At 46.4% G+C, this 288,358-nt stretch overlaps 8 protein-coding genes, 4 non-coding genes and 1 pseudogene across 13 annotated transcripts; 9 read left to right on the top strand and 4 right to left on the bottom strand.

Moving 5' to 3' along the window:
- Window positions 1-12,780: 12,780 nt before the first annotated feature.
- On the top strand, window positions 12,781-12,905 carry LOC119160232 (U5 spliceosomal RNA). Its single transcript, XR_005108303.2, has one exon. It is a non-coding gene; the product is annotated as a U5 spliceosomal RNA (small nuclear RNA).
- Window positions 12,906-29,569: 16,664 nt separating this feature from the next.
- Window positions 29,570-29,682, top strand: LOC142804315 (U5 spliceosomal RNA; annotated as a pseudogene).
- Window positions 29,683-41,609: 11,927 nt separating this feature from the next.
- Window positions 41,610-41,735, top strand: LOC142804337 (U5 spliceosomal RNA). The gene has a single exon (XR_012894603.1). It is a non-coding gene; the product is annotated as a U5 spliceosomal RNA (small nuclear RNA).
- A 34,700-nt stretch (window positions 41,736-76,435) lies between these two features.
- Window positions 76,436-76,561, top strand: LOC142804347 (U5 spliceosomal RNA). The gene has a single exon (XR_012894615.1). It is a non-coding gene; the product is annotated as a U5 spliceosomal RNA (small nuclear RNA).
- Window positions 76,562-98,840: 22,279 nt separating this feature from the next.
- LOC119160224 (U5 spliceosomal RNA) lies at window positions 98,841-98,966 on the top strand. Its single transcript, XR_012894621.1, has one exon. It is a non-coding gene; the product is annotated as a U5 spliceosomal RNA (small nuclear RNA).
- A 63,270-nt stretch (window positions 98,967-162,236) lies between these two features.
- LOC142804105 (bifunctional glutamate/proline--tRNA ligase-like) lies at window positions 162,237-176,138 on the bottom strand. The gene is made up of 2 exons (XM_075890681.1): window positions 172,885-176,138; window positions 162,237-163,753 (listed from the first exon to the last, which is right to left on the bottom strand). The coding sequence occupies exons 1-2, from the start codon at window positions 176,002-176,004 to the stop codon at window positions 162,302-162,304; spliced, it is 4,572 nt and encodes a 1,523-aa protein (XP_075746796.1). The 5' UTR covers window positions 176,005-176,138; the 3' UTR covers window positions 162,237-162,301.
- A 934-nt stretch (window positions 176,139-177,072) lies between these two features.
- On the top strand, window positions 177,073-196,381 carry LOC119169824 (SBDS ribosome maturation factor). Its single transcript, XM_075890680.1, has 5 exons — window positions 177,073-177,357; window positions 180,348-180,477; window positions 185,171-185,371; window positions 191,491-191,658; window positions 195,889-196,381. The coding sequence occupies exons 1-5, from the start codon at window positions 177,230-177,232 to the stop codon at window positions 196,015-196,017; spliced, it is 756 nt and encodes a 251-aa protein (XP_075746795.1). The 5' UTR covers window positions 177,073-177,229; the 3' UTR covers window positions 196,018-196,381.
- Window positions 196,382-203,713: 7,332 nt separating this feature from the next.
- LOC142804104 (mevalonate kinase-like) lies at window positions 203,714-223,167 on the bottom strand. Its single transcript, XM_075890679.1, has 9 exons — window positions 223,043-223,167; window positions 222,376-222,520; window positions 220,256-220,406; window positions 215,328-215,560; window positions 214,275-214,323; window positions 209,467-209,557; window positions 208,664-208,777; window positions 206,097-206,268; window positions 203,714-205,318 (listed from the first exon to the last, which is right to left on the bottom strand). The coding sequence occupies exons 1-9, from the start codon at window positions 223,130-223,132 to the stop codon at window positions 205,212-205,214; spliced, it is 1,152 nt and encodes a 383-aa protein (XP_075746794.1). The 5' UTR covers window positions 223,133-223,167; the 3' UTR covers window positions 203,714-205,211.
- A 421-nt stretch (window positions 223,168-223,588) lies between these two features.
- On the top strand, window positions 223,589-252,523 carry LOC142804103 (3 beta-hydroxysteroid dehydrogenase type 7-like). Of its 2 annotated transcripts, none has more exons than XM_075890676.1 (7): window positions 223,589-223,866; window positions 224,962-225,061; window positions 236,951-237,093; window positions 238,710-238,874; window positions 240,192-240,407; window positions 245,139-245,284; window positions 246,636-252,523. In XM_075890676.1, the coding sequence occupies exons 2-7, from the start codon at window positions 224,973-224,975 to the stop codon at window positions 247,053-247,055; spliced, it is 1,179 nt and encodes a 392-aa protein (XP_075746791.1). In that variant the 5' UTR covers window positions 223,589-223,866; window positions 224,962-224,972; the 3' UTR covers window positions 247,056-252,523. The 2 variants fall into 2 exon arrangements, with proteins under 2 accessions (XP_075746791.1, XP_075746793.1); XM_075890678.1 differs by lacking the exon at window positions 223,589-223,866 and adding an exon at window positions 224,240-224,351.
- A 3,935-nt stretch (window positions 252,524-256,458) lies between these two features.
- LOC142804100 (uncharacterized) lies at window positions 256,459-261,304 on the bottom strand. Its single transcript, XM_075890673.1, has one exon. The coding sequence runs from the start codon at window positions 261,300-261,302 to the stop codon at window positions 257,631-257,633; it is 3,672 nt and encodes a 1,223-aa protein (XP_075746788.1). The 5' UTR covers window positions 261,303-261,304; the 3' UTR covers window positions 256,459-257,630.
- Window positions 261,304-263,098, bottom strand: LOC142804101 (uncharacterized). Its single transcript, XM_075890674.1, has one exon. It carries the CDS (start codon window positions 262,923-262,925, stop codon window positions 261,306-261,308), a length of 1,620 nt encoding a protein of 539 aa, XP_075746789.1. The 5' UTR covers window positions 262,926-263,098; the 3' UTR covers window positions 261,304-261,305.
- A 3,161-nt stretch (window positions 263,099-266,259) lies between these two features.
- Window positions 266,260-267,003, top strand: LOC119169789 (U6 snRNA-associated Sm-like protein LSm1). The gene has a single exon (XM_037420807.2). It carries the CDS (start codon window positions 266,405-266,407, stop codon window positions 266,810-266,812), a length of 408 nt encoding a protein of 135 aa, XP_037276704.1. The 5' UTR covers window positions 266,260-266,404; the 3' UTR covers window positions 266,813-267,003.
- A 125-nt stretch (window positions 267,004-267,128) lies between these two features.
- LOC142804102 (clathrin heavy chain 1-like) lies at window positions 267,129-288,019 on the top strand. Its single transcript, XM_075890675.1, has 8 exons — window positions 267,129-267,552; window positions 267,695-267,795; window positions 269,042-269,172; window positions 271,894-272,046; window positions 274,959-275,077; window positions 278,300-278,593; window positions 284,704-284,874; window positions 287,901-288,019. The coding sequence occupies exons 1-8, from the start codon at window positions 267,475-267,477 to the stop codon at window positions 288,000-288,002; spliced, it is 1,149 nt and encodes a 382-aa protein (XP_075746790.1). The 5' UTR covers window positions 267,129-267,474; the 3' UTR covers window positions 288,003-288,019.
- Window positions 288,020-288,358: the final 339 nt, after the last annotated feature.

Genomic DNA, 288,358 nt, shown 5'->3' with positions numbered 1-288,358 from the left:
CCAATGAACGCGTTCCCTGTAGGCACTTGTCTTGCACAGTTGCAACGCAACTGACTTTTTGTGTGGCTTGCCATGGGGTATTCGTTGTTCGCTTCAAAGACATGCGCAACCACACCGAAACTCGCTTAATAATTGCTAACAGGACTTCTCTTTAACATAGAATGCGACAGATTTACTGTTCGTGCCCATCCATCCTTGTGTCTATCTGTCGGTCCTGAACGGAGCAGTATTTGTGCACTAAGCAAGTCGGTTGTCATCTCATAACTCATATATGACCTATGTGGTGCATCGTTATTCGTGTCGTCCTTTTGTTTCATAACCAAACACACAGATGATTTGATATTGTAAACTCCGCTTTTATTTAGTGCTTGTAGAGAAAATGTGTATGGTCTCCGTATATGTGGTCGGAGCCGTGTATGATTTTTTGTCTTATTGCTTCTCTCTAGGCCCACTGCGGCACACAAGCTTCCAGCAAAGGAGGCAGGATGCTTTGAAGACACAAGGCCAGATGCCGTTTGGATGATGTTTGCAAAAAAATCTGACCTGGAAAAAGTTGATTTGTCCCTTGTTGCTCCCCTTTGCTTTTCTTCTAGCCTAATATACAGGCTTGTGGGCATATGGGGAGGGCGGTGTAATGTGATTGAATGCCCTACTTTTCCGGGTAATGCTTACAGCTTGTAAGATTTTTAAGCAGTCATTGTACACATTCGTTAGCAGGAACTAAACTTGCTGTAGGAAATTATATTACAGAGAAACGCAATGTTTAGGGTATTAGAAACAGGCTAGCTGAGCTATTCGGTTTACAGAGAACATCACGAGCTACCCGGTTGTTTGTTCTGCCTTTCAAGTCGTACCGAGTTCCATCATATAAACAGCACGCTTTCGAGCCTTGCACTAAGAGGCCTTTGAGGTATTTGCAGTGCTAAGGTGAATATGCTTCATGAATGGCACGCAGACTTTGAAGTCCATTCATAGTGACATCGATGTTCTCCCCCTCGCAAAAATAGGCTCCCTAAATAACCTCACTCCGCCAATGCGGTGGGTCTACCAAGTGGGAGAAACGAACTGCTTTAACAGTAGTTTATACAAACTCGAGTCACGAACTTGTCTTTTCTGTTCTACCAAACCATGGCTAACTTCAGAAAACAACCCTTCAGCCTTCAGCACTTGCTATACAAAAAAAAACGTCTTCTCGTTGAAAGCCACGCGTCCGTCAATGTAAATGAGCGACCACTCAGAACCAACATGGCGGCCCGTCAAGTATGGGGGCCGTTTTAGCCAGTTGTAAGCAACATGATCGGAGTTGTCACCACCCTAAAACACGGAGACGCGCACACGGAGACGCGCGCACATGAAGGCTCCCTATTCCCCATATAGAAGCACCACCATCCAGCGAAAATTCCAAGGTCTAAACGAGAAGTGGCACACGCTCACTTTCTTACGGCTTGCGCTTGGGGTCTATTTCCCACCTTTAACCACCTCGATTTCATGGTATATACTAGTTCATTATGTTCATGGCAACCCCGCCGCGGTGGTCTAGTGGCTAAGGTACTCGGCTGCTGACCCGCAGGGCACGGGTTCGAATCCCGGCTGCGGCGGCTGCATTTTCAATGGAGGCGGAAATGTTGTAGGCCCGTGTGCTCAGATTTGGGTGCACGTTAAAGAACCCCAGGTGGTCTAAATTTCCGGAGCCCTCCACTATGGCGTCTCTCATAATCTTATAGTGGTTTTGGGACGTTAAACCTCACATATCTATCATCTATTGTATTCATGGCACTGCTGCTCAACGCTCGCTAAACCTTTCTAAAATTAAGGAGGTTAAACCCAGCGAGTATGACGTAGCAACCTTTTCTTATCAGATATTGTTCAATGTACATGCCTATGGCTGCTAATGGGGATCGCAGCGTGCGCGTTAACTAAAAGCCAAATGCTCCTGTGATTCATTCCCTATTAGCAGCCATTGGCATGTACATTGAACACTATTTTTAATGCTCAACAATGCTCTGAAGAAATCTCTCACCAGCGCCACCTTGGAGATCAAAATGTTATACTTGTTACACACTACAACGGCTACTAGAGACGAACGGGTGCCGTTATACGGAGCTTCGCCTCAAAGGAATTGTACCGGTAGGTAAACAGCGTAGCCAGAAGAGGGCGTCCGGGGACGTTGAATCAGCCAATTTGTTCGTGATCAGTCGCGACAAGGTGCGACGGGCTCGTTTCGATGAGCGTCGCCCACACGGAGCGGCCGGGGCTTTTTTTGCACGCGCACTTATCAGACCCGTGATTCGGAGAGCACGAAGGCCACTTCGCCTACTGCTGCATTCACTAAAGTCGCGCGCCATTCCAACGCGCAGATTATGACAGCTGTTCGCACTCGTCTATAAATGTGCGTTTGTTTCGTGCGTGTTTTTTTTGTTGTTTGAACAGTGCGCTTCAAGATTCGAGCCGGGACAGTTGTAAATGCGCGCTCGTCCTGTGTATGATCATTTCACGCAGGCTTTGTGCTACAGTTGCCTGCTCCAAGTATCGAGCCACTTGCTATCATCAGCGTGACTTCGCACTTTGTTGCCGTAGCATTCATTTTCAGGGCCTTGTGGCGAAACAGAGCACAATGAGCGCAAAACTACCTATGTGATAACGCATTTCACTTACGTGTTATAACAATTCCTAGAAAGAGAAATCAGCCACGTATTTTTGTAAAGCTCGTCCAGATTTTGTGGCGTCATTTTCGACAGAAAGAGTGAGAACACACGGAGAAAGGAATGGAGGTTAACCAGGGCTTTGCCCCGGTAGGCTACCCTACACTGGGGAAGGGCAGAGGGGAAGGAAAGTTATAGAGTATGTGAAAAAAGGTAACTAACTTGGCCAGCGCGTAACAGTTTCACCGGCACAAACGACGAAACAGGCCGGCGTCTTTGGGAACATGCAACAGTGCTTTCGTTGCCTTTCGGAAATTGGAGGGGCAGTGCCATGGTTCCAATACTTTCTACACAGTTAAACCACTTCTGTCCTATTTATTTAAAACACTGCCCAGAGGAAGCCTCTCGTTTGCGTGTGCCGGCCAGTAACATGAGATGTGATCAATAGTCTCATCAACGGCGCAGTCGTTGTACTCTGCGCTGTCGGCCGTCCCTATCTTGAATGAATAGGCCTTAGTGAAGGCTACGCCCAGACGTAGACGGCACAACACTATACCTTCCTCCCTAGAAATACCAAAGGGTAGCCGCCGTCGTAAAGATTGATTGAGAGAATATATTCGATTATGTGCGCATTGTGATGAGTGCCACTTCTGAAGTGTCATATCCTGTGCCAGCTTCCTTAGATATCAAGCCGAGTATATCCTAGATAAATGTACGGACACAGGGTTTGCTTGTACGTGTGCATTTTTGGCTGCTTCATCGGCGAGGTCATTGCCGGAGATACCGCAATAACTTGGTGTCCACTGGAACACAACGTTGTGTCCTTTTTCGGTCGCAAAGTGCGGAATTTCTCTGATCTCCCATGCCTGTTGTTCGTACGACCCGCGACGAATTGCCGACGAAACAAATTGTAGAGACCCCTTGGAGTCACAGAATACTGCCCATCGATTAGCCGATTTGCCTAATATGTTCCATGGCACCTCTCAGGGCAACAATTTCCGATCCAGTTGATGTGCTCACGTGACAAAGTTTGTAAGTGACGTTGATGTGTCACGATGGAATGACGGTGGCGCCGGTGGAGCAAGTCTGGGTTGTAGATCCATCTGTGTATACGTGGATTCTGTCAGCGTGGAAAGTGTTTAAACAGTCCAGAGTCGCTTGCTTCAAGGCCAAGCCAGAAATGACTTTTCGATTTCTTGTTCCTGGGACGAGAAGGCGCACGTCGGGTTGTCGTAGGCTCCACAAGGTGGACGATGAACGCACCAAGGCTATAAAACCGGATGTTAGCAAAACGCGGAGGGAGCTGACGAGCTTAGAGGACGCCTGCGGCCGTTCTTCAGGCAGAAATGTCAAATGGTTTGATGCCATCCGTAAAATTTGCCCAATATGTGCTCTCCGACGTCGGTTGTGACGTAAGTCGTAAGCGGATGATCCGCAGCCAATATAACTGTTCCAGCGGTTGAGGTAGTTCGTGGCAGGCCAAAACAAAGACGTAGTGCCTGTGCTTGCACGCCTGAAGGGCTCGAATGCTTGTCTTCCAAGTTTTAGTAAGCAGAAGAGAACTGTAGTGCAGTACACCAATAAAAAGTACTTGTTAAAGCTGCAGCATGGAACTGAATGACGGACGCCATCTTTTTCTAGCGATGACTTTCAGGATGTGGGCCATAGATACCAGTTTCGCTTTCAAACTTGTCACGTGATGGCTCCAGGAGAGGTCGCGGTCAACAATGACACCTGGGAAACGATGGCTGCGCTTGTAAGCGATGGGCTGGCTAATAATGCTTATCGGGTAACTTGTCATCGCCTTTCGCGTGAAGGACACCAGTGCACATTTTTTTCTGTTGAGATTGTTAGGCCTTGCATGCGAAGATAGTCAGATGCTTGCGACGGTGCCCTCTGTATCCTTGCTCGAACTTGTAGGCGTGTCAATGTAGATGCCCAAACACAGATATCATCAGCGTATATTGAAACACAGACTCTTTTCGGGCGAGCTTTCACCAGGCCAAGCAAGGCAACATTGAAAAGAACTGTATTTAAAACGCCTCCTTGCGGGACGTCACGGCACGTGTAGTGGTATGAGGTCGGGCCATCTTCAGTATATACAAAAAAGGATCTTCGTGTCCGGTAGCTTCGCATACATCGAAGCATTCGCCCTCCCTGTTCAATTAACAGCAGGGTGTCTAGTATAGCTTGATGGGAAACGTTGTTATGTGCACCTTTCACATCAAGAAAGAGCGCAAGTGCTAGTTGTTTCCTAGATTTCTGCCGTTCTACTGATGACACCAAATCGATGGCGTTGTCAATCAATGAACGGCCTCGTGGAAATCTCGCCATGTAGTAGGCTTAAATGTAATGCCGTTCAAGGAACCATTCCAAGTGCGTGAGAATCATGACTCCATGAGTTTCCCCACGCAGCTGGCGAGAGCTACAGGCCAGTATAATGTCAGCAACAGAGGAGATTTCCCTGCTTTTAGAGGTGGCACAAGACGGCTCCGTTTCTGTTCTTGTGGTACGATGCCATCTTCCCATGGCCAATTAAAGAAATTTAGCAGTTGTCGTCTAGGTGCTCGGCCTAAGTGACGCAGAGCCGTATACGTTATCCCATCGGGCCCTCGCGAAGACGAACACCTACACAGTGTCAGTGCAGCTTGTAGCTCTTCCAGAGAAAATGGAGCATCCACACTTATATCCCGTGGTCCGGTAATATCAAATAAAAGCACATTGGAGAGTAGGACTGGACCGCCGGTGAGGTTCGCGCAAAAACCCTCTGACGTCAATATCATGGCAGTTGAGACGAAGTGCGACGGCCTTGAAGAGATGACGTTGCATGGTGCCTGAGCTAAGACCCTGTAGAGTTCTCCATACATGAGACAACGGCTTGCGTGGGTCTAATTACTCACAAAAGCTTTTCCATCATTGATCCTGCAGTTTGTCCAATTGGCGTTGTATTTTTTTCTGCATGTGCCTTGCTACTATGAGATCAAGAATCGACTTGGCACGCGTTTATCTTCTCTAAGCACGTCTACGTCACGCCGGAAGCCTTTCTAATTCGATGTCAAGCTCCGTGTGTTGAGCGCGTGAAGTGGCGCGTACAATTTTTCATTGCATCTGCAATTACTTTTTCTAACCCACACAAGGAATCATTTCTGCACGTGTCTTCCACTTGACCTTCATAAAGTGTCCAGTCTATATACCGATTGACCAACGAGGACGAAGTCTCTTGACCATCAATACTGACATAAGTCGGAATGTGGTCGCTACCATGGGTTTCGATATCTGAAAACCACCACACTTTTGAACTTAGGCAACACGACGCCAGTGTCATGTCGAGGCAGCTGCTGTACGTCGTTCCTCGCAGGTATGTCGGGCTACCATCACTCAGAAGGCGCAGGTTGTGGTCTGACACAACCAATATCAGTGAGCGTCCTTTCGCGTTAGTCCTCAAGCTTTCCCAAATCGGATGATGTGCATTAAAATCACCAGTTATAATGCAAGAGCCTCGAATAGCTGCCATAATGTAGATTATTCTCTTAGAATCAAATGGACTTGTGGGGGATGTATATACGTCAGTAAGAGTAAAAGACAACCGCTTCTCTTCAGAGTAGTGCACACGTACTGGTTCTCGTCATCTGGCGGTATAGCATGGGCGAAATAAGTAAGGTTCTTGCGAATGTAAACAATACTTTTGCTGCTACTTCCATTCGTAGTTGAGGCGAAAGACTCGTATCCTGATATTCTTATAGTCGATGAGTTTGGCTCACAGATTACCATTATCGGCAAGTGGTTTTTAAAAACAAACTGCTGGAAATCCTGTATCCGGGACTTCAGGTCTCTCACATTCCATTGAAATACGAAGGCGTTTGGAATATCATCTGCAAACATCAACTGTTGCTGTTGATAAGCCATGGTTCTGCTGTTAATCTTCTTAAGCAATCGACTTAAGAAGGCTTGCTAGAACCGGGCTTATGGTATACAGCAGCTGCAATGCACTTCGTGCTATTGGTGTTTGCACCTTCTTCCTGAACACACGAATGGTACTCACGAGGGAACTTACCTTGTCGACTATTTGGTTGTTTTCCTCTGTTGGTTAAGAGAATTAGGACGAGGAGTGCTTCACTGCTAAAGTCTGATGCCACTCTCTAGTGTCGTGTAGTCGAGGGACTTCCAGCCAGGCGCCCACTGTGTGGCTGTTGGCGGCTTCGTTTTCCTTCGACCCGACTTCGCTTGTTCTGGGAGACAGAAGTAGAGGCGACTTTGAGCGCGGTTCACGAGACAACGGAGTCTTGGATGTCTTGGAGCGCCGTCGATGACGCGATCGTCGTCGTCTAACAGATGCGGCTGCTTCCCGGTGAGACGAGTTATCCCGAACTATTTTCTTCAGCACTGCCATTTCCCTTTGAATAATCGGACAGTCCTTCGAAGATGCATCGTGAGGGTCGTCACAATTCGAACAGTTCCGAATATTAGATTAACATGTGCTAGTGGAGTGAAGTTCAGCGAATCGGGCACAAACGGTGGGGTTCTTGCACACGCTGCTCACGTGACCCCTCTTCGTATATTTTCTGCATTGAATTGGCCTCGCTACGAAGGAACGAACAGCGTGCCGAAAGTGTCCCACCTTCACGTGTGACGGGAAGGTTTCATCCCTGAATATGAGATTCACGCAACGTGGCGTGCCGAGACGAAAAACACTTGTTATGATGGTGCCTTCTGTAGCGGGCTTGATCAGTATTGGCATGTCTGTGTTGACAATGGTCTCGTAAACATCATAAATTACTCCAGCGATGACTTCTATTTCGAGCGGTATGTAAGAGCAGACTGCGATGCCATTGAGCTCTGTGACTTTGCGCAAAATTCCCAGCGTAGCCGCGTGGTTAACTTCATTGGCTAGAACATTCTTGCACGTGTTCACTCTGACATCTTTAATTTCGTTTGGCACCAGTGCCTCCAGTTGTGCAGACAAGGCCTGCCTGCTGAGGCGCCTCATGTTGTCCGTGGTGGGAACTGGCTTGAACAGGATGGTGAATACCATCCTACGCGAAGATCTTACGCGAACATCTTATGGTGGACGCACTCGAATCGGATGGCGTGCTCAGAAACCATCTCTTCGCCTTGAGGCTCCTCACCAGCTAGAAAGTGTCGTCAATGGCCTCTTCACTGCTTCCACAATAGTTTGTAGGCTTATGCCACAGGAGCGAAGTAGAGACACGCCTTAACGATAACCGATGCAAGCACGGAACGTGAGCCGTGGCTTCACGTGCCACGGCCTAGCACCTTCTTTATTTTCTTCTGTCGCCATCGCGCGCTCTCCGGTTTGCGCACCGCCCGAACGACGGCGCTACAGGGCCCCCCGTGTATACTGGAAGTCGGAATGCGACATGCCGTTTGTGGTATTCCAACGGAAGATCAGTCGTAGATGAGAGGCTTTCTAGGGCGGTCTCCAGGTACGCCGGCTTGAGTCGGTCCAAGCTGACTGTCTCTTCACGGCCGTTCTGAAGTAGAGAGGCAGTTTTGGGGGTGCGGTGAAGGACGCGGAATGGTCCGTCGTAGGCTGGTGTCAAAGGTGGTCTGACCGCGTCGTGGCGCACGAAAACATGTGTTGCAGTGGCGAGATCAGGGTGGGCGAATATGGTCTTTTGTTCAGAAGGTCTGGGTGGAGTGGGCCGGAGGTCTTGAACGTAGTCGAGGAGGCGTTGTAGGAATTGCTGTGGCTGGTCTGGTAGCTTCGTTGACGAGAAGAAGTCTCCCGGAAGCCGTAGAGAAGTGCGATACACCAGCTCTGCTGTTGAGCACTGCAGGTCTGCCCGGATGACAGCTCGTAAACCTAAGAGCACCAGTGGCAAGACATCAACCCAGGTGGCTCTATTGAGGCGGGTAGTCAAGGCGGTCTTCAGTTGTCGGTGAAGGCGTTCCACCATGCCGTTGGCGCAGGGATGATAAGCCGTGGTACGGCAATGTCTGGCTCCGAGGATGCGATTAAGGCAAGTAAACAGCGAGGACTCAAACTGACGTCCACGGTCTGTTGTCACGGTGCCAGGACAGCCAAAACGGGATACCCACGTAGAAATGAAAACGCGGGCAACTCTCGCGGCTGTGATATCTTGAATTGGAACAGCCTCTGGCCAGCGTGTGAAGCGATCGACCATGGTCAATATATAACGGTACCCCTGAGACACTGGTAGAGGGACCACAATGTCTAGATAAACATGGTCGAAACGACGGCCGAGTGCAAGGAAAGGTTGGGGCAGCGTCTTAGTATGACGGGAGACCTTTGTCATCTGGCAGGGCAGGCACATGCGCGTCCAAGCGCGCACATCACCGTTGATTCCGGGCCAGACATAGCGCTGGGTGAGAAGACGTTGAGTAGCCCGAATGCCAGGGTGACAGATGTCGTGTAAGGAGTGGAAAACGGTGCGTCGTAATGAAGCGGGAACGAAAGGGCGGGGAAGGTCAGCTGAGACATCGCACCACAAGCGCTCAGATGATAATGGATGAGGTACCAGGCGTAGTCGGAGAGAAGGGGGATTCTCCTGAAAAGCGGCAAGCTCTCTATCATCCTGCTTTGCCGAGGAGAATGAGGCCCAGTCGATGGTTGGTGGTGGAGAGTCAACCGCGGCTATACGAGGAAGGGCATCTGCGGCGGTGTTGTCAGCTCCTTTCACGTGGCGGATGTCAGTCGTGAACTCCGATATATAAGCCAGATGGCGGAGTTCACGGGGCACGTACTTGGATGAGTTAGTGCAAAAAACGTACGCCAGTGGCTTATGGTCAGTCAGCACGTAAAACGAGCATCCTTACAAGAAATGCCGAAAGTGCTGTATTGCAGCGTAGATGGCTAATAATTCCCGGCCAAAGACGCTGTAGCGGGTCTCAGCAGGAAGTAGCTTCCGAGAGTAAAACGACAAGGGTCTCCACTCGGAGTTAATGCACTGCTGTAAGACGGCTCCGACGGCCACGCTGGATGCGTCCACCATCAACCGAGTAGGGGCGTTGCTGCGTGGATGAATGAGAAGCACGGCGTTAGCGACCGCTTGCTTAGCAGCAGCAAAGGCGGCCTGGGCCTCTGACGACCAAGGAATGGCGGAGGACGGGCCGGTGGTCGACTGAAGGAGGTCGGTGAGCGGTCGTAGCAGTTCGGCACAGTGTGGTATGAAGCGCCTGGAAAAATTCACAAGCCCCAGGAATTGGCGTAATTGGCGCAGTGTTGTAGGCTGAGGATAATCCTGAATTGCTTTAACGTGGGACCGGAGAGGGCGTATTTCTTTGGATGATATGTGATGGCCCAAGAACTCGAGCTCAGATGCGCCGAAAGTACACTTAGAGGCGTTCACAACGAGGCCGTTCTGCTGAAGACGTTGGAACAGAGCGCGTAGATGGTGCTCATGATCTTCAGGTGTGCGGCTGGCGATGAGGACATCGTCAAGGTACGCAAACACAGTAGGAATACCCCGTGTGACCTCAGAAAGAACCGCTGGAAGGTTTGAGCCGAATTGCGGAGTCCAAAAGGCGTCCGCACGTATTCAAACAACCCAAAGGGCGTCGTGATGGCGGTCTTAGGTATGTCGGCGGGCTCGACAGGAATCTGGTGGTACGCCTTAACAAGGTCCACTTTGCTGAAAATTGTGCAGCCGTCGAGGCGCGATGTAAAATCCTGGATGTGAGGTAGAGGATAGCTGTCGTGGACAGTCTTGGCGTTCAACACTCGATAGTCCCCACAAGGACGCCAGTCACCAGGATCACGCCTTGGCGCCAAATGCAGCGGGGAAGCCCAAGCGCTTGACGACGGGCGGATAATGCCGAGCTGCAGCATGTGGTCAAACTCCCGTTTAGCAATAACTAGGCGGTCTCCGAACAGGCGGCGTGGTCGAGCGGCTGCCAGTGGACCCCGGGTGACGATGTGGTGTGTCACCGTATGTTTAGGCGGCTGAGTGAGGTTGCACGGTTTAGTTAACTCCGGGAAACTTGCAAGATTTTTTCGAACGGTGAGGAAGGTATCAGCATGCGGATGGCCATTGGAGCGATGTCGGACAGGACTCCCGAGATGGAGAGACGAGTCTTACCATCTATGAGGCGGCGCCGCCGCACGCTGACGTCCAAATCGAAGTATGAGAGGAAGTCCGAGCCGATGATCGGTTGAACCACGTCTGCGATGACGAAAACCCAGCGGAAAATGCAGCGAAGGCCGAAGTCGAGGGTGAGAGATCGGAGCCCATACGTTGCTATAGACGAGGCTTTGGCAGCACGAAGCACTTGCCCCTGTGACTTTGAACGATCAGCCTTTGTCGGGGGCACAACGCTAATTTCCGCGCCCGTATCTATAAGGAACCTGGTGCCCGATAGCTGGTCCGTGACCATGAAAAGGTGGCTGGGACGAGAAGGGAGATCACAGCAGCAGGCGTTTCCCTGCCACGAACATGGGGGTGTACACTTCGTGGCTCGGTGTCGGAAAGGCCGGTGGTACCAGCAGAGGGGTGGAGGGCTGAGACTCCGAGCATCTCGTGTGCGTGGAAGAGCTCGACGACAGGAACGAGGCGAAGGAGTCTCCTGCAGGGAGCTCCAGAGTGCGGCAATGGAGGCGGCGAGTTCGTCGATGCGGGCCTCAAGGCACGAAATCGCTGTGTCTGCTGGTGGTAAAACAGCGTTGACAGATGGAGAGGTCGCTTCATGAACCTGATCGGCGAGCTCCGCCAGGAGGTCGAGATTGACGTCGCCGGCCGCCGCGAGGACGAGGCGGATTGGCTGAGAAAGGCGTTGGAGGAAGAGCTCGCGAAGCAACGCTGAGTGGGCAGAGACGTCGTGTTTCCCAAGAAGCTGTCGCATTCGGCGCAGTAGTTGGGAGGGGCGCCTGTCGCCAAGGTCCCCCTCTACAAGGAGCTGGTGTAGGCGGACGCGTTCCGAAGGCATGAATCGTTCCAGCACCTTGGTTTTAAGGTGCTGATATGGCGTAGTGTCCGAGTGGTTGGAAAGGACGTCGGAGAGCTCGCTGGCAACGTCAGGAGGAAGGACGGAGGCTACGTGGTAGTAGCGCGTCGTTTCCGAGGCGATGCGGTACAGGGAAAATTGCGCCTTGACCTGATGAAACCAAACTTGCGGGTCCTGTGGCCAGAAAGATGGGAGACGCAGTTGCATGGCCGAGACGTCCTGTGGACGTGAGGCTTGTTCGGTTGAGGGTGCATTAGAGTCAGTCATTGTCTTCGTCCGAGGTCACCACTTGTAGGCTTATGCCACAGGAGCGAAGTAGAGACACGCCTGAACGATAACCGATGCCAGCCCGGAACGTGAGCCGTGGCTTCACGTGCCACGGCCTAGCGCCTTCTTTATTTTCTTCTGTCACCATCGCGCGCTCTCCGGTTTGCGTGCCGCCCGAACGAGGGCGCTACAAGTTCATGGCAAGGTCACGGTCAGGGTCGCTATCGGCACCATTGCGCTTCCTAGAGGCGGCTTCCACGGGATTCCTGGGGTCTGGTGGACCCGTGTGCGACTCCATCTCCACCGTCCGCCGGCAGGAACCCGTACTTGTCTGGTGAACACAATGTTATCCACAAAAGATAAAAAACTGATGGACTAATCGTTCTGTTAGAGAGACACTTCGTCTTCGTCATTTTTTGACGCAGACTGTCCCAGCTACCTTTGTCCTAGATACATAACAAGTGCAATAGCACCGATGGTAGGATAACGATGGGCGCACTGTACGAGGACACACAGTATCACGTATCACTAAATATTGAGTAGTTAATTATTTGATTTTTTATGACTCGCACGCATTCTATCGTATTGAATTCCTAGCAGTGCGCTTTCTCAAATTATCTCAAAAAAACGAAATACGCAGCACGCCAAGTATGATAAAGACGCGTGCTCAGGTGCCGCTACTCCGGCACTTACAAACTTCGATGGAAGCGTACACGGATGCATACATTTATCACCAGCATAGAAGCCTAAACTGAAAGGAACGTGGCTATATTTGACTTCAGTTACTTAAAAGGTATACATTATTATGGTAAGTGATGCAGAGAAGTTTTTACGATAATAAATACTTTTTAATTAAAAGGCGGAAATGTGCAAATAACTTCTGCATAACCTTGGCCAAGTTTTCTGGCTTTTTTTCAGCACCCCCGGAGTGTGGCCCGTGCATTATTCATCGCTCAGGTCCTTCCTCAGCTGGTCGCATCAATCTTTCGCCTTTTACTAAAGATTTCCGTGGGGAAGGACACTCTAATGAGCCAATAGACCAATTTTGGGAGGCCTTGCCCGTTTGGGTGAGGCCTACTTTAAAAATCAAAAGTAAGATTTCAATGCTTTTGTCTGTTGACTTACACTAACCGCTGTGGTTACAAATCTAGTCAATTTTCGTAGCTTGACTGCACACCCGAAGGATACTACAGTGGCTCTTTTTTCCCGCGATATTCATGACCAGCTCTACCAACGGGGTGGACTGGCAGTGCCTTCTGAACGCAACCCTATATACCGGCCTCTTGCCTGAGCAGGCTATTTCTTGTTTACTCCTACAGAAATTTATCTACGCCGGGCCCTGTATTGCTGGTGCCGACAGTGCTAAGATTCACGAAGTTTCAAAACATACTGCCCCAGCTAAATCGGGTTAGAATTTTAAAATACGCCGATGCCTTCTATAACGACAAGAACAAATGAATGTTTCTGACTACTGCGTAGGCCAATCGTGTTATGATAAATAATTATTTGGGACATATTGATTAACTAACTTTAAAGCAATGATGAGTAAACCGAGAGTTCAACGGAAACCAATCTTGTTGCGAAGGAACATGAATGCCATCAAGGTAAAAGCCGGCGATGAAAGAAGCATAAACGAAAAAAAAATGTTTTGTCAACTGCATTGTTCGCAAGGCTCCCGTGCTGAAGCCAAAAAGGCTTTTTTATATGGATGTTATCTTGTGTTTCTTTTCAACTGTCTCCATAAATCATAACTTACAGTAAGCTCCCGACACCTTCAATCAGGAGTGATGATGTCGATGGCCAACATATATAAATTATGCCCATCTAGACTCCTCAGAAACGTTTTAAATTTTTCTCTGAGTGTCGCACCTATTTTGCAAATTTTTAATAGACAGAATTCATTTCAGACTTTTCACACATTTGCGGGTAAGTGAAAAGATTGCCAGTGAAAACACTGCTGGTTGTTATGATTACCAAGTCACACATTTTGCAGAGAACAAATCTTACTGCTTCCAGCCACGATGTGACGTCATGAACGTAACGCTTGTGTCTGTCGTCTCCACAACATACTTAAAGTATTTCGCGTCGAAGAAAAAAAAAGTGGCCAAGTATCTGAATGTTTCTGCAAATGTCGTCAAAATATGTGTATTGCGTGTAGAGAGAGTGAACAACACACCTATTTGATGTTCTGCGTAAGAAAATTGGTGAGTAGTAATCTAGAGGCGCTGCGTTAGAATGCCTTGAGCATGCAGCGGAGGAGAACGAGCCCACCAAGTCACGTCACACGTGAGACATGAGTGTTATCTGGCAGTTTTATCAGAAAACAAAGCGCGTGGCTCTGAGAGGGGTGCGCACGCACATCTCAGAGGTGATAACGGTAGAACGCGAGGCGACGGCTAGGTGCCACCACAATCTCATCTTAGTAAAGCGTTGGAAACACTCGTTGCTCTGAGCAAGCGTTGGATGGTAAGCACAGCGTGATGAGTGCTACGGTCCTTAAATTACTTATGTATGCCTTTTCTAGTAAGAGATGCAAATGCAGAATGTATGCGTGTTGTGGTGCGCCAGAAATGCGCAATAATTGCTTTTTAGTAGACGATTGCACAAGCATGAACACTAACCTTGAGCAACATTGGTGGTCGCTGCGGATTGGGTCAGCTGTTTCAAGTGCATGATGCCGTTAAGAGTGGACAGACAGACAGACAGACAGACAGACAGACAGACAGACAGACAGACAGACAGACAGACAGACAGACAGACAGACAGACAGACAGACAGACAGACAGACAGAAACGCAGGCAGACAGACCAAAATTTTTTGTGCCGAAGGCCCCCAGAAAGACTACCGTGTTTAAAACACAGAGCACCGCAACATCGCGCTCACAAAATATGGAGCCCTACCAGACCATGCCATCAACGCCGCTCACACCGAACTCATCAGCGGCAGAATAGCGGTGGTGGTTATGGTGCGGCGGGTGCTATAGGCCGTGCCACCAGAGAGTTAGTCTTCCCTCCAAAAAATTGCCCGCAGCTTCCCTCGGGGGAACACTGAGGAGGATGCGGAGCATATAATTGGTTAACGGGGTGTTAAAGTGCGACTTACTTGGGTCGATGGCTAAATTGGTTAACGTGGTTGTGAAATGGGGTGTTCAATTGCGACTTACTTGGGTCGATGGCTAAATTGGTTAATGTGGTTGTAGGAGGGGGTGTTAAATGAGTGAACACGTACACACGTATGCGAAAGGGCGGCGCTGGTCGAAGAGACGTCGATCATTCTGTTTGTGGATTCGTTGGCATTCATTTCACGGCGAATTCGGACGTCGACGCGCCGTACAAACCAACGGACGAGCGGCAACTGAGCGAGCGAGCGCCGACCTTGAGTATATATACAGCGCGACGGCGCATGCGCTGTCAGCTGTCGAATGTTCTCGAAGGAGAAGCGCGCGCGCGGCACAGATGGCGATGGCGCGACGGCGCATGCGCTGTCAGCTGTCGAATGTTCTCGAAGGAGAAGCGCGCGCGGCACAGATGGTGGGCGACGGCGCGACGGCGCATGCGCGCGCGTCAGCTGTCGAATGTTCGAGAAGCGGTGCGGACGGCGCGGACGGCGCACTACAAGGCGCGAGTATAAGATGCTTCCGCATCTAAAATTGCTTTTTGCGCGCACGAAAGTGATTAAACCAACAGAGGTGCTAGCGGCGAGTTCTATCAAACGCGCTACTCTGTTCCCCAGGGGGAACATTTACAGATATTCTTTTGCTCACGTTGCTCAGCGCATTGCAGTGCTCGAAGTGGATTTGAAGAAAAAAAATTGGCAGCACATCCACGAAGTGAACGATGGAGAGTGCGACGAAGCATTCGTCCGTCCATTCGTTCTTGCTTCCGTCCATCCATGCATCCATCTGTGTGACCGTCCATGCCTCCATCCTCCCATTCGTGAGTGCGCTCGTTCGTTCGTCTGTCCCTGCGTTCATCCATGCATCCCCTCTTGCGTCCGTTCATGCGTCCATACATGCATCTGTCTGTGTGTCCGTTCGTCCATCTATTCAACACTCCAAGTACCTCCATATCGTATCTTTTCATCATATATTCCCCATTAGGAAGCCTTCATGTGCGCGCGTCTTCGTGTTTTACGGTGGTGTCAGCCTTTGACCCACCACTTGCCGCCGCCCGCTAAAACACATTTTTGCCAGTCCCGGTTTCCGTGGCAACAGGTGCCATGTTGGTTCTTGCGTCCAGGCGTTCCTGCTTCGTCGCACTGCACCAGCTGCATGTTGGCGCGGGGGTACAAGCTGCGGTATGAGCTGCGTTTGATTACCCCATAGACGTAGCTTCCGCTACGACACCATCCTCGTGCTAACCACATATAAAAAAACTTGCCAGGGTGCTGCGTGCCAGGGTGCTGCGTGCCACAATGCAAAACCATCTGGAGAAGAACTTCCCACTTCCCGACTTGCTCTAGCCAATGGAAACGCTTCGCTACACAAGTGAAGTGAGACTGCTTGGAGGCGACAACTTCTCGCCGTGTTTGTGAGGTGAGTATTCGTTGTATTGCGAGTGGGTTGAGTATATCACCGCACATTTCGTGAAATGGCTGGCTTACCCATGCAACGAAAAGCAGTTTGAGCGAAGTGAGCACGACCACGTGCACAGTAAAATAATGAATTAGGCTTCGTTTGGCTACGCTGTGCGAGCGGAAGATGGTTGAGTATGCTTGTTTATCCTTGTAGTCGAAGCGCAGTTCCTCAATCTAATTATATGACTAGACGGATGTGTGGTCCTGCTTGCATTCACTATCTGCACTTTGTTGGTTTCCGAAGCCGTCACTGCATTCATCGCGGAAAACGCCAGGCCCGTAAACCACCTACAAACGCTCCCGTTCGCTTCTTCCTTTTCTTGCAGATGTTCGCATTTCTGCAATTTTACCTCGGTTGCTGAGGAAGGGCATTTGGAGAGGTAGACAGACGAGCCAATGAACGCGTTCCCTGTAGGCACTTGTCTTGCACAGTTGCAACGCAACTGACTTTTTGTGTGGCTTGCCATGGGGTATTCGTTCTTCGCTTCAATGACATGCGCAACCATACCGAAACTCGCTTAATAATTGCTAACAGGACTTCTCTTTAACATAGAATGCGACTGATTTACTGTTCGTGCCCATCCATCCTTGTGTCTATCTGTCGGTCCTGAACGGAGCAGTATTTGTGCACTAAGCAAGTCGGTTGTCATCCCATAACTCATATATGACCTATGTGGTGCATCGTTATTCGTGTCGTCCTTTTGTTTCATAACCAAACACACAGATGATTTGATATTGTAAACTCCGCTTTTATTTAGTGCTTGTAGAGAAAATGTGTATGGTCTCCGTAAATGTGGTCAGAGCCGTGTATGATTTTTTGTCTTATTGCTTCACTCTAGGCCCACTGCGGCACACAAGCTTCCAGCAAAGGAGGCAGGATGCTTTCAAGACACAAGGCCAGATGCCGTTTGGATGATGTTTGCAAAGAAATTTGACCTGGAAAACTTGATTTGTCCCTTGTTGCTCCCCTTTGCTTTTCTTATAGCCTAATATACAGGCTTGTGGGCATATGGGGAGGCCGGTGTAATGTGATTGAATGCCCTACTTTACCGGGTAATGCTTACAGCTTGTAAGATTTTTAAGCAGCCATTGTACACATTCGTTAGCAGGAACTAAACTTGCTGTAGGAAATTATATTACGGAGAAACGCAATGTTTAGGGTATTAGAAACACGCTAGCTGAGCTATTCGGTTTACAGAGAACATCACGAGCTACCCGGTTGTTTGTTTTGCCTTTCAAGTCGTACCGAGTTCCATCATATAAACAGCACGCTTTCGAGCCTTGCACTAAGAGGCCTTTGAGGGATTTGCAGTGCTAAGGTGAATATGCTTCATGAATGGCACGCAGACTTTGAAGTCCATTCATAGTGACATCGATGTTCTCCCCCTCGCGAAAATAGGCTCCCTAAATAACCTCACTCCGCCAATGCGGTGGGTCTACCAAGTGGGAGAAACGAACTGCTTTAACAGTAGTTTATAGAAACTCCAGTCACGAACTTCTCTTTTCTGTTCTACCAAACCATGGCTAACTTCAGAAAACAACCCTTCAGCCTTCAGCACTTTCTATACAAAAAAACGTCTTCTCGTTGAAAGCCACGCGTCCGTCAATGTAAATGAGCGACCACTCAGAACCAACATGGCGGCCCGTCAAGTATGGGGGCCGTTTTAGCCAGTTGTAAGCAACATGATCGGAGTTGTCACCACCCTAAAACACGAAAACGCGCACACGGAGACGCGCGCACATGAAGGCTCCCTATTTCCCATATAGAAGCACCACCATCCAGCGAAAATTCCAAGGTCTAAACGAGAAGGGGCACACGCTCACTTTCTTACGGCTTGCGCTTGGGGTCTATTTCCCACCTTTAACCACCTCGATTTCATGGTATATACTAGTTCATTATGTTCATGGCAACCCCGCCGCGGTGGTCTAGTGGCTAAGGTACTCGGCTGCTGACCCGCAGGGCGCGGGTTCGAATCCCGGCTGCGGCGGCTGCATTTTCAATGGAGGCGGAAATGTTGTAGGCCCGTGTGCTCAGATTTGGGTGCACGTTAAAGAACCCCAGGTGGTCTAAATTTCCGGAGCCCTCCACTATGGCGTCTCTCATAATCTTATAGTGGTTTTGGGACGTTAAACCTCACATATCTATCATCTATTGTATTCATGGCACTGCTGCTCAACGCTCGCTAAACCTTTCTAAAATTAAGGAGGTTAAACCCAGCGAGTATGACGTAGCAACCTTTTCTTATCAGATATTGTTCAATGTACATGCCTATGGCTGCTAATGGGGATCGCAGCGTGCGCGTTAACTAAAAGCCAAATGCTCCTGTGATTCATTCCCTATTAGCAGCCATTGGCATGTACATTGAACACTATTTTTAATGCTCAACAATGCTCTGAAGAAATCTCTCACCAGCGCCACCTTGGAGATCAAAATGTTATACTTGTTACATACTACAACGGCTACTAGAGACGAACGGGTGCCATTATACGTAGCTTCGCCTCAAAGGAATTGTACCGGTAGGTAAACAGCGTAGCCAGAAGAGGGCGTCCGGGGACGTTGAATCAGCCAATTTTTTCGTGAACAGTCGCGACAAGGTGCGACGGGCTCGTTTCGATGAGCGTCGCCCACACGGAGCGGCCGGGGCTTTTTTTGCACTCGCGCTTATCAGACCCGTGATTCGGAGAGCACGAAGGCCACTTCGCCTACTGCTGCATTCACTAAAGTCGCGCGCCATTCCAACGCGCAGATTATGACAGCTGTTCGCACTCGTCTATAAATGTGCGTTTGTTTCGTGCGTGTTTTTTCTTTTGTTGTTTGAACAGTGCGCTTCAAGATTCGAGCCGGGACAGTTGTAAATGCGCGCTCGTCCTGTGTATGATCATTTCACGCAGGCTTTGTGCTACAGTTGCCTGCTCCAAGTATCGAGCCACTTGCTATCATCAGCGTGACTTCGCACTTTGTTGCCGTAGCATTCATTTTCAGGGCCTTGTGGCGAAACAGAGCACAATGAGCGCAAAACTACCTATGTGATAACGCATTTCACTTACGTGTTATAACAATTCCTAGAAAGAGAAATCAGCCACGTATTTTTGTAAAGCTCGTCCAGATTTTGTGGCGTCATTTTCGACAGAAAGAGTTAGAACACACGGAGAAAGGAATGGAGGTTAACCAGGGCTTTGCCCTGGTAGGCTACCCTACACTGGGGAAGGGCAGAGGGGAAGGAAAGTTATAGAGTATGTGAAAAAAGGTAACTAACTTGGCCAGCGCGTAACAGTTTCACCGGCACAAACGACGAAACAGGCCGGCGTCTTTGGGAACATGCAGCAGTGCTTTCGTTGCCTTTCAGAAATTGGAGGGGCAGTGCCATGGTCCCAATGCTTTCTACACAGTTAAATCACTTCTGTCCTATTTATTTAAAACACTGCCCAGAGGAAGCCTCTCGTTTGCGTGCCGGCCAGTAACATGAGATGTGATCAATAGTCTCATCAACGGCGCAGTCGTAGTACTCTGCGCTGTCGGCCGTCCTTATCTTGAATGAATAGGCCTTGGTGAAGGCTACGCCCAGACGTAGACGGCACAACACTATACCTTCCTCCCTAGAAATACCAAAGGGTAGCCGCCGTCGTAAAGATTGATTGAGAGAATATAGTCGATTATGTGCGCATTGTGATGACTGCCACTTCTGAAGTGTCATATCCTGTGCCAGCTTACTTAGTTATCTAGCCGAGTATAACCTAGATAAATGTACGGACACAGGGTTTGCTTGTACGTGTGCATTTTTGGCTGCTTCATCGGCGAGGTCATTGCCGGAAATACCGCAATAACTTGGTGTCCACTGGAACACAACGTTGTGTCCTTTTTCGGTCGCATAGTGCGGAATTTCTCTGATCTCCCATGCCAGTTGTTCGTACGACCCGCGTCGAATTGCCGACGAAACAAATTGTAAAGTCCCCTTGGAGTCACAGAATACTGCCCATCGATTAGCCGATTTGCCTAATATGTTCCATGGCACCTCTCAGGGCAACAATTTCCGATCCAGTTGATGTGCTCACGTGACAAAGTTTGTAAGTGACGTTGATGTGTCACGATGGAATGACGGTGGCGCCGGTGGAGCAAGTCTGGGTTGTAGATCCATCTGTGTATACGTAGATTCTGTCAGCGTGAAAAGTGTGTAAACAGTCCAGAGTCGCTTGCTTCAAGGCCAAGCCAGAAATGACTTTTCGATTTCTTGTTCCTGGAACGGAAAGGCGCAATGTCGGGTTATCGTAGGCTCCACAAGGTGGACGATGAACGCACCAAGGCTATAAAACCGGATGTTAGCAAAACGCGGAGGGAGCTGACTAGCTTAGAGAAGGACGCCTTCGGCCGTTTTTATGCAGAAATGTCAAATGGTTTGATGCCATCCGTGAAATTTGCCGAATATGTGCTCTCCGCACGTCGGTTGTGACGTAAGTCGTAAGCGGATGATCCGGAGCCAATATAACTGTTCCAGCGGTTGAGGTAGTTCGTGGCAGGCCGAAACAATGACGTAGTGCCTGTTCTTGCACGCCTGAAGGGCTCGAATGCTTGTCTTGCAAGTTTTAGTAAGCAGAAGAGAACTGTAGAGCGGTACACCAATAAAAAGTACTTGTTAAAGCTGCAGCATGGAACTGAATGACGGACCCTATCTTTTTCCAGCGATGACTTTCAAGACGTGGGCCATAGATACCAGTTTCGCTTTCAAACTTGTCACGTGATGGCTCCAGGAGAGGTCGCGGTCAACAATGACACCTGGGAAACGATGGCTGCGCTTGTAAGCGATGGGCTGGCTAATAATGCTTATCGGGTAACTTGTCATCGCCTTTCGCGTGAAGGACACCAGTGCACATTTTTTTCTGTTGAGATTGTTAGGCCTTGCATGCGAAGATAGTCAGATGCTTGTGACGGTGCCCTCTGTATCCTTGCTTGAACTTGTAGGCGTGTCAATGCAGATGCCCAAACACAGATATCATCAGCGTATATTGAAACACAGACTCTTTTCGGGAGAGCTTTCACCAGGCCAAGCAAGGCAACATTGAAAAGAACTGTATTTAAAACGCCTCCTTGCGGGACGTCACGGCACGTGTAGTGGTATGAGGTCGGGCCATCTTCAGTATATACAAAAAAGGATCTTCGTGTCCGGTAGCTTCGCATACATCGAAGCATTCGCCCTCCCTGTTCAATTAACAGCAGGGTGTCTAGTATAGCTTGATGGCAAACGTTGTCATGTGCACCTTTCACATCAAGAAAGAGCGCAAGTGCTAGTTGTTTCCTAGATTTCTGCCGTTCTACTGATGACACCAAATCGATGGCGTTGTCAATCAATGAACGGCCTCGTGGAAATCTCGCCTTGTAGTAGGCTTAAATGTAATGCCGTTCAAGGAACCATTCCAAGTGCGTGAGAATCATGACTCCATGAGTTTCCCCACGCAGCTGGCGAGAGCTACAGGCCAGTATAATGTCAGCAACAGAGGAGATTTCCCTGCTTTTAGAGGTGGCACAAGACGGCTCCGTTTCTGTTCTTGAGGTACGATGCCATCTTCCCATGGCCAATTAAAGAAATTTAGCAGTTGTCGTCTAGGTGCTCGGCCTAAGTGACGCAGAGCCGTATACGTTATCCCATCGGGCCCTCGCGAAGACGAACACCTACACAGTGTCAGTGCAGCTTGTAGCTCTTCCAGAGAAAATGGAGCATCCATACTTATATCCCGTGGTCCGGTAATATCAAATAAAAGCACATTGGAAAGTAGGACTGGACCGCCGGTGAGGTTCGCGCAAAAACCCTCTGCAACGTCAATATCATGGCAGTTGACACGAAGTGCGACGGCCTTGAAGGGATGACGTTGCATGGTGCCTGAGCTAAGACCCTGTAGAGTTCTCCATACATGAGACAACGGCTTGCGTGGGTCTAATTACTCACAAAAGCTTTTCCATCATTGATCCTGCAGTTTGTCCAATTGGCGTTGTATTTTTTTCTGCATGTGCCTTGCTACTATGAGATCAAGAATCGACTTGGCACGCGTTTATCATCTCTAAGCACGTCTACGTCACGCCGGAAGCCTTTCTAATTCGATGTCAAGCTCCGTGTGTTGAGCGCGTGAATTGGCGCGTACAATTTTTCATTGCATTTGAAATTACTTGTTCTAACCCACACAAGGAATCAATTCTGCACGTGTCTTCCATTTGATCTTCATAAAGTGTCCAGTCTATATACCGGTTGACGGGCGAGGACGAAGTCTCTTGACCATCAATACTGACATAAGTCGGAATGAGGTCGCTACCATGGGTTTCGATATCTGAAAACCACCACACTTTTGAACTTAGGAGACACGACACTGGTGTCATGTCGAGGCAGCTGCTGTACTTCGTTCCTCGCAGGTATGTCGCGCTACCATCACTCAGAAGGCGCAGGTTGTGATCTGACACAACCAATATCAGTGAGCGTCCTTTCGCGTTAGTCCTCAAGCTTTCCCATATCGGATGATGTGCATTAAAATCACCAGTTATAATGCAAGAGCCTCGAATAGCTGCCATAATGTAGATTATTCTCTTACAATCAAATGGACTTGTGGGGGATATATATACGCCAATAAGAGTAAAAGACAACCGCTTCTCTTCAGAGTAGTGCACACGTACTGGTTCTCATCATCTGGCGGTATAGCATGGGCGAAATAACTAAGGTCCTTGCGAATGTAAACAATATCTTTGCTGCTACTTCCATTCGTGGTTGAGGCGAAAGACTCGTATCCCGATATTCTTATAGTCGATGAGTTCGGCCCACAGATTACCATTATCTGGAAGTGGTTTTTAAAAACGAACTGCCGGAAATCTTGTATGCGGGACTTCAGGTCTCTCACATTCCATTGAAATATGAAGGCATTTTGAATATCATCTGCAAACGTTAACTGTTGCTGTTGATAAGCCATGGTTCTGCTGTTAATCTTCTTAAGCAATCGACTTCTGAAGGCTTGCTAGAACCGGGCTGATGGTATACAGCAGCTGCAACGCGCTTCGTGCTATTGGTGTTTGCGCCTTCTTCCTGAACACACGAATGGTACTCACGAGGGAACTTACCTTGGCGAATATTTGGTTGTTTTCCTCTGTTGGTTTAGAGAATTAGGACGAGGAGTGCTTCACTGCTGAAGTCTGATGCCACTCTCTAGTGTCGTGTAGTCGAGGGACTTCCAGCCAGGCGCCCACTGTGTGGCTGTTGGCGGCTTCGTTTTCCTTCGACCTGACTTCGCTTGTTCTGGAAGACAGAAGTGGACGCGACTTTGAGCGCGGTTCACGAGACAACGGAGTCTTGGATGTCTTGGAGCGCCGTCGATGACGCGATCGTCGTCGTCTAACAGATGCGGCTGCTTCCCGGTGAGACGAGTTATCCCGAACTATTTTCTTCAGCACTGCCATTTCCCTTTGAATAATCGGACAGTCCTTCGAAGATGCATCGTGAGGGTCGTCACAATTCGAACAGTTCCGAGTATTGGATTATCATGTGCTAGTGGCGTGAAGCTCAGCGAATCGGGCGCAAACGGTGGTGTGCTTGCACACGCTGCTCACGTGACCCCTCTTCGTATATTTTCTGCATTGAATTGGCCTCGCTACGAAGGAACGAACAGCGTGCCGAAAGTGTCCCACCTTCACGTGTGACGGGAGGGTTTCATCCCTGAATATGATCTTCACGCAACGTGGCGTGCCGAGACGAAAAACACTTGTTATGATGGTGCCTTCTGTAGCGGGCTTGATCAGTATTGGCATGTCTGTGTTGACAATGGTCTCGTAAACATCATAAATTACTCAAGCGATGACTTCTTTTTCGAGCGGTATGTAAGAGAAGACTGCGATGCCATTGAGCTCTGTGACTTTGCGCAAAATTCCCAGCGTAGCCGCGTGGTTAACGTCATTGGCTAGAACATTCTTGCACGTGTTCACTCTGACATCTTTAATTTCGTTTGGCACCAGTGCCTCCAGTTGTGCAGACAAGGCCTGCCTGCTGAGGCGCCTGATGTTGTCCGTGGTGGGAACTGGCTTGAACAGGATGGTGAATACCATCCTACGCGAAGATCTTATGGTGGACGCACTCGAATCGGATGGCGTGCTCAGAAACCATCTCTTCGCCTTGAGGCTCCTCACCAGCTAGAAAGTGTCGTCAATGGACTCTTCACTGCTTCCACAATAGTTTGTAGGCTTATGCCACAGGAGCGAAGTAGAGACACGCCTTAACGATAACCAATGCAAGCACGGAACGTGAGCCGTGGCTTCACGTGCCACGGCCTAGCACCTTCTTTATTTTCTTCTGTCGCCATCGCGCGCTCTCCGGTTTGCGCACCGCCCGAACGAGGGCGCTACAGGGCCCCCCGTGTAGACTGGAAGTCGGAATGCGGCATGCCGTTTGTGGTATTCCAACGGAAGATCAGTCGTAGATGAGAGGCTTTCTACGGCGGTCTCCAGGTACGCCGGCTTGAGTCGGTCCAAGCTGACTGTCTCTTCACGGCCGTTCTGAAGTAGAGAGGCAGTTTTGGGGGTGCGGTGAAGGACGCGGAATGGTCCGTCGTAGGCTGGTGTCAAAGGTGGTCTGACCGCGTAGTGGCGCACGAAAACATGTGTTGCAGTGGCGAGATCAGGGTGGGCGAATATGGTCTTTTGTTCGGAAGGTCTGGGTGGAGTGGGCCGGAGGTCTTGAACGTAGTCGAGGAGACGTTGTAGGAATTGCTGTGGCTGGTCTGGTAGCTTCGTTGACGAGAAGAAGTCTCCCGGAAGCCGTAGAGAAGTGCGATACACAAGCTCTGCTGTTGAGCACTGCAGGTCTGCCCGCATGACAGCTCGTAAACCTAAGAGCACCAGTGGCAAGGCATCAACCCAGGTGGCTCTATTGAGGCGGGTAGTCAAGGCGGTCTTCAGTTGTCGGTGAAGGCGTTCCACCATGCCGTTGGCGCAGGGATGATAAGCCGTGGTACGGCAATGTCTGGCTCCGAGGATGCGATTAAGGCAAGTAAACAGCGAGGACTCAAACTGACGTCCACGGTCTGTTGTCACGGTGCCAGGACAGCCAAAACGGGATACCCACGTAGAAATGAAAACGCGGGCAACTCTCTCGGTTGTGATATCTTGAATCGGAACAGCCTCTGGCCAGCGTGTGAAGCGATCGACCATGGTCAATATATAACGGTACCCCTGAGACACTGGTAGAGTGCCCACAATGTCTAGATGAACATGGTCGAAACGACGGCCGAGTGCAAGGAAAGGTTGGGGCGGCGTCTTAGTATGACGGGAGACCTTTGTCATCTGGCAGGGCAGGCACATGCGCGTCCAAGCGCGCACATCACCGTTGATTCCGGGCCAGACATAGCGCTGGGTGAGAAGACGTTGAGGAGCCCGAATGCCAGGGTGACAGATGTCGTGTAAGGAGTGGAAAACGGTGCGTCGTAATGAAGCGGGAACGAAAGGGCGGGGAAGGTCAGCTGAGACATCGCCCCACAAGCGCTCAGATGATAATGGATGAGGTACAAGGCGTAGTCGGAGAGAACGGGGGTTCTCACGAAAAGCGGCAAGCTCTCTATCATCCTGCTTTGCCGAGGAGAATGAGGCCCAGTCGATGGTTGGTGGTGGAGAGTCAACCGCGGCTATACGAGAAAGGGCATCTGCGGCGGTGTTGTCAGCTCCTTTCACGTGGCGGATGTCAGTCGTGAACTCCGATATATAAGCCAGATGGCGGAGTTCATGGGGCACGTACTTGGATGAGTTAGTGCGGAAAACGTACGCCAGTGGCTTATGGTCAGTCAGCACGTAAAACGAGCATCCTTACAAGAAATGCCGAAAGTGCTGTATTGCAGCGTAGATGGCTAATAATTCCCGGCCAAAGACGCTGTAGCGGGTCTCAGCAGGAAGTAGCTTCCGAGAGTAAAACGACAAGGGTCTCCACTCGGAGTTAATGCACTGCTGTAAGACGGCTCCGACGGCCACGCTGGATGCGTCCACCATCAACCGAGTAGGGGCGTTGCTGCGTGGATGAATGAGAAGCACGGCGTTAGCGACCGCTTGCTTAGCAGCAGCAAAGGCGGCCTGGGCCTCTGACGACCAAGGAATGGCGGAGGACGGGCCGGTGGTCGACTGAAGGAGGTCGGTGAGCGGTCGTAGCAGTTCGGCACAGTGTGGTATGAAGCGCCTGGAAAAATTCACAAGCCCCAGGAATTGGCGTAATTGGCGCAGTGTTGTAGGCTGAGGATAATCCTGAATTGCTTTAACGTGGGACCGGAGAGGGCGTATTTCTTTGGATGATATGTGATGGCCCAAGAACTCGAGCTCAGATGCGCCGAAAGTACACTTAGAGGCGTTCACAACGAGGCCGTTCTGCTGAAGACGTTGGAACAGAGCGCGTAGATGGTGCTCATGATCTTCAGGTGTGCGGCTGGCGATGAGGACATCGTCAAGGTACGCAAACACAGTAGGAATACCCCGTGTGACCTCAGAAAGAACCGCTGGAAGGTTTGAGCCGAATTGCGGAGTCCAAAAGGCGTCCGCACGTATTCAAACAACCCAAAGGGCGTCGTGATGGCGGTCTTAGGTATGTCGGCGGGCTCGACAGGAATCTGGTGGTACGCCTTAACAAGGTCCACTTTGCTGAAAATTGTGCAGCCGTCGAGGCGCGATGTAAAATCCTGGATGTGAGGTAGAGGATAGCTGTCGTGGACAGTCTTGGCGTTCAACACTCGATAGTCCCCACAAGGACGCCAGTCACCAGGATCACGCCTTGGCGCCAAATGCAGCGGGGAAGCCCAAGCGCTTGACGACGGGCGGATAATGCCGAGCTGCAGCATGTGGTCAAACTCCCGTTTAGCAATAACTAGGCGGTCTCCGAACAGGCGGCGTGGTCGAGCGGCTGCCAGTGGACCCCGGGTGACGATGTGGTGTGTCACCGTATGTTTAGGCGGCTGAGTGAGGTTGCACGGTTTAGTTAACTCCGGGAAACTTGCAAGATTTTTTCGAACGGTGAGGAAGGTATCAGCATGCGGATGGCCATTGGAGCGATGTCGGACAGGACTCCCGAGATGGAGAGACGAGTCTTACCATCTATGAGGCGGCGCCGCCGCACGCTGACGTCCAAATCGAAGTATGAGAGGAAGTCCGAGCCGATGATCGGTTGAACCACGTCTGCGATGACGAAAACCCAGCGGAAAATGCAGCGAAGGCCGAAGTCGAGGGTGAGAGATCGGAGCCCATACGTTGCTATAGACGAGGCTTTGGCAGCACGAAGCACTTGCCCCTGTGACTTTGAACGATCAGCCTTTGTCGGGGGCACAACGCTAATTTCCGCGCCCGTATCTATAAGGAACCTGGTGCCCGATAGCTGGTCCGTGACCATGAAAAGGTGGCTGGGACGAGAAGGGAGATCACAGCAGCAGGCGTTTCCCTGCCACGAACATGGGGGTGTACACTTCGTGGCTCGGTGTCGGAAACGCCGGTGGTACCAGCAGAGGGGTGGAGGGCTGGGACTCCGAGCATCTCGTGTGCGTGGAAGAGCTCGACGACAGGAACGAGGCGAACGAGTCTCCTGCAGGGGGCTCCGGAGTGCGGCAATGGAGGCGGCGAGTTCGTCGATGCGGGCCTCAAGGCACGAAATCGCTGTGTCTGCTGGTGGTAAAACAGCGTTGACAGATGGAGAGGTCGCTTCATGAACCTGATCGGCGAGCTCCGCCAGGAGGTCGAGATTGACGTCGCCGGCCGCCGCGAGGATGAGGCGGATTGGCTGAGAAAGGCGTTGGAGGAAGAGCTCGCGAAGCAACGCTGAGTGGGCAGAGACGTCGTGTTTCCCAAGAAGCTGTCGCATTCGGCGCAGTAGTTGGGAGGGGCGCCTGTCGCCAAGGTCCCCCTCTGCAAGGAGCTGGTGTAGGCGGACGCGTTCCGAAGGCATGAATCGTTCCAGCACCTTGGTTTTAAGGTGCTTATATGGCGTAGTGTCCGAGTGGTTGGAAAGGACGTCGGAGAGCTCACTGGCAACGTCAGGAGGAAGGACGGAGGCTACGTGGTAGTAGCGCGTCGTTCTTGAGGCGATGCGGTACAGGGAGAATTGCGCCTCGACCTGATGAAACCAAACTGGCGGGTCCTGTGGCCTGAAAGATGGGAGACGCAGTTGCATGGCCGAGACGTCCTGTGGACGTGAGGCTTGTTCGGTTGAGGGTGCATTCGAGTCAGTCATTGTCTTCGTCCGAGGTCACCACTTGTAGGCTTATGCCACAGGAGCGAAGTAGAGACACGCCTGAACGATAACCGATGCCAGCCCGGAACGTGAGCCGTGGCTTCACGTGCCACGGCCTAGCGCCTTCTTTATTTTCTTCTGTCGCCATCGCGCGCTCTCCGGTTTGCGTGCCGCCCGAACGAGGGCGCTACAAGTTCATGGCATGGTCACGGTCAGGGTCGCTATCGGCACCATTGCGCTTCCTAGAGGCGGCTTCCACGGGATTCCTGGGGTCTGGTGGACCCGTGTGCGACTCCATCTCCACCGTCCGCCGGCAGGAACCCGTACTTGGCTGGTGAACACAATGTTATCCACAAAAGATAAAAAACTGAGGGACTAATCGTTCTGTTAGAGAGACACTTCGTCTTCCTCATTTTTGGACGCAGACTGTCCCAGCTACCTTTGTCCTAGATACATAACAAGTGCGATAGCACCGACGGTAGGATAACGATGGGCGCACTGTACAAGGACACACAGTATCACGTATCACTAAATATTGAGTAGTTAATTATTTGATTTTTTATGACTCGCACGCATTCTATCGTATTGAATTCCTAGCAGTGCGCTTTCTCAAATTATCTAAAAAAACGAAATACGCAGCACGCCAAGTATGATAAAGACGCGTGCTCAGGTGCCGCTTCTCCGGCACTTACAAACTTCGATAGAAGCGTACACGGCTGCATACATTTATCACCAGCACAGAAGCCTAAACTGAAAGGAACGTGGCTATATTTGACTTCAGTTACTTAAACGGTATACATTATTATGGTAAATGATGCAGAGAAGTTTTTATGATAATAAATACTTTTTAATTAAAAGGCGGAAATGTGCAAATAACTTCTGCATAACCTTGGCCAAGTTTTCTGGCTTTTTTTCAGCACCCCCGGAGTGTGGCCCGTGCATTATTCATCGCTCAGGTCCTTTCTCAGCTGGTCGCATCAATCTTTCGCCTTTTACTAAAGATTGCCGTGGGGAAGGACACCCTAATGAACCAATAGGCCAATTTTTGGGAGGCCTTGCCCGTTTGGGTGAGGCCGACCTTAAAAATGAAAAGTAAGATTTCAATGCTTTTGTCTGTTGACTTACACTGACCGCTGTGGTTACAAATCTAGTCAATTTTCGTAGCTTGACTGCCCACCCGAAGGATACTACAGTGGCTCTTTTTTCCCGCGATATTCATGACCAGCTCTACCAACGGGGTTGACTGGCAGTGCCTTTTGAACGCAACCCTACATACCGGCCACTTGCCTGAGCAGGCTATTTCTTGTTTACTCCTACAGAAATTTATTTACGATGTGCCCTGTATTGCTGGTGCCGACAGTGCTATGATTCACGAAGTTTCTAAACATACTGCCCCAGCTAAATCGGGCTAGAATTTTAAAATACGCCTATGCCCTCTATAACGACAAGAACAAATGATTGTTTCTGACTACTGCGTAGGCAAATCGTGTTATGATAAATAATTATTTGGGACATACTGAATATCAAAGTTTAAAGCAATGATGAGTTAACCGATAGTTCATCGAAAACCAATCTTGTTGCGAAGGAACATGAATGCCATCAAGGTAAAAGCCGGCGATGAAAAAAGCATAAACGACAAAAAATGTTTTGTCAACTGCATTGTTCGCAAGGCTCCCGTGCTGAAGCCAAAAAGGCTTTTTTATATGGATATTATCTTGTGTTTCTTTTCAACTGTCTCCATAAATCATAACTTACAGTAAGCTCCCAACACCTTCAATCAGGAGTGATGATGTCGATGGCCAACATATATAAATTATGCCCATGTAGACTCCTCAGAAACATTTTAAATTTTTCTCTGAGTGTCGCACCTATTTTGCAAATTTTTAATAGACAGAATTCATTTCAGACTTTTCGCACATTTGCGGGTAAGTGAAAAGATTGCCAGTGAAAACACTGCTGGTTGTTATGATTACCAAGTCACACATTTTGCAGAGAACAAATCTTACTGCTTCCAGCCACGATGTGACGTCATGAACGTAACGTTTGTGTCTGTCGTCTCCACAACATACTTAAAGTATTTCGCGTCGAAGAAAAAAAAAAGTGGCCAAGTATCTGAAAGTTTCTGCAAATGTCGTCAAAATATGTGTCTTGCGTGTAGAGAGAGTGAACAACACACCTATTTGATGTTCTGCGTAAGAAAATTGGTGAGTAGTAATCTGGAGGCGCTGCGTTAGAATGCCTTGAGCGTGCAGCGGAGGCGAACGAGCGCACCAAGTCACGTCACACGTGAGACATGAGCGTTATCTGGCAGTTTTATCAGAAAACAAAGCGCGTGACTCTGAGAGGGGTGCGCACGCACATCTCAGAGGTGATAACGGTAGAACGCGAGGCGACGGCTAGGTGCCACCACAATCTCATCTTAGTAAAGCGTTGGAAACACTCGTTGTTCTGAGCAAGCGTTGGATGGTAAGCACAGCGTGATAAGTGCTACGGTCCTTAAATTACTTATGTATGCATTTTCCAGTAAGAGATGCAAATGCAGAATGTATGCGTGTTGTGGTGCGCCAGACATGCGCAATAATTGCTTTTTAATAGACGATTGCACAAGCATGAACACTAACCTTGAGCAACATTGGTGGTCGCTGCGGATTGGGTCAGCCGTTTCAAGTGCATGATGCCGTTAAGAGTGGACAGACAGACAGACAGACAGACAGACAGACAGACAGACAGAAACGCAGGCAGACAGACCAAAATTTTTTGTGCCGAAGGCCCCCAGAAAGACTACCGTGTTTAAAACACACAGCACCGCAATATCGCGCTCACAAAATATTCAGCCCTAGCGGACCATGCCATCAACGCCGCTCACACCGAACTCCTCAGCGGCAGAATAGCGGTGGTGGTTATGGTGCGGCGGGTGCTAGCGGCCGCGCCACCAGAGAGTTAGTCTTCCCTCCAAAAATTGCTTTTTGCGCGCATGAAAGTGAATAAACCAACAGAGGTGCTAGCGGCGAGTTCTATCAAACGCGCTACTCTGTTCCCCAGGGGGAACATTTACAGATATTATTTTGCTCACGTTGCTCAGCGCATTGCAGTGCTCGAAAGGGATTTGAAGAAAAAAAATTGGCACCATATCCACGGAGTGAATGATGGAGAGTGGGACGAAGCATTCGTCCGTCCATTCATTCCTACTTCCGTCCATCCATGCATCCGTCTGTGTAACCGTCCGAGCGGCCATCCTCCCATTCGTGCGTGCGTCCGTTCGTGAGTCCGTCCCTGCGTTCATCCATGCGTCCCCCCTGCGTCTGTTCATGCGTCCATACATGCATCTGTCTGTGTGTCCGTTCGTCCATCTCCAAGTACCTCCAAGTACCTCTATATCGTATTTTTTCATCATATATTCCCCATTATGGAGCCTTCATGTGTGCGCGTCTCCGTGTTTTACGGTGGTGTCAGCCTTTGACCCCCACTTGCCGCCGCCCGCTAAAACACATTTTTGCCACTTCCGGTTACCGTGGCAACAGGCGCCATGTTGGTTCTTGCGGCCAGGCGTTCCTGCTCCGTCGCACTGCACCAGCTGCATGTTGGCGCGGGTGTACAAGCTGCGGTATGAGCTGCGTTTGATTACCCCATAGACGTAGCTTCCGCTACGACACCATCCTCGTGCTAACCACATATAAAAAAACTTGCCAGGGTGCTGCGTGCCAGGGTGCTGCGTGCCACAATGCAAAACCATCTGGAGAAGAACTTCCCACTTCCCGACTTGCTCTAGCCAATGGAAACGCTTCGCTACACAAGTGAAGTGAGACTGCTTGGAGACGACTACTTCTCGCCGTGTTTGTGAGGTGAGTTTCCGTTGTATTGCGAGTGGGTTGAGTATATCACCGCACATTTTGTGAAATGGCTGACTAACCCATGCAACGAAAAGCCGTTTGAGCAAAGTAAGCACGACCACGTGCACAGTAAAATAATGAATTAGGCTTCGTTTGGCTACGCTGTGCGAGCGGAAGATGGTTGAGTATGCTTGTTTATCCTTGTAGTCGAAGCGCAGTTCCTCAATCGAATTATATGACTAGACATGTGTGGTTCTGCATGCATTCACTATCTGCACTTTGTCGGTTTCCGAAGCCGTCACTGCATTCATGGCGGAAAATGCTAGGCCCGTAAACCACCTAAAGACACTCCCGTTCGCTTCTTCCTTTTCTGGCAGATGTTCGCATTCCTGCAATTTTACCTCGGTTGCTGAGGAAGGGCATCTGGAGAGGTAGACAGACGAGCCGATGAACGCGTTCCCTGTAGGCGCTTGTCTTGCACAGTTGCAACGCAATTAACTTTTTGTGTGGCTTGCCATGGGGTATTCGTTCTTCGCTTCAATGACATGCTCAACCACACCGAAACTCGCTGAATAATTGCAAACAGGACTTCTCTTTAACATAGAATGCGACAGATTTACTGTTCGTGCCCATCCATCCTTCTGTCTATCTGTCGGTCCTGAACAGAGCAGTATTTTTGCACTAAGCAAGTCGGTTGCCATCCCATAACTCAAATATGATCTATGTGGTGCATCGTTATTTGTGTCGTCTTTTTTTTTTCACAGCCAAACACACAGATGATTGGATATCGGAAACTCCGCTTTCAATTAGTGCTTATAGAGAAAATGTGTATGAACTCCGTATATTTGGTCGGAGCCGTGTATGATTTTTTGTCTTATTGCTTTACTCTAGGCCCACTGCGAGGACACAAGCTTGCAGCAAAGGAGGCAGGATGGTTTGATGACACAAGGCCAGATGCCATTTGGATGATGTTTGCAAAAAAATCTGACCTGGAAAAACTTGATTTGTCCCTTGTTGCTCCCCTTTGCTTTTCTTCTAGCCTAATATACAGGCTTGTGGGCATAGGGGGAGGGCGGTGTAATGTGATTGAATGCCCTACTTTTTCGGGCAATGCTTACAGCTTGAAAGATTTTTAAGCAGTCATTGTACAGATTCGTTCGCAGGAACTAAACTTGCTGTAGGAAATTATATTACGGAGAAACGCAATGTTTAGGGTATTAGAAACAGGCTAGCTGAGCTATTCGGTTTACAGAGAACATCACGAGCTACCCGGTTGTTTGTTCTGCCTTCCCTGTCGTTACGAGTTCCATCATACAAACAGCACGCTTTCGAGCCTTGCACTAAGAGGCCTTTGAGGTATTTGCAGTGCTAAGGTGAATATGCTTCATGAATGGCACGCAGACATTGAAGTCCATTCATAGTGACATCGATGTTCTCCCCCTCGCGAAAATAGGCTCCCTAAATAACCTCACTCCGCCAATGCGGTGGGTCTACCAAGTGGGAGAAACGAACTGCTTTAACAGTAGTTTATACAAACTCGAGTCACGAACTTGTCTTTTCTGTTCTACGAAACCATGGCTAACTTCAGAAAACAACCTTTCAGCCTTCAGCACTTGTTATACATAAATAACCTCTTCTCGTTGAAACCCACGCTGCCGTCAATGTAAATGAGCGACCACTCAGAACCAACATGGCGGCCCGTCAAGTAAGGGGGCCGTTTTAGCCAGTTGTAAGCAACATGATCGGAGTTGTCACCACCCTAAAACACGAAGACGCGCACATGGAGACGCGCGCACATGAAGGCTCCCTATTCCCCATATAGAAGCACCACCATCCAGCGGAAATTCCAAGGTCTAAACGAGAATTGGCACACGCTCACTTTCTTACGGCTTGCGCTTGGGGTCTATTTCCCACCTTTAACCACCTCGATTTCATGGTATATACTAGTTCATTGTATTCATGGCACTGCTGCTCAACGCTCGCTAAACCTTTCTAAAATTAAGGAGGTTAAACCCAGCGAGTATGACGTAGCAACCCTTTCTTGTCAGATATTGTTCAATGTACATGCCTATGGCTGCTAATGGGGATCGCAGCGTGCGCGTTAACTAAAAGCCAAATGCTCCTGTGATTCATTCCCTATTAGCAGCCATTGGCATGTACATTGAACACTATTTTTAATGCTCAACAATGCTCTGAAGAAATCTCTCACCAGCGCCACCTTGGAGATCAAAATTTTATACTTGTTACATACTACAACGGCTACTAGAGACGAACGGGTGCCGTTATACGGAGCTTCGCCTCAAAGGAATTGTACCGGTAGGTAAACAGCGTAGCCAGAAGGGCGCGTCCGGGGACGTTGAATCAGCCAATTTTTTCGTGATCATTCGCGACATGGTGCGACGGGCTCGTTTCGATGAGCGTCGCCCACACGGAGCGGTCGGGGCTTTTTTTGCACGCGCGCTTATCAGACCCGTGATTCGGAGAGCACGAAGGCCACTTCGCCTACTGCTGCATTCACTAAAGTCGCGCGCCATTCCAACGCGCAGATTGTGACAGCTGTTCGCACTCGTCTATAACTGTGCGTTTGTTTCGTGCGTGTTTTTTTGTTGTTTGAACAGTGCGCTTCAAGATTCGAGCCGGGACAGTTGTAAATGCGCGCTCGTCCTGTGTATGATCATTTCACGCAGGCTTTGTGCTACAGTTGCCTGCTCCAAGTATCGAGCCACTTGCTATCATCAGCGTGACTTCGCACTTTGTTGCCGTAGCATTCATTTTCAGGGCCTTGTGGCGAAACAGTGCACAATGAGCGCAAAACTACCTATGTGATAACGCATTTCACTTACGTGTTATAACAATTCCTAGAAAGAGAAATCAGCCACGTATTTTTGTAAAGCTCGTCCAGATTTTGTGGCGTCATTTTCGACAGAAAGAGTGAGAACACACGGAGAAAGGAATGGAGGTTAACCAGGGCTTTGCCCCGGTAGGCTACCCTACACTGGGGAAGGGCAGAGGGGAAGGAAAGTTATAGAGTATGTGAAAAAAGGTAACTAACTTGGCCAGCGCGTAACAGTTTCACCGGCACAAACGACGAAACAGGCCGGCGTCTTTGGGAACATGCAACAGTGCTTTCGTTGCCTTTCAGAAATTGGAGGGGCAGTGCCATGGTCCCAATACTTTCTACACAGTTAAATCACTTCTGTCCTATTTTTTTAAAACACTGCCCAGAGGAAGCCTCTCGTTTGCGTGTGCCGGCCAGTAACATGAGATGTGATCAATAGTCTCATCAACGGCGCAGTCGTAGTACTCTGCGCTGTCGGCCGTCCTTATCTTGAATGAATAGGCCTTGGTGAAGGCTACGCCCAGACGAACACGGCACAACACTATACCTTCCTCCCTAGAAATACCAAAGGGTAGCCGCCGTCGTAAAGATTGATTGAGAGAATATAGTCGATTATGTGCGCATTGTGATGACTGCCACTTCTGAAGTGTCATATCCTGTGCCAGCTTACTTAGTTATCTAGCCGAGTATATCCTAGATAAATGTACAGACACAGGGTTTGCTTGTACGTGTGCATTTTTGGCTGCTTCATCGGCGAGGTCATTGCCGGAGATACCGCAATAACTTGGTGTCCACTGGAACACAACGTTGTGTCCTTTTTCGGTCGCATAGTGCGGAATTTCTCTGATCTCCCATGCCAGTTGTTCGTACGACCCGCGTCGAATTGCCGACGAAACAAATTGTAAAGACCCCTTGGAGTCACAGAATACTGCCCATCGATTAGCCGATTTGCCTAATATGTTCCATGGCACCTCTCAGGGCAACAATTTCCGATCCAGTTGATGTGCTCACGTGACAAAGTTTGTAAGTGACGTTGATGTGTCACGATGGAATGACGGTGGCGCCGGTGGAGCAAGTCTGGGTTGTAGATCCATCTGTGTATACGTAGATTCTGTCAGCGTGGAAAGTGTGTAAACAGTCCAGAGTCGCTTGCTTCAAGGCCAAGCCAGAAATGACTTTTCGATTTCTTGTTCCTGGGACGGAAAGGCGCAATGTCGGGTTTTCGTAGGCTCCACAAGGTGGACGATGAACGCACCAAGGCTATAAAACCGGATGTTAGCCAAACGCGGAGGGAGCTGACTAGCTTAGAGAAGGACGCCTTCGGCCGTTCTTATGCAGAAATGTCAAATGGTTTGATGCCATCCGTGAAATTTGCCGAATATGTGCTCCCCGCACGTCGGTTGTGACGTAAGTCGTAAGCGGATGATCCGGAGCCAATATAACTGTTCCAGCGGTTGAGGTAGTTCGTGGCAGGCCGAAACAAAGACGTAGTGCCTGTGCTTGCTCGCCTGAAGGGCTCGAATGCTTGTCTTCCAAGTTTTAGTAAGCAGAAGAGAACTGTAGTGCAGTACACCAATAAAAAGTACTTGTTAAAGCTGCAGCATGGAACTGAATGACGGACGCCATCTTTTTCTAGCGATGACTTTCAGGACGTGAGCCATAGATACCAGTATCGCTTTCAAACTTGTCACGTGATGGCTCCAGGAGAGGTCGCGGTCAACCATTACACCTGGGAAACGATGGCTGCGCTTGTAAGCGATCGGCTGGCTAATAATGCTTATCGGGTAACTTGTCATCGCCTTTCGCGTGAAGGACACCAGTGCACAATTTTTTCTGTTGAGATTGTTAGGCCTTGCATGCGAAGATAGTCAGATGCTTGCGACGGTGCCCTCTGTATCCTTGCTCGAACTTGTAGGCGTGTCAATGCAGATGCCCAAACACAGATATCAGCGTATATTGAAACACAGACTCTTTTCGGGCGAGCTTTCACCAGGCCAAGCAAGGCAACATTGAAAAGAACTGTACTTAAAACGCCTCCTTGCGGGACGTCACGGCACGTGTAGTGGTCTGAGGTCGGGCCATCTTCAGTATATACAAAAAAGGATCTTCATGTCCGGTAGCTTCGCATACATCGAAGCATTCGCCCTCCCTGTTCAATTAACAGCAGGGTGTCTAGTATAGCTTGATGGGAAACGTTGTCATGTGCACCTTTCACATCAAGAAAGAGCGCAAGTGCTAGTTGTTTCCTAGATTTCTGCCGTTCTACTGATGACACCAAATCGATGGCGTTGTCAATCAATGAACGGCCTCGTGGAAATCTCGCCATGTAGTAGGCTTAAATGTAATGCCGTTCAAGGAACTATTCCAAGTGCGTGAGAATCATGACTCCATGAGTTTCCCCACGCAGCTGGCGAGAGCTACAGGCCAGTATAATGTCAGCAACAGAGGAGATTTTCCTGCTTTTAGAGGTGGCACAAGACGGCTCCGTTTCTGTTCTTGAGGTACGATGCCATCTTCCCATGGCCAATTAAAGAAATTTAGCAGTTGTCGTCTAGGTGCTCGGCCTAAGTGACGCAGAGCCGTATACGTTATCCCATCGGGCCCTCGCGAAGACGAACACCTACACAGTGTCAGTGCAGCTTGTAGCTCTTCCAGAGAAAATGGAGCATCCATACTTATATCCCGTGGTCCGGTAATATCAAATAAAAGCACATTGGAAAGTAGGACTGGACCGCCGGTGAGGTTCGCGCAAAAACCCTCTGCAACGTCAATATCATGGCAGTTGAGACGAAGTGCGACGGCCTTGAAGGGATGACGTTGCATGGTGCCTGAGCTAAGACCCTGTAGAGTTCTCCATACATGAGACAACGGCTTGCGTGGGTCTGATTACTCACAAAAGCTTTTCCATCTTTGATCCTGCAGTTTGTCCAATCGGCGTTGTATTTTTTTCTGCATGTGCCTTGCTACTATGAGATCAAGAATCGACTTGGCACGCGTTTATCTTCTCTAAGCACGTCTACGTCACGCCGGAAGCCTTTCTAATTCGATGTCAAGCTCCGTGTGTTGAGCGCGTGAAGTGGCGCGTAGAATTTTTGATTGCATCTGCAATTACTTTTTCTAACCCACACAAGGAATCATTTCTGCACGTGTCTTCCACTTGACCTTCATAAAGTGTCCAGTCTATATACCGATTGACCAACGAGGACGAAGTCTCTTGACCATCAATACTGACATAAGTCGGAATGTGGTCGCTACCATGGGTTTCGAAATCTGAAAACCACCACACTTTTGAACTTAGGCAACACGACGCCAGTGTCATGTCGAGGCAGCTGCTGTACGTCGTTCCTCGCAGGTATGTCGGGCTACCATCACTCAGAAGGCGCAGGTTGTGGTCTGACACAACCAATATCAGTGAGCGTCCTTTCGCGTTAGTCCTCAAGCTTTCCCATATCGGATGATGTGCATTAAAATCACCAGTTATAATGCAAGAGCCTCGAATAGCTGCCATAATGTAGATTATTCTCTTACAATCAAATGGACTTGTGGGGGATGTATATACGTCAATAAAAGCAAAAAGACAACCGCTTCTCTTCAGAGTAGTGCACACGTACTGGTTCTCGTCATCTGGCGGTATAGCATGGGAGAAATAAGTAAGGTTCTTGCGAATGTAAACAATACTTTTGCTGCTACTTCCATTCGTAGTTGAGGCGAAAGACTCGTATCCTGATATTCTTATAGTCGATGAGTTCGGCTCACAGATTACCATTATCGGCAAGTGGTTTTTAAAAACAAACTGCCGGAAATCCTGTATCCGGGACTTCAGGTCTCTCACATTCCATTGAAATACGAAGGCGTTTGGAATATCATCTGCAAACATCAACTGTTGCTGTTGATAAGCCATGGTTCTGCTGTTAATCTTCTTAAGCAATCGACTTAAGAAGGCTTGCTAGAACCGGGCTTATGGTATACAGCAGCTGCAATGCGCTTCGTGCTATTGGTGTTTGCACCTTCTTCCTGAACACACGAATGGTACTCACGAGGGAACTTACCTTGGCGACTATTTGGTTGTTTTCCTCTGTTGGTTAAGAGAATTAGGACGAGGAGTGCTTCACTGCTAAAGTCTGATGCCATTCTTTAGTATCGTGTAGTCGAGGGACTTCCAGCCAGGCGCCCACTGTGTGGCTGTTGGCGGCTTCGTTTTCCTTCGACCCGACTTCGCTTGTTCTGGGAGACAGAAGTGGAGGCGACTTTGAGCGCGGTTCACGAGACAACGGAGTCTTGGATGTCTTGGAGCGCCGTCGATGACGCGATCGTCATCGTCTAACAGATGCGGCTGCTTCCCAGTGAGACGAGCTATCCCGAACTATTTTCTTCAGCACTGCCATTTCCCTTCGAATAATCGGACAGTCCTTCGAAGATGCATCGTGAGGCCCGTCCCAATTTGAACATTTCCGAGTATTGGATTGACATGTGCTAGTGGCGTGAGGCTCATTGCATCGGGCACAAACAGTGGTGTTCATGCACATGCTGCTCACGTGACCCCTCTTCGTACATTTTCGGCATTGAATTGGCCTCGCTACGAAGGAACAAACAGCGTGCCGAAAGTGTCCCACATTTACGTGTGACGAGAGGGTATCACCCCTGAATATGATCTTCAAGCAACGTGACTTGCCGAGAAGAAAAGCACTTGTTATGATGGTGCCTTCTGTAGCGGGCTTGATCAGTATTGGCATGTCTGTGTTGACAATGGTCTCGTCAACATCATAAATTACTCCAGTGATGACTTCTTTTTCCAGCGGTATGTGAGAGCAGACTGCGATGCCATTGAGCTCTGCGGCTTTGCGCAAAATGTCCAGCGCAGCTGCGTGGTTGACGTCAATAGCTATAACATTCTTGCGCGTGTTCACTCTTACGTCTTTGATTTCGTGTGGAGCCAGTACCATAATTTGTGCAGACGCGGCTTGCCTGCTGAGGCGCCTTATGTTGCCCGTGGCGAGAACTGGCTCGAACAGGACGGTGAATGCCTCGACACTACGCGAAGACCTTATGGTGGACGCACTCGAATCGGATGGCGTGCTCAGAAACGGTCTCTTCGCCTTGCGCCTCCTCACCAGCTTGAAGGTGTCGTCACCGGACTCTTGACTGCTGACATAATAGTTCATGGCATCGTCACTGTCAGTGTCGCTATCGGCACCGTTGCGCTTCCTAGAGGCGGCTTCCACGGGATTCGCTGGGTCTGGCGGACCCATGTGCGACTCCATCTCCACCGCCCGCCGGCAGGAACCCGTACTTGGCTGGTGAAAACAATCTTATCCACAAAAAAGAAAAAAACTGGGGGACTCACCGTTCCGTTGTTGTTGTTGTTGTTGTTGTTGTTGTTGTTGTTGTTGTTAATGATGATGATGATGATGATGATGATGATGATGCTCACCCAGAGATGGGGATGGGCCAAGAACCGGGCGGCAGGATACCTAAATGAAACTAAAATGAAAATAAAGCTAATCTGAAAAAGTAGTTTAGAAATAATACTACCAATAAACAAATATTTGCTGAGCAAGCGGTCAAACCATCTCCTGGTTTGGACAGACATAGCTGCAAATTTTAAACTAAAAATCTGAAAAATTTAGGGCTCATTAGCACGGAAATCTTTTAGTTGCGTTGATCTAATCAAACACATTGGAGCATATATCCCTCTCGCAGTAACCAAATGAAGTCCCGCCAAGTGAAAAAATTACGGGTAGATTTACTTGTATTAGAGAGACACCTCATCTTCCTCATTTTTGCACGCAGACTGTCCCAGCTATCTTTGTCCTAGATACAATACAAGAGCAATGACCCCGACGGTAGGATAACGATGGGCGCACTGTACACGCACACACAGTATTACGTATCACTAAGTAATCAGTAGTTAGCTATTTGATTTGTTTATGGTTTGCGCGCATTCTAGCGTTGACTGATTCCTACCAGTGCGCTTTCACAAATTATCTCTGAAAAAAAACGATATACGAAGCGCGCCAAGTATGATAAAGACGCGTGCTCACGTGCCGCTACTCCGGCACTTACAAACTTTGATCGAAGGGTACACAGCTGCATACATTTTTCGCCAGCATAGAAGCCTAAACTGAAAGGAACGTGCCTATATTTGGCTCCTGTCAATTAAAAGGTATACGTAGTTATGGTGAGTGATGCAGAGAAGTTTTTACGACAACACATATTTTAGAGTTAAAAGGCTGAAACGTACAAATAACTCCTATGTGATCTTGGCCAAGTTTTCTGGCTGTTTTTCAGCACCCCCGGAGTATGGGCCGTGCGTTATTCATCGCTCAGGTCCTTCCTCAGCTGGTCGCACCAATCTTTCGCCTTTTACTAAAGATTGCCGTGGGGAAGGACACCCTAATGAGCCAATAGGCCAATTTTTGGGAGGCCTTGCCCGTTTGGGTGAGGCCTAATTTAAAAATCAAAAGTAAGACTTCAATGCTTTCGTTTGTTGACTTACACTCGCCGCTGGGGTTACAAATCTAGTCAACTTTCGTTGCTTGACTGCACACCCGAAGGACGCCATGGTGGCACTTTTTTCGCGCGATTTTCATGACCAGCTTTACCAACGGGGTGGACTGTCAGTGCCTTTAGAACGCAACCCTACATACCGGCCTCTTGCCTGAGCAGGCCATTTCTTGTTTACTCCTACAGAAATTTATCTACGCCGGGCCCTGTATTGCTGGTGCCGACAGTGCTATGATTCACGAAGTTTCAAAACATACTGCCCCAGCTAAATCGGGTTAGAATTTTAAAATACGCCGATGCCTTCTATAACGACAAGAACAAAAGAATGTTTCTGACTACTGCGTAGGCCAATCGTGTTATGATAAATAATTATTTGGGACATATTGATTAACTAACTTTAAAGCAATGATGAGTAAACCGAGCGTTCAACGGAAACCAATCTTGTTGCCAAGGAACATGAATGCCATCAAGGTAAAAGCCGGCGATGAAAGAAGCATAAACGAAAAAAAATGTTTTGTCAACTGCATTGTTCGCAAGGCTCCCGTGCTGAAGCCAAAAAGGCTTTTTTATATGGATGTTATCTTGTGTTTCTTTTCAACTGTCTCCATAAATCATAACTTACAGTAAGCTCCCGACACCTTAAATCAGGAGTGATGATGTCGATGGCCAACATATATAAATGATGCCCATGTAGACTCCTCAGAAACGTTTTAAATTTTTCTCTGAGTGTCGCACCTATTTTGCAAATTTTTAATAGACAGAATTCATTTCAGACTTTTCGCACATTTGCGGGTAAGTGAAAAGATTGCCAGTGAAAACACTGCTGGTTGTTATGATTACCAAGTCACACATTTTGCAGAGAACAAATCTTACTGCTTCCAGCCACGATGTGACGTCATGAACGTAACGCTTGTGTCTGTCGTCTCCACAACATACTTGAAGTATTTCGCGTCGAACAAAAAAAAATTGGCCACGTATCTGCATGTTTCTGCAAATTTCGTCGAAATACGATAGTCTTGCGTGTGGAGAGAGTGAACAACACGTTTATTTGATGTTCTGCGTAAGAAAATTGGTGAGTAGTAATCTAGAGGCGCTGCGTTAGAATGCCTTGAGCATGCAGCGGAGGAGAACGAGCCCACCAAGTCACGTCACACGTGAGACATGAGCGTTATCTGGCAGTTTTATCAGAAAACAAAGCGCGTGGCTCTGAGAGGGGTGCGCACGCACATCTCAGAGGTGATAACGGTAGAACGCGAGGCGACGGCTAGGTGCCACCACAATCTCATCTTAGTAAAGCGTTGGAAACACTCGTTGCTCTGAGCAAGCGTTAGATGGTAAGCACAGCGTGATGAGTGCTACGGTCCTTAAATTACTTATGTATGCCTTTTCTAGTAAGAGATGCAAATGCAGAATGTATGCGTGTTGTGGTGCGCCAGAAATGCGCAATAATTGCTTTTTAGTAGACGATTGCACAAGCATGAACACTAACCTTGAGCAACATTGGTGGTCGCTGCGGATTGGGTCAGCCGTTTCAAGTGCATGATGCCGTTAAGAGTGGACAGACAGACAGAAACACAGACAGACAGACAGACAGACAGAGAGACAGACAGACAGACAGACAGACAGACAGACAGACAGACAGACAGACAGACAGACAGACAGACAGACAGAAACGCAGGCAGACAGACCAAAATTTTTTGTGCCGAAGGCCCCCTGAAAGACTACCGTGTTTAAAACACACAGCACCCCAACATCGCGCTCACAAAATATGGAGCCCTACCAGACCATGCCATCAACGCCGCTCACACCGAACTCCTCAGCGGCAGAATAGCGGTGGTGGTTATGGTGCGGCGGGTGCTAGCGGCCGCGCCACCAGAGAGTTAGTCTTCCCTCCAAAAAAATTGCCCGCAGCTTCCCTCGGGGGAACACTGAGGAGGCTGCGGAGCATGTAATTGGTTAACGGGGTGTTAAAGTGCGACTTACTTGGGTCGATGGCTAAATTGGTTAACGTGGTTGTGAAATGGGGTGTTAAATTGCGACTTACTTGGGTCGATGGCTAAATTGGTTAATGTGGTTGTAGGAGGGGGTGTTAAATGAGTGAACACGTAAACACGTATGCGAAAGGGCGGCGCTGGTCGAAGGGACGTCGATCATTCTGTTTGTGGATTCGTTGGCATTCGTTTCACGGCGACTTCGGACGTCGACGCGCCGTACAAACCAACGGACGAGCGGCAACTGAGCGAGCGAGCGCCGACCTTGAGTATATATACAGCGCGACGGCGCATGCGCTGTCAGCTGTCGAATGTTCTCGAAGGAGAAGCGCGCGCGCGGCACAGATGGCGACGGCGCGACGGCGCATGCGCTGTCAGCTGTCGAATGTTCTCGAAGGAGAAGCGCGCGCGGCACAGATGGTGGGCGACGGCGCGACGGCGCATGCGCGCGCGTCAGCTGTCGAATGTTCGAGAAGCGGTGCGGACGGCGCGTACGGCGCACTACAAGGCGCGAGTATAAGATGCTTCCGCATCTAAAATTGCTTTTTGCGCGCACGAAAGTGATTAAATCAACAGAGGTGCTAGCGGCGAGTTCTATCAAACGCGCTACTCTGTTCCCCAGGGGGAACATTTACAGATATTCTTTTGCTCACGTTGCTCAGTGCATTGCAGTGCTCGAAGTGGATTTGAAGAAAAAAAATTGGCAGCACATCCACGAAGTGAACGATGGAGAGTGCGACGAAGCATTCGTCCGTCCATTCGTTCTTGCTTCCGTCCATCCATGCATCCGTCTGTGTGACCATCCATGCGTCCATCCTCCCATTCGTGCGTGCGCTCGTTCGTGCGTCTGTCCCTGCGTTCATCTATGCATCCCCCCCCCTGCGTCCGTTCATGCGTCCATACATGCATCTGTCTGTGTGTCCGTTCGTCCATCTATTCAACACTCCAAGTACCTCCATATCGTATCTTTTCATTATATATTCCCCATTAGGGAGCCTTCATGTGCGCGCGTCTTCGTGTTTTACGGTGGTGTCAGCCTTTGACCCACCACTTGCCGCCGCCCGCTAAAACACATTTTTGCCAGTCCCGGTTTCCGTGGCAACAGGTGTCATGTTGGTTCTTGCGTCCAGGCGTTCCTGCTCCGTCGCACTGCACCAGCTGCATGTTGGCGCGGGGGTACAAGCTGCGGTATGAGCTGCGTTTGATTACCCCATAGACGTAGCTTCCGCTACGACACCATCCTCGTGCTAACCACATATAAAAAAACTTGCCAGGGTGCTGCGTGCCAGGGTGCTGCGTGCCACAATGAAAAACCATCTGGAGAAGAACTTCCCACTTCCCGACTTGCTCTAGCCAATGGAAACGCTTCGCTACACAAGTGAAGTGAGACTGCTTGGAGGCGACTACTTCTCGCCGTGTTTGTGAGGTGAGTATTCGTTGTATTGCGAGTGGGTTGAGTATATCACCGCACATTTCGTGAACTGGCTGGCTTACCCATGCAACGAAAAGCAGTTTGAGCAAAGTGAGCACGACCACGTGCACAGTAAAATAATGAATTAGGCTTCGTTCGGCTACGCTGTGCGAGCGGAAGATGGTTGAGTATGCTTGTTTATCCCTGTAGTCGAAGCGCAGTTCCTCAATCTAATTATATGACTAGACGAATGTGTAGTCCTGCTTGCATTCACTATCTGCACTTTGTTGGTTTCCGAAGCCGTCACTGCATTCATCGCGGAAAACGCCAGGCCCGTAAACCACCTACAAACGCTCCCGTTCGCTTCTTCCTTTTCTTGCAGATGTTCGCATTTCTGCAATTTTACCTTGGTTGCTGAGGAAGGGCATTTGGAGAGGTAGACAGACGAGCCAATGAACGCGTTCCCTGTAGGCACTTGTCTTGCACAGTTGCAACGCAACTGACTTTTTGTGTGGCTTGCCATGGGGTATTCGTTCTTCGCTTCAATGACATGCGCAACCACACCGAAACTCGCTTAATAATTGCTAACAAGACTTCTCTTTAACATAGAATGCGACAGATTTACTGTTCGTGCCCATCCATCCTTGTGTCTATCTGTCGGTCCTGAACGGAGCGGTATTTTTGCACTAAGCAAGTCGGTTGTCATCCCATAACTCATATATGACCTATGTGGTGCATCGTTATTCGTGTCGTCCTTTTGTTTCATAACCAAACACACAGATGATTTGATATCGTAAACTCCGCTTTTATTTAGTGCTTGTAGAGAAAATGTGTATGGTCTCTGTAAATGTGGTCGGAGCCGTGTATGATTTTTTGTCTTATTGCTTCACTCTAGGCCCACTGCGGCACACAAGCTTCCAGCAAAGGAGGCAGGATGCTTTGAAGACACAAGGCCAGATGCCGTTTGGATGATGTTTGCAAAAAAATCTGACCTGGAAAAACTTGATTTGTCCCTTGTTGCTCCCCTTTGCTTTTCTTCTAGCCTAATATACAGGCTTGTGGGCATATGGGGAGGGCGGTGTAATGTGATTGAATGCCCTACTTTTCCGGGTAATGCTTACAGCTTGTAAGATTTTTAAGCAGTCATTGTACACATTCGTTAGCAGGAACTAAACTTGCTGTAGGAAATTATATTACGGAGAAACGCAATGCTTAGGGTATTAGAAACAGGCTAGCTGAGCTATTCGGTTTACAGAGAACATCCCGAGCTACCCGGTTGTTTGTTCTGCCTTTCAAGTCGTACCGAGTTCCATCATATAAACAGCACGGTGTCGAGCCTTGCACTAAGAGGCCTTTGAGGTATTTGCAGTGCTAAGGTGAATATGCTTCATGAATGGCACGCAGACATTGAAGTCCATTCATAGTGACATCGATGTTCTCCCCCTCGCGAAAATAGGCTCCCTAAATAACCTCACTCCGCCAATGCGGTGGGTCTACCAAGTGGGAGAAACGAACTGCTTTAACAGTAGTTTATACAAACTCGAGTCACGAACTTGTCTTTTCTGTTCTACCAAACCATGGCTAACTTCAGAAAACAACCTTTCAGCCTTCAGCACTTGTTATACATAAATAACCTCTTCTCGTTGAAACCCACGCTGCCGTCAATGTAAATGAGCGACCACTCAGAACCAACATGGCGGCCCGTCAAGTAAGGGGGCCGTTTTAGCCAGTTGTAAGCAACATGATCGGAGTTGTCACCACCCTAAAACACGAAGACGCGCACACGGAGACGCGCGCACATGAAGGCTCCCCATTCCCCATATAGAAACACCACCATCCAGCGAAAATTCCAAGGTCTAAACGAGAAGTGGCACACGCTCACTTTCTTACGGCTTGCGCGTGGGGTCTATTTCCCACCTTTAACCACCTCGATTTCATGGTATATACTAGTTCATTGTGTTCATGGCAACCCGGCCGCGGTGGTCTAGTGGCTAAGGTACGCGGCTGCTGACCCGCAGGGCGCGGGTTCGAATCCCGGCTGCGGCGGCTGCATTTTCAATGGAGGCGGAAATGTTGTAGGCCCGTGTGCTCAGATTTGGGTGCACGATAAAGAACCCCAGGTGGTCTAAATTTTCGGAGCCCTCCACTACGGCGTCTCTCATAATCTTATAGTGGTTTTGGGACGTTAAACCTCACATATCTATCATCTATTGTATTCATGGCACTGCTGCTCAACGCTCGCTAAACCTTTCTAAAATTAAGGAGGTTAAACCCAGCGAGTATGACGTAGCAACCTTTTCTTATCAGATATTGTTCAATGTACATGCCTATGGCTGCTAATGGGGATCGCAGCGTGCGCGTTAACTAAAAGCCAAATGCTCCGGTGATTCATTCCCTATTAGCAGCCATTGGCATGTACATTGAACACTATTTTTAATGCTCAACCATGCTCTGAAGAAATCTCTCACCAGCGCCACCTTGTAGATCAAAATGTTATACTTGTTACATTCTACAACGGCTACTAGAGACGAACGGGTGCCGTTATACGGAGCTTCGCCTCAAAGGAATTGTACCGGTAGGTAAACAGCGTAGCCAGAAGGGGGCGTCCGGGGACGTTGAATCAGCCAATTTTTTCGTGATCAGTCGCGACATGGTGCGACGGGCTCGTTTAGATGAGCGTCGCCCACACGGAGCGGCCGGGGCTTTTTTTTGCACGCGCGCTTATCATACCCGTCATTCGGAGAGCACGAAGGCCACTTCGCCTGCTGCCGCATTCACTAAAGTCGCGCGCCATTCCAACGCGCAGATTGTGACAGCTGTTCGCACTCGTCTATAACTGTGCGTTTGTTTCGTGCGTGTTTTTTTGTTGTTGTTTGAACAGCGCGCTTCAAGATTCGAGCCGGGACAGTTGTAAATGCGCGCTCGTCCTGTGTATGATCATTTCACGCATGCTTTGTGCTACAGTTGCCTGCTCCAAGTATCGAGCCACTTGCTATCATCAGCGTGACTTCGCACTTTGTTGCCGTAGCATTCATTCGCAGGGCCTTGTGGCGAAACAGTGCACAATGAGCGCAAAACTACCTATGTGATAACGCATTTCACTTACGTGTTATAACAATTCCTAGAAAGAGACATCAGCCACGTATTTTTGTAAAGCTCGTCCAGATTTTGTGGCGTCATTTTCGACAGAAAGAGTGAGAACACACGGAGAAAGGAATGGAGGTTGACCAGGGCTTTGCCCCGGTAGGCTACCCTACACTGGGGAAGGGCAGAGGGGAAGGAAAGTTATAGAGTATGTGAAAAAAGGTAACTAACTTGGCCAGCGCGTAACAGTTTCACCGGCACAAACGACGAAACAGGCCGGCGTCTTTGGGAACATGCAACAGTGCTTTCGTTGCCTTTTGGAAATTGGATGGGCAGTGCCATGGTCCCAATACTTTCTACACAGTTAAATCACTTCTGTCCTATTTATTTAAAACACTGCCCAGAGGAAGCCTCTCGTTTGCGTGTGCCGGTCAGTAACATGAGATGTGATCAATAGTCTCATCAACGGCGCAGTCGTTGTACTCTGCGCTGTCGGCCGTCCCTATCTTGAATGAACAGGCCTTGGTGAAGGCTACGCCCAGACGTAGACGGGACAACACTATACCTTCCTCCCTAGAAATACCAAAGGGTAGCCGCCGTCGTAAAGATTGATTGAGAGAATATAGTCGATTATGTGCGCATTGTGATGACTGCCACCTCTGAAGTGTCATATCCTGTGCCAGTTTACTTAGTTATCTAGCCGAGTATATCCTAGATAAATGTACGGACACAGGGTTTGCTTGTACGTGTGCATTTTTGGCTGCTTCATCGGCGAGGTCATTGCCGGAGATACCGCAATAACTTGGTGTCCACTGGAACACAACGTTGTGTCCTTTTTCGATCGCATAGTGCGGAATTTCTCTGATCTCCCATGCCAGTTGTTCGTACGACCCGCGACGAATTGCCGACGAAACAAATTGTAGAGACCCCTTGGAGTCACAGAATACTGCCCATCGATTAGCCGATTTGCCTAATATGTTCCATGGCACCTCTCAGGGCAACAATTTCCGATCCAGTCGTTGTGCTCACGTCACAAAGATTGTAAGTGATGTTGATGTGTCGCGATGGAATGACGGTGGCGCCGGTGGAGCAAGTCTGGGTGGTAGATCCATCTGTGTGTACGTGAATTCTGTCAGCGTATAAAGTGTGTAAACTGTCCAGTGTCGCTTGCTTCAAGGCCAAGGCAGAAAGGATTTTTCCATTTCTTAATCCTGGGACGGAAAGGCGCACGTCGGGTTGTCGTAGGCTCCACGAGGCGGATGGTGAATGCGCCAAGGCTATGATACCGGATGGTAGCAAAACGCGGTGGGAGCTTACGACCTTAGAGAATGACGCCTGCGGTCGTTCTTCTGGCAGAAATGTCTAATGGCTCGATGCTATCCGTGAAATATGCCGTATATGTGCTCTGAGCACGTCGGTTGCGACGTAGGGCGTAACGCGATGATCCCGAGTCAATATAGCTGTTCCAGTGGTTGAGGTGGTTCGTGGAAGGCCGAGAAAAACACTGTGCGTGCAAGCCTGTGCTTGCACGCTCTGAAGTGCTCGGATGTTTTTCTTGCAAGTTTTAGTAAGCAGAGGAGAACTGTAGCGCAGTACACCAAAACCTCCCAAGCATTTCCCCGAGGGTGAACATGGTTAAGTGCGAATGCACGGGGTGATGCTATGAGGGGTATTTATTAATTCGCACTATTATGTTTATTAATCACACTATGGTGCCTTTATGGTGTAATGGTTCCTGGAAATCTCAATTTGATCTTACGGGGAAGTTTACGTTAACTCACTGGCGAATGCCAACGGATTTTAACTTTACTCCCCCTCATAGCATGCGACTCCGGACGAGCAAAGTCCAGGGCTCGCACCCTCTTCCGCGCGGCATGTTCACTGGCTCGAACGGCTTCGGGAACATCCACTCGCCGTGGACGATTGCGAGCGGCGTCTTGACGCCGGCCTTAATCGCCCTTCTCCGCCTGACGCTTGCGTTGCCGTTCCGCTTCTTGGGCCGCGTTCGCGGCTCGGTGCTGGCGCCTCATCTCGGCCTCGCGAGCGCGCAGTTCACCATCCGCTGCACGCTTCGCCCGCTTGTCCTCGGCATCGCGAGCGCGAAGCTAGGCATCCTCTGCACGCTTCGCCCGCTTGTCCTCGGCCTCGCGAGCGCGCAGTTCGGCATCCGCTGCACGCTTCGCCCGCTTGCACTCTGCCTCCCGAGCACGCAGTTCGGCATCCGCTGTACGCTTCACCCGCTTACGTTCGGTCTCACGAGCCCTTCGCAGCGCCGCCTTGTCTCCAACGTCGGCGAAACCACCACGGAACCGTCACCTCGAACGACGGGTGCAGTGCTGGCATTCGGTTGTACTGCATTCGTTGTTGATGGTAGCGTTGCCTCCGGGACATCCATCGCACGACGCGCTCTCGACGGGAGACTGATAGGGAAGGCAGGCGCGCGAGAGAGAGGGGTGCGCGCGCAGCTGCAGCGAGCGAGGAGAGCGGAGGAGCGAGCGAAGGGGGATATCAGCGTCGCGTCCGTGGCCTATTCGGTAGAGCGTCGCGCTGTGGCCCGCCAAGTCCTCTTTCTTTTAAAGATAGAGAGAAGACTGCGGACACCGCCGACGGCGGTGGATGATTTGGGGTTGCTCATAAAGTGTATTCACACCTAATAAAAAGTGCTTGGTAAAGCTGTAGCATGAAACACAATGACAGGCCCCGTCTTTTTCCAGCGGTGACTTTCAGGACGTGAGCATAAGATACCGGTTTTGTTTCAAGCTGGTCACGCGAGGGCACCAGGAGATGTCGCGGTCAACAATGACACCTAGAAAACGATGGCTATGCCTGTAAGAGATGGGCTGGCCATTAATGCTTATTGCGTAAATTGTCATCACCTTGCGCGTGAAGGCCACCAGTGCACATTTTTCTGTTGAGATTGTTGTGCCTTGCGTACGAAGATAGATGGTTGCGACGCTGCCCTCTGTGTCCTTGCTCGAACTTGTAGGCGTGTCAATGCAGATGCCCAAACACAGATGTCATCAGCGTATATTGAAACATCGACTGTTTCCGGGAGAGCTTCCGCCAGCCAAGCAACGAAAGATTGAAAAGAACTGGTCGTAAAACGCCACCTTGCGGGACGCCATGACACTTGTAGAGGTCTGAGGTCGGGCCATCTTCAGTATAAAAAAAAAGAATCTTCGTGTCAGGTGGCTTCGGATCCATCGAAATATTCGCCCTCCCAGTTCAATTAACAGCAGTGTGTCTAGTATAGAATAATGGGAAACGTTGTCAATGCAACTTTCACATCAAGAAAGAACGCAAGTGCCAGTCGTTTACTAAATTTCTGTTGTTCTACTGATGAGACCAAATCGATGACGTTGTCAATCAATGAAAGGCCGCGTGTAAATCCCGCCATGGAGTCGGGGTAAGGGGAACCATTCCAAGCGCCTGAGAATCGTTCGCTCTGTGAGTTTCCCAACGCAGCTGGTGAGAGCTACAGGCCCGTATGATGTCAGAACTAGAGGAGATTTCCCTGTTTTTAGAAGTGGCACAAGACGGCTCCATTTCCATTCTCGAGGTACGATGCGATCTTCCCATGGCCAATGAAGTAAATTTAGCAGTTGTGGTCTAGCTGCTTGGCCTCAGTGACGCAGAGCCGTATACGTTATCCCATCAGGCCCTGGTGAATAAAAACGCCTGCACAGTGTCAGTGCAGCTTCTAGCTCTTCTATAAAAAATGGAGCATCCATACTTTTATCTCATGGACCGGGGATATCGCTTAACAGCATCGGAGAATAGGACTGTCCCGCCGCTGATGTTCGCGCGAAATCTTATCCAACGTTGATTTCACAACGATTGAGACGACCTACCAGGGCCTTCAAGGGATGACGTTGCATGGCACCTAAACGAAGACCCTGTGGAGTTCTCAGTACATGAGACAATGGCTTGCGTGGGTCTAAAGACTCACAAAAGGTTTTCCAATTTTGATCTTGTAGCTTGTCTATTCAGCGTTGTATTTTTTTTCTGCATACGCCTTGCTAATCTGAGATCAAGAATCTACTTGGTACGCCTGTATCTTCTTTCGGCACGTCTACGTAACGCCCGAAGCTTTGAGTCGGCCGGACGCAGCCGGGCAACGACACGCTGCGAACGCGCTTCCCGTCGGCTCAGCCTTTTATGGATGTGTTTCGCAGTTTTATCAAGTCAAATACCTGACATTCGACCACCATCGGATAGAGTGAGTTTATTTGAACACTTCGACATCAAAAACATTGGTGTGACACCTTTTTTGAAGCTTTTTCGATGTGAAAAACCACTGGAACTACAAGTGTGCCCCTCTAAGCCTACACCGACAAGCCGACGCCGTCCTCTGGAAGGTAATCAACGGTGTTGAGTTGTAAGCCATGGGATTGGACGCACCCCCGAAATGAACGTAGATGATGCAGAAGTGGGGGAAACTCAAAGTAATGATTCCGGAGAGGACAATAGTGATCCGACGAGACGAGACGCTGACGGTGAACCGGAGGGCTGGATCGAAGTCACGTATAAAATGAAGGGCCGTGTGAGCACTGGCCAAGAGACAGCACAGAAAGGCGCCAGCTCAAGTAGCCCGAGCGCAGAGGTGGGAAGAGCATCGTGAGCAAGATTTTACAAGCAAGCAAGATGCCAAGGCTACCTGCAGATGACATTAAGATAATCGTCAGACCAAGAGATAGGCTGAGCATTAGACACACGTGCAGAGCCAGCATTGACGAAGCGATACGCCAAGAAGCAGGGGTTAGCAACGATGAAATCTTCACGATCTGCCCCAACCTTACACAAAATATCCTGGTGATAAGCACACCGGATGAGAAGACGGCGACGAAGTTCGTCAAAATCAAGGATTTAAAAATCAACGGGAAGAAGTACGAGACCAACGCGTACATGTTGGCACCGGAACACGTGGCCAAGGGGATAATCTGCAACATTCCCCTGAAGTACACACATGATAAGCTCATGCCTGCACTGGTGAACACGAGGAACCCTTCATTGGCGTACGCCAAGAGACTGGGGAACACGACCACCATGATACGAAGGCATCAGGGTCCCCATGTGGGCTTAATTCAACAGCATCATGATGAAAGTTTCCCTCTACCGGAAGCAAATAGACTTTTGTAAAGAGTTTGGGAGGCTCGGGCACTGGCCCGATGTGCGCCCAAGACCAACAGAGAAGTTGTGCCCGCTGTGTCGTGCCAAAAATCCTACCAGAGACCGTGAATGCCCACCCAAGTGCAAGCTCTGCAGAGACGCACACCCCACGGCAGACCGGACTTGCAGGGCTAAATTTAAGACGCCATACTTCGTAAAGAAACGAAGGTGGGCTGCAAGGAGAAACGAAGAAAAACGCTAGCGGGAAGCCGACTCACCAGACCAGGATACCTGGGGAAGCGGCAACACACAACCAGCCCGTGAGCCCACATCAAGGTCCAGATCCAGATCCAAGTCCAGGCTGGGAGCCTGGGGACTACGTCGCTTGGGGTCAAGGTCTCGAAGCCAACCCATGACCAGGAGCGGCCCGAGAACCACCATGAGGGGAAGGACGCCCGAAGCGACAACGAGCAGCAAGGAGAACAGAAGACGCCAGACGAGGTGAGCTGGTCAGACGTAGTGGCCAATCGCGATTCGGCAAGGTCCAGCAATAATAGTAACGCTAGGGATAATTTCAGAGACATAGCGAAACGCGTAGAGGAATACAGAACGGAAAACAAGCTACTCAGACAGGAGTTAGAAAAAGCAAAAAACCAAAACAGTGAATCAGCTTAAAAAATTTATGAACTAAAGCAAACACCTAATGAAATACACATGAAAATGCAGATACAGACATCGCCTCCATCGACCACCATCGCGGCCGTCTCTGCGCCAGCGACCAAAACCACAGGGGAGGGAGAGAATGAGGAGGTAGAAATGGTAGCATTGGAAACACAGCAACCAGTCACCAAGCAAAAAATCCCGCTGATGAAGACAAAAGAGCAAAATGACTCAAAAAAGGGGTCAAGAGGCCTCGTCCTAGCACGAAAAAAAAACTTACGTCCTCGAGGACATGATAAACAAACTGTCGGACAAAATGGAGAAAACGTTCGAGATGCTAGTCGTGGGACTTAGCCACAGTGAGGCGGAGGGTAAGGCGCTGGCACTAAAACACGACACGTGGCTCGAAGAGCTAGAGAAGAAAATTTTTTAGACATGGCGGGCACCAAAAAGAGAAAACTCGTCATCTGGCAGTGGAACTGCCGTGGCTTCTCTATCAAAAAAGTATCGATGGCACAACTAATTAAAATCACCACAAAAAGAAAAAAAAACCTGGCGTGATCATTTTGCAGGAGACATTCGACCACGCCGAAATTGCCGGCTATGCCACCCTGAAACAACGCTCGCAAGAAAAGGGGAAAAACATAGTCGTGACCACATTAGTGAAGAAGGGGTTAGTTGCTATCCCACACATAACGAAACAAATCACTCATATCAAACACATTAATATAGAAGTCGAGCCACGCAGCAAAAAGGAGAGCAGCATTTTTGTCCTAAACGTATACAGCAGCCCGTCTAAAAAGGGCCTAAAGCATAATTTCGAAGAACTGATTAACGAAACGATGAACTTTGCAGGCGACAACCGACTTGTTATCGGAGGAGATTTTAACGCTCCACACAGGCATTAGAAATATGGGCACTCATCGAACAAAGAAAAAAACCTTGCCGACTTCATCAACAAGGCCGGACAAGCCATTCTGAATGAGCCAGCCTCGCACACCATAATGGGTGTGGGTCCTCACAGGGACACGACGACGGACTTAACCCTCTGCAAGAACGCCGAGCGAATCACGTGGGAAAACACCTTTGAAGACCTGGGAAGTGATCACAGGATCCTCAGCATCGCCCTAGGCAATCCTCCTACCAGGAAGTTCAAACGGACAATCAGCCGCGTATATTGGGACAAGTTCCGCGAAAGCAGAAAGGAGAAGTAACAGGGACCCATCTAAAACGTAGAAGAATGGAGCAGGCAACTTCTACGAGACGTAGAAAAGGCCAAGATCGAAGTGGAGTGGGATTACTGGTTAGCTCGACGAGAGGAGGAAAATGAGTGTGGCGGAACTCTCTATATGTGCATGGACAGCAGGCTCGCACACCTAGCCGAAGCCAAAAATTCTATTCAGAAACGGCTGCATAGGCAAAAACACAATCGAAATCTAAGGAGAAAACTCGCTGAGCTAAACAAGCACATCGAAACACACTCTATCCAGCTATGCAATCAAGAATGAGACGAAGTGTGCGACGCCATGGACGGCAAGATAAACACAGGCAAGACCTGCAAAATCTTCAAGCACCTTCTGCACCCGTCGGCCACCCAAAACGGTGGTGAAAGCGGAAACGACCAAGATAAGACACAGGTATAAAGGAAACATACATCAGATGGGGGATGAAATCGTCAAGCTCTACCTCGAAACCACGGCAGTCGAACACCTAGTATACTCGGGCTCTCCAAACGAAGATTTTGACAGAGACTTTCACAGCAAGAAATCAGGGCAGTGCTGCAGACTATCAAGACCAAGTCAGCTACAGGTCCCGACAAAGTGTCCAACAAGATGCTCCGGAACGAGGACGACCAGGGAACGAGCCGTTTGACAGCCTTCATCAACGAGTGCTGGAGAAACGGGAAGATACCCGACGAATGGAAGAAATCCGATGTGTTTTTCATTCCTAAGCCGGGTAAACCCCTAGAAATCCAGAACTTGCGGTCCATCTCCCTGACTTCTTGCGTCGGTAAAGTAATGGAGCATGCTTGCCTGAACAGGGTTAACGGCTACCTTGAGTCTAACAACGTATACCGCAGCAACATGATCGGCCTCAGAAGAGGGCTCTCCACACAAGATGTCATGATACAACTAAAGGAGAAAGTCATAGACCCCATTGGACGAGGCATTAGGGCAATAATCGAGCTAGATCTAAGGAAGGCCTTCGACATGGTCGAGCACGCAGCCATTCTAAAACGAATGGCGCAACTCGACCTAGGCGAGAGCACGTACAAGTACATCAGAAATTTTCTTACGAGAAGAACTGCCACAGATAGACTGGAACAACAGGAGAGCATTCAAGTGGACATGGGCAGCGCTGGCACACCACAAGGGTTCGTCGTATCACCGATGCTGTTTAGCCTCGTCATGATTGGATTATAAAAAAATTAGAGCGAATCGAAGGCATCATTCACACAATTTATGCAAACGACATTACGATTTGGACCACGCAAGACACCAGTGAAAACGAAATGGGGAATAGACAAACGGCGGTGGATGCAGTCGAGGGTCATCTGGATGGCACCGGATTAGAATGCTGACCGGGCAAATCATAACTGCTCCTATACCACCCCAAAAGACAAGGCATGAATTGCAGAAACGTAGCAGAATACACAAAAGATTCAGGATAACCACTACAAATGGCACGTTGATACCCTTGGATCAGAAGATCAGAGCCCTGGGTCTCTGTATCGAAGCCAGGGGAACCAATGGGTAATCTAAACCGCGCCTGGAAAAGAAAGTCCTGGTGGCCGTTATGCTAATACAAAGAGTATCCGATAAACGAAGGGACATTACAGAAAGAAACTTTGTACGACTCGTTCAGGCCTTCGCGATCAACCATGTCACGTACGTAGCGGCGTTCGTGCACTGGAACAAAGCCGACAAAGACAAAGTCGACGCGCTGATTAGAAAAGCGTACAGAGCTGCGCTGGGTCTACCACAATACACAAAGAACGAAAGGCTGCTACACCTCGTAGTACATAACACGCTGGACGAGATCGCTGATGCACAAAGGATAGCGCAACTCGAACGATTGTCTGGAACCATGGTGGGTAGAGAAACTATGGAAAACATCTCCACTTATTACCCCGGAATGAAAGGTTCCAAGACGCAGATTCAGCTGAACTTCCGGTCCATGATAATTGCGAAAAACATTCGAAAGTATATGCACCCTGCACACAACTTTGAGAGATGAAAATGCCGCACGAAAATGATTCTTAAAACCCACGGCACGGGGAAGGGTGTGCTTTTTGTAGACACCGTCCGGTATCCTCAAAAGAATGATATCAGTAGTAGGGTTGTGCAAGGCTTCTCCTTCGCAATGGCGGTCATAGACACAAAAGGGAAGACCTTGACCGCGGGCTCCGTAAGGACCACATCGTCAGAGGTAGCGGAAGAAATAGCCATTGCACAGGCCTCAGTCAATGGTCGAAAACACGCCTGATTATTAATCAGTCACTCCAAGATGGCCATTAGGAATTTCACAAAGGGATGGCTCTCCACCGAAGCAGCTAAAATCCTGATCTGCAGAGCAAAAGAATTCTGGAACGGCAACATTGCACCGAAGTACCTAAAGTGGATCCCGGTGCACATGGGGGAATTAAAAATCGAAGACACGACCATCTCTCAAAACCTCAACGAGAAGGCCCACCGAGCCGTGCGAGAACTAACCCACCACGGCTCGGACAGCGACGGCCCGGCCTCCCGCACCGACCACAGAAGGAAGGACGACTCCGGTGGAGGCAATGAGGACGATGGAGGTGATGATAATATTACGCGATACAAGACGACAGAGACAGACTGATCACGTATCATGACATATTGGCACATTATAAGCGACAAAAAGAAAAATATCCGCGACCACACAAACAGCTAGACAGATCTCAAGAAACAGATCGGTGAAGATTGCAAGCCAGAACCTTTTCAAATCCAGTACACCTGAACAGAGTAAATTTCTGACAATACCCAAAAACAAGCTGTACCCTCTGTAAGCACGAACACGCATATATGGTACATATTCTATGGAAATGGACACAGGTCACAGTAGTATGCCGAGAGGACCTTATAAAACCAGACATTCTCGAGGAGCGTTGGTTAAGTGCGCTGACTAGCTCAGATCTGCACGACCAGCTGTGGCAATCTAGCGGGCCCCAACAGCGGTGTAAAGGCTACACCTCAGCGCACAGATTTCGGGGCGGCCTGAGCCAAGGCCAGTAAGCCTAAGGGTCTCTTTTTTTTCCGTCCTTCCACCCACACCCTTTCTAATTCGATGTCAAGCTCCGTGCGCTTCTGTGAGCGTATAGAGCGGCGCGTGCAACTTTTCATTGCACCTGCAATTACCTCTTCTACTTCACACAAGCAATTATTTATGCACGTGTCCTCTACTTGCTCTTTATAAAGTGTCAAGTGTATATACCGACTGACCGGCGAGGACGAAGTCTCTTGACCATCAATGCTGACTTAAGTTGGTATGTGGTCGCTACCATGGGTTTCGATATCTGAAAACCACCGCACTTTTCAACTTAGGCAACACGACACTAGTGTCAGGTCGAGGCAGCTACTGTACGTCGTTCCTCAAAGGTATGTCGGGCTATAATCACTCAGAAGGCGCAGGTTGTGGTCTGACACAAACGATATCAGTGAGCGCCCCTTCGTGTTTGTCCTCAAGCTTCCCCGTATTGGATTATGTGCTTTGAAATCACCAGTTATAATGCAAGGGCCTGGAATAGCTGCTCACGAGGGAGCTTACCATGATGACTATTTGTTTGTCTTCCTCTGATGGTTTAAAGAATGAGGACGAGGAGTGCTTCACTGCTGAAGTCTGATACCGCTCTCTAGTGTCGTGTAGTCGAGGGAGTTCCGGCCAGATGTTCGCTGTGAGGCTGTTGGTGGCTTTGTTATCCTTCGACCCGACTTCGCTTGTTCTGGGAGACAGAAGTGGAGGCGACGTTGAACGCGGTTCACGAGACAACGGAGTCTTGGATGTCTTGGAGCGCCGATGACGCGATCGTCGTCGTCTAACAGATGCGGCTGCTTCCCGGTGAGACGAGTTATCCCGAACTATTTTTTTCAGCACTGCCATTTCCCTTCGAATAATCGGACAGTCCTTCGAAGATGCATCGTGAAGGTTATTTCGTAATTTATTTTGGACTTTTGGCACATCTGCGGGTAAAAGAAAAGATTGCCAATGACAACACTGCCGGTTATTATGATTACCAAGTCACACATTTCGCAAAGAACAAATTTTACTGCTTCCAGTCGCGATGTGACGTCATGAACGTAACGTTTGTGTCTGTCGCCTCCACAACATACTTGAAGTATTTCGCGTCGAACGAAAAAAAATTGGCCACGTATCAGCATGTTTCTGCAAATTTCGTCGAAATACGATAGTCTTGCATGTGGAGAGAGTGAAGAACACTTTTAGTTGATGTTCTTCGCAAGAAAATCGGTGAGTGGTAATCTGTAGGCGCTGCGTTAGAGTGCGTCGAGCATGAAGCGGAGGCGAACGAGCGCATCAAGTCACGTCGCACGTGAGACATGAGCGCCATTTGGCAGTTTTATCAGAAATCAAAGCGCATGGCTCTGAGAGTGGTGTGCGCGCCAATCTCAGAGGTCATAACGTATAGTACGCGAGTTGACGGGCAGGTGCCACCACCATCTCTTCTTAGTAAAGCGTTGGAAACACTCGTTGTTCCGAGCAAGCGTTGCATGGTACGCGCAGCGTAATAAGCGCTACGGTCCTTAAAATTACCTATGTATGCCTTTTCTAGTAAGAGATGCACATGCAGAATGTATGCGTGTTGTTGTCGTGTGGCAGACATGTGCAATAATTGCTTTTTATTGACGATTGCACAAGCATGAACACTAACCTTGAGCAATATTGGTGGTCGCTGCGGATGGGGTCGGCCGTTTCAAATACATGATGCCATTAAGAGTGGACAAACAGACAAATGTACAGACAGACAGACAGACAGACAGACAGACAGACAGACAGACAGACAGACAGACAGACGGACAGACAGACAGACAGAAACACAGGCAGACTGACCAAAATTTTTTGTGCCGAAGGCCCCCAGAAAGACTACCGTGTTTAAAACACACAGCACCGCAACATCGCGCTCACAAAATATTCAGCCCTACCGGACCGTGCCTTCAACGCTGCTCCCACCAAACTGCTCAGCGGCAGAATAGCGGTGGTGGGCATGGTGCGGTCGGTGCTAGCGGCCACGCTGCCAGAGAGTTGGTCTTCCCTCAAAAGATTGCTTTTTGCGCGCACGAAAGTGATTAAACCAACAGAGGTGCTAGTGGCGAGTTTTATCCAATGCGCTAGTCTGTTCTCAATGGGGGAATATTTACAGCAATTCTTTCGCTCATGTTGCTCAACGCAGTCCAGTGCTCCAAGTGGATTTGAAGAAAAGGGGAAAAAATTGCGTCATTTCAAGTGTCTGTATTTTGCGGCGGTCACTGCAGCACTCCCAAACGTTGCGCATAGAGACGATGCGCTTGTTTCGCGGCGGTTTCTGGCAGCGATACGCAGACGCAGCGCTTATCTCCTGTCGGCCGTGAGAGCAAGATTCGTCGTCACGCACTAATTATCATCGTCACTGTGGTGCATTATGAGCACCACAGTTCATGCGTGCAAGCGGCAAATCATGCGAAAAAATTTTAGCGACGAAGCTCTAACCTTGTACTCCGTCAGGCGTAACCGGCAGTATCAGACAAACAGGAATACAGACGAACAGATACACAGACAGACAGATGTGCAGGCGGAGATTGATTGATATGTGGGGTTTAACGTCCCGAAACCACTCTATGATTATGAGAGACGCCGTAGTGGAGGGCTCCGGAAATTTAGACCACCTGGGGTTCTTTCACGTGCACCCAAATCTGAGCACACGGGCCTACAACATTTCCGCCTCCATCGGAAATGCAGCCACCACAGCCGGGATTCGAACCCGCGCCCTGCGGGTCAGCAGCCGAGTGCCTTAGCCACTAGACCACCGCGGCGGGGCTGCAGGCGGAGAGGCGGACGCACGGAGGCATGTATGGATGCACGAACGACGCACGATCAGACAGACAGGCAGAAAAAGACAGACAAAAACAGACTGACTCTCTGACTAACATGCATACAAAAACAGGCAGACGAACGGACAGACAGAAAGACAGACTGACAAAGACATACAGACAGAGATTTATTGATTGATTTGTGGGGTTTAACGTCCCAAAACCACCATATGATTATGAGAGACGCCGTAGTGGAGGGCTCCGGAAATATCGACCACCTGGGGTTCTTTAACGTGCACCCAAACAAACAGACAGACAGACAGACAGACAGACAGACAGACAGACAGACAGACGGACGGACGGACGGACGGACGGACGGACGGACAGACAGACGGACAGACAGACAGACAGACAGACAAACAGAGACAGACAGACAAACAGACAGACAGACAGACAGACAGACAGACAGACAGACAGACAGACAGACAGACAGAGGCTTCGTCCCTCTCATCATCTTTGACTCCTTGGATATGTAGTGATCTTTTGTTCTTTCGCAGGCTTCTGCAGTACGATTATTAAATACAAAACATTTCATGCCGAACTTCGGCGACTTTGAGCGTATCTATCTATCTATCTATCTATCTATCTGTCTATCTATCTACTTAACCACCTACAACTTTAACTCTTCTGGCCACTTCGATAATAGTATTGATATGAAACTTGGTAAGGCAAAACTTGAGTGTATGAAGAACATATATACTAGTCATAACATTTAAATCATGATATCTATGTCATGAATTTCATGATTTACATTTCATGGTCCTTATGCTCTTGCAGTGGTTTTGTTCACATGGCATGTTGTAAACTGCTTTGGTATGATATGATTGCATGGTGAACGCGAGCGCTGATCTTAACACGAAAATAAAGATATGCGTGCCATTTTACCCCGTGACTACGTTCCATGCTCATAATGCGCTCGCGGCCGTTTCGCTAGCGTCCAATATACCAAATTTCATATTACAGAAAGTGAATGGATGATAAAGGTAGTTTATTGGTGCGCAAACATGATAATCATGAGATGCGTGTAATGTAACAACATGACTCTTGATGCCCTGGCGGCCACACTGGCGGCAACACTCATGATGCCTTGGCAGCCATTTCGCTAGTGTCACATATACCAAATTTGGTATTATGGTATGTGAATGAATGCGAAGGCATGTGACAGGTGCAAACATGATAATCATGAGATGCGTGTCACGTAAAAACATGACTACATGCTACTCTCATGATGCACTGGCGGCCATTTTGCCAGCTTCACATGTACTAAACTCAGTGTCACGCGATGCCAATAGATTACGAAGATATGTGACAGGCGTAAACATTATAATCATGAGATGCGTGTGATGTGAGAACATGACTACATGTCAGAGTCATGACGTCAATAAATTTTGACATGACGTGGTGCACGTGCTCGCCGGCGTTCATTTCGTCGCGTCACGCCAGCGTTCCCATGCCAAGTGACAGTCCTGCAATATACACGCAGGCGTGCGCCACGCTGCGTTGCTTTGACGCATGCGCGTTTCAGCGCATCCGGCATCCCTCCGTCACGAAAAGAGGGAGACGCAGTGCTGTCTGAGTAACGCATCGGTGCGAATTGCAGCAAGTCGCATTTCGAGCCGGTTGCCGTCGGCCCGTGCCGACGGACGCTGGTCGCGCCTGGCATTCGACTATAAGTGCTCGCGTTTTGCTAACGTATTGTCGCTGTGCCCAGCGTGCGCGCGCTTCAACGCTACATTGCAGTATATTGGGATTTTCATGATGCGCTCGCGGCCATTTCGCTAGCTCCACATATACCATATTTGGTGTTACGTAAGGTCAATGGACGACGAAATATATGACTGGTGAAAACATGACAGTCCTTACACGCGTGGTATGTAGGAACATGACAACATACCACGCTCGTAGCGTGCTCACGGCCATTCTGCTAGTTCTACATGTACTAAGTTTGACATCACGTGACATGAATAGATGACGAAGGTAAACGACACATCCAAACATGAAAATAATGACACGGAAGTCATGTACCTCAACTTCGTAACGTTGTACTGATATTAAAGTGACATATTAGCATTTCTCATTGGTGCTTCGGATATCATCGATTCCCACTGTATGTGGGATCTGCCAATTATTTTTTGTTAGAAAGTTATCATCTGGCTTATCAAAAGTTTTGACAACCAGTATACAACTGTCTAATTCAAATATTTGCGCAGCTTTCTTGTTTTGTAAGATGATTTAGTCAATCTTACATTGTGAGGCAATTTAGCAGTACACAAAAGAAAACGTGTCGTGCTGCATATATTATTCGGCAGCACGTGCTTGGTAGCGGCGTCATAAACTGAATCCACATAATATAGGGCCGAAGCTCTTTGGAAGCCTTGTCTTCCGTTGTGGCCACGGTAGAGAGCATATGTGAAACACACACTCACACAAAAAAAGGTTGGCAGTAGCCATGATTTGAGACATAGGCAAAGAATGAGAAAGCCTGTGTCTTTTCGGAGTAAGGGTGTCTACGGAAGTCCCCATGTTTTCGAAATTTGGTGTTTACTACGCATACCGAGTTCTTCAAGTGTGGTTTTAATAATATTGTGGGCATTCGTCATGCGCTTCTTTTCATATATGCAGTATCATATTCATCATCATCCGCAGCTTCATCCTGTTCTGCGCTGCTGCTCACGGGTTGGAACGGCTTGAACGACGGGCGGCGGGATTGCACTTGAGTTTAACGTTTGCTTCTTTGTTGTTTTAGTGCTTTTTTGGCAGTTGTTTGTGGTTTGTGCCATATGATTTTCTGAGTTCGAGCGACTCAGGCTATCTAGATGTCGGTTTCTTCGCCTGGCCAAGGGCCTTCTCCTTGGCTAGCATCTATACCGGTCAAGGATTGGCCGATTGATTCTTTTCTTTGCAGTGGGGTTATTAACGTCCCCGTGGCTCTGGTACCGACCAATGGAGGTACGATACCTATGAAGAACCCGAAGATGATTCAGATGGAGCTTCGGAAAGCCACAACACACTCTCAAAAGATCACTGAGGTCCGGCATTTCGGTCGTGGTGGTATTTTGTGCTGCTCTGCCGATCAGGAGTGCGTCCGAGAGCTTTTCAACTGTTCCGAATTTGCAGCACAGCCGGTGAGCCCGTTTATACCAGCGCATCTGGCATGTTCGAAAGGCATAGTCCGCGGTGTAGATACGAGCCTGACCCCTGCAGAAATTCTTGAGTTATTTTCAGGAGCAGGTGCAGTGTCAGTATACAGGTGCACGCGTCTGGTTGACAATAAAAAATCACCTACCGAATCTGTCATAGTAACCTTTGCGGGAACGATAAGACCATCTGAAATTAAAGCTTGGCCTCTTATCTATAAGGTAGAGCCTCTATCCCCTAAGCCACTGCAGTGCTTGAATTGTTGGAGGTATGGCCACAGCGTGAAAGGGTGTAGATCAACTGCCAGATGTCGACTATGCGGAGAAAATCACGACAGCCGTAAGTGCAACTCGACGGAAGAGAAGTGCTGTTTATGTCATGAAGCGCATCCTGCAGACTCTTCAGATTGTGAGGCGAAAGAACGAGAAGTTAAGCTGCTGGAAATTGTGGAACGCAGGCGTTGCTCCCGGAGGGAAGCTGTGACTGAATTACAAGAACGCTCGAAAGGTTACGCAAGCGTAACAGCACGACATACCACTGCTATGGATGCATCGTTAGCAAAATATATAGCAGAGGCTGTAGAGAAGGCAACGGAAAAGGCGATGGAGCGTCTTGCCAGCAGTATTATTGGAGTCGTGGCTGAACTGTTAACATCTCAGTTGACCCAAATCATTGCTTCAGTGTCTATGAAAAATCAGACTTCACAGGATTTCGAGGTTTCAAATTGTGCCGGGACAGAAGGTCCGATAGCTCCTACACGATGCGCATCTCCTAAAGCAGGACCCTCCAATAAGATACTGCGGGCAGATCTAGAAACCTTATCAGATGACACTGATGAATTTACAGATATGGATGCGGAATCTCATAATTTCTTGAAGCGCGCCAGATCTCCCCTATCGAAAAAGTCTTCACAGAAATCAAAATCTAAAAAGTTCCTGTCAAAGAAAGACGTTTTGGAGAACCTCTCCAAAAAAGACTTTTTGAAGAAAGATCTTTTGGATCAAGCAGTCTCTGCGGCGGGTTTATAGAGTCAAAATAGGCTCCTTAAAAGTATTACAGTGGAATTGTCGATCAATAGGGTCGGCTACCACAGATTTATTGTGTATTTCTTCGCAAATTTCCCCAGATATTATTACTTTACAAGAAACTTGGCTTACAAACGGACAAAAATTTTACCTAAAAAATTATCGCTTAATTCGTTTAGACAGACCTAGCAGAGGTGGTGGACTTGCCATTTTTATATCAACTAAATTTAGTCATAGAGCGAAGATTAACTACCTGTGCATGGATTCTAACTATGAAATTATGGTATTAGACATCACTCTGCCAGGCTGTTCCCCTTTTTCTTTTGTTAACGCATACTTTCCGGTAGGAGTACAGGACACAAGATGCTTAGATGCAATGTTAGCTTCCTGCAGGAAGGATGTAATATTAACTGGTGACTTTAATTCACACCACGTGTCTTGGGGTTTCAAGACTGATGTAAATGGAAGGCGCTTGTGGGAATGGACTGTTGATAATAACTTATCTTGTGTAAATTTCCCCACTGTTACGTTTATTAGGAGACAATCAAAGTCGGCGATAGATCTGACCTTTTGCAGCTCCTCACTAAACATTTCGTCGTGGAAAACATTAGATTGCGCAACAAACAGTGATCACCTTCCTATTAGCTTTGATATTAACTTTCCCGGGATATTGCTAACTGGTAAAATTGGCTCGTTTGTAAATTATGAGCGTTTACAAAAAGACTTGAAGCCTACTTTGGTTCTTCGCAAGGACATGCAGGAAGACATTCGGGCTATGAGTCTGTGTGCGGTACTGAAAAGAGCAATAAAAAAGTCAACTTTTTCAATAACTTCAGGCACAGGCGGGTCGTTTAGCCCATGGTGGAACGCTGATTGTACGAGGGGGTATAGAAAACGAAAAGCGGCGTGGAAGCAACTTATCCACAACCAATGCCCTAAAAACTGGTGTGACTATAAATACGTGGCAGCAGATTTTAAACGCACAGTACGCAAAGCAAAAGATGACTATGACACTAACAAATTTAGCTATCTTTCAAAACCATACAACAGAAAGGCGCTTTTTAGATTTTTGCGTTCCAGAAAAATGATACCACCATCAGACAATAGTGATTCTTCAATTCTATCGCCTAGCGAACTCACTGAAATCTTAGAAAATGTTGCTAAAGGATTAGAAGAAAGATTCAGATCAACAATGCCAAGACACATAGTAAAGCCAATTGCAGGGGAGGAGTTCAACGAGGTGACATTAGCGGAACTAGCGGGTGTAGTGAGGCACTTACCTCCTACAGCACCTGGACCAGATGGAGTAACTTCAGCAATGATAAAAGTACTATATGACATTTCCCCACATGAACTCTGTAATATGGTTAATTACTCTTTGAAAACTTCTTGGATACCGGCGGATTGGAAACTTTCCAAAATAATTCCGATACTTAAAAAACAGGCGCTTGGGTATACACTTGACAATGTGAGGCCAATTTCTCTTACATCTAATTTGGTTAAACTAACTGAAAGAGTTTTGAATGCACGTGTAATAAAATACATTGAGGAGAAATCAATATTGAACCCCAGTCAAATTGGCTTTAAATCGGGATGCTCCATATGGTGTGCGCACGCGGATTTGGAGAGTCGTATACAGTTGGCTAGGCGTAGAAGAGAGTATTGTGCATTAGTTACTCTGGATTTGGCCAAGGCGTATGACAAAGTGGAGCATAAAATACTAATAGAGCAGATGGAAAGGTCACACTTACCAAAATACATAACATCATGGGTAGCAGAGTTTTTAAAGGAGAGAGAGTTTTATTGTTTTCAAAGGGGTTGTTTTTCTAACAGATATCGACAATACCGTGGCGTACCACAAGGTGCAGTGCTCTCACCGGTGTTGTTTAACATCTTCCTCAGTTCTATTCCAACACATAGCGATATTCATTTATATGTTTATGCAGATGACATTGCTTTCTTTGCGACAAACAGTGATCTGCAATTACTTTATCAGACATTACAGAATTACCTAAACATGATAGAGGAATGGCTTCAAAAAATTGGAATGTCTCTAAATGTAAACAAAAGCGCGCTTCTAGCGTTCTCGTTCAGGGATCCTGTCAACATCTCCTTGATGTATGGCACAGAGAAGATTCCCCAGGTGGATTCACTTAAATACTTAGGCATCATATATAACAGCTCGTTAAATTGGAAAAGCCACATCGATCACATTGCGTCCAAAGCAACACGAGCCATGGGGTGGTTACGCAAGCTCAGCAACATAAAAAGGGGGTTGCGAAGAAATACATTGGTAATGGTCTATAAAATGTACATTCGTCCTATAATGGAATTCGGCTGTGTCTTATTTTCGGGCAGTGCGACATATAAAATGAGACCGCTAATACTATTAGAAAGGGAGGCTTTACGACTGTGCCTTGGACTGCCCAAGTTTGTTGCTAACAATGTGCTATACATGGAAGCGCGTCTACCGTCATTGTTGAATAGATTCATAATGCTTACTATCCAAACATTTTTAAAACTATACACTGTGCCCCAGAGAGCATCATTTTATGCTTTTATTAAAGAACCAAGTTTATTTTTTGAAACTTGGTGGTCACGATTCCACTGCCCACAGATCTTGTTCGTTCAATCGCTGCTAGAACCACTGAACGTCAAAATCAAACATATTTTCACAACAAGAGACGTTAACTTAGGTCTTAAGATAGAATTTGAGAATATTTATCCCTCTAACGCAAAGCAAATGCCATTTCAATATTTAAATGATCGGCTGCAGGATTACTTGGCGCATGTGAACTTGAACAACATAATTGCAACCGATGCATCCGTATCAAATGAAAAGGCTGGGGCAGGTATCTTCTCACGTTCCCTTGACTGGTCCTTTTCGGTTAGACTCCCAGATTACACACCAATATTCATGGCAGAATTATTTGCTATTGTACTGGCACTACGGAAACTTCCTTTGGGCGAATCGGAAGCAGTCGTAATTACAGATTCTTTTTCAGTATGTGCTGCTCTGTCTTCAGGAGCCAACTTAACACTTATGCACATGTTTCGACAACTCATACCGACAAACGTAAAAAAACTGCAGCTCTTATGGGTACCAGGTCATCGTGGCATATATCTCAATGAGATGGCGGATGCACTAGCCACAGTATCTCTTAGCGGTCCCATTATCCCGGTTTTGCCTGATACGGCTTACGCGACAGCAATAAGGTTTAGAAACCTCTGTTTGCGTGAATACGACTGCTACTCATTGGATAAATATCGAGATTTCGCACATCTAAGATGCCGCTGGAATAGACAGTGGTGTGCAACACGGCACTTGGAAGTTACTTTTACAAGATTGCGTTGCAGAATTCCTCAACTGAATTATTATTTGCATAAAGTTGGTCTAAAGGCGTCACCTTTATGTCAGACTTGCGAAACAATGGAAACGATAGATCACTTCTTTTTGTTCTGTCGCCGGTATTCTCATCAGCGGAAAAGATACCTGGTAGCTCCACTTGAAAAATTGGGATTAGAATTAAATGTGGCAGTAATTTTGTCGTTTGGCAGCATTAAATTCGGTTATAGCCACAGGGACGTCTGCTCTGCGGTATTTGAATACATAATTGAAACAAAGCGATTGCCATGTTAATCTGCCTATGTATATATATATATATATACACATCATTTTAGACCCACCATTACCTCTGTCTCAAATCGCATCTGATGGCCTGCATCGTTCCCTGCTCAGATATACTCCTTTTTCGATTTTCGGCTTTTCTTTTTATATTTTTTTTCAGCCCAAAATTACGTTTTCTTTGAAAAACCATTAGCCTTTTAGTTAAGATCCTGCCGCCCGGTTCTTGGCCGATCCCCCTTTGTGGGTGTGCGCCAGAGTGTCAAGGATCATCATCATCATCATCATCCGCCTTGGTCTCTGTCCTCATCTTCACTGTGTGTCACCACAATCATCATTGTGCGTGCCCGCTCGGTCTCAGACTACGCGTTCGCTGCTGAGCCCTTGGGCTGAATAAACGCTGTCTTAACCAAGACGTCATACGGGGTGGAGGTGGATTTTCGGTCCTCAGTCCTCGCCCACATCTCTCGACTCCCCGGAGCTGCGTTCAGGCCGCTGATTTCCCCCACTGTCTGGCAGCATGTCACAGAACGAGCCTGCCGGTGCTGCTGCCATCGCTGCTGTCATCGCTGCCCCGCCGTCTTCAGCCGCGCCTCCTGTTTACGTACACAGCCACCAGCGTGATCCCCCTCTCTTCGCCGGTCTTTGCTGGGAATACGTGGAGGATTGGCTCGATGAGGACAGCCGCATGAGTGTTGCTAATCATTGGGACGATAGCACCAAACTCTGTTACGTCTCTTTCTACTTGACCTGTGTGGCGAAAACATGGTATTTTAACCACGTCATTGACTTACCCGACTGGGCGACCATCTAGAACCACCTGCGACATGTTTTTGTGACACCGGCCATTCGTTCCGCCATCGCGAAGAGGACCCTCGAAACTCGCCAACAACATCCCGGCGAATCTTACAGTTGCTACATTGAGGATTTCCTTTCACTGTGCCGGCGTGTCCATTCATCTATGCTGGAATCAGACGAAGTACGCCACATCTTGAAAGGCATTGGACCTGTTGCTTTCGCTGCGCAAAATCCAGCTACCATCACTGACGTCGTCGCGACATGCCAGCGCCTTGATTCACTGGACTCCATTCGTCTCCAAACGGACATTGGCGACCACCATTCCACGTCCCATGGCCATCTGCGTGACCTCATCTGGGACATTATACGAGAAGAATTACGGTCTATAAGCTTCACACCTCCTTCACCGCGTTCAACACAGTCTTCAGGAGTTCCTTTGCGTGACCTCATTAGGGAAGAACATACATCCCTTTACCGGCCCTGATCTCGTACAACCACCTGTTTCTCGCTCCATATAAACCTACGCGCAAGTCGCTGCCGTACCTCCGAGCAACGTACACGAGACATTGCCGCAACCATCCTACGTGTCGGTTGCTACCGCTCCCCCGGTCAACTACTGTTCAATGCCACCTGACCCTTTTTCGGCCCACCTAAGCACGCTATCTCCAGTTGCCCCTAACGCCTTATACTCCCCACCCAGTCACTCGTCCCGCCCTGTCTGCTATTACTATGGGTATCGCGGCCACATTCCTCGTTTCTGCCGCAAGCGCCAGCAAGATGAGCGCCGCGGTTACGACATGCGTGAACGAGATGTGTACTACCAAGGTCAACGCCATTCATCACCTCCACACCGGTATCCCTCTCCGCCCCCATCGAGTGCACCTGGGAACAGCCGGAACTCCAGACGCCGTTCACCATCACCCTTTCGCCGCTCCTCCTTTCCACTTCGGCCTGCCTCATTCGTCACTGTCAGTCATTCGGAAAACTAAGTAATGCAGTTTCTGGGGGGAAAACTGCATTCCAAATTAGGACTGTATTCCTCCTTTAGGCCCGTGCAACATGATTTCGGTGGTAGTGGAAGGAGTATACCTGGATGCTCTGGTGGACACGGGTGCAGCATTTTCTGTTATGAGTGTTGATTTAGGCCAGCGTCTCAAAAAAGTGATGACCCCATACGATGGACTCACGTTGGTTGCTGCCCAGGGGTATACAATCCGCCCTTCCACTTTATGCACAGCCCGCATTTTTATTGATGGAATCCGACACCACATTCAGTTCGCCGTCCTGACCGACTGCACTCACCAATCAATTTTAGGGTGGGATTTTCTTTTTTTGCATCCACGGCAATTTGCTGTGAGCAACGCGTCGTCCGCCTCACCGACACGGACTGCACGATCAATGATGACCCCCAGAAACCACTTCGTTTGAGAGCTGCGGAACATACCGAATCACCACGAAGTCAAGAGCGAATCGTAAAGATTACCTCCAAAGACATCGACCATGGCGACGACTTGGTCTCACTATCATTTAATTGCGTTGGTAAAGGCATCATTCTCGCTTCCGGTGTAGTTCGTTTTCTCAATAGCTCAGCACTTGTCACCGCTGTGATTACAACATCCGAAAAACTTCTACTCCCTCAGAACACCATGGTGGCCTGTGTGAGGATCCCGAGCCTGCGTGCATCGTGCCACTTCTTGCCGTCTCCTCCAACGACAGCCCTAGTGGTGAGCCTGCTTCTTCCGCCTTTAGTGCAGCCATTAGTGACGACTTGACACCTTCAGAGACGCAACAGCTGCTTGCTTTGTTAAATAAACACGCAAGTTCCTTTGATATTTACTTCTCGACGTTGGGCCACAATTCTACAACAACGCATCGAATCCACACAGTCGGAACATCTGTTTTATGCCGCCGGCCCTACTACGTGTCTCCTGCTGATAGAAAAATTATCGAAGAAAACGTAGCTGACATGCTTAAACGAGAGGTGATTTGCCCCTCATCTAGCCCTTGGTCGTCGCCTGTGGTTTTTGTTTGTAAAAAGGATGGCTCCGTGCGCTTTTGCGTCAATTACAGGGCGCTCAACAAAATCACTCGCAAGGATTTGTACCCAATGCCTCACATTGACGACGGCCTGGATTTTCCACAAGGCGCGAAATACATTTCCAGCCTCGACTGGCGTCCCAGATACTGGCCAATTTCTGTGCACGAAGAGGATAAAGAGAAAACAGCATTCGCAACCCCCGACGGGCTATACAAATTCAGCATTATGCCCGCTACATTTGAGCGCATGGTCGGAACCGTGCTGCATGGCCTCAAATGGAACACCTGCCTCTTCTGCTTGGAGGACATTGTCATTTTTCCTCAGTTTCCTCAGCACCTACAACGTTTGGATGACGTTCTGACGTGTCTTGCCGCCACTGGTCTCCACCTCAACACAAAAAATGCCGTTTCGCTATAATTGCTGTCAAGGTTTTGGGCCACGTCGTGACGAAAGACGGCATTCGGCCGGATTTGGACAAAATTGCTGCGGTGCTTCGCTTTCCGCGCCCCGAAAGGCCGAACGAGGTGCGAAGTTTTCTTGGTCTCGCCTCCTATTTTTGCTGTTTTATACGCAACTTCGCATCAATAGCGGCTCCACTGCACCAGCTTCTTGCTTCCGACGTGCCCTTTCTGTGGTTGTAAGAAGGTCAAACAGCATTCGACCTTTTAAAGTGTACCCTCACGTCCGAACCTGTACTCCGCCACTTTGATGAGGCCGCACCGACCATCCTACATACGCACGCTAGCAGCCGTGGTATAGGTGCTGTTCTGCTCCAACGTGACACCTGTTGACAAGAGAGAGTAGTTGCATATGCCGGTAGAGTTCTACCTGCGACTGAGAAGAACTATACCATAATTGAGCAGCAGTGCTGGGCTGTGATATGGTTAGTGCAAATGTTCCGTCCATATCTCCACGTCCGTCATTTTACGATCGTTACGAACGACCACGTCCTATGCAGGCTTTCCACGCTAAAGAACTTGTCTGGACACTTGGGTCGGTGGATTCCACGTTTACAGTAGTATGACTTCGATATCGCTTACAAGTCAGGTAGAAAACACCAAGACGCCGACGCCCTTTCGCGCTGCCCGCTACCAAATATCTAGCTCAGCATCGGTCAAAGTTCGGCCGTCACTTCTACTGCAGCGCCTCCACTCGCCTCAATACACCAGCTATTCTCGGATGACAAGCGCACATTCCACTCCTGCCAGTTGTCTGATCCGTACTGTACGCGTATTATAGACCAGCTCTCAGGAGCTTCCCATTCACCTAACGCGCGACATCGTCGTCAACTCTTGCGATTTAAGCTGGAGAATGGAGTTCTGTATCGTCACATCTGCTACCCAGATGATCAACGCTTGGTTCCCGTGCTACCACGCTCTCTTCGACTTGATGTGCTTAAGGCCTTCCACGACGACTTGACTGCTGGACATCTTGGTATTTAAAAAATTACGACCGCATTGGAAGTCGCTTTTACTGGCCTGGTATTTCTACTAGCATCGCGCGCTACGTTGGTTCCTGTGTCCCGTGCCAGCATCGTAAAATCCAGACAACTGCATCGGCTGGGCCTCTGCAGCCACTTCCGTACCCCACAACGCCATTTGAGGTTGTAGGTATCGACCTTTACGGCCGTCCTCCCGTCACATCTACTGGCAAACGATGGATAGTGACCGCAGTAGACCACTTTACACGCTACGCGGGGACAACGTCTGTATCAACTGCCTCTGCTTCGGAAGTTACTGACTTCGTTTTGCACGCCATCATTCTGCGCCATGGCGCCCCTCGTATATTGCTGAGTGATCGTGGAAGGGTGTTTTTGTCCGACGTGGTAAATGAAGTATTGCGCGCCTCTAGCACAACACACGACAGCTTCAAGCTACCAGCCTCAAACCAATGGTCTCTTTTAGAGGTTTCACCGTACTATTGCTGTTATGATAGTTTTCTACATCAGTCTAGACCACAAAAACTGGCATACTCTTCTGCCATTCCTCACCTATGCCTACAACACGGCCGTTCAGCGCACCTCCGGATATTCGCCGTTCTACATCGTTCATGGTCGTTCCCCCATTTTCTTCTTCGACGTTTTCTTTTTCAACAGTGACGTCAACTCGACTCCGTCTTCCAGCGAGGAATACATTTTAAGAATAGCCTGGTGTCGCGATCGTGCTCGCATCAACACACAAGCGCGACAGCAAGATCGAAAAGTCATTTATTACGCATCCCATCACCTCGTATTCTTCCGACCTGATGACGAAGTGCTCCTATTCACACATATTCGCACACCTGGTCTGTGTGACTAGTTTCAGCCGCACTTTATTAGGCCTTACAAAGTTATCGAACAGATTTCGCCCGTTAATTATCGTGTGACCCCACTTGTCGTCTCAACATACCGCTGTCACCGCACAGAAGAGATCGTGCACGTGTCGCGCATGGAGCCTTTCAGGCGACGTCCTCTGTCACATTGACTTCCTACGGCCAGGTCGGCCGCTTCGATGTCTGGGGAATCAGTGTGGGCATTCGTCATGCGCTTCTTTTGGTATATGCATTATCATAATCATCATCATCCGCCTGGGTCACTGTCCTCATCTTCACTGCGTTTCACCACAATCATCATCGTGTGTGTGCACGCTCGTTCTCGGACTGCCCGTTCGCTACTGAGTCCTTTGGCTGAATAAACGCCGTCTCCACCCAGACATCATAATATTATTATTTTCAGTGCAGTTCCTTTGCGTTAGTGGCAATATTCCTGCATGGCTATTCTTTCTTTTTTTCCTCACTTGCTGCTAAAAAAGGCTGTACATGTGCACCACTGTGAAATCGTCGAAGTCTACTTTCGGGAGTTCGGAGATAGTCAAGCAACTTCTCTGCTGTTTCTCTTAGTCTCCCTTTTTTTCCTGATGAAAAAGTAAGGGCCCCTCGTTATTATATTTATACTCCAATATCTTAAATGAAATATCTCACCAGAATATTATGCGAACCCAGTAAGTGTGATTTAGAAGCATCAAATGTTCAACCAGCTCCGCTGTGGGGGTCTAGTGGCTAACGTACCCGGCTGCTGGTCCGCAGGTTGCGGGATCAAATCCCGGCTGCGGCGGCTGCATTTCCGATGGAGGCGGTAATGTTGTAGGCCCGTGTGCTCAAATTTGGGTGCACGTTAATGATCCCCAGGTGGTCGAAATTTCCGGAGCCGTCCACCACGGCGTCTCTCATAATCAGATGGTGGTTTTGTGGCGTTATACACCACATATCAATCAATCATCAAATGTTCAAGCGCACACACATGTATGCACGCAAGCAAACACGCTTCAAAACAAAACACCTACAATTCTTGGTATTACAACCTCAATGCTTGTTGTTCTAGAGGTAAGCGTACTTTACAAGATCACTACAACTGGGGTGCGTTCTTTTCGACAGGTGATTCTAATCCTTGAAAATGCCCTTTGAACGTTGATATTGCCTTTTGAATATTGCAGGTAGGTAATCAGATAAATCCCAACTGAAAAAATATGTACCAGTAGGTCAAGAGCGCAGCTAGAAGGGCGCGACTGGGGACGTTCGATCACCCGCCTTTTTCGTGATCAGTCGCGACATGGTGCGACGGGCTCGTTTCGATGAGCATCGCCCCTGCAGAGCGGCCGGGGCCTCTCCTGCGCGCTCTTATCAGACCCATGATCGGGAAAGCACGAAGGTCACTTCGCCTCCTGCCGCGGCCGCGTTCGCTAAAGGCGCGCGCCGCTCCCACACGAAAATTGTGACAGCTGTTCGCACTTATCTTGTGTATATTTGTGCGTTCGTTTCGTGCGTTTGTTTCTGTTTGAAGAGCGCGCTTCAAGTGTCGAGCCGGGAGAGTTGTAAGTGCGTGCTCGTCCTGCGTATGCTCGCTTCGCGCTGGCTTTCTGCTACAGTTTCGCGCTCCAAGTTTCGAACCGCTTGTTATCCTCCGCGTGATTTTGCACTTTGTTGCCGTAGCATTCATTCCCTGGGCCTAGAGGTTAAGCAATGCACAATTAACGTGAGAAAAGCTCTGTGAAAACACGTTTCACTTACGTGTTATAGCGATTCCTAGAAAGAGAAATCAGCCAAGTTTTTTTGTAAAGCTCGTCCACATTTTGTGTCGTCACTTTAGACGAACACTGTCCCAGCTACTTTTGGCCTAGATACAATACAAGTGCAATGGCACCGACAGCAGGATAACCATAGGCTCACTGTAGGCGCACACACAGTATTACATATCACTAAGTCATGAGTAGTTAATTATTTGATTTGTTTATTGTTTGCGCGCATTCTATCGTTGATCTAATCCCTAGCAGTGGGCTTTCTCAAATTATCTCAGCAAAAAAAACGAAATACGAAGCGCGCCAAGTATGATAAAGACGCGTGCTCACGTGCCGCTACTCCGGCACTTACAAACTTCGATTGAAGGGTACACGGCTGCATACATTTATCACCAGCATAGAAGCCTAAACTGAAAGGAACGTGCCCATATTTGGCTTCTGTTAATTAAAAGGTATGCGTTACCATGGTGAGTGGTGCAGGGAAGTTTTTATGACAACACATAATTTAGAATTAAAAGGCTGAAACGAATAACTCCTACATGAACTTGGCCAAGTTTTCTGGCTACTTTTCAGCACCCCCGGAGTGTTGGCCGTGCAATATACATCGCTCAGGTCCTTCCTCAGCTGGTCGCACCAATCTTTCGCCTTTTACTAAAGATTGCCGTGGGGGAGGATACCCTAATGAGCCTATAGGCCAATTTTTGGGAGGCCTTGCCCGTTTGGGTGAGGCCTACTTTAAAAATCAAAAGTAGGACTTCAATATTTTCGTTTGTTGACTTACACTCGCCGCTGGGGTTACAAATCTAGTCAGCTTTCGTTGCTTGACTGCACACCCGAAGGACGCCTTGGTGGCACTTTTTTCGCCCAATTTTCATGACCGGTTTACCAACGGGGTGGACTGTCAGTGCCTTTAGAACGCAACCCTATATACCCGCCTGTTGCCTGAGCAGACTCTTTCTTGTTTACTCCACCAGAAGTTTATTTAAGCCGGGCCCTGTATTGCTGGTGCCGATAGTGCTATGATACACGAAGTTTACAAACATGGTGCCCCAGCTAAATCGGGCCAGAGTTTAAAATAGGCTGACTCCCTCTATAACGAGAAGAACAATTGAATGTTGCTGACTACTGCGTAAGCCATTCGTTTTATGATAAATAATTAATTTAGGAGAGATAGATTAACTAAATTTAAAGCAAGGATGAGTCAACGGAGAGTTTCATTTCATTTATTTCATTTATTGCATCCTTAAAGGCCCGAGGGCATTACATAAGGGGGGGGGGGGCAACAAATACGCTGTGTGTGTGTACAATTCAATGTGAACAACTTATCATAAACAATACAGTTCTAAATACGCATCTGGTAGTTTGGTCGAGAATGACAACAAGAACTAATCAAACAATAAACAAAAGAAACTTCTGACTGGGAAAATGAGTACAAACAATATGGCAAAATAATATACATACGGTGCGCTGGCGGGATATATCTACAGCCATGGGTTATTATTGGGGGGAATCAAAGTGGGATTCCAATTTTGCGCGGAATGATGTGTGGTCCGGTGTGGTAACTATGGAGTCGTAGAGGCGATTCTAAAGTGTAATTGCTTGGGGGGAAAATGAGTCATTTATTGCAGACGTACGGCCGTTATTGGTGCAATGGGGATAGAGTGCTTAATGCGAGAAGAAGTTCTGTTATGAGGCTGTAAAAGTTTGTGTCTTGATTTTGGGCAGAAAAAGAAACTGTGCAGGAGGCATAGGCGTGAGATCAGGCGGCGTGACGCGAGAGATGATAGTTGGATTGATTGTTTTAGGGCGGTGACGCTGATTTCTATGGAAAATTTTGAGGTTATAAAGCGGGCAGCGCGGTTTTGGACTGATTACACTTCGTTAGCGAGATATGCCTGGGATGAATTCCAAATGTACGATGCATATTCGACCTTTGGGCGTACGTATGTTAAGTATGCTAATTGTTTACCGTCGGGAGATGCTGATTTTAGATTACGGCGCAGAAATCAAACCCTGCGCAGAGCGTCTGAGCAGATAAACTGCACGTGCGGCGCAAATGAAAGAGTTGGGTACATGTGAACACCCAGATACCTGTACGATGAAGCCGAATCGAGAGGAAGCGAATCGATAAAGTAGGTATGATGAACTGTGGCGCGCTTACGGAAAAATGACGTCGATTTGCATTTGGTTAGGTTTAATGGCATTGATGAGTCTTGGCACCCTAGCGCAACTGCGTTGAGGTCTTGTTGTAGTTTAGTGCTGGTTTCGATGGTGTGAATGGGGGAGTATATGGCATAGTCGTCCGCAAACAGTCGTAGATTTGTTTGAATGTTTGTGGGTAGGTCGTTTATGAATAATAAAAAAATAAAGGTTTATAAGCCCGCGCCCTCAGGTACGCCTGATGATACGCTTGTTAAAGAGTAGTCACGATTATTAGCAGAGGTGAATTGTTTATGGTTAGAGAGGAAGTGGTCAACCCAGGAGACAATAGTCGGGGCAATGCCGAGTGAATGAATTTTGCTAAGTAAGAGATTATGTGGTACGTGATCAAAAGCTTTAGAAAAATCAAGGAATATGGCATTCATCTGAAGGTTATCATCCATTCTTTTTAGTAGGTCGTGGGTAAACTCGGCCAATTGGGTCTCGCATGAGAAGTGCTTTCGGAAACCGTGCTGGTGGATGTAGAAGAAATTTGTTGATTCAAGGTGAGTCGCGATGTGAGAAGTTATAATGTGTTCGAGTAATTTAGAGGGAATGCTAGTCCGGGAAATCGGGCGGCAGTTTTTTGGATTAGTTCATTCTCTAGTTTTGATGATCGCGACAATTCGGCCTATCTTCCAATCGGCTGGAATTTCGCTTGTTTCAATGGACTGCATGAAAATGAGGCAAAGAATCATACTAACCACTGTTACGGTGTTAAAAAATTGTTTGAGGGTTATTTATTCACATTCTGGGCCTGAAGATATCTTAACAGCAGTGATTAGTTTAGCGATTCCTTCAGGGTTAAACGCTATTTTGGGGGACACAGCGCAGGGGGAGCGGGTACGTAGGCGTGTGGGCTGGGCAGTGTTAGGGGTAGAAAATACAGACGAAAAGTAGCCATTTAAGGTGGTGGCAACGTTTTTTGTGTCTATTGGTTCGCCGTCGGGTTCTAAAAGATCTATGTTAGCATTTAGATTTTTTAGTAAGAGAGCATGCGCCAGAATTTAGTAGGATTTGAGCGGAGGATAGATAGTAGATCACAAAAAAAAATATTTGTCTTTGGCTTTTCGCAGTTCCACAATATGTTTTTTTGGCGCAGGTGTGGCATTTTTTCCACGCTAAAGGGTTATTGGATTGACTGGAGTTCGGCGGAAAACAATCTTGTTGCGAAGGAACATGAATACGATGAAGGTGAAAGCCGGCGATGAAAAAAGCATACACGAAAAAAAAATGTTTTGTCAACTGCAGTGTTCACAGGGCTCCCGTGCTGAAGCCGAAATGCCTTGTTTTTATATGGATGTTATCTTGTGTTTCTTTTCCGCTGTCCTCATAAATCATAATTGAGAGTGAGCTACCGACACCTTCAATCTGGAGTGTTGATGTCGATGGCCAACATATATATATTATGCACACGTAGACTTCTCAGAATCATTTAAAAAATTTTCTCTGAGAGTCGCACCTGTTTTGCAAATATTTTTCAAAAAACAGAATTTATTTCGGACTTTTCGCACAGAAGCGGGTAAGTGAAACGATTGGCAATGACAACACTGCTGGTCATTGTGATTACCAAGTCACACATTTCGCAGAGAACAAATTTTACTGCTTCCACCCGCGATGTGACGTCATGAATGTAACGTTTGTGTAGGTCGTCTCCACAACATACTTAAAGTGTTTCGCGTCGAACAAAAAATGGCCACGTATCTGCATGTTTCTGCAAATGTCGTCGAAATACGATAGTCTTGCGTGTGGAGAGAGTGAACAACACATTTATGTGATGTTCTGCGCAAGAAAATTGGTGAGTGGTAATCTGAAGGCGCTGCGTTAGAGTGCCTCGAGCGTGCAGAGAAGGCGAACGAGCGCATCAAGTCACGTCACAAGGGAGACATGAGCACCATCTGGCAGTTTACTTATAAAAGAAAGCGCGTGGCTCTGAGAGGGGTGTGCGCGCCCATGTCAGAGGTGACAACGTGCAGAACGCGAGGCGACGGCTTGGTGCCACCGCCATCTCGTCTTAGCAAAGCGTTGGAAACACTCATTGTTCCGTGCAAGCGTTGCATGGTAAGCGCTACGTGATAAGCGCTACGGTCCTGAAAATTACTTATGTATGCCTTTTCTAGTAAGAGATGCACATGCAGAATGCATGCGTGTTGTTGTGGTGCGCCAGACATGCGCAATAATTGGTTTTTAATTGACAATTGCACAAGCATAAACGCTAACCTTGAGCAACATTGGTGGTTGCTGCGGATGCGGTCGGCCATTTCAAGTACCTGATGCCGTTAAGAGTAGACAAACAGACAAATGTACAGAAAGACAGACACACACACACACACACACGCACACACACACACACAGACAGACGCTTCGCCCCACTCATCATCGTTGAACCCGTGGATATGTAGTGATCTTTCGTTGTTCCGCAGGCATCTGCAGTACGAAAATTATTAAATGCGAAGCATTACTTAGCGAACTTCGGTGACTATGAGCGTATCTATCTATCTATCTATCTATCTATCTATCCATCTATCTATCTATCTACCTGTCTATCTATGTATCTATCTATCTATCTATCTATCTAGCCGCCTACGACTTTAACTCTTCTGGCCGCTTCGATAATAGTACTGATACCAAACTTGATATGGCAAAACTTGACTGTATGAAGAACAAATATGACTAGTCATAATATTAAAACGATATCTATGTCATGAATTTCATAATTTACATTTCATGGTCCTTCAGCTCTTGCAGTGGTTTCGTTCACATGGCGTGTTGCAAAACTGGTATGGTATGACATGTTGCATGGCAAACACAAGCGACTGACCCTAACATAAAAATCAAGATATGCGTGCCATGTAACCACATCACTACGTCCCATGCTCATGATGCGCTCGTGGTCGTTTAGCTAGCGTCACATATACCAAATTTCGTATCACAGAGAGTGAAGGGCTGACGAAGGTAGTTGATTGGTGCATACATCATAATCATGAGATGTGTGTGATGTAACAGCATGACTCATGATGCCCTGGCGGCCACACTGGTGGCAACACTCATGATGCCTTGACAGCCAATTTGCTAGCGTCACGTATATCATATGTGGTATTACGGTACATAAATGGTGCAAACATGATAATCATGAGATGCGTGTCGTGTAATAACATGACTACATGCAACGCTTATGATGCGCTGGCGGCCGTTACGCTAGCTTCACATGTACCAAACACGGTATTACGTGACGCCAATAAATGACGAAGATATGTGACTGTTGCAAATGTTATAATCACGAGATGCGTGTCATGTGAGAACATGACTACATATTGTAGTCATGACACCAATACATTTCGAAGTGACGCGGTGCGCGTGCTCGCCGGTGTCCACTTCGTCGCGTCACGCCGGCGTTCCCATGCCAGGTGACGGTCATGCCATATACTCGCAGGTGCGCGCCACGCTGCGTTGCTTTGACGCATGCACGGTTTAGCACATCCGGTTTCCTCCGTCACTAAAAAGGGGAGACGCAGTGCTGTCTGAGTAACACATCGGCGCGAAATGCATCATGTCGCATTTCGAGCCGGTTGCCGTCGGCCCATGCCGACGGACGCTGGCGGCGCCTGGCGTCCGACTATAAGTGCTCACGTTTTGCTAACGTAGCGTCGCTGTGCCCAGCGTGCGCGCGCGTCAACCGCTACATGGGAGTATAATGGACTTTACATGATGAGCTCGCGGCCGTTTCGCAAGCTCCACATATACCATATTTGGTGTTACGTAAGGTCGATGGATGAAGAAATAAATATATGACCGGTGCAAACATGACAGTCCTCACACGCGTGGTATGTAGGAACGTGACAACATACCACGCCCATAGCGTGCTCGTGGCCGTTCTGCGAGCTCTATGACACAAAACGAGCGCTCAAAAAAGAGCGCGCCGCCAAATTCTCGCGATAAAGCGCGGGAGAGACGCCGCGAGGTCAACGGGAAAAAAAGAGAAAACAAACATCTAAAGGCTCCCCGGGCGCGCGACCCTCTCCCCTCGGAAGCGTGGATTCACCGACGGGCCTCCCCACATCGGCGGCCGAGCAAGCACTCGAAATTTCTAGATGGAAAGGGGCGTAGTGATGCCGGGTTGAGTCATCCGTCGCGGACGGCCTTCGAACCGTCTCGCCCTCTCCCCAGCCTTCGCTGCGCATCGCGCCGACGAAATGATGAGAACTTTCTGGAATCTCGCGCGGAAGGTATTTAATTGAGCAGCCGAGACGAGAGATCAGGAGAAGACGGAAGTTAGCGCCAGAGCGCGTAGGGATTCCGCCGTGTAGTCGGCGAAGGTTTTGTCCATAGAGACAAAGCATGAGAAGAAGATGATTTCCACCTGAGGGGTGACGACTCGAGCTACAGTCAAGAGTGTGTGTGTTTACCGCTATCGAGCGAAGACGCGTGGCAACAGCTGCGTGTGTGAAGCCGACGTGTTTCCGGCGAAGAAGTTTGAAGCTTGGAGAGTGGCCAATTGAAGACGCGAGGTTTCCTGGAAGAGAAACTTCGGAGGCAGCGGAACGACAACAACACTGGACTTTGAGTGAGTGATTCTCGGAAGAGTATCATCCAGACTTTTGTTCCAAGAACTTTGGACTGAATTGGTTTTATATCTCTTTAGTCTTTAAGTGTCTTGGTTGTTCAATGCATGCAACTGCATTGTAGTGCGTATTGTTGTCTGTGTCCGTTGTTTCAAGTGTGGCTGATTGTACTGTGTAGTACGTTGTTTGATTTGTGACATATTGTACTCAACTATTGTGGAGTGTGCATACTTATGTATTGTTTTCGATCTGCCATTATTGAGAATATAATTTTGTTTGTTTATCAACTCTCGGCTCTGACTTCACAGCCGGCGTCCACTGGCGCGCCAAAAAGGACCACTTCTAAATTGTCCACGCTTTCGTGGTGCAGTTCGGGAGCCGATATTTCGGCCCCTGGAATTAGCCCGGCGATCGCCTCTCTAATTAACGGGACCTGTGACACTCTACATATAATAAATTTGGAATCAATCAATCAATCAATGTTTCTTTATTAGCATCAGAAATGTACATTGTGAGTAAGTATGCAGGAGGAGGTTCCAAGGTAATAAACCGCAGGCGGGACCTCCTATGTTAATACAATGAAAATGCTAAAATATGAATAACGAAAGAGCAAGTCACGGCACATTTCGAATTTTTTTACAAACAAAGCAAGATATCGAAAATTAACAAAATCTAGCACTTACACGTTTAATAGAGACTTTTTTCAATTTTATTCTAAAAACTTGAATGTGCATTAAGTTTTTCACATCGTGTGACAAAAAATTTCATAATGAAATTGATTAAAAACAATGCTCATTTTTTCATAATTAGTGCGAACTTTAGGTAATAACAGGCTATGGGTGAGCGCGAATCTAGTATTATTGGAATTATCCAACAAGGTAATAGGAAATATGTCGATAGTGAGGGTGCGGTGGAAAATTTTGAAAAACAAAACACACACATTATAAACGTACGTTTGGGAGATGAGATTTTTCGTCAGCTTGACGTATTACCTATGTGATGGCGCTTGACGTGAAGCGAAAGTTATGAGTCGAATTGCTTGTTTTTGCAATACCTTTAACGGCCAAATGTACACCGGATATGAATTACCCCATGATGTAATGCAATAACTGAGATGACTTTGTATGAATGCATGATACAATGCCTTCAAAGTTTTGCTGTTAAAACACATTCCTGACTTGACCAATGCCCAGATATCGTACGAAATCTTTTTACAAACAGAGTGGATATGTTGCTGAAATTTCAGATGTGTGTCCAATATAACTCCTAAAAATGACGTATGATCACTTAAATAAATAACTACTGAGTTCACATTAAGGTAAGAAGTGAATGCTAGTTTTTTGTTTGGTGAATAAAAAAGCATAGAACGGGTTTTGGAAGGATTAATCAACAATCTATTAGAGTTGCACCAGTCACCAAGACAATTAAGGTCAGTTTGAAGTATTGACACGAGAGTCGCTAAATCCAAGTGATTAGAAAAAAGAGCCGTGTCATCAGCGTAAATTAAACAAGAAGAATAATTAGGGCAACGTGGTAAATCATTCATGAATAATAAAAATAATAACAGACCTGAAATTGAACCTTGCGGAACACCTCTTGTAATGGGGTTGGGACTGGATGTAAAATTTTCGACCGAGACCACCTGAAACCTATTAAAAAAGCTCTGTAATAGCGTTGATTCGGGACCAGTTATGCCATAGTACTGGAGTTTGCGAAATAGGATGAAATGATCAATACTGTCAAATGCATTAGTAAAGTCGACGAAGACAGATCCTGCGATGTTACCATTATCAATGAATGATCTGATTTTGTCAGTGAAACAAGCAATTGCATTATCAGCGGAAATACCGGCCCTAAAACCAAACTGACAAGGAGAAAGTATGTTAAGTTTGCTTAAATATTTAGATATTCTTATTGCAATGAGGTTTTCCAAAATTTTATCCAGGAAGGAAAGGACAGATATGGGCCTGTAATTGCACATGCTGAGTGTATCACTTTTTTTAAATACTGGCACTACCTTCGCAACTTTTAATTTATCCGGCAAAACACCGTTCTTCAAACAGCGGTTAAAAACGTGGCTTAATATAGGCGCTACAAGAGATCTTCTAAGTTTAATGTGCTTTGAATGGATGTTGTCTAACCCAGCTCCGGTAGCTTTTAATCCAGAATTAATGGAGGAAATTTTAGAAGCACATGTAGGAAAACGAAACATCGACTGAGGACTGTGAGAAAACGGACGTACATAGTTTGAGGAGAAGGGGACTGCAAGGCTAGTGGAAAAGTGTACATTAAAGGCTTTAGCCACGTCACTGGCCGCAGTGAGGGTGACGTTGTCGACACGAATAGAGGTCACTTTTCTGCGCGACTGAGTGGAATTTAAAAATTCTTTTAAAAGCTGCCATTTTTTCCCTGAGTTATCTCCACAATTCTGTTGTACCCGCTCATAATAACTTTGTTTAACCTTTTCCGAAAAGTGTAGCTAATGTGCTGGAGTAAGTGTTATGGCATGATTCCAAGCGTGAATTAAAAGGCTGACGTTTCGTCTTTTTATATAGGTTCTCTTTTTTGCAAAGAGATCGTATCAGTGATTGTGATAACGAAGGGCACCGTGGGGCGAAGTAGCGTCTGTTAGATGATTGCAATGTAGTTGAACGCTCAACTGCTGAATAAATAGCGTCGTAGAACCTGGTCAAGGCCTTGTCAAGATAATCCGTGGCATATACACTGGACCAATCTTCATCGGCAATGAGCATGCAGTACTTGTCTGAATCAAAGCGATACTTTTGACGTATTATGTTGCTATGAGTGATGACCTGTTCAAAATATAAGAATACAGGAAAGTGATCTGTGATGTCACTCCCAATGACACGAGCATGACTGACGTCGTCAATGTTTGTGAGGATGTGATCGATTGATGACTGTGAGCCGTTATCAGAACAGCGTGTTGGTACAGATATTAGCAATTTGAATCCAAAACGATGAAAACAAGTCTTATACTCGAGAGAAGAATGGTTAGAGGAATCTAGTAAATCAAAGTTCATGTCGCCCATAATTACTATATTTTTGCGCTCAGCAGTAAGTTTATCAAGCAAGTGAAGAAGCGCAATACAAAAAGCAGAGGGGTCACTGGAAGGGGATCGATAGACAGTAGCAAGAATAGTTTTTCGTTGATTCTGACAGACCCGGCAGATCAATTTCCAACCAAAGAGATTCACTTTTCGCCACATTTAGGTTTGAATCATTGCGCCTTTTATGCAGAACGTTGTTTGATATAAAACTGGCGGAGCCACCATGACGATGATCAGTTTGGTGAGCATATTCGCTTACATAACGGGGAAAACCATACAACTCCCAATGACCAGGCGAAAACCAAGTTTCGGAGCAACAGATAGCCGAGAACTGATGATTAAGGGAGGCTAGTAGAGCGGTAATACTGTCATGATTTTTAGTAAGGCTACGAGCATTGAAATGAATCGAAAAAAAAACCCCAGTTCTGCGAAGAAATTTTATTAAAGTCACCCGGAAGAAAATAAGCCATTATGTTTTCTTTTTTTTTAAAGCTTACGTTATTTCACGCCTATGCGTCGAACACATGTAGGTCAACATCACTGACAATTCTGTGCACTACACTATCGAGACTTTGTCTTGCCTTAATAACACATTTGTCAGTCCACAGAAAAGCCCACTTCATTTGTTTCTTGAGTGCAAGTCCTTTAGAAAACAGCCGCTTATTATCAGACGTCAGGTGCTCATTAACGTATATTGGCTTTTTCTGCGCTGCCGAAAAACCAAGCAAGTCTGTTTTTGGGCGGAACTTCCGAGCCTTCTTCAGAAACTCTGTGCGCATGTCGCGCGAGCAGAAACGCACAATGATGTTTTTGTTTTTTATGTCGCGCATTGGCACTCTGTGTACAGTATCGATGTCCTCAGGTTTGATAGGACAACCGATCTTTTCGCCGAGAAGCTCGCAATGTTTCTGCAGTTTTCGCCTTGCGTTGTTGGAACACCTCTTATTTCTAAATTATTGAGGTGAGAGTACTGTTCCAAATGTGTAATCTTTTGCAGCAGCATCAGATTATTTTATTTTAGGTGCTTATTGTCAGATAGGAGGCAGCTGTTTTCCGACTTCGCAGCCTCAAGCTTACTGCTCATGAAATCCATGGCTTTTTTGATGTCATCGACCACAGATTGCAGTTTGTTCACACTTTCATGGTGACACCCAGTCACTGCAGCTTTTACAAATTCCAACGTGTTATGAACGGTAGCTAATTTTCTTTCAATTGACACCTTAAAGTCTTCAAACTCTTTGGAAAGCGATGCAACGGTAGGAGCCATATCAAAACGAGCGATCAGAGCATTGCAGTCAGGGGGGGGGGGGATAAAATAAAATAAACGTAAAAATGAAGCACTTGATTTACCGGTAAAGGAAAGGTAGATGGCATGGATGACGAAATACCGTGACGTGAATAAATGACGAAGGTAAATAACACTTCCAAACACGATAATAATGACACCGAAGTTATGTATGGCATTATATACCTCCACCTCGTGACTTTGTACTGATTTTAAAGGGACATATCAAAATTTCTCATTGGTGCTTCGCATATCATCGATTACGACTGTACGTGGAATCTACCAATTATTTATTTGTTAGAAAGTTATATGCCGGCTCATCAAAAGTTTGGCAAACCAGTATACAACTGTGTAGTTCAAATATTTGCCCAGATTTCTTGTTTTGTAAGATCATTTAGTCAATCTTACAAAGTGTGTCAATTTAGCAGTACACAAAAAGTTACGTGTCATACTGCTTATATTATTCGACAACACGTGCTTAGTAGCGGCGTCATAAACTGAATCCACATAATATAGAGCTGAAGCTCTTTTGCAAGCCTTGTCGTCCGTTGTGAACACGGTATAGAACATATGTGAGGCACACACTCACACAAAAAATTGGCCTGAATTTACTTCTTACACTTTATATGCCGTCGAAAGACGATAGTCTTGCGCCTGGAGAGAGTGAACAAAACGTTCATTTCATGTCCTGCGCAAGGAATTTAATTAAAGGTATTCTGCAGGCGCTGTGTTAGACTGCCTCGAGCGTGCGCTGGAGGCGAACGAGCGCATCTAGGCACGTTAGACACAAGTGCCATCTGGCACTTGTGTCTTCGAAAAGGGAGGCGTGCCGCCCGCGGAGAAAGATGCGCGCCAGTCTCAGAGGCGATAAGGTGTAGAACGCAAAGCGACGGGCCGGTGCCACCACCGTGACGTCGTAGCAAAGCGTTGGAAACACCTTTTAGATGCGGAAGCATCTTATACTCGCGCCTTGTAGTGCGCCGTCCGCACCGCTTCTCGAACATTCGACAGCTGACGCGCGCGCATGCGCCGTCGCGCCATCGCCCACCATCTGTGCCGCGCGCGCTTCTCCTTCGAGAACATTCGACAGCTGACCGCGCATGCGCCGTCGCGCCGTCGCCATCTGTGCCGCGCGCGCGCTTCTCCTTCGAGAACATTCGACAGCTGACAGCGCATGCGCCGTCGCGCTGTATATATACTCAAGGTCGGCGCTCGCTCGCTCAGTTGCCGCTCGTCCGTTGGTGTGTACGGCGCGTCGACGTCCGAAGTCGCCGTGAAATGAATGCCAACGAATCCACAAACAGAATGATCGACGTCCCTTCGACCAGCGCCGGCCAAACTGTTGGCGGAACCGCTTCCGCATCCTCCTCAGTGTTCCCCCGAGGGAAGCTGCGGGCAATTTTTTTTGAGCATCGCGTTGCACTGTCACTGCAGCGCGCTTAAACGCTACATTCCTTAGACTTACTTGAGTGTGCCTCTTCTAGTATAGATGCAGACATAGAAAACATCGAAGTGTTGTTGTGGCACCTCAGATATGCGCAATAATTGCTTTTTAATTGACAATCGCACAACTATAAATGCTAAACCTTGAGCAATATTTAATATTGGTGGGCGCTGCGGATGGGGTTGGCCGTTCCGTGCCGTTTGAGATATTGTTAGGGTGGACAAACAGACAAATGTACTGACAGACAGACAGACCAAAATTTCTCTGTCGAAGGTCCCCAAGAAGGACTATCGTCTTTAAAAAAAGGTTTACAGTAGCCATGATTGGAGACATAGGCAAAGAATAAGAAGGGCTGTGTCTTTTTGGAGTTACTGTGGTTTGAAGTACGGAACTCCTATGTTTTCGAAATTTGGTGTTTACTAGGCATAATGAGTTCTTGAAGTGTGGTAATAACAATAATAATTATTTCAAGTGCAATTATTTTGCATTGGTGGTAAAAATACTACATCGCAATTCTTTTACTTTTTTCTGACTTGCTCTGTTAAAAAGGTTGTACACGTGCACCGCTGTAAAACCGTCCAAGCCTACTTTTGGGCGTTCGGAGCTCTTCAAGCAACTTCTGTGCTTTTTCTCCCAGTCTACCTCTTAGTCCTGATAAATAAAGATAGGTGCCCTTGTTATTATTTTTATACTCCACAATCTTAAATGAAATGTCTCACCAGAATATCATGCGAACAGAGTAAGTGTGGTTTCGATGTATCAAATGTTCAACCGGCCCCGCCGCGGTGGTCTAGTGGCTAAGGTACTCGGCTGCTGACCCGCAGGGCGCGGGTTCGAATCCCGGCTGCGGCGGCTGCATTTCCGATGGAGGCGGAAATGTTGTAGGCCCGTGTGCTCAGATTTGGGTGCACGTTAAAGAACCCCAGGTGGTCTAAATTTCCGGAGCCCTCCACTACGGCGTCTCTCATAATCATATAGTGGTTTTGTGACGTTAAACCCCACATATCAAATCAATAAATTCTAACTGAAAAAAATTTTACCGGTAGGTCAAGAGCGTAGCCAGAAGGGGGTGACTGGGGACGTTCAAACACCCATCTTTTTCGTGATCAGACGCGACATGGTGCGACAAGCTTGTTTTAATGAGCGTCGCCCCTACGGAGCGGCCAGTGCCTCTCCTGCGCGAGCACTTATCAGACCCGTGATTATCAGACCGTATCAGACCCGTGATTCGGAGAGCACGAAGGCCACTTTGCCTGATGCCGCAGTCACGTTCGCTAAAGGCGCGCGCTGCTCCCCCACGAACATTGTGACAGCTTTCGCACTTATCTTGAGTGTAATTGTGCGTTCGTTTCGTGCGTTTCGTTTAAAAAAAAATGATTGCCACAAACGTCAATAAAAATTAACGGAACATTTCCTTCTTAGACATACTCTAACGATGATGACAAAACAGACGTCATTTACATGAACATGGATATGAGATGACATTTAAAGAGCATGTACATTCGATGGTTCACACAAACACAACCACAAAATACTTCAAGGTAAACAAGAGACAAATAAAACATAAATATGTACATTTTGTATATTTACATGTTGGCATGCCATTTCTGCCGGCGCATCGACACATCAGCCTACCAATCCCAGGCCGGCCGAAAGACAAGTTTCACTCGTCCGTCATAGACCGACACAAAAGGGCAAGACCAGTGCCGAAGAAATTCCTCTTCACCGAGGAAGAAGAGCTCCTCCGACAAAACAGACAGCAGCTCCGAGTACAATCGTTCTAGGATCGGGTACAGCGCGCGGCGGCGGCGGCCCGGTGCAACCGCCTCGCCGCGGTTGCGCCAGAGGTAGAAAGAGTCAGCAACAATGAGAAGACAAGCGAAACGGCCTCGCGAACAACGCCCCAGAAGAAACGAAGCGATTTACTCTGAGGCAGCGAAGTCTGGCAGGTGCGGCTCTCCAAAAAACACGAGCAATGACACAATGCCTCAGAAAATGCTCATTTGTTTCCCGAAGGGAGCAGTTTGAACATGTTGCTGACTGAACCATTCTCCACCTTTCGAGGTGGTCGAGAGTGGGAAGCACACCCCAACCCAGGCGCCACATGAAGTCCCCGAGGTGTCCAGGCAGAAAAGAAGCCGTTAACGTGCTCCAAGACACCCGTCTAGAGCGAGCACGGCAGGCTGGCTGGACCAACGGAAGCAACAAAGCAGCAGTTGTCTCCACTATGTGGTTGTTCAAAACATCTATGCTAGGACAGCTCGACTTGACGTGGCGAAAAAATGCAACAGTTGTTGCATAAAACGCAGGAAGTGTTATTGACTGCAGCCCCCTGTTAAGTTGCACATTAGGCATCAAATGCCGAAGGTGAGTACGCAGAAAATAATATGCAAGCGTTCGTGCGGGAGATTCCTCCCCCTGCACTAGGCGCAAAAGGAAGCACAGTGCCAGCTGCCGACAGCGTATGGACACTGCAGAGAAAGCAAAGCCTCTCTGAGAACGCTGCTGTCCCAGTGCCACCTGACCAAAATACGGAACACAAAGCCGACTGCAGTGATCGCACGATGCGTAAAGATGGTTGCACGACGTGGGAAAGGTACCAAATGCCACCGCAAAATACAGTCTGCGCAAGTTACCTCCGCTCAAGAAACGGGAAGTTAAAGTCCCGTGCATCCTGAATTTTCAGTCTTACTTCTTTGAGAGCGTTTAACCAAACGGATTCGCAAATGCCGTAGTGGTTGTATGAATACCGAAAATGCGAAGGGATGCGGCCCGCTGAACAGGAAAACCGGTGATAAGCCTGGAGCTTGGAGAGCCAATGAAGAAATGCCGGGATTCGGAGATGATCAACGCTGCACCTGAAATATCACCATACTGGAAAAATACACGCAGGCTGCGTGAAAGGCTATCTTCATCTGAAAGGTACAAGGCTACATCATCAGCGAAAGCTGTGACTTTCACGACACCGCTACCAGGAAGCGCAAGATTCCGGACACGTGAATCCGCGTCCAGAGCACGCAAGTATGGCTCAAGGCTGAGGACAAATAGCACAGGAGACAATGGACATTCCTGGCGGACCCCACGTGTTATGGAAAAGGCGGCACTTTTCCAGCCATCCAGAACTAGTGGGCTTTTCAGCCCAGTGTATGTGTTTTTAATCATTTCCACAAACGAATGAGAAAAGCCAAAGGCTGTGAGCACATTAAGGATTCACGCGTGCTCTAGTCGGTCAAACGCTTTTTCCTGGTCCAAAGACACAAGGATACCACGTGCAGATCACGACAGGATTTAGGCTATGATATCCCGTGTGTAAATGACAAGCTGTGTATTTCTCGTCCAAGCACTGATGACGTCTGGTGATGACTTACCAGGGTGTTCAACAGACCCCTCAAACGTTAAACGGCTACCGCCGCGAATATCTTATAGTCAACATTGAGGAGCGTGATAGGTCTCCAATCTTCAGGATTAACAGAGGAAGCATCACCTTTTGGAATAAGCACAATGTTTCCATCTCGAAAACTCGATGGAAAGACACCGTCCTCGTAGCATCGCCGGATAACCACGGTAAAGGTAGCACCAATCTCATCCCAAAATGTCAAGTAAAATTCAACAGGAAAACCGTCTGGCTCAGGGGCCGTTCCACGTTTCATAGATTTCAGTGGCGCTTTTACCTCTTCAGCCGATGGAAGGATGTGCAGAATAACCACAGCTTCTTGAGGAATACGGGGCAAACTTCAAAGCATTGGTGGTGTTTCATCACAGTTAGTCCGCATGGCCGAACACGACATTGCTTCAAAATGCGCAAGCAAAACAGATCGATCACGCGTAGGAAGCCGCTGTGAGGGTGGTATTTGTGCTGTCATGGAGACAGATGGCTGTGATTGCCCCCCCCCCAAAAAAATGAATGTCTCGCGTAGCGCAGCACCTCGGGATGTGCACATGTGTTGTGTCTACAGCACGATGCTGCTGCCTCCAGGGACGAAGCAGCTGTCAAGCGTTGAAAGCGTTCACGCAGTTTACGCTACCATGCTCGCATCAGAGAAGAAGGCGTCTCGGCGCACAGAGCAATGCGTAACTTCATCGCAGTATCAGCAAGCTCTTCAGAAACGCGTCGACGAAGCGAACGCCCCTCCACTGCGCAGCGCAGGCGCCACTGTGTTTTAAGAGCATCCCAATCTTCAGGACCAGACGCCGTGAGTGACACCCGTATTGCGCGTGACAAATCTGATCTAGAGCCTCCGTCTGTGTGATTATCCATGCGCCCATCCGCCCGCCCGTGCGTGCGTCTGTTCGCGCATCCGTCCCTGCGTTCGTCCATGCATCCGCCCATGCGTCCGTTCATGCGTCTATCCATGCATCTGTCTGTGTGTCCGTTCGTCCATCTATTCCACACTCCAAGTACCACCATTTCGCATCTTTTCATCATATATTCCCCATATAGAAGCACCGCCATCCAGCGGACATTCCAAGAACTGAACGACAGGAGGCCCACGCACACTTTCTTACGGCTTGCGCTTCGGGTCTACTTCCCACCTTTAACCACCTCGAGTTCATGGTATATACTAGTTCACTGTATTCATGGCACTGCGGCCGAACGCTCGCTAAACCTTTCTGAAACATAGGAGGTTACGCCCAGCTAGTATAACGTAGCAACCTTTTCCTGCCAGATAGTGTTCAATGTACATGCCAATGGGAAATGAGAGACAGGAGAATTCGGCTTTTACTTGCTTACGGCTTGCGCTTCGTATCTACTTCCAACCTTCAACCACCTCGAGTTCATTCGTGATATATACTAGTTATTGTATTCATGGCACTGCGGCTGAATGCTCGCTAAACCTTTCTAAAACTAAGTAGGTTACACCTGCGAGTATAACGTGGCAACCCTTTCTTGTCAGATAGTGCTCAATGTGCATGCCAATGGCTGCTAATGGGAATATCAGCGTGCGCGTTCACTAAAAGCTGAATGTTGCTGTCTCTCATTCCCCATTAGCAGCCATTGGCATGTACATTGAGCACCATTTTTTATTGTTCAGCAACGCACAGAAGAAATCTCTCACCAGCACCACCTTGGAGGTCAAAATTTTATACTTGTTCCATACTACAACGACTACAGGGGACGAACGGGTGCCGCTATAAGACGCTCCGCCCCTGAAACCTGCGCTTCTCGGTACCAGCGTCCAGTGCCATGCCTGATTATGGGCCCAGTATGGCGCTGGTACCAGCGCCTTCCAGCGCAGGTAATGGGATGCTGGTGCGGCAGCGTCCCAGTACTCTGCGCAAACTGGCTTCACAGGGATAAAACTGGGCGCCCATTTGCCAAAGATATGTAAACATGTAAGTAAAATAACGCGCATTCACAATAAAATTAACAATAAATGAAAATTCAAAAACATATAAAGCACTGCTTGACAGGATTTCGACTGGCTACCTCATAATCTCTAACCGAGTACGCTACCCACTGCGCCACACCAGATTTTTTTTTTCTTGAGAACGTGCTTCGAGTGTTGTAAAACTACTATTTATCCGAAGAACGCACCATTCAACTTTATGTTTACAAGTTGCACAGTCAATACTGACACGATATTCTTTTCCTTATGACAATTGCCTCTTGATTCGACCGTGACGAACGGCTTCCGGTCACCGAATGACGTGCAGATATTAGCAAGAGCGCAAAGTTTTTTTCAAGCATCTACATTTTGACTCTGACAAATCTCAAATTGACTGGAGGAGCAGCCACAGATTGTTAGCTGTTGCTGCCAATAGTTTTTTTTTTCCTTTCATAGTCGGTTCTAGCACTTGCTACTGGTCAACAAGTACACATGATTTACATGTCTTGTTTGGTAGATATCGACGCACACGATTGAATATTGAGTTTTTTTGCGCAAGCGACGATGTAGCAGTACACATCCAGTGTACCAGATTACATATTTGCAGTTATATCGATACCTGCAACTAAAAAACCGCCGAAGAATTGACTAATGCAATCGACTGAAAAAGTATGCCAGTATGTTAGTTCACTAACGCGTACCCAATTACCAACTCAAAATTGTGTGTTCTTACGTACGAGTCAGAGAAGCAGCGGCTCCTGCGTTCACAAGGAAGCTTTCGGTGACAGCCTACGTTGTTGAAAGCACGACACAACGATCGTCGCCGCTCCTCGTGCGGGCACCGCACACGCGGATAAATGGTTGATTTAGGCTCAGTGATGTATAAATTGAACTTTAGAGTCATTCTTACGCTTTACAATTGTTCCTACTTAAAGTAAAAAGCGCCGGCAGCAGTTACACCGACGCGGGCGGCATGATAGGCCTCGCTGGGATGGCGCACTGGGTAAAGATGCTTTCGAAGCAGCTGAGTTACGATGATTGAAGTTTCTGCGTTTGAGCTTCGCAATATTTTTAACTTTTACCTAAACTGTACCTGAAGTAAGCAGAAGGTCAATCAATGCCAGAAATGCATTTACGGATCGGCGATGGCGAGCGACAGCCGTTTTTCTGGCCTCCACTGGCAGTATACAGCGGGCATGCCAGTGTAGAGATATATGCAGTTATATAAATAACAACAATTAAAAAACACCCATAGAAATACCAATGCAGTCCGCTGAAAACGTATGCCAGGGAGTCAGTTCACGAAGGCGTACCAAATTACCAACTGAAAATTGCGTGTTGTTACATATCTGTCGGCGAAGTACCAGCAAATGAGGCCGGCAGCTTTCGGTGACAGCCTGCGTAGCTGAAACTGCGATGTTCGATCGTCAGCGCTCCTTTTACGAACATCGACACAAGACGAAATCGTTAATTTAGGTTCTTGGATGTCTAAACTATACTTTACCGTTATTCTCACACTTTAAAGTTGTGTGTACACGAAGGAAGAAGCGCTGATAACATATATATCAACGCGGTGGCACGACAGCTTTAATGCTCGCTGGGCCGGGCACTGGGTAAGACCGCTCTTGATGCGTTGAGTTGGTATGGTTGAACATTCTGCATTTGAGCTTCGCAACATTTCGAACTCTTGCCTGAAGTGAGTAGAAGGATAAGCATGACCAGACATACATTTATGCAGTGTTGTGGAATCGAACGACAGGTTTTTTTTTTTCTCGCTTCCCTTGGCAAACCTTGCGAAGCGATCAGCTCATTTAAGTTTCCTCAACTTTGCGGCAAAACAATTTCCCGTTTCTGTTAGGAGTGGCGTGCAGCTCCAGGCTTACAAACACTGGAACTTGTAATTGTTACAGTAATACACGGACGACGCGAATATGGTCGGTTTAGGCGGGGGCATATGCGAAAAAAGGTGCATTATTGTTGATACGATAAGTACGTGCGCCGCAAAAATTACGTATGCTCGGTATCTGATGGGTAGCACCTCTCCCTGCCGTCGAATCGAGTGTTTTATATTCAAGGACACCAAAAAAAGGAACATGGCATACGCTACAATAACATGCACGCTGCAGCTACGCTGGTAGAAACAGTGCGTGCTCCAGTATTCACCAGTGCCAGTAAAAATTCTAGCGCTTCCAGCACTTCGCACAGCACACCATCATCACAGCGGTTGAGCCAGCGCCCCTACCAGCGCAACGCAGCTTTTTCCCATTCCACCCAGCGAAGTTCCAGTGATTACAAGCCTGTACCAGTGTTTCCAGCGTGTACCAGTGCCAGAAAACGTACTGGCATCACGCTGGTTTGCAATAGGAATGGACAGACTGATGGACGGACAGACAGACAGGTGGATAGAAAGACAGACAGACGGACGGATAGACAAACGGATGGATGGGGGGGGCGCTTCTGGTGTGTACCAGCCAGCTGGTTTCTCGTATAAAATATGTACACTTTAAAAATTAAAAAAAACGTGCTTGTTATATTGTACAATGTACTATGCTGCTTCGGGCTGCAGTGCGGTCAGCAGCAACTTCAATAACAATAATGTCAAATAACGTTTATTTGCGCGGAAAAGGGGAGGTATGTGAATAAGAAAAAAAAAAGAGAGATCATCTTCACACTTGGCGCGACAGAGAGGTACCAACACGTACGCGGAACGCCTGCCAGCCATCCGCCCGGGTAGATTGGTCGACGCCAGCGCCACCACATCATTCCACGCCGAAACGGCCGCTCCCAGGCAGCCGCTCGCGCCACTCAAAAGCTTCTAGTACACTCTACTAAAACCTTTGCCTCTTAGCCTGCGTTCCGTTAGGATTCAAGTGAAAACAAAGAATGATAACATGCCAATGAATAATCTGACACTCGCCGCATATGATACTCAAAACGTTGATGCAAAGGCAGTCCGACTTTGACACTGGAGGAAAACTGTGTCAATGAAATTCGAAAGCGTATTCTCAATTTTTAGATAAATAAAAATATTCGAAATTTCCGGCGATTTCATTCCCGACACCGTTCACCCTAATCCGAAAAGATAGTTTGGTTGAGTCGCTCTCAGAATGCTTTTCTCACACGACAGCCTTCGGATTGAGCCTTCTGTCTGTCCTCTTGATCCTACTTTTTCATTTAGGAAACCGTGCTGGCTCCACTAGTGCGGGGAACAAGATGCCTTTTCCTTGTTCGACCGATAACTTCTTTGACACAGCGGCACAATACACGTCCTTTCTTTGCGTTGCCGCTTATCTTTTAACATCTCAGGGTGTTGCAGTGTACATATGACGCCGTCGAACTTCACAGTAAATCAGATGCTCTAACACACTGATTTTAAACGTGGCGAGGCTCCGGCAGCAACAGGACGAGAGAAACTTCGTGAGTTAGTGCAACCTCTCGACACGCAGCGCCGCTTGTGGCATCTGAGTGCATTCATCACCTGCGCGGCCACCCACTCTAGTACGGAATGCGCGCGCTCAGCACACTAGGCAGTATATTTCTAGACACTGTAGCTACAGTTGCCTGCTCCAAGAATCGAGGCACTTGTTATCCTCCATGTGACTGTGCACTTTGTTGCCATAGCATTCATTCGAAGATGCTTGTAGCGAAACAGTGCACATTTAACGCAAAACTATTTATGTGAAAACACGTTTCACTTACGTGTTATAAAAGAGAGAGAGAGAGAAATAACTTTATTGGGTTGAAAAAGAAGGGGTTTAGGAGCTAGATGGGTGGGGCCCGATGTCCAAGGCTCCACTGGCTTGCGCCGCCTGCCGGACGTGGTCCAGGAGTGCTAGTTGCACCTCCGGGTCCGAGCTAGCGAGGAGTGCCTCCCATTGCTCCAGAGACTTTTCTATTCTATACATACGCTGTAAGCGATCAAGTTCATGTGGCCGTTTAGCACAACTCCACGAGATATGGTAAAGGGTCGGTGGCGAGTCGCGACACCACGGACAATCGCGCCCATACAAAGTTGGATGAATTTTGTGCAGTCATAATAAATTTGGATAAACTCCCGTTTGAATTTTACGGAGGTCTATAGCGTCTTCCCCTTTAAGAGATTTGTGGGGGGCGCCACATTTCTGCCGCGTGTATCGCTGGTGAGCAAGAAGCTCTCGCGGAGCCATCCGAGCCGGGTCGTTTTCCTCCTCCTCGCGAAAGCCGTCGTTGCTGGGTGGTGGTAACAGCGAGAAAGGCTGCTGCTCCGCTCGGTTCGTGAGCGCTCGAGCTAGAGCGTCCGCCCTCTCGTTACCCTCTAGGCCTGCATGTCCAGGGCACCAGACCAACCTATAAGTGTTGCTCAATTCGCCGCCTAAAAATTTGCAAATGTTTAACGGGAGGCGGCCCTTCGTGAATAGCCGGCACACCTCTTGCGAATCTGAGAGTATGGTGATGTACGTCTGGCTGTCGCTGCGCTCTCGACTTTTCATCGCCAATAGGTGTTATAACGATTCCTAGGAAAAGAAATCAGCCACGTTTTTTTGAAAAGCTCGTCCAGGCTTCCTGGCGTCACTTTGGACACAGACTGCTTCCGATACCTTTGGCCTAGATACAGTACAAGTGCAATAGCACCGACGGCACGATAACGATAGGTGCATTCTACACGCACACGCAGTATGATGTATCACCAAGCAATTTTTTCTTTAATCCTCCTTGTGTATCACCTGGTAATGAGTAGTTAATTATTTGATTTGTTTATAATTTGCGCGCATTCTATCGTTGATTGAATTCCTTGCAGTGCACTTTCCCAAATTATCTAAAAAAAACGAAATACGAAACGCGCCAAGTATGATATAGACGCGTCCTCACGTGCCGCTACTCCGGCACTTACAAACTTCGATTGAAGGGTACACGGCTGCATACATTTTTCACCACACAGAGCCTAAACTGAAAGGAACGTGCTTATATATGACTTCTGTTAATTAAAAGGTATACGTTATTATGGTGAGTGATGCAGGGAAGTTTTTACGACAACACATATTTTAGAATTAAAAGGCTGAAACGTACAAATAACTCCTACATGAACTTGGCCAAGTTTTCTGGCTACTTTTCAGCACTCCCGGAGTGTTGGCCGTGCTATATACATCGCTCAGGTCCTTCCTCAGCTGGTCGGACCAATCTTTCGCCTTTTACTAAAGATTGCCGTGGGGGAGGATACCCTAATGAGCCTATAGGCCAATTTTCGGGAGGCCTTGCCCGTTTGGGTGAGGCCTACTTTAAAAATCAAAAGTAAGACTTCAATGCTTTTGTCTGTTGACTAACACTCACCGCTGGGGTTACAAATCTAGTCAGTTTTCGTTGCTTGACTGCACACTATGGTGGCACTTTTTTCCCGCGATATTCATGACCAGCTTTACCAATGGGGTGGGCTGTCAGTGCCTTTTGAACGCAACCCTATATACCGGCCTCGCCTGATAAGGCGATTTCCTGTTTACTCCTAGAAAAATTTATTTAAGCCGGGCCCTGTATTGCTGGTGTCGACAGTGCTATGATTCACGAAGTTTCAAAGCATGCTGCCCCAGCTGAATCGGGCTAGAAATTTAAATTACGCCGATGCCCTTTATAACGACAAGAACAAATTAATGTTTCTGACTACTGCGTAGGGCAATCGTTTTATGATAACTAATTAATTGGGACAGATTGATTAACTAACATTAAAGCAATGATGAGTCAACAGAGATTTCGACGGAAACCAATCTTGTTGCGAAGGAACATGAATGCCATCAAGGTAAAAGCTGACGATGAAAGAAGCATAAACGACAAAAAATGTTTTGTCAACTTCATTGTTCGCAGTGCTCCTGCGCTGAAGCCGAAATGCCTTGTTTTTATAAGGATGTTATCTTGTGTTTCTTTTCGCCCCGCCGCGGTGGTCTAGTGGCTAAGGCACTCGGCTGCTGACCCGCAGGTCGCGGGTTCAAATCCCGGCGGCGGCGGCGGCTGCATTTCCGATGGAGGCGGAAATGTTGTAGGCCCGTGTGCTCAGATTTGGGTGCACGTTAAAGAACCCCAGGTGGTCGAAATTTCCGGAGCCCTCCACTACGGCGTCTCTCATAATCATATGGTGGTTTTGGGACGTTAAACTCCACATATCAATCAATCAATCAATCAATCAATCGTGTTTCTTTTCCACTGTCTTCATAATCATAATTGAGAGTGAGCTTCCGACACCTTTATTCTGGAGTGCTGATGTCGATCCCAACACATATATAACATTCACGCGTAGACTCCTCAGAATCAGTTAAAAAAATTTCTCTGGGAGTCGCACCAGTTTTGCAAATTTTTTGAAAACACAGAATTTATTTAGGACGTTTCGCACAAATGCGGGTAAGTGAAAACATTGCCGATGACAACACTGCTGGTTATTATGATTACCATGTCACACATTTCGCAGAGAAGAAATTTTACTGCTTCCAGCCGCGATGGGACGTCATGAACGTAACGTTTGTGTCTTTCGCCTCCACAACATACTTGAAGTATTTCGTGTCGAACAAAAAAAATGTGGCCATGTATCTGCATGTTTCTGCAAATGTCGTCGAAATACGATAGTCTTGCGTGTGGAGAGAGTGAACAACACATTTATTTGATGTTCTGCGCAAGAAAATTGGTGAGTGGTAATCTGAAGGCGCTGCGTTAGAGTGCCTCGAGCGTGCAGCGAAGGCGAACGAGCACATCAAGTCACGTCACAAGGGAGACATGAGTGCCATCTGGCAGTTTACTTAGAAAAGAAAGCGCGTGGCTCTGAGAGGGGTGTGCGCGCCAATCTCAGAGGTGATAACGTGCAGAACGCGAGGCGACGGGTAGGTGCCACCACCATCTCGTCTTGGCAAAGCGTTGGAAACACTCATTGTTCCGTGCAAGCGTTGCATGGTAAGCACAGCGTCATAAGCGCTGCGGTCCTTAAATTACTTATGTATGCCTTTTCTAGTAAGAGATGCACATGCTGAATGTATGCGTGTTGTTGTGGGGCGCGCAGACATGCGCAATTATTGCTTTTTGATTGACAATTGCACAAGAATGAACGCTAACATTGAGCAACATTGGTGGTCGCTGCGGATGGGTTCGGCCGTTGCAAGTACCTGATGCCGTTAAGAGTGAACAGACAAATGTAGAGACATACAGACATACAGACATACAGACAGACAGACAGACAGACAGACAGACAGACCAAATTTTTTTTCGTCGAAGGTCCCCAAGAAAGACTATCGTCTTTAAAACACACAGCACCGCAACATTGTGCTCACAAAATATTCATCCCTCCCGGACCATCCCATCAACGCTGCTCACACCGAACTGCTCAGCGGCAGAATAGCCGTGGTGGTTATGGTGCGGCGGGTGCTAGCGCCCATGCCGCCAGAGAGTTGGTCTCCCCTCAAAACATTGCTTTTTGAGAGCACGAAAGTGATTGCACCCACAGAAGCCCTAGCAGCGAGTTTTATCCGACACGCTACTCTGTTCCACAGGGGGAACATTTACAGCAATCCTTATGCTCACGTTGCTCAACGCATTGCAGTGCTCCAAGTGGATTTGAAGTAAAAAAAAGGGAAAGAAATGTGCGTCATTTCAATGGTCTGGCTTTTGCGGTGGTCACTTCAGCACTCCCAAACGTTACGCATAGAAAGGATGCACTTCTTTCGCGGCGCTTCCTGCCAGTGATACGCAGACGCGGCAGTTATCTCCTGTGTGGCCGCGAGAGGCATATTCGTCGTCACGCACCGATTACCATCGTCACTGTGGTGTATTATGAGCACCGCAGTTCATGTGTGCAAGCGGCAGATCAGGCGAAAAATTTTAGAGACGAAGCTCTAACCTTGTACTCCGTCAGGCGTAATCGTAAGTATCACACAAACAGGCATACAGACAAACAGATACACAGACAAACAGATGGACAGACGGAGAGGCGGACGCATGGAAGCACGAACGGAAGCACGGACGGACGAGTGGCCGAATGCACGAAGAACTCACAGACAGACAGACAGACAGACAGACAGACAGACAGACAGACAGACAGACAGACAGACAGACAGACAGACAAACAGACAGACAGACAGACAGACAGACAGACAGACAGACAGACAGACAGACAGACAGACAGACAGACAGACGCTTCGCCCCACTCATCATCGTTGACTCCGTGGATATGTAGTGATCGTTTGTTGTTTCGCAAGCCTCTGCGGTACGACCGTTATTAAATGCGAAGCATTATTGAGCGAACTTCCTCGACTTTGAGCATATCTATCTATCTATCTATCTATCTATCTATCTATCTATCTAAATATCTATCTATATATATATCTGTCTAACTATCTACCTATCTATCTGTCTATCTATCTATCTATCTATCTATCTATCTAGCCGCCTACGACTTTTAGCTCTTCTGGCCGCTTCTATAATATTATTGATACCAAACTTGTTATGGCAAAACTTGATTGTGTGAGGAACATATTTGACTAGTCATAATATTAAAATGATGATATCTATGTCATGAATTCAATGATATACATTTCATGGTCCTTCAGCTCTTGCGGTGGTTTCGTTCACATGGGATTTTTCAGAACTGATATGGTATGAATTGTTTGCATGGCGAACACAAGCGACTGGCCCTAACATGAAAATCAAGACAGGCGTGCCATGTAACCACATCACTACGTCCCATGCTCATGATGCGTTCGCGGCCGTTTCGCTAGCTCCACATATACCATATTTGGTGTTACGTAAGGTAAATAGATGACGAAATATATGACTGGTGCAAACATGACAGTCCTTACACGCATGGTATGTAGGAACGTGACAACATACCATGCTCATAGCGTGGTTGTGGCCGTTCTGCTACCTGCACATATACTAAGTTTGGTATATCGTGACGTGAATAGATGAGGAAGGTAAACGACAGACCCAAACATAATAATCATGGCGCGGAAGTCATGTACGGTATCACTTATCTCCACCTCGTAACTTTGTACTGATTTTAAAGTGGCATATCAACATTTCTCATTGGTGCTTCGCATATCATCGATTCCCACTGTACGTGGGATCTGCCAATTATTTTATTTGTTGGAAAGTTATACACTGGCTAATGAAAAGTTTTGCAAACCAGTATACAACTGTATTATTCAAATATTTGCCCAGCTTTCTTGTTTTGTAAGATCATTTAGTCAATCTTACAAAGTGAGGCAATTTAGCAGTACACAAATATTACGTGTCATGCTGCATATATTATTCGACAACACGTGCTTGGTAGCGGTGTCATAAACTGAATCCACATAATATAGGGCTGAAGCTCTTTTGCAAACCTTGTATTGCGTTGTTGCCATGGTATAGAACATATGTGACACACACACACACACACACACACACACACACACACACACACAGATTTACAGTAGCCATGATTGGAGACATACGCAAAGAATAAAAAGACCTGTGTCTTTTTGGAGTTAAGGTATGTTCAGGTACGGAACTCCCCATGTTTTCGAAATTTGGTGTTTACTAGGCATAACGAGTTTTTGAAGTGTGGTCTTAATAATAATCATTATTTCGAGTGATATTCCTTTGCATTGGTGGTAATAATCCTGCATCGCCATTCATTAATTTTTTTCTCACATGCTCTGTTAAAAAAGGCTGTACATGTGCACCGCTGTAAAATCGACCAAGTCATCTTTTGCGAGTTCAGAGCTCATCCAGCAACTTCTGCGATTCTTCTCCCAGTCTCCTTCTTAGTCCTGATGAAAAAGTAAGCTCGCCTTGTTATTTTTATACTCCGATATCTTAAATGAAATATCTCACCAGAATATCACACCAACACAGTAAGTGTATTTTAGATGCATCTAATGTTCAACCGGCCCCACCACGGTGGTCTAGTGGCTAAAGTACTCGGCTGCTCATCCGCAGCTTGTGGGATCAAATCCCGCCTGCAGCGGCTGCATTTTTGATGGAGGCGGAATGCTGAAGGCCCGTAAGCGTAAGCGATGGTAACGACGTAAGCGATGGTATATAGCGTTCCCAGATGGCTATGAATTTTGAATGAGAGTCTTGTTGGCAGATAGGGGTCGATTGAGTGAAGGAAGGCATAATGATGTGTCAGAAGGTTCTAGCGTCTCTTATTTTCTTCAATCGCAAGTCTTTTGGCCATATGAGCTGCATCTAATTTAGTGAAATAAGTTCTGTAATTGTGGTTTTGAAGACCCTTGCGTGCGTCATCATCTGCTTGTTCGTTGGCGGAAACTCCACAATGAGCCGGTATCCACTTAAATGCAATAGAGTTCCCTGTGGTCATAGCCAGATGATGTAGATATGCTATGTCAAACAAAATGGGGTGACAATTCGTTTTTTTAGGAGGTTGAAGAATATCTGTAAAGCTCCTTTGAGGTCGGTGAAAATTACCCATCCGTCCGGCGTTTGGCGCAAGATGTAGAGGATACCATGAAGTTCTGCTGCTGTCGAGGATGTTTTCCGTTGCAGTCGACAGGATAGCATTTGCCTTGTAGAGGTTATATAAATTCCATAAGCGGAAGTCTCCTGAGTGGTTGAGGCGTCGGTGTTAATGTGCGAGTGGTGAGCATAGTTCCCGGCTAAGAAGAGGAGAGTAGTCTGCATCAGCGCAACCTGTGACATTCGTCTCTTTGCCCCATTGATGCCAGCTACAGCTTTTTGTATAGTTAGAGGCGAAAGTGTCCAGGGAGGAAATGTTGCAGGCATTAATTTTTGTGGATGAAGAACAGGAGAGAGTTGAAGCATTCGCACCGCTTGGCCGAACGAAGAATTGCTGTGCGTTAGGTGAACTCGGTACAGGAAATGCTTTTACCTCGTAATACATGTCTAAGATGTGTACGCATGGTTTCTTTTATACAGAGGACATCCAGTGGGAGACATCCTGCTTCCGCTACAGTTCCCAACGCAGATGAGCTCTTCGGCAGCCCTAGACATATTCGTATATAGGCAGCTATTGAGTGCGGCTTCCAAAATTCTCCTATTTGCTGGGGATAATCGGTGAAGCACCGGTAGACAATAGCGTAATGTTCCCTCAATGTATGCTTTCTGAAGCAGTACCATTGAGCGGCAACTACATACCCATCGTGTTCCAGCCATGAACTTGAAGAGTCTAGTGGCTGCTACTATTCCAGTTCGAAGTTTCTTCAGCTGAGGAGACCAGGAAAGATTTCTGCCGATGATGATTCCAAAGAATCTTTGAGACCGTACATAGGTTAGCCGCCGTCCACCGAGGAGTAGCGCATACTTGGTCTTTTTTTTCGTGAAAGCAATGGCAGTGTTCTTTTCTGGTGAAAGTTGCATGCCTCGGGGAGCTAGATATGTGGAAATGTTCTGTAAAGCTTTTTGAAGTCGCTGTTTGGTGATGTAACGTGACCTTGAAGCGCTCTAGATGCAGATGTCATCAGCGTAAATCGTGATGTGTACTCCTCGAGAGAGCGATTTCGTTATGTGTATCAGGGTAAGGTTGAAAAGGAGTGGGCTGAGCACGGCACCCTGGGGTACATCCTTCTCTTCTGTATAGAACTGTGTGGGACTATTTAGAGTGCTCATACATATTTTCCGCTCTTCTAGATAGTTCTCAATCCATTTGTATAGATTCCCTCCTAGGCCAAGATCTTCCATGGTTGCGAGAATGGCATGGTGAAATACTGAATCGAAAGCTGCCTTGATGTCAAGAAATACGGTTGTCGGGATTCGACCTGCTGAGAGGTCCTTTTCAAGGGAAGAGACAAGTGCGTTGACATTGTTGATAGCCAATCTGCCCTGGCGGAGCCCATTCATTTCTTGTGGAAACTCGTTGCGGCTTTCTAGAAACCAGGTCAATCGTTTGTGAACCGTTCGCTCCATGAGTTTGGCAACGCAACTCAGTAGGGTGACTGGCCGGGAAGAGGTGTAGCTTGTTGGCTGCTTACCAGGTTTCAAAATAGGCGCTATTTTCGCCAGCTTCCACTCAGTGGGGACCACTCCAGATATCCACGAGAAATTATAATATTCTATGAGTCGTAGGCGAGGCGCGTGGGGTGACTTTGCAATAGCTTCATAGGTTACTTCGTCATGGCCAGGTGATGTGCGCCTGTTTGACTCACTGATAGCAGTGTTTAGCTCCTCAATTGTAAAAAGTATGTCTAGCGCTGGCAATGCCATTCGTGAGTTGGCAGGCTGGTTACCTGCAGATGAGGTCCAAAGCGTTGAATTTGTTGATAGTAGTGTGCAGTATTCTTCTGAGAGATCTTTGAGGGATTTTCGTTCGTGCAGGGAGAGTGCGGCGAAAAGGTGAAGCTGCTGGAGTGGCATGCACATGCCTCTAAAAACCCGCCAGATTTTGCACACAGGTTGGCGAACATCTAGTGTTGAGCAAAAGTCACGCCATCTTTGCCAGCAACGTTTATCCAGGTAGCGCCGAATATGACGCTGTGTCCGTCGACAGGCTCGGAGGTCTTCTAAACTCTTTGTGCGCAGAAATTTCCATTCAGCTCGCCTGCGAATAGCACACAGTCTTTCAAATTCCTGGGAAATATATCGTTTTTAGTTAAAACGTGTGTGCATTTTTTTAGGCGATGAAACATCATAGCGAGTATTTCATCATCCTTTGTAGCGGCAGTGATTCTCTTTACTGCTGTGTCTTTGTACGCCTTCCAATCTGTGGATCTCATGACGGTTTTCTTTGATGACATATTTACACCAGCAGCTGATATCATGATTGGGTAGTGATCACTCCCACGTGTTTCCAAGTCGGTGCACCAGTCAAAATTGCAAGTGACTGAACTTGTTACGAAGGTCCCGTCGATGCTGCTGGTAGTCGTGGTGCCTCGTAGGAAGGTGATGCTGCCGTCGTTTAGAGGTTCAATTGAATGTTTCGAGAGCAGCTCTGCAAGCTTAGCTCCTCGAGAACAAGTGTGTGAGCTGCCCCGAATTTCATTGTGGGCATTGAAGTCTCCACAATTGATGTGTGGGGAAGGTGTCCTTGAAATCAAGTTTTCAAGCCTTGAAGCGTCGAAAGGCCTGCCTGGTTCCAGGTATGCTCCGATGAGAGTGTATTACTGTTTACCCATTATCCTTATGACACACACATATTCTTTATCGCAGTGGGGCGCGATGTCAATCGCGGAGGCTGGAATGTCTTTATGAAAGCCGATGAGTAATCTGCTGATATCGTCAGGTCGCTTTGAGTGATGAAACTGGTATCCGTTCGTTCTAAAATTTGGGTCGACGCGTGATTCAGAAATGACGATGAATGGGAATCGGTATTCTCGCACCAGTCGCCGGAAGTCTGAGAGCTTCGAGCGAAGGCCACGAGCGTTCCACTGGAATATGGTGCATGTGCGGAAGATTCTGTGAATGGTCAGTTCAGGTGAAGATGTCGTTGGGGAAGCCATGATTACTAGTGCGAGAAAGAACGCCCCTGTGGAACGTAAGACGTCGACACCAACGGCTCCATTGTAAGAAATGCTTCTACCTCTGGGGTATTTTTTGACGAAGTATTTGCGCGGACAAGGGTTTTGAGAGCTGCGAACAGCATTGGAATCAGTATGCGTGCAAGATCTTGGTCTGTGTTTCCGTGTTGTTGCTCTTCGCAGATCCCAGTATCGTGTTGCGGTGGCTGAGACTGGTGACGACTGTACTCGACCGATGAATCTTGTGAGACGCTTTGTGGTAGTTTGGAAAGATGCGAATTACCAGTCAGCTTCCCATGTTTCTTTTTCATCACATCAGCGTACGTGTCACCAGTTGCCTTACGGCTATTTGATGATTTTTGCTGGGAGAAGTCTTTCATATTCATGAATACAACTTCTGGATTAGGCGGTGGATCATTGCGCCTTGGTGCTTTCCCTCGTGCTTGCTCCGACGAGCGTGCAAGTGTAGCAACCTTCTTTTTAACGCACCCTCCATACGAAGCGGGGTGGCGACCACCACAGTTAGCACATTTAGGTTGTGCTCTTGAGGTACACTGTGTGCGAATGAGGACCAGCACAGACTTTGCAGCGCACCGGGCCATTACAATGTCTCGATATATGACCATGCTTCAGGCATTTATAACACTGTGTAGCGGCCCCGACGTACTCAGCCACCAGGTAGCTACAGAACCCAAGCGTAGCTCGTTTAGGTAATGGTGAATCTTTGGCGAATTGCAAAATAACGGATCGCCGACGTACCTCTTTCACCTTGCCGCCACCTTCGGGTGTGTAAATGGTGAGTCGTCTTGCCGACACGACGTCCTGATCACGCAGATAGTCTTTTAAGTCTTCATTTGGGTAACTCAGAGAGACATCTTGTAATTTCCCATAGTTCGCTGTGTAAGAGTATGGTACCCGGGCTTCCACTGGTACGCCTGCTAACTCAGTTACCGTTAGTAGACGGTTGGCGGCCGGCAGGGTTGACACAGTGACCATCAGGCTTTCGTCTTTGTTGAGGCGATGGTTAAAAACTCTCTCTTGAGCCGACATTACAACGGCTGATGCGACAATGTTAGGGTTGACTTTCCATAAGCTTCCTTGGTAGGCCTGAAAACAACAGGGACACCAGTACCGCTTTTTTTTTGTAGCATACAACTGTAAAGGATGTCTGGTTCATATCCTCCGCATTTTCATTTGAAGGATCGGAGCCGTCTTGTTCGTCCTGTACTCTCTTGTTCGTAGGGCCATGGTCTGTGGTTCCTTCTACAGAGGCTCCAGGAGTGATAGTTGCCACCGACGCCATTGCCCGAGAATACGCCGACCGGGGGGCGCACAACGATGAAGAACCAGCCACAGTTACTAGACGCTATGGAGCAGCTTTAGAACACCAGAGAGCCCTGAGGAGGATATACCCTCCTCCCCACAAAGACCTCCGCAGAGAGCAGTCGGTTGCCTGGAGACAGTTGCAGACTAATACGTACCCCAATCTCAGTCTTCTGAGTAAAATCTATCCGGGAATATACACCAACAAATGCCCGCTATGCAGAGAACACCCCACACTTTGCCACGTGACATGGGCCTGCCAACACACACAGGTAGTGCCAAGAAACTGTACACCAACACTGGAGCAGTGAGAGGCTGGGCTGTCCTGCTCAAAGCCTGAAGAACAGCTCAAGCTGATCGACAGAGCTTGCAAGATGGCAAAGACCACAGGGGCCCTGGACTGAGGGCTCCACCTTCACCGGAAAAAAAGCTATTTGTAATAAAGTTTTGCATTCATTGGGGGGGGGGGTGGTAGCTTCTTAAAGCAGTACCCTTTCGTCCTTCGTAGGAATGCGTAACATGGCTGACGCTTTGACCTACAAGGTGGTGCTGGTGGGAGATTTCTCCTGCGTGTTGTTGAATAATGAAAAATTCGCAGCGTGCACGTTAGCTAAAAGCCGAATTCTCCTGTCCCTCATTTCGCATTAGCAGCCATTGGCATCGACATTGAGCACTATCTGACAAGAAAGGGTTGCTACGTTATACTCGTTGGGCGCCACCTCCTTGGTTTTAGAAAGGCTCAGCGAGCGTTGGGCCGCAGTGCCATGAATACAATGAACTAGTATATACCATGAACTCGAAGTGGTCAAAGGTAGCAAGTAGACACGAAGCGCAAGCCGTAAGAATCAGTAGGTGTTTAACCTCTCGTTTTGTCTTCGGAATGTCCGCTGGATGGTGGTGCATCCATATACGGAATATATGATAAAAAGATGCGAGATGGTGGTACATGGAGTGTTGACTAGATGAACGAACGGACACACAGACAGATGCGTGGACGGCTGTACGGATGGCTGCACGGACTGATGGACGCGTGGACGGACGCAGGGGCAGATGCATGGACAAACGCAGCGACGGACACACTGATGGACGTGTGGACGCACGAACAGACGCACGCACGGACGGGTGGATGGACGCATGGACGGTCACACAGACGCACGCAAGGACGGAAGGCAACAAGAGCGAATTGACGGACGGATGCTTCACTCCACACACCATCATTCACCCTGTGGATATTTTTTCTTTAGTATAGGAGCCTAAACTGAAATGAAAGTGCCTATATTTGACGTCTGTCAATTAAAAGGTATAGGTTATTATGGTGAGTGATGCAGAGAACTTATCACGACAACACATATTTTAGGATTAACAGGGCGATGCGTACAAAAAACTTCTGCATAAACTTGGCCAAGTTTTCTTGTTACTTTTCAGCACCCCGGAGTGTGGGCTGTGCATTAATCAACGCTCAGGTCCTTCCTCATTTGGTCGCACCAATCTTTCGCATTTTGCTATCACTCGCAGTAGGTAGCCCAGCTTTCTACGTAGGGACGGCTCAGTGCTCTCCCATAGTAGAGTACCAAGTACTCTAAATCGATAACCACTTTTGCTAAATACTCGCCTTTTACTAAAGATTACCGTGGGGGAGGACACTCTAATGAGCCTATGGGCCAATTTTTGGGAGGCCTTGCCCGTTTGGGTGAGGCCTACTTTAATAATAAAAAAAAGACTTCAATATTTCCATGTGTACTTCAACTCGCCGCTGGGGTTACAAATCGAGTCAACGTTCGTTGCTTGACTGCACACCCGACGGACGCCATCATGACACTTTGTTCCCGCTATTTTCATGACTGGTACCGCTTTACGAACGGAGTGGACTGTCAGTGCCTTTGGTACGCAACCCTCTATACCCGCCTCTTGCCTTAGCAGGCTCTTTCTTGTTTACTCCTACAAAAATTTATTCACGCCGGGCCCTGTATTGCTGGTGTCGACAGTGCTGTGATTCACGAAGTTTAAAAACATGGTGCTCCAGCTCAATCAGGCTAGAATTTTAAGATACGGTGACGCCCTCTATAACTTAAGAATGTTGTTGACTACTGCTAAGCCAATCATTTTATGATAAGTAATTGGCAGAGATTGATTAACTAACTTTAAAGCTATGATGAGTCAACCGAGAGTTCGACGTAAACCAATCTTGTTGTGAAGGACCATGAATATATTCAAGGTAAGAGCCAGCAATGAAAGAACCATAAAAGAAAAAAAAAAGTTTTGGCAGCTGCATTGTTTGCAGGGCTCCCATGTTGAAGCCGAAATGTCTTGTTTTTTATATGGATGTAATTCTGTGTTTCTTTTCCAGACAGAATTTATCTCTGACTTTTTGCACAAATGCGGGTAAGTGAAAAGTTTGCCAATGACAACACTGCTGGTTATTATGATTAACACATTTCGCAGACAACAAATTTTACCGCATCCAGCCACGATGCGACGCTATGAAAGTAACGTTTGTGTCTGTTGTCTCCACAACATACTTGAAGTATTTCACGTCGAACAAAAAAGTGCCGCCACATCCACGAAGTGAATGATGATGAGTGGGCGAAGCTCCGGAGGTAAACCTGGTAAACCATGAATCCTCCGTACATTTTGCCCACTCGATTTTATTGCAACGCTCCGCTCCCCCTAGCGTACGTCGCCGCACTATTTCGAACGATGACACGCGCCATATGTGGCATCATTCCTATTTTATAACACCTCGCATCTTTCATAATCAACTACACGTACCGCCGTCTAGTTTATAACATCTTGCATCTTTTGGATGGACGGACAGACGGACGGACGGACGGACGGACGGACGGACGGACGAATGGATGGATGGATGGATGGATGGACGGACGGATGGATGGATGGATGGACGGACGGATGGACGGATGGACGGATGGATGGATGGATGGATGGATGGATGGATGGACGGATGGACGGATGGATGGATGGATGGATGGATGGATGGATGGATGGATGGATGGATGGATGGATGGATGGATGGATGGATGAATGGATGGATGGATGGATGGATGGATGGATGGATGGATGGATGGATGGATGGATGGACGGACGGACGGACGAACGGACGGATGGATGGATGGAAGGATGGATGGATGGATGGATGGATGGATGGATGGATGGATGGATGGATGGATGGATGGATGGACGGACGGACGGACGGACGGATGGACGGATGGATATGGCTGTACCCTTTATATCGGGCGGTGGCTAGCGTAATACTTAATGCCGTCAGCTACAAGTACCGCCATCTAGTGAACACTGCAAGAACTGAACGAGAGGTGGCTACATACAGGGGACGCACAGCCCACGCCTTAAGGAGCTTCGCTCCTTAAAAAAACACAACACCACAAGATCGCGCTCACGAAATATTCAGCCCTACCGGACCATGGCATCAACGCTGCTCACACCGGACTGCTCAGTGGCAGAATAGCGGTGGTGGCCATGGAACGGCGGGTGCTGGCGCCCACGCCGCCAGAGAGTTGGTCTTCCCTCAAAAGATTGCTTTTTGCGCACACGAAATCACGTGATTAAAGCAACAGAGGTGCTAGCGGCGAGTCATATCCAACGCGGTACTGTGTGCCCCAGGGGGAACATTTACAGCAATTCTTTTGCTCACGTTGCTCAACGCATTGCAGTGCTCGAAGTAGATTTGAAGGAAAGGGAATAAAAGTGCATCATTTCAACTGTCTGTGTTTTGCGGTGGTCACTGTAGCACTCCCAAACATTACGCATAGAAACTACGCGCTTCTTTCGCAGCGATTCCTGACAGCGATAAGGCTGTTTCACGTGCCGCGATTGCAGCGAAAAAAATCGTTGCGTTCGCTCCATTCGCTTTGTTCGCAACCGCTGCTAATGGCGGTTTCCTTTCACATGGTCCGTGATTTTCGCTCTGGGACTGGAGTGTCGAGTTCTTGCCACCCTTCTTTCTGGCAGACACCGCAGAATTTTTCGAACGTAGTGTAATGATTTGTGCATTATCGTATCATTAAGTTTCTATAAACGCTAACGAAGGGCCCGCGTGTTTCAACGTTTAAGAACACTTCTTAATTTAAATTGATTTTAAAATACACAACATCGGCTATTACTAAAACAAACACGTCAACGCTATTTCGATGGCTTAAGCCTGTTTCACATGCGAGCGAACGAGCGGCGGCGGTCGCAGCGATGAGCGGCGGGAGGCCGCGCGGACGCGCGTTCGTTTCACATGCGCCGCTGCTACCGCTGCTGTTGCGCGACACCCGCCGCTCTGGCGGGCAGTGTTGTTCGCGGAAGGCGCCGGTCAACCGCTGTTTTCAGTGGTATCTGAAAGCCGCGCTCTCCTCCAAGTGTCCTTCATTTGGCGCCCCTGTGCTACGAGGTTCATCTTCAATAGCCGCTCCACTTTTACGCGTCTGTACACTGATTGAACTAATTTCAACATGTATCTTGCAACAAATAAGCAACGTTCAGTTGCTTTTTGTTTTGTCCTGGCTTTTTCACGTATGATTCTTGTTGCACGCTCATATAACTGACCATGGAGAAGCAAAAAAAAGTGTTTGCTTGTATGGTTTTATTACACAGCTGTTCCAGCTAGGTGAATGCTTAAGAACTGCGAGCGCTTTTTGCGCAGCACTTCCCATGTTTCTCCAATTCATTGCTTTTGTTTTCAGCGATTTAACATTGGGACACTGAACGAGGTTTCTGTCAGCCCAGTATACACAACTCGCAAAATTTATACCTAAATTTTTGTACCTGTTCGCTCGAGTCAAAATTAGAGTTTTTACAAAAACTCTAAGTAGTAAGCTTCGGCAGTGTTTGTGGTCCCCCTTTGGCTCATGCGAACACATCCTTCATTGTGGTTTTCTGAATTGTCTACATATTTTCTGGCGCTCGAATTCGTATGCTTCCACCCTAGAGAGTAAGCCTCTTGGATTTTTCAATAATTCAGTAAAGCACTCCCGGATGAAGAGTTTCATCAACGGCAGATAGCATAATATACGTGATACGCTCATTGTCCCGGTTCTTTGACTGCTGTATATACACTTGTGCGCGGCGCAGGTAAGGGACTACGCATCAATTCTTGCTTTAGCTTGCATTTGCGTCCATAAATGCTGCGGTGGTGAGCGGGAAAGCCGAAGTATCACATCAATTCACACAACACACCTTTGCCGTCGGGACATAGTGACATTCAATTGGTAGCATTCGACCGTGTAATTTAGATGCATGTTTCTAGGCATGTGTTGCTGCCCTGGTGCCTAAAATCAACAGCTGTTCTTCGTTATCTACGCAGTGTATGTTGTGCTCGCGACCGAACATCTATTTTCGCCTAGCCAGCCGCCCATTCCTACACTGAATCTCACGGAGAGCAGCTGGCCAGTGTGGCAGGACCTGCCGACAGCCTGCAAACTTGAGCGCTCTGCAGTGCAATTGCTCATTGCGAGAAAAGCGTCGCAGAGGACGCGGACAAGTCAGCCAGGGTTTTAGTAAGAATTCAAGGTGTTGTTGAAGGTGAGAAAAAATAAAGGCCCCTGATGAGTGCCTTATTTTCCGAACCATGACAGGAAGCTTCGCGCCCCTTCTTTGTTGAGTCACTTTACGAAATTCCTTTTCAGTGACCTGTGTGGAATGCTACTTCTCAAGTCCACTACCGTAGAAGCCGTCCTTGCTCTCTCGTTCGTGTGAAGCCTTTCATCTATGCACCGTGACATCAAATGTCATCATTTGTTAAACCAGCAACAATTGCTGCGACATAATATTGTTATTGAAATAAAAATAATGTTATAATATTGTTATTGAAATTAAAAAAGGCATCACACGCGATTGTCACTACGGCGAAAGCATCGTCGAGAGCAACGAAAGAAAAACACCTGCACTTCGATTTCACCAGTGAACATGGCCAGTTCAAGCCGCGATGTTTACTTTATGGAACTATGCGAGTTCGGCAATGTATTCCCAAAAAATGCTCTTCTTATGGTTCTTGCGAAAATCCTTCATCTTGACGTCCCAAAGAAGAAATCGTTTCAACACTTCTTTCAGCGACTTGTTGAAAGCAGTGCGAAACATTTGTGAGCCGGGGAGAGGACGGATGTCGTCTGCTACTCAAACGGAGCGAGTTGTTCTGTGGAACCAGTTCCTCGCAGCGCGCGCGTCAACTTCTCGACTCCACCATTGTCATCACGTGTCAAACGACGTCACTGGTCGCTCTGCCGCTCGTGCCGCTAGCGAATTTTTCCAACTCGGGCGAATTTCACAAGGGCATCCAGTCACCGCGGTAAAAACCTGTTTTAGCCTTGCGCGGCGGCTGCCGCTCCGCTCTTGGAGCAAAATCGCTCGCATGTGAAACAGGCTTTAGCCGGCCCGGCCCTTTTTCACGGTTCCCAACCGAAAATCGCTCCCGCCGTTGCGACCAGAGCAAAAATTTCCAACATGTTGGAAGCTCACCGCGGACCGCTGCGGCGTGAGCGAACTGGCCTTTTTTTTGCTGCAAGCGAATTCGCGCACTGAAAATCGCTACTTTTTGTGTCATGTGAAACGGCCTATACGCAGACGAAGCGGTTATCTCCTGTGCGACCTTGAGAGGCAGATTAGTCGTCACGCACCGATCACCATCGTCACTGTGGTGCATTATGAGCACCGCAGTTCGTGCGTGCAAACGGCAGATCAGGCGAAAAATTTTAGGGACGAAGCTCTAACCTTGTCCTCCATCAGGCGTAACCGGCAGTGTCAGACAAACAGACATACAGACAGATACACAGTCAGACAGATGGACAGACGGAGAGGCGGACGCATGGAAGCACGAACGGAAGCACGGACCGACGAGTGGCCGGATGCACGAAGGACTCAAAGACAGACAGAAAGACAGACAGACAGACAGACAGACAGACAGACAGACAGACAGACAAACAGACAGACAGACAGACAGACAGACAGACAGACAGTGTCACACAGGTCCCGTTAATTAGGGAGGCGATCGCCGGGCTAATTCCAAGGGCCAAAGTATCGGCCCCCCGAACCGCACCACAAAAGCGTGGACAATTTAGAAGTGGTCCTTTTTGGCGCGCCAGCAGACGCCGGCTGTGGCCCAAAGAACAAGTCAGAGCCGAGAGTTGATAAACAAAACAGAATTATATTCTCAATAATGGCAGATCAAAAACAATACACAAGTATGCACACTCCACAATAGTTGAACACAACATGTCTCCCACCAAACAAACAACGTACTACACAGTACAATCAGCCACACTCGAAACAACAGACACAGACAACAATACGCACTACAATGCAGTCGCATGCATTGAACCACCAAGACACTTAAAGACTAAAGAGATAGAAACCCTATTCAGTCCAAAGTTCTTGGAACAAAAGTCTGGATGATACTCTTCCGAGAATCACTCACTCAAAGTCCAGCGTTGTTGTCGTTCCGCTGCCCTCAAAGTTTCTCTTCCAGGAAACCTCGCCGAAGTTTCTCTTCCAGGAAACCTCGCATCTTCACTTGGCCCCCGAAGTTTCTCTTCCAGGAAACCTCGCGTCTTCAATCGGCCACTCTCCAAGTTTCAACTTCTTCGCCGGAAACACGTCGGCTTCACACACGCAGCTGTTGCCACGCGTCTTCACTTGATAGCGGTAAACACACTCTTGCCTGTAGCTCGAGTCGTCGCCCCTCAGGTTGAAATCATCTTCTTCTCCTGCCTTGTTTCTACGGACAAAACCTTCGCCGACTACACGGCGGAATCCCTACGCGCTCTGGCGCTAACTTCCGTCTTCTCCTGATTTTTCGTCTCGGCTGCTCGATTAAATACCTTCCGCGCGAGATTCCAGAAGGTTCTCGTCATTTCGTCGGCGCGATGCGCAGCGAAAGCTGAAGGAAAGGTCGAGACGATACGAGGGCCGTCCCGACGGATGACTCAACCCGGCGTCACCACGCTTCTTCCCATCGATAAATTTCGAGTGCTTGCTCGGCCGCTGATGTGGGGTGAGGGGGTTCGTCGGCGAAGCCACGCTTCCGAGGGGAGAGGCGCGCGCCCGGGAAGGGGGGGGTCTTTGGATGTTTGTTTTCATTTTTTTTATCGTTGACCTCGCGGCGTCATTCTGGCGCTTCATCGCGAGACTTTGGCGGCGCGCCCTTTTTGAGCGCTCGTTCTGTGACACTGCCCCCCACTTTAAGAATATTATCTCATAATATTCAAAACCACACAAACGAGCGCGAACAGTCCCCACACTCTCAAAGACTGTAACATAGTCCGTCGCTCATGACAAGTCACATTCACAACAGATCACTCAATACAATTGTACATTGTAATTCAATCTCACAACACATGAAATATAACCACAGGTACATGAGTACAACACTCCATCACATATTCCAAACAATACAAATGTACAAAGTTCTTTCATTACAACAATGGTACAATACATCACATCACATCACCGTAACAAACATTTTTACTCGCTCGACATACAGTTGTCACACAGGATAACACCCACATTAACACAACATATTGCACTCAGTACTACCAAACACATTGCGATTCGTCCTCAACACTTATCCTGTGCATTTCGAACGGCGCTTGCGCCCTTTCTTGTGGTGCTCACTCGATCTCTTCTTATTGTTTTTGCTCGTTTTGTTCCGGCGAGCCCCTTCCAACGAAGGTATCTGAGGCGGCGTCTCAGCCATCGTTGTCACTTCCGACACTGCTAACTGGTCATGACGCTCAACCGATCCTGCCCGGTTATTCACCCGCTTGTTCACGTCCCGACATTTGGCCTGGCTGGCCGACTCCGTCACCTTTGCACTCTCGGTCGGTTGAGGTAGAGCTGACGTAAGTCCAGCTGCCCAGCATGTAAACTCGTTCAACACGATCCTCTTATAATTTATTGTCTCTTGCACCGCGGCTTCACCTTGGGCTCGAGTGAGATCCGTCACGGGATGCTCCTCCACTGTATCTCCCGGCCGCTGGGTTGGTGAGGGCTCTATCTTCGGGTCTTCCCCCAAACGTTCTGGATCATTCGGCCCTCGCACCCCGTCGATGTTTCCGATGACAAGGTCGTACCAGGGGGGTCGTCATGCATAAAGCAGTAACCTTCCCGCTGAAGTACGGGGTTTCAACCTCAATTTCTGCTTCGGGAAGCATCCGAACCGTATGGTCAATTAGGCAAACCGGTTTCGTTTTGCCTGTTAACTCCCTTTCGCGTACCAAATTTCTCCGCACGATAACAGTGGAGCTGCCGGTATCTCTTAACACCGTAATATTTTTGTCCGCAACTTTTCCAGGCAGCGTTGGCATTCCCTTCGAAACACCGGTTGGCTCTTTCGTCATTACAGCACCCACAATAGGAATTTTTCCCCATTTTTCAACTCTACAAATCCGTCATTGACGGCATCACTATTGTATTTTGGTGCTGCTAGCACACAGTATACCTGGTGAGTTGGACTCGCTCCGTTACGACAAGCGTCTGCTTTGTGCCCAGTCTGACCACACTTGAAACATTTTACAACCGTGGTGCTCGTGAAGTTAGTTCGGCAGTTTTTAGCACGGTGATCCGCTCGGTTACACAGAAAACATCGCGGAATGCTCTCCGGTGCACGCTTCTTTTCTTCGGGAGCCGATTTCTTCGAATCTTCAAGACACTCCTTTTTGACCCTGGCCAAATTAGTTCCACCTTGCGCTTCCAAGAATTGATCAGCTAACTCGAGCATGTCTTCAAGTGACTTAGCTCTCCTCTCTTTCAAGTACAGCGACAGGCTTGGGTGGCAACTAGTAAGAAATTGTTCTCTAATTAGGAGCTCTCTAAGCTCATCGTACTCCTGCGCTGTCCCTGAAAGTTCAACCCATCTGTCGAAATAATGGCAAAATCGGGCGGCATACTGCGTAGCCGTCTCACCATCAGCTGGCTTTTCTGTCCGAAATCTGTCCCGAAATCCTTCCACGGTAAATCTAAATCGCTTCAGCAAAGCAGTTTTCACCTTTGCATAGTTGGCTGGATCGGTCGGCGTCAGCCTACCGTACACACTGAGCGCTTCACCACTCAAGCAAGTACTTAAAGCAGTTGCCCATTGATGTTCCGGCCAATTCTGGCTCCTCGCAATCGTCTCAAATTGGTGAAGGTACGCGTCAAAGTCGTCCTTCCTTTCATCAAACGCTACGAGCAGCTTGCTTGGGTTCAAGCGGAAGCCGTGGTCTTCCCGTTCACTGCTTTCAACTCTAGCTTGGACGGTAGTTTCACTTCGCTGTTGCAAACGGAGCCGCTCGAGTTCCATCTTGTGCTGCGGCTGCCGTTCTCTTTCCTCTTTTTCTTCTTTCAGCTGTCGCTCCTTTGCCTCTCTTTCTTCCTTGGCCCTCTCAGCTGCCAACCTCTCTCTCTCCAACTCAGCTTCTTTTTCCGCTTTGGCTCTTTCGACCGCCAACCTTTCTTTTTCCAGCTCAGCCGCCTTTTTTTTCTTTGACCCTCTCTTTTTCTTCTTTTTCCTTCTGGGTGACCCACTTCCGTAGTTCGACGCCAAAAAGACCCATCTTTTCACCAAGAGCGACTAACTTTTCGAGATCCATTGTGTCTCGCGAAATAAAACCTTACCGCGTGCAAAAAATATCTGACTAAATCAGTCTATCGGAACACTCTCCTGCACTCGTTAACGAAAACACTGAACAACACACAAAATCGTTCCGATAGCAGTACCAACCATTCGGGGCTCTTTCTCACTACTTTGGACACACTGTGCACCAAAAGGTCCCTGTCGCGGACGCCAGATTAATTCTCACACAGGTCCCGTTCATTGGGGAGGCGATCGCCGGGCTAATTCCAAGGGCCGAAGTATCGGCCCCCCGAACCGCACCACGAAAGCGTGGACAATTTAGAAGTGGTCCTTTTTGGCGCGCCAGCGGACGCCGGCTGTGGCCCAAAGAACAAGTCAGAGCCGAGAGTTGATAAACAAAACAGAATTATATTCTCAATAATGGCAGATCAAAAACAATACACAAGTATGCACACTTCACAATAGTTCAACACAATATGTCTCCCACCAAACAAACAACGTACTACACAATACAATCAGCCGCACTCGAAACAACGGACGCAGACAACAATACGCACTACAATGCTGTCGCATGCATTGAACCACCAAGACACTTAAAGACTAAAGAGATAGAAACCCTATTCAGTCCAAAGTTCTTGGAACAAAAGTCTGGATTATACTCTTCCGAGAATCACTCACTCAAAGTCCAGCGTTGTTGTCGTTCCGCTGCCCTCGAAGTTTCTCTTCCAGGAAACCTCGCCAAAGTTTCTCTTCCAGGAAACCTCGCGTCTTCACTTGGCCCCTGAACTTTCTCTTCCAGGAAACCTCGCGTCTTCAATCGCCCACTCTCCAAGCTTCAACTTCTTCGCCGGAAACACGTCGGCTTCACACACGCAGCTGTTGCCACGCGTCTTCGCTCGATAGCGGTAAACACACATTCTTGCCTGTAGCTTCAGTCGTCACCCCTCAGGTGGAAATCATCTTCTTCTCCTGCCTTATCTCTACGGACAAAACCTTCGCCGACAACACGGCGGAATCCCTACGCGCTCTGGCGCTAACTTAAGTCTTCTCCTGATCTTTCGTCTCGGCTGCTCGATTAAATACCTTTTGCGCGAGATTCCAGAAGGTTCTCGTCATTTCGTCGGCGTGATGCGCAGCGAAGGCTGGGGGAAAGGTCGAGACGATACGAGGGCCGTCCCGACGGATGACTCAACCCGGCGTCACCACGCCTCTTTCCATCGAGAAATTTCGAGTGCTTGCTCGGCTGCCGATGTGGGGTGAGGGGGTTCGTCGGCGAAGCCACGCTTCCGAGGGGAGAGGCGCGCGCCCGGGGGTCTTTGGATGTTTGTTTTCATTTTTTTCATCGTTGACCTCGCGGCGTCACTCTGGCGCTTTATCACGAGACTTTGGCGGCGCGCCCTTTTTGAGCGCTCGTTCTGTGACAGACAGACAGACAGACAGACAGACAGACAGACAGACAGACAGACAGACAGACAGACGCTTCGCCCCACTCATCATTGTTGACTCCGAGGATATGTCATAATCTTTTGTTGTTTCGCAGGCATATGCAGTACGAACATTATTAAATGCGAAGCATTCCTTAGCGAACTTCGGCGACTTTGAGCGTATCTATCTATCTATCTATCTATCTATCTATCTATCTCTCTATCTATCTCTCTCTCTATCTATCTATCTATCTAGCCGCCTACGACTTTTAGCTCTCCTGGCCGCTTCGATAATAGTATTGATACCAAAATTGATATGGCAAAACCTGACTTTATGAAGAACATATCTGACTAGTCATAACATTAAAATCATGATATCTATGTCATAAGTTTTATGATTTACATTTTATGTTCCTTCAGCTCTTGCGGTGGTTTCGTTCACATGACATGTTGCAAAACTGGTATGGTATGACATGATTGCATGGCGAACACAAGCGACTGACCCCAACATGAAAATCATCACATGCGTGCTATGTAACCACTAGACTACGTTCCATGCTCATGATGCGATCGCGGCCGTTTCGGTAGCGTCACATATACCAAACTTCGTATTACAGAAAGTGAATTGATGACGAAGGTATGTAACTGCTGCAAACATGATAATCATGAGATGCATGTCATGTAACAACATGACAACATGCCACGCTCATGATGCACTCGCGGCAGTTCACTAGCGTCACATATACGAAATTTGGTATTACGGTACGTGAATCGATGATGAAGGTATGTGACTGGTGCAAACATGATAACCATGAGATGCGTGTCATGTAATAACATGACTGTATGCTACGCTCATGATGCGCTGGTGGCCGTTTCGCTAGCTTCACATGTACCAAACTCGGTATTACGTGTCGCCAATAGATGACGAAGGTGTGTGACTGGTGCAAACATTATAATCATGAGATGCGTGTCTTGTGAGAAGATGACCACATGTCATAGTCATGACGCCAATACATTTCGACGTGACGTTGTGTGCCTGCTCACCGGCGTTCATTTCGTCGCGTCACGCCGGCGTTGCCATGCCAGGCGCACCGACAAGTACCGGTGCTTTCTGTGCAACGGCTCTGAAAACAACTTTACGTGTATGAATGAAAATCATTCAGCCCCTGCGTCATCGTATTTGAACTCGCCCGGCAGTGACTTGCGCGTTCTGCTCGCCGCAAGGCCTTTTTTTCTGTCTTTCTCTATTAGCCATATTTTCTGATCTACGGGCCGAGTAACAGTTCTTTGCTCGTATATATAAATAGTGTCGGTGTGGCAATGCACGATTTTGAGAGCTTGCTTCGTAGCTATTCCGTGCAACGCCAGCCTAGTACTTGACGTACTTCACGTCGGTAAGAAGGCACAGCTGTATTGTATACGTGATCGTGCACGTAAAGTGTGTAATTCCAGTGCGCACACAACTAACACGCAGCGAGCGCACACCATACATTGCATACACACTTATTCCGGTAACAAAAAAAAAGTTATTGACCTTCCGCACGAACGACAGAACTTCTAAAAGCGCGACAAGATGCCTACAACAGTAAAAACAAAAGTGCGCGTGTTTTCTGAGTTGACACAATGAGTAAGAACCAATGGAGCGTACAGCTGAGAGATTCGCATACAAATGCAATCAACAGTGAAGCGAACATACGTGATAAGTGCCGCCAGGCACATCCGGTGGTGCACGCGATTTGCACCGAGTATACACTACAGCTGGGCATCGCACAGCTTTTCTTAAAATAAACACGCAAAAGAAGCAGCACCCGTGGATTGACTCGCTGCCGGCAGAAAACACCGCTTCCAAGGCGGCTGCGGCTGCTGTTCGCCGGAAATCGCGATGTGTTTATGCGGGTGTTTGCGATGCGGCGGCTTCACGAATATGACGTCATGGCCTCTCCTATATTTTTTTTCCTGCATTATACAGCCCCCAAAACTAGCTTCGTTTACTATCTCCTATGCACGCGAGGGGAGAGGAGCCTACACATTATCAGTTTTTCTTTTTTTTTCAGGGACTTGACTACTTCATTGCTTTCAGCGCCAGGAGAGGTTGGTCAGACCCGATGGTCTTTTCAATAAATAAAATATCATTTTTTTTTCGTTTCAACGCTGAGATTTCAGCCCGTACCCTCATGCTCCGAAGGTGAGTGTCTTTACCACTAGGCCATACACCCATGCTACCGCAAGGGGAATATATGTACAGTAAATTTAAACCACAAGAATGGGCCTCTTTGAGCAAAAAAAAATGCAGAAAGACAACACTTTCTAGTCAAACTACTGTTTTCTGCTGTAAGGCATTAAATGTCCTCAGTGAAACATGATGTAGAGTGGATATAGAAAATTCCACAAATTATTAAATCATCTTCTTAGCAAAAAAAATTGATGACAAACTTGGGTATTCCTTGTCCTCCTGAGGAGGCTATTACATGTCTTAACAAAAAAAGTAAAAGTGAGGACGGGTATGTCATTTATCGGTTGGTCATACCCTTCCTTGCTCGGACGCGTAAAGGCTCCAGTGGCCACTCTTTATATCGCAGAGAAACATACATGAAGAGCGGACACTCCGGTAGGGCCCTGCCGCCCAGGTACTGCACTGCTTTCAGCACCATGAGTGGCTGGTCAGACCCGATAATGTCTTGTCAATAAAAAAATAAGAAAACTTTTTTTTCCGATGCTTGGAATCGAACCCATAGCCTCATGCTCCGATAATGAATCTCCTTACCACTAGGCGACACACCCATCCGTCCACGAAAGGAATACATCTACAGCGCACCTAAACCTCATGAATTTGTACCCTTTTTGCAAAATAAATGCAGAAAAACAACATTTTTAGTCAAACTTCACTGATTTTGTGTGGTAAAGCATTAAATATCACCAGTGGGACACGTTGTAAAGCGGATGTAGAAAATTTCACAAATCAATAAAGTTTCTTCTTTGCAAAAAAAATTGATGACAAACTTGGGTATTCCTTGTCCTCCTGAGGAGGCTATTACATGTCTTAACAAAAAAAGTAAAAGTGAGGACGGGTATGTCATTTATCGGTTGGTCATACCCTTCCTTGCTCGGACGCGTAAAGGCTCCAGTGGCCACTCTTTATATCGCAGAGAAACATACATGAAGAGCGGACACTCCGGTAGGGCCCTGCCGCCCAGGTACTGCACTGCTTTCAGCACCATGAGTGGCTGGTCAGACCCGATAATGTCTTGTCAATAAAAAAATAAGAAAACTTTTTTTTCCGATGCTTGGAATCGAACCCATAGCCTCATGCTCCGATAATGAATCTCCTTACCACTAGGCGACACACCCATCCGTCCACGAAAGGAATACATCTACAGCGCACCTAAACCTCATGAATTTGTACCCTTTTTGCAAAATAAATGCAGAAAAACAACATTTTTAGTCAAACTTCACTGATTTTGTGTGGTAAAGCATTAAATATCACCAGTGGGACACGTTGTAAAGCGGATGTAGAAAATTTCACAAATCAATAAAGTTTCTTCTTTGCAAAATTTTGACCTCCTGAGGCGGCTGTTATATTCCGTAACAGCAGAGCGGAAGCAAGCATGGGCGCGCCATCTAGCGGTTGGTCAGAGGTTATTATGCTGGGCCGCGAAGAGGCTCGAATGGCCACTCTTCATATAGTATGTTTCTCTATGTTTATGTGTTGTATTTTTTGTGGCTCGAGTGGTCACTCTTTATAAAGTATGTTTCTCTATGTTTATGTAGTATATTTCTCTGAGCTGGATGGAAGGATTGATGTGGCTGTACTCTTTCTTGCTGGGCCGCGAGAAGGCTCCAATGGCCACTCTTTATATAGTATATTTCTCTATGCTAGATGGATGAATTGATATGGCTGTACTCTTTAGATCGGGCGGTGGCTAACACCACCTAGCCGTAATACTTATTGAACCAACAACTACATTTATCTCATTTTCTCTTTAAATAGTGAAGTTGAGGACTGGTACTTGTCAGTGAAGGATTTAGTTTTCGCTGGTGCCTTGATTTTAGCCGCCAATCAGATAACCTCCTTTTAGTTATTTCTACCCGCTTAAAGTCTATTTTGACCTCACTGTCCCTAAATCTCCGTGCTTTGAAAAACTCTGCGCCATCATCCTGAACTATAGGCGAAGCCCTTTACATAACATTATCAGATGTTCAGCAGTTTCCTCCTCCTCTCCACACGCACTGCATAGCGTGTCCACCCTTCGTATTTGGCCCGATAAGTCTTGGTTCACGATACTCCCGTCCTGGCCTCAAACAGCATACTACCCCGAGTATTATCATAGATCCTTTCCTTGGCGATTCCCTGCTTAGAAGTTCGAAAGATATTTAGTGCGGACTTCTTAATCATGCCAATTCTCCACATGTCGGTCTCCGTTTCCTTCACCTTCTTCTTAACCGATAGTTCTTGGTTTCGCCGCCTCCGCTTTTTTAAGTATTTACCCGTCAATTTTCTGATTCGCTTCCTCCATTTTGTATCGACATTCTTCATGTACAAGTAGCTGAATGCCTTCCTATCCCAACGCTCCTCTCCCATTTCTCTCAATTGCGCCTCAAATTTTATCTTGCTGCTAGCTTCCCTGCCCTCAAATGATGTTCATTCCATATCACCTTGTGCTCCCTGATTTGGTGTATTCCCGTGAGCTCCTAAAGCAAGCCTATACCTATTCCACGTTGCTTAGTTTCTAATTTTGCTTTAACCTCTGTGTTCATGCACAAGAACGCATTACCGAACGTCAGACCAGGAACCATGCCCCCTTTCCATATTTCTCTCACAACATCATACCTATTGTAATTCCACAGTGCCCTGCTTTTCATCCCCGCTGCATTTCTGTTACCTTTAGTCATTACGTATATTTCGTCTTCCCTTAGGTACTCGGTCCCATTGCTTATCCATACACCCAAATATTTGCATTTATCTCTTATCTCTAGCGTGATTTCCTGTGTTCTAAGCTCACTACCTTCATTATCATTAAGAGTCATGACTGCTGATTTTTTCTTACAGAACATCAAATCTAACTTAGCTCCCTCATTGCCACAGATGTCCATACATTTCTTCAAATCTTCCTTGTTGTCGGCCATTAGCACTATATCATCTGCGTACATCAATGCCGGTAGTGTCTGTTCAATGAGTTTTTCTTGTTTGATGACAGAGAGGTTGAAGCCAAGTCCACTCCCCTCTAATTCGGCCTCTAATCCTTGTAGGTACATCATGAATAACAAGGGTGACATAGGGCACCCCTGTCTGAGCCCCCGTTTTTTCTCTGCGGGCTTGGACACCTGTTTTCCCATTTTATAACTACCTTGTTACTTTTATAGATATCCTTCAAAAGATTAGTGACTCCATCTTTCACACCTAGTTCATCCCGTATTCCCCACAAGCCCTCTTGAACCACGCTATCGTACTCTCCCTTGATATCCAAAAATGTTAGCCACAGGGGCCTGTGTTTCTTTTCTGCTATTTCGATGCACTGCGTCAATAAGAACAGATTGTCTTCCAACCTCCTGTGTTTCCGAAAACCATTCTGGTGTTCCCCCAGCAACCTCTCATCCTCTATCCATGCCTGCACTCGTTCCTTAATAATCTGCATCGCCAGCCTGTAGACCACTGATGTCACTGTTATAGGATGGTAGTTGTTTATGCCAGCTCTGTCACACGTTCCTTTATAGATCATGTTCATCCTGCTAAGTTTCCATCTACCACGGACTTTACCATCGATTATTGTTTTGCTCGCTGCCTCTCTCAAAGCCTGCTTAGACTTGGGACCCAGTGTCTTTATCAGCGTAATTGGAATGCCATCTGGGCCTTTTGATGTACTACTAGGCACCCTCTTCCCAGCCCTTTCCCGCTCTCGTTGTGAAAACGGAGCCACTGCGCCACTTGGTTAATTCCTTGCCTATTGTGGTGCATAAGGCACTTCGTTGATTTTTTTCTGTCACCCTTGCTCTTATGTATTCAATAGCTTCGTCCCCTTCTAGCCTAACACCTTGAGCTGTAGTTATGAACCTCTTCTCTAGGCTTGTCTGATTTCTTAGGTAGTTTAGATGGTTACAAACTTCTGCATTTCTATCCTTTTTATGACCTTCTGCCCGCCACTGAGCCCCTTTCTTCTAATCTTTTCATTGATCAGAAGGGATGCTTCCCTTCTACAGCTTAGAAAGATGTCCCATTTTCTTTCAGTACCATCTGTTGGTTCACCCCGCTGCTTAGCATGCCTGTGTTCCCTAGACGCTTCCTGACGTTTTGCTATGGTTCTCTTGACTTCCTCATCCCACCAACTCTTGGGGTTGTGTCTCCTTTTCCGGGGTGACTTGTCACGAGCCTTAGCAAGCTCTAGCTCAAACATGCTACTGCGCTGCTTTCAGCGCCACGAGTGGCTGGTCAGACAGGATAATGTCTTTGCGTAAATAAAATAACAAAACTTTTTTTTCTAATGCTGGGACTTGAAACTGTACCATCATCAACCGAAAGCGAGTGCTTTTGCCACTAGGCTACACACCCACGCTTCCACAGCTGGAATACCTCTACAGCACATCTAAACCACATAAATGTGTACCCTTTGTACAAAATAAATGCAAAAAAGCAACACTTTTCAATCATACTTTACTGATCTTTGTGGTAAAGCATAAAACGTCCTCAGCGGGAAATGTTGTAGAGGGGATGTGAAAATTAAAAAAAACAATTTGCAAAATTTGATGCAAAAATTTAATGCCAACCTATGATTTGAATATAAACATTCGTCAGAAGTCTGTCTGGTTGGGTATGAAACTGGGAGATGTTTTAGGCTCCAACCAAAAACTTTTGAAGAAACCAGATGTTTGAAAACCGACTTGGTTCCTTCCTCAGGGGTGACTGTGGAGAGTATCGTAGCAGCAGCGTCTTCAAAGCACTCGCGGGGCGGATAATGACCCCCCTCTCTCACTCTTGTTTTGCCGTGGAGTGCAGTCCTTGTGTATACACTGGGAAAAGGGTTCCGAGAGCGCGATTGATGTTATGGGCTGTCCTCTGTATGTGCCGCAACTCGAGTAATAACCTTCTCCTCCAGTTCAGCTCACTTTCAAGGATGCCCATCGCTTTGAAATTTATCCGGTGATCCAACGTCTCGGCATGTTCGGCGACTACGCTGCGCTCTTTGTAGATGACTTGTGGGGTTTAACGTCCCAAAACCACCATATGATTATGAGAGACGCCATAGTGGAGGGCTCCGGAAATTTTGACGACCTGGGGTTCTTTAACGTGCACGCAAATCTGAACACACGAGCTGACAACATTTCCGCTTCCATCGGAAATGCAGCCGCCGCAGCCGGGATTTGAACCCGCGACCTGCGGGTCAGCAGCCGAGTACCTTAGCAAATGCAGTCGCCGCAGCCGGAATTTGAACCCGCGACCTGCGGGTCAGCAGCCGAGTACCTTAGCCATTAGACCACCGCGGCGGGGCGCGCTTTTTGTAGAACTTCCGCACATCGTTAGCGTGTTGCTTCAGTCGTTCCGGTAGGTTTTTCGTCTCGCCGATATACGAAGAGGGGCATTCGGCGCACGGAATTTTGTGAACGACACCGGGGGTCCTGTCCATTGTTGGCCGGTTTTTCGGGCGGAGGAGGAGGTGGCCCAGCGTACACGAAGGCAGATGAATTATTATTGTGTCAATGGGTCTGTTTATGGCTATACTTGGTCACGCATTACCGACGAAGCGACAAAAATATACTAGCTGATACTCTGAACTGGTACATAATGAAGCAGCAGACCCCTTTCTATGATTCTATGAAGAGAAAATTTTTTAATCTTTACTAGGGAACATACAAGACAGCATTGAATATACCTAATTTTTCTGGTGGCCAGTTTCGTACAAACTCACTTTTTTTTCTTTTATACGCTAACTACCAACGAGTATAGCACATTAGTATATGCATATTGTTTCTTGTATCTATTTGCGCTAACTAACTTCACCACTCAGTGCTTCACACTAAACATTTTTAATGAATCATAAATTTCACAGGCGTTTTCTGGTGGTAGCTCCATCTATAAAATAAAAGATTAAGTTGTATTATGCGAGTTCAAAAGTTCACCGAAAGTGGCACAATTAAACATAATGAAACGGGTAAAAAAGGTATGAATTTTATCTCCAGGATTTATACTTTACCTAACAAGGTAAGTCTAGTCGCCGCACGCAAAAAACACCAACCGTAAAAGGAGGAGGGCTGAGTAATGAATCCTTTCCACTCACAGCACGTCAGCAGGTGGGGCGGTTTCATCAAGTGGCAAATGGTTTCGGTACGCCGGAAAATTGCGCGTTCCTCACGCGCTCGCAGAACCAGCGTTCCCTGCTGCGTCTTTAGTAATGTGCATCCCTTCGTGGTTCGGCTGCTCGTCTTTCGCACGTTCCTTTGAGTTTTTTCATGTCTGTGATGTTCGAAATTGTGAAAGGAAGAACGCTGCCATGCCACGCGAATGATATGTATGTAATACCGCTTCAAAGGGGACGCGATGTTTTTTTTTTCTTGCCTTGCATATGAAAACTGTACTGATTTCACGCACTCGACAAAATACAAAAGTACCACAAGATACACTGAAAAGCTGTCAGCTCTGAGCTGACTATTGGTCAATACTGTGGCATTCGTACCAATGGTACGATGCTCACAGTCCACTCTGGTACATCCTCTTGTCCCTTCACCACTTCAAGAAACTGGCACATTGATTTGCGGAAATACTGCCACACAGATCATACTTCTACATCCGAATTTCCGGTGGACGTTCTCAAATCTTGTATTTGCCGAGAATTTCAGAGTAAGCCTGTATGGTCAACGAAGAATAACCTCACTTTGACGCCCATAAACATGGCCACATTTAAAAAATGGTGCTGATACATTTACTGTAGCACTGACGAACATTTTCGATGCAACGCATTTTTTGTTTTTGCGTACTGCAAGCACTTTTGGCGTCTATCAGAGTAGCTATTTATCTATTTGCATGTCGATCTATGTACCAATCTATTTATCTATCTAGAAGCTTACGTTAGGGTGGTCTAGTGATCGCTTGAACCAAAATTAGTATAGGAGGATAAGATAATTTTATGAATAGGACGCAATAGTCATGACATGAATGCTTTCATAATCCCGTCACGTACGCCGTCAAACACCTTCCACTCGAGAGTGGCACAAACCTGCGGGCGGGTATGTGCCACTTGTATGCGGGTGTGTGCCACAGATGGTCAACACTTGGAATCTACCCAGCAACAACGAGAACATATAGGAGCAGTTTTAACACGTGAGCGTTAAGAAAAATTTGACATCGGCAACGCTGATCCAACGAATCCAAAGAATAAATTCAAGGTCACAGCAAGAATCAAACCCAAGCATTATACATGGCAATCAAGCATTCTATCACAAAGCCACACCATGTCTCAGAACTACCTTTCAAATAGACCCTAATGATCGTGAAACGTTAATTGTGGTAGCAGAGCTACCTATACAATTAAATCATGATTACATATGTTCTCCTACGATACAGTCGTGAAGTCGGGGTAACGTCAGTTGTAGTTAGGTGCCATGCGCTGAAGTCGAATAATGTAAGAGCGTTCAGGGGCACCATCCTCGTGAGCACCAGCACTTCATATCAGCTTACCGCTTCTGGTGTTGCTAATACTTTTGTTCCCCGTTGACATGTTATTGCGAAAGTGCAAAAAAACTGAATATACAAACATCTGCAACGTGTGTCTGTGCCTGCAAGATTTGTCCATATATTTAGCGTCATTTCATGACGTGTCGCGATATAAAGATTGCAACATGGTCACCTTCCCTATGCATGCTTAGCATAAAGTCGTTATTAAGGTACGTAGGATATGCCAGTTTATTTTTTGAAAAACTGATGCGGCAACCTTAATGGCAAACTTTTCGACGGTGGCTGTAAGTCAACTTAAAGAAAACCCACAACTTCCCAAAACAAACAGGCGTATTCCTGCTGATTAGCAGAAGCATAAATCAAAACTGGATTCTGTAGCTGTTTCCCTCCCAGAAAAGTTATGCGTTCCGATTTCTTTAGAAATGCCGGCATGCTCGTGCTTGCTAGAAGAAAAAAAAACAAAATGAAAAAATAAAACAACCATTTCGCATGAAACCTCTTCTCAAAAGTGCTCCATATATTGACCGATCGACCCCATCCTCAGACGTCACGTCATTTTTGTAGGCACACTACTCTGCAACAACTCTTTTACAATAAAATCATATAGCACTGAAGAAAGAAGAAAGACAGAAATATTGCGACTGTAATGAATTAATGAATCTGAATAACGGACGCTCTGCTGGCAATGAAGAAGACGACGATGGTCGGTGGCTGCAGTAGTAGCTCGCGCACGCCGCTCGCCATTAGCTAGACCTGCCTGATAAAGCATATTTTGCCAAGCTGCGTCTGAACCTGTTTCGACGTACAACATCTCTATTTTAAGTGGTGGAGGAGCCGGGGTTCCCATCAACCTGGAACTTCGCACTCGGACGCTACCCTCACCGTTCACCATGACTGCTCCTGGCCCTTCTCAAGCTGCCTTACCAACGACAGTCTACTGTACTGGCGTACCTCGGCAACGCGACCCACCAATTTTTCGCGGCAACGACGAACAAGACGTCGAGGACTGGCTCGTCGAGTATGAAATCGTAAGTGCTTCCAACAAGTGGAACGCCTGCGACCAGCTCACAAACGTGCGCTTTTACCTCGCTGATGTGGCCAGCCTCTGGTTCAAGAACCACGAAGGCGAAATCACCAACTGGTCCGCCTTCAAGACCACCATCCCCGCGGTCTTCGGTCGTCCCGCAGTGCGCCGGCTTCGCGCGGAACAGCGTCTCCGTGGTCGAGTTCAGCGCAGAGATGAGACGTTTACAAGTTACATTGAAGATGTCTTGTCTCTTCGCAAGCGCGTTGATGAATCTCTAACCGAACGCGACAAAATCAAGCACATCATGAAAGGAGTTGACGACGATACCTTCCAGATGCTCGTCACTAGGAATCCGCAGACCGTCACCGATGTTGTCCAGCTCTGTCAGGAGTACGACGAGTTGCGTAAGCAGCGTGTCTCGACGCGCAGGGCCGTTGAAGATACGGCCGAAGTTTCTGCCCTCGTGCACGACGTCGCTGCTGATCACACTGTATTACTGCCCCACATAAAACAATTCATTCGTGAAGAAGTTGCGCGTCAGCTTTCTCTTGTGGCCGAAGCATCCGCGCCAGTGACCTCGTTAGACCCACGTTTACGCCAGGTCATTGAGACACAGCTCACGCAGGCACTGCCTCCATCGCCACCCGTCCCTACGCCGTTGACCTACGCTGCCGTCGCTGCTAGACCCCCAGCCCCACCTGTCTCTGGCGCATACCGGGGCACCAGGTCCTCCTACCCTACGACGCTGCCTACATACACGGCACCCCATCCCGTTTCGCCACCTGCACCTTCTGTCGTTAACCCATGGCGCACCTTGGATAATCGACCCATCTGTTTCGCATGCGGTTTCGTGGGACATATAGCACGCTACTGTCGCCGTCGCAACTTCCAGCCTCCAGACCATGGGAATTCTGCAAATTACCAAGCTGTCCAGAATCCTCAGCGACCATCTTCTCTTATCACCGACTCATTGTCCCCACGACGCCCTGTCGATTCTCGCCGGTCATTACCACCCCGTCGCCGATCTGTCTCCCCGATGCTTCGGCGCACGAGCCCCGCTCGAGAGGAAAACTGACAGCCGCAGTTCCGGAGGCAAGAACTGCGTCGTCGTCGAACTTTCTAAGACCTCCTTTTTGTCCGACCAACGAAATTGATGTGCTAGTAGAAGGTGTTGCTGTACGTGCACTTGTCGACACAGGCGCCGTCGTTTCTGTAATTAGTGAAAAACTGTGTCGCGATTTAAGGAAAGTTACAACGCCGCTTACGAATCTTGCTCTGCGTACAGCCACCTCCCATTTCATCGCGCCGACAGCTCAGTGCACAGCACACGTTCTTATTCAAGATGTTTGGTACGCCGTCAACTTTGTTGTTCTCCCACGTTCATCTTACGACGTCATACTAGGATGGGATTTCCTTTCTACCCATCAGGCCCTCGTCGATTGCGCTCGTGCTGAACTCACGTTGACGAATCCGTGGCTTGATATCGACCACCAAAGTCCCTCGAAAGTGTTTGCCGCAGCTGACGTCCGCATCGCGCCGTTGTCCGCCGTCCTAGTGCCTGTGTTTTCCCCTGCTGCCACTAACTCGACGCTCCTGTTCCAACCAACTATAGCTAGTGTGCAACACCGAACCATCATCCTCCCGTTTGCCGTCATCAACTTTTCCAATGGTTCGGCGGTACTTTATGCGTGCAACGTTTCTGCTTGCCCATACATCCTGCTACGCGGCGAGTGTCTGGGGAGCCTAGAGACCTTTAATTGTATTTTCGAAGACCCGATCTATCCAGACAAGCCATTTTTACCGACTTGTGCCATTACACGCGCAGCTGACGCTAATGAGCCTATGGATGTATTCCGCAAGTCCATTGATTGCAACCTCACGCCTAAGCAGCAGGAACAGCTGATCAAGCTCCTACAGCGTTTTCGGGCCTCGTTTGACCACAATCAGCCTTCCTTAGGTAGAGCGTCATCTGTTGTTCATCGTATAGATACCGGTCAAAAGACGCCATTATGGCAGCGTCCATATCGTGTGTCAACTACCGAACGCTGTGCCATTAATGAACAGGTTGACGACATGCTGACACGTGGCATAATCGAACCGTCAAGCAGTCCCTGGGCCTCTCCAGTTGTGTTGGTGAAGAAGAAGGACGGATCCATCAGGTTTTGCGTGGACTACCGACGTCTCAACCGAATCACGCGCAAGGATGTCTATCCGCTGCCACGCATTGACGATGCCTTGGACTGCCTACAGGGAGCCAAATTTTTCTCTTCTTTAGATCTGCGTTCTGGATACTGGCAGGTACCCATGGCAGAGGCCGATCGCGAGAAAACAGCTTTCATTACGCCCGACGGCCTTTACGAATTCACGGTCATGCCCTTCGGCCTCTGCAACGCGCCGGCTACTTTCGAGCGAATGATGGACTCTATCCTTCGAGGCCTCAAATGGAACGTTTGCCTTTGTTATTTAGATGACATTGTCGTCTTTTCAACTGATTTCGCAACCCATTTGACCCGCCTCGAGAAAGTCCTCGCGTGTATTCCTGCCGCGGGGCTGCAACTGAATCTGAAGAAGTGCCATTTCGCCGCTCGAAAGCTTATGATCCTTGGCCACGTGGTTTCAAAAGACGGCATTCATCCTGACCCTGCCAAACTTACAGCCGTTTCAGCGTTTCCCAAACCGACCACCATGAAAGAGCTCCGAAGCTTCATAGGCCTGTGCTCTTACTTCCGGCGCTTCGTTCGCAATTTCGCGACGATCATCGCTCCTTTGATCAAGCTCCTCGCCGGCTCTAGAGACCTTTCAGCCTGGTCTGCTACCTGTGACGATTCTTTCAATGAACTGCGCCGCCTCCTCACGTCGCCGCCTATTCTGCGACACTACGACCCATCGGCACCCACAGAGATCCACACCGACGCTGGTGGTGTTGGGCTAGGCGCTATTCTTGCACAGAAGAAAGACGGCTTTCAAGAGTACGTCGTTGCCTACGCAAGCCGAACTCTTAGCAAAGCCGAAATCAACTATTCCGTCACTGAAAAGGAATGCCTGGCCATTATTTGGGCGATAGAGAAATTTAGACCTTACTTGAACGGACGCCCTTTTGGCGTCGTGACTGACCACCACGCCCTCTGCTGGTTGTCGTCACTGAAGGATCCAAGCGGTCGCCTCGCCCGATGGGCATTACGCCTCCAAGAATATAATAATCGCGTGGTCTATCGCTCCGGACGGAAACATTCGGACGCAGACGCCCTATCCCGTTCGCCCCTACCCCCTGACCCGGACTTCTGCGAAAGGCTAACCTGTGATGCCACTGCCGTCACCATCGCCGACATGCCATCTGAGCAACGCAAGGACCCATGGGTTGCTTCGATTCTAGACATCCTGGCTGGGCGGACGGCTTCCCCCCCTTCTCGCTCATTGCGTCGGCAAGTCGAGCACTTCGCCACTCGCGACGACGTGCTGTACCGACGCAACTACGCACCCGGTGGACGTCAGTGGCTACTCGTGATTCCACGTCATCTGCGATCCGAAATTTGTTCCACGTTTCATGACGACCCCCAATGTGGACACGCAGGTTTCCTGAAGACTTATTCTCGCATACGTCTCCGATATTACTGGCGTGGCATGTACCGTTTTATGCGACAATACGTTCGGGCCTGCTCGACATGCCAGAGACGAAAAACTCCCCCTTATCACGCCAGCGGTACCTTGTTACCCTTACCATGCCCATCCCGACCATTCGACCGCGTCGGCATCGATATCTATGGTCCCCTTCCCAACACTGCTGACGGTAACCGCTGGATTATAGTTGCCGTCGACCATCTCACGCGGTATGCCGAAACTTCATCCCTTCCCTCGTCTACAGCAAAAGATGTTGCGACTTTCGTACTTCACAACATCGTATTACGTCATGGAGCACCTCGGGAGTTACTGAGCGATCGTGGTCGCGTATTCTTGTCAGACGTCATCACAGCATTGCTGCGTGAGTGCCACGTCGTTCACCGCACTACAAGCGCCTATCATCTCCAGACCAATGGAATGACAGAGCGCTTCAACCGCACCCTTGGTGACATGCTGTCTATGTATATCTCATCAGACCACTCCAATTGGGACCGAGTGCTCCCGTTTATCACGTTCGCCTATAATACCGCCATTCAAAGCACTACTGGGTTCTCTCCTTTTTTCCTCCTTTACGGACGTGAACCTTCTTGCACTATGGACACCATTCTTTCGTACAAACCTGACTCCTCAGAGTCCACGACTTTGTCTCAAGCCGCTACATACGCTGAAGAATGCCGCCAACTGGCAAGATCATTCACAACCCAAGACCAAGGACGCCAAAAGCACCACCATGACGCATCAAGTAACACTACTTCCTACGATCCAGGATCACTCGTCTGACTGCATGTCCCTTCTGCTACACCTGGCCTTTCTACCAAGTTGGTCCCCAAGTATCACGGCCCATATCGTGTGCTACAAAAAACGTCACCAGTGAATTACCTCATTGAGCCACTGGAACCTTCTTCTGACCAACGTCGTCGTGGCCAGGAAATTGTACACGTCTCGAGACTTAAGCCCTGCTGACCCTCCCGTGTTTACTTGTCCATAGGTCGCCAGGATGGCTCCTTATTTCGCGGGGAGTAATTGTAATGAATTAATGAATCTGAATAAAGGACGCTCTGCTGGCAATGAAGAAGACGACGATGATCGGTGGCTGCAGTAGTAGCTCGCGCACGCCGCTCGCCATTAGCTAGACCTGCCTGATAAAGCATATTTTGCCAAGCTGCGTCTGAACCTTTTTCGACGCACAACATCTCTATTTTACGACATGTAATTTTTACTACACTGTATTCTCATTGACACATGTATCTACGCGCGTAATAATTACACTTGCATAATTGTAATACATCAGCTCTTTTTTTAGTGTTCATCGCACATTCGAAAAATCACCGATTAAAGTGCATTTTACTTTTTCTAGCGAATGGCAACTGATCCAGCAGAAAAGAAATAAATCTTGGATTGCACGTAAAAGTTTAAATACGTGCACAACTGACGCTACACGAGCTCGATAATCTATACAATGGCGAAAATGATCAAATAGCTATACATTATGCAGCCAATGCACGTCCAGACCATATATCTTACTTTATAAGCACCCTTGAGTGAACGCAGGCGCTACGTAACTCTCATTAATAATCTTATCATCGCTGGCGTCGTCTGGTGGACATACACGTGCGGAGGGTCCCCTTCGAAGGAGAGTCAATGGTTATTAGCAGCACCCCCTCTCCATCAATGAATTGTTAGGTGCACATTCTAGGCGCTATAGTACGGGACAGACTTCACGCACCGACTATTAGGGGACAAGAAGGGGGTGCGCGCCTATGCGGACAGATGTACCTATACTCCGTTTCTGACATCAGGTGCAACGCTGTGAAAACTATGCAAGAAGTTTGATCAGAAACATGTTTGGCTTCAAGCGTCTCACGCCTAGCTCTCATCGTTGTAAATACTCGTGCGAGACGAGCACAAACGCGCCTGCAGAGCGTCACGAAAGGCTACAAGTAAAACATCAATAAATAACAACCAAGACAATTCGTATAATGGGGCGTCTTTATCGCCGAGGCACAAAACATAAAGAATAAAATAAATCATCATCATGTCTCAGTTGCAAAAATAATCCTACTATTTCTTAGTGCGAACGCGTTTTTCGCCAGAATTCTCGCTAGCCTTCACATGCAGCGTTGCACTTGATGTAGAAAGCGTAGCATAGAAAAGGCATTCGTTAAAAAACATGACCATGGGCTCAGAAGTGTGGCTCTTATGTAGGTGCCGTCATAATCCCTTATGATTTTCGAACATGCATAACCACCCTTTCCCCCATCCTCCCTCTAAGTGCGACACTGAGCTCGTTTGCGCTACTACTCGATAATCTGTGTGTTCGTGTGATTACGTTGCATTTGAAAATCTACTCTTGGCGAAAATGAAGAATTTTCTAAAGCAAACCCTTCGTGTAAGCTTAGCTAACCATGATTTAGGCAGCAGCACAAAGATAGTGAAAGCAAGGCGGGAAACAGCATGAACCAACTTATGGATTATCCCACGTCATTTCATATACTAGGTGGTAATTATCATAAAAAGTTTTAGAAAAACCATGGGCTCTTCTAGCTCCTATATATTTGTGGAAATCATCTGTTCAACTGATCACCAACAAGAGGCACTTTATTTAGGTAACCCTTTTATTGTGGTTGGAGATCGTGAAATTTAGCAAATAACCTCAGGATCCTCAGGTTATCTCGTGCTGCAGTGTACGTGGCTGTTTTTATAGCGTAAGCTACATTTGCTGAGGTTGAGCAGTTTCTCGTGGCAAGAAAAAAATATTAACGTGCTCGCGCGACGCTACATCAAGCCAGTGCCAAGGTCGTTACATCAAAAAGAATTTTAGCGGCGATGCCAGTGCACTCAAATGCTTCAAAGCGTTTGGTTGATGTCATGTTCAATTGTTATTCCATGGACGTGAGTGAGTCATAGAGAGAGTATGTGTTTGTGTATGCGCGTGCGTACGCGCTTATGTTTACACTTTGAGGAAACGACGCCGGTTTCAGACTGCCAGCTGTCACAGGGGTACCTTTCGTCGTGTCGTTAAAGCGACGGCAGCAGTTGGCGGATTGTAGGTGAAAGACGCCGTCTGCGTTTGTGCTCCTTGGTTTTCATCGGCCGATTTCCGTCGCCTCGCACGATATAGGAGACACGCGCGAGGCGATGCTGATCGTACTTGCGCGAGCAATTTTCTCGCTTTTTGCAAGCGTGGATGAGTGGCGCCGTCTGGTGTCGTCTTTCGGATGATTATCTAGATGGAGGGAGTGTAACCGCCACTTTAACGTGCGCACAAATATGAGCACACGAGCCTACATCATTTTTGCCTCCATGGAAAATGCAGACGCCGCAGCCAGGATTCGATGCCACAACCTGCGGGTCAACAGCCGAGTACCTTAGCCACTAGACCACCATGGCGTTTAAGAGAATTTTATTTCCGGATATATCTTACACAGCTTATGTGCACACATAAAAATGGACAATGGTGAACAATGCAAGCTGTTATATACAGCGAAAGAACTTATAGCGTATGCAGTGACGTACAATGCAAAAATGGCGGGTTGTCTGTCTGTCTGTCTCTCTGTTACACGGTTCAGTCACCCAGACAAAGTTTAAGCACTTGCTGAACGCCCAGCCATCTTGAATTCGTGTTTGCATTCATACTTATGAACACTGTCGATCAAAAAGCCAGTAATACTCGTATTTGAAAAGCAACATTAAAACGTAAGTTTTTGGTGGTGGTGTTCCTTTACTAGAAAATGCATATATACGTAATTTCAAAGACCCTAGTGCTTCTTGCGCTGCGGTGAAAATGCGACGCTCGCGTGACAAAAGGATCTGCCGACGAAGGTGCTGCCACCTCGTAGGTGCCGTGGGTTCTGAACAAGCTCATGTTTTCTTATGGCACTGCCAGATGGCGTTCCTATCTCAAGCAGCACCTACTTCATTTTATTAATGCGAGACAGATGGAGCTGATTCAAAGTAGAGGAGGCGCTGCTGCAAACAAGGCAAAGCATAAATGGCCTCTTAGCCGGCTGTAGGCTATCCACCCTTACACTCACGGCTCCCTGGGTGCTGTCATAGTCCTCTCCTAGCTGTTGTTAGAGCACGTGACCCTTTCCCCCTCCCCAAAAAAAGAAAGAATCAGTGTACTGCCAAGTTTGTGACGTCGGCTTTGGTACTCTTCTGCAACAGCCCATAAAAGAGAAAATCCTCTCCTCTCCGTAAAAAAAAGACCATTGTCTCTCGCAGACAAGTACGCAGACACGCGGCCAATTTTGAGGGGCGAAGCTTCTGAAGGCGTGTGTAGTTCATCTCCTGTATGTAGTAGCCATCTCTTGTTTTAGTCCGTGGAATATCCGCTGGATGGCGGTATTTGTATATGATGAATATATGATGGAAAGATGTGAGATGACGGTACTTGCAGTGGTCACTAGTAGACGGACGCACGAAGAGACAGTCAGACAAACATATGACCAACCGACAGACGGGCGGACGGACAGGCGGACGGACAGGCGGAGGGACCGCCGGACATGCAGACAGAGAGATAGATGAACGAACCAACGGACAGACAGATGGACGGACGGATGGATGGACAGACGAATGGACGCGGCCAGCGGATGATTCATGGTTTGTCGATAAAACCCTTCGAAGCTTCGCCCCACTCACCCTCAATCACTGCATGGATATGCAGTGATTTTTTATTTCTTTGTCTATCTACTCTCGCTCGTCCTAGTTAGTGCATCCAGCTCTGGATAACTGAACGCAGCGGGAAGAGCGCCGGGCGCACATTTTCTGTCAGCATAGCAGTAGATATAGGAGAGGGCGATGAGAGAGCGCGGCCAAGAAATTGTATTGCACGCGCTGGAAACGCAGACGCTATTCGCGATTGTGATAGAATTATTCGAGCGCGTCAGAGCATAACAAACAACATAATGGCACCTCGGTAAAAATTTTCAATGAAAGTTTCAGGCGTAAACCACATGTATTGGGAAGAATAAAAAATGGCAGCATATCCAGGGGTTGAATGATGGAGAGTGGGGCGAAGCATCCATCCGTCTATTCGTTCTTACTTCCGTCCGTCCATGTGTCCGTCTGTGTGAGCGTCTGTGCGTCCATCCGTCCGTCCTTGCGTGCGTCTGTTCATACGTCCACCTGTCCATCCGCGCATCCATCCCTGCGTTTGTTCATGCATCCACCCCAGCGTCCGTCTATGCGTCCACCCGTACGTGCAGCCATCCATGCGTCCGTCCATGCATCCGTCTGTGTGTCCATTCGTCCATCTAGTCAACACTCCAAGTGCCACCATCTCGCCTCTTTTCATCATATATTCCGCATATAGAAGCGCCATAATCCAGCGGAAATTCCAAAGAATAAACGAGAGGTGGCACACGCACACTTTCTTACGGCTTGCGCTTCGTGTCTACTTCCCACCTTTAACCACCTCGAGTTCATGGTATATACTAGTTCACTGTATTCATGGCACTGCGGCCCTATACTCGCTAAACCTTTTTACGTCCATTCTTTCTTGCTTCCGTCCATCAATGTGTCCGTTTGTGTGACCGTTCGTGCGTCCATCCGCCCGTCCATGCGTCCATCCCTGCGTTCGTCCATGCATCCGCCCCTGTGTCCGTTCATGCGTCCATCTGTCCGTGCAGTCATCCGTGCGTCCGTCCATGCATCTGTCTGTGTGTCCGTTCGTCCATCTAGTCAACACTCTAAGTACCACCATCTCGCATCTTTTCATATATTCCGCATATAGAAGCACCGCCATCCAGCGGACATTCCAAGGACTAAACGAGAGGTGGCACACGCACATGTGCACTTTCTTACGCCTTGCGCTTCGTGTCTACTTTCCATCTTTAACCACCTCGAGTTCATGGTATATACTAGTTAACTGTACACATGGCACTGTGGCCCAACGCTCGCTAAACCCTTCTAAAACCAAGTAGGTTACGCCCAGCGAGTATAACGTAGCGGCCCTTTCTTGTCAGATAGTGCTCAATGTACATGCCAATGGCTGCTAAGGGGGAATGAGAGACAGGAGAATTCGGCTTGTAGTTAACGCGCACGCTGCGAATTTTTTATTGTTCAACAACGCACAGGAGAAATCTCCCACCGGCACCACCTTGCAGGTCAAAGCGTTAGACATGTTACGCACTATTACGAGGGACGAACGGGTGCCGCGTCGTACTTTTAGGAGCTTCGCCCCTAAAAGTATGACGTTGGTTGGAAACGCGATCTTTTCCAAAGAATTTTCGTCGTTGTTTTTGGTTTTGTTCCGTGGCCTCTTTGAATGCTTTCATTCCTAAATTGAACTTTGGGCGATCCAGCAGGCCAAGGAAGCTGCCGGGAGACACGCTCTCTCCGTTATCTCCTAGGTGGAAGCCCAGCCCAGCAACCTGCCGAAAATTAATAAAGTCTACCTCGCTCTCTAAATTTGAAGCTACGAACAGTGCATGTCACCAACCTAATATCTTTGCTTTCTCTTAATATCTCGCAGTCTATCTCTGTTTTGCGACTAACTAAAGTCGTGTGGTTTTATTACAATGACATGGTGTACAATATCTCACAAAAAAGCACTGGCTTGCACATGGTCGTTATTTCTCGCCCGGTGGAATCGCCGCACGTCACGATCTTCTCTGCTCACCCAAAGAATAAAGAGCAGAGAGAAAATAAACACGCGCGCGCATTCTACGACGCTGCAATGCAGTGCATGCGAATGGCAGAATATCTGTGCACAACTCGCGTTGCAAACATGTGGCCACGGCGATAACGAAAACAGGAGAAAGAACTGTGCATTGTTTGCGCCCGACGTCGGGACCATTCTGTCGCCGTTGGCGCCCCGTCGCTTCATTGTTCTTTTATGACTTTCTCTGCCTGTCGGCGCTACGAATCTAGAGGCGTTCCGTATTGTTCTTACTTTTTTTACTTTTATTTTTAATAACCAATGACCCACTGTTCATACCACTATTCTTCCTCGTGTTCCAGACGCACGCGTTGGTCGTAAAGGCACAAAAGTTCCCAAAGCGTCGGCGACAATCAGCTTTGAAGCCTGCGTCCCACAGAGCTTCGGAAAATTATATTACTTAACAAGTCGTTTAGGGGGTCGAACTAAAAAGAATATTGTTTTCATCTAGCATCCGGGCTTACTTAGGGTCACCTGTCAGTGCGGTTGGGCCATGGGTTGTCTTTTTTGGTTATGTCACAGCTTATGGCAACCGAATGCGTCCGCGGTATACCGGTGGCTCAGATGCTACAAGAATAAGAAGGCTGAGAATAAATTCACCACTGAGTCATCGTCGTCATCATCAGCAGCAACAGTCTCAGTGCGCCCACTGCAAAGCTTTCTCCCATGTCCCACCTATCAGTCCAATACTGTTCTTGCTGTTGCCTCGTTATATCCGCCAACTCCTATATCACTTCTGCCGACCTAATTTTCTGCCTCTGCGCCCCCTCCCCCCTACGATCACGCCTTTGTCTTCCCTTGGGACTGAGTCAGTTACTCTTAATGACCAGTGGTTATCTTGTGTATACCAAGGAGGATTAAAAAAGTTGCTGGAGTGGAAATGATTGCGCAGAAGTGAAGTCGTTCCTCTGGCAAGATGGCGGCTGTGGCGTCCACCTTACCAGGGGCTTGATAAAGTATCATAGGTCAGTGATTAAAAACGAAACGTTTCCCTCGCACGCCCAACGAGTTTATTTGTGAACTTCGTCGGGTCACATAGCGCTCCAAGTGCGTCTTACAGTTACTACTTTTCCTTAGTGAGCCTCTAATTGGAGGCAAAGTTCTTTGAAGATTCAGTCACCCATACTCGTTTCTGTGTGTTGTTTTGTCGGGAACAACTTTCCTTTAATGTAGAACTAATGTAGAACTTACATAACATATTAAAGCCACTAGATCTTCAAGTGGGCACTATCAGAAAAGAGCATGTTTCCGCCATCTTGGCAGTGGCAAAAGGTGGCTTCACTTCTGCTGGCAAGGCATTGCGGGAGCTTCCACTCCAGCACTTTTTCTTTAATCCTCCTTGGTGTATACGAGCTACATGCCCTCCCTGCCCATGTCCATTTCTTCTTAATTTCTACGATGTCCTTTATATACGTTTGTTGGCTGACCCACTCTGCTGTCTTCTTGTCTCTTAAGGTTGCACCTATAATCATCTGGCATATTTCTTTTTATTTCTCGCTGTGAGCATCTCAATTTAGGCTGAACCCTCTTTGTAAACCTATAGGTTTCTGCTCCGTATGTAAGTATCGGCAAGATACAGCTGTTATATACCTTCCTCTTGAAAGATAATTGTAAACAACCATTCATGTTTCGAGAATGCCTGCCGAATGTGCTCGACCCCATCCACATTCTTCTAGTTATTAAATGCGAAATATTTATTTGAGTACTGTAAGCACTTCTGGTGTCTTATTTACGTACCCACCTTTCTATCTGTCTAGCCGCTTACGTCGGCGTGCTCTCGTGATCACCCGCTTAACTTGGAGCGAACCAAAATTAGCATGGGAGAGTAAGATGGATTGACGAATACGACTCGTGGTCGTGACATGAGCGGTGCCACCATGTCGTCGCGTACGTCGTCAAACACTTTCCGCCAGACAGTGGCACATACCCGCGGGTGGTTATGTGCCACTGGTATGAGGGTATGTGGCACAGGTGATTGACATTTGATATCCTACCAGGAATGACGAGAACACACATGAATACTGTAACGCGCCAGCGTTAAGAAAAAGCTGGCATCGGCTACGTTGACCCGAAGATTCTAAAGACAAAATGTCAAGGTCACAGCAGGAATCAAACCCTAGCATTCTGCGTGGTAACCAAGTATTCTACCACAAAGTCATGCCAGGTCTCGCAACTGCTTTTCAAGTAGACCGTTATTTATTTATTTATTTAATATTTATTTACTTGTTTATTTATTCATTTATTTATTTATTGTTTACTTATTTATTCATTTCAATATACTGCAGGCCAACTTGGCCCTAGCAGGAGGGGCAATACACATAAAAGAACAAAATACAAGGGTGGCTTAATATATGCAATGCTACCATTGTGAACATGAGTGCATAACATTCTTAACGCTCATACGTAGATAAATAAAACAACATCAGCACTAAGGAAACATATAATCTAACAAAAAAATTGGCCCCGTGTCTGCAAGTTTCACTGCAAATGTCATCTTTCGACGACATTTTCAGTGAAACATACAATGTTCTTGCGTCTGGAGAGAGTGAACAAAACGTTTATTTGATGTCCTGCGCGAGAAAATTAGTGACTCTCTATTCTGGAGGCGCTGCGTTAGAGAGTCTCGACCCATGAAGCGAAGGCGAGCGAGGCACGTTAAACACGAGCGCTATCTAGCATTTACCTTCGAAAACCGATGGAAGGCGTACGTACGCGCCCGTCTTGGAGGCGATAAGGTGTAGAACGTGAAGCGACGCGCAGGTGCCACCACCATGTCGTCTTAGCAAAGCGTTGGAAACGCCTTTCTGAGCATAGTGTTGCCTTGTGTGCGCAGCGTGATAAACGCTACCATCCTTTAATTAGTTTTGTATGCCTTCTCTAGTATAAAGACACACATACAAAATATTGACGCGTTGTTATGGAGCCTCAGATATGCGCAGTAATTGCTTTTTTATTGACAATCGCACAAGCATGAACGCTGCAATTTGAGCAATATTGGTGGGCGCCGCGGATAGCATTGGCCGTTTGGTATCGTTTGGTGCCGTCTGGGGCTTGATTATACTTGCTACAGCATATCGGCCTCCTTGTGGGTTTCAGTAGTTGTAGGTGTAAACCAACACGTCCTGGAAGCACAAGAGTATGATTTACCTATGCCCGAAAGAAGGTACTTAGCACAGACTTTGTTTTTCGGTCGTGCATGGTACATATCTCTTGCCATACAACCCCCATTACAAAAAACTAGGTCGTTGCAAACCCTCACTGGTTCATTTTTTATCTGGTCAGGTGGAACAGAGCTGGTTTGCCGAGCAGCACTTGGGCCATCGCGCAACTGCGGTGGATTCGCATTCCCATCCGTGTCTGTTCGCTGCATGCCAGCTGCTTGCCCAGCGATTCTTACTTCGGTTGTTGCACGGTGATCAGTGTCCCGCGCGTGATCTTGGCTGCTATTTGTTAGGCACCAAGATACGCTATTTACTACCAGATGCACGGCTTAATTCTGCACCGCAAACACTTAACGCGCGTACATTTTATTCCACGGCAGTAGCATTTTATCGACACGCGCAGCAAGTTTATCCCGATCATAGACATTCTAGAAAGTCGTATTGTGGGTACGACGGCGGCTCTTCTGCTTCCTCTCGTTGATTGATGATTTGTGGGGTTTAACGTCCCAAAACCACCATATGATTATGAGAGACGCCGTAGTGGAGGGCTCCGGAAATTTCGACCACCTGGGGTTCTTTAACGTGCGCCCAAATCTGAGCACACGGGCCTACAACATTTCCGCCTCCATCGGAAATGCAGCCGCCGCAGCCGGGAATCGAACCCGCGACCTGCGGGTCAGCAGCCGAGTAGCTTAGCCACTAGACCACCGCGGCGGGGCCTGCTTCTTCTGGTTCCTCCAGCCCGTATAGCACGACCGAGACATGTCTCGTGGAGCGCGATAACGGCATCGTTTTTGCCTGGTCACCTCCGTGACTTTATGTGGCGTCTTGGATGGAGAGTGCTCCCAACACGGAACAGACTGGAGAAGTGGGGCATGGTCCCATCTTCTACCTGTCCTAACTGCCCGTTAAAGGAGTCTAACCAGCATATGCTGCAGCAATGCGTCATTGCAAAGGTGTTTTGGAAGTCAGTTAACACTAGTTTTTGTAGCCTAGGTGTTAATCGCTTTGTAACATCTGGTCGCTGCTCGCGTAGTCGCTTTGCACGCCTTCTAATAGCTGCGGGAGCTTTTTGTTTGTAGCGTAATAGGTGCGAAGCTGTTGCGGGAGGTCATCGTCGGCGTGCTCTCTTTCCGATTCTAGAACGCCTCTACTCTGAACTCTTATCGTTTCTGTCGGAGGAATTGTTCTTCCTTGGGGAGGAAGAATTTCTCCGACAATGGTCGTGCCGTTTCGTGTTCGTATAGTTGATGGATGTGTTTGGCTAGTTCTCCACCTGGCCTGGTTCCTATAGCCAGGTCACCTGTCATTTTCTGATTAGTGCATGTAATCTGTATTTGTTCACTATTTCTATGTATACTTGTGTATGTCCCGTATGCGTGTGGGTTCGTGTACATATGCACTTTATTCTAGCGCTGTAAATTGTGTAAATTACACGCATCTTGATACTGATTGTCTATATTTGCCAACATCTTCATCAAGTACTGTAAACTCTGTACATATATAATCATGTACATCATGCATATTGTGATTACTGTATATTGTATGTAGTCATTAGTAACATGTGTTAGGGATACCCTACGGACTTCGACACGTTTGTTTGTTTGTTTGTTTGTTTGTTTGTTTGTTTGTTATGGTGCTTGTTGTAAAGACACTGGTTCCATCCTTTTGTAACTTCCCACGATAGAATAATTTTTTCCAAACAGGCAAATGTACAGACAGAAAGACAGACCAAAATTTTTTGCGTCAAAGTACTTAAAAAATATGCTCTTCCATAGCTCGTACATTGCGTGGCGACGTTATGACAGAATCTGGAAGTCTGTTCATGTCCATTATAGTTTTGAGAAATAAGATATATTTTTTAATGACTTACTTTTGGCGAAAATCGGTTTCAGTGCATGAGGTCTAGTGTGTCTTTTTCGTTTTGTAGCACGACGAAGGTATGGCAAGTCACCTACATTCAAGCCACCAGCTCATATGTTATGTAGGAACTTTATATGATGAAAATGTCTTCTGTACTATAAAGAAAATATTTTGTTTTTGGTCATGAGGGCAACAGGGGATTCTGTTCACTTAGCTAACCTCCCTGTCCTTCCTCATTTATTCCTCCTCCTCTGTTCACTTATATTTACAAAAATGAATCTAACAACCTTGCATCAAATTGTTTCGAGCTGATTAGTGTCTTTTAACGTACGCGGGTCCTATATTTGTAATGCATATTCTAGTCTTGATCGCATGAAACTGTTCACCGCAAGTATGCGCACCTGAGAAGAAGCATGACGGAGCCTTCTACGCAAGAAGCACAACTTCTTAAATGCTTTCGCGCATACGCTCTGTAATACATTTAGTCCACAATAACTTATCGGTAAAAGTGACTCCAAAGTGCTTGTAATTGTCAGCTGTTCAAATGGGAACGCTGATGGAGTGGTTAATATTATTGCGGCCATTTTCCTAGTGATTTCTAATAAAACTGTAGGCCCGTGTACTCAGGTTTGAATGCACGTTAAAGAACCCCAGGTGTTCAAAATTTCCGGAGCCCTCCACTACGGCGTCTCTCTTAATCATATGGTGGTTTTGGGATGTTAAACCTTACATATCAAACAATCAATCTAATAGAACTGTTTCCTGTACATTTAGCTGCATATTCCAAGAGTGACGCCGAGAACTTATGTTATCAATTGCTTGATAGAGCAAATGTTGGTCGCTAACAGAAGTACTTTCTTTAAAGATAATGCAGTCATCTGCAAACAGCTCTACTGACACAGATAGTAGAATGCCTCTTACAAATTGTCATTCATTCACGTCACGTAATACCAAATTTGGTATGTGTGAAGCTAGCGAAACGGCCGCAAGCGCACTATGAGAGTATGTCCCAAATGAGCGCTCAAAAAAAAGCGCGCGCTTCTGCATTTTAACTGCTACGTTAAATTGAGGCGCCAAACTGACCTGACAGAAACCGGTCAAAAGAAGAAAACAAGCATCAAAGGAATCCTCGGGGGCGCTAGAGATATCGTTTATGCTACCTTGATATACAGTAACTCTAGGGCGCGCCGCCTCTTGAGTCTTCGAAGGCGCCGCGCTACGCTGACCAACCTCCTCGCATCCATCGCCGAGGGACATCCAGACTAATCAGGAAGGAAAGCGTGCGTCACTCCCTAGTTGCACCACGTATCACGGATAGTTCAATAAAAGTCCCGCCCCTTCCACAGCTTTGGTTGTACCGCACGCCGACGAACTTTCCAGAACCCAGGGCGAACGTACATAACCGAGCAGCAGCGGGTGGTGAAGGGAGAGGAAGAGTGTTGCGCCAATGTGCGTAGGGCGGGAGATAAAGAGAGGTTTCCGCCATAAGGGAATGTGCTGGTTCTGCAGTGACCAAGAAGATTGGATGAAGAGGTTTTCCACCGGGTGAAGGCTTGTATTACAAGCAGAGAAGAGTGTGTATTTACCAGCAGTGGGCGAAGACGCGTTCTGCAGTCGCAGCGCGTGAACGGCCGCCGTATTACTGGCGAGGAGGTTTCGTTATTGGAGTGCGGACATTTGACGATGCGAGGTACTCGGACTAGAAACATCGGGAGCAACGGAACGACATCGGGAGCAACAGCGCCGTGTATGTGTTCTGTGTTTTCTTCTCTGTCCCGTCCTGGATGCGCTATACCTCGAACAACATGAATAACCAACAAGCCCGCCGTGCAACCTTAGTAGACAATCAGCGCCGGACTTTTAGTGAGTGGTTCCTTGAATAGAATCATGCAAACTTTGTTCCAGGAACTTTGGCCTGAATAAGTCTATGAACTGTTTTGTCTTTAAGTGTCTTGTTTGGTGCATGGGATTGCATTGTAGCGCGTGTTGTTGTTTGTGCCCACTGTTTTTAGTATATCTTGTGGTGTTGTGTACCCGTCGTTTAGAGTACCTTGTGATTGGAGACTTTTCGTATTGGATCATTGCCCACAGTGCATATTTGTGTATTGTTTGTTCTGCCATATTTGATAATATATCTTTTGCCGTAAACTCTCGGCTCTGACTCGTTCTTTGGACCACAGCCGGCGTTCGCTGGCGCACCAAATAGGACCACATCTAAATTGTTCGCGCTTTCATGGTGCAGTTCGCGAGGCCGATACTTCAGCCCTTGGAATTAACCCGGTTTGCCTCCCTAATTAACAGGACCAGAGAAGCGTAATATGTAGTCATGTTTTATATGACACATGTCATGATTATCATGTTTTCACCAATCATATACTTCCTTCATCCATTCACGTCACGTAATACCAAATTTGGTATATGTAAAGCTAGTGAAACGACCGTGAGCGCACCATGAGCGTATGGCTTGTAGTCACTGATGAATTTCATGACATGCATGTCATAATTTCTACGTTAGGACCTTTCACTTATGTTCGCCATGTAGCCATGTCGTATCAAAGCAGTTTTGCAATATGCCATGTGAACGAAACCACCGCAAGAGCAGCAAGACCATGACATGTAAATCATGACATTCATGACATACGTGTAATGATTTTTCTGTTATGCGTAGTCATTGATGCTCGCCATACAGTCATGTTATGCCGTCTTATTTTTCATATAGATCCCATTTACGAAACGGCCAGGAGAGATAAAAGTCGTAGGCTGCTAGGTAGATAGACAGAGAAGGTCAAAGTCGTCGAATTTCGCTGAGTAATGCTTCCACACTTTAAAAATGGTATGACGTGGCATTCTTCATGAGCATGTGAAATTTGATGTGAATAGTTGCAACCGCTTCTAAAATATTACTTGAAAACTGACATATACCGCTTACCTTACCATACCCACTTAACAACCTCCAATAAAACTTCCGGTCCCCTTGAGACATAAAATATGCATAGTCGTACCTTATTCAGAGGTTTAATAGACTTCAGCCAGCAGGTATAAACGATTCAAAAAAAGACTCTAGTCAGGCAGTTTGTTGTTGTCCTCCATATCTAAGATACACGGTGCGAATCAAGATTTGGTTTAACTTGAAAACCACGATATCATTCTAGGGGATACCGTATGGGAGGACTAAGGAAACTTAAACAACTTCAGGTTTTTTAACGTGCACCTAAATATAAATAAAGAACTTCAGGTATTCACCTCCATGGAAAACGCGGATGCCATGACCTTCGGGTCGGAAGTAGAGCACGACGTCACCGCGACGGGTATCACACTGCAGAAACGCAAACTGCCCACGGCAAGTTTTCCAGGATTTACATTTCTGAGCACTGCATCAGAAACATAACTTGCCATGCCCACAGCAAGTTCTCTTTTCGTCCACTTTTCTTCCTTCTTGCATTAGAGTTACTCATAACGCTCTGTATACTAAGATCTCTTTAATATTGTCTATGATAAAGAAAGCGAGCCCTTAAAATCTACACTTTTTTCTTTCTTTTCATAATGTATATTACGTCCACATGGAATGCAGTGTAAATATCCTCCGTATGTCCGAGACAAAAAATAAAGTGTACGTTTGTTAGATCTCATTAACATCTTAAAAAGTAATACTTCGCCTCAGGTGTGCTCCCATTCAGTCTATTAGCTTTTTAAGGATTATGTCATAGCCAAAGCCTGATCTGCATTTTTCAGACACTACAGTGAACTTTCAATGAAGTGACCTTTAAGGGACCCAAAGAAATAGTTCACTTAATCACTACAGTGAATATTCACTGGAATACGGAAGTACAGAGTGTACGGGCACAGGTATAGCCTTTATATGGCTGATATGCTATAATAAAAGCTCACCAATATTTTCCACACTGAACTTTTGGTTGTGTCACTATCATATGCGTATCCAGCGCAAGTTTACGCGCTCGCGTTTGATACCACGTGCTTCACTCCGTTAGTGCGCATTTGTAATTCACCTGCAATCAACAGCTTTGTAAGTTTCCCGCATCTTCACTTATTTTCAGGGCCTACTGGCTAGCGGACAATTTTCGCAAGAACCATGAGTCCCTAAAGAGAAATGCTGCTCTTACAATTACTTCCACAACCATTTACGGCAGCGGAGAAGCATTTCTCCCCTTTTCCCTTAACTTCCCTATAGTTAGCGGCTTCGTTTTGCTCTCGACGCACAGCGCAATTATATTAATCCTTGCCTGAACCTTTAACTTCTTATCACAAACGATAAGCTTCTTTTGCATACCTAATACCAACTCAATGACCAATTCAGTTTGCCGGCCCACCAACCCCTCCCCCGCCTGCAAATGGAAAGTCTATACACCTCTGGTTGCCACATTTAAACTTTTTTTTCAGAATTCACTATCCATCACATAATTAATGATTGGCAGATTCAAAAGAGGGGAATGGACACCTCTACCTCTTGAATATGAACTCTTCACGCGTGGCCAACACGGAGCCCCCCCTTCTACACTGTCCTGTCCTACTTTCCTATCGAAAGAACAAAGCCATTTTGAACATCCCTATTATGCGCCAGTACGTACAACAGGAAGACAACCCTCATCAACTTCACATTAGCCCATTTCAGATTCAGCAGCAGCTTGGCGCGGGTGATTTAGTGTCTGCCTATCACCCCTTCCAGTCTCCCAATCCACCAGTGACCTTCGGTACTCTAATAAAAGAATCTATCTATCTATCTATCTATCTATCTATCTATCTATCTATCTATCTATCTATCTATCTATCTATCTATTTATCTATCTTCGCACCGTGACACGCGAACGTAGGAAAGGCATAAGGACCGCAACGCGCAAGCAAAGCAAGGGCATAGAACCCGACACATCGCGCTGTACGCAATACACGCTCAGTGGTCGACGAACCCGCTTGCCAGTGATAAGTATAACTTGGTAATGCACCCTAGTTCTTTTTTTTAATAAGTAAGAGCGAGTAGGAACACTGCAAGCGTGCAGCCTTCGTCGACTGCGCCACGCCTTCGGCTGAGCCAACGAGTGGCACGGGTTCAAGGAGGATTAAAGAAACATTGCTGGAGTGGAAGCTCCCGCAATGCCTTGCCAGCAGAAGTGAAGCCTCCTTTTGCCACTGCCAAGATGCCGGAAACATGCTCTTTTCTGACACGGCCCACTTAAAGATCAAGTGGCTTTGATATGTTATGTAAATGCTGCGTTAGTTCTATATTAGGTGATAGTTGTTCCCGACGAGATAACACACAGAAACGAGTATGGGTGACTGAATCTTCAACGAACTTTGCCTCCAATTAGAGGCTCACTAAGAAAAACTAGTAACAGCAAGATGCACTTGGAGCACTGTGTGACCCGAAAAAGTTCCCACATTAAAGTCGTCGGGCGTGCGAGGGAAGTGCTGCGTTTTTAATCGCTGAACGGCGATAATTTATCATGCCCCGAGTCAGGTGGGCGCCACAGCCGCCATCTTGCCAGAGGAACGGCTTCACTTCTGCGCAATCGTTTTCACTCCAGCAGTTTTTTTAATCCTCCTTGCACGGGTTACGCGAGAGGGTTGCCCGAGCAGCTGCGCGCGCTTGCATCATCAGATCCGCCTCAAACCGCCCTGTCACACGGGCTCTGACCGGTTCCTAAACTCGACCATAAGTTCATTGTGCAAGCGTGCAAACTTTAGCAACCGCAACTTGACGATGAATTTTAATCAATAAAGAAAAGGGGAATTTTTACTTATTCTAAATTGTGGGTCACGATTTCCAGCGAATTTCCACGCATCAGTGCGTTTGCGCATGCGTTATTGCACACGCTTTAGTTACTTAACAAAAGAACAAAAAGGCTTCTGTGATACGCAGTCCGCGATACTTTTTTTTTTTTTTGCTGGGGAGCCTGCATCGCTAAAGTACGCTTTGACCAAGACGAGAGGGCCCGCCCTCCATAACATTTTAACTGCCAATTTAACTTCCGGAAAAAGTGCCGAAGTCACCAAGAGAGAGAGAGGAAACTTTATTAGAACTTGGCCGGCAGCTTGGTCTTGGTGGCCTCAGATGGCGGCACTGAGTCCCTGAACTCGGGCGGCATCTTCGGCCTGCCGGACAGCCCAGAGCTGGTCGTTGAGCTCCGAGCTTCTGAGCGCCGCCTCCCAGCGGCGGCGTCGCCGACGGAGAAGGTCCCCCGCGGCTCCCGCAGACGGGACGGCGGCGGGAACGAGTGAGTTCGAGGCTTCCTGTTGCCTGGTATTGGCAGCCGCCATAGGCGCATCGCGAACGGCGGCCGTTTCTCGACCATTGTTACCGGCGCATTCCCAGAGCATGTGGCGCAGCGTTGCTCTGTGCCCGCATGCTTTACATAGATCGGTAATGTGTAAGTGCGGGTAGCAGTGGCGTAAGACGACCGGGCTGGGGTAAGAGTGGGTTTGTAGTAAGCGATAGCTTACGGCATCGTGTTTGTTTAATTTGTCATGCGGTGGCGGGAACTTTCGCATTTCCAGTCTGTAGTGTTGCGTAATATCTCGGAACGTGATGAGAGGATCACCCCACGACCATTGTGGTCTGTTGTTCGCTGCGTGTCTGTCGAAGTGTCTCGATCCGGCAGATCAGAAGCCCCGTTCTCGGGAGCGGAGGCGGCGGCCACGGAATGTGCCGCGGCTCGGCGAGTGAGACCTCGAGCCGCGGCGTGGGCCGCCTCGTTGCCCGGAAGCGGGACATCGGTGTGTGCCGGGGTCCAAAGGAGGAAGACTGTTAAATTTTGTTGTGGCGATCGCGACGCTGAGTCACCATCACCGCACATCTTAAGGATGCGGGCCGCTTCCCGCGAGACGCGGCCGCGCGCGAAGCCGCGGATTGCTGCCTGCGAGTCGCTGATTACGATCGTAGCGTTCAGCACCGTGGCGATTGCTAGGGCTATCGCGGCTTCTTCGGCCGCCTCCGTATGTCCCGTGGTCACCGTGGCGCTCGCGAGGCATTTGCCCGCACGGTCAACGACCGCAGCGGCGTGTGCGTGTCTCCCGTCCCCATATCTCGCGGCATCTACGTACACAACTTCGTCGCTAGTGCCGTACTTCTTTTGAAGGTCACTAGCTCGCTGGTTACGGCGCCCGACGTGGTGCGTCGGGTGCATATTCTTAGGAAGCGGCGGAACAATTAGGCGGTCGCGAACCGAGGCAGGAACATCCGCTTTTTCTCCCTGCTGAGTGTGGTACCGGATGCCAAGTGACTCGAAGATGTGTCGACCCGTCTTAGACCCCGACAAGCGTTCGTTTAGCGAAACGACATGGGCCTCAATTAATTCGTCGAGTGAGTTGTGCAGTCCAAGTTCTAGTAACTTTTCAGTGCTCGCATTCAGTGGAACTCCAATTGCTCTCTTGAAAGCCTTTCGTATTATACATTTGATCTTGTTTTTTTCTGAGCCTAGCAATTTGAGGTAGGGGGCAACGTATGTTATACGGCTTATTGCGTACGCCTGCACTAGACGGATCGCGCAGTGTTCGCGCATACCAGTACGTCTGTTCGTGATACGACGTAGGAGTCGGATCGTGTCGTCTACCGGACGACGTAGTCTTCGCACCGTCTCACCATTATGGCCGTTTGCCTGCAGGTGTAACCCCAGAATTCTAATTTTGTCTACGTGTGGAATGGGAGTGCCATCTGCCAATAGAACGCTTATTTTGTAGCACTCCCTTTCCTCGTCGCGCGGGGTTTTGCGACCTCTACTTGTAGGTTTGTAGATTAGAAGTTCCGACTTGGTTGCCGAGCATTCGAGGCCCGTTCCTCGCAAGTACTCCTGAACTTCGTCTACACCTGCCTGGAGCGTACGCTCGACGTGACCATCACAACCTCCGCCGGGAACCCAGAGGGTGATGTCATCCGCGTAGATACTGTGATACAATCCTTGTATGCCTAATAATTTCTCGGGTAGCCCCAATAGAACTAAATTAAAGAGTAATGGCGAAATTACGGAGCCTTGTGGCGTGCCCCTCGAGCCCATCTCAAATTCTTGCAGTTCCACATCTCCAACGACGACGCGTACGCGTCTGCCGGCAAGGAAGTCACGTATGTAATTATATGTTTTTGTCCTAGTCCTAATGTTTGAACTCTGTTTAAAATTGCTTCGTGTTTAACGCTGTCGAATGCCTTTTTAATATCTAGGCCAAGGATCGCCTTGGTTGAGCTGGTAATGTCATCAACAATGTGGTGCTTCAGCTGAAGCAACGCGTCTTGTGCGGAGAGATTGCGGCGGAATCCTAGCATGGTGTGCGGAAATACATCGCGGACTTCGAGAAAGTCAGTCACGCGTTTGAGGACTGCGTGCTCCAGAACTTTTCCTACACAAGACGTGAGCGAAATTGGCCTTAGATTATCAAGCGCAACCTGCTTGCCCGGTTTAGGAATCATGATAACTCGAGCTCTTTTCCACGCTTCAGGAAGGGAACCGCGTTGCCAGCACTCGTTGATATAAGTCACAAATCGGGAGATTGACTCGTCATCTAAGTTGCGGAGAGCCTTGTTCGAAACCCGGTCCAGGCCGGGCGCCGATCGGGTGTTTAGTTCAAAAAGGACTGCCCGAATTTCCGCTTCGCTAAATTCGGCGTCTAGTTGCTCATTAGCAACGCCGTCATAATCTGGGTGTTGGACGCTCTCTGCCGACTTAAAGTAACGGTCACGTATTGCACCGAGCAGGTCATCGCCTTTATGATCGTTCACAAGTCTCCGAGTTTTATGGCCTTGAGGGGCACGAGTATCTTCCGGATCCAATAGGTGCCGGAAAAGACGCCAAGCACTCGCCCCGCGCATCTGTCGCTCGAGGCCGTTGCACAGGTCTTCCCATTGTGACCTACAGACTTGGAACGCATGTTCTTCAATTTCTCTGTCTAACCGTGCTATGCGTTTTCTCAACGCCCGGTTATGTCTTTGGCGCTTCCACCTCTTGAGTAGGGCTTGCTTTGCTTCCCACATGTGTAGGAGCCTGCTGTCGATTACTTCGAGCTTCGCTTCGGGCGGGATGTGGCACGTTACCGCGTCTACGTCCCGATTGAGCGTCGCGGTCCACTCGTCTATATCCGTGATCGGCTCGTCGCCTCGCCCGCCTTCTGCTCGCTGTTTGCGGAACGCGTCCCACTGCACTAATTTGAGTTTACGGCCTGTGCTTTCAGAGTATGTTCTACGAACGCTCAGGCCCGTGTCTACCGTAATCTCTATCAGAGAGTGGTCACTCCCTAAGTCCTCCTGCGTGTTTTGCCAAGACGCCGCGGTGACATTCGACACGAACGCGAGGTCCGGTAGCGTGTCTGCGCTCACGCTGTTACCCCGGCGCGTCGGATCGGCGGGGTTCGCGATCAGTTCAAGCCGTTGGTCTTGCGAGTCTTCCCAAAGGTGTTTGCCCTTGAGCGTTTCACGAGTGTATCCCCAGGCCCCACGGGGCGCATTAAAATCACCCGCAACTAGCAGAGGTGCGCCGTTGGCGGCCGTGCTTGCTCTCCGGAGCAGCTCCCCAAATCGGTGCTGTAGCGTGGGTTTACTGTAGACGTTAAGTACAAACAGGCCTCGGCCGCGCTTAGGAATTAATTCTACAAAAACATGCGGTATCCTTACGCACTCAAGTTCGCGCTGCGCCACCGTGATGTTACGTCTAACTAGCACGGCGGCGACCGGCGCCGGACGCGGCGGGGGCGACGGCAGCGACCGCGGTCGCGCCGACGACGAGAGCGGATCGCCCCGCCTTCGGCGACCCGCGGCCGCCCCCGGCGTCCCACCACGCGCCGAGCGCTGTGAGCACGTTTTTCTTTCCGCCTGTTGTCCGCCGCGGCCGCATTTATGGCTTTGTAACCAGCTAGTTTTGCCGGATAATTTGTTTTCTGCAAAAGGATAATGTCCGGTTTCGTCTCACGGCTTCGAATAAATTGCTCGAGATTTCCCCGCTTGCTCCTATATCCCCGGCAGTTTCACTGCCAGATCGTGTACTGTTGTTTGTGAGTGTTAGTGTGAGTGTGCGCGTGTCTAGCCATGGTGATGCTTGTGTTTAATTTAGCCCATCGCCGTCGAGGCGACTGGGTGCGGCTGAATCTGCGGCTCGGCGTCTGGCAGCGCGTTCTGCTGCTGCTGACTCTGTTGCTGTCTAGCGTAGGGCTTACTCACCGTTCTAATCGGTCTGCCCGCAGATGGCGGGAGTCGCGCTTCAATGTTTTCTATGCGCGCCGTGTGCGCGGTGAGCATTTGTGTCATTTGTTCAGAGAGCTTAGCTATCGCACTATTGAACATGTCATTCATCTGTGCCACCTGTTTAGCAAAACGTTCATCGAGGCTGGTCTCGATAGTATCGATTTGTTTCTGTAGCTTATCATAACGGCCAAATCGCTGTGTGGATTCGTGCCTGGCAGGATCTAGTGCTATCCTTTTCGCGGTACACGGGCGGTCTTCGCGTCCGCCTGCCCCCTCTCCCGAACTGCTCTCGTCATCCGTGTCCATCCCCGCCGCCCCGGGTCTCGACGGAGTCGAAGACCGAGGCGTCGGTGGTGGCGGCGCCGTCGACTGTTGCTGCGGTTGTTGCATTCGTGGAGCCTCTCCTTTCAATTTGGAATTTTCCGCTCTAAGGGCGGCGTTCTCGCGTTTCAGCTCTGAAATTATCGATTGTAATGGTCCTAGGCGTTGTTCTAGCGCTCGCTCTACCGCTAGCTTGAGCTCGCTCCCACCGCCGCCACCGACGGCGGGACCGCTAGGACGTCCCGCCGAAACAACGCCGCCGGCGCGAAAGGCGGCTACATCCGCCCATCTCACCTGCTGCCATGTGCCCATGGGTCCTTGTTGTTGCGGCTGCCGCCACGTCTGATGCTGCTGACTTTGTTGGGTGCCTTGGTTGACAGCTGCGGCGCCCGGAACGGCGCCACCGCGCGTCTTCGGCATGCTTCTCGGCCTTGGTGTCCGGCTGCGACAGCGGGACCGGGATTTACCGCCGCCGCCTCTCGCGTCTCGGCTTGTCGAGCGTCCTCTTCGGGTGGCGTTGGATGAATGACTGTCAAACGCCGGATAATGATTGTAGTAACCTCCGTTGCCTTCGGTGCTAATGCCGCTGCTGTAGATGCTGTCGAACGCTGCGGCCGCTTGCTCTTCTTCACGCCGCTTTCGCTCTAGGCGGCGACGCTTGACTATGTAAGGCCCAAACTCCATAAGCGCGAAAATGCACGCGACAGCGACGAGCGACGCGACGTAGATCGGCGTCGCGCGATCAGTCGCTAGCGCAGGCAAACCTCATTCACGCGACGGCTTCGGCGAGCGAATTCCACTGTTGCTGGCATGAGGCCGTCTACTCGCACCAAGAAAACCGCGTAACGAGTGGTATGCAATTTAAAAATAAGATATATTGTTGTGTAATGGAACAGAAGGTGTTTATTATTGCCTTGCAGCACTTTTTATATGCACATGCGTAATAAACATTGCGTTATTTTTTGTTGCGCCCACGTTCGATTACATTAATGAGGCGCTCATTGTACGCGTTGCGCTCATCGCCGTTGGCCGTAAAAACAACCGGCAGTACGTCACTGATGTATATCCTTTTCCGGTTTTTTTCTATTGGCTGCTTGAGCCCAGCACTTCCGGGCGATGAGCGACGGTTTCCAAATCTGGAGAACCGAGCGATCGCGCGAAAATGAGTACGCGACACGTCGCGCGACCGCCCTGTTTCGTCGCTCATAGCGTCGCTCGTCGCTGTCGCGTGCATTTTCGCGCTTATGGAGTTTGGCCTTAAGAAGTCTTGTATCTCGCCTTGCAGACGCGGTCACCCGGGAGATGATCCTTGCCACAAAGTTGACACCGCGGCTCGCAGCGATGGTCAGACGGTGGGTTACTGCTTCCGCAGCCACGGCAAATCTTGTCGGCAGGGTTGGGACACACGTCGGAGCGATGGCCCAGCCTCCCGCACGCGTAGCACACGTCGATGTGCTTTCTGTAGAGGGAGCATCTCACAAGCATAGGTCCATAGTATACGTGTCTGGGAACACGGAAACCGTCGAACAATACGATGATGTTGTCCGTGGTGCCCATTCGCTTGGCATGCAGCACGCTGGGGTTGCGCTGCGTCACTAGGTTGTTAACGATGTCCTCCGGGCTCTCGTCTTTGGAAATGTTCCTAATCAGGCCCTTGGAAGTGTTCTCCGGGGCGGCCTGATAGGCGTTCGCCTCGAACTCTCGGTTCCCGATGCAAAGCTTGCTGATGGCTCCGTAGCGTTTGGCTCTGTCCGCGGACGGAGTGCTGAGCACCACGACGTTCTGTTTAACGTTGAGGCAGATGCTGTCCTCTCTAGCCGCTTCTCTACCGATACCTGCCGCGTTACGAAGGCAGCAGTAAATGCGATCTATCTTGTATTCAGCCCCGTTGAATCCGCCGCGGGGGCGCACAATGATCCTGTAGTCATCGGGCGGTAGCTCTGGCATTCGACTCGCCTTAGCGAGGTGCTGAAAGTAACGAGCACACTTCTTTTTATTCTGCGCCGCAGTGGCAGTATCCGGGGCAATCCCTGTAGTCGCCGCGGCAGCCGCCTGTTGCTGCGTCTCCGTCTTCTGGTCTTGCGCTGACTCGGACGCGCCGTCGGCCTGTTTCGTTCTCTTTACGCTGCACCATCCTGCTCCCTCGCCGAAATCTTCCGGCCGAATGTCCTCTCCTTCTGCCTCTACGACATCCATTTAGCCCTGGCAAAGGCCTTGTACGCTGCCGTCGGGGATCGGGAGCTCCGAGGAGGTCCGGCGACACGTTAGGCTTGCAGGCCCCACCACCGCAGTGGCCGGCCTATGGCGTCGTGCGCAGAGACGCTGGACTTGGCGTTCTTGCTTTCGTGGTGGAATAAAAGGCGCCAATAAGTGGCTAAAAAGTGGTCCCACCTGGCAAAACTTGGTGTCAGGGAAGTCCTTGAAACTGCCGCCGATCGATGGTGAGAAGCGTTTTCCACTATAAATTCGACAATCCACCAAAAACATAGGAAAGTTGCGGAGCCGACGCGCAACACGTCCGCACATCCGTGGCCCCCTAGCGGTGTCTTCCCGAAGTCACCAATCTTTTTTTTAAGTAGTCACGACATTTTCCATGAACTTCCGATATCTGAAAATATATCGCATCTATTATTTTTGCTTAGTACAAGCAGAGAAACTGAAAAAAAAATGAAGACAAAGTGCAGTTGAGGGCGGCTGTTCTTTATTGCATGCCTTGGCGCAGGACGTACTGGAAGCCTAGGTATTTATTTGATGCTATAGATACACGGTAACACACTGAAAATTGCAACAGTCATTGCTTCGCCGTAGCAAACAATTTCATCATTAATAGTTAATATTTGTGGTATATTTAACGCATGGTGTCACACAAAGCCTCGTCGTCATCTCCAACCATGTGCATGTCCAGGGTAAGAACAGTCGCTGTCCGACACAAAGTCCGTGTCGCCAGTACCGCTGCTTTCTGTACTGCTCCAAGGAGTGCCTTTTTCTTGTCGCATCGCCGCCACCGACTTTGTTCTTGCGAAGCGGCATTACGAAATGACTTTTTCCTAGCTTAAAGCACATGCAGGAGGCACGGATTGCGTTTTTTTTTCTCCTTTCAAAAACTACCGCCTGTTGAAAATTGCAAGCAAAGCAGTTGACCATTCGCGGAAATCTGCAAGGCGACTTTCCTGCCAGTTTATTTTCCAACCAAAAAGAAAAAAAAACAATTGGCAGATCCCACGTACAATGAGAATCGATGATATGCGAAGCACGAATGAAAGATTTCTATGTACCTTTAAAATCAGCACAACGTTACGATGTGGAGGTAAATGATGCCGTGGATGACCTCCGTGACATGATTACCAAGTCTGGACGTGTGGTTTACCTTTGTGGTCTATTCACGTCACGTGATAGCAAATTTAGTATATGTGGAGCTAGCGAAACGCCCGCGAGCACGCTATGAGCGTCGTATGCTGTCATGTTCTTACATGACACGCGTGTCAGAATAATCATGCTTGCACCAGTCATATATTTCGTCATCCATTCACCTCACGTAACACCAAATTTGATACATGAGGAGCTAGCAAAACGGCCACGAGCGCATCATGAAGGACACAATACAAATGTAGCGTTCACGCGCGCGCACGCTGGGCACAGCGATGCTACATTAGCAAAACGCGAGCACTCTATAGTCTGACGCCAGGCGCGACCGGCGCTACCAGCGTCCGTCGGCGCGGGCCGACAGCCACCGGCGCGAAACGCAACATGCTGCATTTCGCGCCGATGCATTATCCAGACAATCCTGCGTCTCCCTCTTTTCGTAACGGAGGGACGCCGGACGCGCTGAAACGCGCATGCGTCAAAGCAACGCAGCGCGGCGCGCGCCTGCGAGTATATGGCAAGACTGGTGCCAGGTGTGGCAACGCCGGCGTGACCCGACAAAATGAACGCGTGAGCACGCGCACCGCGTCACGTCGAAATGTATTGGCGCCTTGACGGTGGCATATAGTCATGTTTTCACCAGACACGCATCTCATGATTATGTTTGCACCAGTCACATAGCTTTGTCATCCATTGACGTCACGTAATACCAGATTTGGCATATGTAAAGCTAGCGAAACGGCCACGAGTGCATCATCAGTGTGGCATGTAGTCATGTTGTTACATGACACGCATGTCGTGATTATCATGTTTGTATGTGTCATTTACCTATGCCGCCCGTTCGCGTCGCGTAATACCGAGTTTGGTATATGTGACACCAGCGAAATGCCCGCGAGCGCATCATGAGCTTGGCATGGAGTCATGTTACATGACACGCATGTCACGATTTTCATGTTATGGTCAGTCGCTTGTGTTCGCCATGCAATCATGTCATACCATACCAGTTTAGCAACGTGCCATGTGAACGAAACCACCGCACGAGGTGCAGGACCATGAAATGTAAATCATGACATTCATAACATACAAATCATGATTTTCAAGTTATGATTAAATATGTTCTTCATGCAGTCATGGTATGCCATACCAAGTTTTGTATCGATATTATTATCGAAACAGCCAGGAGAGCTAGAAGTCGTAAATAGATAGATAGATAGATATGCTCAAAGTCGACGAAGTTCGTTAAGAAATGCTTCGTGTTTAAAAAAACCCCCCATGCTCCGACTGCTTTTCTCGCTCACTGTGCTTTTACCACTCCTATTACAGTGAAGACACGCAAGTGCGACAAAACGACTTTCGCCCCCAACAATGACTGTGGTTGTCCCACCTCGAACTTTCCTCAGGTCCATTGGCGGGCGACACACCTGTGGTTCGTAAATAAGGCAGTGGGGGAAGGCAAAAATACAATGAGTAAAGAAACCAGTCTGAGAAGGAGACCTTTCGGTTGGAAAACAACCTTGCAGGAAAGCCAGCTTGGAGATTTGCACAAATGGTCAATTGAAGACCATGATAGACCATGATACCGCTTTCACGGCGAAAGGACCAGAAAATCCGACTCGAGTACGAGTTATCGTTGACATTACAGTACAAACCCGTGCGACCAGTACAGCTTGAGATCGGTGGTTAGAGGGTCAATACTTCCACAAGTAATTTTTGGTCCATCACTGGCTGCTCATTTACATCAGGCCCAGTTAGACTGCAAATATATACTTGAGACTTATTACGTGCATCACTGTCGCACGGCTCCGGCAACTTCGCATTCCGCAATCGGGAGATTGCTCGAGAAATCGCCTTCCGAAACCCAACGTGCGACCTCGTGCTTCCAACGTTGGACGCAGTCAGAGGCCGCTAACATTTAATGCGCAGTGCCACAACAACACGACAGTTTACAAAAAGAACAATCGCATTTATTGCGTCAGATCCCGTTAAATTAAGAACCGATGTGGCCGATCAATAGCTTCGTCCGAACATTGTGTAGAATGCGGGTTTTCTCGTGCACCCGGGGTTGACGCACTTGTCTCCCTCCTCGACCTTGGCCGGCTGGTCGAACGGAATGCACAGGCTCTTGGCACCCATGGCTGGCGCGCCGGGCTCCGCCTCAGCGTCCTTGGCACTGTTCTTCTTGATCTCGTCCTCACAGTCCATGTCCCCGCAGAAGGGAGCCATGATGACGCACTTCTGCTCCAGCTTCTGCAAGAAGACGTCCCAGCTCTTTGTCACCGCCTGGTACTTCACCTGATCTGCCTTGGCACGATCGAACATCGCCTTCTGAATCGTCTCCAGCAGGCTCTTGATGTCACCAACTGCGCTAGCAGCACTGTACGTGATTTTCTCGCCCGTGTCCCTTCGCACGGCCACGAACTGGTTTTGCTGCATGTCCCGCGGACCAATTTCCACCCTGACTGGAACTCCCTTGAGCTCCCAATGATTGAACTTCCATCCCGGCGAGTAGTTGTCCCTGTAGTCACCCTTACACCGGATGCCCTCCTTGCTGAGCGTGGACTCGAAGTTCTGGCAGAACTTGATGAGTGCAGCCTTCTGGTCCTCCGACATCGCAGCTGTGATACCGCACGGGACGATGACGATCTGATAGCTGGCCACCCGCGGTGGCAGCACCAGTCCCTGGTTGTCCGCGTGCACCATCACGAGCACACCAATCGTCCTCGTGGTCAGACCCCATGAGTTCTGGTACGCGAACTTCTTTTCGCGTGTCTCCGGGTCCTCAAACTGAATCTCGAACATCTTGCTGAAGTTCTGACCCAGGTGGTGCGACGTGGCACCCTGGATGCCCCGACCGCTCGCGGGCACGTAGCCCTCCACGGTCGTCGTGAAGTCGGCGCCAGCAAACTTCTCCTTTTCGGTCTTACGACCCCGTACCACGGGAATGGCCAGCAGCTCCTCATAGACGGCCGTGTAGATGTCGAGGATCTTGTAGACCTCTTCCACGGCCTCCTCTCGAGTTGCGAACGCCGTGTGGCCCTCCTGCCAGAGGAATTCTCTGGTCCGCAAGAACGGCTGTGGGTGCTTGAACTCCCAGCGCACAATGTTGCACCACTGGTTGAGCTGTAGCGGCAGGTCACGGTGCGACTGGATCCACTTGGCGTACGACGGGTACATGACAGTCTCGCTCGTCGGCCGGATGGCAATGGGCTCGGCCAGATCGCTGCTGCCAGACTTAGTGACCCAGGCGACCTCGGGGGCGAAGTCTGCCACGTGCGTCTTCTCCCGCTCGAGGGCCTGAGCCGACACGAACATGGGGAAGTAGCAGTTCTGCACACCGATGGCCTTGATCCTCGCGTCGAGAAACTCCTTGATATTCTCCCAGATGCTGTAGGCCCACGGACGCAGAATGTAGCAGCCACTCACATCGTAGTACTCGATCATTTCAGCCTTGGTGATGACCTGGATTGTTGAAAAACGAAAACAGAAATGCCACAAGTTGTCGATATTTGCACTAGTTATGCCTGAGAGATGTCTTCGAATACATTAGCAGGCGTCACCTTAAAGGAGTACAGAGGCAATGATAGAACTTTTTTTTTTCAGTAAGAGTAGTGTGGGAGGCCAGTTACAATTATACGATAATGTAGGGCTGGTTTTCTGGTACACGTGGTAGCGGTGTGGCAGAGGGGGGGTGCCGAGCGCTGCCTTGCTGCTGCCACCCCCTCTTCCACCTTTGAATACCTATGCATAACAGTATGCCAATTTACCCATTTTCTAATGGCACAATTTAAACATAAGTATGTCATGACTGAACACGATATTTCAATATGCCAAAATCGTTGGAAGGTTCAAGGGGGATAGCAATTGAACAGATAAGGTGAAATTACTTGAAGAACAGTTTCACTTCCACTTCAAGAACACTTACTGATGCGACCCAACTTAAACCCAAGTAGCAACAATGACAATGTGCAGGGCAATGACAAAAATAACATTAATTTTAACGGAAAAAGTGACAGTGTGTACACATATTTGCAAGAATAACACTAATGCAACAACAGTCAGTTACAAGATAAGGATAAATGTTAGCTCTGCCCACAGGTGTCACTCTCCTACTGAGAAATAATTTGCAGATGCCCCGTCTGTTGCGTGATGCCACGGAAATATGCAAACTGCATTTGCTTGTTTTTGTGACATCAAGAGCCTTTCACATATATCAGGTAGGTAGTCTTCCCATACAGACAAATGCTGGTGTCGATGGTTCTCAGTCAACAACTCGAACATCCAGGCAAATTTCAAAATTTCTGCAGTGGAATGATTCTATGATGATGCATTCCATTGTACAACTGCAAAATTAATCAGATCTGAGGTCATGTTACAAAGAAGATACTAGCATATCACAAAGGAACAGCGTTGATTTGTTATTCAAAGAAATACAGATGGAACATCCTATTAAATGCAGTTCTGTAGCAGTAAACTGAAGGTCAAGACGTCTTAATTATTGAAAAAAATATTAGATAGCTTCAGAGAGCCCTAAATACTTGACCACTGACCTTTGTTTTCACACAAGTTTTTGTTTCAGTATGGAGTCAATGGCTACATAGACACCACGATATATTGGCTTATTATGTTTCTGCAACCCATGTTGCAATTACACATGAGGTCTGAGCCCAAAAGAAATGTTCTTACGGGAAACAACACCTCACACAATGTACTTAAATTTCACTCTCGTATGAGATTGCAATATCACGCAACAAGGCAATCCATTAGAAACCTTTCACATGAAATTAAGAGAAGAACATGAGTTGTGGATTATTTGCTGGTTTTTCGGGTCAAACCTGATGACGGTAAACAGATGTGCTTGGTTTTTCGTGCTGATTTCAAATATACAGCAATTTTTCTGGAAGGTCAACTTGTTCATAAGAGAGACAATGCTACCACGCTACTGTTGCCAGAGAAAATGTAAAAAAAAACAGCTGAAGCCAATGCAAATGTTATCGCACACCTTTAATTATAATATGCAATAAGTATAGCAGTGCAAACACTTTTCAAATCAAATTTTAATTTGTCATTCTGCATACAATCTAGTGCAATGTTCGGACCATAACTGCCACAAAGGAAACCAGAAATATGTGCGGAAAATTCAAATAATCCTCGATTGATGTGTGGGGTTTAACGTCCCAAAACTACCATACGATTATGAGAGACGTCGTAGTGGAAGGCTCCGGAAATTTCAACCACCTGGGGTTCTTTAACGTGCACCCAAATCTGAGCACACGGGCCTACAGGAGTTCCGCCTCCATCGGAAATGCAGCCGCCGCAGCCTGGATTGAATCCTGTGACCTGCGGGTCAGCAGCCGAGTACCTTAGCCACTAGACCACTGCGGCGGGGCAATTCAAGTAATCCTCAACCGTGAGCTTCAATTCTGACAAACTAAAGAGAAGCCAGAAACATTTCAGGCTCATTTTTTACAGGCGCTCTCAGAATGAGTCGGAACACCGAACATGCAGCTGCTCGCTGGCAAAGCGCACTGGCAGATAAATACAGACAAGGTCTGTGCATGGGCGGTCCACCTAGCTAGCAAGTTTATCTCCCTAGTGCATCTAGATTGATGTCGTCTTGCTCCAAAAGGATAGCGCTAGGTGCTCTTCAGCAATACACCGTGGGCTGGACAGATAGAGGCCTTTAGCATGCCACGCTCCATAATTTATAAATTATGAAAACTTGTCAATTCCTTGCAACGTGTTTTCGCGATTACCTGCATTTATTCTGAAAGAGTGCGCAAGAGTAAGATGGCCTGGCTACGCTGGCATTGCTGCCTTCTTAGAATTGCCTTAGTCTGTTTTGTGAAGTATTGTTTCTTGATTTAATTACCTAGTGATCAGTGCTTCTGCTAGCTTGGTTATACGAAGGCAATTTCTACTATCAAAGACACTCCGCTTACGAATGTCTCTGTGATAGCACCAATGAAACATTTTAGATATTGAAATAAGGTGGCATGTTGGTCAAGGCGAATTTCAGTCAGAGGAACTGATTTCATGCGCACTCTAATAAGCTCTGCGCTACTGTGAAGCTCTTTATTAGCACACCACATATTGTAATTCTCATATCTTTGTGCACCAATTACAGAATCTGGGCTCTTGGTAAAAAGTATTTTTACACTTTAATCGCCTCTCATCACTTCTTACAACAAACATTCGTTGTCTTTTGCTAAGAGGTAGTAAACAATGCTAGTCACTGATAGTCTTTCTCAACTAAAAGCCAAATAAATAGCATCATAGAGTATATCTATTTATAAAAGGAAGAACACGTTTCATTGCTTTCATATATAACAAAAAGTCGAGATGTAACCGCATTTAATCGATATGCCCGTGGTTCCAAGACGGAAACACCACCCTTTGTCAGCGCTAGTCACAGTCACATCACATACATCTTTTGATGAAATAAAGAATACAGCCCAAAGTAACAAAAAAAAAACACCAAAGCACTTGAACATGCATGCACACACGAAGGATTATGCTCCAATGCGATGCATGCACACACACAGCATGTCGCAGACACCAACCACAAAGCCGCACTTATCAAAGCACTAAGGGGCACCTAGTGCTACCGTTTTGTAGCCGTGCAATGCAAGTCTACATGTACACTGTTGTCCTTTATAAAAAGGAACACGAACGCGTGGCCTGCGCTTTGCGGCAGCTGCCTAGAGCATTATCAACCAACAGCAAAAGAAAGCACATTGGCTTTCGGCATCATCTGTTGCCAAAAAAGATAACGAGGCATGGCCGGTAAACAAGTGCCACTGATTACACCCCCTCTCTGCTCGCACAAAAGATGCCTGCAGTGCGCAGTCTAAGGCCAACATATGACATGTTGTGCGCAGCCACGCAGTAATGACCCGATTATACTCGCCGCGCAAGCGGTGAGGGATAATGCAGCAGCGTTTGTCTACTGGCCGTGACTCGTTATCTTGCTTGGCAACAGATGATGCCTAGAGCGAACGTGCTTTCTTCACTTGTCGGTGGATGGTGCTGTAGGCATCATCCACCGACAAACACGTGGCCTGTGCTCTGTGGTGGATGGTGCTGTAGGCACCATCCACCACAGAGCACAGGCCACGCGTTTGCGCATTTCCTTTCATAATGGGCGACAATGTACAAGAGAGTGTGACGTCCCCGCAAACACGAACTGAACCCCGGTCCTTTCAAGATTTTTTCGCTCGTTTCTCAAACCCACGCATAAAAAAAAAGGAAAACCTTCGGTGTATTGAATGGGCATTCCGGAGTGGATTACTGGAAGGATTATTTCTACTGTTCTCGCCCCCCCCCCCCCCGTGCAAACACGAGGACCGGGCGGCGCCTTGTCGTCTACAGACAGTGTGACAGTGTACGGTGAAGGTAATCCGCGCGCACCCTTCAGATTTGTGGCATGGGGGAGCAGCAGAACACCTTTTGTTGGTTCTGGGAATGCGACCCTGCGGCAGCGCCTGTGCCGGGTCCGGTCTGACTTCTGTCAGCCTTCGTGGCTCCAGGACTCATTACTGCGTTCTGCGCGGATGGCCACCCGCGGCGTTGATTGACGAAGAAGGGGCGGCTACGGAGAATTTCGCGGGAGACACAGAGCTGCATGGAAACGTTGAGACTTGGTCTGGACATCGGCTCATCATGTACCGGAAGTATCGGGACCATTGTTCGCCCGTAATTAAAGTGTCTTCGGACGGCTCGCCCACCTCTCTCCCTGAGGCTTGAGTTTGAACATTGTTACTTGCTCGGCTTTGCTTGGGAGAGGGTTTTCCACTAATGCGGGCCGCGGGGGCGGCCGTCGAGGATGATACACTCCGACTGACAAGAAAATATGCCGCGTCGACAGTGGCGATTGGTTTGGTGCCCCGGTAGGGTGGAGTCAGATCCTACAAAAAGGGACTACAAGACGATACGAGATGGTCAGAGATATACGATGCGATGAGCCCGAGATGGTAGAGAGGCAAGGACGGTACGATGAGGAATGAAAGTTCGGGATAGGAGGCGAGTGAATGGAGTGTTACGAAAGAGGGCTAAGATAGAAATTACTGAGAGGCACGACGTAGGCGACGATGACAAAGACGATGAAGACGCTGACAAATTGTACAGATCAGACCTCGACGCCAAGAACCAACCTTCGGCCCCGATTCAAGCAGCCAACTCCGACACCCCCACTACATGGACATTCTGTGAGACGAACATCACCTCCCTTTGCGGGAAGGGATGCGGCATATTGAGACATTGTGCGGTTTTATTAATTAATGATTTTATCATTTGTGTCATCGTGTGTGTTTTCTTTATATGCATACCCTTGTATTGTTGCAGTTTCTTTATGTGCCTGCCCTGTGTCGAACGTCGCGAGTGTCTAAATCATGTGTTATAATTTTGTGTAGTGGTTGATGTACGCAGGTATACGATGTTTGCAGTTAGTATTAAATTTAATGAATCAGTAAACAGAAACAGGTCGTAGCGTCTCTTACATCCCGGCCCCAGCACGAATCCCTGTATGCGGAAAGTGATTGAGGCACATAACCAAGAGGGAACCGGATAGACAGAATGTTTGAGTGGTCTTCCCTCTCTTTGGAAACTGGTGGCGTAGCGGGGGACGTCTCAAGAGCAATGCTTGCTTTCTAGGGAAACCACGCACATGCAGACCATCATACTACTTTTGTGCAAGCACGCTCGTCAGGTGGGCAACTGCGTGTATGTTGTTCCGAATTATTCTGAGAGTGCCTGTATATGTTACAGAAAACTGCAGTACAGAAATGTTCTGATCAGAAGTGAATTAAACACTTTATATATGTATAAAAATGCTGCAGATTTTATTAACTTTTCAAAAATGTTTCTTTCTCATACTTTTTTGTTTCTACAAGCAATGTCCCGGTATTTTATAAAGCGGTTCTCAAAATCTTCACTTGCTAAGTGTCATCGTCCCAAATTCAAAGAGGCAAGTGGTAACACCAAAAATGTTCAAACATTCTCCGTTGAGTTACATTCACACATCACTATTTTAATGATACACTACAATATCTCATACCCTGTCTCCTCGTGCAACTTGGAAGACACTTAAAAATATTCATGATCCACTCCACCCTGCGAAGGTGGCTGAGTAGCAAAGCTGTGTAGCCCCCCCACCCTATTGTATATTTAATTTATTCACATTCATTTATCTTTTTTTTTACGTTAAGTTTTATTGGCGCAAGGGCATCTAAGGCCAAAGAGCGCCAGTACAAGTGTTGTTTCAATTCGGTTATTAGTTTAAAAATTAAAACAAGTGATTAAAACATGATTAAATATTAAAACAAATATCTACGAACCATTTAAAATGCAGTATATTTAAAAGAATGTCACTTTGTTTAAAAAGGAATGTCACTTTGCTAAAACCTTCATTTTGTTGGCTGAAATCTGTGCTGATAAATTAGTCTGCAAGGCCCAAGACCCTCGCAGCTGAAGTCCTTGCCTGAGCAAGAACTGCGAAGGCTAAGACATACTTTTTATGCACCAGGCAGTACCTCACACTTGAGGCGCAGCTGGTGCCTAGGATGGAATGATATCATTGTTAAAAATTTCACTTTTGCAAGATAATGAAGAAGTCTCTTAAGGTCGACCACTGCATCAAGTGATAAAAACAGCGCTGGATGAAGTGGGATATGATGTCGATAGAGCTCCCTGAAATGGGTCAGTCATGCTTGGTGAAGCACAGGACATTGTATGAGAACATGCACAACGGTTAGACTCTCTCCACAGTGTATACATGTAGGTGGATCAGTGCCTGTCAAAAGGTGTTTATGTGTGGCATAAGTGTGGCCTATTCTGAGCCGTGTTAGAGTGACTTCAGCGAACCTGTTGAGTTTTTGGGGGATAACTTTCCTCAGCTGGGGTTTTACAAGGTGGAGCTTGTTGTCGACTTCTCTGTCCCATTCAGCTTGCCAGTGGTTGCGTAGACCTCTACGTACAACAGGTTTTAGATCTACACCCGGAACAGAGGTTATATCTATGGTTTGCCGACCAGCGGCTTCTCGTGCATTCTTGTCCACTATTTCATTGCCCGCAATTCCAGAATGACCTGGAACCCAGCAAATAACAATAGAAAGTTTTAAGTTGTAGGCTGCATAGATTTCGTTAAGGAGCTTGTTGAAAGTAGGGTTCTTGCTGTACTTGCCACAAGACAGGGCCCTGACAACACTTAAAGAATCTGTGTACACTATAGACTTTTGTATCTTGTGTTGTTTAATGTGTTGTATAATAAGCAGGATACCATAGGCTTCCGCTGTGAAAATGCTGGTATGTGCATGCATGGTTCTGGTGTCCGAGAACTTTTGTCCATAGGCTGCACAAGATACAGATATTTGAGATTTTGAGCCATCAGAGAAGAACGCGGTTGAACGATATTTGTGTTCAAGGGCCAAGAAATGTTGCTGAATAAGTGCACTTGGACAATTTTCCTTTATGATGTCTTTGAAAGACCAGCAACAAGTGATTGGACATTTCTGCCAGGGAGGAATGTTGTCTCCGTGGCGCAATCTGCTAGTGCGTCGGCTGTTATTTATAATTTTTAAGTTAGCTTAGGCTCCATACCTGCCAAGTTTAAGGATTGTGAATCCAGGAGACTTCCGCGACAAGGGGAGGGAGTCGCATTGTTTTATCCCTGTCCTTTTTTTTTTGCACCAAAAAAAACGAAAAACGTTGCAAAAACTGGAGAAGGAGCCGCATTGGTTTATTCCCACAAGTTTTAGCACCAAATGAAAACAAAAATAAAAATTTCAAAAAAACAGGTGGTGGTGGTGGGGGGGAACCGTCAACATTGAGTTGTGGCCTTACAGAACTCGGAGTGGCCGAACACACGAAGGTAGGGTTCCCCTACTACAGTAGAAGGCGCAATTCTTGAAGGGGAAAAATTTGCTTTAATCTCCAGAAATTTCGCATCATTAAAACAACTAGCAAAATATATTTTTGTCAAAAGAATTCGCATAAGTCTTCCAGGGGACACATGAATGGTAGGGACGTGCAGCAACTGGCGGGAAAGCGTGCGTCGAAGCCTCGCATGAGACCAACTGAAAACTGACTGCCAAAGTATAGCCAAAGCATGCAGCTCGACAAGAACGTGTTACTAGAATTTTGGACAGGAACGCCAAAATGCTTCTAGCCTTTTTTTATGTCTTTCTTGCCTTTAATAACCACTGCGTCAGCCATGTGCCCTCGGCTAGTAGTCACTATTGATGATTGCATTGCTGGGACCGCCGTTCCTCACGTGGCAGTTGCGCAAAACAGTAGTTCCGTTTTCAACTCGGCTGTGCTGGCTGCACGCATGCCTTCAAAACCAAGTAATTTTTTTGCCATCTATGATTGCATCTGCCCCTGTTTTGTCCGCAGCGTCCATGAAAAGCAACATCGCTTTGATTGGTCGAGTGTTGGACATGCATGCACTTTTGAAGTTCTGTCAGTTACGTCGTCGCCATCCATGATCTTGGCTGGAGCGACCGCGGTTTCGTCCACAAATGATAACCACAGTTCTGACAGTGCGTGCTCTGGCCGCGCGGGTCCTTCCGAAGTTTCAAGCATGCTGATCTCACTCTTCGCGTGACGGTTTCGGCACTAAAGTTATGACCAGCCGCGATGAGGAAAAGTGTGCTGAACATCTGAACCAATGGATGTTGCGGAACTTGACTGGGAAGGTTCACGAATTCGTATCTGCCAGTTTCGCATCATTCAGATGCTACTGTACGGCTACATTAATGCCTCCTAAATTCGTTTACAATGAAATGCAACAGGTTCCCAGAAAGCCTGGTTCGGATTGTGCTGCATTTTTGTCAATGCGGCCAGATCACGCACAGAATTTTCAATTTCCAGCAGACTTTTCTGACAACAATACAAACATAAGAATCGGTCAAATTCAGGAAGTCCCCAGGAAAATCCGGGAGACCTGGAAGGTATGCAGCTCCATCTACCTCAACATGCGTGGGACAGGGATGCAGCACACAGGTTAGATCTTATTTATTTACACATTTGTTTATGATTATTTTATCAACTCATTTACTTATTTATAATTCATTTTTTTACTTTATATACTTATTTTTAGTGGACCAGTATTTGAGTAATAAGGCTTGCCCAATTTCAGTGTCTCGTACCTGTTCTTCGAGGAGTGTTCTATAGAGTAGATGACAAGTGACGGAGTGACCATATGTTCATATTTCTCACTACTTTAAGGAAAGGACAGTTTCCTAACAGCTCTCTTTCTTTTTCTTAGACACAATATTATAAAAGAACTAATAGATAATGATGCCATAAAAAGGCAATAATGGTATTATTACCATACTTGGCATTATTGTCTGTTCTCATTATTATTACTCTCAGGGTCACACTCATGTCAATACATTTGCCCAGTTTGCCAGCAGTAGCTTGAGCTCAGCCAGGCTGCTAATGACCACTTATTGACTATTATTTATTTAAAGGCAAATACAGGACACTAATTATGGTTATATTCTGTTGAGTAGGTAACCCTTCATGGAGTTACAGCAGTGTGACCATTTGCAGCAACATATACAGGAGTTATGAAACTGACTGACGTGCCCCACCTGAGAGTACCAGTCCGGAAGGTTTTCCTCCTTCTTGGCTTCCAGCCCGAGGCGCGTGACCTTCTTGGGTCCATCCTGCGGTGCAGGAGTGCTCTCCTTCGTCGCTGCTGGTTTCTTGCCCTTCTCTGCCTGCTTGGGCTTGTCTGCCTTCTTGGCCTTGTCACCTTGCTCCTTTTGCTTTTCCTGAGACGACGATTTCGTGCTGCTGCTCGATGACGGCTTCTCAACCGCTGCGGGCTTCCACTCTTGGCCAGTGGCAGCCTTGTAATCTGCCTTCAACTGGAGCAGGGTCTTCACCTCGGTGTCGACGACATCCTTGGTGGCTTTACTAGCCTTGAGGGCCCTGACCTTGTCCCCTTGCGCCTGAATCTTCTTATCTAGTTCCTGCGCACCACCCGATGCCGAAATATCGCCCGTGCCAGAAGCTGGTGGCACGGCGGGGTTGCCGGGCTTCCATTCGTTTCCAGTGGCAGCCTTGTACTCGGCCTTCAACCTCAGTAATTCCTTGATCTCGGGCTCCAGTGTCTCCTTAGATGCCTTCTCTGCTTTCAATTTCCGCACCTTGTCACCCTGTGCCTGAATGCTTTTGTCCAAGTCTGTGACAGAAGCAGAGTTTTGTGCAGGAGGGTGTGGATTACTTTGCTTTGCAACAGGTGGTGCCGACGTTGGCTGCCAGTCTTTCCCGCTCAGCTTCTTAAACTCTGCTTTCAAGGACAACAGCACCTGAACTTTGGCATCTACTTCCGACTTCTGTGCTTTGTTCGCCTTCAGCTGCCTGACCTCGTTGCCCACCTCTTGTATCTTGTTACCCAGTTCCTCCAGCTGCCCAGATTGCATGACCACAGGCTTGCTGTCCTCGATGGGTGACTTCTCCGATGCTTTGCCCTTGGCTCGTTGCTGTTGTTCCTTCAGGCTCTCCCGTGCATCATAGAACTTTTGCACCACTTCTGGAAGGGTCGACGTTGACTGTGATCCATCAGGAATGTGAAAAAGCACCAGGGGTCCCTCCACACTAGTGTGTCGCGCAGCTTCTGGGTCGTACGGCTGGTCACATATGAAAAAGCCTTTTCTTTGAATCTGGATGATGTCGGATTTCTCGAGTTTTGCCAGGAGTGGGTCACCCAGCATGGGCACCTCAAGGCGGGTGTTTTTTCTCACAAAATCTTTGAAGTCATCGTCTTTACCCAACACTTGTTTAGAAAGAATGTGGTCGAAGAAGACGCACTTGCAGCGCACCAATGGTACTGAAGGCGTTTTTGCAAGCCATGTGACCTTGAGTGTGTTTTTGTAGTTCTTGTCATCAAGATTTGGTTCCGCAACAATTTTGCTGACTTTGCCGTCACCACCTCTGTCTACACTTTTGATTTTTAAGTTTCCAAGTCCAATGAAGGTGACATTATCCCCAGCCTTCATGGCCTGGGCATCAACCTGGTCTACGAGCAACTGCTGAGCCACAACTACTTCACGCTGTCCAAGAGCGGGGTTCTTTGGGTGCACTGCAACTTGTAGACTGTTCTCTTTCAATCCTGGGACATCAACCACAACGAAATCTTGTTCCTCAACAGCTGTGTGGCGGGGAGCTACCGGGTCAATCACCTTCTTGTTGAATGCCCAGATTTTGTCCCAGTCCATCATCACAACAGACCTAGAAGACCCCTGGGCAATGATGAACTGTTTCAGACCTTCAACAGTCATTCCTCTTCGAAGAACTCCGCGGACAGTGGGCATGCGTGGATCGTCCCAGCCGTCCACAATCTTGTTTTCAACAAACCAGGTAAGCTTTCTTTTTGACAGCACTGTGTTCATCATGTTGAGCCTGGAGTATTCATAAATGTGCGGCTTCCGCATACCAAGGCTGTCAAGAACCCAGAAAAACTGCTCATCTCTGTCATGGTATTCGGTAGTCCTTAGCGCATGAGTCACATCCTCGATGCTGTCTACGATTGGACAAGCAAAGTCATACGTGGGGTACACCTTGTACTTGCTACCTGTTCGCGGGTGGTCCATGATTTTGCACCGATACAGGGCGGGGTCCCTCATGCAACCGTTGTTGGAGTTCATGTCGATCTTTGCCCTGACGCAGCACTTGAGCCCGCGCTCGCTGCCTTTCTTCATTTCCTCCCACAGTTTCAGGTTCTGCTCGACCGTGTTGGACCTGTTTTTGGACTCGATCCTCTGCTCACGCTCGGCTTTCATCGTTTCCGCGTCGGTGTCGTCGACGTAGGCGAGGCCTTTCTTGAGCAGCTCCTCGCACTTCTGCAGCAGAAGCTCGAAGTAGTCGGACGTGAACGTGAAGCGATCAGGGGTGATCTCGAGCTTCTTGACGTCGTCCAGAATCACCTTTTCAAAGTCTTCCTTCTCCTTCTCCGGGTTGGTATCGTCGAAGCGCATGATGAGCTTGCCCTTGAAGGCCTGCTGGTAGTACTGGTTAAGCAGGGCCGCCTTGGCGTGGCCGACGTGCAGGTAGCCGCTCGCCTCGGGAGGGAAGCGGACCACCACTTTGCCCATCTCGGCACCGGGAAGATCGACGAACTTGCCTTCTTCCTTGCTGACCCTGGTTCCGGCGTCACCGGCTGTCGCCTTGGGTTGCTCGCGCACAGCGGCAACGCCGGCCGGCAAGCTGGCAACGACGTCTTTCACGTTGGGCTGCTCCGCGATGAAACGGTACCAGCGGGAGACGTTCTGCGGGCATCGTTGCGCGGCCAGCGCCGCGTGCCACGCCGGGTTCCCGTAGAGAGCCTCCCAGGCGGCGATGTCGGCCAACGTGACGGCCCGACCCACGAGGTAGGTGACCGAAGCGAGAGCCTTGTCGAGGCATCCCAGCGCATGGGCGAAACCGGCATCCGAGCCACGAGACAGCCGGGCGGTCGCGAATTCGATCCAGTGGTCGACCTCCGTGCGTTCGAGAACCGTGTTGCCGTACAGCTGACCGTCGGGCGCCGTGCGGGCTAGGAAGCGCGAGATGAGCGCCGATGATCCGAAGGACTTGCCGCCGTCGAGCTGCAAGCACGTACTGCTGTTCCAGTCCACGTTGACAAGGACAGCCGGCTTGACGTACGCGGCGGTGATCAAGGCACCCACGGGGGGCTCTGTTTTGCTGCAGCTTAGCTTGAGCTGCATCTTGCAACGCGGCACGTCGGTTGTCACAACGAGAGAAAAACGGCACTGTTTTGTTCCGGCTCCGGAGCGCAAAACTCAGCGGAGCGGATGCGGCGCGTAGCACCACGCTGTCACGGATTGCCAAGAAAGGATAATTGAATGGGATCACGAATGGGATGATGTAAACTTCTCAACTTTCGCTTCCTCGTGTTTATGAGAAGGTGTCGCTACTAAGCAATGATACTAAAACAGCAAGTATTTAAATTACAAGTAAAGTGGCACAACTACCAAGTTTACAACATTTTCGCTGTGAAATCATAAATGTTTTTGCGTTGTTTTATTGCCTAATTCTGACGAGTTTTTGAACTTGACGAGTACAAACTTTTAGCTAACCAACCTTACCCGAAACCAAGTTTGCAACGCTCAACCAGTTCAATCGACATCGCAGCTAGCAGAGGTTTCTCGTCTGGTCGTGGTTGGGGCTGCAGTCAGGTACATGACCTACTACACTCCTGACCTGCCCAGAGAGCACCTCTTCAAGCGCCCACGTTCTAGTTCATACCTTCTGCCGCTAGGGCCGTCACCTACGAGCGGCGTGGCGCTAGTCAGCACCTGCTCGCTGACGTCATCTTCACTCTTTGTGGTCAAATTTTGACCAACAAAGCACTCGTAGTGCGTATTTATGATCCAAAATTTAGAATTATTCAGAAATAATAATACTAAAAGACATTCAGAATTTTTTTGCAATAAAATGCACGCTACCACGCATAGGCTGCCCTACATCGTGTAAATCTACGGGTTCCCACGTTTGTCAACCAGTGTGCTATAAATACTCAAGCGCTCTGAACACCTTGCTTAACCAGCAATGTATGGGAAGAAATAGTCACATATATGCCGCCAGTTCACTACAGAATGCAGGCATTCTTATACCAGCGCCTACAAAACAACCGTAAAGAAACAGACGAACAGGTTATAGGTAGCGCCACCTACGGCGAGCGATTGAACGAGAGCGGGGACACGCGCTCCCATAGGAACCCCGCTATCTGAACAGGTCAGGAGTGTAGTAGGTCATGGTCAGGTAGGTGTTCTGTGCTGCAGTCGAAGTACGGCAAGCCGAAGGAATGCAAAATTTTGGAGCACTTTCAAGCAAGTTTTTGAGTAACAGCTCCTGTTCGGGCTCCCACAGTGTATGATAGCCCGATATCGTTTTGGTTTAAACATATCCGACTTTAGGTAAAGGCCCAAAATGTCGATATTTACGCCCACCAACCAGATACGGTTGACTAACGTCGCCGTGGTTCGCATGAAGAAGGGCGGTAAGCGCTTCGAGATTGCCTGCTACAAGAACAAGGTTGTGGCTTGGAGGAACGGCGTGTAAGTACCTTCTCTTCTGTCCTTAGAAGACGTTCGCTCAAGTGCCGTCTGTTTGCGCCAAAGCGAGGCAACTTTAGCACGCTGCGTAACTGTCATACCAGATTGAGTTACTTGTGGTTTTGCCACTAGTATTTTATAAGCGAGACAGGCGTTTTGTTGTCTGTTCACGCCAGTCTTTTCTTTCACAGAGTTTAGAAATGAAACGACAAGAGGTATATGGCCAGTTTTTTAGAGCTTTAACATGTTTTACGTGTCAGAACCGTTAGCATGTCACAGCTTTATGGCAGAACCTTGCCGATGTTTCGTAAGCTTTTGCATTAAACTAATGTTGTGTAAGGGCTTGAAATGATTATCAGAGTGTGCGTATGACACATTTAGGTTGGAATTATGGTGGATTGTTTCTAAATGTGCCAAAATTGCACCACTTCATTCCATGGCACTTGAGCCCCGCCGCGGTGGTCTAGTGGCTAAGGTACTCGGATGCTGACCCGCAGGTCGCGGGTTCGAGTCCCGGCTGCGGCTGCTGCATTTCCGATGGAGGCGGAAATGTTGTAGGCCCGTGTGCTTAGATTTTGGTGCACGTTAAAGAACCCCAGGTGGTCGAAATTTCCAGAGCCTTCCACTACGGCGTCTCTCATAATCATATAGTGGTTTTGAGACGTTAAACCCCACACATCAATCAATCATCCATGGCACTTGACATTCTGATGCATAAAGAGAAAGGGGTAATGGTTAAATTGTGCATGTTTCAGTAATTAGTCTTAGTCAGCGTGTACTAATCCATTTTTAATGGATTCAGTCTGTTCTACTTCTGCGTGGAAACAACTGACAGGCCTAAAATACATGGGCTATTTGTTATGAGTTGTAACTTTTGTGTTGCTCATGGAGTGGGCTACATCAATGACTCATCAAACATGCGAGTGTCTTCTGCAGCAATACGCAGCACGATGAAGTTAAATGAGCTATACTTTTTCTCTCGTAAGATTGTGCAAATGTGGACACTGTCCCAAGTTGAAGTAAGACTTGGAGCGTGACAAGCTTCCACACCTTGTCACGTGAATGTACACACTGTGCTGAACGGGATATGTGCGTGTGTAATCTGAATATCGGATTAAAATAATGTAGGTTTTGCAGTTTCATTTGTGTCCAGCTTGAGTTGTACTATTTGATGATGCAGAATATTTGTTTGCATTTGAATATAGGCGATAACAGGATTTATTGGAGACTACAGAGAGAACATTCGATGTGTAAAATCCAGGACATTTCCAAGTGATTCTGCTCTAGAAGAGGGTCGCTTTTTATGCACACACACCACTCACTGAGAAAAAAAAAATCGTACCAGCCAACTTTGCCTTCGGACAGCTTATAAGTTTATTTTCTTTAATAAGCAAGAAAAATTTATTATTGAAAACTCACATCAGTTTTTCTTCCCTCTTTCTTTTGAATTGATGCACTAGGCCCCTGTGTCTCGTATCGCTAAGGCAGCTCACTACAGGCATGATCATTATGGGGGGGGGGGGGGGTGCTGGTGTTAAATTTGATTACTGCCGTTGTGTTGGTGCATCAGGTGTGATCACCTTTCAATTTAGTATTTACGAAGACCCCACTCAACGAGGTGCATAGTTTAGAATGGTATTCTAATTGTAATAAACTCTAAGCTCTACTGTTTCTTTTTGTTTTTTTTTTTTCTTCTGAACTCCAGGCAGCCTTTAGGATGTCTTGCTTAAATATTGTAGCGATGCTGATGCAGACAGGCAGACAAGCGTCTTTATGAGGGCGAAGTTGTGTCCACGAGTCTAATGACTATGGTCGTCGAGTCCGTGTAGCCGAGTTGCAAAGATTCAACCATCTTCCTCTTTCTCGTTGCCTGAGTGCACGAACGCGTGGCGCATGCCAGCCGGGTCTTGCTAGTGCTCGTGCCACGATAATTGCGGCGGGTTACTTGAACGTGGCCAACCTGTCGCGGCAATATGGAAAGTATGCTTTGTTCAATTTGATATAAAAATATAATTTTTCTCATGTGTTCGTGTTTGGCTTGTCTTGTCAAGTATGCAGACATTTAGAATGTGTGGTGCTCTGCAATAACACATTTCCAATTTAATAAACACTTCACTACATTTTGATATGCTATCAGTGTTTACTGTCAGCGTTTTAGGTAGCAGTTATTCAGTTACAACGGGGATCTTAAACTTGCATTAGACACCGGGCTTCAGTCAAATAATTTATTTCTACAAAGGGCCAGGACAGTGAAGAAGTTGGCAGTGCTGCAATTGAACAAAATGTCAGATAATTTTCCAAGGCATTTACGACATGTCATACATATGGGTCACTTCTGAAGGGGATTTGGAGTCAGTATTCGAGAAACATTCTATGCTGATCTCCACAATAACTTAAAATCTGAGCGCCAATACTCCAGTATAGATTTTTTGCCCCTCGGTTATGTTTTAACAGAAAGTGGCTGCATGGGGTGCTTCATGAAAAAAGTATGCTTAAGACCAACCCTCTAGCTTGCCCGAAGAAAGTGTTATTAATTATGGCAGGCAAGGAAATTTAGCGACATTTATAAATGTCGCAAACAGTCAGATATTGATATAAAAAGTGTGGGACAAAGGCTGTCATGTGTGGGCCGCGTGCTGCTATCAAAACATCCACATGTTTGAGACCCCCATTACAAGCTCCATGGTTTTTTGAACATCCAGAAAATCACTTATGGTGGCAAGCAGTAGAACACACTCACACATGCTCAACATAAGCCCTTTTTCTTTTTTCACCAAGTAGACTTAGCAAACCATGTTTCAGTTTTTTTAGTTCTTTACTCAAGTGTTCTTTCTGGAATATTAACATTCAGTTTGATCAGGCGTAGTCCACTTTTTGAATGGCCCCCGCACAAATCAGTTGAGTAGGGTTGGTAGCATAGTGTCATTTGATGCGTATGATTAGAGCTTTTCACTGACGAGCAGGGTTTTGTTCCTGTACGCTCTTCATCGCAGGGAGAAAGACATTGACGAAGTTCTCCAGATGCACACTGTGTACACGAACGTCTCCAAGGGCCAAGCAGCCAAGAAAGAGGATCTCATCAAGTGCTTTGGTACAGACGACCAGACCAAGATTTGTAAAGAGGTACTGCAGCTTGTTGATGTTCTCCCGTCTCTACTGTACGTGTGCAAAGTTGATTTGTTTTCTTTAGTGTAATGTTGCTGTATAAGTTGCTTTAAAAAAATTGTTATGGTGCCATTGGAACTTTTTTTAAGAGGCAAAAAAAATGGAAGAGTGATCATACTTGGCTGGTTTGTAAACATTAGTATCTCTATACTGCCAGCATCAAAGTGCAGTTGATACCACTTGCTAGCAATGGCCATAACGTGGAGAATCAGTATGGTGGCAGACCCGACATCAGAGATTTGGCTGCACTGGCCATTCTTTGATTATTTCAGAGGCCATGCTGCAGAATGTGTGCCATGTGCTCTAACTACAAGGCACACATTTCATGAGTGGGTGCTGCTTAAAGGCCAATAATGTAGTGAACACTTTCCAGTTTTGTCAACTTATGGAGATCACTTCACTTATGATATTAAGGAGTCTGTTGTGTCTAACAATGAAAATGAGCCCTTAAATGTACAGTTGTTTCTTTCATTCAGTATTATAAGACCTTTTCATTGGCCAAGTAGGAAAGCTTTGGTATCCAGTAGATGGCAAACCTTTCCTCTTCTCTGGCTTTTGTAGGCCAGTGCAATCTAGCTTAAATGTGTTGGCATTATGTGCTGTGCAAGTACTCTGTCCTTTATTATTTTAAAATTTTACACTATGTCCATTCATACAATGTTGTTGAAAAAGGAACTTGTAGTCTTTGGATGCTGTGGTAGCTACATTACGAAAAAAAAATTTGGCGGCACAAATACGTGCACATCAGCAGCTGCAGTGTGTGTGGTATTGTGAAGTATTTAGCTGCCTTGTTTTACACTCCCCAAGAGGCGGCGACACATGTGGATCACCGGCATGTATCTTTCAGAACTACCTGCGTGTTTTGGTGCACTTCGTCCACTGTGTTGGGTCTGCATTAATCTTGTGTGTCCACTGCAGTGGAGTAGCGGTTACCGAACTCAGCTGCTGACCAGAAGTGCATGGTCTCAGTCCCAACCACGGTATTTGCATTTCGATAGAGCTAGATTGAGCGATTTCGTTAGAGCGATATGCTAGAAGCCAGTGTGCTGTGTCGTGTCTGTGCACTCTAATAAACACTAGATGGTCGAAATTTTTGGAGCCCTCCACTGGAGTGTCCCTCTTAATAAACTGGTGCATACGGGGCCTTGAACCATGGATATTATTTGCCTTGCGTATCAAGTTGACAGTGTGGTTCAGCACAGCAGTCGCTGCTCTCGACGAACCTACAGAGTGCACAAGCTTTATGCTTTGCCTCTTTGCCCTGTTAAGCAGTAACATCTGACAGTGACCTCATCAAAGAAGAGATGACGTGGATAGTACTGTGTCAGTCTTAGTGTCATAGTCGGTACATATCGTGGAACCATTAAAAACGTTGAAGTTTCCATGTCACACCATTGAAAGGGCAGTACGAACACAAAAAATCTACAGTCGGGTACAATTTCACAAGTCTCGAGAAGCGACGCCTAGATGACCAAAGCACAGCAGCCGATTGCCTCTGCGACAGAAGTAATAGTCTCACTTATCCTCTCGCCAATGTTTGCCAGAGGTGAAGTCACTGGCTGCCTTAATCATGACGTCTGGCTGGAGTGTGCACCCATTGGGCATCTGCACTTGTGGGCATCTGCACATGTGAAGAAAATGTCATGTACCTCTCAAGTTGTATACGACTTTAGTGCTGTGTGAATGCTTGCTTCAGTATCAAATTTGATATGTTATCAGATAATGTGGCTTGACTTTTAATTGCATGTTTGTTCTTAACGAATTATTTTACACCACGAAATTTCAATGTATTCAAAACAAATGAGTGGTAGGATTTTGCCTCATCAGAATCACCTGTAAAGGTGGTTTCACTGTCATGTGAGGCTTCTATGCCGTGAAACTACGTGTTAGAGGGTAGGCAGCCGTGAGGTCCTACTTCGGAGATGAGCTGGAATGTTACCTGCGCACAGATTATTTATTCCATGTTTGCTCTTTTTTTTAGTTTATAAATGTATTGTATGGCTTTATAAGGGCTAAGTAAAGCAAATTTAAAATATAATGTCCTGCTTTTAACTTGCACTTTATTACTGTTAAAGGTGTGCTAGTATTTGAATATGCTTCAAAAGTACTTGATACATATTACCATTTGCTTTGATTTGACTTCGAACCAAAGGTTGACATTTGCACAAGCTTAGCACTGTTCAATCCCAGCAGTTGCAGTTGCAATGAAATGACACAAAATACCATATTTACTCACATAATTTGTGCACCCCTAATATTTTGCCAGCTTTATGAAAAAAAAAATTTACTTGCAAAAGTTACGCTCCTCGACACGCCCGGGTGAGCTCACTGGCACGCGCACAAAGATACTTTCGACCATTGGAGGCTTTGAATGCGTGCGCTGTGCACGTGCCTCGCCGAACTGGCGAGCGCTATCAAACAGGCTGCGAATGCGAAGCTTTCTTCCTAGGCGTTCCCCCGTACTAGGACGCTGGACTGCTCGAGCATTTGCCTCCCTCGACCTCCCTCTATCTCCCCATCTCTACCATGAGAATGTATGCTCGTGTCATGGCACAGGCGGCTTTCTGCTATGGAGGCGTGCGAGCGCCTGTCACGCCAACAGTTCCCCTCGTTCTCTGCGTCCGCGCTGCAACGAGCGCTTGATTAATTTTAAAAGGCCATCCATCGGTCGTGTGTTTACTGTTTTTTTGCGATGGGCTATGTTATATTATACAGGGTGTTTTTTTTTTAATCAAGGCAGATTTTTTTTAGCTATAATAGTTGAACACCTGTCGTCTTCACAGTCAATTTCTAGGTCCAAGCAGAAAGATATTGCCACAAATTAGATCACTCAGGAATGATTGACAAAAATAATTTAATTAAATCTAGTAGCGCGGTATAGAAACTCAACGATCTCTAAAGTCGCACGTTATATTTTCAATTTTTTAAAACTGTGCTTGCCATATTTTGTGACCTGGAATAACTTTGCCTTATAAAAAACCACCCTAAAATTGATAATAAAGAGTTATTTGAGATATTTTTATTAATCATTTTTAAGTGATCTAATTTGTGGCAAAATGTTTCTGCTCAGCCTAGAAATTGGCTACGAAGACAAGGGCCTGCCTGCCTATTAGTCTTTTAAGGAAAAGTCTGTATTGCTTAGGAAAAAACACCCTGTATGTACAGCAAAATTGAAGCTCGCTGTTTTAAAGTTTGCAAAAAAAAAAAACTGGAACTGTGCCGCCAAGCACTTCTGCGTGAACTTCAACGTGTGCCGATCAGTATGAGAGAAAGCAGATGAGTGTTTGCTTGCTAATACAAGTTTTTTTGTCTTTGAAGCAGGCATTTTCAATTATGTGCGAACGCTTAGGTCCTTCGGTATCGTCCTGTCATAGGACCTAGTTTCTCCAAGCATTGTGGAGAACAGCTTCATGAAAATGGGGCATGCGAACACGCTCATTGGAACGAGGACTATGCGCTTTTGGAAAGACGTGACAGCGGCCGCGATGATTCGCAAGTGGAACTTTTTATCAGTGAATCCAATTAGATTGTGCATGACAGGATCTGACTGGTTAAAGTATGTGCTAATTTTGTTTAATTAACTAATAGAGTTTGTTTATGCTTAAAATAATTTTTTTAATGTGTATACTGTGCGCGTTTGGACCATTGAACTTTATGTTGTATGCATTCACAAAATCCCCGTGTAATTTACACAACCTCTTCTTGGAGCCCCAAAATCCCCCCAAAAGAAGTGCTCAAAGTATGCGAGTGAATACGGTATTAGGGGACTGTGTACTGCGGGATGTCAGCGCAGATGAAAGAACACAAGATGATCGAAATTCCCTGATCCCTACACCATGGCCTGCCTGATCATATGGTGGTTTTGATATCTTAAACCCCAGACATTACTATTATTGGATTCTCGGTTTCTGCTGGCCAGTATTTCTGCTGTTTCATCTCATAATAACTATGGAGCTAAGTGTTAATTTAGTTTTTATAGCATACACCAATTTCTCCCCACCTGTTCAGGATATGCAGAAACTTGCGAGCCTCTTTAGTTTATCAAAATAAGGAATAGCAGCTCTGTTAATCGCTGCTGTGAGTCAGTGCTGGAAGTTTTGATGTTGAACTCCTGATGTTGAAACACAACGATGAAGTACGACAGTAAATAGCATTTAGTATGGCAGTAAATAGCATTTGGTTGTAAAAAAAAAAACAATGAGCGAAATGGCTATAGTAGTCAAAGAGAAGCTCTGTCCTCAACGATCTGTAAGCTCCTAATAGATCGCCACTGTTAACCCTCGGGAATGCTGCTGTTGATGGGAATGGTGGCTGTTTCATAAGTGATCGACCCATCCACAGGCAAAGCCTTTGGTATTTATGGCCACTATTTGGCACTATTGGTTTTTGTTTGAGATGACATTTCACCATTCACACAACCCTACCAAAAACGACCAGCAAATTCTGCGCAGTGTACGTTTGGCACACAGCACAGAGCATTTGTCCAAATTCAACTTGCAGATGTCATCACTGCGTATTCAATGCGAAACCACCCACGATGAAACTACGTTGGTATTTTAGTAGCGCGTACTGCTTACGTATAGAAAGTTTAGCTAGAGTGAAATTGCATTTTGTTTGCTGTCTAACCCACTGCCCATCAATCGACCTCCAGATCCTGACCAAGGGCGAGCTCCAGGTCTCCGAGAAGGAACGCCACAGCCAGCTGGAATCTAGCTTTCGGGACATTGCCACCCTGGTGGCCGACATGTGCATCAACCCGGAGACCAAAAGGCCCTACCCTGTCAGCATTGTCGAGAGGTCCATGAAGGAGGCACACTTCTCGGTGCGGCCCAACAAGAACACCAAGCAGCAGGTGGGTGGCACTTTCTTATACAACTGGAAAATATGCTACAGAGAAATCTTGTCAATTCGACACTCGTTAACTAGGAAAATTATATCTTTTATAGGTGTTCTCTACTCCCGGTCAATGTATGCATTGTTTAATACCGGCAAAATTTTGTTAACTTAGTCTTATTCGACAGCAACCCTGTTAATCGGGCAGACCTCAGAGTGCGCCAACTCCAAAGTGCCACAGAAGTGCAACCCTAACGAATCAAAATGGCTTTCGCGGGCAGTTGAAATGGCCAAAGGCTTTCGGAAAGGTGCGGTTGCCACGTACAGTTGCCTTGTTGATGGGTAGTCTGGTATGGGTTCGGAGCAGGTTTTGAGTTAAGACATTGAGGTCAGTCAAAATGCATTCGTACTGTGAACAAAGTTGCGAATGATGAAAATCTCATCTTAGCTCTGCTGTGGTGCAAAATAATTACTGGATTTACATCTGCATCAACAAAATGAAAGTGCATTGATGTGTTCAACATATATTTATTGTTTTCTTGATGCTTTTGACAGTTTTATATTCGGGACACTCGGACACTTTTTCTAGTCACGTGAAATCAGAGTTAACAAGCTTTTACTGTATATGTTAAACTAGGCTTTTGTGAATAATGTAGCAGCTGAAATATTTGAATGAATATTGCAGTATTCTGGTTTGCTTCAGTCTATATTTGAATTATAGAAAACATTTCGAGGTATGCTAAAATCGCAAATATCTGTCCGCATGTAATCCCTTTTTAAAGGTGGTTTCGCTGTGATGAAGGGGTGCTGTACCGTGAATACACCTATTCAGAGAAATTACGCACTGCTGCGCTGTCTCACCTCAAATCAAAGTAAAGGTATTACTCTCACATCGATTCAGCATAATTCAACTGTAAATGCTTGTTATACTGGCTGTTCTAGTGAATATGATTAATAAGTTTATTTTAAAACCTAGCATATATTATTATTACTTGCATTCTATCAAAAGTCAATTCCTTCTGCTAGTGGAAGTTGCTTCTGATTCAAAACAATTATATTTGCATATGCCTCCCTTCAATTAAAAAATATATATTTTGCATGACAAATATGGTAAGGTTTTATAACAGTTGATATATACATTTGAACCCTCTTATAATGATCCTAGGTATAACTATCAATCGATTATAACGACCGTATTTGGTGCACGTTTGCTATGCTACCCTTTGAAACTGAGTCCACATACAGCGAATATTTATCAAAGCCTCCTACATTTACAATGAACACGGTAGCAGTAAAAGTATAGCGCATACGAAGCAAAAGAATAAAGTTGAAAAATAAAAAACCAAGCACTCTAAAGCATGTGATAGGTGCGCGCTTGCTTGTGCTCTCCTGCAGTTTCCTTGTGACGAAGTTATCACGAACTGCGACGAGCACCGCTCGCAGATTTCAGACATTGCAAGCAAGGTCGTTCATTTTCCATACGTTTCTTCAGTGGCAGAACGGAAGTGGCGAAAAAAGGAGTAAGAGGCATTGTGATACTTGCAGTCGGCTTTCGCACAGCAAACTTTTGACGCTGTTCTCGGCATCTCCGACTGCCGACGATTAACCAACAATGCCTTCAATCCTGAGAAGCCATAAATGCAAGGAGCGATAACTTTTGTCCCATAAAAGTTCACTGTGACGCTCAACTCTGACGCCACCATGGGCCTTTAAATGTTTTCCATCTTTCGGTAATGGCAAAGACCGGTTGATTAGTGATGACTTCCGCGCGGTTGCGGCAGTGCCTTAATAGATAAGCATAAAAAAAAAGTGATGACGAGGTGGTTGGTGGCGATGAACGTGCCATTTCGAGTTTTCGACACATCACCCGCAACCTTACCACAGTAATCTGCAGATAGCTGCTCAGCACAGTGACCGTGGTACAAGCGTGTCATGCTGCCATTCGCAAGTTCGCAGCCGCCGCATCGTGCGAGGCCGTTTGCGTGCGTTTCTCACAAAATTCTTTGTTCTGTAAAACAGCCTGCTTGCCACACCGAGCCACATCTCGAGTGAAGCATGTTTGCAGAACGCACAAATGTGCACACATAATTGGACTGCTAGCAAACTGTCATGCTACGGCGAAAGCTGAGTAAGCGACGTGCTACACCTAAGTAATCATCGTCATCATGACCCAAGTAGCCAGGGTTGATTGGTTGGACGTTGTGATACCACGCTTTAGCGGAACGGCGGGAGTTCATTGCAAACGTGGTTGAATTCACTCGTGAGCATACAGTCATCGTTAGGCGACAAGTGAGGCGAAAAGGTCCAACTTGTCAGCGGTGGCGTTGTCTGCACTTTTTAATAAAAATATACAGAAAGAAAACTGTTTGGTCACTAAGTGTACATTCTTATGGGTGGGTTTATATATGATCTACTGATATAATGACCATTTATCACTGCACTTTTGGGTTCGGCTGTACATACAGATATATATATATATATATTATTTTCAATTGCGATTCAAAATTATTTGACCAAATGAATGAGAGCTGACTGAAAATAACTGATATTCTTGTGTCACTCACTGTTTTTATGTTGTTTTCCTGCATTGCTGTTTTATATCTTGCAAGGTAACAGTAATACTGCTCCAGCTGTTCAGAATCTTTGAGAAATTTGTATAAAAGTCTAATGGTTCCCCTTGCTGAGCAGCCACTTGTTCAAACACCACTTGTTCAATTTGAACCATAGTTTCATACAATAATACCTAGAGAGGAATCTTGTGCTGTAATCGTTGTACCCCCATAGGAATGACGGGAAGTACAGGCTTTGGATTGGACAGCGTTAGCTAGCGAACTGTCTACGAACCTTTTTCTGCAGTTTGTTTTGTTCTTTGTGCAGCGTGGATAGTGGGCTGCTGTGCCTTTGTTGCAGTGCCTTTGTTGTTCACTGGGGTTACAAACTGCTAGGTCTTTTGATTTCGTGCAATGTTTGAGCTTTACAAGTCGTATTTGACAGCTTAAGTAAAGCGTCGTCCACTCACCACTGCGCATATGTAGTGTTCCATGCCAGTGCGAAATACTGTATTGAGTTCATGTTTCTTCAAAAGTGTGCCCTGCGAAAACTCATTTAAATCGATTCGAAAACAACAGTGAAACTAAGTAGATGCACTGTCACGCTCCTCTCACTCAGCGTCGCAATGAAATGAGGTGCATCAGAGCAGGGCAGACTCCTTGGACAGACTCGCCTGGCACCGGAGCAGACAAAACGTTTAGTGTCTCTCACTTAATACTGTACTGTTATTTCCATAAATAGATATGTGTATTTTCGAGGAAACAACAAGCATGTTTGTTTTCAAGTGTTGTAAGAAATAATTCATTATATTTTGATGCCAAATCTGGAACATGACAGCAAAGTAATGCGCATCTTTGTGGTTAAATTTGCCCAGGTTTCACTTCTACTCCACTGTTCTAGAAACCTTTTGCATTAAGTATTATGTACAAAAGACTGAAGCAATTTGCAATTAAATATAACTTCATACAGGGGTGCAACAACTGTGCCAATTTGATACCATTCCCCATTGTTGTGGCGAGCTGTGCCAAAACCTTGAAATTTGCTTGAATTATGCCAAAATGCCCGACTAGCCACAAAATTATCCCAGGTGCTCTAATTTCACTGAGGAATGGAGGCCACATTGGCCACCTGCACTTTGCATCATCATTCAAACCAAGTGTGCAGACCCTAATCCTAAACCACAGTGCAAGTTGTTTACTCGTTTGGTGACGACATTCCTGAGGTGCAATCGATCAGTAAAAGTATAAGATGAAGTTACAATGCCGCGCACCCATCGGTCCACTGACCACAGCGAATATCTATCGGTGGGACGACAGAACTTCAAGCTGAAAAAATAAAAAATCATTGCCGTAGCCACAAATGCTTCGTGGGAAGTATGAATATTCTAGTCGGCAAATGGGAACATCGTCGACGTGCTGTGAATGCCATCATTGCCATAGCCGTGGTGCATAAAACATTTTTCTGGCTTGAAGTTGCGCCATCTCGGCAATAGATATCCAACGCCATCGCCAGTCCAACGAGCGCATGTCGTTGTTACTTTACCTGGTTCTACACGCGTGGCAAGTGAGCCAAGAAGTTGTGTGCTAAACCTTACCCCACCGTGAAACAAGAGGTGGGGGTGTAGCGGTTCGAGAATTGCTTCACCTTGTTCTAATTCGCGCAAAACGCTGTTTAAGCCGCCTTCACTGCAGTACACCACTGTTCAGCAGAGAAGTCTTATGATTTGGAAGGAGCTGTTAGCGCTAGTCACACAACACATCACATTTTGTTCAATTATTCAAGCGTGTATGCGCTGCATAATTGCGAGTATAACTTATGATCACTGACGTGTAAAAAGGTTACTGGCAATAATTTGGAGCAGCAATTGGAATTTCTGGTGCTCTAAGGAAAAAAAGTCGCAGCTTCGCCACAAATGCGAAGCAATGAACACAATAGCAACAAATTGAAAGATCGCACGCAGAATGGAATGCAACTCCAAATGTGCCCCACGTTTCTCACGTGCAAATGACGCGCAAAACATACTCACAGGTAGAGATGCACGGGAATAAGCGTTTCAGTTGTTACTTCGTTTCTGAAAAGCGTGCACTTTTCACAACAGGAGACTGCAATGATTGCAGTGACCTTTGTGCACCCGGTAACTACAACATAATTGTTCCAGGTAAAGCCAGAGGCCAGCTAAGACGTACGATCCTTTCCTCCTCCCCACCTAGAGATAAGGTCACAAGGGAGCGTCTTTCCCCTCCTCTAAGTGGGGCAAAGTGTGCGTGTAAGATTAGACCGCACGCCGCCGTGCAATGTGGCGTGGCGCGCTCATTGCGCCATCTCGCTGGTAATGCTGAAAACACGATGATACTACCCTCAGATGCCCGTGAGCAGCGGTAAGTGGTAGATATAGCTTGCCGTTTGAACGGTGAAGGACGTGCTCCTTGGTTGCTCAGTGGTTAAAGCCTCGCACTCACGATTGAGAGGACCCATGTTTGATTCCGTGTGCTGAAGTCTTTTTCTGTTTTTTTTTTTTCTTGCATTTTCGTATATATAGGGACGTATACCTATACGGTCAGTGACGCCGACGCCGGCGGCAAAATCCAGTTGAGAGTGTCTATATAATTCATATCGCAATAAAAACTTGTGTGCCAATTTTATTTTCATCACCCCTACTGCTTAGTTTTGCGAATCTCTCGAACTCCAAGGTAACCAGCTTGGCAGTGCCGCATATGAATTTGTAGAGTCGGTCAAAAGATTCGGCAGGTGCAGCAAATGCTAATGTGGACTCGTCTGTTCAGGAGGGTAATTCAGAATAGTACCTTTTACTGAAATAGCATTGCTCATCTTCATTCTGCAGAATTTGGGTAGGTTGAACGTTTTGTAGATAAATTTTTTTCGAAACATAAGCGTTCCTTTCATACTGCTCCAAATTTGGTCTGTCATGATAAAAAAATTGTTTTTTTTTGTTACCCATAACCTTCTCCAAAGTCGGATTTAAGTGCCCCAGAAGTAACGTTGTGCTCTCCGAAAATTGCTCCAAATTTGATTTGGGATGTTGCACGGGTGCTGTATATCACCTTGTTCTACACGCGGCCAACAAGCGTTGCAAATGTCAAGAACGTGATCCATCTGTTTTACACACGGTCAACAAGCGTCGCGAATCTCAAGAACGTGATCCATCTGATGCAGATTCGAAGCCTGTGCCCATGGGAGTACAAGCACCGCTGAAATAGCCAGTGTAGACACGAGTGTCGAATTCCCCTGAGACAATTGTTGTACGAAACTCTGTGGTTTGATCAGTCTAAAAGCTGGTTTTATATTGTTGGCATTGAAGAATCAAGGTAAGCTTACCAATTTCTTTAGAAAGCAGTAACTGTTTTCTTATTTTATTGGCTCCATCGTGCTTATTTACTAACGTTTGAATGCTTGGCTCGTATCAAATGTATTCTCCATGTCTGTGATGGTCATTGTAGACAGATTCGAACACACTTGCTTTCAGCAAGTTACCTTCTTCCCTGTTCTTGTTCGGTGTCAAGCTTGAAAGAATATTCTAGTGAAAACGTGCCGTAATAGAACTTAACTCACTTAACCGTCCTTCTACAGGCTCTAGAGGCCATCCGTCAGCTGAAGGAAGTGATGCCTCTGGAGCGGTCACAGATGAAGCTACGCGTGGTGTTGCCCCATGGCAAGAACGTGCGACCACGCCTGGAAGCACTCGCCTCATCTGTCGAGATGGCCACCATTCACGGAGACACGGGCACACTCGAGATGGTCAGTGCGTCGTTATTAGCGTATTTGATGTAGATGGTAATTTGACAAAATTGTGCCACGGTCATCCTCTTTTTTTTCTCCTACACAAAAAGCTGCAGTGCACAGCTTTAGCGTAGTAATCAGTTTTCTACTTGCTATCGTTCAAATATCCACTTACTATCTGTCAGTTACATGCACACACACTACTTTGTCATGTGTTAGCATGACTTAATGGCAAATCAGCTCTGGAAATTCAATTAAGGTGAAAAAATGTTACCTGCCGTGTTATAGTACAAAGCTAGATTAAAATTCATATGGATTTCTTGGAAAGAATGCTTCCTCCTTGACCAAGAGTTTGTTCTGGCCAAGGCTTTGAACTCAAGACAGACTTTCCTGGCCAGTTGCTCTGTGATCCAGCTGATCAAGAGGCTAGCGAATCTCAGTGCAAGCACAATTAGCTAGCCTGCAATTGTTGCAAGAGAGGCCTTTTAGGGTGTTAGAGCAGTTTGAGCAAGTGCAGCTGGTTTTCTTTAATCCCCATTGATCCACATAATTGATTGTTTTAGAAAAAAAAGCTCGTGTTGTACTTGAGATTTAATGCGACACTAAAGGCAATTCATGTCAGAGTGACAGCTCAATGTATGACAATGTCGATCAGGGCAATATTAAAAGCAGTGCCCTACTTACCGAGAAATCAAGCTAAATGTACCGCATGATGGGTGGGACCCACGAGTGGAATAGTTTGAAAATGATATCGATGATGGTCAGAGCGATCGACCACAATCAATTTCTAGTATTCAAACTTGCACCAATAAAAAAAGAACCTTCCATGTATCAAGAGATGTAATAAAATGCTGCTTGTTCGTTTCTGTGAAAGGAAAGAATGGCCTGGTGTTACTACAGGGAAGGGTGCGAGTGGTTCAAAAATTTTCTTCTCTCCGGGTTAGGCTGGATAGGTGGTGCCATTTAGCTACAGTGGCTAGAATGAGAAAATGTGACGAACGGCAAGCGGCTCCTATGGGAGGCGCTGAAGCCTGAGGAGAGGGAACCACGTGGGGGAGCTCTCTCCCACATTCACGTCACTGAAGCTTCACCACACCAAAACGCACGCCGTTTCTTTTCGTTCAGTGCCATGTGCGTGCGGTTAATTTTACAGATCTGCATGCATAGTTCCCCCCCCCCCCGCCCCGTTTTTTGTAGTCATGCTACTGACGCAGAGTTACTGTTTCGTGCCTAGGTGTACAACAGGATGCAAGTTTAATAAGATTAAAATGTTCTTGTTTGGTGTAGCGAAGGGCATAGCCTTGCTTGCACAGAGGAAACGTGCTGTTACTCACACCGGAAGAAAATTGTGCAGTGTGCAAACTCCACTTCAACGATGGTTTCATTTTTAGATATTTCGAGCACACTGTGAATGGTGAGCTCATCCGCATTGACAGAACCAGGCCTGCACTGCTTGTGGAAGCAGTTTCAACTCAGTACCCGAATCTTCCTGCCTATTGCTCAAAGAGGCTACCACCGGAAAGAAAGTGCTTTACAAAGTCTGAAAAGCACGCCCCACCGAAGAAGAAACGTGCACAGTAAACTGGCGCGTCACCAAGTATATGCTGAGAACGCTATCAATAATGTGGACTTTGACAGTGATTCGTACAAGCCCCCGGCTGTGGCGGCTGTGTTCCCGATGGAGGCAGAAATGCTGTAGGCCCATTTGCTCAGATTTGGATGCACGGTAAAGAACCCCAGGTGGTAGAAATTTCTGGAGCCCTCCACTGCGGCGTTTCTCACAATCATATGGTGGTTTTGGGACGTTAAAGCCCACATATTCATAAATCGATTCGTATATGCAGTTTGAAAATCTCGACTTATTGTCGCCTTCCTGGGGAAAGCATACGTTCAGTGTATCTCCTCTAATTGTTGGTTACAGCGTGTGTGAATCCAGAAAAGATGAAAGCATCTTGTTTGCCAGGAAGTTGGTTGTTTTCACACAAGAAGAAAGCACGGTGAAGCAAGAAGTGTTTGTGAAAGGAGTGCAGACACTGCACACGATGCATGTGATGACCCTGCCTCACTGCTTGGGCGGGTAGACTCTCTGTGTGCTCAGGGGCTGGAACTCCTGAAGAATTTGTTTGCCATCGGCAACAAAAGGTACGTGGTCACTGGTACAGTAATATCCATTTCAAAAAGTCAGCGAAATGCACAAAAGAAAAAATATGTTTCATGTAAGGATCTTGGGGAAAGCCTCCTCAAAGATCTGCGGGGAAACAACACAGTCATACTTGGGCGAGAGAAAAAGACATCTGAAACTTAGCCGTGTAACATGATCAATGGGGCCACATGGCTGCTTTCTAACCTATGCAGCTGCATCTACATCTTTTTGTTTGTGTTTGAACGAGTCTACAATAAAGTGTGTTGTGTTGATCCACACATTCTTTTTCATTAAGAGCTTAATAGACCAATGAAGATTGCAAAAAACTAATATCTCGCTGATTGCATTTAGTTGAGACCATTCTACATCTGTGCCAGCTTCTGCAATCTGTTCACATCATAGTACCATCAGATATCAACAAGCTACTACATGCAAAATGTGTAACCACGCTAGCAAAAAAAAAAGTGAAATAGAGTAACGAAATGCGCCGATACGCAGCCTTCCCAATGCTCCTGCTTCAAGCGCACGACGTGAATACGGGCTGCAGCACCATCTTTCCTTTCGATTTCCTGCGAAGCGGCACGACCGATTGTAATTTAGCCATTGTAATTAGCACAGCTTGGTTGAACCAAACAAGCAGAATCGTGGCCTCTGAGATGGCAGAAAATTGTTCAGTGGCCGTTCTTGCTGCTGTGGATCCCACTACTTTCGCTCTGCTGCTACTAGTGTCAGGGGCTGCGCAGTAGAGCCGGGCAACATTGTGGATAGCAACGGTGACATCAAACGGACACTTTCAGACGGGAGATTTGAACTGCGCCAACGCGATGCGGAGCACTAAAACGTGATTTTATTTCAAAATAAGCACTTTCTTGGCGCAAAAGTAGCACTACAAGGTTTCTGGACTGCTATTTCAGCAATCAACATAGACTTAATATTTGCCTTTAGTGTCCCTTTTAAAATGATGTTGCATGTCACGTTCACACTCTAATGATCTATGAATAGCAAGACAAACTTGAAGCATAAAAATTGTACTTAATGTGTGCACCATTAAACTCTCACGACCTGCAGACCCGCTATGGCTTTGTGTGCTGAGCGTATATTCCCAGTGGATGTGTTGGCTGAGCACTGTTGCTCATGGTTTGTCACACTTCGGTAGTAATCAATCTGGAAATTGTATAAGCTGAGGGCCGCTTGTCTGGCTGGTTTGGTACAATAGTGGCCAACGATTGGCACATTGGCTGTTCTAATGACGTAATGTGACAGGCATGTATAACGCATTTGTGTTTTTAGGGGTCTGCAAATGTTTGAGTTTCAAATTTAATCAAATAACACCTAATCAAATAATTCGACAGGACAAGTATCTAAAATGCTAATGAAGCTAGTGCTGCAACTTAGATCAGGTGAAATGGCTAAAATCTAGGCTTGTGCGAATAGTGAATTTTAGGTTCGAAGCGTATTCACAGTGAAAAGTGATTTTGGTCCATTAATTTCTTTGAATAGAATATATGATGTATAAAGAAAGACAAGTGTACTTATCATGACCTAACTAACCTGCACAATATTTTTGTGAACAAGGCCTCTATGCAAGACCTTTCTTTCCTTTTTCCATTAAAAAAAAGTTGAGACAACTCTTAGAAGTGGCAGGATTTGATTTTGAGACGGATGCAAGTGATAACCTGTAAAATACATAACATTATTCAATACAGCTAGTGTCTATAAGCCGGCAAAACAAGCTTTTAATCTTGAAAAATGATCAATTCATTTGAGGATAATATGTTCATTTAAAGGGACTCTGCAACAGTTTTTCAAGAAATAGACTCGCTAAAGAAGCTTATTGCCTTGTGAATTAACGGTCGCAAAAATTTTTAGAATCTGTCCAGTATGAGCGGAGTCTCAAAGATTTGCTGCATGCTGCAATTGCATTCTCTCTTCTCGCCCCGACGAAAGCGCTTGAAATAAAGGGAGAGATTCCATCATTAAGCAGCATGCGTGTTTATTAAGTACTACGCACAGCATTTTTAACTGCAGATGAGGTACGGACATGTAGGGACTGCAGCCAGAATAGTGTGTGCCAGTCATCTCGCGTGCATGCACTGGTTGCGTAGGTGCTCCTGACAGACCCGGGCAACTTCAGGCAAGTGGACGAGCTTGTGAGCAAGGAGAGCAGAGGTCGTGGTCAGCTGGAGGTCATCAGCCTCAAGGAAATCCAGGAAGGAGATGAGCTGCTCGAGTGATCACCTCACATCGTCAGCCGCAGTCCTTGCATCACACTTACTGAGGTGTGCCCTTCAGGGACCATGGCTGTATCATTAAGACTGGTACCTTGTGTTGGCCGAGGCTAAATGATTCGAAGAAACTTTTAAACGTTGTTGCATGTTGATTGTATTCAAATTAGTGTCTTGGTGATCATGCCAGTATAGAGACGTGCTCGGAAATGAAGCATTTTTCTTGAGTGTAGGTGTTGTGTGGCGGGGCATGTCACGGGGGGCATAAATGTATTATATGCAAAGGTGGTTTAGGTGAGGAGCATGAAAAAATGTAAAAATTGTAATGTATTTCTCGCTGTGAAGAAAACAAATAAAATTTTACAAATCAGTGCACCGCCTGCTTTTTTTTCCCATCTTGTAGGCTATTGCACACATGTCTTCAGTTTGGGTCACATTTGAAATCTGCAAGGTGCACTTGACTGATCTGAAATGCCATGCAGCTGTGCATTTTACCCGGGCCACACATAACATGACAATACCTTAAATCCAGTATTCACCTTAGTCTTGTATATGTTAATGCTAATAATCAAAACAAGCATATTAAATTTGCTTGATTGTGCGTTATAATTCAAGATATAGCGGCGCTCCTCATAGTACCTAGGTTTGATTGTACTATAAGAATTTGAGCCTTAATTCTTTAAGTTTTTTTTCGGGCTGCTGATAAAAAACACAAAACCCCATTGCAACTAATGAAGACACCTTTGAATTCCAAGGCATATTGCAATATAATCTTGAGCGGATAATTTGAAGCGGCGGTCAGCACCAGTCCGATTCGAAAACTTTGGATGCAGTGTGCCAATGCCCGATCCAGATTTCACCGCAAAACTGCGGGAACAACTCTTAAGATATTGAATATTCCCATGAAAAGCCAATGTTGCATTGATATCTAAGCTCGCTGTTCAGACGTGCATAAAATTTGGCACTTTTGTTGCATCTGTGCTTGAAAAAAAGGCTTTCTGCAATGCAAAGAAAGCATGTGTTCCTTTCAGGCGTCATTTATCATGGTAAAAGCAAAAAAAAACTTCTTGATATTAGATTTATGCAAAGCTTGTTGTCTTGGCTAACCAGGCACGAAGCTACATTTATTCGATGCAGTGCTGTACCTGCATCGCCTTTCAGTACAGGACATGAGACAAGTGAAGTCTAAAAACTATTTATCTGCTTATTTGATCAATATATTCTTTAATAAAGCACACTGTACTTAAATATCATAAGGTGCACTGAGGAAATGCCCTTGTCTAAGATTTCTTTGCATTTGAGATATTTGCCATGTACCTGTTAGAGGCCATGACTTAGAGGCCATGAAACGGTCACCCAACAATTTGCAATTATCAGCGAAATCTTTAAGTAGAGGGTCTATTATGCCTATGCAGATATAAAAAAAGAACTGCCAGGACTGTGTGAAACGCGCAGCACTGTCGCAACGAAAGCTGGAAGAGCGGACTTTCAAAGCCTTTTCTGATCATTTTTTGGGTAACTGCTGCAAGCAGACTTGCTGGGTGCACACTGCGCCATAAGTAATGATAATTTTTGTGTAGTAGACTGGTGTTTACTATGCTATCCTTTCTAACTATTTGGAGAAACATGTTATCCACTACATACTTGCAAGAAATTTTGTGCAAATTTTTTATGCAGTGGCGGACGATGATGAATTATGCCTGAAGTGGGTATGCGCCACATGTAATAAGTGATCAAGAACAAGCTTTTGTAATGAGTTGGAACATTGGACGACCCAATCATTATGCAATTCACATAGTGTGATGTCTGGTTGTTCCTTTGATGTTCTAAAACACCTTATTACTCATAATAGTGAGATTCCTTTCCTGACATCAAACCTGCCTATAAGGCCAGTTAGGAAACGAGTTACAAGACCCGGCGTGCCTCATTGGTAGAATCCTGGGCTGGCATGCAGCAGACTCTGGTTCGAATCCCATTGTGTCCTTGGTGTTTTTTATTTAGTTTTTTTCTCATTTCTTGATATACTGGTTTTGGACACCGGCGGACAACTACAGCGCTGCAGATGACTCCTGTTCTGCTCTCATAACAGCTTTTGCTGTAAAAGGTATTTCTGAGTATAACAGGCCCTAGATATCACCAGCTGCAAATCTCAGCCCCCTGCAGCAACTGCCATTTTGCTATGACGCCTGTGGCTTCACATACAGCAAGGTGTGGTGCTGTTGTCTGCTGCTGGTTTGAGCAACTGCAGATCGTTCACTTTCTGTGCCAAGCAGAAGAAATCTCTATGTTCTCTCGCGCACTGCTGATCATAGAAAAATGTCGTTCGCTGGAATGCAGATGCTCGCACAGCCAAATGCTTGTTACCTCACGGCTCACAAGTGCTTCAGTGTTGCCCGACTTTCAGGTCGCACACGCGTTTGCAAATACTCAGTAATAAGTTAAGAGCTCAATCAAATGTGCTAAAATTCTGCCAGCTTATAATACCCACGACGTTATTTGAGAATACGACCATTTCGTCGTCGGCAGCTGGTGAAACGGGCGCGAGCCACCAAAGTAATCTGGGAACACTGGTCTCTCTATTGTTCGCCTTGTCTGCCTAAGCTGGGGACATTTTTGGGGAATGTGACCTCACCGTGCTCCGCTTTATTACCCGAGGATCTGTCCCCTGTGTGAATACCCCTTAAGGGAGCACTGGTCTCTACACCAAAAAATTCATTGAAGAATCAGTTTTTCAAGAACATTACTTTTGGAATTACTCAATTACTCTCATTATCTACTATAGTTCAGGTGTAACACCAATTTAAAAACACGTAGGTCACCGAATCTTTTGCCAGTGTTGACACTAAACCAACATATTCAGTGATACCACTCTTGCGTTTCACTGCCTTAGGGTCTTCTGATTGTAGCTAACTAATGTTCTGCGAGTGCACATGTGCACACACATTGGTGCTTCTCCACAATTAAATGCCACATTTGTTTTCTCCATTCTTTCTGAATACTAATTTTGCACGCCAAGCAAGACATTTACTGCAATTTATTGGTTGCTATCATGGGTAGATGCAGATAGAACTTAAAATTCTTTTCTACAGCATGAAGTTAAGAGTTCGGAGTGCAAGACATCGCAAGTAAACTTTAATTATTTTGGTTTTAAAATTTTTGAAATATATCTTTTATGCCTTCTGTACGACCACTGCATGGCCATTTTCAAAACTATGGCATTCAACGTGCTGTAAAAAAAGCAATGAATATGCAGTCATTAAAATGCTGCCTTTATTACGAGCCTTGTGCTTTTTCTATTGATGAATAAGACACTTGTAATGGAGGCGAAAATGTTGTAGGCCTGTGTGCTCTGATTTGGGTGGACGTTAAAGAACCCCAGTGATCGAAATTTCCGGAGCCCTCCACTACGGCGTCTCTCATAACCATATGGTGGTTTTAAGACGTTAAACCCCACATATGAAATCAATCAATAAGTAATTTGTATATTTCTGCAAGGTGACTCATATGCCCCGCCGCGGTGGTCTAGTGGCTAAGGTACTCGGCTGCTGACCCGCAGGTCACGGGATTGAATCCCGGCTGTGGCGGCTGCATTTCCGATGGAGGCAGAAATGTGGTGGTTTTGGGACGTTAAACCCCACAAATCAATCAATCAAGGTGATTTATACCTGCCAAGTCTCCCGGATTGGCCGGGAGACTGCCGGATTTTGACCGTTTCTTCCGTTTGTAAGGTTGTCAGGTAAATCATTCGGAAATCAAACTTTCTGTATGTGATCTGGCCGCATTGACAAAAAAGCAGCTCAATCCACTCCAGGCTTTTCGAACCTACCACATTTTATTATAAATGAATTTGAGGCATTCGTCTAAACGTACAGTAGAATCTCTGATGTGAAACCGCGGAAGATACGAATTCATCGAATTCCCCAGCCAAATTCCACTATGTCTAAATTTGAGTAAGAATAAGTCACTAAGTCTAATTTCTAATGTTTCGAACACATTTTCTAATACCGGCCATTGATATGAACTTTAGTACGGAAACCACAGAACGACGGCCAAGAGCAGCGTACTCGAAGCTTCTGAAGTATGTGTGCAAGCAGTGCGCACACTGGCACTGTCTTCTACAGTGCGTGTGATTGTCATAGCCACAAGCGCTGCGGACAAAACCGCGGTCGTTCTTGACACGATCATGTATGGCAACGACGTAACTGGCAGAACCATGAAAGTGTGCGCGCGTCCAACGCTCAATCAGTCAAAGCAACGCTGCTTTCCACAAACTCTGCAGACAAAACCGCAGCAGATGCGATCATAGATGGCATAAAGCGTCTAATTTGAAGGTACATGTGCAGCCAAGCACACAAGGATTGAAAAAGAAAGTATATCGTTTGCCGCAACTGCCGTGCACGAAACCGCGGTTGCAGTGATGTGATGGGGATCTACGAGGGCACGCAGCTAATGTAGCGGTAGATTAAAGGCAGTAAATACGTCAGAAAAAAAAGGCCAGACGCATTTGGGCATTCCTGTCAAAAGAATCAAGTAGTGAACAAAGCTTTGACCAGTGCTTTTGTGGCAGCCAGCTGCGCCATCCCGTCCGTTCACGTATGTCCCAGGAAGACATATGCGAGTTGTTTTGACGGAAATAGATTCTGCTTGTTGTGTTGATCCTTTGAGACTATCAACTTGGTGGGAAACCCTACCCTCGTGTGTTCGGCCTCTTCAAGCCACAATGCTGATGCTGGCGCTTGTAATTAAGACCCCACCCCACCCCTTTTTGTTTTTTGAAATGTTTTTGTTTGTTTGTTTGTCCTTGTGTTTTTATTTTTGGTGCTGAAAAAAAAATTGGGTAAAAAATTTGGTAACCCCCCTGTTGTGAAAATCTCCCGGATTCAGAATCCTTGAACTTAGCAGCTATGGTTGATTATTACTCTAGTGAAGTAACAACAAAAGATCTTGTCATTTTAATTATAGAACGGGATAATGAAACTAGAGAGAAAAACAGCATCTTTAAAATCGAGAGAAAAAACTAAAGCCAGCCAACTTCTACCAAATGCCGTTCGAAAACAGATACATAAGAAAAGCTTTAAAAAGACCCCACAACACTTTTTCCAAGTAACCATGGTATGAGTTTGGTAAAAGAACCTATTGCCTCATAGACAGACTGCAACAAAGTTTTCTTTAGAATCCATTCGGTATGAGAGGAGTTACCAAGATTTGTCGCATACTGCAATTGCTGTACTGAAAGCTAAGCAAGGAAGTATGGTGTGGGAAAAGAAAATATGTCACACGTACCTTGTGGTCTTAAGCACTTCATTTTTTTTTTTTTGTTCAAACGCATAAATTTTCAGTGTGGTCGCTGATGCACGCAGGGACAGGTTGCGGCCTCTTGAGTAACTCCCAAGCACGCTATGCTCAAATCAGCCCTTGGTGTGATAATTGGGCCTATGATGCAATGATTTTTGAATATGAAGCATCATTTGTCAATAAAAAAGAAAGTGATGTTCTAGCTGACTGATAATTTATTGCGAATTCCAGGCCATGTTCTGCGTTATAGTATTTGGCTCGCATATTCTTAGTATCCCCGTCTACTGGTCCTCAACATTTCCCGACCATGCTAAGAAATTGTTTCAGAGCCCCTTCGAAACCCAAGTCCCCCATAATGTGATTTTCCGCTTTGTCCACTGTCGGAGGCACTTCACCTGGTTTTGCACTGCCTTCATGATTAACTCACCTTGGAGCAAGCTAACACGTCATGTGACAATTTCATCATGCAACATTACATAGCGTGTCGTGACAGTGATGCGATGATAATGTCCAAAATTTCTGCAACTTGTCTTATATGTGGTGATGTCGTCAAGTGATCATTATTTGTTTCTATCACTTGTTTCATTCCTGACGCTGCTGAGAGTCAGTTTTCACATTTGATGAGGTTTCTGAGGCTTTCACCTTATCAGACTTGGTCATTTGCTCACTCTTAGTGAGCTAATGACAAATGATGCAACTTTTTTTTTTCGAATTGTCTCTCCCCTTAGAGTGATAAGGAGAGATGCGATTCAGAACAAACTTCCGTTTACGTGCAGCCTAAGGCGATGAAATTTTTGCTGTACATATAGGCTTTTATGCGGATTTCAAATATGTAATAATATTTATAGTAAGTTACGGAGCTTTTGTTTTAGGCCATGACAATGTGTAAAGTATAGTTCATTTTGTATGAAATTTTTATGTCACTAAGCTTTTATGGTTCTGAGCCATTAATGTCTCATATTGAAATCTGGACTTGCTGTTCAAGCTGAAAGAAAAACCAAAAGAGAAATTCGAAATAGTGCCTGCTTTTTTTTTTCTTTTTTTTTCTTGCGCAGCAAGTTGAGGTTTTAAGTATGAACCCACAAGCCTGCACAGAAGTGTGGCTCATATTTCTTTACTGTAAAATGCAAATAACTGTCAAGAAAGTGTGTATAAGACATTTTAATTCACAAGAAATATTGTATTGTGAGAATTCTTAGAATCCTCAGCCCATACTAATTGCTTGCTCTAGGTGCATAATAATTACACAGGCATTATCAATTTTATAGGAGATACTTGCACCCATCACATGTTAAGAAATATGTGGGCAAAATTTCATCCCAGTCCGGCTATTAGAAGGAACAAAAACGTGGTGTCGGAGCTCAAGCAGTTACCCAAAAATGGATCTTGAGAAAAATGCCATTTGAAGCTACAAGTTAAAGCTCATATATACAGGAAAGATATGTTGTTAAGATGATTTCTTCTATTGTGATAGCTTGGAAATTGTCGTTATTTTGAGCATCTGGCTTCAGTGAACTTATGCAAAATACGATGGCAAGCAGCCAAGTGACAATTTCCAGGGGACTCTAGACAATGAGCTCTTTTCAATTTTTAGCAGCCACCTTGTGCTTTTTAAAAGCAATTTCGGCCTACTTGGAGTTTATTAACAATCGTCAGTTTTTTTTTGTGAATGTAGAGAAACTAAATTTGTGAAAGTAAATAAAAACGAAAAATGTGTAACTTTTTGAAAAAAAAATGCGTTTTTCAACTGGCATCTCCCCTTAACCTAGAGTGCCATCATAGTGATGTAGTGGTTACGGAGCTGATCTCTTGACTGTAGTGATGTGGGTTCAATCGCAACCGTGGCACTCGTTTTTTATTGGAGGGAAAATGCTTCAGTACTGTGTACTGTGCATTGTCGGTGTATCTTAAAAAACTGCAAGAAATTAAAATTACCTGCAGCCATCTATTGTGGCATCTCTCATCGCCTCAGGGTTTTTTGAATGCAAGATCACACAAGAAAAACATTCACCCTACCTAGAGACTTGAGGAAGTGGTTCGATGAGGTTTGCGGGCTTCGTTGGCATTCAATTTCATAGGTCATCAAAGTTGAGTGTGTGACGGCCATACCAGGCGCACTTGTGGTATGTCACTACACGCTGCAGTGCTTGTGACATTCTTTTACACTCTAGTGCACAAGGCCTGGTTTTAATTTCTGGGAGCATACAAATTATTCCACCAAAAACAAAAAAAGAACAGCAAAATGCAAAAATTGTTCCTTTCATTGAACATAAAACAGCATCACATGGCTGAAATTATTTTGTAGCCTCCCCATTGTGAATTTCTCACAACCCTTGGATCAGCACGTGAATCAGTGCTTTGTTGGGTGTTGACACTAACCATGAAAATTGCACAACAAAAAACAGGTACCTAAAGCATAGTTCATTTATTCACTACGAAAATGCCTTAAATAAATGCGCAGTATAGGGGTCACAAACGGTTGATATTGCAGTATGCGCGTGCATACTGCGAGCATCATACAATCGTTTGCACACATCATAAATGAACTGGCGTAGGGTGGCAAAGTCGGAAGGCACGTTGAAATAACGCATGGAACTTCTGAAAAGCTTTTGTCTGAAACTAGTGCATCCAATAATGGTTTAAAAATTATCCACTTCCAAATGCATGGTGAATCAGTAGAAATGCACCCTTACGACTCTACTTCTCATACTTGGAAATTTTTTCAGCGGGCAAACATAGGAAAAAAGGGACAGGACAGAGTTCTGTGTACGGTCCTTGTCCCTTTTTTCTTATGTTTGTGCACTGAAGAAACTTGCAAATATGGGGACGCACCAACTAGCCCAAGCTTCCACTCTTGTAGACTACTTCTCACTGCATGCTAGCACTCGCTTGTGTTAGGTCGCATCTGCAGAAGTGTGGCTTGGTGTTTAGCTTTAGTTATTTTTGTGTTCAGTTAAGCGTGGGAGATTCTTGTGAGCACTCGTGATCAGGCAGAAAGTGATATTAAAATGATTGGGCAGTGTGTGTGATGAGTATTCAGGACTGATGAGTATTCAGCGCTCGTCTTGTTCAGATCTTCTTTCTGATTCATCTCTGCACTGTTCCACTATGAATACCAGCCAACTAGCCCGACTCTTCATTTTGCTTCAATTCAGAAGTGCCTGCACTTCTTTAAACAAACTTGCATTTGATGCATTTTCGGCTTATAGCACTAGGGTACTCGTCCGACTGTTGCCCTCACCGGAGGATATTTTCTTGTCATAAAGCGACAGCAAAGCCACGTCATGTCGCTGCTGGATTAGTGTTTTCGTCATGTTAAAGTCAAGAAAAGACAATACCAGGAACCGTCTCCATAGTGTGAAACAGCGCAACAAAAACACCGACAAGTAATGACTAGTACGAATCAGTAATCCTGCGTCCTAACTTGTCCGTGTTTTCATTGCTTTTTTTTTAACTGTGGAAGCATACCAATCGGCTCCCACTCAGGCATTGTTAAGTAAAGCACGAACAAGCACACCGTGAATCAGGTCAGTGCTGAATAAGCAGGCATGGCAATAGCCGAGAAGGTTGTGCCTCATTTTTTTTGTGCACATTCTGTGCATCGCTATCCTCAGGGCTGGCCTGCTTTGAGACGGAGAAAGAAATCTCTGCGCTGTAGTATTTTTGGTCCCATACACCCTCATGTAGCATCACTCAGTATTCCAAGAAGCATTTAAGCTACACAGAGGACTACATGAACTGCACCGTCACGTATGGTACGCAGTACTAGTGCACGCGCAGTGTTGTGCGTTGTGTTCTGTACACAAGTTGCGTTTGAAAGTTTTGAAAGCACAGTGGTTTTAGATTGACACTGCACTGTAAACGATGCCCTGGCCTGAAGTTATTGTTCTTTGATTGATGAGTAGAGGTCAGTCTAACGTGACTCCAGGACAACCCAAGTCCACCTCCCAGTACAGAAAGCCTTCCTCTTCAAGCTGCTTGCACACTGCATGCAACTCAGGCCCACCGCTCGAACCTGCACAGAATTTCAGTTGCGATAAACACTGATAATAATTCGAAGAGGCAGCTCACTCAGTGATTCAGCTGAGAAGTTTGCAAACATCTCATGCATGCTTAACTACCAAGAAAGATATTTAAGTGACCTTGTTAAGCAAACTTCAGCTTCTTGTCATTTAAGATATGCAAGGTGAATGGTTAAAACGTATAGTTGAAAAAGCATGCTATATTATTTTATTGTGGTTGAGCAATATGCATCACCTTGCCTAAAAACAGACTGGAACTTGTTGTAATTATTTATGGATTAAAAAGATAGGAATGCTCCTGGTTGTTCTTGACAAAAGTTATAGCTTAATTGTAATCCTCGGCTCAAACAGGGGGCATCGAGAGCTCATATATTGTGATTTAAAGAATCCCCCTCGGCAATATAAGACAGTAGTTGTAGCTGTGCAATGGCCTCCTCCCACTGCCTACAAAGCTGCCCCTGAAGCCAACATCAGCCGACAGTGATTACATAATTATGGAGCTACTCCACTGCTTGGCCACCGTTGAAAAAACAAGGAATAGATGAATGAAAGCCATTGCAAAGGCACTTAGACTTTTGTGGTATTGAAACCAACATTTCTAAAATTACAAGCGTAGCTTTCTATCGTCGAGCCACCATTTCAGAGGCCTCTTAGCACACTAAATCGAGTACGCATTACGGTTCATGTAATTTTACACTGGCTGTGCCAAATTGTCCGGTAAAACACTCGGCAACCATCGCAACCGGTGGTACTTGGCAGAGTTTTACGCACCCATGCTGTTCTGACAGCCGACACGGCACAGCAGTAAGGCACAGCCACCACCGCCCGCCCCCGTCAGCTTTGCAGCGAGACCATGTTGGGTGGCAATTTCAGCAACCCTGTCCAGTCGTGGGTGGCCAACTCCTAGGCAGTTCAGCAGGGACTGGTTCATCTGCACCAGTTCCTGCACAATGCCCACACACACTCATGCAATTTCATTTATATTTATATGAGTACCCTAGGAACCCAAAAAGGGCATTACATAGGCGTGGATACAAGTGTGGTACAAAAAAGGGGTGTACATATGCGAAGCCTGCAGCGATACACGCGCCTCGCTCATGACACATGGTGTTGCCATTCGCACATGTTTTTTAAGTGTTTCCCTGATTCAAACTGCCCTTAACGGCACCATCACGAGCAATGTGAAAGTTTGTGTTTAGCAACAACTCCTTGTAATGTGCAGATTGATGTGCAAGAACCTTTTTGCTTTGACATTTGGTGCTACGAATATTTTTGTGCTTAGCGAAGGCCTTTAACCACTGCAGCCCTTGTGAAGACAATTTCTGTGTTCTGTTTCATATTGTTCAAGACTGTACATGCATAGCTAGATCAGGTCTGCATAGTTGTACCGAAAAGTTAACAATGGCCCAAGAATATTTGCTTTTGTTCCACTGGAGAGAACTGTCATTCAAGTGGGACAGCAACTTGCTTCTTTCTTTATATGTCTCGGAGTCGAGTTCGCACATATGTATTTGCTTAAGCTGGCACACTCCACGGGGTGATCTGTGGAACCACCCAGTGGACAGCATCCTGTTACTTCGAATGTGCCTCCATTCACAAGAGTTGACTGTGGGATTATGCAAGCATTGAGTTCAGGCAGCAGCTTGAAATCAACGGCAGTCTTAGAATGAACTGAACGAATTGCTCGACAGATCTTTTATTATGTATATAAAAGCGACTAACACTTGCGGCGAGAAGGACAAGCCGTTTGATGTCATTAGAAGCCCTCTTGTGAAGTGCAAAGTAGCTGCAACTTAATCTCTAAGTCCAGCAAGCTGTCTTGATGCTTTTTTTGTGGTTTTCTTAACTAAAACAATTACTGAGCTCTATGCTGCAAGCCTGATTGCAAGGAAAGATGTGCCATTTGCCTGAAATCGCTAAAGCCCCCTAAAAACCCATGGGTAAAAATTTACTTGTGGCATTCGGGTTATGCACAAGTCTACAGCGTCGGCGTGTCGGTCCACCCCTTCAAATTCCCTTCCTCGGTATCCGAGGTGAAAACGCTAGGAGCGTGCGCAACTACTAGCAGTAGATAACGTGAGTGTCCGTTGGTGGTTCGGTGGCTCTTTATCTTTGGGTTTCGTGTTTACGTCACAAAATTCGATGACTAACAAGAGGTATTATTCATCATCTTTAGTGGACCAATGTTAGTGGGATTCGCCCAATTTCTGTGGGACATACATGCTTTAGGAATTTCGTGCTTACACAACGAAATTTTTAGACTAATGACAGGTATAAAGCTTTGCTCTAAGACACACTCATGCATCTTTACACTTTGTTTGAGTAAGCGTAACATGGCAGCAATATAAGTTCCCGTCGTTCTCACGTCTGCATCACTTTTCATACCCCAAAGTCACTTGTGAGTTATTGCGGTACGATATACTGCTCCTGTAAATGCCAGTCTGTAAAGCCATTTATGTGGTCAGCAGAAATAAGACAGCTAGGCTTGTGCAACTAGTAAATATTAGGTTCAAAGTGAATTCGAAGCAAACAGTGATTGAGCTGAATAATTTCAAATCGAATTCAAATGGCATATATCACATAATGTAAAGAAAAACGAGCATATTAGTGATAAATCTGCTAACATGCACAATATTTGTTCTCTTTTTTATTGAACAAGGCATGTGCAAATGTCATACTTGTTGGTTCAGTGGAAGTGTGAAAGCCACTTTGATTGGTAGCAGGATTTCACTTTCCGTAGAATACAAATAATACCCTGTAAAATAGGTTTCGTTTCCAAATTTATTATATTTGGAGCATATAAGCCAGTACAACAAGGTTTTAAGCTTAAAATAGCATGAATCGACGTGAGGGTAATACATTCATTTAACGTTGACATGCGGCTTCGCATCAGTGCAACTTTCCCCTGGATAGATGTATTCACAGCGCAGCATCCTCCCACTACAGTGAAACACTTTTACTGAGAGGTTACATGCTGGTTATGTACACCTATTTGTTGATTTCGAATAATTTAAATTCGTGTCAAAGCAAATTTGAATAGTGCAACATTTGTTCGAATATTTTAAGTGCAAAAATATTTGCACAATTCTGATGACAACCTTCCAGTTTGCTAGTAATATTTACCCTACATTGTGGGCCCCACATTTATTAGTGTTATTGTTTAATTGCATTTCATTTTTTTTTTGCATTTGTCGGGACATATATGATGCACTGCTATCATATTACTTAGCTCGACCAATTACATATATTTTTTATTGCACTGTCTTTGCAGCAGTCATGCTTTTGTTATTTTTGCTATGTTCACAGTACGTAATTGAATTATTTTGGTAAAGGCTTACCAAGGATTTGCAAAACATGTTCTCTGCCGTGTCGGGTGCCGTCTTTAGGAGCCTCCAGAAGGTTTCCGATATTGCTTCAATGGACTCCAGGACTGGCTTTATAACATCTGGAAACTGAATAGCAAGAGATTCGATTCAGCTAACCTGATCGGAACTTTGTTGGATTTTACTTTATGGTGAACTCTAAATGAAAGATGCTGGCAGCAGTGCATTTAAGGATGCAGAGACAAAGTTGCTGAGGTTCCCGATAACATTTAATTTTTTAATGCTCAAGTTTGGTGGACTGAAAACCGGTTTATGCTTTCATCTCGCTCTCCACGCCTGTGTTCACAGCGTGGAGGGATAAAATAAAATGTTCTGCAACATGCTGGCAGTGCCATGTCTGCGCCAAGGATCATTTAGAGTTCACCACAACTTCAAATAAATAAATACCAAAGTTTTATACAATGTTACTAGTTACGAGTGGCTTATGTTTCGTTGAATAATATGATTAAATTAAGATTAGTCATGCAAAATCATGCTGGTTTTCAAAAGAAGCAGTTCTACGTGGGTAAAAATTTTATCTGCTTTGTAAACATCGAAAAATGCATGAATGTGCAATATATGGGCAGACATGTGGTGCTTAATTTCACAAACAATTTCTTTATGAGCTATGCTTATTACTGCACAACAATATCGTGGCAGGGCTAACATGAACAATCTGCAACTAATCTATCGTAAAAATGATCTCGCGAATAGACGATTTATTTTCCATAGCCTAGGCATCTGACAACAGTGGGCAATGTACGTTGACAACTCGCTACCTGGTCATGCCTCTTCTTAACACCTGCCACTAAAGCCTTGGTGTTCCTGGGAACTCGGGTGTTGACCAGCAACACCTTGTAGCTGGGAATGCTGGAGAGAAGGAACAGAAGACAGTATGCAGAAGTTCTGATGAGGAAAGCGGCGTGCTGAGCAGTTATCACTGTCTCCATATCAACGGCAACTAAACCTACAGAAGGGTGTTGCTACAGACTGTCTTGGTAATTGAAAAACTTAGTACTTGGTCCCAATGTTTTTTTTTTTTTTTTGATCTAAACAACACACAACTTTCAGACCTTCGCTTTTTTTTTTCTGAGCAGCGAATTATTAGAACATCCTTGCTTTTACGCTGTTACTGCAACTTTACCACCCTCACCTGCTTCAATTTGTTTTGTAATTTTGTAAATGCTAGTGCATTGTGTTGTAATTTTGTAAATGCTAGTGCATTGTGCAGGGAATGTACACATGCAGGTGAAATTTTTTATTCCCCATATTTATAACCAGCAACAAACGTTTGCGAGAAGTAGGCTTCGTGTAAATCTGAATTATTGCTCTGTTAACATGTTACAGTTTTACTGTAATTGATCCATATTTCAAGAGTCAAGGTTAGAAAATTAAGTGTAACTAACACTATTTAATTAATAGTACAGTAGACTCTCGGTAAACGAAAATGTGTTAAACAGAACTGTTATTTAAATGAAACAAGTACCTCTTACTAAATTGGTTTCATTCCTACATCTTGCAGCCCTGGTCATCCCTCAGTAAACACAACTCCTGTTAAATGGAACATAATTTCCTGGTTCCATCAGGTTTCATTTAACAAGAGTCTACTGTACTACTCTTAAACCTCATTATAACAAAGTTGCATGTTACAAAAAAATAAGTTCATTGTATCAGAAAACTCGTACAAGTTATTCCTAGCACTGTATCTATTGCAAGGCTATTGTTTATTAACTTTTTCACAATCTATATTTCATTATATCTGTGTTTGGTATAGTAAAGTTGGAGTGTACATGATTCATTGTGACTGGGGTGCACTTCAGCCCTGTTGGTGAGCAACTTTTTTTTTTCTATCAAGTTGACGTGGTGAAAGTTTTTGCTAAACCGGTATGCTACATTAAATGAACTCTATTATCTTCGTACATCATGTGTGTGCCAATATGGAGAACAGTACAGGCAAAATATGAGTGACTGACTGTCACGGACGGCTATTTTTGGCGACACCGCGTCACGGCAATTAACGGGCGCCGTACTCCCCGACTGACCGTGAGAAACGGCGGCGCATGAAAGGGATCCGAGAAGTGCAAAATGGGGTGGTCTTCTTAGAACGTCGCCGCCGACAGTCAATTCTTTTGTAACTGTGGCGACGTCTGCAAGGTCATAGAAGGCCGCGGTATACCCCGAACAAGGATTAGACTACAAGACGCACCGACTGAGAGCTAAGTGGTTGACCGTTCCCACGGGGAAAAGCGTGGGAAACGCTCTGGTGGCCAAGCCGTATGACAACAACCCGACAGGTTGTCACTCTCGCTAGTTGCGGGCCCTCTCCCAATTAAAAAGGGGTGGGGTCAAAATATTTTTGGGGGAGGAGTTTCCATCAATTAAACGCACATGATTGGACCCATGTAGAGGTCTCTTGTCCCCAAGGAAGAGAGCGAGGAGACACGAGGGGGATTTAAGCGCAGGTACTTGCCCTGCTAGGCAGACTAGTCGCTGACCGAGATGGTGTAGAAACAGATCAACAAGCATCTCTTCTAGAAGTTTTTAGTGTGGCTCTGTATCGGCTGGCCACCTAAACTTAGCCGTTCGTCTAGTTGTGACGCGATATTAACGTCTGCAACGTAGACATCGGGACTTGGCCTCGAGTTAGCTCAACCTGCTCGAAGTCACCTGCAAGTACTAGCCTCCCGGAGCCACCAGCGTTGCAACACCGCCGACATCGCAGTCGTGCCAGAACTTTCTTCGACTTCTCGCATCCGATCGTCGGGGACACAACGCTGCCGGTCATCACACGTATGCCTTCACCTGTTTATATCTTCGAACTTTCTCCTCCGTTGTTCTATTCTTGTTAGTTTGTGTAGTTTGTAATAGTTCTCTCTCGTAAGCTGATTTATTGTTTCTGTTATATATTTCTTTAGTTGTATCAAGTGTCGATGTATTTTGTTAGTTGTATTGAAGTGTTGTATTAGATACCGTGTGCTGCAATATCACTAGAGTAAAGTTGTTTTGTTTTCTCACGTCTCTTATCTCTTCACTGTCTCCGCTTGCGTACGGAACGAACCGACCTGCTGTCATTCCCGTCGCCGACTTCGCGCTGGCGACGCTAGAGTGGCAGCTTGTAACACTGACACAAACGTCGTGTATTCTCGACCACGTGCCCTTTCGTCGAAGAGAGGTCTTTGAATTGAAAAAAGATTTTCAGCAACTAACTACCCTTCAACAGAGCCGCCACATCGTCCCTGCACCTGCAGCGAAGAGAGCACAGATGCGTTCGGGGAAAATGACCTCAAGGGGAATGCATAAGCCCCGAAGAGAATTTGGCTGCTTCGGCAGTTGACGTTGAACCAGCGGGAAGCGTGGTCGTTGGTGATGCAGGTTGCGCATAGGCGGCAAGCATGGAGTGTTCTGCGCAGCGAAATTAAGTCAGATGAAACACTGGGCACCCTCGCCATTCACCTAAGCTAGCCAGACCTTCAGCGGTACCTCGTCAACTTCCCTACGTGCACCAGGAGCTGGCCTAGTTTATATAGAACTTTCTATTATGATTTTTTTTCAACCATTATTTCATTATTGCCAGGTTTAAATAATTGTAGTTGTGTGTACTGCGTTCTACAGGAAGCTCAGAAATGAGAGCAGCTTTTTGTAATTCTTTTTTGTATATCTCTCTTAGTTTCTATCAAGTCATTACTTCATTAACATTTTGCATCGTGTTTGCTTGTACCTGTTGTAGTGTTGTTTTAGAGGATAGTTTGCTTTGTAGTGATTCTTTTCATCGTGCGTATTTCAGTGTTTTTTTTTTCCTTCTTGGTTGTGTTAGCTCTTGCCCTTGCACTGGTTTTAATTAAATGCTTGTTTGTGTTCAATCAAATGTCCGTGTTTGCTCTATGAGTACGTCAGTCAGACCCAAACATCGCTGCATGTGCAACCCGGCATGGGCCGACTGATCCACACAAATTTGAAATGTACCACTTGGAGACCTTTCAGCCGTCGCAGGCCTAAACCTAAAGTGGAAGCCTGTGAGTCTGTCGTACGCCGCTGTTAGATCGGCGGGGCCACACCAGAAGTGTGTGACAGTGACGAAACCAAGCTTTTATTATGTATCGCGGTTAAACCCCTTTGTAAGAAGCATGTTCTGGGCATCAATTCTTGTCTTTTATATGAGATGTCTCTTATAAGCAGGTTCCATGTATGCATTTTCCTATCAACCCGTATTTTACTGTAGGCACACTGGTTTCTCTTATGCCTATTTGTCTCTTATATCAGTGTCTTCTATAAAGGGGTCCAACTGTAAATGTTTGACTTGTCCTTCCAGCCACTCTCACTGTGCATTTAAGTTCCCATTTGTCCTTGATATGAACTCAGGCCCTTTGCCAAAGCTATCTTCTTACTAATAATTTGAAAGGATTTGGCTAATACTGTTACTTACTGGAGTCTTATTGGTGGAGACAGTGAGTTTCTTATTTATACACTAGAGGGAACTCTGGTGCTAGTGTCTATGGAAGCTACAATGCACGCCACTTCAGCTATAATGAAAATGACAGGCAGTATACAAACTAGTGCAGTCTTCGTTCTTCTGGCTCCGTTTCGCTTCGCGCAACCTGGACCCGCTTTGTCACGAGACGACAATCACCAAATGTTCAGCAGTTGCACTTCAGGACGTTGACCTTTTAGGCTCACCAATACCAAATTGGGTCACGAAATTCACAACGGTCTGTTCTTTTATTTAAAAACAAAAGCAAAACACTACAATAAACAAAGCGGCAAGTGCATTAGAAGCCACTAGTACGAAGGCTAGGCAAATCTGTGTACTACCCATCGTTCCCATGGGGGATGAATGATTGCAGCACCAAAGTCCCCTCTAGTTAATTTTAGAAAACTGTATGGGTAAAGAGAGCAATCAAGGAAATGTTCAGTACGAACTATAGCCATTGTTTGACAACATGCAACCAACAGCATGAATTTACCAAGTAAACCCAGGTTTCACAGAAACAAAACGTTGTTGTGAAAGAAAAACTTGGCCAGTTTCAGGTATCGAACCTAGTACGAATGCCTCCGTGGAGGCGATCATTCTAATGTCTGAGCTAAGCAGTAAATTACTTGCTCACAGAATGCAATTTAGTGGTTGAAATACAAGCGCGTAACTTAGAACAGGTCTTGAGAAGACGAGTGCGTAACAGGTTTCTAGAAGACAACGACTTGCACTTGTCCTCATAAGTCCATGTTCAAGTTACACGCTAATTACTAAACTATACTATGAATAACCACCTTGCATAATCAATCATTCTGACAAAAAGTTTAGTGACTCAACAAAACAAACCACGAGGGCACCGAATGCAGCAATCGCATCGGTAAAAACCCTGAAGGTTCGGGAATGTACATCATTCATACAGCATAATGTGTATGCCTCGGTAAGCTGTCAGCCTCGGGTTTATCCTGCGTAATTTTTCCTTCAGCTGTCAAGTTTTCTTCATGAAAAACACTGTAGCTTTGTGCAACTTTCCAGTGGTGCCAATTTCTTTTTTTTTTCTTTCATCAATCGTCGTCAACATTTTGAATTTTCACAGAAGTGGTCTACCGAATATTCACTCACCTCTCTAGAGATTCACTTATTTTCCCACCCTTAAATAGAACAGCACCTCCTGAAAAAGAAAACAGTGCTTTCTTTATACTTTCAGCAAGAATGACTACGCGCTAAAACTGCACAGCATTTCAAAACTATTCTAGTTTTGAAATGCTGTGTTTCAAATCTACGTCAGGTGTATCAGAGACTACATATGACTTTTTGTATTATTATAGATGCGGCTGCGACTGTTCTGAGATCATCTCTTGAATGTAGGCATAAAACTGCAATAGTATGTAGACAAATGTAAAGGTAAACCAAATTCTTACAAACTGACAAGAAAATTTATTAACTGAACACAGTAACTGTGAGATTCAGCAACATGGAAGACAAATAGAGAATTATCAAATCTTTGATTAATGCCTGTGTGATATAGTTTAGTGTAAAGAGTCAGCTAACAAATCTCACGTGCACACATGCAGAAACAAACACCACCACAGTTAATAAATAAGCTAGCTAATTAGTGTCATTTGTTAATTAGTACCTATGCTGTTCTTTGTATTGCCTGCAATAATTTTCTTCCACTCATTTATTTTGTATATTGAACCAGTAATCATATCTGTTTGTGTTTCAGTAGTACTTTCGGGTAATAAAGTGGTTGGCTAAGTCTGAAACCGTCGATGCTTCAAAATTGGTTCTATAAAGGTATGTCCTTCAGTTAAGGCACAGTATTCAGATTGTTGAGCTTCAATGTAATCATTTCTGTAATTATTCTTACCCATTCGGACCTTTTTAAAAAAATTATGATTTCTGCAGCATCCCAAGGGTATTGATAAAGAAAGGAAATAAACAAGCTTTAAAGTAAACACCTCGGTGACGACAACAAGAAAAATACATTCGCGTGCAAAGCTATACACATTTTAGATGTGTCAAGAAACCGCAATATTGAACTAACACGTGCAATCAATGGCACCAGATTTTATGTGCTCTCTAAAAAAGAATAATAAAGTTCCCTTAAGGTAATGCATTATTTCTAAATATATTTACTGAACATAAGCATTGTATGAATCGATTGATGGGTACCGTAGGTGCAGATGGTGTTGTCGATGCCTGAAGGTTGACCGTGCAGGATGCATTCTGCCTGGAAGGCCCAAGAGCAGATGAGCTCACGGTCCTTGCTGGACAGGGTGCGCTGCACAACTCCATACTTTGCCAGAAGCACCGTCGCCAGGACCGTGCTGTAGGATGCTGACGATCCGAGACCCGCTCCTAGCGGAAGCCTTGAATTAATGGTGAACTTGAGTGGACCAAAGCGCCTGTGTCATTCAAGAAATTTTTAGTTCAGACCAATGTCGTGGATAATTCTTGAAAGAACAAAATGCCCTCACATCAGTGCCAGAGTAGTTGAAAGTGAAAAGTGACCAGGCTTTTTGGTAGAGCTGTGCAAATAGGTAAATTTTGGGTGCAGAAAGAAGTAGAATATTGCAGTGAGTTCGAATAGAATATTTTGCTAATAGTTTGAAGCAAAATTGAGGAAAGAAGAAAGTTTGGTAGGATTACTAAGCACATTCTTATAAAATAGCATCATGAAAGTGTTTGTGTTTGCTAGCTGTATGACGCACTGGTGGGGGGGGGGGAAGGGGGGGGGGGTACTTCTAAGTTGTCTTATCAAGCATGAGGCAATGCAGAGGCCGAACAGTATTAGTACATGATTTGGTGCTGCCGACGACACGTGAAAGGCAAAGATGCTCGATCTCCCCTCTTCTTTCAACTTCCCTGGAAGCCTGATTGATAGATGGACAAGGTTTTGCTACCTTTGAGTTAGGAGTTATAAATATGCCTCGTAGACGTCAACATGCAAGAACATTTGAAATATTGGATGCTGAAAATTTTCGACGACTGATTTTTCGTACTTTCTGCCCAGCCAAAACAGCATTGACTGAGATCTCACCTTAGTCACATGTATCGTCACCATGTTGGAGCCAGCGTTTTCTAGAGTTGAAACAATCGCGACCATAACGCAGCTTGAAAGGCAGCTTTGCCGCAAAGCGATAATGTAATAAGGTGAAGCATAAAAAAAAATCATAAGGGTCACTGGACATTGATTGTAATTGTCTGAAAAGTTCGACTGCAGGGAAGCTTGAAATGTAGCTCTTTCGCAATATGAAAATGTCATAATGTGAAGCATATTAAAAATCTGAAGGTGTCACTTTCAATCGGATGTTGACCCTGCAGTGTTGCAGAATGGGCGCCTCCACACCATTCTCGTTCTAGTCCAGGGAATTCGAACTTGCCTCCATTCCATTTATTTGAATTGCTCGGAATGAAAAAACATAGCCCATTCCCACTATGAAAATGGCAAGGCAGTTTAATTCCATTCCTGTAATTCCTCAATGTAGAAAAGACATCTTGATAGCTTTATCGAGTTAAGAATGAATGTGCCGTTGAGATTATGTCATTAGGTGCAATAAGAACTGTGAAAGTATGCAAAACATGTTACCAAGTAGGAGAGATAGTAGCTTAGTGACATATCTGGTGCAGTTTCAGGCAAAGGGGCCGATATGTCTAGACAGGAGGGACAGTATTGTAAAAAAGGGTGGAGGAGGAAGGTATGAGGCAATACGGTGCACAAGCTCGAGTACGAAAGCTCGCAGAGAACACAAGCATCGCACTATTGTCAATATGCATCACAACTCAGAAAAGCACGTTTTCGAACATAAGTTTGAGTCATTGACGACAAAGTAAAATCAACGAAGTGAGAGTTATGGCAACAGCAGGTGGCCGAGGGGAAAAAAATCACAAGGAGTAAGGGGGAGGGGGGAATTATGCCACCACCTTAGCTCTGCACAACAGATACCAACAGCATAGAGCCACGGTTACATGAAGAAGAGGGACAAACTTTGAAGCCAAGCCATTTTAAAAATACTGTTTTATTATTATTTAAGGTGCTATATATCTTACTAATGTTTGATATTTGATTACCAGTGTGAATGCGAAAACATGCTCCATTTTTTAAAGAAAGACACATATTCACTCTGTGCAAAAGGAGCCTAATTCAATGCCCATTCTACACAAAAATAAGTTCGTTATAGTTTCAGAAAATTTGCTACAAACACATATTCACAGCATTGTATCTAAGAAAAAGTTGTACTCCATTTACGTTGTTTTAACTATGAAACAGCTTAGGAATACATCTCCCATAAGCAGAAGTATATGGTGTTCTTCAACAAGCAAAGAGTTCCAGCGTGACATTAAACACTGACATAACATCCATGTGTCTTGGAAAAGTACGTGACGTGGAGAACGCACCCATGAGAAGAATACTGAGCTTGATGGAGGAATCACTCCATTGGCTTTAAGAACAGTGTCGCCTATAGTTTAGAAGGCCATTAAGCCATGTCATGGTCAATGTTTTCCTTTCCTTAATCTTTGCATTCTCCCAAGATACTAAAATGTCCACCTGGAATTCCCTCTGTGAATTAACAGTAGCTTTATAGAAAATCACTGAAAATGCAAGTAAAAGCACTTCTGACATGTTAAAAAAATGAAAGAAAGAAAAAAACAGCAAAGAAATATCTAGGAATATCATCAGCATAGTAAGCTGCTTAGCAATTTTTTTCACACTATGAAGCTGAACAAATGCTGAGCAAAACTGATGCGTAAGACAGTATAGCTAAAATCAAGTTTTTTTGTCATGGGTGGAATGTTTGCTCATAGCCTACAAGTTAGACTTCATGCTTAAAACACCAACTGAAAAAGAAACAGGCACCAAGAGCAAGAAAGGTAGGTCTCCCCAAAGCTTCCTTTTTTTTAAATCCGCAATGTTTTTTTATATGTCCCACATAATTACAAATGGTCTCCAACTTTCATTGTTTTTGTTGCCATACATGTACACGATGACAGCACAAGACTGCATCATAATAAGCTCGAGCGTTTGTAGAGCATTTTTCCTTTGTAGATGTTGCAGTGTTCATTCTTTTTAAACCAACTTGGTTTTGGCATATGCACTTGGTCCATCTTCTTCATACTTGAAAAACTTTTTTTTTATTGTTAAGGAACCTAGCCATGAAAAAACAAGGCGAGGCCAATAAATGGACCAGTTTAAATGTTGTTAAACAGACAATCATGGGCACATGTAGACACAATAGGCATTACCATCTCTTACCAGCCACTGTTGCCGTAACATGCTCTGCTCATTTCAGTTTTAAATGTATTGCATTAGCACACACAACAGCTATCGTTTAGTTAAAGAAGGTTGCATTGCATAGTTTCTACAGGATGTTTTAGCTACGGAGGATGTGCAGCTGCACAGTGAAGTCGAAACTGAATTCTATTGTTTGACCCTGGAAAAATCAGAAACCGCGCCGTTTATCGTGATGAAAAAAGATCGTCCGGCTATAGTTTAATAGGCTCTACAGCTTCTCTATTGTATACTTTGCAACATTGCAACAAAGCCGCTGCTTTTCAAGTTTTTTGGTCCATTATTGATGATTGATTATTTTAGCTCATGGCAATAAAAAAACACACCCACAAAAAAGCTTGGGTAGCTAAAATTGACAGATAAGAATACTTTAGGTCTGTTCTGTTCTTTCAATATAAAGCACGCTTAAAGCTATGGAGTTCAAAACATAGACGTGACAATGGTATAATAAAAGAAAGAAGTGCCCTATGACTAAAATTCGCCTGTTTAGACGCATACATTTCTCTAGCTTTTTTTTCTCTACAACATTCATAGCTATTTCATATTATTGTTGCTAAAGCTGACGAAGTTTTTTGCAGTAGCCAAGTGACAAATTGGTTATATATGCAAGAAGTATATAGGACAATCCTAAGGACTCGTTTCTCTTTCGGTGTTGCTCGATTTGTGTTGCTATTGCCGTGATGAGAGAATGACAGAGTGTGAAGTGAGCAGAAGCATAAGAGAAAGTTGTTTTGATTGTTTTCGATAACTGCTATTCAAGGGTGTGCGAGTATTCGAAAATTCGCACATAGATAACAACGGCACTAGTGGTAACGTTGAAAGAAGGTGTGAAAAAGAAAGCCTAACGTAAAATGGGGTTTGGTGTTCAGTCGTGCCAGAGAGGCAAGAAGTATTGTCACTCACTTTTTTTATTTTCTTCGTCTAGTGATTTTTTTTCACATGCCAGAACTGTTCATCTTCTTAGTTATACGAAAAAGCCATAGGCCCACTGAAATGACACTGGCTGCTGATGTACCTACTTCCTCACGATATATTTGTCACCTCTACTTGAAAGCCTGACAGCAGTACCTCTGTGTTACAGCTAAGGAGCTGGCCCTCTTCCTTTTAGGCTTTTTATTTTTTGCTTTGAATACATTTGACTTTCCTTACCCTACTGTACGCTACGACTTCTTATTTGTTTAGCATGTGTGTGTAAAGGGAAAAGGGGGGGGGGCAGAGAGTGAGAGCTATCTATACATAGGTGCCCATAAGGAAAACTTGCAGCTGCTGTCACAGCGAAGGCACCTCCCGTTGTTAAAAGTGTTGGCTGTTGTGGCACTTCTTGTACAACCACTCTGGCTAAAGGAGTGCATGAGCGGCAAACTTTTCTGCCTTTGGTTTTTTTCTCCCTCCCTCACTCCCCTGGTCAATTTCCCAGCATTTCTTTTATCTTGCTGTGCACCTGTGTGCACGCTAAATTTCCCATATATGGATTCCAAATATTGTAAAAATTAAATTACTTTATTTACATCACTCTTTCTTTTACAATCATCAGGAGCTAACCGCAATATTATAATTCAACAACCTTCAAGCTCGGTTAATACAGATAAATTTTCACTCTTTCTATCAGCAATCTCTCACTGAAATGACTTAACTACTATTGTTGTGGATTGTGATGCGTTCTTATTACTAAACTGCAAACTGCTCGTTTCTGTTTGCGATTGCCCTTTTTTTTGCCTCTGTAACCACTCCTGCAATGGTCATTTAAGCCTGCAGTATGTTCAGGTTCAAAAAAATACCTCAAGTACAATTTCCATGCATTTATACCTACCCATTGTTGTGCCGTAAAGTGATACCCACGACCAGAAAGAGGAAGGCCAGCTTTCCTTGGTCTCTAGCTTTGGAGGACTTTGCGTCAATTTCGAAGGCGCTGCAAATGTCTGGCACGAGGGTTCCGGAAAAGATGACAGTGGCCGTATAGGCTGTGAGATAACAGGGTATTTTTAAGGCACGGCAGTATGATGCCGAATGTGAGCCAAACTTTCAATCGACATGCACTAATCAAGACATACTTTCATTCCTTTGATTTTTAATCGGAGCCTTCTGTGGTGTGCTAGTAATTTACGATGTGTTTTCTTCCGCGGCCATGTTTCTTCCGGTCCAGGTGTTTACTTTACAGCATGGTATTTATAATGATTAATACAATTCCTTTCCTCTTGCTCTTTCCTTTTTTATGAATACAACAAGTTACAACTACCATCAGACAGTTTTCCTCAAACTGATATAAGTTTGAACCTTACTCATCTGAGTAAAGTATAGTCCCAAAATTGATTGAGTCACGACGTGTACTCACCTTGTCAAAATCTAACGGTTGGGTCAGAATTGAGACACACGCAAAGATATATACATAGGTTGGTGCTTGCTTTGTTAAATGCAATGCAAATACCATATGAGCTTGTATTTTGGCTGCTGCTGTAATCTATAAAGAAGTGTACCCATGCCATTCTAAGGACGGTGTTGCTCCACATAGAAAAATTAGAAAGTTTAGACATCACACATTTATTTTAACCATGTTTAATACGAGGCTACAGAATGCATCACGGTCAGGCTTGAACACCCATAAGTATATGAACCATTCATATACTCATGGGTGTTCGTACACCTCTGCCTTCTGCATCGTCCAGTGACAAGCCATCTGCCGTCGAGAGAGTATCTCTTATGAATTGCGCTAGAGCAATGCTTTCGACAGCAATTCCTTCACATCAGAGCTCTCAACCTCAGACAATTCCAGACTAGACAGCATAGACAGGTGCCGCGGCATGTACTCCTGTGGTCTGTATAATTTTGCTCTCTGGTGTACACACTATGATAAAAACAAATAAAAAAGATGGCGATTACTTCAATAGTTTATCTGCAGGTGATAAATGACCTAAAAAATTGATTTCTTGTTGTTTACTTTAATTCTTCCAATGTAATTAAAATCTCACAAATTAGTTCTTACAGTAAGCATGCCTCCCTCTTTCAATGCATCCTCCACAGCTGCCCTTTGCACTTAATTTAAATATATTCTTGAAGAATGGCTTTTGAAAATTTTTTGTTGGTGGTGTACCTGCTCATGAAGGTAGCCACTTGATGTGAGTTCTGCATAGAGGGGTCATAGTGCACGAACACCTCACACACAAGGTTGCGCTTACTAACTGCTGAGGTGCTGGCATGTGCGTCTTCTGTGAAGCAGAGCATTTCACTGCTTTGCAGTAACTGAGTGAAGCTATTCTCAGCAATGAAACAAAAAGCTGAAAAAGAATCATTCATAGGTGAGCTCCTTGCATACGTATTCGATGCAGTCATGACTGCAGAGTATCATAAATTTTTATTGATCAGCTAAGATCTAGCAGAGCATTCAGATGAAATGAGTACCTGTGTTCGCCAATCTGAACATGCACATATTCAAGGCATCTGTGTCGTACAGCCACATAGCAGAATGAGCGCCAGTGGAAAACTATATAGCTTTACAGCAAAAGCTACATAGCTTTGGCAAAATTTAAGTTTTACAAGGAGCGTCATTTTGTTACAGCTCTTCTTGTGAATGAAAAATATATGCTGGCTTTATGCAACCACAATCTAAATGAAGTTACTTAATTACTGTACACATTACTGAGCAAAAATAAATACATTTTCAATTACAAAATGCAGAGCTATAATTGACAAGAGGTAATTGATGACATAAAATTTATTGAATTATGTCTGATAGCAACATGAAACGTCAGCCAAAGATCTTTTTTTTTTTAAGTTGCTCGAATTAACCGAAATTTCGAGTTATCCGAGTATTGATGTCGAACGAGTCAATTATTTACACCGCTGAATATTCATATACACTATATAGTGCGCACACATCGACTTCTTATCGCGAGTAAACAGAAATATCGCTTAAGATGCGAACATTAAACGCACTTCTTTCGGGAACGGCAAAAGCTTCAAACTTGCTGACGGGCCAGGCTTCGACGAAGTCGAGGTCCGGCGCCTCCAAGACAACGAACGAATCGTGGTCGCAGCATGTCACGCGGGTCCTCAGGTTGACGCTCGCCGCCACTGCGGCCTCGAGAGAAAAAAAGAAATGCGTAGACGGATTGAATTCCCACAACAGATCAGCATATATGCGCAATATACGACCAAAACGTGCTGGCGTTATACTGTTACGTGGTTTCGGCTGACGGTAACTCCACGTAACAATAGCTAGGCGTCAAATAAAGATCTGTAGCTGGGGATCGTGAGCTAGACAACAAACACAGACACATGCACGACAAAAATGCACGTACGATATATTACACGTACGTACGTGTGTACATCAAATGGGGCCCACCTACATAGATTTGTATTTAGAGGTCGCGAGTCAGACACAAGGCGGAAAAAGAAGCGCCGAACTCGGCGACGAATACACGAATATCGAACACGAGGAAAAACGGGGCCGTCTCGTTTTGTTTTCCTAAGCGGGACGAAAGTGCACGCACGACCGAGCGCTGGTTTAGCTCGCCACAGAGCGAGGAAAAAAGCAAAAAAAGCAGCGTCTCGAAAGCAAGGAAAGACCACGACGCCCGACGACGCTGCACTGCAAACTCACCTTGCCGTAAACTACGGCGTGTTCGCCGTGAATTATGGTTTTTCCCGGTGCCGACGCCGTGATGGTGGTCACCGTAGCAGACGATGCCATGCGCTCGCGTCGCGAAACAAAAGCGCGATCACAGCCCGCCCACACACCACTTTGACACGCGTGCTTGTTTTGGTTTTGTTTTGCGCCAGTGTGCGCAGACGTTAAACATTTGCGCGCTTAATTTGGCAGCAAACAACGTTACTAATTTTAGTCAAGGTGTTTATTGTTAAATACAAGTTTTTAATAAAAAAGCGTTATACATGTTTTTACAGCTTTAAATTATTTGTAATTGACAAGTTTGTAAAATCTTTTTTTAATATTACTTTTACACTTTAAAATACAAAAAATCAAAATGGATAAGAATAAAATTACAGCCTTCATAATTGCTCTGTCTTGTTTTATTATTTTTTAAACGTGACTTACGGTTAATTTGTAGTAGTACAATTGTTTACCTCAGTGTTAGCATCACTGTGGCTGTAACTGCTTTATTGCATTTTCTCCTCACCCTCTACGCTCACTTTTCTTCTCGCTCACTTCGTCGGCCGGCGGCAGCGAGCGTAGGTGCGGCGCGCCGAGAGTTTGGTTTGTGTTTCGTGTGGAGAGACGGGTCTTGCTCGGCCGGTTGTGTGCGTACGCGACGGAGCAACTTGCTCGCGCAAAAGTTCAATTGAGTTTATTCCTTCCTTTCTGGGGTCGGCTGCGCAACAGGTTACATCAGATTCGCTCGGTGCTGTCACGCTGAACATCGCCGGAAGAGTCGAGCCAGTGCCGGAGTCGTATCTACGTAGACGAAGGTGAGTTGGTTTGCGTACTTTCCGCGGGGTTTAGAAAGAGGAAAAACGAGGTAAGTGGTGCGCCCGTGAGCGCTCAAATCGCGTCGATCCGGTAGCTTATCCAACGACTCATCGACGCTACGCCTGATCGTTATCTAACTTGTCCTTTTGAAGTCCTCGAAAAACTCAAGGGTAAACACGCCGAGAACGGAAAGTCGGGAACGTTTTCTTTGGTCGTCGCTCAGTTTAGCAATCGCGCTTGTGGGTCCCGCTTGAAGGGGAAAGGGATATAACTTTGTACTCCGCGACCCGTAGCGTGGCATCTATTACGATCGACCTTCAGCTGTATAAGATTGCCATCCTCTTTGGTTATCAGGCAAGAGGAAAGAGAAGAGAGAGACCGGACGGACGCTGTGTCTTCGCGTGGATTCATTCTGTCCGCTGCGTGCGACGCGATTGGTCGCTTTCCTGCGCAGTTTTGCGAGACCGCGACGAGGAAACGAGCCGTGAGTGAAAAAATCGCGCAACCTTCTAACGGGGCTGTCATTATCCCATGTGCATCCTCGACGAAGCCGTGACAAGCTGTACATTGCTTGACAGCCGTTCATGATGATGTCGCGTGCCTTGACGATGTGTTTCCGTTTATTTATTGAGTGCGCGTTCATTCGCAACGTCTTGCGATGGTTGTATCATTATATATTGTATTCTGCTTCGCTCACGTTCAGCATGTACCAGTGGCGTAGCCAAGGCGCCCCCCCCCCCTCTCTATTTTTTTTTTTTTTGACCATGGCACAAAATGACTCGACCACATGTGCCTGACCAGCCCCCATTTCATATCAAGGACTTGCCCCCCTCCCTTTCCCACGAAAAAAAATTCTGCCTACGCCCTGGGCAAGCACAGTAGCATATTGAGAACTTCATTAATTTTTGTCTTCCCCAACTTTCAGCTGTATACATGCACCAGATCTTTTCTGAAACCAATGTGCATATTAGCCTGTATCATTTTCCATCTATAACATATATTAGACCTGCTGTGATGGATATACATTTTAATGCTGAGAACTCGAAACATATGGTACAACTGTTCTAGCCAAACTTGTGCTGTTGTGTTGGCAGGTTGAAGGAAGATGTCGTTCGATCCAGAGCGCAGTAGCACCAATGGCAATGAGAGCCCGGAGCTCGAAGATGTGGACTCTCCGTGGGCAGCACCTTCGGCGTGAGTGATTCTCACACCCCTCTGCATGCTCACCGTTCTCCAAGTAGAATGAGTACTCTTCCAAGAAAAAAACTAATGATCAAGGTTGGCAGTCGTTGACAGATTGCATTCTGGTCAGAGGCGGGAAGTTTCCTGCAAGAATTACGAGCGCTAACTCTGGCACTAGTAGCAATGCGGAAATTATGTTCGCCCATGGATATGCGTCAGCTTCGTCATTCTAGTTTTAAGTGACTTAGTAACTCTGCATAAGGTTGCTTTATAAATGGAGCATTTTGCAATACTCCATTCTGTGCACACAGTCTTCTTGCCTTTGGCGCTCCTGTATCATGGGGCTGCTTCAAAATTTAAGAAATTAAAGGCAGATTATATTATGTGGTGGTGCAAGCGAAGCTTCATGAACATTTGAAATAACAAATGCAAAAGCTGGACGAACCACTAAACATCATGGTTGGGCTATATTAAACACCACTTCGTTAGAGTTCTGTAGTGATCGTAGCAAGAAACTCCATGACCACTGGTTGCTCAAAGCAGGCCTACGTTATGTACTTGAGACAACCATTTTTGTTGCAGCATTCTTGAGCATGTTACAAAAAAAAAAAACGGTTGTTTTCTTTTTTGTGTTGAACAGAGCATTCTGTGCGAAAAAGGAGAGGGTCCACGTTTTATTGCATAATTATTGCGAGAGCATTGAAGCTTATGAAAGCGGATAATGAAACGGCAGATTGAGTGGAGTAGGTGAAGTTCAACAGGTAATGCTTGCTCTCTGTACAGTCGGTAAACTCGCATGGAAGGTGCAATAATTGTTGGGGTTTAATGTCCCAAAACCACTATTTCACTTATTTTACCCTGAACTGGACATGGCTTTACTGTGGGGAGTGGGATACATAAAATAAATTATAATAAAGAGCAAATAAAGTAACATCAAAATGATAACTTATACAGAAAATAATATTGTTACGGGTAACTTATTTAATAAATTAAATACGATGCACTGTGCTCGGCGCACAAGATGGCGAAAGTTCGTAAACAACCAGCCACCAACGTCGTCTTTCTCTTTCTTCCATACAGGCTGTGCCGGCTGTTGCGTATCATAACCCCCCGGTGGTAGAAGCACCGTCTCGGTGCTTGAGCGACTCGGATGCGGTAGAAGGAGGGTGATAGGGCTTGAGTCGAGCTATGTGCACGATGTCACTCGAAGGTGACGATGATGACGTTGAATCGGCTGAAACAATCTCGTATGTAACGTCAGTCACCTGGCGAACGACGCGGTATGGTCCAGTGTAGCGTGACAGCAGTTTTTCAGAAAGCCCTACACGCCGAGTCAAGGACCAGAGGAGGACAAGGGAACCCGGTGAAAAGTGCACGTTTCGATGATGGGAATCGTAGAGCTGTCTTTGGCGCTCCTGTGAAGCCTGCAGGCGGCTGCGGGCGAGTTGGCGTGCGTGGTCGGCTCGCGCGATGGCTTCGCCGACATACTCAGTGACCGAGGGCAGCAAGGTGTCAAATGGTAGGGCGGGTTCTCGGCCGTATAGAAGATGGAATGGTGAATAGCCGGCAGTGTCGTGACGTGAGGAATTATATGCGAACGTCACAAATGGCAAATGAACGTCCCAGTCCCGGTGGTCGGCCGCTACGTATTTAGAAAGCATGTCGGTTATGGTGCGGTTGAGGCGCTCCGTAAGACCGTTCGTTTGTGGATGGTACGAAGTGGCAAACTTGTGCTTGGCAGAGCAAGAGCGCAGGATTTCATCAACGACAGCTGATAGGAAGGTGCGGCCCCGGTCAGTGAGAAGTTGGCGTGGAGCTCCGTGTACTAAAATAATATCATATACCAGAAAGTCCGCCACATCGGTTGCGCAACTCGTCGGAAGTGCTCGTGTGATAGCATACCGTGTCGCATAGTCAGTGGCGGCAGCGATCCATTTGTTGCCTGAGCTGGAGATCGGGAATGGGCCAAGCAGGTCGAGGCCAACTCGAAAAAAAGGTTCAATGGGAATGTCGATCGGCTGAAGGAATCCAGCTGGTAGGGAAGATGGCTTTTTGCGGCGCTGGCAGGGTTCACAAGCGGCGACGTAGCGTCGAACAGAGCGGGCAAGACCAGGCCAAAAGAAACGACGACGTACACGGTCGTATGTGCGAGAGACGCCCAAGTGGCCCGCCAAAGGAGCGTCATGAAGTTGGTTGAGAATAGTCGCACGAAGATGTGCTGGTATGACGGGGAGCAAGTCACGGCCATATGGATCGAGGCTACGGCGATACAGGATGCCGTCTTTTACCAGGAACATTTGTAGAGATGCGTCGCGAGGCCTTGACTCAAGTTTGCCAATGATGGTTCGCAGGGAAGCATCCAGGCGTTGTTCGTGCCCAAGGTTGAGTAGCTGCGTCACAGACAGAAGGTCTGGAAAGGTGTCAGTATGGGCAGCCTCTTCCACGGGGTAGCGTGATAAGCAATCAGCATCTTGGTGTGACCGCCCTGTTTTGTACGTTACGGTGAACGTGTATTCTTGTAATCTTAGGGACCAACGAGCGAGGCGTCCTGTGGGATCCTTGAGTGAGGCCAGCCAGCAGAGCGCGTGATGGTCGGTGACTACCCGGAATGGACGCCCGTATAAGTATGGGCGAAATTTGGCGACTGCCCACACAAGAGCGAGACACTGATGTTCCGTGATTGAATAGTTGCGCTTGGCTGTAGATAGCAGGCGGCTTGCATATGCTATAACACGGTCATGTCCGCGTTGATGTTGCATTAGCATTGCCCCGATGCCATGCCCACTAGCGTCAGTGCGAACCTCGGTTGGAGCTGATGGATCAAAATGGGCTAAAATCGGCGGTGTTGTAAGGAGAGTCGTGAGCTGGGAAAAAGATGAGGCTTGATCAGCGCCCCAGAAAAACGGGGTGTCCTTCTTCAGGAGGTTTGTGAGTGGGCGTGCAATGATGGCGAAGTCCTTAACAAACCGTCGAAAGTAGGAGCACAAGCCCACAAAACTGCGAACGTCCTTTGTTGACTTCGGAACAGGAAAGTCCGTGACGGCGCGAATTTTCTCGGGATCCGGGCGGACTCCTGCGGCATCGACGATGTGGCCAAGTACAGTTATTTGACGACGAGCAAAGTGGCATTTCGACGAGTTCAGTTGAAGTCCGGCTCGACGAAAAACTTCAAGAATCGCCGATAAACGCTTGAGATGGGAGTCGAATGTGGGCGAGAAAACGATAACATCGTCTAAATAACATAAGCAGGTTGACCATTTAAACCCTTGGAGCAACGAGTCCATCATTCTTTCGAATGTGGCCGGCGCATTACAGAGACCAAAGGGCATAACTTTGAAGTGATAAAGCCCGTCAGGAGTGACGAATGCGGTCTTCTCACGGTCCATCTCATCCACAGCGATCTGCCAATAGCCAGATCGAAGGTCGATAGTGGAAAAATACTTAGCACAGTAAAGGCAGTCTAAGGCATCGTCGATTCTAGGCAACGGATAAACATCTTTCTTCGTAATTTTGTTGAGATGCCTATAATCTACACAAAAGCGCCATGTTCCATCCTTCTTTCTGATCAGGACGACAGGAGAAGCCCAGGGGCTACAAGAGGGTTCGATTATGTCTTTTGCAAGCATCTTTTCGACTTCCTGTTGTATGACTGTGCGCTCGGACGCGGAAACACGGTATGGACGTCGGTGAATGGGACTCGCGTCACCAGTATTGATGCAATGAGTAACAACACTCGTTCGGCTTAAAGCCGTGCTGGCGAAGTCGAAAATGTCACTATAGGACTCCAGGACGTGACGAAGGGCTTCCGCTTGATCAGGAGCGAGGTCTGATGGTACCATGTGGTCAACGTCGACGCCCGATGAACGTGTTAGAGTTGGTTCATTGTCTGAGGTGCAGCAATCATCCACTGTGAAGGGTTCAACCGTATGGTCTTGTAGAGCAGTAATTTCGGCCAGGGAGATACCTTGTGGAAGAATTTGGGCAGTGAGGGCAAAATTTACGATAGGAAGGCATGTGCGGTTTCCAACGATTGTCAAAATGGTGTGCGGAACAGTGACGCCATGCGTAAGCATCACGGCATGAATTGGTGCCACTATGTAATCGCCGTCAGGTACAGGTGGTGTAGAGAAGAGGTCGATATGTGTGACACAGTTAGGCGGAAGGCGTGCGAAATCAATGCAGCAAAGGCGACTTTGGGGTGGGTTGGTCAGATCAGAAAGTAGAGGCATTTCAAGGTCAAGACAGCCGGCTGAACAATCTATACGGGCCGAGTGAGCGATTAGAAAATCCATGCCTAGAATTACTTCATGAGGACAATTTTCTATAACGATGAAAAGAACAGCAGTGCTTCTATCGGCGATAGTCACACGGGCAGAGCACATGCCAATAATCGCGGCAGTTCCCCCGTCGGCGACTCGAACGGCTCGGTTCAAGGCGGGTGTGACAACTTTCTTTAGGCGGCGACGAAGAGCAGCACTCATTATGGACACATGCGCGCCGGTATCGATCAATGCGCGCACAGGTACATTGTCTAATGTAACGTTCAACAGATTCCGGGTCGTCGGTAATGTTACACGAGGATTTCTTGCAGAGGTCGTCGTCAATGCAGCTTCACCTCCAGAAGCTGCACTGCCTAGTTTTCCGGTCGGGGGCGCTGCGAATAGGTCGGAGAGGCAGGACGGCGTTGTGGGGGCGAACGAGATTGACGGCGAGCAGGGGATGGTGAGCGGGCGTAGCGAGGTCTCGTCAGAGGTGCGGCAGAATCAGAAGATGCGGTCGGCATAGGGGAACCAAAATCAAATGTTGAGGACGACTGGTGGTCAGAAGTGGCTTGGGTAGGAGGCCCATAGCGTACCGGCGGAGCCCAGTGATTGCGGCAGTGGCGAGCAATATGACCGACACGTCGGCAGTTGAAGCAGATGGGCTTGTCGTCCAGTGTACGCCATTCGGACAAATTGCGCTGTCGAGAGTAGTTGGACCCAAATCGAGGAGCGGATGGACGACGATAAAAAGGCTCGGCAGAGTAGACTGGTTGAATGGGGTGTAGGCCGACGTTCGATAATTCTTGACGAACGACGGCTTGTATCAGTGAGATCGTGGTCGGTGAAGGATCAGGCGTTGGAAATGGAGTAGCTACTGGTTGGGCTGCCTCGACCTCACGACGAATGATGCGGGTGAGGTTGTCACATCGGGGAACTGGGCGGACGGAGTCATCACAAGAGGAAGTAGCAGCTGTGTTCGGCAGGCGCGTGATGCCGTGGGTGACGCGGCGGGCTTTAGCCTGTTCTAGACGGCGGCACTCTGTCAGGATCGTGTCGATTCTCGTGACATTATTAAAAACCAGCAGGTTGAAGGCATCGTCAGCAATCCCTTTGAGGACATGGTTAACTTTTTCTTCTTCTGACATGCGCTGGTCGACCTTGCTACAAAGCGCCAAGACGTCAAGAATGTATGAGACGTACGATTCAGTAGACGTCTGGGCGCGAGTGGCGAGAGTCTTCTTGGCAGCGAGCTGACGACCAGATGAATCGCCGAAAAGATCACGGATCTTCGATTTGAAAAGATCCCAGCTTGTGATTTCGGCTTCGTTGGTTTCGAACCATGTCCGTGGCGTGCCGTCGAGGTAGAACACAACATTGGCGAGCATGAGCGTGGGATCCCAGCGGTGGGTAGCACTGACTCGCTCGTACGGGTGCAGTCAGGAGTCAAGGTCGATGGTGCCGTCAGCGGAGAAAGTTCCAGGATCCCGCAGGGGTGGCAGGGTGACGTAGGTTGTCGACTCGGATCGAGAGACCGGTGGGGATGAGGCACTGGCAGCTGAAGTAGCCGAAGAGTCCCCGGTGTTGCGACCGCTGCGCGTCTCCATCGAGGTACGGGAGTCGTCCACCTCCACCAATAATGTTGCGGGTAACTTATTTAATAAATTAAATACGATGCACTGTGCTCGGCGCACAAGATGGCGACAGTTCATAAACAACCAGCCATGAGCGTCGTCTTTCTCTTTCTTCCAGACAGGCTGTGCCGGCTGTTGCGTATCAATATTTCGTGTTAGGCAATACAATTTTAATACAAGTGTAAGTATGATCAGAAACATACGGCAAACAAAGTATAAAAATATATATATACAATCCACATTTTACGTGTCATCACATAAGTTATGAGAGGCACCGTAGTGGAGGTCACCAGAAATTTCAACCACCTGGGGATATTTAATGTGCACCTAAAGTTTAGCACACGGGCCTCAAGCATTTTCGCCTCTATCGAAAATGCTGCTGCCGTGGCTGGGATACGAACCTACGACTTCGGGTCAGCAGCTGAGTGCCTTAGCCACTAGACCATTACGGCAGGTCGCATGGAAGGTGTAACTAAAACACTAAACTAATGCACTGTGTATTAAAAGTGTTTATGTATATTTAGTATATGCATAAATAGGTGTGCACACGTTTATAGCTGCACAAGTTGGAAACAAGTGGTTCAGCACAACGTCCAGTTTACACTCATGTCGCAGGGACAAAACAAGAACAGTAAATGCTTAATGCACGCACGCCTCTAATGTCAGCTGAGCTGTGCCACACCATATGTACGGTGTTAAGAGCTACTGCTTTCGCAGCGCTGCGCATTCTCACAATGCAACGAGTCATGAAACATGGACTCCTTCATGCAGTAAATTGTGTTTAATGTGCAAGCATATTTCAGCAAATTAAGGCAGTGTACATAATTATACCTAATAATGCTTTTTGTGGTACTTCTAAGTGATCGGAATTTTGTTAAGGAACAAGCAGCTGGTGTTTTGTGATATTGCTGGGTGGTCATAGTGTTCCGTAATAATTATACATAATTACAAACTTTGGTTTATTCGTAAAGACAGAGTTGTGTAATGATATTGCAAGTTGACATATACAAATATATATAGTACTATAGTGAAGGCCAGGCCCTGGTCAAACATTGAATGAAGGGTTTGTATGTGTTACCTTCTGTATTCTTATATTTATATTTAAACTTAGTGCGAATAGTGTAATGTATAACTGTTCTAGGCATCAAAAAATACACAATGGTTAGTACTTGATTAATTTCACATCGTTTTCATGCTATAAACTTTACTCATGTGATCTTCAAAACACACGATAAGTGGTTGCACTGTTCTATCCCTAAAATAATATACTTATGTTAATTTTTCTTTTTTTTATTTGTAGCAACCTGGCCAATTGATAATTTACCACTGTATCAGTCTGTCTAAATTATGGGCATTGTATGCTTGAGCTCTCAAGTACAGTTATCCTATAAGTACTGCCCGCCGCTGATGCAACCATTTCCCGACAGGTTTGTGTTGACAGATGCACATTCATCTGCATATCACTTGGCTTCTGTTCTTTGGGCAGAGGCTCTTGAATGTGGGCTCACGGATAACACTTCTGTGGCCTTAGCCTCTGCAGATATCAGTTATTCATGTTTTTATCGTATAAATGGCTGCTTTAAGGTAGCATTTTCTTTTTTTTTATGTAACACCAATGCAGCTTGTGCTTTTTCTCTGATAAGGGATGGCAATGCATGGTCTTGGTTGGCCAATGTTGCAGTTTTGTAACTGCTGAACATTTTCTGTGGTGGCCTCTTTATTCGGATCTATTCATTTGAATAATTTTGTTGGTCACCTCAGGTTTTTCAAACAGTCAATGTACATCTGTGTTTGTTTTTTCAATACGTACTGCTTGGTTTGCTTCAGGCACACTGCATGCCTTGCCTGTCAGTGTGTGGAGTAAACGAGAGCTTGCACCACATCTTCGTTCAGATTTGAAAGATCAACGTCAGTGGGAAAAGCTGTAGATTTCCATCTGTTGCACAGCAATTGGAGTTGAATTAGTAGCTGTTGTGAGCATTCCACCCGATGAGTGTGGCCGTCTTTGTTGACCCTTTGAAACACTTCGTACACAGTTGTGTGTACCACATGTTTTTTCTAGTTCCGTTGACTAGTGGCTTATAAAGAGCAAGACACATTGAGGTTTCGATAAATTGAACCTCCTGCCTCATAAATGTGACCTAGTTTAGCTTCATTTGCAGTATACTGCTGCATATGATTGCCTTACTGGAGGCACTACCATGTTCAATGAGTCATTCAGCATGCCTGCTACCACGAGCCACGTTGGAAGTATTGTTTTTCTGTGCTCTAAATGAACATAACTTAAAATTAACTTGCCCTGTTCAGCTGGAGATTCGATTTTATTTATGCAAAAACAGAATATATGTTACTTCATAGTAAGTAGATATTCAATTACTACTTAATTTATATCAATCACAGTAAAATGCATATCAACATATTGACATGATTTTTGTTTTAACAGAGTAATAAGTGCTTTGAAATAATGTATAAATTTGATGGACATACAAGCAGTTCTTCATAGCTGGTGTACGAAAGGTTATGCACAAACGCTTGTGCACTCTGCGGAATGAAACATTATGATGCAAGTAGTGCGCGTGCTGTTGTCATTTGTTCAACTTACCCAAATCATTCTTGTCGACTGTAGTTTTTCCATTTTTCTTCTTTTGGGCCTTCTGTGACTGAAACAAACATTGAAATTTTCACCATTTTGGTCAGTGCATCTTGTAAGGTTCCAGCATTCCCTCCCCCTTTATTTTTTATTTTTATCATGAGAGTACATCGCAAGTTCTTGAGAAGCCATGGCTCAGATAAGGAGAAAGAGAGAAAGGGGGTATACGATCCTACGTGCAATTACAATGCAGTGCACGCGAAATCGGAAGTTTGGACATAGAATATGCAGACCATTCGAGCTTGTTTCACTTTCCAATGTCTGTTTCAACCTGTCACTGCAGTGCTATAATTACAAACATGCTAATACAACTAGCTTTAACATGAGCTTTAGGCAATTTTAGGGTACATTAAAGTGGAGGGGACCTAGTAATTTATAATACTTATGTTTAATTTTTTTATATACAGGGAGGGCAAGCTGGGTGATGGGACAGGAAACTCGTTTCCCTTTGAGGTATATGCATGCTCAGAAAGAACAAAAGGCTGTTATAGGTGGTTGCTGCATTGTCTGTGCATCTGTAGCACTCTCAATCTCTGCCCTTCAAAAAGAGATGAAAGAGAAAAGCGATTCATACCCTCATGGAAAAGAAAAACCCGGCACAACATAATCACTTTTTTTTTTTTTTTTGACGTCCAAGTTTTGTGACGCAAGTTGAGTCGTCCTTCGTGGTATTATTCGATGTGGCAAGCAACCTGTGTGTGTCGTAAGAAATTCCCTTCGTTTGTGAACTCGGTTGTTGTGCCAGTTATTAACATACAAAAGGAGGCAGGCAGCGCACTCTTTTAACATTAGCATTCTGCTTATAGAGTTGGTTTCTTGGGTTTCAGTAAACCTGCCTTGCAGGCGAAAGGAATAAAAAAAAGGGGGGGAACCTCTTCATTGAAGCATCTGGAAATTAGCTTTTTTTTTTATTCCCCTCTTGACTCGATAGAAATAGGCAGCACAGAAGTCATCACACTCGTGGTGAATTGGAATTGCGCTCTAATTGCACAGCAATACTAGTAGGAAGAGAAACGTAATATCGCGGAAGAAAACACGAGGGACGAGGATAGAAGGGACGCAGGCAAGCACCAACTGAGCTTTATTGCGAAACGAGAGGTGCGTGGATATATATATATATATATATATATATATACATACATATATATCTAGGCTGTGGTTTTAGTGACGAAAAAATCCAGTAAAGGCACACGTGCTTCAATCACGCAACAACAGAAAGAACAGCACATGTACGAACATAGCAAGTGAACGAAAACCAAAAAAGAAAACCTGTAAATCACCCAGCCGATGTACTTTTTCATTTGATTAAGTTACGCAGTATGCTTGTAGTAAGAAGACAAAGCACTTGTAGGTGAGTGAACTTTTGTCAGGGGTTGCTTACCTTCCAGAGCTGTGCAAGCAATCTGTAGTCACCGTCATACTTCATATCGTCTTTGCAAAAATATCCAGCGAATGTCTATTGTGCCTATTATTTTTGCTTTAGTAAGTGGGTGCTTAAATGGCATCAATTGTACTGGCCGTCATCTTTCAGGGTTGCGTAATGCATGTCTGCTGATGCGTGCAAATGAAAGGGGCACTCAGATTCATAACTTGAATTTACAAGGTGCATAAAGCGGAACAGGGATTCCATTGAGAACTTTTGTCAGCCATGCTTGTACAAGACAGCATTGGCAGTGTCGAAGAGGTTGCGAAGCAGTTTGCCACTGTTCCAGTTATGCTTGTGCTCCCTGACGTGGCACCTTAGCGGATAAGGTGCTCTTGTACATTTCATCAGGTCACGGGCTCGACTCCTTCCCCAGGAGACCACGTCTCAATACGAGCAAAATGCGAAAATGCCTGTTTGCTTATTTCTACATGAAAAAAAAAAAAAGACCATTAAAGTAAACCTCAAACCTTCCTCTGTGGTGTGCCTCATTATGGTTGTGGCACATAAAACCTGGGAGTTTCATTTTTAGCATCATTGATGTTGTTCTTGTGACATTGCCAAGTTAGATTTTTAGCTGTAGTTCAACTGCGTCATACATTCACTTGTTTTTTTGTGTGTGTGTGTGTGTGTTTAACAGAATATTCTCCTTTGCCAGTGAAAGGTGGTAGTTTTTGTCTTGATGCTTAGAGTATAGTAATAGCAACATCAAGGTAATTCCCATACCTTGGTGCTCAGGCTATTCTTTAAGCCTCTGAATATTGAAACTTCACATATTTTTCTTGCATGTTACTTCGCTAATATTTTAATCTGCAACGGTGAAACAGTGGCTCACTGGTATTGCTTTACATCTCTTGGTCACTTTTATTACAGCAGCAGCGTTAGGACAGCTTGGGCACCAGTAAAGCAGAGTTTGCACTACACCAAGCAGTGGCACAGCCAGAATTTTTTTTTTTGGGGGGGGGGGGGGTTCAGTTATATACTTAATGTAAGTGGTTTGCTCATGCAGGAAATTTTCCAGGGGTTTCAAATAAAAATTCCAGGTAACGGAGGTTTTTCTGGTTTTTCCAATGGCACATGAATGTGGCTGAAAGCTGTATGTTTATAAGGTGTGAGTGCAGCAGTTAGAGCTTCTTCAAATTAATGTTTCAAGGGGCTATGTATATAGGCGCTGTTTTCCATCTTGCTTTTCTCTCTCTCTTTCTCTCTTTTTTTCAAGCCCCTTTTGTTGCCTCACTCACCTGTGTCCCTGTGTGCTATTCGGCAATGCTGTGTATATGTATGCTGGCAAGTTCTGCTGTAACAGGGTGCGTATATATGTCCTTGAATACCCTTAAAGTTCAAAAGTACATTTTCAAAGCCCTCAAAAGTTCTCAAAACTGTTTTCTTTCCTGGAAAACCTTCATAATTTTTTTTAATGAAAAATACAGGCTCATTGATTATGTGACCTGCTTTCTAAAGTGTTTATCTGACAAACCCCCCTTTTAAAAGAAAAATGCCAGTGTTGTTGTGTTTTGCATTACTTCACTGAAATGTGGAAGCACACCGTGAACAAACTCGGAGACTCGTACTCGCACCTATTCATAGCTCACCTATTAAGCCTATGCGGCCTTCTTCGTGCAGTGCCCCGTCATACGATTTGTATTCCCACCTGTCGGACTGGCTTGATTGAAATCTTTTCCTCTTACCTAGTGGCAACTCTACTCTGCCTCGAGTACTTGCACTGTTTCTTTTTCTCCTCTGTCTCTGCTGCGCAAGTAGTGCATGGTGGAGCTACTTCGTCAATACCTGCTAGTGCGATCAGTTGCTCAATGAATATGAAGTTCTCACCCTTTGTTTCTCATACATAAAGAACAGTGTGTTCATCTCTGCTTTTCTAACGAAAGTGGTTTTGAGGTGACAAATAGTGAAATGCCATTCTGCCTGACTAATTAGGGACAAGCGAAAAGTGGAGGTGGTGCTTGTGACCGGTTCAAGCGGCTTCCTGGGCCAGCACGTGGTCAAGCTGCTGCAGGAGCTGGACAAGAACGTCAAGGAGATCCGCCTCTTTGACATCAAGCCCTATGAGAACAAACTGAGTGAGTGCCATTCACTGTTTGCACTGAAACTTCGATATAACAAATTATCGGTTATGACGAAGTAAAGAGGAATAGCTCTGTCATATACAGTGTTGCAAATACATGTCTATAATGAATTTTTGGATATAACCAAGTATTTTCGTGGCAGGTAAAACTATGTTGTAACAAGGCTTAAATGTATTACCCCACTTAACTTCCGCAGTTCTCATAAAGCATGCATGTAGAACTCTTGAAAGGATATGCGAAGCAGCCGATAAACACGTGAGCTTTTAGCTTTTCCTGTGTGTTCTAGGGTGGATGTGTGGAACGATACAAACGTCTCTGTGCTTACTAAATACGGTACCAAGAGTTGGACCTTGACTAGGAAACCTATCGTAAATTTGTAGAGATACTCCATATTACTTTCGTACATAAGGACAGTGTTATGTGTCAAAAAGAGAAAGCTTCTGGGGCTCCATATTGCTTTCGTACATGAGGGCAGTGTTATGTGTCAAAAAGAGAAAGCTTCTGGGGGTGAGCCTCTGTACAAGCATTCTGGCAACATTGAAGAATTGCCTTCCATTTCCTGAAAGAGTGTCTTAATCAGCATAGGTTGCACTTGTTACTGTGTAGAATTAATGCAAATGTGGAAGAGAAAAGCAGGCCACTACCCATGTTCAATTCAGTGCTTAGTTGTTTATTTTTGCTTTATTTATTGCTTTTAAATAAGATGCTGATGTTTTGTCTTCTCTAGCTTAAGCTAACCTAGTCTAGAATACGGCACATTCATTAGGTGTGCTCTTCTGTGCACTTTGCTTGCGTAGCTTCTCCTTTTATTGCCTCGGAAGGTTGTCTGTATAGCAGTGCTAGGCCTTTCAACACTAATTAAGCACGTAATATTCTGTCTAGTTTTCAAAGCACTGTAGGCATGTGCACTTGTGTTTAAATTGTAAGTATGTTAGAAAGACCAAAGTATTGCTGAAGGTCTAAATCAAGGTGGCGTTCCTTTGAAATCTGCTGTTGAAGTTATTTGTGCTGTGTACCAGCAGCAGCCACATTCCATTAATAATAATAATAATAATAATAATAATAATAATAATAATAATGCCATAGTTCTCACTTGTAGAATATCTTTTTAGGGTGCACATTGCAGAATTGCATGTGGCAAAATTATTCTGGAGCCTACAGCCTCTTAGGGTAATGAGCCACTCTGCAGTGTCAGGTTAATTAACCATGTAATTTAGTGTAATCACATCTTTCAGTCAGTACAACAGCTGTGTAATACAGACATCACACAGGTGCCGCTGTCGTTAAACTTTTGTAGTCTTCCTGCTGGTCTGTGTGCAGCAGTAGTTGTATACAGCTCCAAGTAGGTTGTGAGAAAGAGTGAGGCATTTCAATACATGGTAAGAATGCAGGCAGATTCAGTACCAAGTGAAGCAAGGAATATTATCTGCTTAACGAAAATTTGCCGAAGTCATTCGTTCGAGTTAGCTTGAATGTATGACGTGTGCATCATGCTTTTAAAACTAGCAGTTAGACAAAAGGGAGGTCACATTATGCTTAGAGGAGTATTGCAAATCTGAACATACTAGTTCAGGTTTGCCGGAGTTCAAGTGTTTTACGCGTCACTGCAGAACACAGCACCGAGAAGCCCATGAAGGCCACCGTGGGCGACATCTGCAATGCCAAGGCGGTGCAGGAAGCATTTGCAGGCGTCGACTGCGTTATTCACACTGCTGCCCTGGTGGACTGCACCATCTTCCCTGATGCAGAAGCCATGGAAGCTGTTAACGTCGAAGGTAAAATACTGCTCAAAAGTAAAATGGCGGCGCTTGTACATTTTTAATATTTTTGTTTACTACTGTCAGCGCCCAGCCTGCCATTGAGATGTTTGCTCAGTGCAAGACGCTCATTTATGTGTTCGAAGCTTCCGAAATGTTATCGGTGATTCCAATCTGATTGCTTGCATGGAACCAGTGGCCATGTACATTCTATAACGTGTGCTAGCACCAGCAATTACATGCTGCAACTTAGGAGAGTACCTGTAAAAAGAGTCCGAGTGTTTCGCACATGAATAAAATATCGACAGCTGCCAGTTGCACTTGCCACTGTCATTTTTCCCAAAATGTGACTTGTTATGACTGGACACTTTTCTTGCAGCAAAGAACTGCTTTGTTAACGTACATCTCAAGTTCTGCTCTGTGTCACTAAGGTGACGTGACTCTGGCAATCAGTAGATAACATTATTGGCTATTGCATTCCTTTCAGACGTTTTGCATTAGCTTCACAAGAACCACTGCTCGCATCTGCTCCACCAGAATTATGCTTAGATGGCCACAAGTTGAAACACTGCATGGAAATGGAAAAACAGAACACAAGCTTGATTTATGCGTCTTTCTTTAGCATGTTTCTGAAGCAGTGGTCACGGTGCAGTGTCACTAAAAGTTAGTGCATGCTGTTGATGCATGTTAATTGCACTTATGCTCAGACCTCAGACATGGCTTTGATAATGTGATTGAGGCTAGGAGTAACAACAGCTACAGCTAAGTTGTTTGACTTGTACACATATCTTTCGGAGTGTCACTGCAGCACACTGAGCTTATTTGCTGACTTTTAATCCTTTCGACAAAAGTAGAGAGATTCAAGTGGTTGCAGTAGTGTTCCTGTTCAGATTCCTTGATCAACCCACTCGCACTCTTCTGCAGTGGTTGCCGTGGCATTCAGTTATTTACTGTTGCAGTGCAATCTAATGGTGCTATGCTATGGTTACTTTTGCACTGACAATCATGAGATTTAGCCAGCAACAATAAAGTTAGCATATAGTTATTGGGCTTTTATGGTAGAGGTAAATTTGTGACGTGTGGTAACATTAATATCGGGGCAGTCTATGACTGTACATGCAAACATAGCTCTGTTAATTTTGTTTCTTTCACGCAACAGCATAGACCGTAAAGCTGTGCACGAAATTGCAGAATATCATTTAGCTTTTTATCAAATCATGCGGTTTGTTAACATTCAATGCTGACTCTACATGCGTGCATTATGACTGCTATGGATGTGACCTTAATACTGTTGGCTGAGATTTCAGAAGTCTTTCTTGATGCCGTCTGCTGTAGGAACGCGGACAGTCATTGACGCCTGCATTCGGCAAAACGTACCCTACCTGGTGTTCACGAGCACGGTGGATGTGGTTGTGAGCAGCAACCACATCTTCTTTGGAGCGGAGAACACCACCTTCACGCCGAAGCACTTCCTGATGGGTCCGTATGCCGAGACCAAGCACCGTGCCGAGCAGCTGGTGCTCCAGGCCAACCAGCGTGTGCTGGCCGATGGTAAGTACGGCGCTGCTGCCTTCTCTCTTTCAGTTTGAAAGATCATTTTTTACTTTTCCTCAGTGTTAGAACACAATAATATTTTGCAAACCACGCAAGTATGTGCTTCTATTATGTGCACATAGCTACCGTATCTACTTGTGTAAGGCCATCATCTCATTTTGGAGCGTGAAAATTTGAAAAAAATCGGCGCTAAATATTACGGTAAACACATGCATGTGTGCATGACCTCTTAGACTGTAGTGGCATGCTGTATCAGTCCCGGAGACTGCACACATGCTACCAGTGGTACATGCTGGTATGGTTAACCAGAAGAAGAGGAATCATTCAAGGCTGCTCGGTTTTGGTCACATACCACTATTAGCCCTGAGAAGTTGAGGTGCCGCCACCTGGTGGGAGGCCTGGGTGATGTCACAGCACAGACTCTTCAATGCCTGCCGCGGTGCGCCTACTAAACACTCGCTACCTTCAAGCTCTGTTCCGCTCTTTGCAGTCGCTTGGTTTGCTTGTCTCAAGCTGCAGATGAATGACGAAAACAGAATAAGGAATGTTCCTTGTAAAAACAATAAAAAAGTTTGCTTTTGCTTCTGTACCATCCTCAACAGTGCACACGCTCGGTCATAGCCTAATATGAAAGGGATCAACAGGTCTGTGTCACGCAGCTAACCCCAATGATGGATTACATTCTTGGCGACGGCAGCTGCATTATGACGGGTGTGAAATGCAAGAACACGCTTCTGCTTAGGTACGGCAAACTTATTGCTGCATAATCACATCATGACCTTGAGATGCCAAGACACCACATTTACATTATCATATTGAGTTGTTCATGGGCTATTATATTAAGAGATATGGGAGTTTCTCCTCCAAGGTTGTTCGTATAGAACACATCTACATACCTGCGAACAGCGGTTTTACTGGTGTGCCAAGCCTCGCGTGCAGTGTCGAGTTTCACAAAATATCTCAAATGCGATGGCCTCTACCACCACAGCTGTTGTCTTTTTCTCGTGTGCTTGCTCACTCACCACATTATTTAGTTTCATGTTTTTCTCACAGTAATTTAGGTGCTTCATTTCACCAAGATTATTGAGGTTGAGTGCTGTTGAGGTATCTGCGGAAATTCTTGATGGTTGCTGTCACATCCTGTCTCCATGCAGCATCGTAGCAGCATTGCTGATGCGCTCGTAAGTACCAGTTAAGATAGCCACCCCTTAAATTAATTTTTCGTGCAGTTTATTACATGTAAGTGGGCATGACGTGTGAGACCAGTAGTCACCTCATCAAGGTGATGGATATTTATTTATTACTTGGGCCGTGTCACTGAGTGCACCTTCGAAAAAATTTATTTCAACCCTCCAGCGCTTCTTTTAGAATCGCTTATATCAGTGCTGCTTCCACATTATGCTATCACTGTGAGACAGCGGCAGATCAGACCATTATTTCACACAAATCAGTGTATACGACTACATAATCCCTGACGATCGTTGTTGTACATATGACCCGAGTAAACAGGCATATCTCAGCATTGCCGAAATCATTCTGTACTACTTTATTTTCCAAACATGTTTAGTGAGTGCTTTTCACAGACAGTTTCATGTAAGGTCTTTTGTAAAAGAAACTGGAATTCTGTAAAATAATTTAGATTACAGTTAAACCTGCTTATAACAAACCTCCATATTACATTATACAAAAAAGTTATATTCTCCGCCATTACCCCATAAAAGCACATGTATTTGTGGCCTCTATGTAACAGCGGGAGACGTCTTTGAACGGTGAACTGGGAATGTTGCCTCGTTTTTTTTTTTTTTTTTTTTTTTTGTCCCAAACACGCAAATTTCGCGGTTGCCCCACTCCCGACACAGCGCGAAGCGGCCGGCACGGTGCACTTATAACCTCGGCGAGAGGCGCGCCTGTGCCCCAAGAGCCGACGTTGCTGCCGTGGGCGTATGTGCAGATGTGTCCTTCCCCTCCCACCTCCTCCAAACCAAAAACAAAAAAACAACTTATTTTTGCGTTGGCAGTGCCATGCTTTTATTAGGTGTGACGTGGGGCCACGCTGCATATGGAAAGTGCTGTACCAAATAGTTTCCCATGGCATCAGTGTCCTTCGCTCTTCATTTTCGATGCCGTGCATGCATTCATGGTTTCACTGCATGCGCAGGGTGTGGCCCCAGACGACGTCTAGCTTTGCTTTCTTTTTTCTTTTTGAATGCGAACGGCCGGGTCGTCACTACCTAGGGGATGTCAGATTAGCCGCTGATGGAAGCTCTCCTCGACCATGGTGAAAACAACAAATCTCCTGAGGCTGACGCATCATGTGCTACCGTCCTGACCCGCACCGCGAGTTCGCGGTATCATAGCCTTCACGATTAGCTCTAGCAATGACACGATAGCGCATTGAATGCAATTAAATCAATGCGGTAGAAAAAAAATGCAATGTTATACGCAGTAAGGCTGGCAGCTAACTCTTTTGGATTCGATATCACAAAGCTCCTACAAAACGCTAATGTGAGCAAATAATGCCGCTTCAGGGAGAAGTGTTCTTTTCACACAGTCTCTTGACGTTGAAAGCACACCATGGCTTGCTGAGATAGCACACGTGCCGGCGATCGTGCCCATTAAATCGAAGTTCACTGTTGCCACTCAAGGAACACCCCCCTCTTTGCGTTTTTTTCTGCTTGTTCACAACGGGTGGTATCCTTTCTGTTTGAACATTTGACTGCACTTCTAACACGTGGGGGCATATTATTGTATGTGCCCTCCAGGTGATATAAATAGGCCGGCTCATTTTTTAGGGGCGAAGCTCCTTAAAGCGGCACCCGTTCGTCCCTCGTAGTAGTAGTAGTAGTCGTAGCGTGTAAACAGTCTTAGATTTTGACCTCGAAGGTGGTGCCAGTGGGAGATTTCTTCTGTGCGTTGTTGAACAATAAAAAATTCGCAGCGTGCGCGTTAACTAAAAGCCGAATTCTCCTGTCTCTCATTCGCCCTTAGCAGCCATTGAGCACTACCTGACAAGAAACGGTTGCTACGTTATACTTGCTGGGCGTAACCTCCTTGGTTTTAGAAAGGTTTAGCGAGCGTTGGGCCGCAGTGCCATGAATACAGTGAACCAGTATATACCATGAACTCGAGGTGGTTAAAGGTGGGAAGTAGACACAAGGCGCAAGCCGTAAGAAAGTGTGTGTGTGCCTCCTCTTTTTCAGTCCTTGGAATGTCTGCTGGATGACAGTGCCTCTATATATATAGAATATATAATGAAAAGATGTGAGATGGTAGTACTTGGAGTGTTGAATAGGTGGACGAACGGACACACAGACAGATGCATAGGCGGACGCACGGATGGACGCATGGACGGACGCAGGAGCGGATGCATGGACGGACGCACAGATGAACGTGCGGACACACGAACAGACGCATGGGCGGGCGGATGGACGCATGGGCGGCCACACAGACGCATGGATGAACGGAAGCAAGAATGAATGGACGGACGGATGCTTCGCCCCACTCTCCATCATTCACTTCGTGGATATGCTGCCATTTTTATCTTTGCTTCAGCAGCGCTCACATGCTTTTACCTGCTCGTAAAAGTTACGGTCCGCAAGGGCATGCTACTAGATTGGACTTATTACACAACATGGCGGCGACAGCAAAAGCCTGTCGAAGGCGTCTATATAATTGGTATTGCAATAATAAAAAAGTTTTTACCGCTAAATAAGTGTATGGGTAGCTGTACCTTCAGTTTCCTTTTTTTAATATTTTGTGCGTTTATTTTTCAAATTTTCTTACCGGACTTGTTTATAACGAGATCCTAAAACAAATTTTCCAAAAATATGTCAATTTTTTATATCCTGGTTTAACTGTATTTTCAGACAGAGGTGTAACTCGCATTATAAACCGCAACGTACCTATTTAGTTAACTGAAAACGTCTGAATTTCACTTGGGATACTTTGGCATGCATATGTTTTAATTCCAGAGTCTATGCCTAGTTGCGATAATATTAGCACCACTTAGCATACACTATGAACACTCATTTACTGGCGTACGCAATGAAAACAATGTGCGTCTTCCTGTCCTACATTACCATTTTCACAGCACCTCTTACGTTCAAACGATTATAGCTAAAGCTAAATTATAAAAACATTTTACAGCTGGCATAACTTTCGCTAGTTGTGAAACATTCTACCTTCAATGATTTGTATCACGAAATTGAGAAGTAATCAACACTGCATTGCTGAAGAGCGGGTACACGGCGGGCGCAGATGAAGGCAACAAGCGGCGGTGGAGCAGGCGAGTCCTCGCCGTGACGTCACATTGCAGCGACGCCAGTGTTCGTTTTTGAGAGTAATAAGAAGTCGGCAGTTAGTGAACCACAGGTGCTGTTAGCTTCGGTATTTAGCTGGTGAAGTTACGTTAACTCATTAATTATGAGCTAGTATAGTTACGGGATGGGTTATGTTAGCTGTAGTAATTATTGAATAAAGGCACAAGAGGAAAAAAATAAATGAACTTTCGGCAGGTCGGAACTTGGAACCTTTGCATTATGTGTGTAGTGGGCTACCAGTTGTGCTGCGCTGGTTGGCGAGTATAACAACCAGTGATTATCTTGCCAGCAACCACGTAAGTCTAACCAGCCCACAATGATCTGCATTGTTGTTGCGATTGATGAGGTGCATTTGTTCTGAGCAGCAGCAGTAGGATGACACGTCTTGCCTTCGCTTTGTGATGCACAGGTCACACAAAGTTCAGCACGCTGGTACTCCGGCCAACTGCAATGTACGGGGAGGAGGACCAGCATTTTGTGGTGCAGTTCTTGCGCGTTGCCAAGTCCTCCAAGAACACGCTGACCAAGATACGCAGCGTCGACGAGCGCTTCCAGGTATGCGAGCGTAGTGATGCTTTGTTGTCATAGTATTAAACTTGGAGGATGGTTTGCATGACGTGCAAGAGAGGGCTGAGTGGAGGGTGACATTCCTTGCTGTACACAATGTTATAATATCAAGGGAGCATTAGATTAACTTTGAGTGTAATGTTTTATTTGCCAAAACTATGATGTCACTGTTCAGGCATGTCGTAGTGAACTCCAGACTAATTTTGACCACCTAGAGTTCTTGAATGCACCACCTTAGTCTCAGTAGGCGAGAGTCCTTGCACACTGACAGCACTGTGCCTTGTCTCAGTGCACATTAAAAAACAGCGAGTAGTCGGAAGTTACCGAAAGTCATCCACTACAGCGTCTCTCATAGCCCAAGTTTGTTTGGTACGTTAAAGGGACACTAAAGCGAAATAACAATTTAGGTCTGAGCGAAAGCTCAATGTATGACAACATCTAAAACGACAATATTATCAACAACAGTGCCCTACTTATCGAGAAATTAAAGTAAATGCACAGGAACACAAGCGCCACAGTAGGACATTTTCAAAATGATCCCGATGACATCAGAAGGACCGCCTACAATTAATCACTAGTAATTGATCTAACTGCAGTAAATAAAGAACCTTCCATACATGAAGAGATGCAATAAAATGCTGCTTGTTCATTTCTGTCTGATTCATAAAACAAGAACCGCCGGACGTTACTATGGGGAATAGTGCGAATGGTTCAAAAATTCAATTTTTGCGTGATTTCACAGGATAGTTGGTGCCATCTTGTGGGGTGGGGCGTAGTAGAAACAAAAACGTCTGCAATCTTGAAGCCAATGGCGGGAAATTGATCAATAGCCGGTGTTGCTGCTGGTGGCTCCCGCTGCTTTCGTTCTGCTGCTACAAGCACAGTAAAGCCGGGCTAGGTTGTGCATGGCAAAAGTGACGTGAATCGGTCCGGACAGTCTGCTTCTTGGGCAGGTAATTTGAAGTGCGCTAACCCGATGCGGACCACTAAAACGGGATTTTATTTCAAAATAGACCCTTCTTGGGAACAAAAGTAACACTACAAGGTTTCTAGACCGCTATTTCAACAATCAATGTCATCTTATTAGCTGCTTTTAGTGTCCCTTTAAACACTGTCAAGGTTAACGCAACGTCAGACAACTTTGATATGTACTGATGAGCTACTTTGTAAATCGTGGCTTTTTATGAAGCATCGCACAAAAGGACACAAACCATACACACTAAATATGCAAACACTGACGTTGCGCATGCATAATTTTATGTGCTCGTCGTATTTGTTCTTTTGTGCACTGCTTCTTTAAACTATATGCTAGCTCATTTTGTTGTCACTGCAATGACAGGTGACCTATGTGGGAAATGCTGCCCTGGCACATCTGCGAGCAATGGAAAAGCTGGCTGTGGACGAGTCGGTGGCGGGTGAGGTGTTCTACGTGACGGATGACACGCCCCTCGAGGACATGTACGAGTTCCTGCGACCGTTCGTCGAGTGCCAGGGCTGCCGCCTGTCGGACTACACGGTACCCTACCTGCTGGCCATCTTGGTGCTCATGCTGCTGGCACTGGTGCTGCGCCTGGTGCGGCCTCTGTACCGGCCAAAGTCCTACATTCCTCCGCCCTCGGCCGTCACCTACATATGCACCTCGCTCTTCTTCAACCGCACCAAGGCCACTCTGCGGCTGAACTACTACCCCAACGTGACGCCCGACGAGGCCGTCCAGCGGTCCGTCTCCTACTACAAGTCGCTCCAGTTTCCGGGATGATGTCTCGTCGCTGTCAAGGGGCTGACCACGCCACTTCACACTCTAGCAGTCCCCGCCAAGCTTGTAGCAGTGCTAACTGGTCGTTCCCAAAAGTTCCTGGAGGCGGCTTCGGGGCTCTGTTAATGTGGTAAGAGTGGCGGGCAACCACTGTTTTGTGGGGTAGTGTATTTACGAGCTCGTTCCATTCTTGTTCACGTCAGAGCAGATTGTTTCAGTGTGCGCTGACTGGTTGGCAGCGCACACAGCACCCTTTCTACGCTCCTGGAATATGCCAGGGCAAAACCACGTCAGAAAAGTAAATTTGTGGTTACTTTCTTTAGCAAAACTTGGTAGAAGCTACCCTAGCCATGATACTTGGTTGTGTTGATTCATTCAGGTAGTACAAAACTTCCCTCCACCTCTCCCTAGAGATGCTGCATGCCTCATAAAGTTTCAATCCAAGAACAAGTTCAACACTTGGTTCTCGAACAGCATCAAGACATCCTGGTTTAACACTTGCACGCTGCTTCATGCCAGCCATTTCTGCAAACCTGTAGCTGTGCAATCGTTTTATATACTCGAGTCAAAGTATCATGCCTGTGGTGGCTACATTCATGTGGTGTTTCACATCTATAACTAGCTACTAATCATACTAAGTAATGCGAGCTTGCATGATGATAGTTTATTATCATACCTTGACAGTGCCTGCTTTGTAGCGCTGGTCTCAGCTCCTTCGTTAGTTCGAGTTGTCTGAAAGGTGTGATGCTAGGCTATTTTTCTTGCACCAGACTGCTCATGGGAGCGAGCCACGTGTTCTAACTGCCCTATTACAAAGTAGGATGTCAGCCAACAGCCTTGGTTAAATGTCTGTTACAGTATATTGCCAATTATAAGTCGATCCCCCAACGTGCAACTCTTTCTAGGCAAAAAAAAAACAAGTTGACTCCAAACACAGCCTCATGCTGCGGCCACAACACACCAGTAAGTCTTTCAAAAACATCGCTTACGACTTGTCGTCGCTTGCAAGAAGGATGCAGCAGTCACAGTCATTGCCATTGTGTGAGCCATTGCTGCTGTTTGCTGTCAGCAGGAGTGCTGCTGATACAGAGATGCCGCACATAAAAAACGCTGCCCGGAGTATGTCGGTTGGGAGTCTATACCAGGCATCATTAAACCATTACGCCACTTCACTCAAAGAGCTCGGTTTTAAACTCGGCTAGAGGGATGCGCATATTTATCACAACAGTACGTGCTTTTACTTCAATAAAATCGTAGAAAACACTCAGGCTTTTGCTTCTCTGGTCGTGAACCCAGTCTCGAACCACCTCCTCAGTGGTGTTGTATCGTCCAGACTTCGGTTCGCATAAGGAACGGTGTGTCGCAGCGTATGTGGAGATCTTGGTCTTTTGCTTTGTCCATTCCCTCACGTACTTTTCCGGTGCATCGAACCTCGGCCCTGCTTCAACATTGCTTGCCGACTGTGCGTAGATCATCACTTGCCACTTGAAAGCAGCGCTGTACTGTTGCCAGTGTAGCAGTGGCATCTTGGCATCTGTTGAGCTGCTTTGCAGATTGTGTACACCACTGTTCGCAAGCAAGGTGAAGTGCACAAATGGCGAACAGGCGTGAATGCAAAAAAAGATCATTTGAGGAAACTCTATCAGCAAAAAGACGTGAAGGCGCTTTTGGGCGCATGCGTGGGGAACAGGCGACTGGTCATGTGGTTTAGTTCTCTGCAAAGTGTTGCTAGCCCACACGGTGCTGCCAGCTTTTCCCTGGGACACCCATGGTGCTTAGTGGGAAATCTGAATTGAATTTTTTAATTGACTTGTCAGCAAGTGCTGTTAAAGCACACTGTCCACTAAAGTGAGAAATGCATGTCGTGTCTTTCGCGAACGATAGACCTCATGTTTTTTGCAAGCAAGAGATGCATGTTGAGGTTCTCATGACAGAGAAACGCATGTCACATTGTTAGCGAGCAATAAAGGCATGTCGCCTTTTTTCGCGAGCCAACTGCACCGCTTGCGCCAATAACCACAAGCGGCGAGCGCCAGTGTTGTTGCCAATCTCGCGCGACAGATGCGTTTATGCGGTGGCATCATCATTGAAACCGAGATGCAGTCGGCGACGCATCATGAAAAAAATGCTGTATTTCCGACACGTCGTTGTTGACACCTCCCACCATAGCTCTACCGTAGTTTCACAATCTTCACGGCAGATCGTAAAAATGTCTGGCTTTAGAAGTGGCGCACGCGAGCTCTCGAAGCAGTTGTCGCAGCTCCATTGCCTCTGCAGCTGGTGCTATGACGTGTTTAATAGCAGTGAATCTGAGGACGACAAACTTTCATCAGACCCCTCAGAAAAGTCGACTTTATGATTCCTAGTCGACTTTACAATTTCGCGTATAGGTCGACTCTGATTATAGGTTGACCCCCGAACTGAAAAAAAGGTCTACTTATGATTGGCAATATGCAGTAAGGCGAGAACTGCCATCAGCGCCACGTCACCTCAAATACATGCTGAAGAGCACACATGACCGTGATCTCAGCCACTCTGGCTGTGAAAAAGCGAGGCCAACAGTTTATCAAGAAATCTTCTACAAATATTGCTGCACATAACCAGTGTTCTTCTCTCAGTCAGAACGTTGTTGTACTTGTTGAGGATGCTTGTCAATGGCTGGATGACTTGAAAGCTGTCATGTTGCTCAACTGTGAGATATCCAACTCTTGTCTGCCAGCAACTTGCTCGCTCTTATTTTTCTCTGTATTTCCAGAAAATACCCCTGGCTACCCCTGTTGAATGCCCTCAATGAGAGCATCCGCTGCTCAATTTGTATTTTCTCGAGGCATTAAGTAGTTTAGGTGTTTGTGTAACATGCCAAGAACATCTTGGTTGCTCATGTCTATCATTTTTTAACATTGGTCATCATGCTTTAAGTACAGCTTTGGTGGGAAGTGTGCACTGACATTGCTGTGTTTTTCATGGTTGTGTATATCTGGTATAATGAATGGTCAAATTTTGTCACTGTTAGTACACGTGTGTTTAATTCGTAGCTATGCTGCGGAAGCCATGCCTGACTGACACCGACCACAATTTTGCTTTGCAATAACGAAGTCACATCTGGCACAGAAGTACCTTCATTAAGGGGACATGTGGCGATGAAAACTACTATGTTTATTTATTGAAATAAAGTGATCATGAAGATGTCATTTGTTGTGATTATATCATAACTGAAATCAGTCTTGAGCTATCTAACTTGAGTTACGACACTTTATGGACTCTTATTGTCATCCCATCTATACAAAAACTTAATATTTTGACCAAATTTACCATTCCGCTTGCTACATCCCCCCTAAGTATCAGTGCACCCACCCACTGATTTCGATAAGGCTTAATCACGCATAGCAAAACTGCAGCAACAAGCATTGCACTTTTGACAGGACAGTGACGGATCTACAAGTTTCCATGGCCAACGAGTTGTTTGCTATGCACTTAAACAACTTTTATAAACTTATACCAATGTTCCACTTACACTTTTCATTATGGGCAGGGCCAACCTCGATTAGGCTCAATTCGAATCAGGTGCCACTTTAATTTGTGATAAAGCCCCGTTGAGCTCAAGGGGATTGTGATGCGCACATTGTGATTAGGCATTTGGTTGGTGTCTAAATCAAATTCAGTGAGGATTACTTTCGGCAGTGTAGGGGCAATGATCGTTGATCTCAATCCAGAAATCTGACTTGGATCTGCTGTGGTCATGATCAAGTGCGCTTGCATGACACAGGTGTTAAATTACCAACACGTTTCGCATACTGTTAATATTCCATTGCGTTCTTCGAATCGTATGGAATAGGCACATTGAGTTGGCCGGGTAAATGCCTGTCAAGGCAGAGCAAGTAACTAAACATACAAGCACATTTGAAATGTGTCATTTTAAACTGTTCTAGCTGAGTATTATATTTTTGCTGCCAGCGTATGCACACAAGATGCGAGGTAACTTTTCGCTGCCACAGTTGACGCACGATGTGAGCACAGAGCCGCTTGCTTTGCTGTAGCCAGCATCGTCTCTGATCTAACATTTTTGGTTTGAATGCAGCAGCAGAATGTTGACTGAATGAAAGTATAACCTGCGAAATCTTTTTACTTGCTTCTTTTTTGTCTAGAAGTTCTTAACCTCAATGTTTGTTGTATTGAGGTCTGGCTTGATTTTCTGAAGATTGTAGAAACACTGTCGTGGTTCTCGTAGATTATCTTGTTGCATTGGTGCTGGGATTTTTAATGTTGGCTTCACCTGGCAGTTACATCTGACTGAGTCACACCCTCGTGCAGTGAATGGTCGTCTTCTATCCTTCAGTGTAGTCTATGTTCGTGGAGTGACCATTCATTGTGGTGCTATTTTAATGTTTTTGTTGATTGCATATATGCATTTGTACATGTACACAAGTTTAAGGTGGAAGGTACATGACATAGGGGCAGGGTCTGTACAAATCTCTTTTTATTATTCTTTATCAACTCAAGAAGAGGCTGGACCTCCCTGGGTATGCTGTCCCCACATAGTAGACCACAGCATCATACTATTTTAACTGTAGGCAGGTTGTGCCATCTTATTCTGCACGTTCGTCAATCATCCTAATATTTCGTGCGGCCATCATGTTGCAACCTACGCTGTCTCAAACTACCATACAAACTATGTCCGGTGTCTCCGCGAATAACGTCGTACTTTCTCGCGTATAGCCTGCCTCTGCATACAATCCACACCCTCCAACAGTGAACTGTGGGATCCCACATATACCCCTCTTTGAATTACTGCCGTGAAGCCAACTTATTAACCTAACTTTTTGTATGACCTGTATGCCAACTCTATCTCCGAACTATCCATATATTTCATGCAGGTTATTCATGATAATAAATATATATGTGCAGATTGGTTGAATGTGTGCTCAGGGTAAAAGTTAAGGCTGTGCATTAGCCGGTACCAACTTTGTGCAAACATTTATTTATGCTTACATGCAAGTTCGCTCATGTGGGACCAATGGATTTCTGAAAATCCAGTTAGTGAAAAATGTGGTCAAAGCAGACTTTAGTATAGATTTGTTAACTGTGATTAAGAAAGTACATTGTTTTTTTTATGTTCTTCATTCCATACTATACAAATTGGTTTATATGGATTTTTTTTTTCTATTGTAGATAGCATTTTGCACAAGAAAACATACAAGCAAGAAAAGAGCACAGACAGTTGCAGTCTGTGCTCTCTTCTTTTTTGTCTGTTTTTATTACTTTTTCTGCAAAATACCATCCACAATCGAATACAAACTCGCCCAACGCTCATTTTTTTTTACATTATTTCCCTTGGTGACCTGTGCTTTTAGACAGACGAGTGTACAACTTTGTGCCGGTGTCTCTGGATACAAGAGCCAATTTTTTTCTGAACAAGCGCGTATACTGAATGGTGGAATGCAGTATTTTTGAATAAAAGTTATTTTTCTGAATCACTGTGCCCATGTGTGTCTCAACTTGCTTTGGTAAATGGCTCAATGTTTCACTGTGCACACCATTGCAGTAATTTGTGGCCAAATTTCAGTCATTGTTTGGATGCCAAGCGTGTTGGTACGTTCATTTAACTCAATGAGCTCATATTGAAAGAATTGTATGGGATGTGCGTCACAAAGCACGTAGCCAACTCCCGTTGCACCATCATGTGAAATCGTATGTAAACAGGAAACACTGACAAAAATGCCTATTACTCATAGTTGCATGGAAGAAGAGCATCTAATAATTCAGTTGGTAGGAGTGTCAACAGTCCAAAGCATGTGCGCTTTGCAGACTGAATCAAGGCACTGTTATAAAGGCAGCTGAACCTGATATAGACGAAGAACGCATCTGAGTAGCTTCTGGGTAGGTTGCATTAGAATTTCTACAGATGTGCCACCTCCGCTGATATATGCAATAAACAGTGTGGTACATACTCAATAAAACATTAATTTGACCTACAGCAACTACACAGCACTTCCCTATGTTGCTTACAAACATGAAAATATTGTGTTTTGCCGGCAAAACCGTGGTGCCTTGCCCTTCTGAAAGGCATTTGTGCTTGCTGGTTCCTGCCTGCACCGCAAGTATGTACACTTTTTTCACTAATGTAAGTCTTACCCACATTAAGAACTGAATGTCAATCGGTTCAACCTAAAACATTGTGTTTGATTAAGTTGTGATGTCCAAATCCCAAAAGAACTTTACCAGGATGCATTTTCAACTGAAACTTGGCTAATCATACCTATGTCTTTAAAGGTACACTAAAAAACGATTTGGTTTAGATTGACACACTGCACTCTGAGAACTGTAATGCCATAAGTATTGCTATCATAACTTTGCTATCTGTCGAGAAAATCAAGGTTGATGTTTTATTTTTAAATTTCATGCCAAAATTTCCACACATGATGTCAAAAATTTCAGAATCTATTTATCAAATTTTCGCAGCGTTGGATCGATAAAATTTTCCGAAACTTCATGTGCTATGTGTATGGCACCCGCAAATGACAATGTACTCCATTTTCATCGATTAGAAGCTATGTAGAACACAGTAGATGCTTTAAAAATGTACATCACGGTGTTTGGTGCGAGAATTTCAGGGTGGCACCTCCACCTGCATTTTCTCTTCGCGTGTTTTCTCGTTTACAAAGCATTGTCTTGTGGTAAGAGCGGTGTTTTCAGAATCTGGAAATTTTACTTTACTAATACGCAAAAAATGTTTTGCCCTTTAGTGTCCCTTTAAAAGAAAGGGAAAGAGTTAACTATCTGAAACATGCGACATGAAAATGAGTAAAAAGTGGTGATTGGAGCTTTTGCGATTGTCAGGTGGGAAGGAAAGTTGACACTTATGGTGCTTTTATAAGTGCGCAATACCTTGGGGCCCCGGCTCCTCGTCCACTCATAGATCTTGTGTGCCGAGGTCATGCTCATTGAAATGCTCTATATAGGCCTACAACGTAGCTAGAAATGCTCAAAACCAGGCTTAAATAAATGAACGAGATGTAAAGCATTGTAATTAAGAGTAATAACCAATAATTAATTGCAATAATAAACTTTAAATTGCTAAAAATGTTTCAGACACAAGCTTTTTACTCCAGCACTGTACGACAGGGGGTGCCACTGCCCCACAGAGCTCATGATTTCTCCTCCCAGCTGCACTTCGCTGGCACTCGGTCGCTACATCTGAAGAGGGAAACAACCTGATGGTACTCTCTGTAGACGACATTGTCTCAGTCAATATAACAAGCAGTAAGTCTGTAAAGCACATCAAAAAGTAGCGTACACATTGCACACTGAGTTTATGAATCTCCCCAAGAAGACTCTGCCTGTGCTGGGAAAACCTTACATGTTTATCTTAAACATTAACTTCATTGACGGTTTGTATATACAGGAGCCAAAACTCTAAAAATAGAAACCACTGCATGACTTCCTCAAGTTTCAATGTTTTTTTTTTAAGAGCGATACCCACTTCAGCTGAAACCAAGAAACACAGTTTCTTGCTACTGACTTTACGAGGCCTGCTACAACAATTTTTAAGCGATGAGCTTACACCACGACAATACTTTAAATCAATATTCAGGAGTAAAATTTTCATTTGGCTCTTATAGATACAGTAGAGTCTCAAAAATTCAAACAATGATAATTTATACTTTCGGTTTATTCAAACAAAATTCAATTTTTTGGTTGGCCCTCTATTCTTTCAATGTATTTAAAGGCCTCTTAATTTATACTCGACCATTCAGTTAATCCATACTTTTTGCAGTTCCATACCAAAAAATATCTGCTGCTTTCCTACTACTATTTAAAACTTTATGTGCTTATATAATCCTAACAGTCTAAAAATGAAAAGTAAATGTCTCAGGCCTTAAAAAAAAAAAGGCTTTGCTAGTAAACAAATTTATGGAACAAAGCGTGCGCATGGTAAACCGTGATGCTTCTCAACTGGTATAGAGCTAGAGCTTTGTGCTGAAGGCATATAGTACCTATAGCAATGAAGCAGTTGGCAATTAATTTACGGTTTCTTTAGAAGGTCTGATCAGCACTAAACGACCAATAAACTTGTAGACCTTGCATCTCTGCTTTCTGTTCATTGTGTGCAGTTAGAGTTTAAAAATTCTTGAAAAAATTTTAACTGTGATAAAATCAATGTCTAATCATAATTTGTGGTGTAACCTCACCCAGAATTATGTCTGAGAACTTCTGATAGTTCAAACAAAATTTAGAGGTCCCTTCGAGTTTGAATTAACGAAAGTTGACTGTAGAAACATTCCTTTTGGGCTTGAAGTAGTTTGTGAATGAGGTCGAAATCAGATCAAACAAACGATATGGGAATATTTGCAGCAAAGTTAACACTACGTATCTACGAGCCTTTGTTGATGCTGTCCTTTCCTGCATGGCTGTAATGGCAGTGACTTGTAGAGTGAGTGGTCCTTCCAGGCAAATGGCGCACAATTTTATTGTTATTGGCATCTACTGAAGGCCTTCAAAAGCTGCTTCAGCACTTCTTCTTAGCTTATTGTATGCCGCACCACTTTGGTTCACTTCTTGTTCTTCGAGGAATAGATCGGTGCCAAATATCCTCCGTCCAATTGATTTCTATTGAAAATATACTGTCTTCGAGCTGCATTTGGCAAAACTCTAAAAAAAAAACACTGAAATGCAGAAAGAAGTAGGAAACCAGGCTCCGTACTCTTCACATTCAAGCTTTGCCCTACAACACCTATAACTACAGAGAAAAACAAGGAAAATAAGTGTCCTAGAAAAACTAATTGCAGAACAAAACAGGACAGAAAATCTTTATTGATACAGAGAGTATTATGATAGGAGAGCCTTAGTCGAGTACCCCACTGGCTTAGGCTGCCCATTCAACCTGAGATGCCTTCCTGAAATAAAACACTGCCGCCATAATGACCAATCATCTAGTGATGCGGAACGAAAGCACGGTAGGACACAAATGAAATAGGTTGGATGGGGCCATGTTGGTTGTTTTGGTCACAATTCTTAACACAGTTATGATTCAATGAATCTCCATGGCTCAGTTTGAATCAGACAGATGGGGGATTTGGCTCATTTTTCATTCCAAGCCTAGTTTTGGAGTTCACACTATAATCAGAAATGCCATATTTTATTGCTAATTACGACTGTTAAATATACTTATGTACACATTACATTCCCTCCCTTTTCAGTAACCCTGTCTCAGTTTTTCGTCTAACCTAAATGGTCCACATTAACTCTGCATTCAATACTGTATAGAATAGCTTATTTAAACAAAGTTAAAAAATAAATGCATGTTAAACATTAATTGTGTTTATCCGTGGGGCACATACACTTTGGCAAAGCTATATGTGCAATGCCAAGAAAGCAACATTACTTTGTTGTACATAACTTAGAGGTGTTTAGAAAAGCTAAACTTTTTTTATTACAGACAGTTCACATCAGTAATAATACAACAGGTCATTTTCCTGTTGTGTGTGTTTAGAATAAATTGTGAACACTAGAGCACAATACAGGCACTCTACTATAGGAGAGCCACTGGCTGTCCCGGTCAGCATGCTTCAAGGTGTGTTTAAATAAAGTGATTAACGATTTAGAGTACTTGGTACTCTACTATGGGAGACCTGAAAGCCGTCCCTTGGGCCTCACATTTGATGAGGCTGCATCGACAAGAATTACTCTCGGGCGGGCTGTTCGTGGTTGAGCCGACCCATTGTGTACGACAAATTTAGGTGCAGTTGTCAGATAGGAATTGACGTGCTGCCCGGAGGCAGTTTGTCCCAGAGTATCCCGTAACTCATCAACCCATAATCATCTGTACGTCTACCCGGCACTTCCTCCCTCCCAGGGTCTGGTGAGAGGGAAGATTCGTTGGGCTGGTTCACGCTGGAGACAAGCATGCCCCACTGGTAGACGCTCTCAGGCAGCCGTGCGCGGCTTCTTGCTTCGCGCGCGTGGGCCGTTTTTCGCCGTTCAAAAAATGGGTCCGAGACCCACTTTTGTGCCATTTGCCGGAGGGTGGTTTAGCCAATCAGCGACGGAGGAGAGACATGGCTGAGATGTGGCTATAAGAGGGGATAGAAGTCAAAAGTGGGCCCCGTAACTGTCTGCATCAGGGTGCGACACCCCAACAGTAGCTCACAGGGGATGGGGGTGAGGAGGGATTAAAAGGATAGAAGTAAAGGTGTAGAGAGAGAGAGAGAGATGCGCTGAGCCAGCGAGCGAGGACATATCGAGGAGATAGGAGAGATAAGAAAAGACGGAAACACGGTCACAGGAGTCCGAGGACGGGGCACCACGTGCGAGAGCTCTTGTCGGCGTCAGGAGATGGCGTAGGGCAAGTCCAGTAGGTCAGAGCTACGCTGTCGTCGGAGGTCGGCGTCAGGAGATGACGTAGGGCCAGCCCAGTCGGCCAGAGCTACGCTGACGTCGGAGATCGCGAGGGCACTACCGGTCGGCACGGAATCCAGCGATGATGATGATGAAAAACATTTATTTACAGATGTTATTTACAGGGAGGGTGGGAACGGTCCTTAAAGGGCCGCCCCGTACAAACACTAGGTGAGCTCCCTCTTACGGGAGCCCATTGGCGTTGGCCGCGGCCCGGGCACGCTCGACCAGGGCCCGTTGGGCCGTCAGGTCAGAGCAGCCGAGCAGGGCTGCCTCCCAGTCCTCCCGCGAAGGGTTGGGTAGTGGGGTAAGGTTTGGGGTTTTTTGGCATGCCCACACCATGTGGAAAATGTCAGAAGAATTTTCCTCACAATGCGGGCACTTCCCCGTGCAAGCGGGGTCAAAGTGTTTCATGATTGCCGGGCACAATAGAGTTTTAGTATAAAGGCGAAGGAGGATTCGCTCCTCCACCTTCGTGAGGCCCTTACAGGGTTTCGGATAGATGTTATGGCCGGATTGGTAAAATTGTGTGACCTTCTTAAAGGTGTAGGCGGGATTGGGTTCGAGTTCCGGATCGGTAGGGGACGAGGATGGTGCCCAGAGAGTGAGCGCGCGGGCGGCGGCATCGGCCGTCTCATTACCATCGAGGCCCGTGTGAGCCGGAGCCCATATAATCGTTCGGTGCGCGGGGGCACCTAGGTAGCTGCTGTTCTGCAAAATTTTGTAAGCACGGTACGGAATGTATCCCTGTTCAATATTGCGACAGGCACCCCTTGAGTCGGTGATGATGACCCTCGAGTCCTGATCTGCGGCGGCTAGTGTGATGGCGATCTCCTCCGCGTGCGTAATGTTATGTGCACGGTATGTGAGTCCGTTTACAACGGTGTTTTGGTGGACGACCGCAGCCGTGTACCAACCACCGTGGTGCGGGCCAGAGGCGTCCACGTAGAATACTCCGAATTTGTGGCCGTAGTGTCGAGCCAAGGCTTCCGCCCGCGCGAGGCGACGGCCACTGTAGTCGTCTCGGGTCATGTTAGCCGGAAGAGGGCGCACGTGCAAGGAGTATCGCCAAACTTCTGGAATCCGTACGCGCTCTTCCGTGTGTATTGAATGATTGATGTGTAGCCGGGCAAGGAGGCGGCGACCCGACGGTGTTTTAGAGAGTCTAGTATATTGGTTTGTCAAGTGCGCCTCTCTCAGCTCCTTGAAGGTGTTCACCATTCCCAAGCCCAAAAGGCGCTGGTTAGAGGTGCTGACAGGAAGGTCGAGGGCGCGCTTGTAGATTTTGCGGAGAATGACTTCGAGTGCATTCTCGTCGGATTTGCGTAGGTGGAGGTATGGAGCCGAGTACAGGACTCGGCTGGTTACGAATGCATGTGCCAGCCGCAAGGCATCTTTGCATCGTAACCCCCCGCGCTTGTTGGAAACCCGGCGGACCATCCGGCCCACCTGGTCCCCCACCTTACGCAATTTGGCCAATGTTGTGTCTGCTCTGCGATTTTTGTGTATAAAAAGCCCCAGTACTCTAATCTCATCGCGTTCGGGTATTGGTCCGCTGTGAAGGGAGAGGTCGATTTTTGTGGTGCACTTTGGTGAGGGGCGTATGTGCACGAATTCCGATTTGGACGGGGAGCACTGAAGGCCGCAGCGACGGGCATAGTCATCCACGATGTCTGCCGCTTGCTGCAGGCTTGCCTCCATGTCTCCTGTCGAGCCGTGTGACGCCCATATGGTGATGTCGTCGGCGTACAGCGCATGCTGTATGCCTTCGACTTTCGCCAGCTGAGCGGGCAGTCTCATCATTGCCACATTGAATAGGAGGGGCGAGAGGACCGCTCCCTGCGGAGTCCCTCTAGTGCCTAATCGGTAAGGGCCGTGTTCGATGTCTTGAATACGAATGTATGATTGTCGGTCAGTGAGGAATTGTTTAATATAGTTGAAAGTGTTTTGGCCGCAATCCACCTGTGAGAGATGTGTTAGAATAATTTCGTGGGTCACGTTATCAAAGGCCCCCTTCAGATCCAAAGCGAGCACAACTTTGTCATCCAGGGGATACTCGACTGGATCGAGGATCTCATGGTCGAGCTGAAGCAAGACATCTTGCGCGGACCGGTGTGGGCGGAACCCGAACATGGTGTCTGCAAATGCATTTTTGGTCTCCAGGAACGCGCACAACCTGTCGCGCACCATCGTCTCCATTAATTTTCCCACACAAGAAGTAAGGGAGATGGGGCGGAGGTTGTCCGTGTTAATGACTTTGCCCGCTTTGGGTATGAAGGTGACCAGGGCGGTCTTCCACTCAATTGGTAGGCTTGTTTTCCCGATCCAAATGGAATTGATGTAGGCAAGGAGCATGCTGTAGGCCGAGTCAGGAAGATTGGCAAGTAATTTCACGGTGATTTTATCCCTTCCCGGCGCCGTTCCTCGCCTCATTTTTGCTAGGGCTGCCTTCAGGTCGTGTAACTGGAACAGTTGATCCAGCTCCGCGTTCTCGGTACCTGCATACGAGTACGCCGGCCCTCGGGAGTCCTGCTGTGTGCATAGATATTGGTCTCGGAGTTTACATGCCAATTTGGCTGTGTCTCCATCGAAGCTGTGAAATGCTCGTTGCAGATGCTTTTGTGTCTCTGTTCGAGTTTGGGTCGGATCAATCAAGGCGCGGAAGAGGCGCCAGGTACTCCGGCTGGACATTTGTCGAGCGGCCGTGTTGCAACGGTCCACCCAGTTAGAGTCAGCGAGCGGGGCCGCATACTCTGCTGCTCGCTGGGTGAGCTCAGCGATGCGAATTTTGAGCTTTTGGTTGTGTTTTTGCCGGCGCCATCGGCGGATGAGGCTGCGCCAGGCCTCCCAGAGGTGAAGGAGATGGTTATCCACCGCCGGAGTCGCCTCGGAGAGTTTAATTTGTGTTTCTGTGGAGCGTAATGAGGAAACCAGTTGCTGGGACCAAGCATGGTATCCTTGTTCCTCAATGGGTGTCGAATTGGCGTATATTTGCCGAAACTTTGTGTAATCGGGTAATTTTGCCTCTCCGTAGGGTCTTGCCAAAGAATAGGTGCGAATGGTAGTGTTGAGTATGCAGTGGTCGCTGCCGAGGGTCTCTTCAGTGTTGACCCAATCCGCATACTGAATGTTTTTTGTGAGGGTAAGGTCCGGACATGTGTCCCGGGTCACGGAGTTACCCACGCGAGTTGGGTAGGCAGGGTCGGTGTGAAGAGTTAGGCCCAGCGTGGACATAAGTTCCGCTAATTTACGTCCACGTTTCTCTTCACGTGCATACCCCCAGAGTGTGCTGGGGGCATTAAAATCACCCACGATCACAAGAGGGTCCCTGCCTGCAGCCTTTAAGGCGCGGCTAAAAAGGTCTGCGAATGTAATGTTGCTTAGTTTCGGTAAGCAATAAATATTTAGCACGTGCAGTGGCGGGTCCTGTTTACGCAGCGGAAGGAGTGTCACCATCACGTACGAGAAAGCTGGCTTAAGGTCGAGATCAACTAGGTTGGCCGTATAATTTTTGTGCACGCAGATGCAAGATAAAGGGTCCTGCTGAAACGTAGTATAGTTTGTGAGTGTGGCAGCACTCCCTGGCTCCTGGAGGGCTACCACAGCAGGAAGGTTTTGAAATGCTGCGAGGAAAAGCCGGAGGTTGGCGTGCTTAGTGTGAGCCTTAAAGCCCCGACAATTCCACTGGGTGATTTGGATGGGAGTGGCCGTATTGGATCGTGGGGACTTCCGAATTCTAAGGTTGCCCGCCATGGTCAGTGGAGTTAACGAGCGATTGCGGTGGCGGTGCTCCCGAGCCAGCACTCGCGGGGAGGGGGGTGTCCTCAATTCCGGAGGCGGAGCAGCTGTCATCATCCTCTAATTCGATTTGTCGTCGAAGCGTTTTAAGGTACCGGCCAGACACGTCTTTAATTGGGCCGGCTCGTTGGTGAAACGCGCAATTTGTTGGGCTATCAGGGTAGGGATGGTTTCTGTCATTTTAGCAATGGCGGCATTTACAGCCGCTGAGATTTGGGTTTCGAGGACAGTTATACGGCTATCCATACGGACCTCAAGGGTGTTCACACGAGCCTCGAGTGCGGCAACTGCGTCTGCCGCCCCCGCCCCGGTCTCACTCTCCATTACCTCTACTGCGGGGGGAGGAGGAGGGGAGACTAGTTGGGTCTGTTTGGCCTCGGCTGCCGCTAGTCTTTTCTGTAACACTTCAATTTGTGCCTGAAATTTGGCAATAATATTTTGGTCGGCGTTAAGCGATGAAGAGGGGATGATAGGGGGGGATGAGGAGGCAGCTCTACCCGTACCACCCACCTGCTTTCCGTTTTTGACGGCGTTGGCCCATGGCCCGGCTTCGCCGCATGGTTGCGCCGTCGGCTGCTTTTCGGTTCCTCGAGTAGGGGAAGCGGGCTTGTCTGTCTTGGCGACTTCCCGGCGTGGTGGCTCACTGGGAGTCTGATCTTCGCGTCGTTTCTTGGACGCCCTTTTGGACTTTCCGCCCTGTTGTGCGGCCACCTTGGAATTACGGTACTTGGCCGTACATGCTCGAGAGTTTGTGGCGTGTGCTCCACCGCACACAGAACATACGGGTACACATTCATGAGGGGCCCGCACCCCCTCCTCCACAAGCGGAACCTGCTGTCCACACAGGCCACACGTATCCGGTCGTGGGTTGGGACAAGTGTCAATCCGATGGCCGACGACACCGCACTTGCCGCAGGCCGGGATCGTCCGGTAGTAGGGTTTGACGGGGATCAGCATTGTGTCGTAGTGGACAAAGCGTGGCTTCTCCTTGCCGGCGAAGGTTACACGCGCCTTGTTCGATGTGCCAAATTTACGCACCTCGACGATGGTGCCTGACCTCCAGCGTACGCTCTCTCGGAGCGTCTCCGTCGTATCTGTGTTGCGGACTACGATGACTCCGTGGCAGACATTGCTACCATCTTGTCGCAGGTACCCGTTGAGCAGAACCTGCCTGTGCTCGATGTTTACCGCGAAGTCCCCGATGATTTTGTCCGCCGTGTCAGGGTCCGGGGTGTAAATCACGATCAAATTTTGCTCTCTCGATGGAATAACTGTCAGCGTCTCAGCTCGCTTGGGCCCGAGGTATGCCTTAAACGCAGTCCCGTACCAGTTCTCTGAGAAAGCCTCATGCAATGAGATGCACTCTCGTGGCTTTACGACTATTACATAGTCGTCCGGACTCGGTTTCGGAAACGGGCGAGGCTTCCATTTGGTGAGAAACTTGCCCTTGCGTCCCACAGCGCGCGAAGCGGGAGGCTGCGTCTTGTCAGCTGGCGTGCCGGATGCCGAAGCAGCGGCGGACGCCGCCTTCTTGGTGTTGGCTTGCGAGCGGCGTTCCACCGCGTCGTTGAGAGCTTGGCTCCGAAACCTCGATGAAGAAGCAGAGTTTGGCGTTTCGGAAATCGTTTCCCACGTCATGGCATGCGGGTCGTATCCACGCTGCATGAGAGTAGCGTCCATGTTGCCTCGGAAAGCCGGTCCCACGCCGCCGGGCGTCGGCGTCGCCGTTTGGCTTAACGGCGTCGCCAACGCGGTCGGGTGATGATCGGCCGTAAAGTTGTCAAAAACCGGCCCACCTGGATGACACTGGTATCCACGTGTTGCCTGTGAGTTGCCGAAACGATTGATGCTGGTCTTGACGGGGTACTGTGAAGTTGCCCGTGGTTCCAGCCGAAAATTAGCGGAGCTGAAGCGCAGCACGTCCTACATCGATGATGATGATGATGATGATTATTACAGGCCTCCCCTTTGAATCGGGGTGACGGCATGCGCCATCTAGCCTACCTTAATAGTTCGAGTTTAAATTCTGTCCCTCAACTCGGATGTCTTTTTAATTTTGCTCAGCCGCTACTCTTGGCTGGGATGTTATTTTATCGACTTCTCTGCTTTTCCTCCACCAATATTCCAGCCGCTGCTTAGTAATACCTACTGCTGACCAGTTAATGCTTCCATCAACCGCGAAGCCCAGCGCCTCAGGAAGTGTGACCTTCCCCCCATTTCTATCCGGCTGAATCTTTTGGCATTCCATGACTATGTGGTCGATTGTTTCTTTATTTATGCCACATCCAACACATGTCTCATCCTGTGACAAATATCTGCTCCTGTAAGTTAGAGTTCGCAAGCAGCTAGCCCGCGCCTCAAAGAGCAACGCACTACCTTTATTGTTGTCATAAAAGCTCTCTTTCCGGATCTCTTGTTTGCTTGCCTTGTAGATTCCCAGCGATCCCTTCTTTTCCATCCTCTCTTTCCACATGAGCGTCTCTGTTTCCCTCACTTGCTTTTTAACTGGCCCCCTTTGCTTATTTGCCGCGGTCAAGTTATATTTAGTCGCCAGCTTTCGCGTCCTCTTCCGCCATTGGGTGTCCACACTCTTCAGGTACAGGTATCTGTGCACTCTGGCTGCCCAGTTCTTCTCATCTAAATGTCTAACTCGCTCCTCAAACCGTATTTTACTTTGTGCTTCCCTCGCCTCAAATGAAGCCCAACCCATATCGCCTTGTACAGCTTCGTTTGTAGTCTTACTGTGAGCTCCCAGAGCTAACCTGCCGACTGCCTTTTGGTTAACCTCCAGCCCCGACAGGATATCTGACTTTAAGCATAATACGGCATTAGAGAACGTGAGCGCCGGCACCATTACCCCTTTCCAGATGCCTCGTACTACCTCGTACTTATTGTGTCCCCAAAGTGCTCTATGTTTCATTACTGCTGCATTTCGTCTCCCTTTCAGTTTGAGGTGTTCTTCATGAGCATTCAGGTAGCCTTTTCCTTCATTAAGCCAGATCCCCAAGTATTTGTACTTATTTACTAACGGTATGGCTTCCTGTTGTATCCTTATTGGTATGAGCTTCCTCGTTGAACACCATGACTCCAGATTTCTGTGGGTTAAAATGTAGGCCTAGGTACGTTGCCTCATCACCACAAATGTCAGCCAGTTTTTGAAGTTCTTCTGCATTATCCGCCAGCAGCACTATATCGTCTGCGTACATCAATCCCGGAATCCGTTGCTCCACTAACACTCCATTGCTTCGGTGTGACAAATCAAAGCCCAATCCACTCTCCTCTAGTCGTCTTTCCATTCCTCTAATGTACAGTGTGAACAGCAATGGCGAAAGAGGGCACCCCTGTTTTAAACCTCTTCGAATGTACACGGGCTCTGTGTATGTACGCCCTTCCCATGTCATCATCGCGCGCTTGCAGCGCCCCCTTCGGAATCCAGCGAGCCGCGTCGTCTGCTTTCGCCTCTCCGCATTGCCTGCGTCTGCCACGGAGGAAGGAAAGGTGGAAAGGCGAAAGGAATCTTTCCTTCCTCCGTGGCGTCTGCCGTGGGACACTTCGAGCTGCCTTGCTCCGCGGTTTTGAATAGAGCATTTTCGCCTGTTCGGTATTAAAAAAAAAACGCACAACAATTGAAAATGACGTCCCCAAAGCAGGCGTTTGGACAAGTGGCGCCAGTTATGCAACGTTAGCAACAACAAACGTGTAATGTATGCCCTCCGAGTTTCGGGAAGGCATGCTTAGGCTTAGAACATCAATGATTTGAGTATGGTTCTCAAAAATGGTGCCGAATCGGTTCGAGTACTGTGTTGTGGAAGTTAAAGGACATGAGTCTAATGCAAATGGAAGCATTAGTTTGTAGTTTACGAGCTACAGAGCGCACGGAGGCCGCTTGATAGATTCGAGGCGGTCGACAACTGCATTCGGAAGGTCTGCCATGTTTGTCGGAGGAGCTTGCCGTGCAATTTGAAGAGTTCTCCTGCGGGCGGCGCCGGTCTACGGCAGGCTTGCCGCTAGCGTGAACCAGCACTAACGAAGGGGCTGCCCTTCGGCGCGGTAACTTCAGTCACCGCCTACTAAGTGGACGTACCCAGAAATTGTCGCACAGCTCAGAGCCGGTGACGTCCCCACCCCCCTCCGGATGAATGGTCTATCGCTCGGAGCAAGGCGCTTACTTTGAAAAAGTGTTTAACGATTTCGAGTATTTCGTACTCAACTATGGTAGAGCATTAAGCCATCCCGTAACGATAAAAGAAAAAAAAAAGACAGATGCAGCAAGGATTGCAAAAAAAGTCTGCTGTGTATTTAGATAAAGTGGTTAACGATTTTGAGTACTTGGTACTCTGCTATAGGAGAGCATAGAGCCGTCCCATTTTCAACCAGGAAATGACCATGACCATAGCAAGGCCTAACTGTTAAACCACGGGGGGGGGGGGGGTAGTAAAAAGTGGCTAACGATTTTAAGTACAGGGTACTCTGCTATGGGAGAGCTTAAAGCCGTCCCCGAAAACAGTGAACCAAAGAACACCTACCAGTTGAAACGATTGGTTAAACGATGGCAAAGAGTCATGCAAGTAACTTATTAGCGTTATTGCAGAGCCCTATGAAGAAGTCCGGTTATATTAGCTAAGCTCTGCATATTTATATAGTTTATAACTTAGAGTTTGCTTTGAATATCCCTGTTTAAAAGATGTTACTTCTATTTGAATGTTTCTTTTAATACAATGTCATAAATAGAGTATTATTCAAGCAAAGAACATGCTTGAAATTTACTGAAAACTTGGAGCTTGTCCACGTGACGTGTAAATGACGACTATTTCAAAGTTCGCGGTCTTTCTCGGGTTGTCATAAGTGCTAAAACAAAAGAAATGTTTTTGTAAAAACAAGTATTTTTACATAAAACAAGTACTCAGTGAAGTAAGTTAAGAACAAATAAAAATTATTTGCTTTAAATTCTTTATTGTAAATTTTAAAGTTTAAGGTTGCTGTATGATGATCGCGCGTTTTAGGGCGCCGTAAGCAAAACACGTGACCGCACGTTTCTCCGCACGGACCACCACCGGTCAACGAAGGAATATTCGGTTATGGTTTAGTATTACTTCACGAAATTTATCGCTTCGCGTGTGATTGCGCGGGCGGACTTTCGGCAAGTGCATCGCGAGACAATGACGCTCTTCTACTTGCCCGGCACCGCCAGTCTACTGGAAGAACTGGACAAGAAGCTTCTCGTGTTCCTGCGCGACGGGCGCACCCTGATCGGCTACCTACGGAGCATCGACCAGTTCGCAAACTTGGTGCTGCACCAGACCGTCGAGAGGATACACGTGGGCAGGCAGTACGGAGACATTCCGCGCGGCGTATTCGTCATACGCGGCGACAACGTCGTTCTGCTCGGCGAGATCGACGAGGACAAGGAGAAGGACGCCGACCTCGAAGAAGTGAGCGTCGAAGACATTCTCGAGGTGCAGCGCATCGAGGCGGACGCCAAGCAGGAGCTTGAGATGCAGAGGGCCAAGGCCATGAAGGACCGGGGGCTACACTATCACCACGAGATCACTCACGACGATTACTGACGACGTGCGCGCGCTCGTAGACCGCAAGCGTGTGGTTGTGCGCGTACACGAACGTTTCGTTGCGGTGTATAAATGAGAACACGCTAGTTTATTCATTTTTATTCAGCACTCACGAACGACAGGAAACGTTTGTTGCTTAACGTGGCGCGATAGTTTCGTTTTTGCGTGAATAAAATTTTTTCACTCACTCACGGGCACTTGTCTTCGCTGTGTTTGACAGGAAAGTAGTGCCGCTCTGTGGTGCTGCCAGTGCGAGCATTGATTTCGTGGCCGCCCACCTATCGGCCGTTGACCCTTCATTTTGCCGAGTGTCAAAGTCTGAACGGACATCGTTGTCACATGAGATAGAGAACTTGCCGTTTAGTCCGCTGCCTGTTTCCGTAGCCGGTGGCACGATGACAGATGGGCAGGTTGCGGGATAACGACGATGCCATGGTCATCGCCATCAACGCCGGACCGAGTTTTTGCGGATGTATGCGTGCGGCCTGCTGCTGAATTTCCCTGCTGCTGTGCTCGTCGTGTAGGGTGTCCCCGCTGGCGGCAACGCCGCGGTTGGCGGTGACATAAGGCGATACCCGATGCCCCCATGTTCACGTACCCTCCCACTGGCGATACGCTGTCATTCGCTGCCAAGCGCGATCGTCCGATGACAGCGGCCGACGATGTCCGTCGTCAGGAAAAAGTCGACCGTCGACCCGAAAAGCATCGGTCCTTCGCTCTGCGTTACAGAACTCGTACAGGTAAATTCGCCCGAGTCCCCCTTTTAGACGGGAGCGGTCCAATTCCTTAGGCGCTGTAGGAAGGTTGGCGTGTCCGGAGTGGCGCGCTGATACAGCGCGGCACGAGATGTCTGACATCTGCGTGTTTGGTGTCGCATTTCAGTTGACTCAGCTGGGCATTCCGTTGGAGCATGTGACATGGCCGCGTGTCACGATCACCCCGAGCCAGTGGCTCTGCATTCGCCACACCATGACCTGTCGAAAGTGAGTTTTGGCGCGGCTGGGCCGCTGGCGCAGCTCGCGAGCGCGGTAAGATCTGTCCGAGAAGCGCGCGCGCTGCCTGTTCACGCCCCCCAGTGTGCACGACGTTCTCTCCATGCCAGGTGCTTGGCATATTCACGTCTGAAAGCACTGCCTGCTCAAATAAACAAAAGTGATTTTACTGTATAATGGGAGTCGCACAGCTATGCCGAGTCCCGTCGCTCGTACGCCTTCCCGCACACATGACATACCACATTTGGCATCTTAGATTCGTGTGATATCGATGAATACCCCGTTGGCACACCCTCTGGAAGCAAAGAATTCGCGTTGACGCCACCGTAACTTCTGATATGACAGCAGTATCAAGCGGTTGTTTCATAAAGCGCAATGGTGTTCAAATTGGTCAATATAAAACCGTGGCTTGGGGGAGGAGGGGGGTGATAAACCAGGCTCGCACAACAACCCCTGTGGCTTCTTATTTAGTTCCTGTCTCATAAGCTTGCATCCAGTGTGTTTGAAATTTTCATTGACTGTGTGGGGAACATATGTCTCCTAATTTTCTCCTATATGTCTCCTAATTTTCTCCTATATGAACAAATGTCTCCTATATGTCTACAGATTGCAGAGCTTAATCGTTGTTCATTTGAGGTGTAGTATCAAATAAGGTTTTGCCTAGCACGTAGCTCCTAGAATCCTGTTATCACTGCCCAACTGCAAAAGCAGAGGCAACAACGTTAAACTGGAGGGAAACAGGGAGTGAAGGAGGCTAAACACATAGAAACATTTGGTATGCCACGCTAAACTGTGCAATGGGAAGGGAGGAGGGGGCAGGCAGGATTCAGCATAAACACAAGAGTAACGTGCAAGCGAGAAAAAGAGGGAGTAAAGGCACACCATCATGATTGCAGCCTGCTCTCACCACACAGTAACACTTGTTTGTCACGAAGAAAATCAATAGTATAGCCTGCATGCACCTCTCCACCTAGCCAGTAATTCTTGAAAACTGCAACAGTGCCTCCATAGCGCCCGGCTGCAATGGCATATGTGACTGACTTTCCAAAATTATTTCCTCTCACATCGGTCTGTGGTTTTTCTCTCTGCTCAGTCAGCAAGAACAGTAGTCAATGTCCTTGAACTAGAGTGTGTGAAAATGTACATTGACGCGAATCTAGCTAGAAGCTGGCTTATCTGAAGTATATTCAAGTCAGCCAGAACTGGGGGTGTGACACTTCAATGTTATTTGCTCCAGCGCTTCGAGCAGTGCCGATCGGTGCTCCGTGGTGACGGTGTTCAACCCACAGAGGTCTGCGCCTCAGACTTACAAAGTCGAGGCACGCTGTGCCAAGCTGAACCCAGACAAGCCTTTATTAGCCATCACAGGTAAGCGATGCATCAGTGCAATATGGGACTGTGGGAATTTAATAAGTCAAGATTAATTAAAGTGGTGCTTAAAGACTATTCAGTCTAGAGAAACATCTGATGAACCCCGGTTTGGTGAAACCGGCATAGTGTCATGGCAGCATAACCGGACAACTGGAGAGATTATCAAGGCTTGGCACATACAAAAAGAAAAAGAATCCTGCATCAGCCTGTTGTCTGTAGCCTTGTAAAATACATAAATCTTATACTTAAATGGGTAGAGATACTATTGTTTTTGTGTATATTTATTGGTTGCTCACACTGGTTGTCATACGTCTATGTGCGGGTTTGTTATCTGTGTGAAGCCATGCGTGAGTATATATTTATGTTCTGCGCATGCGAGTAAAAGTTCAATTGAGAGTCGGCAATTGTGTTTCGTGTTCCCTTTTTTATGAGCATTCGTCTTGCCTCGTGGCACCGTTTCAGTAGTTTGAATCTGATGATGTCGTTGAAACAAGCGAAGCAACGAAAAATTCATGCTACATCAAATGGCACTGCGAAGGACGAGGCAAGAAGCATTTGCAAAAAGATAAGGATGACATCACCTCTGGTGCTTCAGCCGTCAGTGGTGACAATTCTCTGTATACAAATTGCTGATAATGGCACTGTTTGGAAACTGAATCCTGAGAACACTCGGGAATTGGTCATGTACTTTTGCGAACATAGCAGCAGTTTGGAACTGTGTAATGTAATGAAGCCATTCCTGTACTACTGTTCCTTTTCATTCTCTGGTCAGTGGCACCACTTGTGTTATATCAGTCTGTTATCTTTTCTAAATGATAAACAGGGCATAGAATGAATTGAAAAAATTAATTGTGTTATACTGGCTTTAGTTTTGCATATTCTGTTGCCTCATGCTTACCTGGAACACAGAAATTAAATAAAAAACAATAAAACACTTCTGTTTAGGTGCATGCAGTGATGTAACTGTTGCTCTAAAAGAGAAAGGCTGCTTCAAAGTCTATTTTTGTAAGTAACTACTCAGAACTTGCTCCAAGATGGAGCTGGCAATTTTTTTTATTGCCTGACCATTCAGCGGGCCTAAGCAAAACAAACAAATAATTAACTCTGGCTGTATACTAGCATATTGACAATTCTAACACACACGCACGCACACACACACACACACACACACACACACACACACACACACACACACACACACACACACACACACACACACACAGACCCTCTGCTACGGGAACTTGTACCATTTCACTTACATCCTCCGAAAAAGGCTGGTCCATCAGCCGAAACTGTTAGGATTAAATAAATATTTTATTGTTTTGTTTCCTATACTGCACTATTCTCGAAGTTTATAACTGTATATATATATATATATATATCAAGCAGACTATTTTTGCAAAATGTGTTAGAATATTTCAGCATCATAACGATTACTAACTGCGGCTGTGATTGTGATTACTTTATTGTAGGTCTGATTGCATTTACCATCTTATGAGCTTTGGGCTCATTTATGCCACAAGAACTGGCATTTCAGGTTTATAGCTTATCTTACTTTTGAAATATTCAAGGCACGCTCTTTTGGTCAAAAATATGAAAATAGCATACAGTACCCGTACTGATTATAAACTGCTGCTTCAGCAGTAGTTCGGTGTCGCAGTGGCTGCTTTTGTTATTTGGTGCTCAGGTTTATCGCTTTTGTATGGTTTCTAGCCCAAGTATTGGCATATTAAATATAGGTAGCTCATCTTACTGAGTGTTCAGTGACCATCTATCTGCTTAATTGTTTGTTTCATGCTGTTTGAAATAATTATTTTATGCATGGGCAATATGTCTGATAAGTATTCATATTTATAAGATGCTTAAATGACACTTTAAACACCACAAGTCGTTTAGAACATCTTGCCATCTGCTCCGAAAACACTTGAAGCTGCTATAAAGCACCATTTTTTCGACTCCAGAATCTGCTCCGAAAATCGAGATATTCATTCACTCTCACCTTGACATGTCTAGTAATGAATGATGTCATAGTTAAGGTGTGTAAAGCCTCAGAATTTCATTTTCTTTCATCACATGCTTGCTAGCTCTTAAACATAATGTCATCCACAGTTGCACATGGGTACCTTGTGAAACACATCGAGCAAAACAAGTTTTCTTGTCATGGAGAATGTGCAGCAGACTCTGGCCTTTATATGATGCGCCTGAAGTGTTTTATCGCCTCCTCTACATTCAGCAAGAACTGTTTTTCCATAAAAACCGGTTTAATCTTGTCATATGGTCTATTCTTATGCAAGAAAAACTGTGAGCGAATGCCGAGGGGAGCTTAGCCTATTTAAATTTATCCCCTTACAGCTCGAGGTAAGCCTACATTTTCTTTTTTTTTTACGGTGGTGTAACTATTAAATGTGACCTGTATTCATATCTGAGCAATATTTGATTAATTACAACACCATTTGCATGTTGCCACCTGTCCCATTGTTCTAGCAGTAATAGTTTGTGGTATGAATTATAAAGAATAATAACTGTGTGAAGGTTTACAGGCATTGTAGCTGTCGCACTCCTCCATGAGCATTTAAACTGTCCCACACTTGCAGGAAGGATACAGGCTCGAGAAAAAGATGGTAGAGGGAAAATTTACATTAAGATATAATGTAAAACCAGCATGAGTGGAGGTCGTGAAATAATTGTACGTGTGCACGGCCACTCGATTGCATGCAGACCAGTGGGCGCTGTACCTGTACAGCACACGCACCAAGAAGCTTCTGCACAAGAGCCGGCTGGAGCGAGATCTCGTCTACTGGGCTTGGGTCACGCCGTCCACTCTGGGCCTGGTCACTCGAGATGCTGTCTTTCACTGGGACTGCTCTTCGGGTCAGTACTGTGCAGCACCTGGATGGTCAAGGCAATACTCAGGGGCTAGGCTTACGCTTGCCTGCCGCGATGGTGCAGCGGTGGCGGAGTGGCGCTGCTGCAGTGAGACCCAGGTTGCCACTGAGCAAAGTACCGAAGGACAAAGGGTACTGTACAGGTTTGGTACGGTGCTGGAAACGGCTTATTCGATCCCAGCCTCAGCCTTCATATTTCTACGGAGGACTCTGTACTGTGCTATGTCAGATGGTCAAAATTTCCGGAGCTTATACTGTGGCGTTCCTCATAACCATGTTGTGGTTTTTGTATGCAAAACCTCTGATATTATTATTAGACTTGCTCTAAAGTTGTTTTAGGTTAGCACAAGTTTAGCGAATGGTGAAGCTCTTTTCAGTCAATGTTTCTGCGTCTGCTATTGGCATACTGCTGGTTACGTAGCTTCATGATGTGGCGAGAGCGGGAGTCTGTAAGAAGGGGCAGGCCTGTGCTGCACCGATAAAGGGAGTGCCAAGGTGTAGTGGAGAGGGGGAACCAGTAAGAGGCGATTCAAAAGTGAGCGAGGGTGAGTTTGACGAAAGAGTGCATCAGTTTCGATGGCGTTTCCCGAGTGGAGATGGCCGCATTTTTTCATGGTCATAATGAACTGCGTATGGTGCACGATGTACGGCCAAGAGGGTGCAGGCTCTATATCGATAGTGAACTTCGCTAACTTGTGCTTTTCTCATGCGGAGCATTTCTGATCGACAAGAGCTGGATATATATTTTAATCCATCGCTCGTTCAAATTCGCAAGAATTCAACGGAGTTCAAGCACATTTACTTTGCTTCTAAGTCCAACAAGTTTGCTGAACACACTTTCACAATCGTTAGAAACAGTAGTGTGGCTTACAGGAATAATTGGTAGTCTGCACTGAATGCAAACAGCATAAACCAACTGGAGTATGAAAAGCTATAAGTCCTGTGTGCTGTCTTGCTTGTTTTGATGGTTTTGTGGTGTGTAAATTAGTTTGCAAACTGACCTCGAGGGTTGATGGAAATTTCTGGGGAAGCATCCTTCAGCATGCATGGTGTTGGCTACGGTTGCACGGCGGGCTTGTTGGTTATCCGTAATATCTGAGGTATAGCGCATCCAAGATGGGACAGAGAAGACACATTGCACATACACAGCCCCAACTTCCAACAGTGCAGTTTAGTCCGAGAATACACAATACATATACCCTAACATGGCGCGTAACACACCACGTGCTCAAACCTGAAATCGTGTATCCAAAGCAAATCACGCAATGCTCAAATATTCTATTTGTTTCACTGATAATGATACATATGGCTGGCTGGTGCACGTCACCAAACTTGGTGATGAATCGCGCTTCTATAATGAGTAGGTTTGTGCGAACATTCGAATGCTTAGAGTATTCGAACAAATAGTTGAGTGTTTGAATTTGCTTCGATTCGAATTTAGATTATCGAATATTTTCGAAGTATTTGCAAAGAACGAATAAATGTATATTAGTCCGCATGTCACCGCCGGTAAAGTGGTTTCACTGCAATGGCAAATATTGTAGCACAGCACACAGCCTGTAATTCTCAATAAAATTTCAAAGCTAAAAATTGCTTTCTTACTTCGGCAAATGACACTATAAGCTCAAAAATCACTTGTCACAGCCAAGAAGAAATACTAGACGGCTCTGGTCCCAGCCATTGGCTGATTTGAGCATGACGTGCTCGTCGTTACAGGGGCTGCCGCTTGTCCATGAGTACTTGTGCGATCGCACTCAAAAGCCGTGTGTTCAAAGGAAAAAAAAAGTGCTCAAGGTCACAAGGTGCGTGTGACGTATTTTCTTTCACGGTGCCATTCCTTCCTGCTTATCTTCCAGGCATTTCGTCGGGACGAGAAAAGAGAATGCATTTGCAGCGTGCGACAAATTTTTAGAACTCCGCGCGTACTAAACTGATTCTAGAAACTTTGCCGCAGTAAATTTGTGAGGCAGCAAGGATGTTTACTGGCTCCATGGCTACTTAAAAAAGTGTTGCAGGGCCCCTTTAAAGGAACATGTTACCCTCAAATCAATTCTTCATTTTATTAAGCTTGTTATGACGGCTTATATGCTCCAAGTGTAATCAATTTTGAAACGTTTAATATTTTACAGGTTATCACTCCCATCCTACTGAAACTACTACTCAAAGTTGTTCCAACTTCATTTGAACGAAGAAAAAAGAAAAGGGCATTTGCATAGAGCCCCTATTTCAATTAAAAAAATATATTGTGCAGGGTAGTAAGGGCATGATAATTATTCTCTTTTTTTTATATGTCATACATACCATTTAATTCAAAATTATTCGATCAAAATCAGTATTCGCTTTGAACCTGAAATTCACTATTTGCACAAGCTAATAATGAGCCCTGTCATTTCGTTAGTGTTTCTTCCAATTATGCTTGTGTGATTAAAGAGGGGTAGCCAACTGCACTGCTTGCAAGATTGGTTTTAGCCCGTGGTTTGTTAAGCGCCGTGTTAGGGTATATGTATCGTTGATTCTCGTAATGAACTGCATTGTTGAAAGTTAGCGCTGTGCATGTGTTATGTGTGTTCTTCTCTGTCCCGTTCTGGATGCGCTATACCTCAGATACTACGGTGTTGGCATCTAATTATGGACAACCAAGTCAAGGCTTGTGCTTGTTTGCAAATCCTCCTTTTGCTATTTTTATAGTAGGGAAAGGCTTGCTGAAACTTCAATTTAATTGTTATACCAAGCAGCCTGGGATGGAAGAAAAGATGGGCGAAACACGGAGAATCTCAAAAGGATGTTATGTCCACAGGCTTGCGTAACTGAACCTATTGCGTTGTAAATATTCTGGTCCAAATAACTAACTAGTGTCGCAGAGTACAGTGCTGCCTTTTTTTTCTCTGTCCATCACAGCACCCACAGTGCCGGTGTTCATGTTCTCGCTTCATCAGCGCATACGCAACACGGAATTGGTGGGCTACGTCACTGACCCAGGTCTCAAGTGGCTGGCTGTCACAGGACTCTTTCAGGAGGTGGGTACTAAACAGACTGCCTCTTTCAATAGTCATGTCTTATTTCCGAGTTAGTTACTACATGTAAATAGAATTTATTGCTTTTGAGACTCTTGAAACTTCATGTGGAGCGGCAGTCTGCACCCACTTAGTGGCAGAGATGTCCAGATTTAGAAATCTTTTGTAAACAAGCTACACATGAATACGTCATGTGGAATATAGAACCAAACATCGACAAACACTCTACAGATGCATTTTCTAGCAAACCTATTTAACAGGTTAGAGCTGTGCACTTTATTTATTTTTTTGTTGTATAATTAGTAAATACAGCTACTGCTAGTTTATTCATAAAGTAGGGATGTGCGAATATTCTAAGTTTCGAGTATATTTTGAATAGTGTTCACTATTCAATTCGATTCGCACCATGCTTTTACTATTCAAGCTATTCGAACTTCCCAAAGACAAATATAGTCAACGTCTCATTAACTGTTGTGCTACTTTGATTTTTTAATAAGCTTCACCTTCTTACACTTTTGTATTGCGGCAAAGCAGCCTTTAGGTCTCTGCAATGGTTGAAAGTGCATTAATTCGAGAAAACGCTGGTTCTAACATGGACAAGATAGATGTGGGGGCTCGATAAATGCTATTTTGGATCTTAAATTGGGGCAGGAAGATGTAAAAATTGGGCGCCGAATGTTTTAGCATCCGAAATTTGAGATATTCTTATATATATTGATGTCTACCAGGCAGATTTGGAACTCCTCACTCGAAGGGAGCACACCCTTTCCACTACAAACAGTTGGGCTTGACAGAAGCTGAAAGAGGAGGTGAGGCTGATGCAATGGCTTCGCTGCCTTACACGGGTAAAGTGTTGTCAGCAACGCTTTGATTGCACGAAATCGTGCACATAAATACAGTTCCGCCTTTGCATTGCCTCATTCTTTGTAAGACAACCATGAAACACCACCCCGTTGGTGCTTTATTAACATAGCCAAAAGAAATCCTTTTCATGTTTCTATCTCATAAGAATATGCTTAGGAATCCTCTCCAACTTTTTCTTCTGCAATTTTGCTTTGAAGTATTTGAAAAATATGCTGGAGACATTCAGGAAGTATTCAAAAAATGGTTTATTCGAGTTGTGCTGACACTTGATATGCATTCAAATTCACTTTGCACCGAGAGTTTTCCATTCACACAGCTCTGTCATGAAGTTGCGAAAACTGAGCATTTATCATTATTCAGAAGCTTCCTCAACAGATTGGAGCTGTTCACATTTAAATGCGAAGCAGCTCTTTGATTAGCCTGTGTAAAGCAGTCCCTCCGTTCGCACTGCGCTTTCGTGGCCGCAGGTGTTAGGGCGTTGCCAAGTAGGTCACACCTTCCCTCGCAGTGCACACATGTTGACGTCACTCTCTGCCTAGCCTGTCGCTGCTTGCTGCGTGTCATCTCTCTCACTTCACCCTCTCCATGGCTTGCAACGTTAGAGGAGTTGCTGTTTACGCTCAGAGTCGGCCTGCGCTATGCATGTTCAACGTTGACTTGGAAGAACCATCCGGAACCTCTCGAAGAGGCTCCTGCTCCAAGTGCGTTGCCGTGTGCGTCGGCGACATCGCGATCCTCGCGCTGTACCTTGCTCCCCACCTGTCGAAAGAACAGGTTCAGCGGTGTCTGGAGGGAGACGCTGATTTATTGCGGCGAGGCGTGTCGACGCGCACCTTTTATAGTCGTGGGAGACTTCAACGATGACGTCAGCCGAGGAGGAGGAGAATGGATCGTCGATTACATGCGTGGCGTGCACACGCTGAAGTGCGTGTCGGCGGAATGGAAACTACCCACAACGATAAGAGGAATGTGCATCAATCTGGTCTTTGGCAACTTCGATGTCGAATGTCGGCGGGAATCTCTTTACCGATAATAAGGTCGTGGTAGTCTAGGCAAAACAAGTGCCAGCTCCAGTCCAGCACCCGTGTCCACTCTGAAGAAACCACAGAACCTACGCCAGCCATCGCTTCGAACGAATCTTCCAGCGCTCACCGCAGCACCCGCGCTAGCGCCATTCAACCCTTGATGCGACCTGTGCACAATGCTACTTGTTTTCATCGCATCAGGGTTCCCATTCTGATGATGATGTTAATTTTTGTTTATCATTTGTTGAACAATTTGCAATTGCAGCAAGGTATAACTTATTCAGCACTTCTTATTACTTTTGTTAAATTTGAGCCATTTTCATTATGCCTGGCCTTGCAATCTTGGTCAATACCATGCGGCAATGCACATGCACTAACTCCGATGCATTGGGCCCCATGCCAGTTCTCGCTGACAACACTTATCAACCAGTCATGTCCCAAGCTTAGGTAGCAATGCATAAGTGAAAACAAATGAACAAGTTCGAGGGTGCACTGGCACTCTTTACCCATTCTAATAAAAGTGATAGTGTGCTCCCTTCTATGACCATTGTCTGGAGTGTGGTTTAGGGCAGAAAATATTGTTATTTCTGCGACTCCAAAGGCAGCACCTGAAAGGTTAAGAGGGAGGAGGAAGAGAGAAAACCAGAAAGGCCACCTTTCAGTACGGACACGACCGAGTGCCAGGTTGAGGTACTCTTCTCCCCATTAAAAGAATCTGTGAATGTTTGGTGGCTCTGGGAATCAAAACCTGGTACTGCCTGCACTGGAATCGGATGCTATGCCACTTGACCACCGCTGCTGTGCTCAAGTTGTAGACGGAGATCACGCCACCAGTTCTCGTCCCAAAAACGAGCAATTGCACAGATGCTATTGTGTGTTTTTTCATTGGTGACAAGTTAGTCAGGCAGGCAATTCAGTCATCAACCTATACCTTTCCTGGTGTGTTCTTTAACGTCACTTCAGCATGAAAATCTGACAAAAGGACCTAGAAGGGCTCCTCGTGGATTTGCCTAAGATGACTTGAAAGTGAAAGCCATTTCTTGTGGTCATCGTTATCATGTTCTTCACTGATGTTTATTGTCATCATTGATAGTTGGCACCATCATCGTTTGATTAATATAGTTCGTGGTCAACATGATGATAACATTATCACCATCCCTGTTTAGAACATCTCGCTGTATCCTAGTATTGTGTACGCTGATGGCACTGACTGTGCTGACGATGACTTTTCCTTTCTGATTAGGCAGGTAAAGCTTTCACTTTAACCACAGTGTAAAGCTCGCATGCATGGAAGAACTGGTGAGTGCTTCATCTTCCTGTGGTGTGGATGTTGCAGGAGCAGGTGGTCTCTGGTCTGGTCCAGCTGTACAGCGTGGACCGGCGTGTGAACCAGCTGCTGCCCGGCCAATGCGTGCAGCTATGCAGGCACCAGTTCCAGGACCAGCCGTACGTCTCGCAGCTGCTGCTGCTGGCCGACCGGGGACCTGCGGGACAGCGGCCCGAGGGGCGCCTCCACCTGACCGAGCTGAGCCCACCCGCCAGTTCAGGGGGCGCCCTGCGGGGACCCATTGCCGAAACGCTCGAGTTCTTCGACCCCCTTGACAAGTTCGACTTCCCTGTGTGTCTGCAGGTCAGTCGAGGTTTCCTTGCTCAGTAGAAATGAGCTCCCATGAGATAGTAGCTGCCAAAATGTAGCAAAAGGGGTATCTGTCATTTTAAATGTGCTTTGAATTAATGCATGCTACATGTATGGAATGCTGTCGTGTAGCTATTATGATATTAGCAGTTATCGTGTTGTACTGCTAAGTACAAGGTTCTGGGTTCAATGCCTGGCAACAATGGCCGCATTTCGACAGGCGTGAGAAGGAAAGACAGTGCTGTGCTTAGATTGACGTGCCCATTAGAGAGTCTAGGGTGGTCAGAATAATTCTGGAGGGCTCACTGTAGTGTTCCTCGTAATCATTTTATGGTTTTAGTGTGTAAAGTTCAATAATGTACTTATTGATACTTCAAAAATAATTCTTGGCAAGTAAAGGGTGTGACACGCTTTGGAAAAGAACAGGTTGAAGAATGACAGCACCTTTCTTGACCTCAGGGTTTCCCAATGCTTCGTTTGTTTGTCATGAGGCCAACTAGTTGATATGCATGCATGTTAGGGTAAATGCTGCTTATTGGTCAGTCAGCAAAGTGTGGTAGGGCCAGTATTCCCAGAGCTAGTAGTGCGGTCTGAAAGAGAGGGGTGTTGTTCCATTTAATGTCACTGAACCGTCCGTAAAGCTGTCATTCAGTTGGCATTATGTAGAGGGCAGTTGGACATGTGAACAAAGTGACTTTTCTGGAGATTTTTTTTATTTTATGCCTTTTGTCTGAATCGAGAGTGATTCTGGCACATATAGTTACAAAATTTAGTTGGTTTAAATTGCATCAATTCGCCGTTTCACAACCGAAACTTGACTCCTTCATTGCCATGCTTATTCAACTCGATCACCAGTCATCGATACTTTGATTCGCTAATTTTGAGGATGTTGGAATGGTTTGTCATGCACCTAGTACTTCTTAGTGATTAGTCCAGGCTCTAAGCTTTCAGAATCGGTTTGAATTTTTTTCGCTGTGGTGACCTAGTGGTTTTCCACTGAGCATTTCTGGGAACCAATGAGCATGTGTAGTTGGGAAATTTGGCGTGGCTGACACATGAGAGAGGAATGTGTGCTGCCTGTGATAATGCTTCAATAACACGGACGTTTGCAAGTAAAACGTCGAATTGTAAGTGTCAGTTTCACAAAGGGACAGTGTTGATCGGTAATAATTACGAGAAAGTTTCACCAGCTATTACTAGTGAGCTGTTGCTTGAAGTCCGGGAGAATATATTTGATCAAAACTTGTTTCCATAGGTCCACCACACATATAACACGTAGAGCTGTCTTGTTCAGCCAGTGTCGAAAATTTTTCGTTTCGCATTTGTTGTTAAATCTTACATAGGGCCACATACGGTTTCGCTAGTTGCCCATGGCCATGACGTCATGCGTGTCTGCGCCGCTTAAAGGTGTCTTGGCACACCACCTGGTTTGAGTGACGAGGACACATTCTTTGAGTCTGAAGATGCCACTTGCACCTTAGCTTCAAACTTTGACCGCGATAATGTTTCAAGTCGCCCTGGGACATCTGTAGCCATTGAGCGTTTGGTTTTCTTCACAGCCCGAAGTAACTTTTTCGCCATGCGTACTTAGCTGTCAGCTTCTGCATGCAATCTAAGAGCTACTTCTGTGGGTCGACACGTTGCTCTGGCAATCTGTATAATTTTTCTTCACGCCAAGAAGGATGCACTGAGCATGTCTCCACCCTGCCCCATAGTGTGGTGGGAGACGTTTTATGACTGTGCACGATTTCTTCTTTCTTTGCTTTTTCGCTGCTGAGGGGACCAATATCGTCTGCAAAAAATACAGAAGACGCTCAGTAAATGGAAATCTCTTAAGCGGAACTGCTACCTAAATAGAGCTATTGATTGGTTTGGTTTGACGATCGGTTTGGACCTGCCAAAGTGGCCTTGTGGTTAAAGGTGATCTGCGGCGATTTTTCGACAATGTCAAAGTGACGGTGCTTCTACATTCTCTGGATGCCCCAGCCATGCACCTGATAGCACAAATACTCGGCAAATTCCAAAATAATTAATATAGGCATGAAAGCACTACACCGAAACCAGAACCTAGCAGAGCAGTACTGTCTTCGCGTGATGCACAAGTCAGCAAAAACCAGAAATCATGCAGGGCATGTGGTCCTGCTAGCACAGAGTATCAAAAGTGTGAAAGCTGTGGAGAGTGAACGCTCAGTGGGTAAGTGACCACACCGACCACGCTACACCATGTCTGTGACTGACTGTGCCACGTGCACAAGCTCCTCAGAGCTGTGAGGACAAAGACAGCTGTGATTCGAATGTACTTGGAGGTCAACGAGCATTGCTGTTTCTCTTACATAAAGTAGAACAGACCTTCATAGGTGCTTGCCTGCTTGCGCATAATGCCGCCAAATGCCACCACTCGTCCAAGCCGTCCAAGTTTGTGGCTGCGGCAATGGGCTAAAATGCTTACGCTAGGAAGTTTGCCATCAAACTAAGGCTTTTTAATATTGTCACGAAAAATAAAGGAATAAGTTCGTGGCATGCTGTTTGACATGACATCGATAAGACATCGATGTCAGTTAAGTACGTAGCTTTCTCACGATGTGAAGCTTACCATATATATGAAGATAGACGCAATCATGGTGCACGCGGTATTCGTTTTGGAACGTGTTTTAGTGCGTTAAAGTTTGCACATGTGCCCTCTTGCAAGTGTGCCATACCATACTTGCATGTGCAAATATGGTAATACCGTACTTTTCGTTTGGTAAGACGGCCACACAAAGTAAAACCCTCCGCCATTGAGATGAACTGTAATCATCAGCTGTAACACCAACTGTAATGCCATGTGCCAATTCCCGATGCTGATTGTTGCGCAAATTCATGGAAACGAAGGATTTTAGGGGCCATAAGTTAAGACACTGTAGCGATATTAACAAATGACAGGTGAAGTGCCCAGCCTCACTGCTGCCTGCGCAAAAGAAAAAAAAAGTTGTCAGGGGTGAAGTAAAATTTGTGCCTGTGGTAAAGAAGACGTGCTTTTCTACAGCGGTGACACATGGAAAACGTGTTTCAGGCTTCTCGCAACGTCAGTGCATCACGATTTACCCATTCACTCTGGAAGTATAAATAAATCACCAAAGGACAGTCTTACTGGAATTGGGGATGTATGTGAACCTTCGATTGGTGGTCGCTCCAGCTATTTGCGCACCTGAACTGCTGGCAATGTGCAAAGCTCAGTTCGAAAACTTCAGTTATCATGTCTTCAGCCAAATCACATCCCGAATTCAGTCAAACTGGCCATTATTAAATTCTTTATTTTACCAGAAAATTAGTATGAGGGATAATATGGTTTGACGAATATGAATCTCTGGTCATGACATAAATAATGTCACAATACCATCACATACGTATGTCGTCAAGCCCGTTCCACCAGATGTATGTGCCACAGGTGAATGACAGTTTGTGTCCACCCAGGAGCAGCGAGAACAGACATAGGCAATTTTAATGCGTGAGAGTTAAGGAAAAAGCTGACATTGGCAGCGTTGACCCGAATGCAAAGAATAAATGTGGGAACCTCAGCAGGAATCCGAACCCTAGCATTCTGCGTGGCAATCAAGTATTGTAGTACCACAAAGCCACGCCAGGTTTTGTAACTACTTTTTAAATAGACCCTAATGTTCGTGAAACGTCTATTGTGGTTGCTATGCTGGCTATCCAATTTTGTAAACAATATATATGTACTCTTAGGATACAGCCGTCATGTTGGGTTAATTTAAGTTGTAGTTAGGTGCCATCCGCTGAAGTTCACTTATGTAGCAGTGTCCAGGGCTACCGTCCTCGCGAGCACCAGCACTTCATATCAGCTTACCACTTCTGGTGTCGCAAATACTCATGATCCTGTTGGCATCGTTACTAGGCTTGCGCAAATATTCGAATCCTTCACCGAATCCTTTGAATACTACCATATGGGAATTCTGTTTGTTTTGAATTTAAGTTGGTGAAAAATTTGAAGTATTTGAAATGAACCATCTGGTGTAGTCCGCATGTAACTCCCAATAAAGGTGGTTTCACTGCAACAAGGGAGTGCTAAGATGTGAGAACAACCATCTAAGGAAAACCCGCACTGCTGCGAAGCCCGACTTCAAGGTTATATGAGCGCTTGCCTTGATTATTCGTTTTTCAAGTTTAAAAGCTTGTTATACCAAATTATATGCTTTGTGTATATAGTAATTTTTAAATGTTAACATATTTTACAGGTTATCACCTTCATTCTACTGAAAGTGAAATGCTGCTACTATTAAAAGTTGTTTCCACGTCCTTTGAACTGAAAAAATAGCATTTGCACAGGCCTTGTTTCAGTTCCTAAAAAATATTGCGAAGGTTAGTTAGGTCATGACAAATACTATGCCCATTTCTCATTATATACATGATATATACTAAACGAATTCGATTGAAATTATGTGACCAAAATCGCGATTCACTTCGAATTCACTTTGAACTAAAAATTCTCTTATCACACAAGCCTAATCGTTATGCAACTGTGAACAATTAGTTGTATTTTTTTCGTTGATGTGACCATCTTCCTCCATAGTCATCTCTGGCACCTTAGTCAATTAACCGCAATGGTCGCTCTTGAGAGGAAGACACAAGGTAAGCTGGCAAGTATAGAGGCCAGCCTCTCGAAGTAGGACAACGAGGTAGTTCGGTGCGTGCACGCTGTGGTGTTTCTTGGTCTTTTGTGCCAAGAGTTGTGCTTCCTGTTTCATATCCACGTCCCTGTTTCCCTGTGACAATATAAAACATATGCGGTTCTTTAACGTATGTCTGTGCGTTCATTTGTACATATCTTTAGAGCCACTTCGAACGTTTGGCTCAATAAAAAAGTTACCACACAGTCACCTTTCATCCACATGCTTCGCTTAAAATCAATTCCAAAGATACGGGTATCTGCCAAACTTTTTTATTCCTGTGCTGCAAGCAGCGAGGCTGGAAATTCTCCTGTGTTTGGCAAAATTGTCAAGAGGTATTGCTGAAAAACAAAACTCTCGGAGCTGCAGACTAGCCCGCACAGCCAACGAGCTCCTCTGATTACTTTCAATAATTCGAAGTTTCTTGCATCCCACTTTGTGTATGTTTCGTTGATTAAAAAAATTGCTTACCTAGTTCGAAGACTTTTTACGGTCCCGGTGACTTAGAATTCACGAGGTTTTGCTGTATATAAATACGAGCATTGTAGGGAGCACTTATTATTTTTCATACTATTCCAGTGTCATTTACCTACAAAATTTATGTTCTAAATATTTTTGTTATGAATGTTTTTGTATATCTAGTTGAACCCCTTTTAGAGAGGTGCGTTTCGTGGCACCACACGGGAAATGCATCTCTGGTTTTTTTCCAGACAACCAACCTCCACTTGCGTATTGAGTCTGTGTTGACTGTTGTGATCCTTGTGAGCACCCTCTCCTAGCAGACATATACAGTGGAAAGAGGGACAAGCTTCCACGACAGTACAGAGGGTAATGTCCTAGCTTCAACAATGCATTTTTGGCTGGTTCTTTCATATTTACAACATCTCTGAGGGAGCCTTCATTGAAAGGAGCTGTCCATGAGGTGCTCACATGTGTGTGGTTTTTTTGTTCTCATGTATCCAGCTATTTTTACACGAAAACTGCTTTGGGTCCCGTCTCACTCAGTGCTCTCTGAAACTGTTAAGGTATAAAGTCCTTTCCAAATAATTAGCCACAGCACGATCGAGCCATCGAGGTTTCCAGCCATAGTAAGTTGGTTGTTGGCTACTGATTTCCACAGAAAATCAAGGTGCGAAATTTTTGTCAGTGCTCCTTTGAAGATGACACTTTTCTTGTGGTGATGACAGAGTTGATGCACTGAGCTTTAGAGTTTTGCCTCTTTAATGCGATGACATTGTTGCTTTCATAGGGTGGTGTGCAAAAAGGAAGGTAACGCTAGAAAAAAAAAAACACGAACACAGCACGTTGTTATTCTTTAGCATCCTTTTGTGTCACTACTGTGCTCCTTTAGCTGCAAATAAAGCATCATCTGTCAACCTATTAATTGTCGATGTCAGGCATGCGATCCTGCGACTGCGATGTCATTCCTCTGTCCAGGTGTCCAGTAGCCAGGGCCTGGTGTATGTACTGACAAAGTGCGGTGTTGTGCACTTGTGCGACCTGGAGACGATGACGCCTCTGTGTCTGCACGTTGTGTGTCCCGACATCACCTTCACTGCCTCGATCACACCCACATGTGGGCTCATGGTCGTGTCACGGAATGGCCAGGTGAGCTTCAGATTGTGATTCTCGCAGCCCTGCATCATTAGGGCAAATAATCCTTAGGTTATGAGTGCAATTCTTGGCCTTGTCAGTGCAAGATATTCAATGGTAAATGCTGAACTTATGTGATGAAACAAGACAGGAACGAACGTAGACACATGTGCTAACTTTTAGCCATGGTTTATCCATAGCCAGACAAAATATATGAATGTGACTGCACACACTCGGGCATTCACATGCTGTGGTCAAAGAACAACACCTACTTCCTAGCTGTGCCCCGCCGCGGTGGTCTAGTGGCTAAGGTACTCGGCTGCTGACCCGCAGGTCGCGGGTTCGATTCCCGGCTGCGGGGGCTGCATTTCCGATGGAGGCGGAAATGTTGTAGGCCCGTGTACTCAGATTTGGGTGCACGTTAAAGAACCCCAGGTGGTCAAAATTTCCGGAGTCCTCCACTACGGCGTCTCTCATAATCAAATGGTGGTTTTGGGACGTTAAACCCCACAAATCAATCACAAATCAATTACTTCCTAGCTGATTATAAAGATGTTCTATTCATGCGCTCTTTGCCTAACTTAGTATTATGGCTTAGTAATTTTATTTGCTGCTTGCGTAAAATAGAACATTTATGAATAAGATGCCAACGCCCACATGTGCCTCTAATAGTTAACAAGCCATCTCTAGCCTTCTTAACATTGTTGTGCTCTGTCAGCCTTTCACTCCGTCATTACTGCGTAGACAACTTCTAACATAATTTGCTGCAGTTGCAAATAACCCTACTATAAGCAGTATTGCACTTTAAATAAACTATTGTTTTTGAAAGACTATATGCGTTCAAAACATTGCAGGCAGTCGTGTAATTCTGACTGTTAACATCCTTGGACTTGCGGTCCCGACATAAAAAACACAGGGAAAAAAAGCACAATAAAGGGGAAAATCACCGACTAACTTTTTGGACTGGTGCGCACGCATGGTCAAAAACAGTGGCGAACACCAACCACCACTGCTCAGCCACTGCACACCTGCTAACAAGTGCATTCGCTTTCTTGCTTCTCTGAGAATTTTTCAGCAGCCTCATGATAAGTGGTCTTTCATCTTGGGGGTACTGCTCAGTAGGCAGTATACAAATACATGGAGTTCTCTGGTTGGGCAAACGGGAGTGAGAAAAAGCGGAATTAGTTTAGCCAGTCCTGCACTGTAAGCATTTACATTATATATATTGTAAGCACATTTATCATACTTCATCGTTCTCACTTGTACATCACCATCATCATCGCGATCGGGCTCGTTCGTTGCTGTTCTAAGACGAGGCAATCATCGCGGAATAAATGATCATGCTGGTCCTGCCTAATGAAGTCTTCCTGCGTCTTTCAATATAAATAGTCTAGTGTATCATAAACTAGACAGCAACTGCCATTCCTTGACACCTACGCATATTGCAAGCATAGGTGCCTAATTGTTTATAATTGCATTTGCTGTATATTACTACAAAAACTGTTATGTGAACACGACTAGGATCATTTTTGAGCGCCATAGTTGTACACCACCACCAGTGTGTCAGTGCATGAAAATCTCTGCTCTTTCATTAAAATGCAGCATTTGATGCCTCAGGGCGTCAATTGTTCTTAGTTGTGTGCAGCACTGCGTACCGAACCTGCACGGCCACTGCCGGAGCACTTGCTGTACCGTGTGCATGCCTTTGCCACGAGTCTTTCTTGTGTGCAATCTATTCCTGAGTGCACCCAGTCGCAGTGATGGTTTACTTCTTGAATTCTTGAAAGGAACACATCTTTTCGACGCAGTGGTCTGTCACAAAGAAGCAGTAGTTAAAATTTCCGGAACCCTTCACTACGGCATCTCTCATCATATAGTTGTTTTTGGATGTTAAACCCTAGATAATATTAAAGAAGTAGTAGTGAACGGCAGCTCAGCGCTTTTGTGTTGTTGCCCATTAAAAGTGTACATTACACTTGCAACTGCGCGATTTCACGTGTAGGGCTGACTAGTTAGCTGAACTTGGCCGTTATAACAGGGTTGTCATCAAAAATGTACTGGTGGTTTTTGCATCTGCTGCCATCACACCTTTGTACACTTCGTGCCCTTATCGATAAAAGCATTGCCTTACTGCGATGCCTCATCTGTCATGCTGCAGCGAAAAGTCACATTTTCTCTGTGACGCTCATGCGCTGCCGTGGCCTACAACTTTCTCCTCCTCAAGTACTTCTTTCTCTGTAGATAGAACACTCAACTGCCACATAGAGAGCTCGGGTTAGATTCCCATGCAACCATAAAAATTTTTTCTCATTTCATTTTTTCTCATTTTGTGCAATAGCGGTTATAGACACTGGCGGCGGCGGACAACTATGGCACCAAAATTGTCTGTTGTTGTGGTGTCATAACTGTCTTTGCTGTAAAAATCTTTCGAGGGTTCAGCTATTAGAAGGCTTCTTAACTGCATTTCGAAAATTTAGACTTGTGCACATTACTTTTTTTAAAAAACAACTGTCTACTCAGTGTGATGTGACATAGTATGTCACCAAAAAGGTAATGTTTACAAATTTTGCCTTTGTTACAATGTTTGCTGCAGCTCTCTGCGGGAAAATGCAACAACGTCCTTTACAACTTGTGTCTACATGCATATTAAATTTACCCACGTAATCTAAACCTAGTGTCATCCCTTACCATGTGCCCTATAGTTATATTTATGCTTTGAAACTTACCAATTCTGAGGCATGTAGCTTCAGAGTTTGTAAATTTTTTTGACATTCTTACGCTGAATAGTCATCGTTGCTGCATGTTACACCACCCCCCCCTTTTTTTTTTTTCAAATTCACGCATGCTGTCTCTTTAATTGAATGAAGCGCAACACTTGCAATGCTCTGTGACAGTGCGCTGACTATCATTAATGTGCTGCAAGGTTGAATATGTAGCCCATCTCAAATTTAAGTTGTTGTGAAAAACTTAAGAGGATATCTTTTTTTGGTCTGTGAAAGTTTTGTCAACTATACAGTTGTTTTTCTGTTTGCACTTCACAGGTCCTCTTAGTTGAGATAAAAAAGGCGGCGCTTCTACGGCGCATCGTAGAGGTGGTGAACAGACCGGGCATCGCAACTCGACTGCGGCAGACCTTGCCCTGAGTGTGCACCCTCGCCGGTCCTGATACTGCTTGAAGGCAGCGCACGGGCTGCACTGGGTCAAAGTAATGCTCTCGTGTTTTGTCTAGTCATCGTGGAGACCAAGTGTGATGATTCCGCCAGGGTGCTGCGAAGCGTTTTAGTGTGTGTACATGCCATGCTTGTGCCGCTTGCCTTTCTGGCACGAAAAGGTGCGCACGGTGTGGTTCTTTTGCATGCGTATAGCCTGTACCTGCACGCAAGTGACATGCCCAGTTGCGAAGCTCGGGCAGGAAAAAAAGAAAAGAAAGAAAAAAGTGGCCTCGTGCTACACTAAGCATAGAGGCTGCATTCAGATTTTGAGGAAGCCAAGCCAAGCT

The sequence above is a fragment of the Rhipicephalus microplus genome, chromosome 3 (assembly GCF_043290135.1).
Source record: "Rhipicephalus microplus isolate Deutch F79 chromosome 3, USDA_Rmic, whole genome shotgun sequence".
NCBI classification, from domain to species: Eukaryota; Metazoa; Arthropoda; class Arachnida; order Ixodida; family Ixodidae; genus Rhipicephalus; species Rhipicephalus microplus.
This window is presented reverse-complemented; position numbering and strand designations above follow the sequence as displayed.

What these genes read in the sequence shown, in the direction of transcription:
- LOC142804105 (XM_075890681.1), bottom strand. Translation starts at nt 176,004, where the DNA reads ATGCAGCTCAAGCTAAGCTGCAGCAAAACAGAGCCCCCCGTGGGTGCC. An exon ending in TTCCGGACTGGTACTCTCAG is followed by an intron (nt 163,754 to 172,884) that starts GTGGGGCACGTC and finishes TCAACAATCCAG; the next exon opens with GTCATCACCAAGGCTGAAAT.
- LOC119169824 (XM_075890680.1), top strand. Translation starts at nt 177,230, where the DNA reads ATGTCGATATTTACGCCCACCAACCAGATACGGTTGACTAACGTCGCC. An exon ending in GTGGCTTGGAGGAACGGCGT is followed by an intron (nt 177,358 to 180,347) that starts GTAAGTACCTTC and finishes TCTTCATCGCAG; the next exon opens with GGAGAAAGACATTGACGAAG. An exon ending in ACACGGGCACACTCGAGATG is followed by an intron (nt 191,659 to 195,888) that starts GTCAGTGCGTCG and finishes CTGGTTGCGTAG; the next exon opens with GTGCTCCTGACAGACCCGGG.
- LOC142804104 (XM_075890679.1), bottom strand. Translation starts at nt 223,132, where the DNA reads ATGGCATCGTCTGCTACGGTGACCACCATCACGGCGTCGGCACCGGGA. An exon ending in CAACACCATCTGCACCTACG is followed by an intron (nt 214,324 to 215,327) that starts GTACCCATCAAT and finishes TTTCTTTTTCAG; the next exon opens with GAGGTGCTGTTCTATTTAAG. An exon ending in TTAAGAAGAGGCATGACCAG is followed by an intron (nt 208,778 to 209,466) that starts GTAGCGAGTTGT and finishes CTTGCTATTCAG; the next exon opens with TTTCCAGATGTTATAAAGCC.
- LOC142804103 (XM_075890676.1), top strand. Translation starts at nt 224,973, where the DNA reads ATGTCGTTCGATCCAGAGCGCAGTAGCACCAATGGCAATGAGAGCCCG. An exon ending in GGAAGCTGTTAACGTCGAAG is followed by an intron (nt 238,875 to 240,191) that starts GTAAAATACTGC and finishes CGTCTGCTGTAG; the next exon opens with GAACGCGGACAGTCATTGAC. An exon ending in CCAGCGTGTGCTGGCCGATG is followed by an intron (nt 240,408 to 245,138) that starts GTAAGTACGGCG and finishes TGTGATGCACAG; the next exon opens with GTCACACAAAGTTCAGCACG.
- LOC142804100 (XM_075890673.1), bottom strand. Translation starts at nt 261,302, where the DNA reads ATGATGACAGCTGCTCCGCCTCCGGAATTGAGGACACCCCCCTCCCCG.
- LOC142804101 (XM_075890674.1), bottom strand. Translation starts at nt 262,925, where the DNA reads ATGGACGCTACTCTCATGCAGCGTGGATACGACCCGCATGCCATGACG.
- LOC119169789 (XM_037420807.2), top strand. Translation starts at nt 266,405, where the DNA reads ATGACGCTCTTCTACTTGCCCGGCACCGCCAGTCTACTGGAAGAACTG.
- LOC142804102 (XM_075890675.1), top strand. Translation starts at nt 267,475, where the DNA reads ATGTCCGTCGTCAGGAAAAAGTCGACCGTCGACCCGAAAAGCATCGGT. An exon ending in CACACCATGACCTGTCGAAA is followed by an intron (nt 267,796 to 269,041) that starts GTGAGTTTTGGC and finishes TATTTGCTCCAG; the next exon opens with CGCTTCGAGCAGTGCCGATC. An exon ending in TCACTGGGACTGCTCTTCGG is followed by an intron (nt 272,047 to 274,958) that starts GTCAGTACTGTG and finishes TGTCCATCACAG; the next exon opens with CACCCACAGTGCCGGTGTTC.